Genomic DNA, 288,358 nt, shown 5'->3' on the forward strand with positions numbered 1-288,358 from the left:
ATGATTTGCCAACCGAGCTCCACCAGATCTATGGGTCTACAGGGGACGGCATTTTCCAAGAGAACTGATTGGTCAGTGGGTGGTCCTTTTGTACGTGTTGATTTGTCATCTCAAACATAACGTACTCTGGAGCAGGTTAAGTTTTCAGGATAAGTTGCCATGGCGATTTAGCTCTGAAAGAATGGATCTACTGTTGTAACCCCGAAAACCCAGTGTTAAACTGGAAGTTGCCTCACAAACCATGACTCCATCTTTGTAGTACAGGCCTCTGGTTTCCAACATATTCAGCTATGTTTTGTCCAAATAATTTCATGTTTATATTCATATTTATGTCCAAATAATTTCATATTTATTTTCATGTTTGGCAAACACACTTATATTAACACAAGTATAAATATTCACGCACTTTTTCTATAAGACACTCATACATTGCAGTTTTTTTATTACTTATGCTACATGTATGTATTTTCAAAACGACCACAAAGACATCTGTCCTCTACATTTCATTGTAAAGATTCTTGCATTATTTACTTTATTCTATTTTAGCCAAATTCCCTCCACACTGTGGATGTTGTTATGGTGAGCACTGATCCCAAAATAAAGACGTACAAAGTCATACACGGACATGCAGTGAAGACATATGTCAAGAACATATGGAGGCAGAGGTGCATTAATGGTGAACTGACATACACAGATGCACAAGGCCCCAGATGCATATTCATATACAGATTAACCGTCACAAGAGTGCATTCCTATGTGTCAGCAAAAATACATACACATACTGTGTGCACACACACACACACACAAGCACATCGTGTACAAAGACACACACAAGGGCATTGCATAACAATCCTCTTAAGTCTCTCCCTGTTGCCCCGAGCTTTGATCAGTATCCTCCACAGTCCACGACCACCATCACAGTCTGCAAGTATCTCTCATTAGGCGGAACGAGCACAGTGGAGGCCACGCTCAAAATTTCAGGCTATGTGGGTGGATGATAGTACAATTATGCACCCCGGCTTGTTGGTCAAAGCCACCAGATACATATTTCCATATTCATGCCTGTAATTTCCAGTTAAAAAGGTCATCGGCTCAGTAGCTATTTGCATAGCAGAGGGGTATACAGGGAGAGGAGCTGCAGACGAGTCACAGAAACGATGCCAGGAAGGATTCAGATACTTTAAGTGTTTGTTATCCTCAAGCTCTACTTGTGGGAGCATTGTGATTGGAAATTTCTTAACAGTAGTTGTTGCCCAGGAAAATTTAAATTGCAGATGCATCTTGTGATGGCATTTAAAAACATTTTATGGGAAATATTTTGTAACCTGTGTGTGCTACTTTGCACACACAACACTGTTATCTAATATTAAATAATTGTGGTCGGGTGAGGTCTTATTCATTATCTGATTTTGTTATGCAGCTTTCTTAAGAGTTTTGCACTTATTTATAGTTGTATATTTAAGTTAACTATACTTCAAACTCTTGTTAAGTTAATATGGTAAATCTCAACTTCCAATTTGCCTTTGCAATAAAAAAGCTGTTCTTATCGTTTACCAATCGTTTTGTACATTAAGAAAAAAATGTCGGCGCTTAAAAGTATCAATTAAGAACCAGTATGAGAAAAAAAACTAAAAACATACTGAGCCCTATTCATAACCCCTCTTCAAACTGTCACACTTGTACAGTCAGCTGGACAAATTATCCCCAAAATTGGCCACACTATTGCTAAATTACTACAAAACAGCTTTGCATTTATTACCTGCTATCACACAGTATCTGTGATCAGCTAATATTGGTCTCTAATTATGACATTTGTCAAAACGGAGTATTTGTGTGTTTCTGAACTGAGGTATATGTCTATCTCTGTTCAGTTCTGATGTGGGCACCTACACATAAGTGAGTGTGTGTATTGGTATGCAAGTTTGAACAGGAAAAGAAATCTGGAGGCCACAAACCACAAAGGACCTGCTAGTAAATGAAAGAAGCACGCGCGGAGACGTAAGTAGAGAAGGCAAAGATAAGAGCGTCTCCTACAGTGACCTCTGCAATGCCAGAGTGGAACAGAACCTTGTTTCTGTTGAACTGGCCTTTCACACTATTTTAAAACATCTTTTCTTCAGCCTTCTTGTGAGTCATTAAAAGTTTGTGCCAATAATGCAGTTTGATGGCTAAGTCCATTACTTCAAGGATTAAATCCGAGTTAAAGATAAGCAAACAGTTGTAATAACTTATCAGGACACTATGTTATTTCCTGATCAATAATCAAATTAATGACCCTGATTAACATGGGAAGATTTTTTTCCTCATTCAATTTACCATGCTGCTAGCAAAGGTCTCACTAGAGTTAATTATCCATTGAATTGAAATATGTGCTTTCAGGCTCTTAAACTGTGCTTCTCCATTGGACAAACTGGACCCATGCAACACAACAGGACTAGATTTGGGCAGCAGATGTGATTTAATTATGAGGTCCATCAACATTATCCTCCAGGATCACATCCACACCCAGTGCTCTGCTGTCCAACATGTTACACAACCAGTGATGGATTCTTCCAGCGTGATGTTCTCGCAGCCAAATTCAAAATCTACAGCCCGCTTCTCAAAATAATCATTATCTAAACTGAAGACTCTGTCTGCCAGCCAAAACTTCAGCGCTCCATTAGCCCGCGCCGTCACCAGCCAGTCCAGATGGCCACTGCCGGGCTCAGCCGCCATGTGGCCGCAGCTCAGACTCATTGAGACAGAGTGCATCATTTTGCTATTCCCTCTCTGCATCCATGCATGGCAACACACAAATACACACATATATGAGAACACACACTCACACTTTCAATACAAATGACACATTCTGTCACAGTCACCCCTATTTTTTTTAGCACTGCAGCTTTAAGTCATATGAAGCAATATGTCACTCGAAAACGGTTCAATATGTTTTTCATGTAGTGAAACACAATGAGGATACAAATCGGTCTGCTATTTCAGATTTTGTTATACAATTTATATCTCATCTATCTGTCCCTTTAATATATCTTATCTCAAGTCATATAAGTCAGTGAGTATCTAAATCAGCCGGGTATTTAATTACCCAGATAAACCACAGATGCTGCTCCCCGGAAATTGTCCAGAGGGGCTGTAGAAAAAAAAATCATTAAAAAAACCAAAAGAGCACACGTATTTCAGGATGAAAAAGAGGTTCTATACATGAAGAAGATGAAAATCTTCTTAATCAAGAGACAAGATTCAAGAGCTTTTGGTGCCAGTCTCGATGTGCTGGAAACAAAAACCCTTGAATGGATTCATTATGTCCTGCCTCCTGTGCCCCCCCCTCGTCTACATGTTGCAGAGATTGTCCCGTTGCTGTGAATGCGTCGGATTCAGACAATCTCCAGCTGTGTTCTTTGTGTGTAAAAGGCAAAGATTCCAGACAATTGGGTCCAGACATTTTGTGGACTTCATGTCTGAAAACAAGACAAAGATACAAAGAAAGGCCTGAGAAGAACCTATTTTCAGATTCAGTGATTGGCGATGTAGAAACATCTCGCTTTTAACAACTGTTGTCCTATGTGGTATGAAACATGGAGGGCAATGAGATTAATTAAAAAGACAAGGAGCTGTTTGAAGTATGAGGAGTTGTGTCAGGACCACAGAGGAACAATCATCTCATCCACATGTATTCAAATGTGGAATTGAACTGACGGCTCATCCAGATTATATTTGATTAGAAATCTGAGCACAAACAGGGACAATGAACAGATTTGATAAATACAGTACGTGGTATTTTTTTCCCTGCTTCATTAAGCAACACCAATGTCTCAACGCTTACTGTTCTAAAGGAAACGGTGTATTTGGCAGCGTGTCAGGTTACAACTGCATAACAGAAAGTCTCATGTAAATCCCAGCACCCAAAGCAAAGAATCTCGTACATTACTAAAGACATGATTCCCTCTAAATGTAGTGTGTGTTCCAGCAGTCAAACGTATGAGCTGATTAACACAACGATTTGATCGCACAGGGAATAGTTTATGCACGGTGTGTGTGTGTGTGTGTGTGTGTGTGTGTGTGTGTGTGTGTGTGTGTGTGTAGACATGGATCTAATTAGGATTCAGGCAGTTAATGGGGAGAAGCCTGATGGTGTGTGATTGCCTGGGTCTAATGCAGACACTGAGGGAATGTCAGCCCTCATGTCGACACACTTTAATAGAAACCTGCAGTGCAGAGAATGTTTCCCCTTTTTTCTTTTAAGGTTTTAAATTTGTTATTCCTTGATTTTTTTTTCCTTTCTCACTTTTTGTTTTCCTGCAGCTTTTCTGTTTCTTTACTCCAAAACATGCATCAACTTTCCATTTATTTTTCTCTCCATGTCGGTCACACACACGTACGCACACACGCAGCCTAATGAATAATGGCTTGAGTCAGGGGCGCAGAGGTTATTCATTTATAAAGCACTGCCTCTGCTTTCATCTCCCTGCAGGGACGTCCCTCTCACACTGTATAAACCCCAAGAGACGCAGAAAGGTAGAGACGGAGAATTCAAAATACTTAATATATTGTCTGCAAAACATTTAACCTTGTGTTGATGATTTACAGCACAGCTCATATAAAAACCCAACTTCTGCAGGCTGGACAGTTTCCACAACACTGTCACAAATACTTATTTTCTTTTCCCAACATACAAGTACTTCCATTATATGTTACTTCAAATTTCCACTCCAATACTTTTAAGATTGAAATATTGTATTTTCTTCTCAGGTTTTATTACTTTGAAAATTAAGATTTTACACAATTGATAATAAAACAAGCTTTTAAAATACAACACATGCTTTCATTTCAGTGGATGTCCTGATGATCCAATGAGTTACGTTTCCCCCCAAGAAAAACAAAACCTGGTACACAGGGGCTGCTGTTGGGGAGCTAACAAAACACCGTCCCTCATTAAATCTATCAAAAAGATAAAATAACAAAATAATTGGACCTAAACCAAAAGATAGTGGGAGTGACAGAGAAAAGAGAAAATAAAAACAGGCACATGACAAATTCTTATGATAAGCAAAACCAACAACACAAACTCTGAGAAGCAACTGAAGGTGTTGACCCTCTGACAGCGAGCGACCAACTGACCCAGGAAACCAAACCTCCCAGCCTCAGCTGATTGCACCAGTTGAGAGAGATCCCAGGTGCATCCCATTGCTCCTGAAGAGCTGGGGAACCCGTGACCTAGATTCCTGATCTCAATATGATCTGTGTGGCCATAACAGACGTCACACCACAAATCAAAGATCAGAGAAAGAAGCATTCAGAATATATCTGGTGTCCCTGCATTTAGAGCTAATGGTAGTTTGAATTAGCTCCACTTTAAGCTGCTAAACCAGTAACACACGGCTTACACAGCTGCTTCAATGAGCTGATGATGTTATATATCATCGGTCAAGTACTTTTACTACATTTCACGTTCACTAAATCAAGTAAAACACAATCAAATTGCCCCTCAATTGCAAAAAGTTATCGGCCTGTTTTGATTAGTTTTTCCTGTTTGTTCAGCCTCAACTGTGGCATTGTTCCAGATGTTACTGTGTTTCCTTATTCTCTCGCTGTCTCTACACTTGACTGTTGACCTCCCTAATACGGAGCCCCCGCAGATTCACTTCAATTCATGACAGTGGTATCTACTACTCCTTTATAGTGTATACTCTGATATACTCTATACTGTTTTTGATTTTCCTTCAGAGATCAGCAACGTCCGGTTTGTTACTTGTCAAAAACCATGATTCTGCATGTGAAAGCTTTTCACCAGGGTAACAGTTTGCAGGAAGTAACATGATAAAATACTACTTAACTAACATGAACTCCCCATTGTGTCTACCTCGATCATCTCTTGAGACTAAATAATCTTGGACTTTCTGGTATTTTTCAACCCGGGAATTCCCCTTTTAAAGCACCACTGTTTATCCACTGTGATTGTCTGTGGGCTTCAGCAGAGTCTTTTTTTTGAAAAACCATTACTGCAATTCTAAACTCTGGGGAACGGCTTTGGGGATTTGGAACAAAAAAAAAGAAACTCAAATGTTTTTCTGCGAGCTTGAAGTCAGTTTGACCTTTTGCAGTTTATTGGTTAAAGTGTGATTCTAATTTTGTATTTGTCTCTTCCCTACAACATATGAGGCTGAGGTAATAAGACTATATCCATATAAATGTGCATTACTCCCCCACCGCTGACTGCTATTACACAGAAGCATTGCAGGCTAGATTGCAAAAAAATTGGAGAAAGACTTGGTAGATAGCATGAGCATCAATATGTAACTAACCATGACTGAACAGAAAAATAAAACACTGCCTGCTTGATTGACAAGCGACCTCTGGGAAGTGCAGAAGGACTGCGAGAGTTTAGCAGTAAGATAACTATGGATAAGCAGACGATTCAGCAGGGAAGTTTGCATTGAGCGCGGGGAACAAAGACTTTGTTAGCAGAGAGCAGAGCAGGGGTCATAATTTCCAAATCTATTACAGAGCATGAAAGTCAAGGACGATCCGAGCCAGCGGAGGGGAAAACAGTCTCCGCATCTCCACAAAAGACAAAAATAAAGACATAAAACTGTCGGGACACTAGACACTGACCTTGTGATAGAATGGATCACTGTGCTCTGTAAAATACAGCCACTGAAAATATGCATCATGTTTCTATAGGTGGAGATCACACATGGCATTTGTTTTCTTCTCCACAGTGTTTGAAAATGCTGTTCTGCCATTCAACTCATTTGCTTTGTCATCAGCTCTGCTAGTAAAACTTTATCCACACACACACACACACACACACACACACACACACACACACACACACACACACACACACACACACACACACACACACACACACACACACTCCCTCTCCCTCTCCTGCGACCTGACTGCTGTGCCGATGTGTTGCTGTTCTAATTAAACGCAAATTTCCATTGGGGAAGGCAACTGAGCTCATAACACCACCTGAGTGACAATGGAACTGACGGTGTTGCATTACCATCGGTGCAACGATGCTATACCCCACAGAAACACAAACACCTATGCTTATTAATAAAAACCCTGTGACTCAGATAGAGGGAGGTGGTATTGTTTGTGTCTGGTGTTTTTGGAGTCCACATAATTAATGTGTGTGAACGTGCCTGGTGCCGATAAGAACGTCTGTGCAGGTGTTTTCAGTGTGGGAGTATAGTTGTGTGTTTGTGTGGATATGTAAATGTGTGATAATGCGTGCGCCAAGAGTCGCTGCATGTTTTCACTCTCATTAACATACTTCTCTATCAGAGCAGGATCAGCAACAGCTACATGAGGGCCGACAACAATAGCTCGCACACAATGGTTTTCATTGCACAGCCTCTGTAAATCGTCAACCAGCTGTAGCTAACACAAGAACATGCTGATTACATTTTTAAAAAAGACAGGAAATAGATCCTTAAGCAAGCAAGAAAAGAAAAACACAATGCGGAAATAAAAAGACACAATTCAATTTCAAACTCTGTGAAAAGGTTAATTCATCTGCTGCAGCATTTGAATGTGGCCTTTGGTGTTTTTTGAGTAAAACGTGAGCTATTTACTGGGGTTACATCGGTGACAAGGTCTCCACCCCACCACTAATAACACAAGGGGATGATTTACTGTTTCCTGAAGAATAATTCCACCCACTATAAAATTATGAAACACATGTCCGTGGGTGAATAAGGGGAGATTTAATACATTTGTTTGGGAGATTTGTTTTGGAGAAGTATGCTCTCAGACCGCCCCTCTAGTATTCAAAGTGTTTTTCAGTTTACTTTTACTTCTCACACACACGCACATGGTGGAAAGTGACCACGAAAAATTGTGTTCAACATCTTGCTTGAAGGGAACCAGGAATCGAACCGTAGACGACCTATCTGATGAGCCACAGCCATCCCCCTAAGGTCTGACATTGGAGTCTTTAAACTGATCCACGGTCCAAACCAGGCCACTGTAGGCAAAACACATGATTACTAGGTGGGTCATTAGGAAGGTCTACTCAGGATAACCGTCCTGAGATGGACATTATGGATCATTGGAGATTCTACGTTTTACAATTTACTGTCTTTTAAAACCTTTTATGTTTGTGTGGAGAGGGCAATAATAGGAGAATAGAGAAACACCACCACTAGGGGAATTAAACACTCAACAACCGAAGGCCAAGGCACAAATAATCGTTAACAAGTCAAACATGTTTTCTAGATGACTCAAATGCTATCGGGTGAAATACAACAAGATCAAAAAGCAGGGACTGGAGCTGTTGGGAAGAACATAAGAAACCAAATAAAGATTACAGGGCTATGTTTTATATAGTTGTACCAAACCTTACAACTGTGCCTGAAACCTAAAACCCTTAAAATGTCAGAAGGAGACCACAAGGAGTGGCCAATACATCTTACTGCACATGCTGTAGGTGTAGGGACCCCGACACAGCCTCCCAGCAATATGACACTCATCTGCACCAAAGGAAATGATTAGTCCAAAAGAATAATCACAAACAACCCGGTTGATTGAAACTAAATGAGATATCTCAAGAATGGGACGGACAGATGCACAACCCAAAGAAACCGTCCGTCACCGGGAGGCTTGAAAATAAGAGGCTATCTCTATTTTTTCTGCTATTTAGTGCTATTTTAATTTAGTTATGTTTCGCTTTGTTTCTGTGTGTAAGTGCTTATTGTAATAAAGATAATGCACAAGGACAATGATGGATGGGGAAAAGTTTAAAAGAATATTATGATGTGAAACAGAGGCACTAGAAAACAGTATATAACCTCCCTTCCATTACATTAGGGCCCTGCATTGGGACACCTCATCAAGCACACTTAGGAGACACTAACACGTCATGTTTCACTCACACCACATGAGACAGGCACTGCTGCAGCATGACAATTACCTGGTTGTGTAGCCGGCTTCAGAAGTGAGAGTGACACGTTGGTCTGTGCTGCTTGTGATACACCATTAAGCAACGGAGGCTTCACAGCCGTCTTTCTACACAGCACAGACCAACTCTGCTCTCTGTCTGTCCTTTGTCTCCTTCTGCCCATCCGTCTTCCCACCAGCCTCTCTCTAAATGAATCCTTCTAATACCCTTATTGTTCTCGGTGTGGTGGCTACACAGTTTATGGTGCGGGATCGTAGTCATTTATAGCACCGCGGCTGTGCGTCACCCAATGTGGGACACGTTTGAGCAAAGCTGCTCAGAGAGATTAATCTGCTGGAGGAGAAAAGTAAAAGGGAATAGGAGCGCAAGTGCAAGAGTGGAGAAGTGTCCCTCCAATGACCCCGTTCCTCAAGTGATTTATTTTGTGGATGAATGATAACACAATTATAATAAAAGGCACAAAGATTTCGTGGTACCATCGGACAACTCTCAGTAAAAAAATAACTCTCTACAAAATCGACATCAAGAAGTAGATGCAATAGATTTTAGTCTTTTCATGACTTCAAGGAGACCTGCACCTTCACTTTATATCCTGAAGGTGCTCAGTGGAGTTTTCTCTAAACAAAAGTTATGTTCACATCCAGAGTATCTCCTCTTTCCATGTATCTGCTCAGTAAAATTGCATAGTATTTCCTTCTACATAAAAATTTTCAACAATTTCACACCCATCCATTCGTTTATTTGAACCCCACCAACTCTCAGTGGATCAAAATGAACCCATTAGTCATGGGAATCTGTTTGCTTTCATGCTTAAGTTAGTGCAAACTTCTCTGCTTTTCTCTCACTCGCTCTATTTCACTGCCACTTTTTGCTGCTACTCTGTATCACGTGAGGTAAGGAAGAAGTTCAGAGAACAAACTAGTGAATGGTGAAAGAATAAAACAAACACCTGCTGTACTTTACTCTGTAGGACAAAGATTCTGCTGGCGAGAGGTAGAGAGGTGACCTAGTTCCAGTGGATGTCTTAGTTTTCGGTATTTTTATAGAAAGTGTATTGTATAGTGTTGCTGCACCTGCGAGATCCAGGAGGCCTCAGATAGACAGAAGCAGGAGGAACAGAGGAGGAGGTGAAGGGCCTCGAGGATAGATGGAGGACAATTCTCATCTCAAATGATTTTTCACACTTCAGTGGTTTTTGTCCTTCCTCTCATCTGGCTTCACTGCGTTTGAAAAGCTTTTTTTGCAGCTTGGCTAAATGTGAAAATGTGTGTGTTTGTGTGTGTGTCAGAGGAAAAAGAAGTTGCAGAACTATTTCCGTATCTCCTGTAAATATATCATTGTGTATCCACTGGTACATAGACAGCATTACACAACCTCACAACACACACACACACACACACACACACACACACACACACACACACACACACACACACACACACACACACACACACACACACACACACACACACACACACACACACAACTTGTTTGCTCTTCCCCTACTCCTCCTCGCTCAGTCAGCAGCAGGTTTCATCTACATCAGTGTGACTGCTCTGAGTGGACATTCATCCTTTGTAACATCTGTGATTAACTCGCTGCTCAAAATGCGGACAGATCTGTCGCTCTCCTCCTGCACTGAAAGGTCTCATCACAGGAGGTGAGTGTAACCACTACGAAGCCCACAGCTCATGGTCTGATGAAACAGCAGGGGGCCACATCCTTTGTGTGTGTGTGTGTGTGTGTGTGTGTGTGTGTGTGTGTGTGTGTGTGTGTGTGTGTGTGTGTGTGTGTGTGTGTGTGTGTGTGTGTGTGTGTGTGTGTATGTGACCGTGGAGGGATGACATGATTGGAGCAATGTTCCCATGGCCTTTAGGAAGGTTTTGTTCTGTTGTACTCGACATGAAATGTTAAAATGTTGATGATACTCTGCAGGAGGTTGATTTGGGTTGCTGGGTTCGATCAGTCACATCCACACCGTGAACCAGGTGATGAGATTCATTAAATAGCAAGACGCTGTGGATCTCTAGAGGAGGACAGATCTACCTGTGAGCGAGCGAGAGCGCTTCTGAAGTCATACGGTGAGATTTCTTTTGAAAGGTGATGTGTTATATCTTAATGCTTCAGTTGGGTCTCTGCTCTGGTTTCATCATCTGCTCTCTTGCTTAACAATGTGAGCTAATCAGTGTCACGCTGAGACTTTACAGTCACCAGGGAATCTGTGCCTCTATGTCTTTTACATCATTATATTTTCCTATATTTTATATTGCTTTCAAGTGTTATATGTCGTTACAGCATTTCTGTGATCAGTGTTTGATAATACAGAATGCAGAAATTAACTATAGATCAATAATTCCAAATGCATTTATGACTACATCAATCAAAACACGAGCAGGGGACACAGAACTGAATGAAAATAGTTCTTCAATCTACACAAAAACAAGATATCATTTTCCATCACACACCTCGACCCGTTGTGCTGATGAAAATCTTGCAGCAGTGATTTCCTGAATCCTTCACCTATCTTTTATTATTCCTGTTAAACTTTAATATCTGTCCCACTGTGACATTGTTATTCCAGCCTGAGACACTGAGCACCAGAGGAGCACTGGCAGCTTTCAGACACAGGAGCATCATCACCAACAGCTGAGGGATGGTACCAGGACAAATCCTTGATCTGCAATGGAGTCACACGGAAGAAAACCCTTGTTTTTGTTGGTTTTCCTCAGTTATTGTTATGCTATTGAACCATTGTATAAATTGTAGTGTAGTAATGTAGGAGATTAGAGAGGATGGTTTATAGTGGGAGAGGTACAGTGTGTAACCCTCACTATTTAAACCCTTCATGATCCCTTTGTGGCTGTCATACAGTTTTACTTTATAAGGATGATATTCAAGCTGTGGTTTACAGTTTATTATTAAGTTAAAAATAGACTTTGAATGGATATTAACACTATGATCCTCTGATGAATACAGGAGACAGTATGTCTCTTATACTTATGGAAAGTAAACACTGTTGTAATTTGTACAAAATCAAAACACGTCACAACACATCTAGAATCATCGAAAGTCCATTAAATGCAAATAGGCACATACGTCCCATTTTCTAATCCAACTCAGTATTTGTTCACATATGTTACATTTTCTTCCTTAGGATTATGATAATGGAAGCTCTTTGCTTAATTTGGCTGGAGAGAGAGAGTTGATTCATGTTATTGAATTAAACATTGATTCAATGAAAAGGTGCTAAATAATAATAACTCTCTGTGGGCTTATCGCCCCAAGAAACCACTTTCATATTAAATGTAGTCATTTGACCATTTATTCATATAAAAACTCCTTAAAAGTGGAGCTTTAAATATTTCAGCTGACATTTCTTCATTTCCAAGACACCTGCACAGTAACTGAACAAAGTGATTCCACTTTTTCCACAAACAATTGCAAACACAACAACATCCCAACATAAGTGTCAAATCTTTTGAATAATGGCTGCCATTGGTCAAGGAACTTCATATGAAGTTTTGTGTGATCAAATCATGCATTGATAACATCGTGTGTGCCAAAATCTGTCAGTTGTTTTGTTTGGATAAAGATTATCTTCTAATGTTTTTGTTGCATTACTACATGATATGATTCAAAGTGATGTCTTGATGACATCATTCCAACCATATTATCACAGATGACTGATTGTGTCTACAGTCCTATAGAATGCAGATACCTAGAAAACTATGCATGACGTCATTTTCTGACGTCATTGTAACTTCTTCATGATGTTACTTATCTTATGGTATCATATGATGTGGGATAATGTTGTGACCAATATTTAGATTGTCACTTTAGCCATATTATTTGCAGAGATGTCCTGGAAAATGATTATTTTCGGATAATAATTTAGCTGATATTGACCTTTGATCAGCTCCACAAGTTAATCATCTGTAGAAACCCCTTCAAAATGATGTTCCCACTGAGTTTGGTGAAAATCCGTTGATTTGTGCTGTTGAGTTATTGCACACACAAACACACACACACACACACACAAGGACAGCAAAAATGCTACCCTGCTTACGTGGCTCCGCCTGTATCATAGCTGTTAGCTGCACTGTGCTGCTGTTCCACAGGGAGCTTCACTGAAGGGCCACATGATTACCTGGATCTCAATGATTCTTCTGTTTCCACAGATGTTTGAGCAGTAAAACCTTTAGGAGTAAATTGCTGGTCACCAATAATCTCACCTTACTGGGAGTAACCAAGCAGATACAGGAGACCAGTACTCTGTAGCCAACTCTCAAGACAGATGACAGTCTGATTCCTGTGCCGCTCAGAGAAAATCATCTGCCAGACACGTTGAATTATTTATTAGCTCCATCCCTTGCCTGGACTTACTCGAAACATGATACAGTATATTATACTGGCGTACTTTGAGATTAACAATTGTATTCTTGTATTACAGTTATCTCATGCTGTTTATTTTTGTTCAAGCATTACATTTGATCTCTCCCACCTATGACTTCTACCTCATCCTAATTGATTCATAAAGCTGGGACAGTGATGGCTGCTATAGTCATTGTGAGTACTGGCTTAACAGCTCAACGCCTCCTGCTGATAATGACTGACTTAAAATTGCCCATCTACACTACAGGGGAAAGTAGAGGAAGGTTGTTGCAAAAAGAAGAAAAATGTGTGGAAATAAATCCATCATCCATCATTGGTGTGTTTAGTGGCAGCAGATACGTTAGAAAACAACTGTCCCTGTATCTTTAAATGAGAATCAGAGACTAAAGATGAACGACATATCCCCACTATCCAGAAATGAAACTAAAATCATCAATCAACCTAATCCCAAGCTTTCTTTCATTTACACAGAAAGACCCTGAACTGGGATTTGAACCAGCAACCCGTCTCCTACCCGATCACTCCCAGTCTCCATAACCAGTGTCCACTCATCTCATTCAGATCCTCAACATTCTGTAGATCCCATCGACCACCACCAGTGTCGCCTCCTTTAAACCTTGATGACATCACAAGGGGTCTAAGTGCCAAATAGACTCTTAATTATATGACATCACTTTCTTATCTCTCTGCGTCTCTGTCCCAAATCTTTTCCTCTGTGACACCACTGGAATCTGAGCAAAGCCAATTCAATTTCAGTAATGAAATCATATAATATGCAAAGCTTTAAATAAGAAACCAAACTGCAGCTACAATTTTGATTGACAGACAAAATGATCAAGACTCATCTGCAGCTAAGGAAGAAATCAACATTCAGTTCCTGTTTAAATAAGGAAACTTCTGCAGGAGAAGTTATCAAGTCAACCAAGATAGGGAAATGTTATAAAATAAAAACATTGTAAAATATATATTCAGAGTGCAGCACCAAATGAAAAAAGATGAACTTAAAGAAGTGAGATTTTGTCTGTGTACATGTCCAGAGGGAATGAAAGTCCTCAGGCAAATGAGACAACAAGGAGACAGGGCCATGCATGTCAAAGACTGTGTTGTCAGTCAGAGATGTTCGGCAGGCAGAGAGAAAATACTCATTGGGATTACAGCCAGCGCTCCGAGCAGATCAGCTAGGTGGGTGTGAAGGGAAGCGGCAGTTCGATGTTTCTTGTGTGGCATCAGCTCTGCAGGCTTCTGATCATTTCTCGTCTCCGTCCTGGGAACCTCCAGAGACAGCGGAGGCCCGGGAGCGGAGCGTAGTGAATGTGAAGGATAATGTGACAGAGAATCAATTGTCTCGGGTGGTTGGCTTTGACTCTCAGGGAGGAATGGTATCCCAATATTGTCTCAACAAAAGCCAAACTCTGCAAACAGAATTTGGCTTTACTCTAAATCTTGTACCATATCAATGTCACAAATTTATTTTGTATAAATAAGATTTTCCTTTTTCTTCTTTTTTTTTTTACCAAAAAACTAAAATAAAGAAACAGTAAATTACTGTGATGCTAATTTGACTCTATTGTTCAATATTTCAATAATTATTTTGAACCTTTAACAAGCAGATAGAAAAATGGGCTTTTTATACCCTCATTAACGTCTGTCAGGCAGGCGGCTGTCAATCACAAGTGGGTCTTTTCTTGCAAAACTGCACCACATGAATGTTGTTCTTGAGAAAACTGACTGGAGTTGAATGACATGTCTGTTTATGCTCATCAGGCTGTCACTGTGCCCTCTGTGGAATGTGTCAGCTTTCATGGGTCTGAACAGAACCTGTACATACCATCCAGGGCAGGAATCTGACAGTGAATGGCCTTTTCTCCAACATGGTGAGTCGGCGTTGACAATGTCAAAGCCATTCTTTCAGACGGGGGCTTTGTCTGCTTGTCGAGAGCCCGCTACAAAGCACGGGGTTAATTCGGAGCATCTGCCTGGAAATGGAAACATGACCTTCTCTGTCACCGTTTGATATCGTTAATCCCAAATCAGCACTGTGACCAAAGCCTGCAGAGCCCAGAGGTCGTCAACTGAAACTTTGAGGAGGGATTTTAAAAGGAATGAGGGATTATCTGCAGCAGTAGAGAGACAGAGATACAAGCGAGATATGGGGAAGTGTCACAGGACGGAGCTTCCCCCGCCCTCACAGATCCTGCTCCCGTCACCTTAAAGCAAAGGCCTCCACACCCACAAAAACTTCCTGAGGAAAAGACGCTGCACAGACAGTGAAGTTGGATTGTTTGCTGCCAGAGGTTGAAGTAAAGAATGCTGATGCAGAGGATGTGAACCTGCAGGTCAGGCGGCTGTTAGCAAACTCCCCTGTGACGTCCCTTCACTCTGAGATGCTTGATAACACCTGGAGGGGAAATATTGTAGATCGGAGTACAGTTCTCTCACACTCTCTGTGACAGTCACTGCAGGTGAAAGAAGTTTTCTATTCGGAATCTTATTAAAACTTTCATCCAAGTCACCAGAGCGGCTGTCAGCACGAGTGTCTCCACAGAGGATAGAGTCAGAAAGTCACCGTGTACATAGTCGGTGATGAGATATGCAGCAGCCACACCCTGAGTTTTCACTGTCATTGTTAAACAATAATCCAATCTGTGCCTGCCACAGTCCACACATATATTAATGCTTCTTCCTAGACCATAGAGACTTGTTATGGGAGCCACCAGTAAATACGCTGCTGGTGGGACTGTAGTGTGATGGAAACCTTGTGGGCTGAAGAAGTTTCAGCAGACACAGATGTCTGAAGCAGAATAATTTATTGAAGCTTGATCGATCGAGGCGAGATGAGCAGCGTAAGTTAAAGCAACACTATGTAACTTTTACTAAGCAACAGCGCCCTCTGCAGCCACACGTGGTGATTAATTCTGTTGGGCTCCATGTCCGGGGATAAAACAAAGCCTATCAATGTGGAGCTCTGACTGAAACACAAATCATTGATATTACCCCAGAAGAGCTGCCGCTGTAACAAGTGCAACAAAGTCTGCGTCGAATTCTTGATATTTTAAAAGTTTCCTCACTGAATGTTGGAGATAAATGCTGGTTTTTAATGAATGTAAGTCTTTTTAAATGATCATCACCTTGCTGGTCCTGATTCTGACAAATTTAAGTCGCCACTTTCAGTCAGTTTCCTGTCACAGGAGATCGTAACCGCTCACCAAGGTTACATAGAGCCAGGACAGCATGAAAGCAGCCGCTATTTGAAGTTAAGAAAGTTGCATAGTGTTGCTTTAACATTGTGTAATACCACCTAATTCTTTTTTACATCTTGGTAGAGGATTTTTTACGTTATACTTCATGTCCCGACAAGATGGAACCACATCACAGTCCTACATGTGTGAAACATATACATATCTAATCCCTTGCGCTGAACCACAGACGTATAGAAGTCTTATGTAATCTATCGACCTTCACTCTTTGTTTCTTCTATTTCTGAGGGTCTCTTCTATGACCTTGGTTGCTATGGCAACTGCCAACAGGGATCGGGAAGCTGTGTCTTCACGGCTACGCTTGAGACAAACAGTGAACAATGGTTTACAGAGAGTGACATGTGAGAGACCTGCGTGGAAAAACTGCCGAAATAAGGCTGAGGAAAATTGATGGAAAATTCCTTCACATGGAGTGAATCTGCTTTCAGGTAAAATCATTTGTTGCACTGTCAGGGTTCAGACTAACACCTGGAGGAGGGAAAATAAGAAGAGGGAAAATAAACCATCTCACAGGCTTGTCAAGCATGAAACTCTGCATCTAACGTGCACCGTGTAAAAACTGAACATATTTCATACTGGGAACAAGCTGCTGTTTTTTTTATGGTTCACGAGAAGGATGACTGAAGGGTTATGAGAGGGACACTTGAAATATAAATGTTCTCATATCTTCTTTTTTGCTTCGTTTACCATGGTTAATCTTAATGTGCTGAACAAACCATTGTTTATTTAATCACTCCATTGCTTGACAAGGTCACGAAAGCCCTGAGAGCTAAGTGAAACATATGTATCTATTCACTGAGAGGATCAGGAGCAGTTTGTTTTTCCATTTGTGAAAACAAGTGAATCTTTTCTTAGTATTAAGTTTTATTATATGATACATTTGATGTAATGTTGCAGTAATGTAACAGTAGCGTTATGTCTTTTTTCAAACTTCTTTTGATGCAGTCTGGCTTTTTGTCAGAAAAAAATGAAAAATAAACTTAAAATAAAGAAAAATTAAAGATCACTCTTTGTACTGACCTAACCATGACCACTAATTTTTACACGCTAGAGTCACAGTTAAAGCAAAGTTTATTAACGAAACAAAGACTAAACAAATGTGTGGAGGTCTGGACCAACAACGCAGTCCGATTCAGATACCCCCCCATCTACCTAAGCATAAATAAATAAAATAAAAAACGAAATGAGGACTACCAGACCCCCCACAAAAAGTACACAAACAATAAACACTGTGCCATGATGACACAGGCTGCTGACACTCAGATGGCAGAGAGAGACTCTCCAGCTTCTCCTCGTCCATGTAATCACGCCCATCACGTGCACCGAGAGAAGAAAGAGTGAAGAAAAGGAGGAGGAAAGGAAACAACTCTCCATACGACATCCCACATTGTTTTAGTTTCCCCATTGCAGGGCTTCGATGTCCTCATGGAAGCTGTATAATGTTAGGAGTCATGGATCATTTACATATGACAAGCTGTTGGCCTGTTTCAGTTTATAGTCGTCATAGCACTGACAGAGCAAGATGGCTGCATGCTATGACAGACTAAATGTGCTTTTATTCATTTATTATGACCTTTCTAAATGATATCCTCCTGTGTGTCTACCCAAGGCTTTGCTACACAGTGACAATGATTAATAAACACATTCTCTATTCTCATAACCACGGCCAGTGTTTGTGTCTCATTAAAAACTCACTGCAACCTTGGCACTGTTGATTTCAAGGTCACTTTTTATAGATTTGAGTTCCTGCTTCCTGGGGTCTAAACGCTGGCTCTGGGCAAATCACTACAGTTAATTTACTCTATTCAAAGATGACATTTCCCATTCTGTTGAGGTGACCCTGCCACACACACGCTCCAGGCTCAGAATCACTATAATTGATATAAACATGAGTGAAAGTCTTGGTGATAATAACACGAGTGATTAGCTTGTTTATGTATCAAAGCCTCAGGCTACTTATTCGTACAGTATATAGTTATGTAGTTCCTCTGCCTCGGTTCAAAGCAGGACAGCAGCTGGTTGCTGGGAATTAACATTTCTTCATTGAAGCAGCCTGTGATCAACATCAACAATAAAATATAACTGTACTGTGTGTTCATTGGCACAACACACACATGGTGGAGAATTGTGCCACAACACAGAGGCTCAAATCACACTTCATTATACTTTTATCAGTATCACCTTCTGTTGTTTGTAGCTGACTATACCTGCAATTCCATTCTCATCACACATGTACATTTCTATGCCTTTCTGGAGTATTTAGTGTGTTTCTATAGCACATCTATATGCACTCAGCTGACAGTTAGTTAGTAAAAACTAATGGAGTCTAATACAACAGTAAAATCCGTCTTCATGAAGCTTCTAATGTTCAGTTTTTATTGGAATAGTTTCAGTATCGTTTGAGAGGATGTAGTTTCTAATAATACAGTGAGGTGTTTGTGTTGTGTAGCCAACCCTCACTGATACAAATGGGGTCAGTTGGTAAGAAGGTGGTGTGTAATTAATAAACTGTCAGTGTAGTGTGACTGTATTTACAAGTGTGTTAAAGATCTTGTTTTCACGAGTTGTCCCTCATAAATATTTATATTTAGTGTTCTCTGAATATGTTACAGTGCACTGACAATTGCATTTTTGCATTAGAGCCTTGTGCAAAAGACCAGAAACAAATGAAAAATGTGTGACTGACTCATTTTTTTACTTAAAATATTATTAAAAAAATGTTTTTAATATTATATCTTTTACTTGTAAGGTTTCACATAACAAACTAAAGCAAGAGTTCCCCAATTATAGGGTTAATTTCAGTGCTACCCTTTGAAAAAACCTGTTATTATTCTCCAGTATATACTTATAGTAAATGTCCTAGGGACTATAATGCTCTACAGTGAGTAAATATATTTGGCTATCATTCATATTGGCTTTGTGTCCCCATTGACAGTTTGTTGCCTCCAAGCGATCTCCTCATATCCATCTGTACTGTCATGTCGAGATGTATAGCTCGGCTATTTGTGGCCCATCCCGTCACCACGATGTTGAAAGTCCATCACACTCCTCCTGAGGTTTACATGACGGTGCTTGTATGATGAATTTACAGTGTGTGTAAGGGGACGTGCACATTATGAGAAAGTCAGAGACAGAGAAGCATTCAAAGCCTTTTCTCTCTGGTAGATCATGGCGAGCTTCAGGAAGTGTCTTGTGTGGATATTTCTCCAGTGAGACTGTATCTGTAATCCACTGTTTCTCTTTCCATTTCGCCTTGGGCTGATCAAAGCTCCTTTCTGTTCTAGAAGAGTCCCCAGAGTCCATGTGGGAATAACACACACACACACACACACACACACACACACACACACACCCATGTCTATTTTTTGAGCAGTACACACGTCTTGCTGCAGTGTTTTGTTAACGAGAGGTCAGCACTCAGAGTTGTGGAGCTTGCACATAGAATTTCATTGAGAAGATGAATGTCTAACAAACTCTGCCCCGAGTTTGAAAAGAAATGGAAAAATACTAAGTTTTTTTTGTCTCGTGTTCTGAAATGGAAATTTCATAACTGTAAAAAACTGATCTTGTAAACGTTCCTGTCATGTCTTCCTATGTGATTCATAGAGATTAGCCCAACATTGTTTCTTGCTGCTCTAGAAACATCTATAGGCTCATTTAATCCTCAATGTTAGATGTGTAGAAGAAAACAGATGGAACCTTCTGAGGAGACACATTCTGACAGAATCTGAAGGTATAATCAGAGGCTACTGTGCCCGAGCTGGGACGGCACACAAGGTAAATGATCACAACCTCCTCCACCGCCACAATATTGGCTGTTGTCAGAAACCCTTGTCTCTGGTGGATGTATTGCTTAGCAACCATGCCAGCACAAAGGACTCGTGTGGAGTGATGGCTATATAGTTTTAAACAGACATATCTCTATGTAGCATAAATGAGCCTTGGGATTATGTCACCATCATCTTCCATCTAATAGTCATTTTTAGACACAAAAGCTCACTTAACAAATACACTGAGGTTAGAAATGTTCCCAAGATCTGATCCTTTATCTGTCAGTGAATACTGTAAAGTAGGCTACTGTGTATCACACATTAAACAAGTCTCCGATCACCTTCCTTCTCCATATCAGCAACAAAATACTGTATAAATGTTACCAGGTGGGAAGTCCCAGGGAAGTGGGGGGTAACATACAAATATTTATTCAAATCATTACACCATACATGAAATTGGCAAACCTGTCCATCTGGTAAGATTGATATCAATGCACTTATGTACTGTGTGGAAATGTAGTCTCAATAAATGTGTATATTTGGAGCTAAGGTAATCCATGAGAACATTGCCATTGGTTTATCAAAGTTAATCTTGAATTTTGATTTTTATGACCCCCTACCCATGTGGCTGACCTGGCTCTGGCTAATATATTAAAGACCTACTTGAAGCCAAACCTGTCCATGATGGTGTGAGATAATAATGTGCTTGTTTGCTGGATAATGTTGAGAAATAACCTCATGTTGGTTAGAGAGTCTGTTTTTAATAAAACATGGATGATCTGGTCTAATTAAAAGCAGCAGGTGACCCTCAAGTTTGATAGTTTAGAGTGAATTCTGCTGCCTACATTTGTTAAGGCGACGGTTTAATAGAACTGGACTTTTCAGGGGATTAGTCTTAATATTTAACAGTAAGGAACAGGGAAGAAAACCTTTATCTATTGAATGTAGGTGCGTATTTAAAACAGAGCTTTTTAATGAACTCGGGGCCAACAGCTTTTCCACTCCATATAAATTGAATTTCATTTATGATTTCCTTCCCTTCCAATAGTCGTCTTATCTGCCTCTGAAAGCAGCGAAAGGTTAAGCTTTTCAAAACCCCCCGTATACAGAGCAGCGGTGTGATGAACTCCAAAGTATCTCATATGAAAGCTGTTGCTATGAAGGTTTTTCATTATGTCTACTAACAGTTGATCATAACAGTGGTGGTATTTTACTAAATCAGCTTCTTTTGGTTCAGTTACATATTCAAGGTAGTTTGTTTCCACATGAAACTAAATAAAAAGTCCTAATTGACTCAGTTTCTGTGTTATCAATATATTAGATTTTTATTTCATTAACAGTGGTGGTGCATTTGTAGCCATTCTGCCAATTGCTTCTTAACATGTCTGTGGCTTGTTTTACCAGGTGGGAAATATCATCAGTTTCGAATTCCTGTCATCGCCAATTCAGACTTAAATGTCAGAGGATAGTTTTTTCCCCACCTAGTTTTTTACGTTTTGATGTAGGGTTAGGTTAGGGTAAACCTCCAACCCTAGGGTTAGGTTAACCCCTAACCCATCTTGTTTTTGTAACCACTCTCAGTACTGTTTTCACAGTTTCACAACTGCCCCCAGTAAAAGTGAATATGCCAACTACTATCCTCAATCTTTATGGTGAGTGTATTTAGCTGTATAGGACGCACAGTGAGAGTAGATGTTAGGCCTTAGTTTGCAATTATCATCACAAACCATCAGACAACATTTATCAATAGAAATTAAGAATATATATCAGTCAGGGAGGTGTCAATCAAGAATTCATACAGTCCTGAGAAGAGATCGAATCAGGCAGATGCAGTGAAAACACTTGTTGGTGTGTAGCAGCTTTAAAGGTGAAATAAGATGAATATACAACGTTCTGTTAAAACATTTTCACTTGGTCTGGTTGAAAACTCAACGCACAAACAAGAATGATAAAGATGTAATTAACCCACAGCACATTTAATGTTGGCTGAATTTAATTTAGCTGCTTAATTTCCAGGGTCCTGTAATTGTGCATGCTGACACACTCTCACTCTACCATGACTTAGACATTGTTAAAGCTTTTAGTAAAATCTGTGCTTTTTCTTTAGTGAAGAGTCAAAACTTCAGCTGTAAAAGGGTTTGTGAAAGTCAGTCTAGGAGGGGAGTGGCAATGCACAAGATCTTTTGTTTTAATACGTCGTCCCAAAGTAAATTTTGACAGCACAATGCAATTCTCGCATATGACATATGGCATTAAATAGTGTGTCTGTCCCTGCACAAACCAAAACAGGAAGCAAAGCTTTTCTTTTACCAGGTCGTGGAAATGGCAGATGGTGGAAGAACTGGACCAATCAAGCCCTGTGTTCAGTTCAGACAAAAAAAGGTGAAGATGGCAAGTGATAGGTAAAACAAGGTAAAACAAGAATCTATCTCAGATGAACATTCATCATTGATGCAGAGAATTGGTTGGACTGGGTCAGAAATTGCTGGGGCTGGCTCAGAGTGGACGAGTTTTCAGATCAGCAAAGTGAGTCCAGTCCTGGAACATGAACACAGCACACTGTCATGTGGACCCCAATCAACAGGCACACAGAGAGGCCCACTACAGATTCATACAGGGATGGTAAAAACTTTATGAACTTCTGTAGTCCACACTTTTTGAGATCACAACATTAAGTTGGCAAAGATGAATTAGTATGAAAACCTTCCTAATTATTTATACAATCAAGTGTTTTATTCTGCCTTTATCATAGCACTGACAACATGGTTTCTAGTTCAAATTGGGATTCTTATGTTTTTTTTAATGTGAACAGTAATTGGGCCATGTTGCTAAAACTACCATTAGCAGCCATAGACTGTATATAAAGATGGATGATGCGTTCCTACTACCTCCAACTATCCAGAAATGACTCTGCAATATACCAAATACAAATGTTGCCATCTTACGCAATTGGAGCCAGAGTCTTCTCAGTAGGGATCGGGGGATGGAGCCACGGTGTCGAACTTCCACTGATACACGTGCTCGACCAAGTCAGTCTCATTTGTCGATCGTACCATTACGCCCTGTTTTTATAGAATCAAACTTAACAGAAACACGAGCCCTCAAAACATCAGTGTAAGAACTAATAAATGACAGAATGTTTTTTAGAAAAGTTAATTTGATAGACTTTACTCTATTTTGGTCCATGTCCCATCCACTAACATGGGGGAGGCAGGATTTATGACATATACTGCAGCCAGTCACCAGGGGGCAAATGAGACGCTTTGGCTTCACTTCTGGGGAGCAGTCATGTCGTCTATCTTTCTGTGCTAGCAGCTAGAAACAAGCATTGTTCATTTGATAATCCAAACAAAGAACACGTGGTGGTGACATTTCTTAAATGAGCAGAGGTGATATATTATATTATATTGTAATGACTAAAGAGTTGATAAAACGAAGAGGGAAGTGGCTTTTTCCAACGGCAGTGTCGACATTAATACCACTTTAAAACTCTAGAGGGAAAAGTTGTCTACTGCCACATTAAAACAGTTAAAATTAATTGTGTAGATTTAGTGTAGCATAGGTTTTCAAGACCTTTAATTTGTATTGACGGAAACATTAAGGCAGCGGAAAAGCAAAAGGGACAAACTCAAGACTGTAACAGCCAAAAGAAAAGCAGGATTAACTGAAACAATCGCCTATTTGCAATATCTAAAGTGTTGTTTTCTTCTGTTTAACATATTGTTTTAGGGTATTAAGAATCACACATATAGACGATTTACACTAGTAGTCATTAAGGGGATAAAAAACAAGGTGCAAATGCAAATTTCGTCAGTGCAAAGTAAACCTATCCATGCGCTTGTGTGACATATTGGTACATTTATTTAGAGTCCCAGTGAGCCCACAAACCTGAGATAAAACAGGATGATCCATGTGGTGTGTGAGGCCTGCAGGTGAAGTGGGTGAGATGCTGACATAAAACACCGGCTTATATTCAGCACTGCAGGCTAAAGTTTGATCAGTACAACAGAACATATGGTCTTTGTTGACTGGGAAATGTTTCGTTGTCCTCTGTGAACACTTCAACTTACAGCTTTCCACTTCATCACTTCCCTTCTGTCTGTGTGTGTCTCCCTCCATCACCTGCTCGCTGTCTCGCTTGTTTGTTTCCCTCTTTTTTATGTGGTCTGGTCAACGTGTGAAGTGATGGGTGCTCGAGGTTGATTCACACGTCGGAGAGGAGGCGCTGGATGAGAAGCTCTCACTCCCATCCTTTCCCAAAGGGGCCTCTTCATCTCCTCAGCCCGCCTGCTGAGCACCCTCACTGGGCAGAGGGAAACCCAGGGCCAGCCTCCCTAACAACCATTCACACCTCCACCATCTTCCAGCGTCGTCCACTCTCTCTGTCTTTTTTATCTGTGAAACGAATCATTTCATTCTTGAAACATCGGAGGAAAGACACTATGAACAAATGATTCTTCCTAAATCCAAGTGGTGACTGAATTGAACTTACATCTTTAGCTCCCTCAGACTGTGCTGTGACAAACTGCTGCAGTGATGCATTAGTGCCATTAGCTACAGAAATTGTTTCTACAAAGACAAGTTTAGTTTGGCTTTATTTGTACTGATGAAGTGGTTGATTATGTTTTATTCATAGTGACACAAAAAAAGGATAAATCTACCGTAACTCAGTTTTCAAAACATTTTAAGTGGTATGGTCTGCTGCGCTTACATTTGGTGTAGTCCACCAATAGTATGGATCTGATGGTGACTCAATATGCAGCCAGTTTTTACAACACATGTAAATTTAATCATTTTAATTGTGTTGTAATAGTATTTATATGCCAGCTAGATATTTATACTCAATTTCTTTATGGCTTTTCTAAAATTCTTGGAACTCTTGAAAGGCGCTACATAAATTCAAGTTATTATTATTATTATTATTATTATGAAACATTTCTAAATCTGAACCTTGTGGCTTTAAAAGAAAATGTAGACAATGAGCAAAAACTCTCTTTAATCCGGAGATATCTGCATTCTTCTTATTTGGCGTCTGTCGAATGTCAGGAACCTTCAGCAGTTCGTTTCTCACATGGGCTCACTCAGACATTTTCTCAGGGCTCTGGCAGTGAAAGTTCTGGAAAATGTCTGGCTCAACTGACATGTGCATTTGCGTTCTCACATTCAGCCCCTCTTAAAAAGTCTCTGAAAAACATCCAGACTTCAGTGCACGTCTGAAAGCAGCTTGACTGTGCCATGACAACCGCTGCTGAAACACCACACACACTCTCTCTCACACACAGTTCTCCACCTCATTACTGCAGCTCCCTGAGGGGATCCTTATCAGTTTTAGCCTGTCTCACCTTTACTCCAGCTTTGAAAGAGGTAGGAGGGAAGGAGGACGGATGCTGGGATGCAGAGATGGAGGGATGATGAAAGGAAGGTGCAGAAACGAGAGGCGTGCTGCAGGTGAGGTGGTCAGAGAGGAGCAGAGGGTGGCTGTGGGGAACCTGGACATGAGAACAAAGATGGAAGAAATGCATGCAGCTTATTGTTACACTGCCCTGTGAGCCTCTGTCGTATTTGAAACTGAGGGAGAGAAAGAAAGAGAGAGAGGGGAGGATGGGAGGTGGATTTTTTTCCATCTGGGGAATGTGTCATTGATTTGCTGCTGTTTAAATGTTTGCGCGTCCCCTTTTATTTACGCAAAACTGTATTTATTCAGGCTCCCGTCAATTCTCAGTCGAAGACAGCCAGTTAGCTATGCATTATTGACGAGGATGCTGTCGACCTCTCGTGGCTCCAATCTCCCCTTCTTCTTCTTCTTCTTCCCTCTTTCTGTCTCCTCACATCTTCGCTTACTTCTCCTCTCCTTTCGATTTCATTTCCTCCTTTTTCCAGCTATCCATCTCTCCCCCTCTAATTGCGGTTGTACCTCATCACATCCTCCACCTTTTATTATTTCATCTTTCTTCTCTCCCTCCTTCTTTCCACTCTTCCATTTCCGTTTGTTTTCTCTTCGTCTCCCACTCTGGTTGGTCTGGAGGTATTTTACAGCAGAACCACGGTGAATCACAGCTCCGGCTGATTATTCGGAGGGAAACAACAGTGATTCATTCAGACACAATACACATCTCGAGCTCCCTATTGTTCTCAACTGTCATCATGACTGCACGCTGTATACACCTGTATAAAGATTCACGCTGCTGCTTGATCACTATATTCTCCCAAGTCTGAACCCTGCTAATCTACAGTGTTGGCACAGCGGGGGAGAATTCGTTCCAGAGGGAGAGGCTGAGATATAGCAGCACATCTGAAGGCGAACAGGAAACAGGCCCACTCCACCTTGATGCGAAAAAGCCCAGCGGGGATTTGACCACATGACTAAAGGCACTGGAAGCATCTTCTTCCTCCTCCTCCTCCTCCTCCTCCTCCTCCTTCACTTCAAAAGAACATCAGCTTCATTAAAGAGAAGTGCCAGGAAACATGAGAATGCGCTACAAAGAGATGAGTGTTTGTCCTCATATCCGGAGGCAAGCCTGCATTCACAATCACACACGTTCATGAAAACAGCTTTCATTTACTTACGGACTTCGACGCAGCAGCGCACACACAATAATAGAAATGAAAACGCACACAAACGCACATGCAAACACGTGCACTCTTGTATAATCCAAGGCTGAACGGGGACAGCGCTGTGTGTGCTGGGGTACAAAATAAACAAAAAACACAAGGGAAGTGGTAATTAGGGCCACACATACTGTAGCTGCGACAGTGTACACACACAAACAAACAAAGTGTGTGTCAGTAAGACTCTTGTGCCAAATGTTTGGCAGGTGAATTGGACTCCTGAGAACCATCAAAGAAACAACACACAAAACACGAAGAAACAAGAGGGAGGGAGAGGAAGGGGGGGGAAACAGTGTTGTTGTTTGTGTTTTGAGGAAAGCTATCATATGCGACCAGAGATGGGATGGGACGCTCAGTGCAGACGTTTCAAAGCTGGGTTGAGAAGATGTGATCCATATTTTACCATCCAGATTACAACTGATTATACAAAGTGTCACAACTTATCGTACAACATGGACATTTTGGCGTTATTGATCATACATCATACAGAGAGCAAATTATCATACACATACGATACTTATTGTACATCTGGCAACACTGGTGAGAAATTTTAATCTGGATTTGGATGGAAAGTGAATGAGAATGTGTGTGATCGCACGTATTGAATTTTTATAGGACAGACGCGTTGCTCAGAGATATGTCTGTGATATAAGTCTATAAGACATTCTCTTCGGGAGGGGCTGTTTGTGAGAACTCAAGTGTCTGTCAGTTGCTCTGCACAATTCTAAGAACTTTGGCTGAGTCGGTATTGAGCTGTGTACATCAATCTGTTCCTGTGCTGATTAATTATTATTTAAACACCATAAATAATGTGCTTGGATGTGGTTCTAATTCAATTCCTTTAATAGCCGACAGCCCATGTCAGTCTGATAATAAGCTCATTAATGCTGCTCTGTAAATACAGTTGCCCACGCAGTCTGGAAACACTCAACACACACACACCAACTCAAATAAGACTGAGACATGCATGTGAAGACAGGAAGACAGAATACCCACACAGGTACATTTCATTATTTAACTCTGGACCTCAGATACCTTGAGATGCTTGTATTTTACTTGAATATTTATTTTTTTCACTCTATATTTTAAGGTTTTAAAGATATAATATGCAACAGTTCTTCATTAAACTGTCTAAAAACAACTGGACATATATTACTTCTCTTATCAAAAATGTCTCCAACAAAGTTCAAAAGCAGACAAATCCCTAATTGTATTCAGGGTAACAGGACGTTTCATTTTGGTCACCTTTTAATTACATCATATCTTCTTTACCCGTGGATTTGCTCACGTCTACCATAACCTCTGAGGGGAAACGACACATGGAAGGAAAAACACAGTCAGCCAGTTTTTCCTTGAATGCATCACGAGTATTCATTGCTGTTTGCTAAGGAACATGAATAAAACATTTATATGATACCTCATCCGTGAACATGATTTGCACCCTAGTCGCTCCAGGTAGGTTTTCATCGGCAATGATGGTGAAGACAACAACTCCGATGATCCCACGCTGCTTCACGACGTCATCAAAGTAGGACTTTTGTCATTATTTTGATTGTGAACCTCTTAATCTCTCCAAGAACAACTACTAACAAATGTTGACACTGTTGATTAATCTGATGGTGACTTTCTCAATCAGTTAATAATAAATCGTCCGTCCAGTTCCAAGGTTATATCTTCAAACATCAACAACAACAGTGTAATGTGACTAAATATATTCAGGTTTCTGTTGTGTTTGTTTTCTGGGGAACAAGAAGCAGCATCAGAGTAACTGTTTAGTGAGAGTCTGTGTCACACATGAACGTTCTTTAAACACAAGGCAGATTTCAGTGAAGGAGGCTTGATTGGACATCAGCCAAGTGATCAGCTATTCTCTGTGCAATGTGGATTCACTGAAAATACTTCTTACCAGTTTTCATACGTAGCTGAGAATGATGATAAAACTGATGCAGGCTGCGGCTGGATATTCTTTAAGGATCTGAAGTCTTGATGGCACAATAATTATTCTCCTTGGTGTAGTTGCAAAAAACAGTTTTTCAGTCAGACCACCCACCATTGAAATGTTAACTACAGTATGTACATGTAGATATAATAGGAAGTAGAGTCCTGCACATGACATGTTTTGCAAATCTGCACCTGCCCGCTGACGGAAAACTCATTCTGGACACAACCCGGTACCCGTAATTACCTCCAAGTGAAATCCGGACCCTCCCGGACAAGTTAACATATGTCACGCGACCTGAATCGTCAGCACACATGCTACATACACAGAATAGGTTTTGGTCTCCCTGTCCTTCTGTTTCTGTGGTTGAGTTGTGTTCTAGGAAAAGAATCTGTGAACTGTCGCAACTTCCGAGCTCCTGCAGCTGTCAGTGAGTTATCAGAAGCAGCGAAGGCACTGAGAAATTATTCACCCCCGGATATTTCTGTCTTCATGTGATTCATTTTGAGTTACTTTGACAGTGTGCAGTTGGTAATGACAGTTATTTGAGCAGAAGTGAGCTGGTCAAAAGGCAGTGACGTGGGCTTTCACAATATCACAATCTCTCCGTTACATCATCAGTAGTCGTTGCGAAAACCCGACACTTCGTCAGAAGCCGTCGTGTACACAGACGAGACAGTTTTGCCAGGGATGTCATTGTAATAACATTGTTGAGATCTTAAATGCGATATGAAATTATGTGAAAATACGGGACTATCATGCTAGCGCGGTCGCAATCTTTTATTTTAAGGTTGTTGTGAAATAAGTGATCATTCAACATTGAAATAATATTAAACTAAGATATTACAATTATCGTAATTTTTAAATCCTTATTAATGGAGAAAATAATACATCTGTGGGTCTCTCTCCCAGCTTGCCGGGGATTCGTAAGGCATTCTGGGTATTGGGACAGCCTACCCCTACACATGAACGTGCAAAACAAAGGGGAAGGGCTAAGGGGTGAAATGGGATTGGGCCTAAATATCTTTAACCCCTCCCTTTCGGAGCTTACAGGTGGATGCTGGGGTGGCGGAGGGGCTGAATCAATGGGCAGCAACACTGACGCAGGGCAGATGCATTGACAAGCAAAGGGAGAGATGGGAAATCTTTGCAGATGAAATAGACCGTCATCTCGGGGAGAGTGTGTATGATAGAGGATTGTGGAGCGAGGGGCATGCCACGGGATTCATGCAGTGCAGCTTGAGCCTGAACAAGCTCACGAACTCCTAACTCCACTGTAAAAAAAAATAAAAATCAAAGGCAGAGAACAGAGGCAGATATTTACATCCAGATATGACATGTTGTTTGTGCATTCATTGTTTCTTTGGCTTTGATTTTGTGTTTGGATCATGGTATTCTGTTGGGACGGAGCATTCAGTCAAAATGAATTGTGGAAACTGGAAAAAGAAAGAATTCAGCTGGGATCGTAGCCTGAAGGTATTCTGACAACTACTTAGATTCAAGCTGTGCTATATCTTCCCTCACACACACCCACACACACTCTCACACTTTGTCCTTCAGAGGCATGTCAAAAGATATTTTGATGGGAGTCCTACAAAAAAATGCAGCTGTAGGAAAAAAATTCCCCATCTGGCTTCCAGGTAGCTGTGTGCATTAAGTTTGAAAGTCACCCTGAGAGCAGATCAAACTCCAGGAGAAGGACAAAAAGCTTCGGTGCTTCAGTGTCACGTGCGTTCTTCCACAATATAACTGGATATTATACCAAACCACGAGTATGAACCTTGTCTCCCATGAGTTATGTCCGTGTTTAGGCTCATTTGCATCAGTTATTTATATTCATTGCCAAACAGGAAAGAGTGAGGTTCATGCAGTGTAGTGAGACACAAAGGTGTGAAGGTTAGGGCGACAGCATAGCAAGTGTTTCATATCTTCACTGTACGCCTGTGTCCGAATTCCTGTATTGTACTGAAAGCTGGTGTTGATATTTTAGTTTAACCAATGCCAGTCTTTCCCTAACCTGAGAGGAACATTTTGACATTTAGGGGAAATATATATATATGTGTGTGTATTTGCATGAGATTTAGATGAGAAGATTGACACCACTCTTACCTTTGTTCATTAAGGAAGCAATGGTATTTTTGTAAAAGATAAGATTGAGATATGAGTTAATTAATGAACATACGAGAAAAGGGCTGATTTATAAACGATTATCTGACCCGTCTTTGTTGTTTCCTCCTGTTTTTCAGTCTTTCTGCAGAAGTGGCTCCAGCTTCTTGTTGAACATACTAATGTGAGAGTGGCAACAATTTTCTCATCTAACTCTAAGTGCAGCTAAATGTTGACCTTTTAACTAATATCCATAATCGCAGGCTGTGTGTTTTACTCAAAACATATTTCACTAGGTATAAATCCATGTAATGACTTTTAATTCATATGAATGATCATCATAGTGCAACCTTTCCATTAGCTGCAGCCGGCTGATGTAGCAGAGGAAGGACTGATTTTCTGTACGAGTACTAAGAACCTTTTTATTATCATTGTAAATATTTCCGGATGAATTGTGGAGATGAAAGTGCTCATCGCAGTTGGAGTTGCCTCTGGTGTTAAATTGCGATCGCAGTGAGCTGATGAATGGGGGTGACATTTTTCTCCCTATGCTCGAGCAGGTCAATGAGGATTTGATGAATCTACTTTGGCATTCACACTTGTGATTTATTATTCATTGAATTCTGCTTTATAGTCGCTGGGATTCATCCCAAGAGCAGCTGTGTCACACACACACACACACACACACACACACACACACACACACACACACACACACACACACACACACACACACACACACACACACACACACACACACACACACACACACACACACACGAAGAGTACATATTAATAACAATACCACCTGTTTTCATGAAAAGCAGGACAGAGATTTGGGACATCTGCTCATGGAGCCACATCTTGACACTGACCCGGTCAAACCAGGACGTCTGGTCACCACAGACCCACTGAATGTATCAGAGAGGCTTGAGTTCTGAGGCCAGTGTGAAAATATGATGTAGAAGCTGAATTCACATTGCCTATATCAACACATCACCGATTTCACAGGAAACCACTTGTGCATGAAACTGTTTCAAATTTGATCTCACTGACGGCATCAGCTGATATGAGCAACAACTCACTGCCACTTCACTGTTAAAGCATTCAAAGGGTAAAACAGAAAGTAGCTTTTATTGTGAAGCAGTAACAGGAAGTGCCATTCTTAAAAACAGGTGTACAGAACTTCTGCAGTTTTGACAGCAGATCAGTTCCATTACATGGAGCAATGGAACAAGATGGAGATGCTAAGCTGATGTGTGCAAAACTACTCACGATGTGCAGCAGGAAATCAGATCACATGGTTTTTCATGACCTAATGAATAAAGGTCAATTATTAAACATTGTAAATATGTTTGGCTGCACAGCAAACTGATATTTCTATTATTTTAGACAAACGCTACTCAACGAGACTTAAACTGCTGTTACCATGGTAATCTGGATTCCTGCCAAGGATTATAACTTTAAACTCAAAGATTTACCATGTCAAACCAATAAAATAATACTAAATGATATTTAAAACCTCAACTCCCATGCAAATGACTTGCAATGAAAAAAATGCTTCAAAAATACAGCAGCTAAATAAGTAAAAATGTTCACATTATTGCATTATTCCAACAGTTACTATGTTAATGTGTGGTGGTGACCGTTTCTCTGAGTGGAACTTTCCAGCTTCACTGATTTCCTGTGTAGACGACCTCGAGAACACGGACGTGAACTTTTCTTCTGTCGGAATGAAAAAGTACATTGTTCACTATCAGCAAAATACTGGGACGTTCAGTTTCCAAAATCTGATTTCTTCCTCCTCTCTCTGTCACTTTCTAATCGACAGCTTTGACCTGTGCTGGCTGACAACTTGATGTGAAAAAGATCACACGTTGCCTCCTGCACTCAGGTTAAATTAATAGAAATGTGATTGAAAGAGGGGGGGCTGGTGCAGGAGGAGGAGAAACTTTCCAACTGAAAACAAGTTCAGAAAGAACACAGTGCAGAGCAGATACAACATAAAACCCACCTCAACACTTGTCATCTGTTCAGATTTTTTTATTTTATGATTTTTGTTTTCCAACATGAAGCCTGGCAGGACTCTTTAAAAATCCCTCTGAGAGCTCTGAAGGCTTATTTATTGAAAAATAATCTTGTAGCCTTTATCTTTGTCCTCTGTCCTGCGTCTCTCTGTTTTTGTGACCAGAGATGATTGCATTGACCAACGTTGCCTCAGTCTTGCGGTTCAGTCAGATAAATGACTCCATCCGTCACTGGAGGAGGGAGGGAAGAGTCAGGGAGATAACCAGCTGTCCATCATCCTTTGTCCAAGTGCCGAGAGGAGATTGGATATTGACCCGAGGTTGCCTTCTCCGAGTTGCGATATTTGAGGACTCTGTCATGGATTTGAAACTGCGGTACTGATACCGAGTTTCTCTGCAGTCATGTAAGTTGTACATTTTCCAACTTAAACCCCTTATTTCAGTTCAGAAAATGAAAAGTTGTGTCTCACATCTTGTAGGAACTGTTATTCTGTAGTCGGAAGGTTGTTGTAAACGTTGGTTGGCTTGGAGAGATGTAACCCAGCCTTTACTCTTCAGTGAAGTAAACTTCCCTCATGTACTGACACCTGGTATCATGCTACCCTGTTCTAAGAAGCCTCGCTTCTATACGTCTCCAGCCTGTTACAGTAGAACAACTGCTTTAACAACTACAATCAAACCGGCACCTATCCAGGCCGACTGTAAAACATTGCATGCCCGTTCCTCATCCTCCTACAGTTTCAGTGGGGAGGCTGCGTCACTGCACCATCAGCTCACGTGTCTCACCTGCTCTGGCTGAGGCTGCCTCGCAGTGTCCTTTGCCCCGCCTATCTGTCTGATTCTTATGTCTGCCCCTCACATGCCCTGTCATTATAAACAGTCTCTGCACAGCGCCACCTGCCCATGGCGGAAGTCTCTGCAGGGGCAAAGTCGTCTGTATTTGGGGGAGTGACCTGCACAGCTGAAGAGGAGGGGATCCCGCTGGAGGCCACACTCCTTCCGCATCACGGAGAAGGCGGGAAGGATGTGGTTGATCTCCGAGTCGACCACATCGCACTGCACCTCCAACCTGAACAGAGAACCAGAGAAGCAGAGGTATGAATACAAACAATTCACCAGGTTTAATCACAGAGAAAATGTCTTCATCGTGTTCTTCAAAGAATAACTTTGAAACTTAGAAAGCAAAAAGTAATGAAAGTCATCTTTATTAGGCACAAGCTCAAAATAAACAGAGAGTAGAGACGCGGGAAGAGAGAAGCTTCAGCGCTTTCAACGCACGACAGATGCCAAATTTAAAAGAGAGGAAAGGAATTTAGTGGAGAAGTGACAAGGAAAGTTGGAAAAACTGCAGGAATGAGACGTGATTGTGAGAAAGAGAGAGACACTGTAAACCAAGACAGACAGGAAGAAGAGCAGGAGCTGAAAACAGTCAGGAGGGAGCGACTCAAACACCAGCAGGCTCTCTGCTTTAGAGCTCAGAAAAAAAGTACAATGTCTGATACTTAAGTTTCTGGTTCACCTGCCTGCAACTGGTTCAGTAAACTACATCAATACAAGGTTCAAATGTAGGATCTAATTGTTCAGCACTTTTCAATCTGTTTTTACACGTGGCCACTTTACACGCCTTGCAATCATGCTACTTAATAGGTAACACATTGTTTTGATTCAAATTCAATTCAGGCCCCGGCTCCCTCAGAGGAGGAATTTGTAGAACGATTGTGTTACACAGACCAGGCTGTCCCTTTTCCAAAGCTCCTTTAATCCAACGGGTGAGCCAATCTATCCCATGATTCATTGTGTGCAGGTGATGAAGGTAATTCAAGCTAGCGTTGCGGCCGGTGGAGTAAGTGCAGCCACTCAAAGTGATGCAAGAGAAAGGGCAGAACACGCTGGTGACGCAAATAGAAAATCCTACGTAGATCAGACCGTCTCATGTCGCCTCAGAAGCCCCTGTATTTGGACACAGTGACTGTGGGTTCAAATGATATTACAAGAATTTTTTTATTTTAATTTATAGAGCTAATTATTTATTTGCTGAAGATGCTCTTTATATTTAATGCAGTCAAAGATGAGAATGCATGATGAGATATCACACTATAACTATAATTGTTGTGGGAAAGACAAACGCGGAATTCAAATGTCGTCATGAAAAGCATCAACAGGTAGACGTCACCATTGTTGTTTTTTAGTTTGGACCAAACTGTTTCGGTTTGGTTGTCAGACAGGGGGGTTCCTTCTGGACGTACCCATGCAGCGCCTCCTTGTTGTTGATGAAGCGGAAGTGGGCGGGCTCACAGATGAACCCAGATGACTGGCATGCCTCCACACAGGACTGGCCCTCTTGAGATACGAGCAGCCTGAGGGACCTGAGAGGAGGCCAGGCAGGCGGAGCCGTCACACTGGATGACCAACCGAGGGCGGTGGAATTGGGCATGGGCACGAACAGAGGTCCTGCTGTCCTGCTGCCACCAGCAGACCCCTGTTTGGAGAGGTTGGCTGGATTGAAAGGAGGCTCTGGGGCACAGAAGTCCTGCAGGGGACAGATTAGAAGAATTAGTTTGAGCAGTTATATTTTAGTGCTGCTACTGTTGGACTAAGGCTGTTTTTACTGTGTTTATAGGCAGAAGGACGATGCAGCTCAGTGGACAGCATATTAACTGTTGCTTCTTTCACATAGAAATCTTCACCCCTGTGTCTGCTGCCCAGTGACATTGATATCACAGTCTGTACTTAGCGGCGGAGGAAGTACTCAAACATTTTACTAAAGTAAGAGTACAAATAAATATACTAAAATGTACAAAAGTAAAAGTATGACACTTTTTGCATTTAAATATTCTTAAAATAACTACCCCCTCTTGTTACTGATTACTATTAAGAATATAAAATAACAATATGAATATGTAACACAACATATTGTTATAATGTAGTGGAGTAGAAAGTACAGATATTTGCGGATTTATGTAGTGGAGTAGAAGTGAAAAGTCCCCGAAAATAAATCTCTGATCATTTTCCCCAGTAACTTTGGTTTTAATTGGATGCTATTAAAACCAGGTGTAATATCACGATTGACTGCTCAGCCTGACTCCTGAGTGTGAACTTTGTGTTTTGTCAGAATCTCACGGCTCCACACCACAGACTCTATCTCAATATGATGTCAACAGTGCAAGATGGCAGCACATGTAGCTACGATATTATTAGCTTAACTTTTCTCCAATAGGAGAAAGTGGAGATGTTTCATCCATCATTATATACATTCACGCTTAATTACCTTTTTCTTCTCATTGTATATAGTTAGGTTTAACTATATATTATACACGGCATGAAAAAAAACAGACTGATGATGATCTGAATGACTGGTGTAGACAACATTAACACTTTGTCCTTCACTTGGTTTGATTCCTGCGTTTGCCAGGGTAACGTGGCAGCGTGCCAGGGTGGCAAATTTAAAATAGTTCAACCTTTATTAACTATAATGTCGGTGCAAGTTCACGAGAGCAGAGCTGCCCCTCCACTCTGTGCTGCTGCTGCCTACGTGTCTAATCTGCTTTACAGGACTGAATGCAAAAAATACAAACGTGTGTTAATCCAATTCAAATATAGGTGTAAGACAAAAACAAGCCGATATCTCAGCCAGCTGCCACTATCATTATTATTACTAATGCAAATGCGCTGACACAGTGAAACAAAAAGGTTCACCAGGCCTAAGATACGGTGTCTGAGACATCTCACAGAAGGGAATTAACAGAAAACACGAATGCAAATGAAAACAACAAACAGAAATAATAACCACAACAGAGGTGAATGACAGATAAACAGATGATGACAACAAAAGCAGTTACTTACTGCCGTCAAGTCCGGGATGTAGGCTGAGCCGTTATTTATGTAAATCTGGACAAACCAGTCACCAGTTAAAATGGGATGCTTGTCTATTTGGTGCGTTCTTAACCTTTGGGTGCTCAAATCACCTGTACCATAACACCTCCACTAGACAAGAATCACATTTTATATGGGGCTTCACCAGTTCTTCACAAAGTAATTCTGCCTGTTTCATTGTCAACATCTGTTGTTTCTCACTTCCCTTGTGCTTGTATTTCTGTTGTGTGGCTTTTGCGTTTGTGTTTTCCATGAATACACTTGTGTGAGGCGTCTCGACCTCCGCAGTAAGCACCTGTTTCTTTGTAAAATCTTGGTTAACAGGACCGTTTGTTTGTGTCTGTGTCCAAACCAGCTGGCGGCCATGGATCCGACAAAGGTTGCTGAAAGACGCTCTGCAGTTTGTCTGACATCTAGCTTTTAAAAAAAGAGTCTTTCTTTCATGCAACCCCTCCATCACTATCATCCTCACACTTTCTCCTTCTTCATCCCTCCTCATTAGTGTCAGAAGGCCGTCTGCTTTAGAGCCGCAGGGCAGAGATGTGGTTCATAATGAGAGTTAGCGCGTAGATTAATCACAAGTCTACATACATGGAGTACACACACACACACACACACACACACACACACACACACACACACACACACACACACACACACACACACACACACACACACACACACACACACACAGGCTGTTGAATGCACACAGTGATGAAATATTGAGCAGAGTGGGGAGTTTGACGGCTGCAGAAAGAGTTTATGTATGATTGAGAGGGAAGTGTGGTGACTATAGGAGACAATCCGTGCTTGCGGGTGTTTTTTTAAAGTTTAATAAAATTGTATTAAACAAGGACAATGCACAAAAACATTCATCTCAAAAGGAGAAGAGATGATTTCCAGCTCCAGTCCTTGGGCAGGTACACACTAAATCTAAACCAAATTCAAAAACATTAATTTACACACAACACCATCAACGTCTCTATCACACAACCAGTTATACAGACAATTCTACGAGTACACGTCAACATATACCAGCACATTCATTCAACAGCGTTCACTGCAATCACTTTTGTGTGGACATGGACTGGCCCTCACCTGATGCTGTATGTAGGCATGTACTCTCTCCAGCATCCCCTCACAGGTGTACTCATAAGGCAGATACGGCTCGACCTGAAAACGACACACACACAGAAACACACAGTCCTTGTTATTTCTTCCATATTTGGAGCGTACTGCTGCGTGCGTTTTTTGCTGTCCTCCATTGTTCACACTAATTGCAATAAACTGTCTCTCCTCCTTGTTAATTTCAGCAGAGGAAAGGTTTCTATTGTCAGATTTCTACGTGGCCTAATCACTGCATGTCACTGCTTGGAAACTCATTAGACTTTATTTGCATACCAATAGATCATACCCTGCTGTGATGTGCAGCTCTTGTGAGTAAAGCACACTTTTGATTGGCCCTAATTACAGACAAGCTGGAAACATTATAATATTCTTTTGCGTTTCTAGCTAATACTGATGTGTTAAATATGTGCCAACGAACTGCGACATAACTGGATGAATGTAAAATGATTGCATAGTAAGACTTGATGTAAATTGATAAGCTGATTTAATAAATGGCTTTATATTTTGTTTTTTCGAATTGGCAGGGTTTGAAGTGACAAAAGGCGTAGGGGCCCTCTGCAACATCTTTATACAGGCAGGCTGCCTTTGTAAGTGATACACAACTCGGTAAATTGCACTCGCAATCTGAAATCAAAGCAGTCTAATGTTCACCCACATGTGAAATCAGACTTGGCCCATTTCAAACGAAAACCACTGGGAAGCAAGTGTGCAGGGATGATGCAATTTAAAAAGTTCTGCACACTGCAAATCTGATCAAAGCCTTATGTTAATCTCCTTTGTAAAGTGGAGCAGAAAGTAAACATGTGAACAGGAGTGACACACAAACAAGCTCCCTGCAATAACAATCCTCAGGAAGTAACATGGGTTTTCTTTCCCTTTCTTTCTTTTCTTCACTTTTCTCGACATTGTGGTTCTGAATGAAACCAGTGAACACTGGATATAGAGACTGGGTGTGACTGGGGAGGAGAAGGGTGACCCAACAGGCAGCGTATAAGAAGGCAGGGAGAGTGGGAGAGAATTGAACCCTATAGAAATCATCATCCTGACTGCACTTATGCTGAGCTCAATTTGTGGCCACCACCACAATATCAACACTGACCACCACATAAGTTTTTTTCTGTTATTTCAAATAGATAAATCACACTTCATTGTGTGCAACACATTGATTCACTTAGCCATTCCTCACCTCACTCATTGTCTCATTGATCTGCCACCTGTCAGTCATCATCAATGATGAAACAGCAGATAATGAACAGATTTTTTAATAATATTTGACGTAGTTGAAACCACAAAAATTGACCAAACATTTAGGTATCAACTTTTTCACATGTGGCTAATTCGTTATATATATTTTTTTTACAGCAAAAAAGCATAAATAAATGAAAGATGTAAACATAATCTGCACTAAGGTCTTTCACTAAAAGCACCAGGTCAGAAAGGACAGACACTGAAAAATACAGAAATAAAAAGGGGGAGCAGAGGATGTTAGGGGAATAACAAAACAAAGGATGAGTCATAAAGGAAGAAAAAAGAAAGAAAGCTATGGAGAAAGGATTTATTGGAACATGAGCTTGTCTGCCAGCGATTGCTTCGTCCTGCAAGAATGAACATGAGCCTCACACAGTGTGTGTGTGTGTGTGTTTGTGTTGTAGTTAATGGCTGTAATGTGCAGGTAAGGCTCTCACAGCGGATCCACCTGACCTGTGCAATTTCAGTGTTGCTGACTCTATGATCCAATTGTGGTTAGGTGTTTGGGTTTGAAAAGGTACCAGCAGTAGAATTTTATCTGACTCTGTGTGTGTGTGTGTGTCTGCTGGGGCACTGTGCCTCCAGTGAAGGGTGAAGTGGTCTATCAGCTCGCTCTCAGTGGTCTGACAGTGCAGACGGAGACAGAGCAGTCAGCCGGTGCTGCTGAGCTGTAGCTTCTCTGACAACACAGACAAGATGAGGAGATGACGTCGCGCACACACACACACACACACACACACACACACACACACACACACACACACACACACACACACACACACACACACACACACACACACACACACACACACACACACACGCATTCCTGTCTACCTACTGTAAATGATCCCTCAGTGTCCTTTATGCATTTAAAATCAGTTCTCTGTTGGATCTGTGATACAACCTGGAATTGGCTCGAAGGCAGAAGTGGAAATAAATAATGCCAGAGCCGAACTCATGGGTTGACATTTGGCAACAACGTCACAGTTTCTTCAGCTGTACTGTAACTTTGTTAAATATGAAAATAATTATCTGCTGGACTCCCACGTACCTCCTGCTCATGTTCTCCAGACATTTAAAAGCACGTGCACAAGAGTAATATACTGCTTATTAACTATTAACTGAAAGTGGCAGTTTCATGCACTTGTTGGAGCTACATACATGTATACATCCACATATCCAGACATGTGAAAGGTTAATGTGTGAGAGGCCCAGAATATATCATATGTCTGTATATTCTTCTTTCTCACAATCCCACCCTCTTTTGTTCTTTTCAGAAAGATCCAATCTGTGTGGTTGACTCCATAATTAACCTCTCTCCCACTCATGACAGTTCCAAGCACCCACAAATTCTCCATCAGCCCACATTTCCTGTGTGGAACAGTTCAGTACTCTGTAATATCAGGCTGCTTCCTACATGCTGGAAAACGTTCTCTGGAAAACTCCACGGTGGCAAAGCTGCAGCAGTTTAAGCTCTTTAATCTTCATCACAGCTTCTTAATGGCAAAGGTCATGTATAAAACTAACCTCACTGAGTAAAAGAAGAGAGACATATATTATCACAAGCCATACAGAACTATTATTAATAAAAGTTACTAATGACTTTCTTTTACAGACCTGAGCCAAGTGACTTGTTATGTTTGTTACAGTGACAATTATATTTATACATTAGAAACATTTCTTGCTCATTAATGATTTAAACCGAATCAATATTTAAACTGAAACACTTTCCATACTTTAACACAATTAATTATTCAATTTACAAGTCCCTGTATCTGTGGAAGTTGCAGTGCACAGTGGGTGGCAGTACCTTGGTCCTCATGATTTCCCTGATGGCCGAGTCAAACTCCAGGGAGTTGTTGTAGTCCACTGTCATGACATGAGGTTTGCCAATGTACTGCTCTGCATATGGGTGTTGGGACGACACCTTCAGAACAGACATGCCAGGCGTGCAGTCAGTTTGATTGTTACCGATACACACCATGCTCATTTGACGTGTTGAGAAATAAAAACATTTCACAGCTATAACTTCGACATTTCTTAAATGTGATAATTTTGGCACAGAGCTCAGATAACTAAAATGTCTAGGATTTGAAAGGATGTCAGGGATGTTAACAATGCACTCACCCAAAACAATGGCTTACTGGAATTTAACCAAAGTTTTGTTCACAATCACTAGAAGGAACATAAGTGGTGCTGTATGAATGACGCCATGTTGCAGCTTCTTATCAAATACAAAGTGCACCTACAGTGTATGCTAAAGTTAGCTCAGGCAGCCTTTACCATCCTGAACATCCAGACGCCTTCTCAGGGTCAGTGCACCCTCACAGGGAAAACTTTGAAATATGTTAACCACAATATTTGAATTTTTGAACACTTTAAAATTGGATGTCCATTTGCAACATTATACAGTTATTACATATTATATTAGAGAGAAGGCATAATATGTTTATTTAAAGGATCTCCCAATGAATACAGTTACCTGGCAGCATGGCTAACATATTCTAATCTGTGACTGATGGTGGGGAGAAGCAGATGTAATGATCTTACCTCTCTAGAAGTGGGTTTGCCTCTGAAAAACTCGTGATTGAGCGAGCTGTGAGGCGGGTGGAACTTGGGTTGGAGGAAAATGCAGCCATTGGCTATTGCTTCAAGAGGGGCGGGACCTTCGTAGGGGAAACCAAAGCCAATAAAGAGCTAGAAAACAAAATCACAAATGCAATTTTATAATTGTGGTAAACCACTTCAACATGTTTTATAGAAATTATTATAATGATATACCTATATCTATCTCTATAAATCCAGGTTTGAATAAATATATGAGTGGAGGCCTGTGACAAAGACAGAGTAGAAGCTGCAGATGAAGTGTCTGTGTGCACTCACACAGCAACAGATAAACTATGTGTGCAGGTAATATTTTCTATAGCCTCTTGCCTTGGCCTTGCGCAGTAGTTGCTGCAGTTCATGCTGGGGCAGCAGGCCGTGGTTCTTCACAAAGGCTGGAACCTCCGGAGGTCTCTGAGTCTCATAGTACACTGTGCCGTGGACCTCCATGTACATGTGGAGAATCTGCAGGAAACCCTCCTTACCCTGCTGAGAGGGGAGGAGAAAACGATGGGTTGGTGAGATGAAGGTTAAGAGGTGAAGAGGAGGAGCGTTTATGGAGAAAGACCAGAAAAGAACAGCACAGAGAGGAATATGTTTAAAGACTCCAGAGTACAAAAACTCTGCTGTGTTTGTTTCGTCTCTGATCTGAGTGTGAGCTGTCAGCTGTCTGAATGTGCGGCTGTCAGCTTCTGGTGTCAGTGTGTGTGTGTGTGTGTGTGTCACATCTAAGAGTATGTCTGTGGTACAAACATGTCTGTTATTCTGTAATTTGCAACATAAAAATAAAGACGAATCTGTCAATGGTGTGTAGATCCGGTATAGTTTCTCAAAAAAAGGAGAAGAGACAATGGGGAGAAACTAGCATGTGAACCACTCTGCATACACAACCCTGTTTTCTCACCGTTTATTTTATTCATAAGACACCTTTTGGATTGGATACACTTTGCATTGTTACCTACAGGGACACTTCTTTGCTCTTAAGGATGAAAAACAGGCCCTGAGATGCAGAATCCCATTTAAAAGTAGGTTGGCAAAAGAATAACATGATTAAATCAGTTAGTGTTTACCAAAAGAAAAAAAACAATACATAATGCAATTAAAATAGCCTAAAGGGAAAGATAGAAGTAGTCATTATTGTTGTGTGGCATTCACCATGTAGGTGAACCTCTTTTAACGAATTGTCTCTGCTTATTTTTCCAAATAATATTAACATTATATATTTGTGTGTGAGAAAGCCAGACTTTAAAAAGTCAAGGTCAAGCTTACGGCTTTGGGAGAACAAAAAAACAACAACCAGCACAAGCTAAGAACCAAAATTGAATCATGTGAATGGAGCATAACCCGGGGCCAGAGTATTGACTGGCTGTCCGGTGTTAAGCAGCTTACTGTATCCCTGCTCAGTGGTGGAACCCCCGCAGCCATAATAGGAGGCTGTGGCGATCGATAGCTTCCTCTGTGAGGATTTTCCCAGCCAATTAGGAGATTAGCTCAAGCGCTAAGTGCAGCAGACAACATGAATTAGCAGACGGGGAAACATGCGTGGAAGAGTGTAGATTTTATAGCCGGCTCTCGCAGCTGTGTGTGTGTGTGTGTGTGTGTGTGTGTGTGTGTGTGTGTGTGTGTGTGTGTGTGCGTGCGTGTGTCCAACTCTCCCAGCACGCATTAGTTTCGGAATGGTAATGAGTATGTTCTGCTGTGCTGGTTTTTATAGCTCACCTCATTTTATGTGGATTTAAGAAAATGGGTTTTCAGGGCATTAACCAGTGCAGTCCAGTTTGCATTGTAAGTCGAAAGATTACAATCAACATAAAGGGAGAATTACACACTAAGCCGCATCCTCCAAGTTTCCTGTCATCAAATATCACCGACGTTGATTACAATAAAAAACAGAGGAATGTCTGTGATCAGCAAAGACAGGAGTCTAATTTTGAGATGATCATTTTGATGTCTGCAAATCTCTGCTAACCAAGCTGCATTTTAACTGCAAAACCTGGTCCAACTGTCTGAATGACTTTTTTATATTTCTAAGCAGTTCCTTTAAGTAAGAACTCTGCAAAATGGTCTTGAATATATATTTGACGGATGCAGTCAAGATATCAAGTTAAATCTTATTTTAATTTAAAGGTAGTCGGAATCTTGTATGTGTATTAACCATGTAGAAGACATGTTATGCTGCATTATTATTACAGATGCTTAATTTAACTTATTTGTATCTTTTTATTTTACATTTTTAATTTTTGAATTTACAACAAGAAAAAGACGGAGTTTAAGACGGAGTTTAACAAATGTTATGATGTCATAGGCAACATTTTCTGTGGTAGCTGAAGTATAAACGTTCCTGAATCCAATAAAGTGAATTCTCATTCACGATGCTTATGTGGTTCAGATGACAGGTTGGGAGCCTCGATTCACAACTCATCTTTGATGGTGAAATTAGTGCTGTGAATGAGGTGGGAGTCACTTGAGAAGACCAGCAGCTTCCATTAGCTGCGTTGGCCACGTCAACCATGGCATGCTGTCAAGAGTTTAATTTTTAAAGACGAAATCATCGGTTAACTAGACAAAACACACATCCTTCAAATGACTGGCTGCCTGACCAGTCTTTGTGCTCTCCGACATGTGGGAGGATAAAAAGATAATCACTGTCATGCATTGAGCTCTGAAGAATGATGACAGTGCTGCAGCTGAATGTACACTGTCACAAGTAGTTTCTCATGAATCACTTTACTCAAATGAGACGTAATAAAAATTGTGTAGATGTCTTGTGTGTGTGTTTATGAACATGTTAACAGTATGTTGTGCCTTTTTGCAATGGCATTGGCTGTGACATGGACATATAGTAACAGGGTTTTTATAGAAATGAACAGGCTCTTACCTGAAGCTAATGAGCATCCAGCCAGATACAATGGTGCACAACAGAAAGAGAGAGCGAAAGAAGAAAACATAATCAGATATAAATGTGCATAGTCTGGTACGATAACAATACAATCAATGAGGAAATCCATTCTACTTGTTCTGCCTTTTCACCAGGCGTTTGCAGAATACTGTGCTTTTATACTCCCCCTCATGGACATGTTTTTTTCACAAGGCACACATATAAAGAAATGCAGGTAATTGTAGAGGCAGCCAACTTCTCTATAATAACCGTTTTAACAATGGAGTCACCACTGTGCCCTTCTACACCATGCTGAGGGAAGCAGGCAACGCTTCCAGATGAAAATTGCCTGTAAATTAAAAGCGTGTAAATTGTGTATATAAAGGCACATAAAGCTGAAATTTAATGCTACACACAGCACGCTGTGCAAAATGATGGATTTTTCTGTTAACACTGCAGTACATGGTTGGACTTGCAGTGCGTGAGTGTAAGTGGGAATCTGTGTGCATCAGCACTCACAGAGGACTCATCCCGTTTGATTATAACAGTGCAACATACAGTGGAACCATGCATGTATGTGTGTAGTCATACATACGTGTTATGTATGTATGATTATGTGTGTGCATAAAACATGTGCACATAAGTATCAGGGCTCTGCACGGTATACAGTCATATATGCATGGTGAACATACATGTATGAGCATATAAATATACTGCATATATGTACATTTTCATTGGTGATAACATATATGTGTGTGTGTGTGTGTGTGTGTGTGTGTGTGTGTGTGTGTGTGTGTGTGTGTGTGTGTGCTGTATATACTTTTTCGCCCACATGCAAATACATTTATTTAATGCATATTTTATTCAGCCTTTAACAATAGCAGTAAAACAAAACATTAACAGTAATGGAGTTGCCTTTATCTAAGGGAACTAACAGCCCTTGCTAAAAAAAAAAAAAACATTTATACAACTTCAGGATCTAAGGCAGCAACAAAAACATTCTTAGTTTTTGAGTGTGTGATATTTGTTGTCCGTACCTTCCACATGCTGGCCTCTTTTCCATACACAACGGCCATGTTGTTGACTTTGTTCTGCTGGATGCTCCTCTTCTCTGTCTCATTCAGCTCCTCGGAAACGAAGCCCATGAAAGAGTTGTCTGGTGTGTGGGCTGAATGTGCGTGTGCGTGTGTGTGTGAGTAAAAGGGAAAGACAGGATAGTAGTAAAGGGAGCATCAAAGGGTTAGGGGGGGGAGAGAGAGAGTTTCACAGTGAGTGAGAGACAGAGAAGAAAGACAGAAAAAGAGCACATAGATCCTTGTTTGCCTCTGTGATTACTGCCTCCCTAAGTATTTATGTCATAAAGCCAGCTGCTGTCGGGATTAAATCCCCTCAGTAGGACAAGTTATACAGACACACATTTTAAGTACTGGCTCTAAATTCAAGTGTTTTACTTAATAAAAATAAATATTCATGATTTATTTTTACGACATGTTTCTATTTCTGCCGTTTACTCACGGAAAACGACTTTTTGGAAACCATCTATTCACTGTACCATCACAGTCACAGCCATTATAATTGGTCATTAGAGTAGATTCTCATGACGGAGGCTGCTCGCTCACACATACGAAGCTGATAAAGGCTGAGTCAGTCCCTCTAGCTTAGGACGGTGTGAAACAGTTAGCCACACATTTATGTTATAATGATCCTGCCGCTGAGAGCCAGCTATAGCTGAGTGGACATGATACTGCTGAGAGCAGAACGTGAGAGCAGCGGAGAGAGTTAAGTGGCACAGCGGAGTGAAACAGAAAAAGAAAAGCAGATGAGAAAAAGAACAGATTCAGCTTGGAGGGACACGATAAGCTGTGGTGTGGCTGCAAATAGCTGCATTAAACACATTACGTCAAACTAATGTGAACACGCAGCCAGACCTGTCAAAGAAAGTTGCATAAAAACAATGAATTGGAGTCATGTTTTTTTTATCATAGTCAGAAGGACTGTCAACACTGATGACAGATGTTGTGTGTGGGTGACAGTTCAGAGAATTTACTAGTTCAAGGTTGAAATATACAAAACTAAATATATTTTATGATTTACACATGTGAATTAAAAAAAAATAGCATACATGTATGATATAGGGTTTGAAAACACATTAAATTAAGATTAAACAAAATAATCCCAGAATTAAATTAAATGTTTTCTTACGGAACATGGTCATGTACTGCCTGGCGTTCAGGTTCCAGTAACCCCAGTTGGTCCTGTAGCCGTGCAGGGTTGCATACTCCTCATGATTGTACGCTGGCTCCGTCCCAAAGGTGTCAATCACTCGGATGTGACATCTGTAAAGACACAGGACACCCTCTTTAAAGCTGAATGCTTCTAATGAAACCGCTGTGCAAAAAATATCAGGAACAATTTGTTTCAAACCATATTCAACATTCATAGGATATAAACACCTAAACATAATATATATATATATATATATATACACACACACTACCGTTCAAAAGTTTGGGGTCACCCAGACAATTTCGTGTTTTCCATGAAAACTCACACTTTTATTTATCAAATGAGTTGCAAAATGAATCGAAAATATAGTCAAGACATTGACAAGGTTAGAAATAATGATTTTTATTTGAAATATTAATTTTGTTCTTCAAACTTTGCTTTCGTCAAAGAATGCTCCATTTGCAGCAATTACAGCATTGCAGACCTTTGGCATTCTAGCTGTTAATTTGTTGAGGTAATCTGTAGAAATTTCCACCACGCTTCCTGAAGCCCTCCCACATGTTGGATTGGCTTGATGGGCACTTCTTGCGTACCATACGGTCAAGCTGCTCCCACAACAGCTCAATGGGGTTGAGATCTGGTGACTGCGCTGGCCACTCCATTACAGACATCATACCAGCTGCCTGCTTCTTCCCTAAATAGTTCTTGCATAATTTGGAGGTGTGCTTTGGGTCATTGTCCTGTTGTAGGAGGAAATTGGCTCCAATCAAGCGCTGTCCACAGGGTATGGCATGGCGTTGCAAAATGGAGTGATAGCCTTCCTTATTTAAAATCCCTTTTACCTTGTACAAATCTCCCACTTTACCAGCACCAAAGCAGCCCCAGACCATCACATTACCTCCACCATGCTTGACAGATGGCGTCAGGCACTCTTCCAGCATCTTTTCACCTGTTCTGCGTCTCACAAATGTTCTTCTGTGTGATCCAAACACCTCAAACTTTGATTCGTCTGTCCATAACACTTTTTTCCAATCTTCCTCTGTCCAATGTCTGTGTTCTTTTGCCCATATCAATCTTTTCTTTTTATTGGCCAGTCTCAGATATGGTTTTTCTTTGCCGCTCTGCCTAGAAGGCCAGCATCCCGGAGTCGCCTCTTCACTGTAGACGTTGACACTGGCGTTTTGCGGGTACCATTTAAAGAAGCTGCCAGTTGAGGACCTGTGAGGCGTCTATTTCTCAAACTAGAGACTCTAATATACTTGTCTTCTTGCTGAGTTGTGCACCGGGGCCTCCCACTTCTCTTTCTACTCTGGTTAGAGCCCGTTTGTGCTGTTCTCTGAAGGGAGTAGTACACACCGTTGTAGGAAATTTTCAGTTTCTTCGCAATTTCTCGCATGGAATAGCCTTCATTTCTAAGAACAAGAATAGACTGGCGAGTTTCACATGAAAGTTCTCTTTTTCTGGCCATTTTGAGAGTATAATCGAACCCACAAATGTGATGCTCCAGATACTCAACTAGCTCAAAGGAAGGCCAGTTGTATAGCTTCTCTCACCAGCAAAACAGTTTTCAGCTGTGCTAACATAATTGCACAAGGGTTTTCTAATCATCCATTAGTCTTCTAAGGCGATTAGCAAACACAATGTACCATTAGAACACTGGAGTGATAGTTGCTGGAAATGGGCCTCTATACACCTATGTAGATATTTTATTAAAAACCAGACGTTTCCACCCAGAATAGTCATTTACCACATTAACAATGTATAGAGTGTATTTCTGATTAATTTAATGTTATCTTCATTGAAAAAAACAGTGCTTTTCTTTGAAAAATAAGGAAATTTCTAAGTGACCCCAAACTTTTGAACGGTAGTGTATATATATATATAACTAATGTATATATATACAGTGAATGTTACCCATATCTGTGTTGACAACATTATAATTTAGAATGTCATGTCCTCATAAATTTAAAATGCATTTTTCTCAAATGAGTGATGAGTTCATGTTCAGAAACAGTTCAGAAATGCTTAATAATGTAAAACATGGTTTATAATATTCCATATCCAGTGATGGATGACAGAAATCAACCGATAACACAAAATAATAACAATATTCAGCTTAATATCACAGATAATATTACATCATGAAGGGTTGTCAAAAAGTGAAAAACAAAAGCTAACAATGGAGAAGAAGCCAAAAAAAGATCAACACACATAAACAGTGATGTCTACAAAGAGCAGTGTGGGAGGTTTGACATGAAGATGACAAGAATCATTGAGGTTCCCAGGCTGAGGGAGCGATAGAGTCCCGATGTGTTTTACAGTTGAATGATGAGTAGAGGTGCTGCACTGAAGCACAACTGAAGCTGCTCATCAACACACATCATACACAGACGTGTGCTCTCTGACGTGCACACCCACACACACACCCACACAAGAAATTGACTTTTCTCTCTGGCCACAATGAACCGACTCACTGGTCCAGAATGTGAAAGAATTTAAGAATCCACTAACATTGACAGTGTCCAAAGAGCACTTAAAGGCTATTGGCTCTGAATACTTCATTAAAAAGCTGCACACAAACTGTTTCCTGGCACATCTCTGGCCTTGAACCGACACACAGGCGACTTTTTTTCCACATATTCTCATATATTTATAATATCTCAAATCATGTGGTGTTCAAGACAACCCTTTCCCTCCAGCCATCCTCCTTTGTGTTTCCGTGTACTTTGAGAAGCTTCAAAAATACGGCCCTAAGGAGGCAATGAGTGGTTGTTTTCAAATAAATGCAGGAATGACAGTGATGTACATGTATTCACAGTAATAGTGACTGTTCACATCTTATAGGACAGGCTCTTATGCTGGTAGTAAAATAGTTGTATATTATTTATCATATGAAATGAGGATTGCATTAGAAAAATACAACTTCCTGCTGCATCATAATCTTTGGACTGAACATTCACTGTCAGATACATCTGAACTGAGTTAGTGTAAGTTTTACATGCCGGCCGATCCACACATTAAATCATTTGAGGGAATAATCTGTGGAAACAGAACAGTAAAATCAAGCTGACTCTACTGTTACTGTTCGTCCCTTGAAAGTAATTAGTAGTATTTTCACATGTTCTGGGAGTGTTGGATTCTGGAAGACGGTCGCCTCTATCCTCTCCAAGGTGTTTCAAATCAAGCTGCTTGCTCACCTGTTACATTCATTCTGAATGACATGAGAAATTTGGGCCTTTCTATTCAATGATGTAACAGCAGAAAAAACTTTGGTTGCCAAGCGTTGGAAAGCTCTCAAGTCCCTCTCTCTTTTCGTGCTCGGATTCTGACATTCCTGGACATTGTACACTTGGAGTTGTCGACTGCTTGGGTCCATGGAATGAAGGAATCAATTATTGAGGCTTGATAATTACTTTTAATTAACCTTAAGGACCTTTATACAATAATATGCTGTAGGAGTTGTTGGCCTGAATCTGGGGGATGGGGTGTGTCTGTGTTTATATTTGTATATTTTAAAAATATACAAAGTTTAAGTCTAAAGTCTAATATTTCAAACATTTTGTATTTGTTTGCAATTTCATTTTGTTTTTTTACATATTATAATTTAAATTTTACAGTAAAAGTAAAATATCTAACAAGGTTAGATTACAGCATATTGGCTGTCTCTGTAGCTTTTCTTGTCTAAGAAATCCACTGAGAGTCTTCTGAACAAACACTGAAATACAACATGTTTTTTCTTCTCTTCTGCTTAATGGTCTATTGAAGCAGCTGGCAGTGGAGAAATTATGGGAAATCTCTGATGGATTTCTTCCCTGTACTTGTCGAACACTACTGTAAACACCCTTTGATTCTGATAAGCTGACAGCTATAAGAAAAAGTCCTCCATTCCTTCCCTTCATTGTGCTGAGCTGGAAAAGCCTGGATGAGATACCATGCTTTCTACAGCCAGGAACTTGTCCCCTTGAATGAGCAAGGCAATCTTAACTGTGCTCAAGTGTTTTATTTAGCTGCAGACAACTGCCGCAAATAGAAACACAGACTTCCAGTGCTTGTTTTCATGTGTGTATATTTTCAGGAGTTTTAATACAGAAGAAAATCCTCTGAGGGCATTCAAGATTTATTCAAGACAAGGTGACCATGGTTTTAAACTGCTGGTGATATTTCTGTCATTGAGTGCAGCTTGCAAGAGATGAGCCCTTAAATTGACAGAGATAGAGCTTGGATATAAAAACAGGTTTATCTGCAAGAGGGACTCGGAAAAACATGCACTTATCTCTGTAGCTTGGTTTAGAGGCACCGAGGATGAAATTGTACTGTAAATGTTGTGTTTCTGTTTGTAAAGGCCATTTTTAAAAACAAATGTTAGTGGCCCTTGTCTACCGTCTCCCCCTCTTCCTCTCTCCCTCTAACCTCTCGCTGGCTTTGAAACGGTGAAAATGTTTCTGCCCACAGATAAGAGGTCCCGCAGGGAGGAGGGCGAAAGAAAAAGTGGAAGAAGAGGGGATAAGCGGAGGAGTAGCTGAGCTGAACATCTATCGGGAGATCAGAGTACGGGGCTAATCTGGGTTAAACGGCTGCTTGAGGCTCAACAGTCCGCCGAGGTGAGGGGGGTATGACAGGGTGGTGCTTTGTCACTAACAGCTTTCGCCTTTCTGGGGGAGTAAGAAGAACCTGGATTTGATCATTTATTCTAGAACTATTCATCTTATTTAGATACATTTATTCATTCTAAACCATGCCTGTTTGGAACGGGCTGTCTGCTTGGCCTGTGGTGATGCTGGTTGTCGAACTTGACCTGCTCTAACTGAGCCTTGGTGAGGACATGCGTCTGATCTTCCTTCCTCTTGAGTCGATTTCTCTTTGTGTTTTTTGACAGCTTCACTTGCTGGGGTCAGCCACAAGCTGCCACACACACAAAGGCTCGAATACAAACACTATGTTTTCCAATCATTTTGATGTGGCTCATTGCCTGATTAAAAAGGCACACTTCCATTTTTCCAAGCCTTTTGTTTTGATAACTCTGTACTTCCGGTCCAGAGGTGGCCCATGCAGTTTGCTGTCAGTGGTGCATAGGAAAATCACAGCCACATCAGTACACCACAAGAGACACAGCAGTAAAGTGACATGCAAGATATTGATTTACTGCATTGAAAGCATTGAGCTGAGGAGTTATCAGTTGATTGTGTTAGTTTATTGCCAACCAGAAACCTCTGTCTCCCTCTCTGTCCATGTCCGTTTAAAAGCTGGTGCACTGTTAGTTTGGGTAAACTCTGAATGTTACAGGGGTAGAGAGCAGGTAAGAGGCCCGAGAACATGCCAGAGTAGCTGGTAAAGTGTTGTCCAGGGGCCTCAAAGTTGAGCCACTGGTTAAGAGACAATAGATCGTCTGAAGTATGTGTTGAGAAACTTTTCAAACACATTGGACTAATAAAACCCATTGAAACTAATTATTCAAATCAGAAAGATGGTAAACAAGCTGTTGGAGGTAGAATATGCTTTCATATGTCTGTCATGATCTCCAACTATATCTGCTTTCCAACATGAACTGTACTGCAGAGAAGGGGCTGTATAGAACTCCAAGTAAAAACAGAATAAAAGACACCTACACGCAGGCAAACTCTGGAGTCTGGACCCAATTCTGTGGACATTCTCCAGAGTTCATGTCTGAAAACGGCTTATTAGAGAGTATAAAATTACTCTTATGGACTTTTTGAACTCTGTGTTTACACTTTGGACTTATGTAGTTGCTTACCTTGTGACCTTTGCCTGTTTTACTTTCCATTTTGTTCTCGTTTCCCTCTTTTGTACTCGTCTGCACTGCCTTGTTTCACTTGTGTCCAATTATCCGTACCTCCCTTGTGTATTTGGGTCTCTGTGCTTCCAGTCCTCGTCTGTTTGTCTTCTCTGTTTTTCTTGTGTTCCAGTTTGTCTCAGTCTGTCTAGCCTCGTACTCTGATGTAATCTGTTCACTTCTGTTCGTCTACCCAGTCTAGTGATTCAATTCTACTTCCCCAGTGATTCCCTTGTGTTTTCCTTTTTGATCATCTGAGTATTTGGACTTTGTTTGCCTGCTTGCCCTCCAACCTGCCAACCAGAGAGTGTAGGCCTGTCAAACAAGTTAAATACTATTTGCTGCACCTAGATGCCTTTATTCTACGCCTGCATTTAGGCCCTGCAAACTAGATAAAGTCGAATAATAGTTGATAGTCGAAGTGAGATCATTCTTTAGAATAAAAATTGATTTTCAAAACAACTCCCCATGGAGAGGACGACACCAATTTATTACAGTAACTAGGTTGTAGGGAATCATTATCTCACCGTAGAGCAGTGAACGGGAGATTGAGCAAGAAGACAGATCCAACATAATCAAAAGCAACAAGCAGCTACTATTACCTCCCATGAAACTCGCTCTTTGGCTTAAGCTAAATTGATGAAAGTTAGCAATATGTCCCCAAAGAGTCGGCAGGCTCCAGGGAAGTACAGGCGCCCTACATCATCCTCTGTCTTAGTGAGGAGGGTTTTTTATTTGTTTTTAAGGATTCCCCTGATATCCTCTCCAATCCGCCTCGAGCAGAGCAGTAAATTTACCATGCACAGAAAATCAATATGCTAGTCCTATTATAAGATGAGTGGGTGTGATTTAAGACTGTCTCTTATCGGCTATCAGCATCTTTAACGGCAGCACGGCTACACACACTCGCGCACACACCTCGCGCACGCACACACACGCACACACACACACACACACACACACACACACACACACACACACACACACACACACACACACACACACACACACACACACACACACACACACACACACACACACACACACACACACACACACACACACACACACACACAAACACAAACACACCAAACAGGAGCACACCATGTTGTCCAGGCATAATAAATGAATGTGGATGTTAGTGGGAACATAAAACAAAAGTAATTAACGGGAGCTGAAGGGCCCCAAAGCTCAGAGCAGTTGATTAATGATTCCTTTCAGTGCACAGGGCTCAACTAGACTGGTGAAACCTAACGAGATGAGACACAGAGCGAGAGAGAGGGAGAGGAGGGGGTGAATAGGTATGTCACTGACCTGTCCACCTCCACTAGTGCCGACAATGTCCACCTGGATGAAAACTGTCTCCAGCTGGGATGGGGTGGGGGGTGTGAGTGTCGTGCTTCTAGTTAACAACATGGGCTCAACAGCTTGTCTGTCAATCACACACTTTTGCGGCTGTATCATTAAATAACACATTCACACGCTGCTAACTTCAATGTAACATTCATGCACTTTTCTCATCAACATAGGACATGTTGTCTTCACTGTTTACCAACTCATTGCCATTTTATGTTTAGGTTCCCTCAGTGTTCATAATGCAGGAGGTGTTTACCAGAAGACAGAATTTTCTGCAGAGGTCTCCTCCTCTTCAACACAAACAGGTAAAACACAGCTCGTTTGTCACTGCTCATTTCTTCTATTTTATTGTCATACACCGTATAAAAATGGATGACCTGACAGCTCCCCAAATGTGAAGCTAAATCAACTTGATCGCCTCATCTTTGTTAGTGGATGGGACATGGAAAAAAATTCAAAAGTCAAAATACAAATAAATGTTTCTCCATGACAGTGTTTCAGTCATTTAGGTAGCTCTTATCTCACTTGTTTTTTCCATAAGTTTATTTTCAATGAGTTATTTGATGCTATAAAAAAAGTGTCATGTTTGACAGTTGCGACTGAGTTGCAATTCGCCGAGTGTGTGTATCAGCGAGACCTTGGTACCGCGGCTCCACACCATGATCACTACTGTGCAAACCAAATGACGTAGACAGCGCAATATGGTGGCACCGGTATCTGAGATAATTAATGTAATATAGGAGGAAGTGGAGACATGTTTCCCATCTTTATATAGAGTCTACGTGGCACAAACAGGACATCAAGAGGGGCTTTTTGTTCCGCTCGTTTCTCTGATAAAGTCAGATGGAGACGTTTGATGACTAAAAGGAAATTGAAGGATATAGTTAGAATGTTTTCAAAAAAGATTACAAAAAGGTGACGATGACTAAAAACAGTGGAACGGTTGAGTTAGCATAAATGGATAGGCATGGATACGTGGTAGGGAAATACTGGAGAGAAAGTAGGTTTTACACTCTACAGTACAAATTAATGGTGTATGCTACATATCAAACATCTGACTGTATATGTGAGCTCTCAGTGTGTTAACAAATCTTCACCTGAGCTCTCGAGTCCACAAATAAAGGAATATCCTGAGCATTCGTCTCCATAAGTTTGAAAATCACTGAGCTGCATCCTCTCGTGAAAGTGAGAATAGATGTTCCATGTTCCACCTGTGTTGCTGAAAAACCCAGATAATACCCTCACTGCAAACTCCTGGGCAAACAAAAAGAGACCGTCTCTTACAAACACTAGAAGTCACATCCTGTTAGGGAAAGCAGAAATCAAGACTCCACGCAGTAATGACGGTGCTGGGAGCTGCTGACCTCAGCAAGCAATTAAGATGCAGACTGCAGGCTGACTGGCATCTCGTCTGGGGGAATTGTGGGATTAGGTGTGTGTGTGTGCGTTTGTGTGTGTGTGTGTGGGAGAGAGTGTGAGAACTTGTGAGAAAGAGGGAGACAGCAAAACAGGTTGTGTGCTGGGAAAATAGCTCCCGACCGACTCGTAATGCATTTCTCTTGCTCATAATTGGATTTTAAAAATACATGGAGGAGCCCTTTTTTATGTGGTGTCAGGTTGACTCCTGATGCCTTCCACTCCCTCTGTCTTGTGGGGTCTCTCTTTCTCGGGAGCTCTTTATTCTCCTTTGTTGCCATCTCTGCACACACTCACTGTATCACCCCCCTCAGTCTCTCCGCTCACTGTTTCACATCATTAGGCCTCCCACTTGGACATGCCCTCTTCTCTTTTATTGTGGCTTTGTGCTTGGAGACAGAACAAGGAAAGCAAAATGTCAATTGCTGCCATCACATACAGGGGGTAGATGAAGATGTCAATTTATTGCACCAAGAGAGAAGAGAGTTGGACAAAGGAGGTGGCAACATGGTGTTTTTAGGTAGTTGGAGGAGACAAGGCTCATGCTGGACATTCAATCTCAGGGCGTTTTCATATTAAGTACGATTGCTTCGTACCCAGAGTACAACACGCACCTCAACTCACCATTAGTTATGTTGCTCTGTACTAAGCACACTTGCCTATCTACACACTCTGATACAGTAGGTAGTGGTTGGCACCTGGTTGGTTTGTAACCTGTCAAGTTTCATTAACTACGCAACATTTGTTTAGGTTGTTGCTCTCGGGTAGAAAAGCAGAATCGAATGTACACTCCCAAATGTAAATACCATAGACTGTACGTTTACTTTCGTTTAATATAATTTAAAATCAAACTTAGTAAAAAATGCATTGAACAAACATAAGCGTGATAAGAACTGTACTGCTATCAGCCACCAGGGGCCAATCAAGATGACTTGGCTTTACGTTTAGGGACCCGTCGTGTCGTCTATTTTTATAGTCTATGGTAATTACTAATTGAATTCCTTCATTAGACCAGAGGTCCTGTCATGGCCATGTTAGAACAGGACAGCTGAATAGTTATCACATCGTACCCTGTACATGAGTCCGCTTGTGATTTTTGGTTCAGTAATCTTCATGGCTGATGTGAACCATACTGCAAAACTCAAGAACCATACCTAAGACCACCTGTTCAAGCAAAGCAGGGTGCGGTTTGTTGATCCCACTAATCAAAGGAACTAGATAATGACATCAAGTGTACTCAGGTCCCAGGGGAGAAAGCTCCTTTATTTGTTTTTACAGTAACAGCATGGAGGACCTCTGAGGAAAACATGCTCTAGTGCTTCGCAGTTTTCTTTTCAAATACACTGTGCAGTTTTAAATTCTTGTTTTGGATATTTTATTGGAATATTTTGTGTAGTAGATGCAGTCTCATGACTGTCATGGCCTAGTTCTTCCATCTTTGTAGCAATGCCAAAAGCCATAAAGCACACTTTTGTAACAGCAAGGAAAAAATTTCCAAGCCTGTTTCTTTTTCAACATCTTACTAATCTTTCATCTTTCTCTTCTTTTTCCTGAATCCTCTGCTTTCTGTGTTTAACTACCTCCCTCCTGTTGAGAATTTGAGTGCATTCAAACAACAGTGATAATAAGCTAGTGTGTGTGTGTGTGTGTGTGTGTGTGTGTGTGTGTGTGTGTGTGTGTGTGTGTGTGTGTGTGTGTGTAGTAGTAGAGGTGATTGGTACCAAGTTACCAATGACCTTTTCATGGCATCAGATAATGGACTTGTCTCTATACTCGTCCTATTGGATCTTAGTGCAGCATTAGACACCATAGATCACAAGATTCTGTTACAGACTGGAACAACATGTAGGGATTAAAGGAACGGCATTAGGCTGGTTTAAATCATATTCATCAGATAGATTTCAATTTGTTAATGTTAAAGGGGACATAGCATGCCCATTTTACCACAAGTTGATATGGTTCCTTGGGGTCTTAATGAAATGTCTGTAACATACTTTGGTCAAAATACCACAAGGATCATATAAAACAGCACCCTTTTTACCCTGTATAAAACAGCCCTCCACAGAGTGACCTGTTTTGAGTGCCTGTTCCTTTAAATGCTAATGAGCCAGCTCCCCCCTCCCCCCCATGATTTTAAACGATATAAATTACATATTTTATATGATATAAATTATCAAATATGCATCCCATACTTTGTATTCCCTTGTTGTCCTGGAGTTTTAATTTCCCCAATCACATAATTAAATGTCCCCCTCTGCCCATCCACTACAAGCACACAAGCAGTCAGACAGAGAGAAGAGAAGGGTGGGGGGGGCTATGAAGACCATCTTTACCCCGAACCCCAACATTCCACGGGTACAACAACAAGCGGAGAAAGCAGAATCGCGGGCTGACCTTATATATACAGTCTATGGGGCTGACCAGCGGAGAAATGCTCGTCCGTGTGAACAGCCAGGCGGCTGCGTGCTGGAGAACGCGCTGCGCTGCCTCGCAGCTGGCACGCGTCCGGTGTGCCCGGCGTAACTACTGTACCCGGCGTAACTACTGTAACCCGGCATACAGTAGAGCTGAACACTGCGGAAGTCTTCCACACAGCTGGCAGTGTGGAAGACCGCCTGAGGCAGCGCAGCTGGTTCTCAGCGCGCAGCCGCCTGGCTGGTCACACGGGCGAGCATTTCTCCGCGCTGGTCAGCCCCATAGACTGTATATATAAGGTCAGCCCGCGATTCTGCTTTCTCCGCTTGTTGTTGTACCCGTTGAATGTCGGGTTCGGGGTTACAGTAGCACTGAACACTGCGGAAGTCTTCCACACTGCTGGCTGTGTGGCGCTGACACAAATTCCAGCTCACGCACGGGAGAGCGGCGGTCGCTCCCGAGCAGCTGCTGCAGCCTCCCAGTCCCAACGATCCAGACAAATGCCACATGTGAGTGAATCGCGGGCTGACCAGCGGAGAAATGCTCGTCCGTGTGAACAGCCCGGCTGCGTGCTTGGGAACGGCGCTGCGCTGCCTCCGTGTAAACCCGGAGTAACAGTGTGGGGGACGGGGGGTGGGCCAAGACCATGTAGGAGACTTCCAGTTCCTTGTTACGACACAATACCCAGGAAGCGCAATCGAGTCGCTCAAGCATGACGTTTCTGACTTAGAGGAACTATAACAAAACGCGCAAGTGTTTTTTCCCCAGAGTTTTGGGGTTGGTAGACATGCCAGATACCCACATTAACCTGTAGAAGCACTAACAAAGTGGAATTTGCATGCTATGTCCCCTTTAACAATGTTAACTCCATGCACACACAAGTTAGTCATGGAGTTCCACAAGGTTCTGTCCTTGGACCTATACTCTTCACCTTATATAGGCTCCCTTGAGGGAAAGCACCAAATACACTTCCATTGTTACGCAGGCGACACCCAGCTGTACATTCCTATGAAGCCCGATGGATCTAATCACTTAGTTCAACTTCAGGATTGTCTCAAGAACATCAAGGCCTGGATGACCCTAAAACGTCCTTTTGTTCTAAATTCAGACAAAACTGAGGTCATTGTAATTGGCCCTTAACATCTTAGAGAAACACTGTCTGACCAGTCACCTTGGATGGTATTATTTTGGCCCCTCGCTCCACTGTGAGGGACCTTGGAGTTATGTTTGACCAGGACATGTTATTTGACCCACATATAAAACAAGTCTCTAGGACAGCTTTCTTCCACCTGCGCAATATTATGAAAATTAGGAACATCCTGTCTCAGAAGGATGCTGAGAAACTCGTCCATGCATTTGTTACCTCTAGACTGGATTACTGTAATTCTGTATTATCAGAATGTCACAGTAAATCTGTGAAAAGCCTCCAGCTGGTACAGAAGGCTGCAGCACGAGTGCTGACAGGTACTAGAAAGAGAGATCCTGTCTTAGCTTCCCTGCATTGGCTCCCTGTAAAATTCGGAATATAATTCAAGATCCTGCTCCTCACATATAAAGCCCTTAACAATCAAGCCCCTTCATATATCTAAGGGCTCATAACACCATATTATCCAAATAGATCACTTTGCTCCCAAAACACAGGCTCTCTTGTGGTTCCAAGAATCTGTAAGAGTAGAACAGGAGGTGGAGTCTTCAGCTACCAGGCTCCTCTCCTGTGGAACCAGCTCCCACTCTGGGTTCTGGAGGCAGAAACCATCTCTACATTTAAGCTTAAAATTAAAACGTTCCTTTTTGATACAGCCTAAAGTTAGTGCTGGATCAGGTGAGTCCTCCTGAACCATCCCTTGGTTATGCTGCTATAGGTCTAGACTGCTGGGGAAATTCCAATCATGCACTTAGCACTTCTCTGCCCCCCCCAACAACAATTATTATTATGTTTATATTAACAATAATACTTATTAATTAATTATTATATAAATTGTTGCTGCTATCATTAATATCATTTTTATACTCTTATTGTTTTCATTATAACTAGTCAGAGCCGAAACCTGATGGTGGATACGTGTTACTGGTCTCTCTCTCCTCTCTTCCCCCCTCCCCCCTATCTCTCCTCTTTTCCACCCATCTCTCCTCTCCTTCCAATTTTTCCCTGCTCACCCCAACCGGTCGAGGCAGATGTTGCCCACATTGAGTCTGGTTCTGCTAGAGAGTCATATGTGTTCGACATATTGTTATGGTCATTTAGCTGGATGCAGATCAGTGGAGGGAGAAAGTGTGTGAGGTGTGCAGGTGTGACAAGCGGTGTGAGTTATACTCAGACATCTCAGCAGAGACGTGAACACCTTATTACCAGCAATAATTAATCCATGAGCACAGCCAATAAACCTCCCTCTCAGCCAGGAAAATTGCTGACATACACACATCTATAAACACGCACCTGACACACACGTAAATATACTTGACTAAAGGAGCACACACACTGGGTGTAATCAGTTTTGATTAGACGTGGCCCTTCATGGTTTAATCATTGGGTTTCTAGCCTTAGAAAGAAGTCTTCATGACAGAAACCAACTACGAGCACAAATAATAGAACATATATGAAGAGCTGTCAAAAAATGAAGGACTAACAATGGAGAAGAGGCCAAAAAAGAAAAACAGCAACCAACAGCTTTGTCTACTAAAGTACCGCGTGGGAGGTTTGACAGGTAAATTCTTAGTAGAACTGCAGTGAAGCGCAACTGAAGCTTTGTGTAAACACACACAACAGATACACAAACGCATATTTTCTTTCACAACACACACACACAACTATATGCTGCAAAAGCAACACACAGTGAGAACATGGATATACACTCATTCCTTCTCTCAAACACACGCACAAACACACACACTAACTTGTGTTTTCTGAGCGAGAGCCCCATGTGTTGCCTCATCTGCTGCAGGCCGTGGTAGTCCGTGTAGATGAGGTCAAAGGGCAACGGGCCAGTGAGTGGGCAACTGCCTCTGCCTGGAGGCACTCCGAGAAACCTGCAACACACACACACAAGTAAATCAGTTTAGACAAGCAGAGGAACATGACAGGGAAGAGCGAAGGTTCACTCTAAAAACAACTGTGAGCTCACAAGCTGCGCCTCAGCCTGCCGAGCTGCCAGAGCATCCGAGCGTTCATCATTAACTCAGACAAAAACATTTTGGTTTTATTTAGAGAACGAAATGGGAATGAGAGGGTTAAAGCTGACCTCGGCCAAAACAAGTTATACAACATTATTCTTCCCTAGGTCGAGCTGACCCCAGTAGAGGTCATATATATCAATATGTGAAGAGCAAGTGCTGAGGGTTTTTTCAGTTTTCTCAAATGTCCCAGAATCAAAGAAATTGAAAAGGAGAGGAGTCGGTTTCTACCAGTTTATGGTTGATCCCTGTGATCCTGAGTCCTATTGATGCAGAGTTCAGAGTCTATGGTCCACATTTTCTTTCATTCCTCCTGCTGAGCAAAAACCATGTACAAGAGGTTTTACAGTATATTTGATTTACGCGTGGCAGTATGATTAAGCTTCTTTATTAAAATACAGACCTCAGGTGTGACACTCTCTATTTGGACTGCATCTTATGGACTGTAATTCCCTGATAATATTCTCTTTCTGTTCTGCTGCAATTATCAGCATTAGCCTCGTTTAAAAAATGTGTTGTATGCTACTGCATCATTTTCTAACTGCTGCACTGAAGTGTAAAACATCCAAAAATGTGTTTACAGCATTTAATAATTGTTGTACCACAGTGATTGGAACTGCCTAATGTTAACTTGATACTGCTAGGCTTTAATGTGTAGTAGAACATTATTAAATACTGCACAGTGACTTTCTCTCAGCACCACATTCTATTGCATGAAAGCATTTGAACTCATGAATTAAAGATTAATTGTTGAAACCATGTTTAATGCATATTAGTTTAATGATAAGTATATGTGTATGTGTATTTTTGTGTTTTGTGTTGAGCCTTGTCTGATTGTCCATTGGTTGGTACATCCCTTTGGTCCCGATGTAGATGGGTTGTCATGACATTTGATACAGAGATTCATGGTAATCAGAGGATAGATCCTCATGACTTATGAGATAATGATCTCACTTTTCATCTGGTGCCAAGAGGAGATCACATTTCATCTAATATTTTAATTTTCACTTAAAGGTGCAGAAGGTACAAATGTACATGAATTAGTGTTGTCATATTTGCTAAAACCCTCACTATGATCTGACAGCAGTATGCACGGCAATATTAGGAAAATTCTAGCTCCTCTGGTTGCACTTGTAATGAAGTTTGGAAGGACGAAATGCTACTGTTTCTAAACCACCAATCACTGCTCATGCACAAGTTCAGAAAACATATGTACCTGCTTAACATCAGAATGGTAGCAGTGTAATGTCTGACAAGGTTTCTGCTCTACTAAGTACAGCCTCACAGAGCTGATTTGACAGTTCTTTATAGGGGGACAAAGAAATTTGGCCAGCAAGAAGAGAGATGTAATTATTTGAAATATTAAAAGCCTTAATATCTAGAAATGATGAATGAAATGATCCTTAATAAATGTTCCAGTTATCTGGAAAACAACGACTGCAGAATTGCATCAGCAGAAGAACTGCGTGGTTAGCATCAGCAGTGATGGCTTACAAAGAGCTGCAGCTACAGAGACTGAACTTCATCAGCAGAAAAGCAGGTTTGACTGACACCTGATCTGTGAGAGGTGCATCTTTGGAAAAGACAACACAGCTGAAAGATCCTCGCACTAAAGATAGAAACTGATGAGAACAAAGTATGCTTGTTTTTAAATGCATTCCCCTTGAAGAAATCAAAAAGCCCTGAACCTCGAGCTGAAACACTCAACCTGCTGAGCCACACAACAATATAAGACAGGTGTTTTGTATGAAAATGAACCATAGTAGGCAAATTAAAAACTAGAAAGTAAACTCAATGGAGCGCATACCTCCACAAAGGTCTAACATCCCCCTTAAATGCAATTGCGCCACACAAAATTGCACACACTCATAAATGTCAGTCCCCTAAATAGAGAATGGGGGAAGACATGCAGCAAAGTGCCGGGTTGGAACTGATCCCTCAGGAGGACTAAAGCCTCCATATGTTGGGCAACTGTGCTACCAGGTGAGCTAGCAGCACCCCTATTGGGGATTTTTCATCAAGATCGATGTGAAAATGGTGAAAATGTCAAAAAATGCATTGCAGTATTATGAATATGAAAACAACCAAACCTTTGTCTGGATCTGCACCAAATTTCAATGGGTTCTTTCTTGGCCAATGTTCCATGCTTCTACCAAGTGCCGAGGAAATCATGACAGTATTTTATGTATAATCCTACTGACAACCTCCTTGGTGGAGGTGATGATGAACGACAGCCAGTATGTCCCTTTGCACGACTGCAATAAAAAAGTAACTGAACAAGTTGATGTGAAATAAACAAATGGCCATTGCGGTTTACGCTCTTGTTTGCCTTGAGTTTCTCATATCAAAGTTAAAAATCTATTTCCCTGGAGAGTCAAACACTTAAAAGGTGTTTGTGACTGAAAGTTAAATTAAAAAGTGTGTTTGTTGATCAGATAGCATCACGTGGGTAATGCTAAGTTCAATCAAAGTCAAGCCAGGGGGCAGCGAGGAGGCCTCTGGCAGAAAAATAATTCAAACAAACAGGATGAAAAGAGCTGAATTTGAAAAGACCTGCCTGCATCGTAGCTTACAGCAGCAACAACAGATGAGATGAGAGAAAATAGAGAGCGATACATTCATATCCAATGTGCTGAGTGTGTGTGTGTGTGTGTGTGTGTGTGTGTGTGAGACAAGGGCTTGTGTGTGTATAATCTATACCTGCTGTGCTGTGAGATCTGCCACAGACACACACAAATAATATTTGTAAGTGTGTGGTGTACTGTGCCTAGCCACACATCCTTGATGGACTCAGTTTCAACTTCAATGTATTGACTGAGGGCTATTCTGCTACCATGCTGACAGACCTACTATTGAATATCTGACCTGTGAGTGGTCTGCTAGCTCTTATTCCTGTGACAGATGAGGCCAAAGGCTAATGGAGACTGTAATGCAATTCGTACCCCCAGTGAATTTTATTTTGCTATGCTAGTTTTACAATGGAGTCTTTTTGGCTGCACTGCTTATCCAAAGGGTCGATAGATATTGTTGTGACACAGCTCTACTGGCAGCTGCTAACCACCATCAAACAGCAGTGGAAACACACACATGAAAGAGTTTGGTGATAAAAGTGAAACATTTTAATGGTGCTTTAGTGTAAAACCATCTACTGCAGCATGAGGCTTCTACGTATGGGAAGTTTTTAGCAATGGATTTTAAGCAGTTATCTTATTACCTCCCTAAAGAAGGTTATACTTTAGTCTGTTTGTTTTTAGTAAGATTACTCAAAAACTACTCAACCCATTTCCATGAAATCTTGTATAGCAATGAAGCATACCCTAAGAAAGAAGCACTTTGGTACGGATCTGGATTAGGGGGTGGATCCTGGATTAATTTTTTCACTTTCTTTAACAGTGCAAGTTTTTTAACATATTCCTTGAATTCGCCGAGAATAACTCATGGATCTTTATGAATAAAATCATTTGTGTGTACAATTCGTTGGACTTGGTGGAGTGATGCGGTTTACTTAGTGCCATTCTAGTGCTTTTCATGAAATCTTAATTTGCACAGTATTTGGTGTCTCTAAACATCAGGCGACTTAAAAAGTCCTCTGCTTGCCACTGATCTACAGTTAATGTAGTGTGAAGTAGCAGAAAATTAAAAGACACAAAAACTTCAAAACTGCACATAGATACAGTAGTAGCAAATGAAATTACAAAACTTCCACAACTGCTGAAACTTAACGCATTGTTTGACAAAAGAACATTTAAATCTAAACAGTGTGTTCAGTGGATTTGGAAATATGACAATTTGTCTCACATTTTAATCCAGAACTTTCCCGAGCAACATATTATGGAATAGCTTGATGGGATCTCAAGTGAGCACTTTGCCTGCAGGAGGTTGCCTCTCATTACTCTTATTTCCATTAGTGATACAACGTATAGGATGTATTAACAAAATGTATTCAATGAGAACCGAACACATTTCAGGGGATGTGAAGGAATAGCTAGCTTTTTTCAGCGTTCTTCAGAGTTGTTATAGAACTTTTACATAAAAACATTAATCTGGTCCTCAAGGTCAACACAGCTACACAGAGGACGCCTGCTTCAAACTCATTCATTTGAATTGTTAATTAACTCTTTTCTTACAAATCTTTGGACAAACCACTTACACGTGTGCTTACTAGACCTCACAATGAAGATTTAGTATTTAACTGCATGAGTCTTTTTTCAAAGCATCAGATTTTGCAAAGCTGGAGAGAGTTAGGTTATTTTTGTATGGCCAACTCTTTCAAAATGACAATCTAGCTCGAGCCATGCATGTGGTCAAAATATTTAGTGAATGTTACGCTGTAAATACAAGTAAAAATCAGATATGCTTTGCATTATTTTGGGGTTTATCTGAGATTTGCATGTTTACTATGGCATGTCATAGTCTACTATATTTTAAAATAAAATTTTGCAAAACTTGAAGACAACAATTTGATTCAAAAGTATGAAACACTAAAATATCTTAAATGTCCGCAAAGTAAAGTAGCACAATAGTAGTGAAGATACAAATCAAACTCTGTCCCAATGGAGGTAAGTACTGAGCAAAAAGTATAAAAAGGAAACTATTTTTTAGATGTTTTACGGTCTTACATCTATGACAGTTTGTTTATGTGGACGCTATTTTTACAGTTGGCACATTACTGTGTATAGTAGATAGATATTATTGACAAGGTAATACATGTTGTTAAATTATGTGTGTCTTTATGAGTCTCTTTATAGTCAGACAGCTGGACATTTACTCTCATCCACGTTCTGAATAACAAACCCAGTCAGGCATTCACATAAACACACAGTTGGTGTTCCATCAAAAGCACAAAACGCCTTTATCCATGATGATCGCTGTACCATCTCTGGGTATTCTTAGAGGAAAGCCAGCGATAACACAACATGTATAATCCATTTTAGTAACAGTGTTGGAGCTCGGTCAGTCCTTCTGTTTTCCTGCATTAACCTCCCTGTCTGTCTGTCTCTCTGTCATAGCAGAGAGAAGGGGGACAATGAGACCAGTGAGAAAGGGTTTGGATTATTGTAGTAATGCTAACTAAGATTCAAAAGAACAACAGAAAGAAAAATAAATATATAAACAGGCAGATTGTGATGTCGCAACAGCTTAGAAAACAGCAATATGGCAGAATAGAATCAGATGCTCAGGTTCATTTTTCATCAGCAATGGCTATTCAGCCGACCAGCAGCCTTGAGTGAAAAAGATTTGATTGTTCCTGAAATAGTCTAATGTACTTTTCCATTTGTTGAGGAATACCGAAGGTCATTTTTCTGAATGATACAAAATTGAATGCTCAACCTCTCAAAGGTAGATTTTTTTCAACAAAGCCAAACTCGACAAGGTGCCCTTGGATAGAGGTTGGTACAGAACGAACACCTTGCATAGGAAAACTCAAACAAAGAAAAACTATTGTAATATTCCAAAGGAAGGTATAGAATGTTGTGTGTTCCATATGTGATTTTGTAACTTTTCTCTGCTGCTGAACGTGGTTCATTTTTGGGAGCACGTGGTGTTGATGGTCACCTGCTGAGACAAAAGTTTGTAGTACGCCCTGTGACCATGTGAGCAGCGCTACTGTACACTAGGGACTTGTAATGGACAGTGATAGGATGAGCTAGCTGGTTAGCATGTTAACTTTGGTATAAGCTAAAATGTGATGGAAAACATTGGATTTGCTTTCCACTGCTGGACAAGTAAAGGACTTGAGTTTGGTGCTGAACGTTTCTTTTAGACTGGTTAGTAAACACATGTTAATGTTAATGTTGTATAAACCTACACACAGCACCTTTTGTTCAATATTTTTGGATAACTTAATTTTCTTTGTATTTTGTAATAATAGGTCAGAATTATGTTGTTTTATTTTTGAAATTTCATACTCAATCAGCAGTAAGACATTTTTTGTATGAAAATCATATGTACATTATCTTATGTACATGAACCCTTTGATTTTAATGGTTTAATATGAATTGAATTACAGCTCTGACAAATTCGTAAAAACGTAAAACCTCATCTATGTTTCAACATCAGATCTATTACTGTGATCCAAATTTCAGAACTAACAAAACTCAAGCATATCACTTACATCTAGTTAACTGTTAATTAACACAACCTTTGGACCCTTCTAGACCTTGAGGCCAAACATAATCAGCGTTTTAAATGTTGTATTCAATCTCTTTTTAATAACCACTCTTCCAATTTTAATTATCTAATAATTCTCCCCTATGACCCTCAAAAAATAAGAGTTACAGCTAATGGATGGATGGAAAATTAGTCTACTCTAATTTTATTTCAAACTTATTATCTATTACCACTCATCCTTTTTAGGGTCCTGGGGTGGCTAAAATAAATCCCAGTAGACATTGGGCGAGATGATGGGTACAACCTGGACAGATGAATTAACCTAAATCACCAGGTTTACCTTTTTTCTGTCCAGGGATTAAAGCAACTCAGCAGGTTATCGACTTCAGTCGGCACAAATGTTGATGTGATAAAATGGATGATAGCGAGTTATGGAGAAAACTTGATCAATAAAGAAAATGACAGATCAATTAACAATTTCTCTGATATTACAGAATTAAATTATAAATTTCACACCTAATATGCAGCAGGTTTGGCGTTTTTAAGAGGTGCATAAGAATATTGAAGTCTTGCTGATTTACTTAGCCATTAAGTCTGAAAGAATTATATGTTTGTGAAAATTAAGGGCTAGTGCTCAGGGAATGAAATCAATACGAGAACTTTCACAGATAAATCTATCCGAGCTAACTGTAGCATGTTGACATCCAGCTACAACATTTTAGTATTTATATCTTTATGTGTGTTGCTGCACTTTGCATATGTGCGTGTGTGCTGTCTGTTAATGCGTGGCCATGTGTTTGTGCATGTGTGTAATTGAAAGTTTGCCAGATTTTGATCCCCTGGGTGTAGTCAGAGGTGGATGTGTGTGTGTCCCTCAGTGGCACATACACACACAGTATGGCAGCCGTCCCAGGCGCAATCCCAGTGCCATGCAATGCCACACAGGAGTCCAATTACCCAAGGTTCCCTTGACTCCTGGCTGGCATCCATCCACACACACACACACAGGTTTGTACTTCTATCTTAGTGAGGACACTCATTGACATAATACATTCCCTAGTGCCTTACCCTAACCTTAACCATCCAAACTAAAAGCCTAACCCTAACACAAACCTTATTCTAGCCCTAACAATAAAAAACAAGTTTTAACCCTCAAACAGCCCATTGAAAAAGTGAGGACCAGTCAAGATGTCCTCACTGGAGAGAGAGAGAGAGAGAGAGAGAGAGAGACTGCTCATGTTGTTGTTGATGGTGTCACACAGTCTGAAAGTGATGTGGCACGGTCCAGTGATCATAAAACCTTTGAGCAGGGCAACGTCCACTCTTGACAGAACAAAAACTTGCCAAACAGGAAATACAAGGACATGTGTAGGACGTGGAAAAAAGCAGTTCTTCCACTGCACTCGTTAATCAAACTGAAGTGTTTTGGTTGTTGTACAAGAAGACAACGGATGGGAGAAGGTATTTTACAACCGTGATGCTCTCTCTGTGCTGACCTGCTTCCTCAGACATATCCTCATGTAACATGTGTTTATTACATGTTATGTTATAGGTATTTAAATATGATTTATGATTATATTGTTGTTCAAATTAATTCATCATTATTAGAAAACAAAAAGAAGCTTTTTCTGATGTAATGTGATGAACATCACTTTGATTTTATGAGTGATTTCTGCTTTATATTTGGACCCCGGTCTTGTAAAAAGGACATTCGCTCTTGCACATTTAATATTATTGTTAAGAAGTTTTCTATTAAACCATTTCAACAGTTTTCTCCCTGCACCCTGGTTTTAGCCCATTTACCTGATTCTGTTGCAAATCCTTACAACTCTGTTCAAGCTCAGTATACGAACATTATGTTATCAAGATAAATGCTGCATGTGTGTGTTTGCAATTGTGTGCATGTGTGTGTAAATGTTGCTGGTTATGCTATAAACGGTAGCTATTCCATTCAATACCATCTGATTTAATTGATTTCCTGAGAAGCAATTTAGCGGCCGCACAAAAGCCCAGTGTGAAATGCATAGATTAATGTGTGTGTGTGTGTGTGTAGCTGAAATATTCATAAAATGTAAACTAAAAAAGGAAATACTCTGTTACCAGGGCCTGCCCAAATCTTTTTGTAGTCCTAACAATGATTTAGGCACCACATATAATATTATTGATGTTTGATCGTTTGCACATTATACAGTGTAGTTAACACATGAATTATTCATTTCATTAGTTGTAGCCATGTTGCTTTGTCAGAGGCTATCGGAATTCATTACACCAGTAATATTATCTAACCATTCATTAAACATAATGATGCATGTTTTTATGATTACAATGACATAATTAAAATAATAAATTGAACTCTTAGTTTGTTTATGCCTACAGCTCATGTTATAAGTCTATCATTCACTAGCCCCTTAATCTAACCTTCCCTAGCCCATAGAACAAAGTTTTGCAGATTTTCCACCAAAACTTGTTCTCACAGCCACAGAAACGTGCACAGGCACACGCACGTTTGTACATATTTTGGTGAGGACACTCATTTGCAGATTGCATTCCCTAGCCCCTTACCCTGACCATCAAAAGTAAATGCCTAACCCACATCTAAACCTGATTCTAACCCTAACCCTAAAACCAAGTCTTAACCCTCAAACAGCCCATTAGAAGTGTGTTGTGTGATTGTTCTGCTGGCTGTACAACAAATTTCCCCACAGTAGAATAAAGATAACCTACTAACTAACAAACACACAGACACAGACCCACACACACACCACTGAGTTAACTTCCAGAAGAGCTCGAACGTAGACTTCTCGTCCTAAAATGGGAGTAGTATACCGCCTGCAGCTGCCTCCAGGATTCACACATAAGAGGATCAAGCTGCTGTTGCACAAGTTTGTCATCATGTCACGCTGATAAACTTTAACCAAATTCAACTCAGCGACTTTAAAAGGCAGACACATTTTTGATGTTACCTTATGCAACACCAAGGCAACATTTTCAAGACAGTTTTTTCTGGTTTAACAATTACATTTTTGCACGACCCTTCTTTGAAATCGTTAGGAATGTAAACACCTAAACTTTTCCCTCAAAACTTTATGCGAAAATCTTGAAAACCAGTTATGATGAAAGTTACACGCAGCTCTATTTCACACCATCTTTAATCTCTGAATGTGCTTTCCTGGCTGGACCACTCTCCTGGATGGAAATACAAGTGATTACCATATTGTTCTCTATATTAGTTTTCGTTGCTGGCAGAGTGAGGATTTAGAATCTTGCATGTACAATGCATGTGCAGATTGATCTCTGCCGTTCATGTAGAAAGACGTCAAAACAAAGATATTGTTGTTATGAGGTTATAATGTTGATCAAAATTGTTTTGGTTTTGAAATAAGAATAGAATAAGAAATGTGGTTGTCCTGGAATGTCCATTAGATTGTTTATATTTGTTGTGACTTTTTTGAATAATTAAAGAAAAATGTAGAAACAAATACGAGATTAAAATACAGTGTCAAACATTGAATGTCAAAATATTTGCATAATGTTGATGTCCAAAAGAGATGAACCTGCTAGAGCAGTTTTTTTTTCTTTTAAAGATCTCAACCAGAAGGTATTTATGAGCACTTTTTGGATGGAGCGAATATGAAGTGAAACAGGCCTCAGAAAAATCTAGACTTGATGTGGATCTGATGCCAAACATGACCATCAGTGTGTTTTGATAAGTTTACACACTCACAGGATACACAGTCACAGTCTCAGCTGCTGCCTGCTACCCCTCCTCACTGCTTATCTGACAGACTGGCTGCTGAACCCGTCTCGCCCTCTGTCAGTCAGTCAGGGCAGGGGGGTGACTTCATCTGACAGCGCTGATTGAAATGACCTTCAACTTTGGTGTCACACACACACACACACACACACACACTAACATGTTTTCTCAGTGTTGTCTACTGAGAGCAACATCTTCACCTGCAGTGACACATGACCACATGATTGGTTTGTGACATACACACACACAAGGAACATAATCATAGACTCATGTAATCACCTGTTTCCACATCAGCCTTTGATTGCAGCAAGGGGATTGCAATCTATATTGGCAACGTTTCTCCTACACACACACACACACACACACACACACAGCTCAACACAATCTTTTACACACAAGCACTCATATGCACCGAAACACCCGAACATATACAGCAAAGCTTGAAGCAGCTGACAGGCCGCAGTTATCATCCAAGGCAGGGTCCATAAGGGAGCCGCAAGGTATCATGGATCATGGATCATGGAGAGAGAGAGAGAGAGAGAGAGAGAGAGAGAGAGAGAGAGAGAGGGGGAGAGAGAGAGAGAGAGGGAGAGAGAGAGAGAGAGGGGGGATGACTCAGAGATTAAAGAAGGAAGAGGAAAAAATCCAACACCCCTGTCAGAGATAATAAAATTCTCAGATGAAGAGCCACATTGGAGAGAGGGAGCATTAGAGATGCATGGGGAGAGAGACAGATAGAGATAGGGAGAGATGCGGAAGCAAGGTGAAAGGAGAAGTAAGTCATGGGCAGCTCGTCAGAGAGAGAGAGAGAGAGAGAGAGGAACAAAAAATGGGAGAGAGGGAGAGGAGAGATTAAGGGAGCGAAGAAGGAAGGAAGGAGGAGAAGGCTAGAAAAGATCAGGCAAAGTTGGATGGAAAGATTAAGAGTTTAAAGGAGATTTAGGAATGGGGAGGGTATACGTTTTCTGAGGAAACGTGTGTGTGCATGTGTGTTTGTTTGTGTGTGTGCGTGCGTGATTTAAATTGAAAAAGAGAGAGGGGCAACTATACAATGGATAATAAGAACGGAAAAAACAGTTCTTCCGGATGAAAAATTAATTCACAGATGAGCAATTTCACATAAACACAGACGCACACACACTGCATATGCATCCTGTGCTAATAAAGCCTGCTCCTGCTCGCTCCCCAGGCATCAGGTGGTCTGCTTTTTTCCCCCCTTCGTCAGCAACTCCTGATCTCATTGCACTAAATCAAGAACAATAAGAATCGGCATTGGTTGTGAAGGGCAAAGTCCAGGGAACTAAAAACGCACACACACACACCGATGGAAACACACTTGAGACCACAAACACAAACACATGCACGAACACGAAAATGCATGTGGTTGGATTTGGGTGTGTAAACAGATACTTGGGCAGATGATCATTATGCTCTCACGCACGGTGCAGATCAGATAAATCCACTCTGCAACCTGCCACTGGCACTCAGGCAGGAATGAAACAGAGGCAGAGTGCCAGTCAAGTGATACAGCGGGCAGACGCCTGTGGAGCGAACACATGCATGTGGATGTATGTGTAGGAACAAACACTTACACTGGCAAATCATCTGGAGTCGAGTGTATGTGTGGAAGTGCCATCTCACATCCCAGTGCACACATACACACAAACAACATATTTAAAGGGATAGTTCACCCAGAAATGAAGGTTCACTCATTATCTACTCATCCCTATGCCGATGGGTGGGCGGGTGAAGTGTTTGAGTCCACAAAACACTTTTGGAGTTTCAGGGGTAAACAGTGTAGCTGATTAGTGACCTATCTTCAGACGTAATAAAACAACAGCAAAAAACATAACATGTCCCCATACTGCTCGTGTGGTTTCATCAAAGTGTCTGGAAGCCCCGACATTCATATTCGACTCGAAACGAGGTCATTTAAACCAAGTTTTAAGTCTAAAAGTCCACCAGAGGTGGCTAAGCTAGCGGACGTTAGCATTTCCGACAGTATCTGAATGCACCTCGTCGGAAGGTATCCACAGACATTTACACATAAATTACCAACAGAGCTGGTAAAAACATAACTTTTTCACCATCCAAACATGAGCGAAAAGACCCCAAATGACCACTGTAAGCGGACTTAGTGGAGCTGTGCTGTGATGGTTACACAACTGTTCCTGGTCTCTCTTTCGTTAACCTAACAAAGATGGAAAGATTCTCAGAATCTGTCTGATGGTCTATGACATGTAGAGGACATGTCATAGACCACCATACATCTGCTAAAATCTCTCCATCAGACAAATGGAGCAGCAACACAATGTGGAAGGAGCTGTTGGAGCAGTGTCTGTAGGCACTGATACTGTAGGCATCCACAGACAGAACTGCCAGTGCATTTTATAACTGCCTTTTCTTGAGTTCAGTTATTCTCTGAAATTTTCTGCACAAACCCGAGATAGAGTGAGAGGGTTAAGAGCGATCATGCATAAAGGAAAAGGTTACAGTAACACAAAGACGGGGAAAAAACGTGAAAGGCAAAGAAAAGACGGCAATCTATTTATTAGTGAAACCAACACCTTTCTTTGCTCAACCTAATTTCAAGGCTGACTGCCCTAAGATGGCCCAATTTTCTCGCGGAGATGGCGCAGAGATGTCAGGTGTACTGACATCAGTTTGAGCCAGGCTTTGACAGCACGTCGCTTTTTAAGCCATTAGGTGGAGGAGACGGTGACAGCGTTATGGAGCCAAATGTTTTGGGTTCTCGCGTTAACTATTAACAACTCCAAAGACGCCTTGTGAGGTGGAGACACCAAACCCAATTATGCTCGACTTGGCTCGCATCTCTTTTCAATGACAGTGGAGATAACAAAGGCTCTGATACATATCTAACGAGCAACTTGCTACAGGAAAATGTGGATAATAAGAGCTTTCTGACCCCATTTTTAGCAGCGCTTGGCACAGACTGTTGATAAATTGGTTTCTCTGGTTTAATTGTCATTTAACTTACTGACGCCCAGATAAAGTTAAATCTTCTAATGGGCAGATAAAGAACAAAGACTTGACAATGACTGGGTACAAACACGAAGCTGTAATGCTCATAGCGAATCACTAATAGAAGTCAAAAGAAGATAGTTTGTGAAAAGCAGGCCAGAATGTGAGAACACTATCCCTTGGATTTGATCGCCTAACTTCAAAGTTTTACGGTGATGTAACTACTGATCCTGACTACTGGTTATTTTAATGTTTGACTGCATACTTTCCAAACATCTAAAGTGATGACTATGTGCTTGCTCTGCAGGTGCTGCACACTGATTTATCTGTAGTGGTCATGCAACACTGCACTGAGAACCAATTAAGAACCATTATGTGGTTCATGGTCTTTCAAGCCACCCATTTGTCCTAAACCCAGAATGTAATTCATTCGTTCAGCTTCAACCACAGTATCTATGATGTCAGTTACTCCACTTTTATTGGTATCTTACTTGCCTGTACAACAAATGTGCCATATTGTATATGAAATACTCCCTCATAAGATAGGCATGTACATTTTGGATAAATTTAATGGGAGAGTATCCAAAATAAGGCGAATGCAGTCACAGCACAACCCATCCAACACACCGATCTGCATTGTAGAGATTAACAGAGTTGCAGTGAGCAAAATTTCCATGGTTATCAGTATTATCTTGGTTTTGATAAATGTGCTGAAATTGTTGTAGAGAAAAACCATTAGTCAGAATAACCATTCTCATTTTCCTTCATTCTGAAGTCCCCACATCATGCATTGGGCTAAAACATTATCTTGCCTTGTGTTGCCACGATTTTATTTATGCAAGTTTTGCAGACAAGTTGGAGAACTCCTGTAAAACTAGATGGCAATAAAAATATCGCAGCACACCAACAGACAGTACTAGGCTGAAAAATCTCCTGAGTGCTGTCACCATCTTCAACCATGTTTCCATCAATGCAAAAAACAACAACCCACATTTACATTAAGCTGCATCTGCTTGTCTATAAGACAGTATCTACTGGGCCAAAATCATATCAAGATAAAAACTTATAAATTAGTGATGATTGTTACAATAAATGTCACATTTTTATTTCTATATGACAGATTTTTGCTCATGTACGAAGGTTGTGGTTTTAAACTCTTCTTAATTGGCAAAGAATGACAAACAGTTGTTAAACAGCAAAACATTTTACTAATCTTCTGTTGAACAATTATGTTTTATACCTCCTCACATTGCTTACACAATGCATAAGCAATATATGATAACAATATGATCAAAATGTGTTTACCTACATCGATAATGTTGTGTGAGAGGTTAAAAGCAAGGTAATCACATAAGGTTCTGTTGATAATCAAACTTCCAATTACTGTTATTGTTGCTGTTGATTGAATAGAATTTTTTAATTTTTTTTATGTGATAAAGCTTTTTTTTGGTCATTTTTGCATTATGCTTTTTAAAATTTGGTAATATTGAGCTTGGCATGCTTAAAGCAAGGTTTCCCAGATTATCAAATTCAGGCAGTATTTTCTTTTTTGGCACAAAAACACTAAAAGCTGTGTCATGTCTCCTCTGAGAATAATATCTACATTCTTTCGGTCCAGAAAGGTATAATATGTCGATCTAATACAGTACAACCGATATTGGAATAGGTTGTGGAAGTCAAAATTGCCTAAAATGTCCAAGATTACCCAAATTCACCCTATCTCTTCTTAGATAGTTTAATATCATTATCGCTTGCTCAGTAAATTTTGCCAGTTCTTTTACTTTTTGCAAGCCAATAATAGCCTGGTTTATAGATTGGGACAAGAATGTAATGGGGCCAACAGATAGACAGACGGATCACATTGAATAATGATGGTGTCTGTCGTGTAAAGCCAGATGTGTTTCTACATGATATTACATTTAATGCATCTTCTCCTCTGTTCTTTTCTTTATTCCCTTCTCCGCCCGCCTCAGGCACATCCTCCTAAAAAATAAAGCCCGGTGAAGGAAAGGAGAATGATGAATGGCTGATATTGTCGGTTTTACTGGAGCTTGGCTCATCATGTCCCTGGGCCTTGACGCCTATTCAGAGCTGGAACTCTCCTCCCCTGCTTCCATCCCATGCACAGTAAGAGGAGATTGAAAAGCCCTCAGCGCCTGGATCTGGAATGAGGAAACACACACACTCCCATGCAACACACACACACACACTTCATCTCAGACACATCCCCTTTCTGTACCTGTCCATCAAGCGTTTCTTTTTTCTTTTTTTTATCTTTGTTCACCCAGAGGCAACAGTTTGGACCCTGCAGCTGGTAGAGGCTGACATCCCTGAGCTCCTTTTTCTAGTCCGACAACAGAAGATGGAAACCCTCCGCTTCTCTCTCAGTCACTCTAGACAAAGCGATTTAATGGGCCAAAATTACAAAGAGACTAGTTTCTCCGAAGAGACATAGACTCCACTCTGTTTTCGTCAGACCACATTCACGCTTGTACTCATTTCACATGTCCCGTAACCTGATAACGAGACATGACTGATTATACTTAGGCCCGGTTCAGACCTGGTATCAACATCTGCCTCCGGTGATCCAATCACAAGTGGACAGGTTTAAGTACAGGTGTGAATGCTCCCATAATTCGTTGAGTACACATTTGAGACGCACACACGCAGTCAAGTAAATGAGTGTTGGTTGCACAAATCATTGTTTCCATAGACTACTTGTACTTGTAAATCAGGATTAGCACACACCCAGCAAGATGTTAGAAACCTACCACAATGCCACACTTTACAAGTTCAGTCCCCAAAAAATCCACCTTTTTTCACAGCCGCCATTTGACAAGAAATAATAACAAACAGGTTGCTACTATCACTGATTAAGATTCCTGAACAGAATTAGAAATGGAATGAATGTGAAGAGTATGACCTGTGTTTACCTACTATGGCATGTCAAAATGGCTGCTGTGAAAAAGGACCATTAAAGGTTAGCAGTGACAGCCAGCTGGGATCAGATAAACGTTTAGCGGCATCTGTGTGACCGTGTGTTGAAATTGCCTGAACCACTTTTCTTTCTGTCTCAGGTGACAGGAGGAATGACAGGTAATTTCAGAGTAACTCTAGGCGCCATTATCACAGGGGACAGACCAGTGTACAGCCACAGATGTATCACTGATACAGTTAAACATGGGAGCAGTAATGATTGCATATGTGATGGATGAATTTACATCTTTTTAACAACTGATTTTATCAAATGCTAAATAGAAAGGACTTAATATTATGTGTTACACCCGTGCTTCTTCCTGTTGTGGGAAGTGAAAATATCATATAAAGATGGACGACTCCTCTCAGCTTCCTTCCACAATCTAGAAATCATGGCAAAATGTTCCAGATATGAACGTAGCCATCTTGTGCATTCGGAGCCAAAGTCTGCACAGTAGTGATCAGGGGATGGAGCCGCTGTTGCGATGGTCCTCCTTAATCAGCTGTCAATCATCATCAATTAACTAATTAAAACCACACTTACGAGTAAAATTAGCACTTAGACATATACCAATGTAATAGGAATTATCTAAAATGACAGGAACCATTCTTGAGAAAAATGTGTTTGACGTTTACTTTGACTTTTTAGTTTGGTCCATGTTCCATCTACCAACAACACCCCCCCGGTGGGGGTATGACCTATACTACAGCCACCCACCAGGTGGAAATTGAGAATCTTTGACTTCACTTTTGGGGTTGTGTCATGTCGTCCATCTTTATATAGAGACCCTGTTTCAAACTATGACCCAGCTCTTCCTTATGTTATAAAACTACCGTCATGTTTAAGGCCGTGAAAACTCAATTATACAAGACTAAATGCACCAGTACACACAGACATACAGAATAATGTGCTAAATCAGCGAAAGAAGCACAAGCAGCCGCTTGTCCTATTTATGTTTCCAAGACCCAGTTGTGTCATGCAGACCAATTAGAGGTAATGCCATGCAGAGATATGAGTCAAAGCAACACCAATGACAAAAGATAGTCACCCTCTGGGCCACTAGTGTTTTTTCCCCCTCAGTGCTTCAAATCTGAGACAAAGGAAACAGCACATCATTACAATGTGTGCACTCTGGTGTGTGTGTGTGTGTGTCTGTAAGGAGTTCGGAGTCAGGGGTGATGAAATGCTGTAAAAATCTGGGAAGTTCATAACAAGCACAATAAGCTTGGGGGTAACACAAAATAAAGAGATTCAGAAAGGAGTCGGATGAATGAATAGAGATAGAAAGAAACAAAAGGTGAGGAGACACAAGGTAAGAGAGGAGGGGAGGTTGTTTTCAGTTTGTTTCTGCCATCTCACACACTTTAAGCAGAGAAAATGATGCCAACCGAGCATACTACTCATTTGCACGCTCTAGTTTTTAACAAAGAGACATGCTGACACTCCTTCCCACGTACCAACACACACAGAGCTGATAAATGTTAATGCGCTACAGTTTTGCCTACAATAAGGAGCTACCCCTCCAGTCTCCTAAAAGAGTTTCACACACCTCAGCACGTTCTCTTGAATAAAGGGATCGGATACACACTCCTTACATAACCCAAAGGTTAGATATTTTTAATAGGAGAAGCTTCTCCGCTGCATTTACGGCCACGTGTATGATAACGTTTCGTCAGCTGCTTTGCAAATTGTTTCCCTCCTCACTTACACAACAAAGCCAGAAGGAACAGAAAGGCCTTTAACTTATGAAAACTATAGGAGAAAACCAGCTGTGTCAGGAAAGTGAGAACAGCCTAATTGTGTGGGAGAGGCAAGGGAGGCATGATTGGGGTTTTAAAGAGGATTCGTGTGCGCTGCTATCTGCTTGGGTTAGGTATAATACGGTGGCTTGAAGCCAGCCTGTCGGAGAGCAGGAGGTGAACTGAGGTCACTGACTCCAGTCTCCCTACAAGCTTCACTTCAATGATGGTGGAAGATGAGGGAGTGAAGTTGATTGTGGGTGATGGATTGAGAAGAGACATAAGGAGACTGCGAGAGAGAGAGATACCTGAGCACAGAGATACATAGAGCGAGACTTTTCATGGGCTTAGAGATATGTAACAATTCTACATTGAAATGTCAAAAAACAACTACACCTATGTTATATATTTTGTTGACTTGCTTACTTACATTTTCAAAAATGTTTCCAACAATGTTCAAACCCAGAGGAATCCCAGTTTTATTCAAGGTAACAGGATGTTTGTTTTTGCTCGCCTATATAATACACTGCTAGCCAGTTACCCGGGTAATGGATCACAACCATTATATTTTTCTGCGTAACGTGAATAAAACTTTATTATATAACAACATGATCCCACGCTGCTTTACAACATCATCAAACAAGGTATTTTTTGTTGTTGTTGTTGTGTGATTGAGAGACCCCTAGCAGCTCTATTACATTATATATGTTTAACAGAAACACACTGAAATAAAACAGTGGAAAAATAGTAGAATACACCTTATAAATTAATTTAAAAAATCACAACGACCCGTTACATCCACACACTTAATCTGCATGGTGCAGTTGTAGAATTTCAGACAGAAAAAACATGTTTTCTTAGTCAAACTTGTGCAGAGTCCACAGCTCTAAATTCAAAGTCTTTGACACATGTTATGTAACAAGGTCATCTGGTCCACTGATATTGAGAAACAGATGAAAGTGAGAGATGAAAATCAAATTACCTGGAGACCCTGTTAGAAAACATAAAAGAGAAGGAAGAAACAAATTAAAAGACGGTGAAGAGATGCAGCGATGGTCAAACTACAGCTCCCACAAGGCAGAGAGGAGAGTATAGAGGAGAAACAAGTGTGGCGCCGAGAGAATCTGAAGACCCATCCAGAGACACATCCGATTTTATGGGGCGTTACGTAACCTCTGTAGAACGCTCTTTTTGCATAAATCTCTTGGGTTATGCAAGCCATCTCTGGGCCAAAGCCTCAGATTTATAGCAATGAGCTTATGATGGAAACTAGCATTAGTTCCTTTACAGGATGCTGCAGCCGCTGTAGTATATACACACACATACATGGATTCACAGGAGCATACAGAGACTTTCTCTTCCTGTAAAACACTCTCTCTCACACAAGTCATACAGACCAATAGGTAGATTAAGTCCACACATAAGCAGGGCCGCTCTACTGATGTGGCTAAAGGCCCAAAGGTAGCACCTACTTGCCCTGCTTTGACACTAGAGGCAGTACAGGCTTCTGATACTGCTGCATATCCAAATGGAATAAGAGCCAAACCTCTCTGCACAGAACATAGAACCTAGATACAGTGTGTCAGTTCAGTGTAAAGGCTACAGTGTCAACAGTAAACCTGAAATCATTGCACTAGATAAAACACAAGCCTATTCACCCGCTTACCACTGCTGTGAGAAAGAGCTTAAAGCAGTGCAGGGATTTAACTCTGGGAAAGACAGACTAATGCTCTTTGAGATTTGCTTATTATGTGAATGGTTCAGTGGTTTGACTGATAGAAGGAGGAGGCAGCACAGAAGGGAGAGCAATACCACTGAGGAAGCAAAACTGAGATATAAGGGAAATGTGGCTGGTAATGTACACAGGCAAATACAGACTTTTCCTGACAGCCTACAAGTGCAATGTCTGGAACAGGTTGATGTTCCGACCCATGAGTGTTAAGGATTATAACTACATGATTACCACATCAGTACTCGGCACTGATGGGTCGGACTGCACTGTGAAAACTATATTGACAACACTATTGCAGCAGGTAAACATATAACTCTTATTTCATTTCTTTAGTGATCAACTATAGCCCAGATTCTGATCTCCATGGCAACTGACCCATTACCTTTACAGTCGGGATGAGACTGTGAAACTTGACACCTCGAGTTTGAGGAAGTGATGGAATGGGAGAGTGTAGGAAGGGAGCAAACATTTCAAAACCACGAGAAGTCACTTTTGAAAATAGCTTATAGCAAAAAGTACTGGAAAACAAAGTGGCTCCAAGGTATATAAACATCATTGAAAAAACTTCAATAAACACCTTTTGTCATATACTAAAATAAAAGCAAGTAAAACGCAGGCTTGTAATAAATGAATGGCAACATGAACAGCATTGACACAGGACTGTTTAATTAACGTTTGCATCCTTCAGTGGACAAAGACAAATGTGGAGAAACACAGTGTTTAGATATAAATCAGATTAATTTCACACTATTTTCAACAGAAACTGTGATGTAATTTTGTCCAGTTTCTGATTTGTCTTTCCAATTTTGCTTTTCACACATCACATCTGTTTACTGACGCATTATGTCACATTTACTGCCTTTGGTTATAAAGTAACATACACTGAGATTATAAGATGCACGTCCAAACACCTGCACTTATAGTTTTTTATGAAGGCCAACAACACACGTTTCTCCAGCAAAGCAGCAATTTTATCACATTTAGAGGTTGCATCTTTAGATCCAGGTTCAATTTACGGTATGATAATACACTGCAGTATTTTTTATCCTGTGCCAGGGTCTGTCACTGTTCAGTTTAATTTCCTATATGTCTCCTTACAGTCGGGACAGGATCGGACAAAAAGCTGCTGCTCATCCACCTTCACAATGACTGGTGCAGCTTTCAGTCATCTGGACCCTGCAGCCTGTGACGTATGGCCCCCTCAGCTCTGTCTGTTCTCCCTCTCACACTAATACATCTCAGATGCCTTTTCAATCTAATTGGCACTGAACTCAGCTCGTCGAGCTCGCTCGGTTAGCCCACATTGTGAGGAGTGCACACTCAGCAAAGACAGGGAGATGCAAAAATCCGTATTGAATTAACTGGTGTGTGTGTGTGTGTGTGTGTGTGTGTGTGTGTGTGTGTGTGTGTGTGTGTGTGTGTGTGGGCAAGTAAGTGGTGTGAGTAAAATTTCCGCTTTGTGAATAAATGAAGGAATGAATGAGTCCTAAATTAGAAAAAAGAGATGAGCCTTCACAAAAAAAGAATACACTGCATAGAGCCATTATTTGCATATTTGAATAACAAGACTCCGGCCCCAACTCCACAGATGCCAACTCAGCACTTTCCTGTTCTCCCCTTTTCTTCCTAGTCGGCTTCTCCACACACGTTTTCACCTGCGCAGTGACAGCACTGAGAGTGAGACATGTCTACACTGTCACAGAAAAATGGTGAACATAAGTGTATGATTGCCTGTGTCAGTATGTCCTGCAGACCACAAGACAGCAATTCATCACATTAATTTAGAAAATGCACAAAAAATGAAATCTCTATGAATAAATACCTTTTTATCACCAACGGTAGAATTCAGATAATTTAGTTTTATACTTCATTATGTTGCATCCCAAGTTACAGTTTCAGTCTTTATGCTCTCGTCTATTATCACTTTCAGCCGTTGTCTATGAACAGAACATTAATGAGTCTCTGTGTGTTCTGTTTATGCTTCTCTACTGAATAGTGTCCAGCCACCTGACCACAGCTGACAGGAATCTATACAAGGTGTATGTTATATACACAAAGAAGCAGACCCTCAGTGGCCAATTAAAGCTACCCTCGGCTCTCTCCTTAGCCAATCACAACTCTCAGTTGTGGCCATGAAGCCACTGTATTGCAGTCTGCACCACACACATGACCCCCTCCGCCCACACACACCACTGTGGAGGAGTTGCGGAGTTGCGGAGTTGCGGAGGTGGATGGACTCTCTGCACTTCTTGTTCAGTTGTGTTCTCATGTTGCCCTGAGGAAAGTGAAGCTGCCTGGTTTTATCCGTCTCTCCACCTGTCTGTCTTTAGGGTAAAACATATTTCATATCTCCTCTGTCTTTGTCTTGTTGCACATTCTTAAGGATGGGAAGAAAGGATGAATTACATTATGTCTACAGAATTGGATAAGATTGAGAACAATTTCACAAGAGAAAGTAAAAAGAGAAAGAAACTACGGAGCCTGATGAACAAATAAAAGCATCAGTGTAAAAGTACAAATAATTGATGTATTTCACAGCAATTATCTGGAGGTTTTAAGAATGTTAACATATTTTCACTTGAATCAATTCAATGGAATCTGCCAGTACGCCTCTTTACTTCCATCACACTGAAGGACAATACCTTGACCTCAATGCACAATACATCAGCATCAGCAGCTACAATGTGATGATTTGAGGGACACTGTGTGAAATAATTGTGAGACATTCAAAGTGTTGACTCTGTTGCTGCCTTTCCAACTTGTCTCAAAACTTACTTTTATTGAAGGGCTTTTCTTAACAGCTATCAGAGATCTGTGGCTTTGGGCTTTCTTCTTATTTTTATAACGTTTTTTTATCTTTTATTTTCTTTCATTGTGAGTTCTGTTGATCGTGTTTTCAATGTTCTCACCCTTGGAAAGCATTTGTGCTTGTTTTGCTTTCATGCCTCGTATATCAAATTTTTTTTTCTTTTATTGATAATTTTTCTCTTTTTGTCCTATAATGCTGGTTATGTTTTCAAACTTCTCACCTTTGGAAAGCATTTTGATCTATTTGCTTGAGAAGTCTCAATAAACTACAATTACCACCGTGCAGTGTCAAGCCTCAGCCAACCAGTAAAGTTACACTTTATATCCCTGTCTGTCCAGACTCATGTGTAGTGAAGTGTAATGATAGGTGTGACGTCACAATAACCTTGACCTTTGACCTTGAAAAAATGTGGCTTTGATTGTTACTAGAGCAGTAGCACAATAAAATAATAATAATAATTATTATTATTATTATTTTTTTTATCATTACCATCAAATGTGGATGAAACTATGTAGCATGATAGCACTAAAAAGAAAGTATCTACCTGTAAGTTGCATATGTTTGCCCATTTTACCATTGATGGTTTAACTGAATGGATCCTTTCTAGGACTTCATGCTACATTTATAACATTTATAACATCAGGTCTAGTGTGAAATGTAAGCCTAACCCTAGCTATACATTTTTTTTATATCATTAATAATAAAGCCCACATCATTTTTGTTAGGTTAAGGGTTAGAAAATCTTTGTAACAGGAAAACTTAGTTCAAGCCTTTTTTGTCTTATTGATAATAGCAACGAAAATAAATTAAATGCGTGAGAAGAATATAAGTGACGCATCAACAGAAATGATTGGACACACTGCATAAACCGTCTTTGTTCCACTTTCCCGCAGCAAACCATGTGGAAAGAATGATATCAGGAGGCAAAGCTGTTGTGCTATTTGGCACACAAGTGTTTTTAAAAGGACTGAGTCATGATTCAAATGCAGTTTGAAGAAAGATTGCACTGTTTCACCAAGTAATCCAAAGCTAAAGGCCATTTTCCCCTCCAAAGCCATTCCATGTTGGTGAGGGGAAGAAAAATTATTCTTCATGATTGTACGTTAGATTTTGCTGCACAGTCGCCGGAGAAAACATCACAGCCGGGGTTTGTGAGAGAAACCGGTTTTAAAATGTGGGCCCCAAGATACTACGGTGACAAGCACGCACTGAAAATGATCCTGCCATCCATTTCAAATCTGACAGATGAACTCGAGCCTTTGTGCGAGTCCCTGCCATCTCTAAACTCATTCTTTAAGTATAAAATTCCTCTAGATTTTCCCGCTCTCTCCTGGTCCCTGCAGACGTGTTATATGTCTACAAAATGACTGCCAGAGGCTGCGAGTCAATACAATACTGCTGCTATGATTTGTGAGAGTTGTCTCAGGAAATGGTCGGCGTAAAATGCCGCGTGCAGTGCGGGGTCTCTGCAGACATCATTATATTGATCTATACGCTATGGTGGTGTCATCGCAGTGATCAGTGATGGCAGAAAGACAAAGACTATTGGCACAATCAAGACTGAACAAAGATGTTGCCTATCTACCGTACAATTCCCTCGCACTCATACCTATTCATAATTCTGCTGTTCAACATTAGCCATCCATCTTCAGCCTGACGGCCTGTGTGATTTATTCAGTCTAAGCCATGAAGTAGATATTGCGTAGCCTGGACAGAACAAGCCTGAGGGATCTTTCCCAACAGGACAGATTTACATCCATCCACCCCCCTCAGTATGTGTGTGTGTGTGTGTGTGTGTGTGTGTGTGTGTGTGTTGGCTCTACAGCTGTATCCGTCAGCAGAAACATGTAAGCGTGCTGACGCAGGAGATGAAAAGACACACCAACGCAGTCACACTGACAGATGCTGTGGAGTGCATCAATATGGGATCAATATGGCGACAAATATATCAACGGGACCTCGAGGCCTCCTGCCTAATCTCTGCAGTAAGTGGGGATGAAGTGAAATTAGATCACAATGCTCTCTTACACATTCTGAAACAGAATCTGTGGGAGCACAAGAGCACAATCGTCCCATTATGGGAGGATTGTAAATGGTCACGGGTTTGTTGACAAAGCTGTCATCAGGGGCTGTAAATAACACAGGGTGATGTTAGAAAGGTAGCACACTTGTAGCCTTGATCCTGCGAATCAATAAAACACAAACTATTCGAGGCAAACATGTTTCTTTAACTGAATATATCAGATTTTGCCTGAATTTCTTTGAAATTTAGCAGGATTAGGCAAAAGCTACTTAACCGATTACCATGACATTTTGAAAGAAGGGTGGAGCATGTCCCAAAGAAGCACCCATACAATTTGAGTGCATATTGGGATAAGGTTCATCTTAAGCTCATTTCTGATGGCGGTTTATTCTGGTTTTCAGCAGTTAATCCTTTATCATCAACAATTTTAATAATAACTGTTACTATCACAGCCCTGGTGTTTGAAGTTTTTACAATAACAAGTGACATTCATTAGTTTCTCTTTTCTACAGAGAAACAAAGACTGGTTCGCTGTAAAGGGTTCGTTTGATGACTGCAAAAAGACACCATATCTCATATCACTTAATTAAAGCCTACAAACACAAACAAGTCAAATCAGCAGCTAAATGTTAACATCCATGAATCCATCTATACCTAACAGTTGAACCTGTTAGGTGCATTTAGCAGACAGTGACTCACCCCTGCAGCTCCTTGACAGACATGGAGATCTTCAGGTTATGTCCCAGGACGTGGAGAGCTGTGAGGATGTCAGCCCACTGGACCATCTCTCCCAACGGACCCCCCTTCAGCACCTTGGGGCTGAAGACATCTCCAGACTCCTCCGTCAGGAAGCCGACATGGACCAGGATCTAGAGAAAGACAGGGACATAATGTATTGTGGCTGTCTCAGATGTAATGTCTATGGACTCTCTAGATGAGAGCTATACAGACATTTCTGTGAACTAAATAATATACCCCTGAAAAAACTTGAATATACTTAAAAGATAGTAGTTATCCTTCTGTCTCATTCCTATAGTTTTGGCCATGATTTATTGTACTTACTTAAACAAACGTTTTGTCACAACAGATATGTAGACAGATTCCTAGACATATAGGAATATCAGAGTCTGGGAATTACTCGCACTCCCCCACAATTGATGATAAGCAAACTATAGAGAAGACAGTAGGTTTCCATAGTCTTTCCCATTAAATTTACACAATTTACAAGCGACATGTCTGGCTGATACTCGCAATGTTTTTTTTTAAGTCCATTTAATTCAATCTGATTCATGTTATGTTATTTATATCCGGTGTGTGTGTGAGCAAAGTTAAGCCCCTTGAAAGTTAAGCTTCAGCCGTTCAAACTGTTTTAATGAGTTTGAGGATTAAAATCATTAGAATTTCAGACTCTTCCAAAAAGAAATTATGGAAACTGAAAACTAATTCTTTGAAATCCTCAATGACTCATCCCCCCATGCCCCAATGGAATAGCATGCACATGTAGAAATCCATCATAATGGACTGTACTGTAAAACTCATCTCCTATGAACCATATGTCTATAAAGATAACTGCTAGTAGTTCCCTGACAACCAAAAGGGAAAATCCCTTCTGTTTTAGAAAAGTATAAAATATGTGAAGGAATTTATTGCAGTGAATTTGTTGCATTATTTTACAAATCTGCATTTTACAGGCTATACAGTCCTGTCACACGTGCGCCTGGCAACTGCATAATTAGAGCAGCCCACCGAGAAATGAGCAACACATTGCTTTTCACAGCGGATTAGACAGAGCCATGTCCAAACCTTGCTCTGCTGAGTAATCCTGATTAGCTAACGCAGCATGAACACCTCCCGCTGCTTTGGCTGGCAAACGGAGCCCGCAACTCTCATCATGCAACATGCCTAATGAGCTCAGGGTCAACTTTGTGGAATTGGCCGTAAAGGTTTGATGGCGGCTTCTCGCCTTGTAGCTCTCTCTCTCTCTGCGAGTATGTCAGTGTATGTGTCTCCTGAGTCTGTACCTGCACAACTGAGGTAATGATGAGAAGCTTCCGAGAGCTTTTACTGCAATGTGCTCTCTTATGAGCCCTCACAGGACACAAAACAAACAGCGCCCCCACATATCACATATTTGATGATCCTGAAATCCAGTCGGACGGAAACAGAGACAAAACCGCGGTAACCCCTCTGGAACAGTGTTTTATATTGTTACATTTGCCGCAACTGTTTTAAGAGGTTGTGTACACTGCCCTATACATGCAGTACAAATGCTTATTCCACTGATGTCCCATGGTTAATATGTGTGTAAAACGTTGGACAATGGTGTGTGTGAAGCAGAGTGAAACTCCAGTGAGACTCCAGCTGGCGTAAAAAAAAAAAAAAGATTTAATGAGCCTGCTCTATTAACTTCTGCTTCATAAAAAAAGATAAGTGAAATTTAATTACAGTTTGGGTGGCAGATGGCAAGAGTGAGAATTCATGAAACCAATACTACTGACGCTCTTGACTTAGCGGTGATGGCAGTGGTGAGGGTGTATCGCACAAACACTGGCCAACATGCAAAAGTCGAGACAGAGGGAGCCAACAACGACACATGGATATGAGAAATATCAAGTTATATTATGGCAGCAGAGCTGAATAACTGTGGACTTAATTCTATAAAACTGGCATTCACACAAACAAATGCAAAGTTAAAGGCAGGGAGGTATGAACGCTTTGCAAAATGTGGTAACTTTCGCCCATAATCTAAACTGCTAAAGAGGGATTTCACTTTCTCTCCAACAGTGAGTGTTTATCTCAATTAGCTAATGTCAAATCTGTTGTATTTGGTAGTACAATTAGAATGGAGTTCACTTAAAACATATCAGGAGAAGTAACCTTTATATCACAGAGTAGAGATCGATAGCTTGAGTGAAGAGGGGGGAGAAACTAGCGTGGGCTGATCGCACTGCTTTTGCCCTTGCAGATCACTGGTACACACTCTCAACGCCAACTCAATCTCACATATTTGCCTGTGCTTTCGCTTGAAAACCATCGGCTGCGAAAGCCACACAATGGGAAGTGAGCAACAGAGAGACTAACTCTGAAGCTTAAGCTGTACTTCCTCATGAACTCCTGTATGACGGCCTGCTGCCTCCCCCAGGAAACCGATCACACACACTAGAGTGGAGCTCTTTATGCCGTGGACTTACGGCACTCCCAGATGGTGTTTGTGCGTGTGTGCCGATTGAATTTTTGTTCATTTGTATTTGTTTCAGAGCAACACAGACACACATCAGTGAGCTCCAGTCAGACCCCTGTGTGTGTTTGGGCATGTTTGCGTGTGTTCAGCGTGGATGCCCACACACTCGCCCTGAGCTCGGGGGAGATTCTCAACCGGATCTGAAGCTGCTCGCCACTGTCAATGTCCCGTGGGAATCGAACACAAAGACCTGCCAAACCCATGGAGACGGGCCGAGAAGTACGATAACAACACACTCACGCTCAAACCTTTCGCTCACCTTCACAACGTCCCATCTGCCTGCTTGTGTGTTCAACTTTAATGGCACAAATCAAGGTCTTTTCCTCGCTGCTCTGAAACATGTTTCCTGATTACATATCTGGGAGAGGCTGTTGAAAAGTTAATCTTGTTTCATGTCTTTCATGTGCTGATGATAGAAATGTTTTATGTACTGTGACACAGATGTGTGTCTCAGAAAAAAAAACCTTGGAAAGTCCTTGGTGCTTACATACGAGAGCAGGGGAGTTGAAGTGGCTCTTAAGGATGTGGTACCACTTATGCGCTGCTCTGCTCCACTCATCACTAACAGGCTAACCACACAAGAATGCTAATGCCTGTCTCAGCATCCGTAAGCGATTTGAATGTGCTTGAGTGTGTGTGTGTGTGTGTGCGTGACCCAGTTCACTCATGCACTGTGGCCCTTGTGAAGGTCGCAGCTGTTTGATGGAAGTCCACGGGTGGCAACACAAGCTGGCACTGCCAGCCATCAATACTCTACCCTTAATTTCACCTTCTCTCTTATCCCCCTCTACAGAGTCCTCTCCCTTCTTTCTTTCCCCTCACGTCTTTCCTTCTACCCTTATTGCCATATTCCTCCAACCGCTTTCCTTCTAACTTTCACATGAACTCTGGAGGATATCCGCACAGTAGGGCTCTAACTTTCTCTGAAGTTTGTCCTTTACATATGAACAACGCAGCAGGAGTTTCTCCAGGTCAGACACATTCAAAATAACATAGAGATCTCTGGATTGTTCAAGTGAGGGGTGGCGCAGCATGCAGGACGTAGCTTATTAATTACTGCTGTGGAGATCACGCGTCTCCCTTATCACCAAATTCTCTGTTGACATCTTCATCAGTGTCTTCTACCTTGCATGTTAGAAACGCCATCAAGATGTACACTCCCTCGTAGTGAATCCTCCAGAAAGAGGGCATTATCCAGAGCTTTTACCAGGGATCCGGCAGGAGAAACTCCAGAGAATATCCACAGCTTCTCACTCTGACATTTTCATTCTTACATAAAGCCCCTTTGGAGAATGTCAGGAGATTATCAAGAGTAAAGTCCATGTCTGAACACAGCTAAACACTCTCTCTCTCTGTCTCACACACACGCTTCCACACTTCACCTTCTATTCCATTTGTCTCCTCCAATATCTGCATCTCATCAGTCAGAGGTCAATGAACTCTCCCATGCTGACAAACACACTGACAGCTCAGTGCACACTAAGCAGGCACAGATGTACACAAAGGCACTTGCCACAGATTGCCACAACAGCTAAATGAAATGTAATGTAACAGGGGGTTAAGGTCGCTGTCTTTGAGTCTGCTCTGCTGTCTCTAAAAAACCTTTTCATTATGCCACAGCTTAGGTGAATATGTCTCCTTGATAAGGCGGAAAGGAGAGAACAGCAGTCTGTTTCATAATAGCTACGTTAAAGTGGTTGAACGGGCTCTTTGATTAAGTTTGATAACAACAATGGAGAAAAAGAGTTTTCAGAAACTGCTTTGAAGTCAAGTGCACAAAGGGTTGATTGTGTTCTCTCTGAATTTCTCAATCACTGAGGAAATTGACAGATTAGCTGCGAAATAAAAGAGATTTCCAAGAATATTTAACATAGGCTTCATCTTCACTCCGCAAAATCTCTCCGACGTCCGTCAAACGTCTCGAATATATTCGTAGAAAATGTCTTCTGCTTCAACTCGAGCTTCAGAGTTCCCTGTCCTTGAGTCTGCCGCTGACGGCTGAAAAGAATCCTCTTGCTTTTTCTCTCATTTTCCTCTCCCTGTCGATCCTTTCTCTCTTTATACTCAGGCCTCTGCTCGAATGATTTATTTGTTCTGTGAGTAAACCTCTAACTCCACTTGCAATCAAAGAAAAAGATAAACAAGGACACAGAACCGAATCAACAGAGCCTTATTGGAACTGCAAAGACTGCACACTGAGGCAGAATGCTGAAGTTGCTATTGAAAGTGGGGATTTGAGGTCAGAGTTAATTAAATTCAAACAGCGCTTATTTTAAAGTTTAAATTAAATCCTCCGCTGAGGGACGAAGGTAAATTTGACTGGAAGAGACGGAGATTTAATTTTCAACTCAGAAATAGTTTTAAATGAAATAAAAAATGGGGCTCTGCCCTTAGCTTTGGTTGCAGTGATATCCTAGCAGCAGTATTAGCACACACACACACAAAAAAACAGACATAGGAACACATTTTTACTTCCGTTGCTAATTATTGTGATAAACAGCTTTTGACAGGCGAGGCCATCTCTTACTAACACCAGGACATCTGTTGTTGAGATAGCAGCAGTAGCTTCGGTGGCATATATTCTGTTCAAGCAGCCACACAAACCGTGATCGAGGATAACAAATCCCCTCTGTGCACAGCAAGAAAGGAGAACATCAATCACAGTGACGGAGGACTATTTCCACCCTTGTTAACTTATTTTAAAGAGAGATGGAGGCAGAGGAAAACATTTTAGAGAGACGAGGCAGCATGTGTGCTTGATCTGCCTTCTTGCATTACCTGGTATATTGATCATTGTTTCTCAACTAAAGGATTATGAGTCTATTCATTGCAGAAAAGACATTTCACAGGTAAGGCAAAAAGTTTGCAAGACTCTAAGAAGTTTTAATCACATCGTGCTTTCGCTGGCATTTGGAAAAGTAAGCCTTTAAATTACAGCCTTACATTTTGCTTTGTTTTTAACCAATTTCTAATGAAATATCCACAGGAAAACTGGCCCAGTCTGGTCTTTGTTGCTTACTCATCTCCACTGTGCCTCACGACTCCCCTATCTCCCTCCATCAATCCTTTCCTAATCCATATTCTACAGTATCCTTCCCCACTTCTCTTGTTCTTCTCCCTCTGGCACTGGCACATGCTTGGCATCCTCTTCCGCCTTTTCATTTATCTGTTTCTTTCCTCCTTTCTTTCTTTCTTTCTGTCTTTCTTTCCTACCTTCCTTACTTACATGGTAACAACCACAAATTAGCCGCGCATATGCCAAAAAGCTTTAGATGCAAACAAAATGAGGTTTACCTAATGTTGGATTCAATTTTGAATTTACCGTACACAGCTTTGGAAACCATTTTTAAAAGGGAAAGACACATTGAAAGACATCAACTACAGCGGAAGAATGCAGACTGCAGCGATGGATGACAACCTATCATTACCTCTTCTATCTTTTTTCTCCTAATAGATCTTATCATTCAAATTGAGAACCTTCAAGAAGCATCTGAGTAAAGCTTTTTGTGCCTAACTACTTCAGTGGAAAACTGTTTTTGCCATAACTATTATCTTTGAAAGGAAAAGCTTTCTGGAATCACCCATTTCACTGTGAGACATTGGTAGATCATTTAGAGTCCCATTATTTATTTTTTCTTTGCAAGTTGAATTTGTTTTTCATGTTTCACAGCTTTTCTCAGCTGCACTTTTAGCCATGACAAAAAAAGTTATTATGGTACCTGACTAAAACATGCATCCACTATCATCTATCCATCAGTACTTTGTCTTCATCTCTCTTCAGTTTCTCTCACCTTCTTCTGGTCCCTCCATCTCTGCTCCAGCTTAGCATCCAGGCGGTTGGCGGCCGTCGCCCACTGCTGTGCGAGGCGGCGGATTCGGCGCCTCATGAAGCTGAGGGACTCCTTTCCTGTCCCAACCTGGTCCAGAAGTACAGAGAGGTCTGTACGGAAAGCAGCCTGGTTGGGAGAAGGAGGATATTTGAACAGATTATTATGGTTTCCAGAGGATGAATCCTCCTGACTTTGTTGATCCATTCACTTTTCTCTTAACGCCAGCACGAGGTTGTAATTGGTGTGTCAACAGCGGTTGGACAGATTCCCATGTAATTGTCTTCGTGTTGTCTTGTGGTTCAGTTTACCTATCTAACTTTTGGGTTTTCTTAACAAAACAACCTTTGAGAAATATTTATATGACGTGTATAGTATTTTCCCTGTATAGTTCGGTCCATGTCCCCTCAACTAACATGTAGGAGGCGGTACTCTAACCAGCCACCAGGGGGCAATCAAGATGCTTTGGCTTTACTTTTGTGGAGCAGTCACGTCGTCCATCTTTAAATCCCACATTTCTGGTATTGTGACATCTCTTATACAAACCACTTTAAACTCTCTGTGTGTGTGTGTGTGTGTGTGTGTGTGTGTGTGTGTGTGTGTGTGTGTGTGTGTGTGTGTGTGTGTGTGTGTGTGTGTGTGTGTGTGTGTGTGTGTGTGTGTGTGTGTGTGTGTGTGTGTGTGTGTGTGTGTGCAGTTAAGACATTGCTTATTCCGTCCATCCAAATCCAAAACACATCATTATGCACGGACTCTGCCCCAGAGTGCAGCCTCGGTTGTACTGTGTCATCACAGTGAGGAACAAAGAAGGTAATATCAAAATATAGGCCATACAATTCTCCTGTGATTGACTGTTAAATTAAGTATGATGACTTTAAGTGGTTCTTTCAAGGCAAGGACAACTGAGGAAAAGTCACAGCATGAACTTTTAATGTATCCACATCAAGGAAACAACTTCAGAACAGACTAATATGCTTCTAAACTCTACTAAATTATAAACAGGCTATCAGCACACACTGTGTTGGTGTGTGTTGGTTTGTGTATAAGGAATTAAAGGTTTGCACTGATCCATGACCTCCATGGGCAGAAGATAAGGATGAGAAGGATCAGGCCTGTTTTAATTGGTTGAGAGTGAACAAGGTCAGATGAAGGTTAGCTATTATATAGCCGCGAGGGCCAACTGCTTATGCTCATATTACTTAACAGCATCTCCTGAGCAAAACAACCCACATCCCCCTGCTTTTGATTGGTACTGCAGAAATTGTGATGACTACTATTTATTAATTTGTCTGTGCTTTTCAGGCTGTCTAAAGAGGAAGGTAGAAATGCAACAATTGAGGGAAAATACTAGAGTGAAAAGACATTGCTGATTTTATATGTGGTTTATTTGTCTTCAACAAATATTCTACAGTAAATTAAATGAGAGAGTAGTTACAGACTAAATGGAAAATGATGTGAACAGGACGAAACACAGTAATGGTTACTAGTAATTATTAATTACATTTGTTTGGCCTAATTTCTACCTTCACAATAATTTAAGAGTGAAGTACCTCAAAAGAAAATGTAACTTGCTTTCATGGGTATTAACTGGGTAGAGTCAGTATCCAGGTTAAGTGAAGTAAAGGCCAAGAACAGATCAATATACTCTCAATCGGGCCTCCAGCTGTCCTGGTGACAGATACTAACATATAAACAGGGCCAAATATGCTCTGTCATATCTCCTTGTGAAACTGCTACCACTGAATACAGGTTGTGTTTTCATACGGCAGCGCGGCATCAAATCACCGTCTGGAGTGAATCAAAGACTGTCAGGCCCAATCCTGCACATCCTCACAGCTGTAGAGAAATTTGCTCAGTGATTGGCAATGATGTGATCAAACCCAGATTTAATTCTCGCTGTAGACTCGACGGAGTTCTAGATTTACAACTCAAACAAGTTTTAAAGTCTGAAAACTGTGTTTTTTTACTTTAATTAAGACACAGAGAGAGATACTCTCATACACTGTATCTGTGTTTGTGCTGGCACCATTGAAATCCCTTGAACTATTGCTAACACTGCCCCCTACAATTTCCGGTGGTACTTCTTACTTGTGTCTGTTTTTGTCGTATCCATAAGCTTCCAGAAGACGTGCACAAATACTGACAAAATGAACATAGAGACAGGACAGAAGGCTCCATGTCCGTATCTAACATTGAGCATTAAAATGATATTGATTGACTGCTCAGAAGACTCTTTTCTACTCTATCTAACACCTTTCACTCACCTGGTCTGATTCTAAATAGATCTACATACGTTCTCACATGTCCATAGTTGTTGTCTTTTGCTGTCTGGTGATATTCACAGAGACTCACCTGTCTCTTGGGGGCTTTTGGCAGCTGTGCATGTTGTGTGGGGGGGCTGCTGTTGTTCCTCCAGGCCAGTGGGGGGCAGAACCACTCCACCTCGCTTAGGTAGATGAGGAAGGAGCAGTCTGAACCGTCAACGCCATAGAAGGCATAGCAAGGGTCTGACGTCCAACGGGCACGCATCCACTGTTCACAAATACACATCCACACACACACACACACATAAACAAACAAACAAACAAACAAACAAACAAACAAGCAGATGTTCTCCATCAAAGTGGTTCCAGAACATTTGCTACCAGGTCATGGAAAAAATTGTCATTTAAGCTCCAGTGAGAAACATTTTGAAACCCACAGCCCAACTTTACTCGAATAAAAATAAACAGATTGACACTTACATCTACTTTCCCAGGACACTCTGGGAAGCGTGGGTCTCTTGGCACGTCACACTGGCTTGACGTCCCATCTCTGATTGCTGAAAAAACACAGGGAGGGATTTTTTTTAATCTTCAGTTATAAACCATTCATTTATTTTTTGTCAGCTGGAGATCTACTAGAAGACGGCTTGCAAAACACCAGGATCAACTTCCACTTTTATTAAATCCAACTATAAACGATCAGTCGATCATTGGCATATTTTTGTGATTGAAATACAAATCCTATGAGTTTGCTCCACCCACATTTACTGCTGCTTCATTAGTCTACAGGCTCACAAGCTTAGCTCACTGAAATCTCTTCTAATGTGAATATTTATTCTCCAGTGAAACTAATGATTCCAACAGCAATGAGCCAGTGTAACATTATCAATCAGCTCATTGACCAACATATGGTGCGTGTCAAATCCCCTTTAAAATGGAAGTTTGAATCAATTAACTTTCACAAAATGACCATCGACAAACGTTTGACCAACAGGCTACCCCCTCAGGACTGTATCAATCACATTAACCACTTTTCTCGACTCGTTTGTGGGCATTTTATGGCAAGATTCACCTTCTCGGTTAACATCATCATTTCCAGTGTATGCCGGTGCCCATAAATCACTGTGCATTGCACTACATCTGCTCTACTGCGGTGCATGCTATTCACCGGGATGGACGAGGCAGCACAGCCATTCGTCTCCCACCGCTGCCGAGTGTCCTAGGGTTACGTTAGCAAATATGTCTACTCACTTAGGCTGCACTGAACTGCATTAATTGCTTCACTGACTTAGTTAACTGTCTCTCTGCTCCTGATGTGAGGAAAAGAAGGGGCCAGAGTGACAGAGAGACAGAGAGAGAGAACTGAAAATATATTGTCCGTGAAAGAACCTATGCAGCTTCATTTTCTCATTGTGTCATTCAAGCCCCTCCCTCACTCCCTCTGTCTCTCTCTGGAGCAACAAATTTGCCTTCTCTCCAGATTCCGTCTGTCTCCATTTGCCTAATGAAAAAGAGACATTTCTCCACATAAGTCTTCCCTGGGGCTTCTCTCCATTGACTGGAAACGCGCACACACTTACACACACAGCCTACAAATATGATTACAATAGGAACCACTGCAGAGACAATTGGAAATGCGGTCAGCTAACTAGATAAAAACTTGACTCCTGTCCTTGCAAGACAGAACATAAAAGCCTTGTCAGTGCTTGAGGGGGCAGGAAATTCTAATCATGTCCTCTGCGCCTCTTTTTCTCGCTGTCGCTGCCTCTCGCACACGTCTGACCATGAGATAAATAACCCGCCACTGAGCCGTATGATAATAAAGTCCTCCGGCGCTGTTTCAATTCATCTGTGATTAGAGAAAGCAGCAGCATTTTCATCTTGGCGTGTGCCATCGTCCCCGCAGATGCAGCAGGGGAAAACAAAAGGAGATGTAATGCTGATTTATTATCATGTTGGGCAATTACCCTTAAGAGAAGAAAAAACAGAGAGGAAAATAAGAAAGAAAGAATGATTATGATGGTGTGTGTGTGTGTGTGTGTGTGTGTGTGTGTGTGTGTGTGTGTGTGAGTGTGAGTGTGTGTGAGTGAGTGAGTGAGAACAGAACTGTCACAAGCTTAAAATTAATATTATTGATTTGATTAAAAATGAGTAAGAGAAAGACATCAGCACACAGCAGAGCCAACTATTTCACTATCAACTCTTCCTGGGCTGGTTTTCATACAAGTAAATGCTGGAAAAAATTCAGCAAACACAGGTTCATGATCTGCACTGATGTTTCAGTGGAATAATCAGGCATTGTTCCAATACTATTTTGATTTTGTGTAAAAGAATGTAGGTGTGTATTTTTTGTGCAAATAGGAAAATCAGCAAGAAACAAGTGCCTCTTTCTCTCACTGTGTATCTGTATATCTGCAATTTTGTTTTCTCTTCCATTCTCTTTTCAAGCAGCTTCATTTTGCTCCAGTCAAGCTGACAGCTGTCCCGGAGTCCAGCTGGGATTCAAGCAGAACATAATAGGAGTGGGATGTAGAGTGATTCACTTTTTTTTCTATTTCTTAGTTTACATGTCAAATTAGAAAACTGGAATCCAACACATTTGAGATCTTCAGCAGTTCAGTTCGACCAAGTGATTTTTTCATCTCTCCATGAATTGTCAGATCAGTTTTCTTTGTGTACTTTTTACTTGTGTGGTCTGCCTGTATTCTGCCATACATGCAGTCACTGCAACTGGCTGGTGCCATGTGTGGCTTTAAAGGTTTTTACAATGTATCTAAGGCGGTTGAATAATTCTGGATGTGTGTGTTAGATATAGCGTATATGCCTATTTATAGTTATTTTTATATAGTGGTGGTTTATATTCATTTATTTAGCTTGTTGTAATTTGGGTCCGCAGTACAATGGAGTCCTAGATTATTTCCCCCAGGCTTGATAAAGTATGAGAGATGCTGTGTAAGTGAATCATGAGTCATACACTCACTATATCCCTCACCTCTTTTAGGCATTTTGCCTACTGTATATTGATAGGAGAGTGTAAGCCTGACATGGGGAAAAGAGTAGGGAAGACATTTGGCCGAGCTGGAACTGAACCTGCGGCCGCTGCAGGAGGTCTCAAGCCTGTGTATATAGAGCACTTATTTTTTTTCTATTCTTACCACTGAGTGTCGAAAATAAGAGGGTAAAATACGAGGGTATTTCACAGTGATGATAATCACAATGTACCTCTTCCTTGCACCATGCTGTTTTGCAGTATTTGCTCCACCCTGATGGCCATGTTGGAGACGTTCTGGGCTATAGCTTGGATCCTCTCCACCAGGCCGGCTGGTTGAAACCTGCACACACACACAAACACAATGAAGAAGAGATAAAGGCATGTGACAATGACTTACACTACTGACACAATGTGAACTCAATTCAAAGCAGAGTGCCAAGGAGAAGAAGCAAACAGCTCTGCTTTGAAGTAAAGCATCTCTATCACACACACTCACACACACAGCTGATACTTGAAACCTCTCTCCTCTCCCACTGGTATCACCTCAGTTGTTTCACTTCCTCCTTCAGTCCCTTCCTTAATTTACATTCTCCCTCGCTCACTTCCGTCATGGACCAGTCTCTCTCCTCTCCATTTATTCCACCCTTTCACTACCGTCTCATTGTTGTTTCTGTCTCACTCTATTCTCTCTTCTCCCCTGCTTCTCCTCACTCCCTTGTTTTTTTTTTTACATCTCAACAGATGTAGAAGTGTTAAGGTAGGATGCAAATTGGAAGACACTTGGTTGGAGCGTGAAATAGAAAAAGACCTGCGCTGTTAATACCACTTGCCTTTGTAGGGCGAGAGACTTTCCATTCACTTAATAAGATGTGTGGGAAATGTGTATGTTATGTGTTTGATTGCATCTGGTTTGTGAGCAATAGACTGCATGCAAAACCAAGCCTGTAAGCCCATACACGGTTATACTGCTGTGCCCATTAAGTCTATTTAATGACTTGAGTCCAGTGTGTGTGTGTGTGTGCACGGCTGCTTAACTAACCTAACCAACAACAGCAGCTGCATGAAAACGAACACAAAAAAAAAAATCATGGAACTGAGGGAATATGCGAGGAAAGTGCATTTGTTGCTTAACAAAGTGTAAACAAAAAGCGAGACAGCCATCACAGTCACAGGCAGTCTCCATGCTCCATTAACAGCTTTGTAAGTGTCACACGTAAGCATCGCTGAGTGTGTCTGCGTGCTCTTTAATATATTTGCTGCAACAGACAAGACGCTATTCCCCAGTGCAAGTGTATTTCAGGGGCAACAGCTGTCTGCAAAAAGTAAAACTGTGCTGACGCGAAATTAAGAAGTCATGTAGAGTGCTTTTGTCGCTTTTACATCGAGTACGGCTGCTGTTTGCGTTCCTTAGTGGACTGCACGTATGGGGGTTCCAATTCTCAAGTGAATTTCAACTCATCAATAATATGGAACATTTTCAGCGTTGTGTTGGTGATACGGTGTCAGACAGTTTTTGATGTCTCAACTGCAGCGAGTATAAAATGCTGCGGCTCAGTTTTTAACGGGCAGATGCAAGAAGGACCATATTTCACCTGCTCTGGATTCCTCACATTGGCTCCCAGTACATTTTAGGAATGATTTCCAGATTTAGCGTTTTTGCACTACTCTGCACTACTGCCCCTCCACATCAGGACCTCACCAACTCAGGACACTTTTAAAACTTGCCTCCAAAAACATTTTTACTCCCTGGCTTTTAAAACAGGTTGAGACTTATATTTATATGGCTTTACCTTATTTTAGCATTTTGCTTTTAATTCATTTATTTAATGTGTTATTGTTGTCCTCTTTGTTGGTTGTGTTAAATTGTTATGCATCTCTCCTGCTGTTTTTAAACTTCACAAATAAATCATTTCTGTTCCCACAAGACTTTGACCTTTAAAGAATCCCATATGGTGACAAGTAGCTCCGTAAGTGGCGGTTTAAACCAGCAAGTAGGCACAAATGAAGGCACAAGACATCTGTGCAGGCAGAAAACAATGGGATGTTAATAGATGTTACATGGAGAACTTCACAATCAGGCTGAGCATTCTCTGCAACAATGTCTCCTTCGGTGCTGCTGCGATACCAGCAGCGTCGAGAACAAGACCCCAAGATACTTAAACTCCTCCACTTGACTCTCTCCCAGCCTGAAGGGAGCAATCCACAGTTTTCTGGCAGAGCGCCACGGTCTCAGACTGTGAGATACTGACACTTACACCTGTCTCTTTAAACCAGACTGCACATAGAGTTTTCTGCAATAGACATGAAAACACCAGGAAATAACCATCAACTGTTATTATGTGGCATCATTACCTCCGTAAAAGAGGTTATGTTATCATCTGAATTTGTTTGAATTTGATCAGGGAAGAAACCAATACATTTAGGTGTGGATCTGAATCAGGGAGTCATTACTTCAATTTTTGTTTTACTTTCTCAAACATTGCGAGATAAGATGATTTTGATGTTTTCTACAATTTCTGAACAAATAATAAATGTATCTGGATGAAAAAATGGGACATATTTATGAGTGTGTGAAATTGGGTGCAGCTGGATTGAAATTAACTAGGGACTGTTGGGCCTTGGTGAAAGTATGCCCTCTTATTCTAGTTTCATATTTTTTTGCGGACAATTCTTGCGTTCTGCCCCACAGAGGTTAATCGAAGACAGACCTTCATTTTCATTATTGTCAGTGTGATTATAAAGCTGCAAATTACTTTTTGGTCACCTGCTAACAAAAAGCTAACATGCTTTTGAGTTATCTCAAAGCAATACGACAGACGTAATTATAATTTCACTCCTCAACTCAGTGCAAGTGAAGCAAATACAGCAAGTGTTAGTAAGAGTTATGACTTTCTATTATCTTACAATGAGAGCCAGTATAAGTTTAGGCTATAAAAATATCTTAAAGGGGACATAGCATGCCCATTTTACCACAAGTTGATATGGTTCCTTGGGGTCTTAATGAAATGTCTGTAACATACTTTGGTCAAAATACCACAAGGATCATATAAAACAGCACCCTTTTTACCCTGTCTAAAACAGCCCTCCACAGAGTGACCTGTTTTGAGTGCCTGTTCCTTTAAATGCTAATGAGCCAGCTCCCCTCCCTCTCCCCCCATGATTTTAAACGATATAAATTACATATTTTATATGATATAAATTATCAAATATGCATCCCATACTTTGTATTCCCTTCTGTTGTCCTGGAGTTTTAATTTTCCCAATCACATAATTAAATGTCCCCTCTGCCCATCCACTACAAGCACACAAGCAGACAGACAGAGAGAGAAAGAGGGTGGGGGGCTATGAAGACCATCATTTACCCCGAACCCCGACATTCAACGGGTACAACAACAAGCGGAGAAAGCAGAATCGCGGGCTGACCTTATATATACAGTCTATGGGGCTGACCAGCGCGGAGAAATGCACGTCCCGTGTGAACAGCCAGGCGGCTGCGTGCTGGAGAACGGCACTGCGCAGCCTAGCGGCGCTTCGCGTCGGTGTAACCCAGCGCAAAGAGTGGGGGCTCTGTGTGTTTGTGCCAGTGTTACAGTAGTGCTGAACACTGCGGAAGTCTTCCACACTGCTGGCTGTGTGGCGTTGACACAAATTCCAGCTCACGCATGGGAGAGCGAGCGGTCGCGCCCGAGCAGCTGCTGCAGCCTCCCAGTCCCAACGATCCAGACAAATGCCACATGAGTGAATCGCGGGCTGACCAGCGGAGAAATGCTCGTCCCGTGTGAACAGCCAGGAGGCGCGTGGCAAGGCGGCGCTGCGCTGCCTCGCAGCCTTGCTGTCCAGTGTAAACCGGCGTAACGAGTGTGGGGGGAGGGGGATGAGGTGGGGGGCCATGTAGGAGACTTCCAGTGCCTTGTTACGACACAAACCCAGGAAGCTCAACCAAGTCGCTCAAGCATGACGTTTCTGACTTAGAGGAACCGTAACAAAACACGCAAGTGTTTTTTTCCCAGAGTTTTTGGGTTGGTAGACATGCCAGATACCCACATTAACCTGTAGAAGCACTAACAAAGTGGAATTTGCATGCTATGTCCCCTTTAAGACATTAATATAATGCATCGAACAAAAGCTCCCAGTGCGTGTGTGAATGTACGGTTTGTAATGTATTTGGCCTGAAAGAAAAAACACCTTTGCTTGCTTATCTGAGAAACCGCTGTTACCATAAAACTCTCTCTCTCTGGAAAGGGCTCGACAGTGACTGCTCAAGTTGGCCTCCAAAAGATGCGACTTTCTAATCTCCCCTCAAACGTCTGCTACAATGTGAACCTATCCCCTAGAGAAGAACACACAGGGAAAGGAGAAAGGGAGCGAGTCAAAGAGACTAAGGCAGAGAAGAGGATGAAAGACCGAAGACTGGAGAGGTTTGCACAAGCAGATCCAAAGAGGGCAAGAAGAAAAAGCAGCAGATATAGAAACATACAGCAGGAGAGCTGAGGAGAAACTGAAATGAAAGCAGGCAGATAATAAAGAGTGGATCAACCATCAACTGCAAACGGACCGAGAGTACCAGGGGGAGTGTTCTGTCAAGACAGAATGAGATAAAATAAAAGCATCCTGTGCGCCTTGATGTGGAAGCCAACAAAACAGCTTGGCTGAAACATTAAACAATAATCGCGATCAAAGATTACGAGGATATACATATTTGATGGCCCACTGTTGCACGCTACTCGCAATGAAGCTTCCTCCCTTTTGATGATCGTAGACAGTTGGCTCTTTTACAAACGAGGGAAACAAAACTGAGTTGAGGGAGAGCAGAGAGGAGACAAAACGGGAGGAAAGAGAAGGGGGAGAAGAAACAAGGGGAGGAAATCCACTGGCGTGTGCCAAGCAGGAGTGGAAACATGGAGAGAAGGGGGGTGAGAGAAAATCAATGATAACTACAGAGAAGTTTTATCAGGATAAAAAAAATATTCTTTCATGTTCTCCTTATTTGTCTTTGCCTCCCTCTTTATCTAATGAGCTCATCCTCTCACGGCAAGTGGACGGCTCTGACAGGGTCCCATCAACCAGCGGCGTCCAGGGCCACAGATCCATGTGACAAGGTGTTGCCGTGTGTGCTCTGGTGTTCGGCTGATGTCTTGACGTCATGATAAGACGTCACTCTGCAGCCCTTATTCCACTTATGTTCACACACACAAGCATGAATGAACACAGGCATGAACTAGATTTGTTTAACACTGTTACAAAGAACAGAATTTGCACCATGGTTTATTTCCTCCACATCTATGCATAGAGCAACTGAAATGGGGAAACATGAATAAAAGAAATTAAAGAAGAATTGTCTTCTTTCCTGCCAGCAAATCTACACTATGACACTGACTTGAGTGCTTGAGGCCTCCTGGGATAAAGGTTGTTGCTGACGGAGCTTTGATGGCCACTTAAGGAGGAGAAATAGGTAAAGTCGAGCCAGAGCAGTGATCTTCAGAGAGCGCACGCCTAAGGGGAGACTTACTTAGCCATCTCCCCTCTCATCTGCTGCACAGTAAAATGGAGAGAATCAACTCTGCATCCTCTCCCATCCTTCTTCATGTTACCTTCTCTTGTTTTCTACAGGCTCTGCATTGTCCGTTTCTCTCTCTCTATCTCTCTCTCCCCTCCTCCCTCCCTCCCTTGTTGGTCTCTCTCCATTTTCTGCCCTAACGAGTGGCTACCCCATGGGCAAATCGCAGACTGGGGCCTCAGACATCAAGTCCCATTCGCCACTACACGGGAGTGTGTCAGCACCAATGAAGCTCACACAAAGATGAGACTCCCGCCCAGTGTGTGTGTGTGTGTGTGTGTGTGTGTGTGTGTGTGTGTGTGTGTGTGTGTGTGTGTGTGTGTGTGTGTGTGTGTGTGTGTGTGTGTGTGTGTGTGTGTGTGTGTGTGTGTGTGTGTGTGTGTGTGTGTGTGTGTGTGTGTGTGTGTGTGTCTTTCTGCGAATGCGTGCCTGACTGGCCTGGATTTGAGATGTGTTTTTATTAAGCTCACTCTTCCTATTTGCTCCTCTCCCCACTGGTCAAAAAAAAGAAAAAAGAAATCACATTTTACGACGTCACTCACACCAACCAACTACCTTTCAAGCACATTTCCCCACTGTTGTGATGGAGTGTGAGTGCATGAAGTAGAGTATCAAGTATCAAGACTATAGTGGAAAAAAAACACACAAAGCAATAATGGAGAGCAAAGAGAAGAGAGGTAGAAAAAATACAGAACATTTGAAGAAAGAAGGCGAGGAGATATGAGCAGAGAAATGAAAATCATTGGACTGAAGAGAGACTTCAGTCCAATGACTGTCACTGTGACTTTCAGTGTGTGTGTGTGTGTGTGTGTGTGTGTGTGTGTGTGTGTGTGTGTGTGTGTGTGTGTGTGTGTGTGTGTGTGTGTGTGTGTGTGTGTGTGTGTGTGTGTGTATGCATTTACTTGCTCTTCTATCTTTGCAACATCTGTGTGTGTGCTTGTGTGTGTGTGCTACGTGTCCACTACAATTTCCTTGGTCAATATCTTTTTCATTTTGCTCTCTGCATCAGAAATTTCACTCCAGCTATTACAGCTACTTCATTCCAAGGATCCATTTAGCCCATACAAAACAACTCTGTACTCAAAAAAACGTGAAATGGATTTTAACACAGCAAGTCCTGGTTATGATTACATATTGTTCACAAAGTACTGCTGTCAAAAAAAAGCTACTTTTCAGCTCAGAAGAAAGTAAGACGTGCAGCATGTTGCAGAAGTCAATCACTGAACTTGGTTTTCTTTTGCTTGTCGAATGATATTTGAGTTTGATTTTTATAAACGTATTAGAACATATCTCCATACAAACTATGTGGTTTGCCTCAATTACAATGTAGTGCTAAAATAATCCTCAGGGCTTCTGTGGGTTTCAGCAAGGTAAACCTAAGAGTTTTTAAAACAAAGAAAAAATGAAGACCCATGACAAGTAAATATGAGGGATCATCAGAGTCCCAGAATTACTTGCACTTCTCCACCTTTAAAGATAAGGCAAAGTAGCTGAGTAGAGAATAACCTTCGAAACCACAAACTACAGGCAGAGACAATGAGAATCGATAGTCTTTCCTACGGCCAAGTTTACAAAGATAAATTCTGACCAGGGTGTTTGTAGACTCAGTTATCAGTTCCATGACGGTCGTGTTTGCAGTTGTAGTTGCCGCAAAAAAAACATAGACCTAGAACATAATATTTTAAGACTTTTGTGGCCTAAAATTCAGATGATGGAATTTGAGACTCTTTAATAACTTGGACAAGTAAAATGGAGCTGTGGTCATTCGTATGGGTTCTCGACTTATTTGGTTGGTGTGATCACAGCTTGTACTACTACTCTCATAACACTGATCCAGAAGAACCCATTTCTGCAGCTGATTACATTATGCACCGTGATCACAGAATGTAATGTAATAAAGTATCACAAATCTTTGTTTCTCATTATCAACTAGTCATTGACTGTTTCATTTTGGGTGGGGGGAAAACCAGCAAATCACAAATTGCGTTCTCTGCTATAAATGCGGCTCATTGGTTTAATGCCAGTTGTGTGTAATTGGATGTCTAGCCATGCCAAAAGCACTGTGACTGGGGATTAAGCCTGGCCCTCTGCAGTGGTGGCTGATAGCTCTTTTCCCTCTGTGCCACTCAGACATCCCAACTAAAACCTGGGTATGATGCTACTCGGATCCAGTAACACTATATTTCACCCAAACAATAGCACATCTACAAATGAAACATGCAGGGGTATTCAATGAAATTAATACCATTGAATCATTACACTTAAAAGTCCTAGACATGGAGATTTTGGTGGTTATGTAAAAATAATAATCACCAACATGGTTAGTTTAAGAAAATCTGAAATATGCCACATATCATGCAATCCTATCATTTTCGACTAATTCCGAGAGGCGCAATACATCTAAGTATTTATCTGTTGAATCGCAGGCTGACAACAAGTCTTGTGGTAACGGGCAAACTGTTCACAAACCTATTTAGAACTGGATGGTCACACACCATTGATTTCAGCGCTTGAATTTGACCCTAATTACATCCTGACCATAACCCTCCATGCAGCCAAACTGCCCCCTTCAAGGCAATAACTGCAAATTGATTTCAGTTACAGTTACACATCCTTGTACCATCCTTGTTAGAGTCCCTGACAATAGGCACAGAGTTGCACCTCTCGCCTAAGAGTAGAGCCGCTTCCTCCACATTAAACAGCCCATTACTAGACATTGATTACAGTTAACACCGATGCCAGACCATATTAATCGTTCCATCCTTCCGCTCTAGTGCCTCGACGCAGATCTGAACCTGAGCGTTTATCCGGGATCATTTAGCAAAGTTCGGGGAAGTGAGGGGATTTCTGTCAGTGCGTATCACATCACCCCCGCTGCAGCGAGTGCAGTGGGGCTGCGTGGAAATGAAGGGAGTCGGAATGAGGAGAATGTCAGGCAGAAAAGACAAATTGGATGTTTTGGCGCTCAGGGGGCAAAGAGAGGAGTAGTTTGATAAAAGCAGTAGCAGCAAGGTCATACAAGACTTGTCTGTTTGCAGCAGCAATTCTGAGGTAATAGGCAGCAATTTCCACAAGTAACTACATGAGGAGGAGAAAAAAACGAGAGTCAAGATGAGAGCGAAGTACAATAAGGAGCGGTGGAGGTGTAGAGAGAGAGAGGCGATGTTCAGTAGGAATCACAATGAGGAATAAATCTTAAATAGGACTCCTGATGTTAAACTGTTGTTGATTAGAGTGCAACAATACTCCTCATTAAAGCCATCGAATCCATTTATTTATGCTAATATTAGAGTTTCCTTGGTGAGAGAAGCATTTGGGATTTGTTTAAATTCTAACTGAACTAAATATCTGGTGTTTTTGCAGGTTAAAAGATAAAGCATGTAAAATATGGTTGCATTGTTCTCTAATGACTTTTGTTTTCCCCTGTTTTTATTGTGAGCTGAACAATGATTGATCTTCACTACTAGTATAACATATTTAGAACTTTATTCGGAAAGAATATCCGTCTTACCTTGTGTGTATACGGTATAATGGTTTAAACTGTATGTCTTCAACATTCTTATTGACATGTTTTTACATACTGTATCATATTGCAGATATCTATTTTCGTACAAACTCTTTTGTATTTCTAATTAGCGCTATTGTATTGGTGTGTATGTCTATTCTTGACTGGAGCGTCTGTAACATATCTTACGGAAAAAGCTGCAGGCATCAGAATAAATTACTCTCCCTCTTAACCATTTACATCTGGGGAGCGTTGATGATTTGTAGTTACAATTGTAAGCTGTAATATGAAAGGAATATTCAACTTACCTGTTGATAGCAGAGCTGAGCTCATCCAGACGCCGTGCATCGGTGGTGGAGGTGTTGTCGAGTTTGGACAGGCTGTCCATTCTCTTCAGAATCACCTCCAGCATGTCACTGATCTTCCTCAGCACACCACGTGACTCCACACCCCCCAGCACTGAGCGGAGAGACAGACATGGAAGGAAGGAGGCAAGAGGTGAATGAAAAGCTGGACAGTGGAGTGCATGGCAACCTTGTGGAACAGCGTGTACAATAACCACAGAGCCTGCAGCTCTTCTGGCTCAGAATGCTGCAGTCGATTGTGGCGGTGATTTTGATTTGGACAACTGTCTTTAGACGGCAGCAAAGATAAAAAGTAAATTCTCTTCTCTTTTAAGCCAAACAATGCAAAAGTCTTTAATTCAATTTCAGCACATTTTAAAACTGGTTGTATGTCTTCAGCAACCAGTCAAGTTAAAGTCAAGTTTGTTCAGACTCATATAATCAGTTCATCCTTGAGCCCGAGTTAAGGTTTGTGCCAAATTTGTAGAAATTCCTTGATGACGTTTCTGAGATATTGTCTTCATGATGGTGGGACAGACGGACAACTTGAAAACATAATGCCTCTGGCCGGCCTGTTACCAACAAGGAGAAATAGGCAGTTCACAGGTTGTTTAAATGGCTGCCAATACGTTTCACTTGGTTTTATTTAACAGAACATAAGCATTCATTGCAAAAGCGATGTTGCAATAGGAGAGTATTACCTATAGATTTACCCTATTTATCCATTCAGATAAAGGCCAATACTCCAGAAGGGAGGTGTAGATCAGGAATCCAAACTTTGTCATAGTTTGATCCTTTACCTCTGTCCCTCATCTCTTTGTTGGAATACGGTATAGTTTACTGAATAAAACAATTTACATACAGTCAATATGAATACTGTTTGAGGCAGCTGACATGTAATGAACCCGAAATCAATATGTAAAAGAGACTGAAAGAAGATGACAGTTTTATGAGCTGAAGCCTTTTGAACCCTCACAATATGCATAACGCCAATGTAATAAATGTTTGGACGTTTCTTTTCGCCATTTGATGTGTAAACCTTTTTTCTTTCCTCTCTTCCCATGTTTGCTTCAATGTTTGCTTTTGTGAAGGATTTCTTTTTGTCCTTGGGATCTTTTGAATCACACATCACCAACAGGTCATCTTCTATAGATGTGTGGCACTCGGTCTGTAACACAATCCCCAGTGGTGGTTGCCATGGCGACCAAGGTCCCTACACGTGTAATAGAGGATATGATACGATAAGTCTCTGGCTGAGGGAAACGATAGCCTTTACAAACACATTGTCACACGGTCAAGTAGTTACACGAGTCAGACATACAACATGATTGAGCAGAACGTAGGGCTGGGCGATATGACCTCAAATCAATATCGCGATTATTTCAAACTTTTACCTTGACTTCAATCAATGGAGAGTGACTGAGCTCATGTGAGAATATAGCAGGAAAATGTCCAAAATGTCGCAGATGGGCCTTTTAATGATGTTTCTTACATGCAACTAGCGTGAAATATATTCGTATACAACAAAAGGGAGCCATACATGTGGAAGATTCCAACAGAGAGGTCAAGTTGGAAAGACAACAAGATTTGAGAGCTATGTATGCGTCATGTCCTGGCTCCTGCATGATGCTCTACAGACACCACTCCTCATCTGACTGCTCCTGACGTGTGTCTGACCTGGACAATCTCCTGCTGCGTTCTTCATATGTGAAAGGCAAACTCCGGGAAATGTCTCGAGTTGATGTCCGAAAAAGGCTCTTGTGATCCTATTGCCACACACATGCCTCTGCTTAAGCCATCTTGGCTCCCTTCCCCAACCCTCTTCCATCAGCTCGCAAGATTTCAATCACAGCTTTTAGTTGAGTTGTCAAGTGTCATTTTTTGCAGCATCCAGGATGCTGACAGAGACAGTCACTCCACAGAAAGGCCACTTTTACAGTGGGACCAAATAAGAGTATCTCCTCTTCACTTGAGCATGCGTGTAAATCCTTAAAGTCTAAAAGCCAACACTTTTGGTAATCCCACGTCTTGGTATGTGTACAGCTTTAATTCTTGTTTCCTCAGCATTCAGCACAGTATGTTACCCAGTGCCCTATTTTAATCTCTCATCATAAATAGGGTTTTGTTCAGGCCAGACACTCCAGAGTCTGATGTCTGAATATGGGCTTAACTTTATATTCTCTGAAACCTTTTCATATGAGACGTTCACCAGAACTCTGAGTTATGAAAAGCCAGGAACTAATTACGTCGAGGCTCTTTGCTCCTTTCTATGTCCCTGTCTGTGTGGTGGCCAATTTATTTCTTTCACCTAACAAAACAGGGTGATCTCTCTGAGAACAGAGAGGAGGAGTTCTGTGTGTGTGGCTTTGTGTGTGTATAAAGATGAGCTGGCCATCAGAGTTGAAAAGAGATTCTCAACACAAAGGAGCACACACACACACACACACACATAGACGCAGTAATGGAGACAGGTAGAATAAACTCCAGCTGCATAAAAGATGTACCCGACCTCATTAGAATGATTAGACAGACACAGCCAGGTTCACAGGTTCACAGAGTCTGTGAGTTCAGCCATAATGGTCGACAACGAGGAGGAAGGATAGTTGGTTTTACTCTCTTCTCATCTTTAATATTTTTATTTTTATATTTCAGCCCTAATGTTGTGTGATCTTCAAACTGCTTTTAATTGTTGGCTATTTTTTACCTTCAATATTTCATTCTTAACTTGTAATGGTATTATTATTATCATCATCATTATTAATATTGTCATATTAAAGACAATGATAATGGTTTTAAACTACTCTTCATGGGCAGAGAACCGTTTACAAATGTGGGATAGATCAAGTGTGTATTATTATTGTATACACTGTCTCACCATACTTGCACAATGCATTAGCAATTTATATATGATTTATAATTTAGCTATATTGAACTTGAAGAAATGTATATTGCTAATACTCATTTGTACAAAGTGTTTTAAAGGAGGTTATGCGCTGTACTTTTTGGTGGTTAGGAGCAAGAGACAACAGTGTCATCGCTGCCATCAGCGGATTTATCATTGTGTGTAAAAATCCAATAAGACAAACACAGAGAAGACAGATGGCAGAAAAGTGTAAAGCACAACACTTGTCAAAAATGGACTGTCAGGATGCTGGCACATGATGAACAAGACAAATGGGGTGTTCCTAAAGAAATGGCAGTTTTTAAAAGTAGATATTTACTTTACAATAATGACAAACTGATTTCAGTGTGTATGCTATAGATGCATTTTAATGTCAGGTGCAATTATTACCCAAAGTGATCAAAATCCAAACACCTTCACTATCACATGCAAAGTGAGGAGAGTTAAGGGAGATCTGTCCACTTGAATATGAGGCCGTCATTAAATCCTCCGTAACCACACACACAGTAAACAGCTTAACATGATACAGCTCTGGACAGATGGGGCCCAAAGGTCAGAGTGTATCCTTCCAGCCCCCATCAGAGCTCTTGGTAGAGCCCACATTGACACAGTAAACACCTGGATTACACTGTCGACCGCTCTATCAAAGCCCATGTCTGCTGCTTGACAGGCAATTACAGCCAATGGGCTCGATGCCTAACAGCGCTGATGCAAGGTCATTGTCTGCCTCCATTCGCCTCCAGCGGCAGATGGAAACCTAAGTTCAGTGAGTTATCTCCACAGCGACAGATGCATTTGTGTGGGACTGAAAGTGTCATATCCTTTGGTGTGATGGATCGCTGTGTCAGGGTGTGCCGATGGGTCCCGTGATGATCTTTGTGACGCGCTGATAATGGATGGCATCCCCGTCAAGGGTCAAGCAAATTAAAAGAGCGGCCAAGCTGGGGAAATTATAGCTTATGTTAAGCGTGGAACAAATAAAGGCTCCTCTAAGCTTCTGTGCTTTTCCCAAGGAATTACATCCCTGGCAAAGTCTCTGACAAAGCATTCAAATGACCTCACCCACACACAGTTTTAGAGTTTGTTTGTTTTAACAAAGAATCGTGCTGCTTTGAATTAGTGTTAAAATGTGTGACTCCCTGTCTGGGTGGCTGTTAATAAAATACCAGATGAGACTATATAAGATTGGTAAACACAGTATAATATATCAGTACTCGCCAAGATAACGTCTGTGATGACCAGCAGTGCAGCAACAGAACAAATGGGAATGATTCAACCACTGCAGGTAAAAAGGAACAGATCTTCCACGTGTTCTCATGTATCAAATATCATTTTGGGTCAGGGGGCTAATTGTTCTCTGTGAGTCTTTGTCTCTTGACGAATGTGTCAAAACTTAGTCACAGAAGCTGCTCTCCCCTGGATGGCAAATGACCGGCTGTAACAAATGAGGTCTCCCTTTGAAGAGTGGGTCCTCAGCCTCACTTTTATGAAATCTTTATAATGTGTTTGACCAAGGGAACTAAAGCAGTCAAATTTAAAATGAAAGCTTAAATGATATAGAAAAAATGACGGCCCCCATTATATGAAACCTCATTCAGACCTCACTGGTGTAATGTAAGGACACTGTGGCCATAGACAAAGTGCAAAATGGAATAGATAGAAGATAAGCAGCAGCAGTAACATTACTGCAGAGATGAAGGGAGTTAAACTTGCTCAAGCTTAAAGGCAATTGAGTCAAAAATGGTTGTGTGTGTGTGCGTGTGTGCGTGTGTGTGCGTGTTTGCGCGTGTGTGTGTGTGTGTGACTGTGACTTTGACAGCACAACAGCACTTTGCAGAAACGCAAAAAGCCAAGAAGCATTCGATTTCCCCCTCCGGGTTTCTGTCTTGAGCCTCAGGATATTGTTTGTATAAGTTCATTGTCAATATCAATCACAGATTACATAAAAAATATTAAAAGGGCTCCAGAAGAGCCCTCACTGTTGAAGAACTCAGCTCATTATTTCTATTGACATGTTCTGTCGCAGGGGGTGTTGGGACTCACTAATCTAAGTGAAGTCATCAATGAAGGCAATGGTGCATTCTTGACAATGGCGTCAACAACAGATTCTCCAATTCAGGGATCTGCATACTGAGTCAAGCATCACCGAACTTTGTACAAATGGGCAAACAGCTCTTTGTTCAGTAGTGGGGGTGCAGCTTCAGGGCAATGTGGACTGAGGCCAGCATGTTCTCACCTAGTCCGTAGCCAGTCTGTATTTCCACAACTTGATTACTCCAGGTCACATTTACTGTTCAACAAAGCTGCACCCAGTATGACCATACAGTAGGTAAAGCAAACAGCCCATTCCAAACAGGCATGTTAAGAACAGGCACTAGTCTCAATGAATTTGTGATGTAGAGCTACTCCACAGATTTCACAGTACGGTTTACTTATCACTTAAGAGCGAAATGCCTTTCAGTTCTTATTGTAGTGTTAAGGCGGCTGTGGCTGAGGGGTAGAGCGGTCGTCCTCCAACCTGAAGGTCGGCAGTTCGATCCCCAGTCTTCCCCATCTGCAAGATGCTGAACCCTGCAAGATGCTGAACCCTGAATTGCCCCTCATAGAACAACAAAGTGCTGCTAATAGATGCACTGTATGAATGTGTGTGTGAATGGGTGAATGTAAAACTGTACTGTAAAGCGCTTTGAGTGGTCATCAAGACTAGAAAAGCGCTATATAAATACAAAACCATTTACCATTTACCATTAAGAAAAAGAGCAGAAGTGGTATTAGAACAACTTTTACTTTAATGAAAAAAGAGACCATGATTGACACCACAGTTGTTAAAACCGACCATGAAAGAGATCACTGATGACAAAAAGTCTGTTTCCCATCACTCTTAATTCTCATGGCCCTGGCATATATATGTTAGAGAAACCTATTGTGAGCTGACAGTGTTTTAATTGCTTTCACTTTTTTATTCAGCTTGCAAATATCCCACTCCGTCTTATGAATCTATTGCCATCATACACACAAATGATAACGTTTCCATTACTTGTTGGTCTTTCACTTGCACTGTGACACACTGAGACCTGCATTATATTAAGGTCCCTGCGGAAAGCAAATATTCAAACTCAGAGTCAGAGCAGCTTATAATAGTGATGGTTAGCTCAAGGACAAAAACACCCACATGAGCAACATTTAACAAGATGCATCATGGAACACAAGGATGGAAGACAAAGTGTGCTGTAGGAAGTCAATGGTGTTTTGGAGTTGTGCTAATAATAACGCATTGTGTGTCTATTACTTTGTTAATTTCGTTGATTTGCAGTTCCAATTTTACTGGAAAGGCAACTTAAAGGTCAATGATTAAGACTAGAAGGTCACTCAGTAGAGCACACACCTCCTCCAAGGCCCAACAGTCCCCTTATGAAAACACATTAAATACACTAGATCCAGATTTTCATATCAATCTGCAACAAATTGCATACACTCATAAATATCAGTCCCTTAAATATGCTGAATTTCTTTATATTATCAATAGCCATGTAATAATCTCTGAGAAATCAAGGACATTTTGAAAAACACCCTATCTCAAAATTTTTAAGAAAATGAAAAATAAATTCAACCGCAGATCCGGATCTGCACCAAAATTCAAATATCTCCCGACCCATCCTTCCACCAAGTTCCGTGGTAATCTATCCAGTACTTTTTGCTTAATACTGCTAACAGACAAACAAACACTGACAAAAAACAAATCCTCCTTGGTAGAAGTAATAAGATGGAAGATTAAAAATATTTAGAGAAATGTGTAGACTCCTAAACTGACATCAAATAACCATATCATTTACTTTAATTAGATGTGCATTGCAACTAATTGATATGCATGATTCAATAACTTATCTCAAGAGATCAAACAAGTCATTTTCAGCCCTTCAGTAATTATTTTGTTGTTTGTTGTTTGGCTGCCTGTTTGTATGTCACTGCGATTAAAGCTGTCTTAAGATTCGACGAGAGTGAAAGTAGTGAGTTAATAGGAACGAGCTGCTGGCATTCTATTTCATGCTGGGTTTGTCTTCACGCACTGTAATGGAGTGGTATAAAATCAACACAAATACACACTCACAGACAGTGTCCTGCTTTGGCCACCATACTGGACTGAATATTTGATGCACTGTGTGTGTGTGTGTGTGTGTGTGTGTGTGTGTGTGTGTGTGTGTGTGTGTGTGTGTGTGTGTGTGTGTGTGTGTGTGTGTGTGTGTGTGTGTGAGTGAGGGAGAGAGCTGGAGTTGGTGCATGTGTGAATATGATATGATAAGTAGCCTACACCAATCATTGACTGTTTTCCATTGACCATTTTGAGCTACTGAGCATCCTAATCTTGATAGTAGGAACAATTAGCATTAGTGACTGGAAATTAAATTTACCAAAGTGTGTGTGTGTGCGTGTCTGTGTGTGCATGCACTTGTTAAAGGAGTTCATTAAATAGCCTCAGCGTGACCGTCTGCTTGACTTTGCGCTAATGGAAATGGCAGAAGGGGTTACACAATATAAAACAGCTATGACTTCCCTCCATCAAATCCTTTTATGTCACTGAGTTCAAAAATTTACATTTTACCGAGGCTGGGAACAACATTTGTCTGCGTCGACGGCACCATCAAAAGAGAAGGACTTTTCATATCTCAGCACAGCGGGGTGTCACATAAAAGAACATAGGGAGGGCAGGGGTGTGTTTGAATAGTATGTAAGTATCTGTATGACTGCAGTATGTAATGTGTGCTGGGTGAAATATAATGGATTCCTCTATTACCGTTGAAAGCTTAGCAAAAAAAGAAGGGTTTAAAGCAGTGGGGTTTCTTCTAATAAAAGTGTGTGATTGAGCCTTAAGGTGCTTCAGCAGCCTGAATGCACATGTGTGTGTCTGTGTGTGTGTAATAGGAAACACACCAGGGCAGCAGGGTGAAAAGGTGGATTCAATCGCATTGAAATTAAACTTCACAAATTCTAAAAGCAAGAAAAAAGGAATCATAAACAAGTGTTTTCTCTTAAATTGTTTTTTCACAGAGGTGTTTAGATGTAGATTAGTAAGGCCCAAGTCTAGTGAAATATTAATACATACAGTTATTTCTACATCTGAAGTGCAATCGAGAGCCGTCTTTTAAATCAAACTATCTTAGAGCCAACTCTATCATTTGATATGTGCCGAGGTTCTGAGACAGCTCTGAGCTATAAACCCTCCATCAGCCACTCGTGTGTGTGTGTGTGTGTGTGTGTGCGCGCGCGCGCGCGCGCGCTCTCTCTTTGCGATTGGGTCTTTATGATCGGCTCTCTGAATTTGTTTGCTGTTGCTCACAACGAACATGAGGGCTGACTTATGTGACTGCACACAAACACACACATACGTCTACGTGCACGAGGTTATTATTTGTGCCAGAACAGGATGGTGGTTTGATTGGTTTGGGGAGGGATCGCGGGAGGGAGGAGGGAGGCAGAATTTGAATATTTATGAGAAGAAAACCATTTGTGGTCTGATGAAAGCTGACAGAAGGGCCTGCTGGATAGAGGTTGACACAGCTAAATTAACTGCAGAACTGAAGGCAGATGTCACTTTGTCACAGGAGCACACGCACACACACACACACACACACACACACACACACCGAGGCAAACGTGACAGAACGCTACTTAAACAGGAACATCCGCCACCCTAAAACGAAACTGTGATATTAATTCACACCTAAAAATTAGACACCTGTCTCAACAAGTTTAAAATCAGTTGAGACCGGAAATTATGCTTTAACACATATAGCAATTACGGGATGGTTCATCCCGTAATTTTACTTTATTGAGATATTCCAATCTCGGTGAGCATAAATTGAATGCAAGGCTTCAAGCTGTGAGTCAGAAAATGCAGCATAGCAGGAAAATCACCACGGCTGCTGTCATGGCCTCCTGCCTGTTGTTTCCCATTGTTCACGATCAGCTCAGGGATTTGTCTGGAGATGACATCATCACCGCAGTATGTCCCCCTGCTCCTCAGGTTAAGGAGGCACTTGTTTAATACAGTGAATATAGAACGGGGCTATACACAATCCACACGTACACGGACTAATTCAGACATGATGCATGTTTACCTGTGCACACCAACCACTTCCTCTTCATCCTCCCTCTTTACTGCTCCCTAAACCTCTCCCTTGTTGTCCCCTTACCCTCGTCTTTCTCTCATCGTCATCCCCCTCATGCCCTGTTCTCACACGATCACCTGATTCGTCATTCTCCTCCAACCCTCCCTCTGCGTTGCAGTGAAGGAAACAACACAATCAACGGTAATACTCCTCTCTCAAGGGGGCAGACAGACAGACAGAGTGACGCTTATATGCCGCGCTATACCTCTCCATTCTCCAGTACATCTCCTCTGCTCATTTCTACACCTACGTTCAATTAGTACAAATTACATGCCGTTTAATTATTATGGCATAGGAGCTCCACTGTTCATTAGCTAAGGAACGGCAGGACCGAGTGCAGACGAAGAGAAGAGTGGGATGGAGGTGGGTTTATTTTAGCTGCATGCTGGGAATGAAAGTATTCTGTGAAAGCAGTGAGAAGGCAAATGAAAATGCAGCAAATGAAGCATGAAGGAAGAGAAACATCGCGCTGGCTATAAAGTAAACACAATGAATGCCAATGATCTAAAAGACAATTTAGTAAGATGTAAAGCCAGAAATGATGGGATGATCAATACGCTCATTTGTACCCCACGTTATAGAATAGAATAGAATGGGCCCAGCTGGCGACGATGTAAAATGTAAACACTTGTCTCCATCTTAATTTTCCCCTCTTGGTTCGGCTTTTGAAATATTTATTGTTCATTTGGTTTTGACATTTTCTCATAATTCATTCAGCGCCGTCAAGGCAAATTAGATTTCCTGATGGGAGATGAGGAGAGATGAGAGGATATTAAAAGACATAAAGAAAGAAGGGACCGCAACAATGCCTATTAATGCTGACGGCTTCTGTCACTCTGTCGCTCTGTGCTTCTCAGTTTCGAAGTGATCGAGGAGGGGATGAAGAAAGACTCTGTAATCGCTGTAATCTAGCACTTTGTCTCTCAACAAATCAAACCCTCCTCTTCCTCCTTATCTTCCTCCTCTCCCTCCATCATGATTTCTTTTGCCTACGGTTTCTGGATTTTATTTGAATTGTACTTTTTGCTTTGTAGGTGTCACATTCCAAGTGTACAAGACCCTTCTCACATTGTATTTCCACTCTTCTCCCATCTGCATCTTCTTCTAAACTTCCCCTTGTCTTTCATTTGCTCTCTCTTTAATTTCCACTTCTTCACTCCACTGTCGGCTTGATTCGTCATGCTTTATCTCATGATGATGACAGAGGATGAAACACTGGCATCACTCAGCTTGCACACACACACAGACACACACCCACACAAAGCACTTGAGACGGACAAATAGAAAAACAATATTTGAACAGAAACTAAATTGCATACACATATGCAGCATGAAAGGTTAATCTGTTGACAAGCAGAGTGTGTCCGCATCTGTGGGTGTATTTGCGTCTTGATGAAACTGTGATGAAATGGGGCGATAGCGACTGCTGTCTTGAACCACAATCTAAAACAACCCAATTCTTCACCAGATAGGATTATGCTCCTTGGAAATACATGCGAGTGTTGGAGTGTTTATTTGTCGGGTTTTGATTGCAAACACACACCACACGTATGAGAACATTGAATTATTTAAAATGGGGATGAAAAATGATTTTTTCCTATTTGTCGACTGTGATCGGCACTCAGAGGAAAAAGGCGAAACACCGAATCTAAAAGATAACCATGTTGTCAGGTTAGAATGGCTGTGGCTCAGGGGGTAGAGCGGTCATCCTCTAACCAGAAGGTCAGTGATCCAAGTCTTTCCCATCTGCGTGCCAAGGTTTCCTTGGGCAAGATACTGAACCTCGAATTTCCCCTCATAGATGCACTGTATGAATGTGTGAATTGCAGTACAGTCTATATAAATACAGACCATTACGTTGCAGCAGCACATGGGAGCCGAAATGGAAAGCACATGCGCCGCTCATGGGTCCAGTCCGGCCCGCCTGTCACACTATGCCCACACTTGAAAATATATATCATACGACCATTCACGTACACTGGACATGCTGGAATAATAGCTTAACCGTAAATATAGACACATGTAGCTTTATAAAATGGAGAATTAAATAGCGGCTAACAAAGAGAACAAGGTGAGTAAAGTATGTGAGTCATTATTGCATCGTTGTCCATGCTGCATTCAGCAACTGTAGTCCGTTGGGGTAGCCTTCCAGGAAATGATGTGTTAGAACGTGGGTGTAAACGTCATAGTCATCATTTCCAATTTTCTCTGTTTGTGACCAAGACTAAAATGCAACCCCTGGACTTTTGACTTGAGAAAAGCCTCTGTTTTATGGGCTCAGAAGGAGTCGTGTGGATGCCAGACATTAACAACATAAAATAAAACTAAAACATATTAGTTGGGATGTAGCCTCACTCTGACAAGCGTGTGGGAAGGAAGCAGTGACCCTCATTTCAATTTCCTCCACCTACAAAAGTCGCTGTATCTCAGAAATCATTTCTCTGCTGACTTTTACTAGTTCAGCACAACATGGCTGTTCAGAGCAGACAGACGCACAACTGCTGGGCTTGTTTTATCACGACCATGTCAGTGTACGTTAGTGTAATGGAGCGTCGTGTTGTACTCTGACACTGGTGATGTGCAGAGGTTTAAAGTGTGAGAATGTGTATCTGCCAGTGTCAGATGAGGGTGTACAAGCATTTAGAGGGGAAATAGATGTATGACATGACCTTCACACTGTTCTGTGATGGGTGTGCATGTGTGGTGTAAATACAGACAATATTTATTCTCATCCAGGAAACGTGTGGGAGAAAAACTCCAAAAAAACAGAAGGATGTACCTGCACCTCCTGGTGGATGTGTTTACCTCACTCAGTTAACATTCATATCACATGAATGGCAGAGATGGAAAAAATTACCATGTTAATAACAAACACTATCAATTAACTGCAGTGTGATTACCATGAATGTTATTTGATGACATGAGGTTGGTTTTCAGGGACTTCGCTATTACTAAGCCACATCAGGGACACAATCCTAGTAACAACTTGGACATTGGCACGAACATTATTTACAAGACAGGAAATTGTAATTCAGATTAACTATCTGTGATATGACATGAATGTGGCAACAGGTCAGTTAATCAACATGTGTATTCAGCAGGTTTTTCAGGGGGCTACTTTCTGAATTTACTTTCAGACGCAAAATTATTCATTCCATACTATTTATTCATGTATAATTATCACCTTGGCCCAAATCTCTACGACAAAAGGTTGAAAGCATAAAGTCAGCACGACCCAGAGTCACACTGGCTAAGTTGGAGTTATCCTAACTTTCAGAAAATCTGTTTCATGGTTAGTGTGGTTAGATTGATGGGCACATGACGTCCAAGCCTTAGGCAGAAATCGCATGCACTGTCTCTCCTCTGCCTCTCCACCACATCCCCTGAAAGCCTCCTATCAATCAACATCACGATGAAACATGGTTATATCGGAATCCTCAGGGAAGGATAAGACAGAGGGGGGGGGGGAGTAAAGCTGGTTCAAGACAAGTGGATTTCAGCGGTCATCCCACGGCTCTTCAGAAATAACAAGATTCATGCCAGAGGCCAGTCTCACAATTCACGTACTCGTGTCATACAGAGGGAGCACTGGTAGATACTGAACATCAGGAATGTAAAATTAGATGTAAAATAAACTTTCCTGATACAAAACTTTCATTTTCATCCATCCTTCATTTTCCCCTTTCATTTGTGTTAGAGCTGAAAGGCTTTGTGAGAACACATGGTGTTTTTATACCTATAGTTAGGCTGTGATCTGGACTGAGACCACCTCCTCTAAAGCGTCTCGGCGCAGTTGTTTTGGTCTGCAGCCGGGTGTGATTACTGTGTTCACATCTGCCTTAATGAATCACACCATGGGCGAAAAACAAACCGCAACCAAACTCAGTGTGAAAACGCCCTAAGAGGACGGACCTTTTTTCGGAACTATCGTGTGTCGTCTGTGCAACCATTTCAGACAACATGTTTTGGCAACAGTTCTATAAAAAGCCATTATATGCCAGAGGGTAGTTTGTATGCGATGTGGAATAAAATAATGTTCCTAACACTCTGTACCGCTCTCATCCTGTATGGATACTTTAAATTTTCACTATGAATAGATTTGTTCCCCTGAAATCAATCTGTTCCGTGATCTCTTTTTTTTCCTCTATGTTTTTCTCCATTATCTATCTCTCTCTCTTCCTCCTTCTATTCCATGTGCTCACAGATTCTTTATCCCTGCTATTCCCCACATCTTCAAACTTTCCTTCCTGGCATCCCTTACTCCCAATTCTCCTTAAATATCATCTAACAGTCTCTACCTCTCCCTCTCTCTGGAGCTGTAAGTGTTTTTCTCTATAATTCGGCCCTCAGCAGATAAATTAGCATCTGTCAAGGCTTCGCTCTGTGCAGAGAGCTTTGGCAGGAGCCATTTCTCGATGGCACACTTCAGCGCCCTGGCACCTTCACTCATCCCGTTATTTACTCTGACTCACAGGTAATGAAGCAGAGGACTGGTGAAACCATGTGTAAGAGAGGAAAGACATACCACTGTTGGAGCCAGAATGGACATCTGGCCCCGTGATACTGGGAGGCTGTTTTGCAAACTGGGGCTATACAAATGTTTACAGTTGAAATGAACAGCTGGGTTTGGGGAAGTTCAGGCGTAAAGTGGAAAAGGTGTTTATCTGACAGCTTTTAGCCAATAGCTACAGAGCCAGAATAGAAAATGAATGGCACACTTTATACAACACAGTTGTTGCCACTAATGTGGAAAAACACTGGTCTATTGCACACATTTAATTTATTTCCTGCTGTTTATATAAAGTTCCATTTATTCACACTGCAAAAACCAGATTTCACTAAAGCCCTATACATGTTTTGTTACAAGCATACATCTTGTTAGATTGCAAACATATTCTACAAAGCTCCACAAATTTGGGATAAATATTTGCTCCAGCATTTTGCTGCAACAGCCATAAGTGTTTTTTTGAAGTTGAAACCCCCAAACTTTAACTCGCTAATGGAATATTTAAGCAGCAACTGTTGAGGGCTTTTTTCACATAATAGTAAATCAGAAAACAGAGGCCACTGTTTAAATTTTCAGTGAGCACAGCTCGCAGCAGGTAGCTACTCTCAAACATGCATTAAATAATGAAACACTTATGATGATTTTATGTATGACTCATACAAACCATATCTGTGTTTTCCACCTCGTAACAACAGAAAACAGTACATCCACTCAAGGTTATGAATGTTCTCTTTGCTGACTTAACTTTGATTGAATAAAACTACAGTGGACATTGGGGTTTGTTTTATACAGTATGTTCTCTACAGATTTCAAATCAGTTGGCTGTGGAACACAAATTATTTTAAAGCTTTTATCTTGATCATGTGAAAGCAAATACAAAACTAGAAGGTCACTCTCTAGACTGCACAGTCAAGGCCCAACATTTTGACCAAAACACAAATACAGTGTCAAAGAATGTGAGAAAAATCCCACTTTTAAGAACATTCAGTAGTAAATGTGCAATCCTGCTGAGAAACCAACAAACAAACCAGGGGCAAACCCCCCCCCCCAACCTACTTGGTGGAAGTAATGATCAAAAATCTGAGTCCTCTAATGTGTATGAACAGGTGACCCACTAATAAAATCATACAAATCAATACACATTGTTTAACCAACAATACGAGGTTATACATATGTCCTGCAGGCCAGGTAAATTATAAAATTAAATGATTGGCTGCTTAAACCAAATCAGAGTCTAATATTACAACCACTTTCACCAGCCTCTTCCAGTAAAGGGCCTTTTTGTTTATTTACCTGTTGCAGACAAACTCTGTTACTACCTCCATCCATTCCTTCAGTGTTGCATCATTATATATGTGTATGTAGTTATGCAGTTATGTTTTCCTTATTGCTTGCTCTACCTCAGCTCAAGTTAATTCTTTCTTTAAGTTAATTTGTGCTTTAGAGACACTCTTGACTGATCACCAAGATAAATGGTTATTAGTTTTATCGCACTGACTCTGAGGTTTTATCGCTGGTCGAATAATTAAAGCTGGTTCCGCATGATAATTCTCATTAACGCTACATTTCCCTAAATCAACCCGTACACACTTTACAGCTTCGACTCTGATCGGTCTCCCTCTCAGCTGAATCTGACAGCCACGTCGGCTTCAATAAGCCTCCGTTTGCAGCTGACGCTCTGCGGTCGCTGCCTGATTGCATTATCTTACAGCTACCTGAGACACTACAGTGTTTTATTGTGCTGATGCCGACAACGACCCTTTATTCTCACAAATAAGATTTATCTTTATGTATCCTTCCTTGCTGAGTGAGTTGTTGGTTACTGGAGATTTGGTACTAAGTGAGTGCTGATAGCATTGCTGGTCACTTAAAGTTGAAAGTGCGCTTTGATTATACTGTAGCTGGCACAGCAGAAACATGCGCACACCACTCTCTGACATGCACACAGAGGCACAGCACAGAAATCACAACAGCATGCATGGTGAAGAACACACACATTAAATCCCACAGGATGGCTAATCAATTATTCATTAATTCCCCTGTGCTGAGGAGGATGTTCTTTTGAAATATTGATGACGGCGACTAGACAGTGCCAAGTGTGTTTGTGTTGTTCATATGTATCTGAATACGAAGGCCAATACATATATAATTGCATTACCAGTTCCTAATGTGTGGCATATTAAATGAGACTGTGTGTGCTTATGTGAATTTTTCGTCTCCATATTTGAGGCATAATGTTCTGCAAATGACTTGAAACTAGAAGAGAAATGAAGAGAAACTGTTGTATCCAATGCAAGGTACGTTTCTCTTAGCCCTGAAACACATTACTTACTTTTGGTCATCAGTTTGCTTGAGCGTAATTACACTGTAAAACTCAACCTCAGTCATTATTATATTTTAAGTTTTATAAATTTTAAGTTAGTGTGACATTACTATTATCTTTAACATCATAAAATCTCTTTTGTTGCTTTTTTTAGAGTGTGGTATCAAAATGTTATGAAAGCAAATGATTAAAACCATTACCTGGCTGGTCGAGGACATTTTCATTTCTCGAGCAATACGTTATTTTTATTTTTTTTAAAACAAAACCGGCGAGGGGCTGTAAGCGTTCTGGTTTTTGTTAAACAATCATGTTTGCCCGCAGGTTAACAGTCCATGTGGAGAGCAAAAGAGGAGGAACACTTTGACTCATCAGCTTTCAGGTTTTTAATTAATCTGCATCCATTTGCAGATAGCTGTTAACAGAGTGTAGCCAACATGTCGTCTAGCCCTGAAGCACCGCCTAAAAAGTAAGAGAAACACTTGATTTGTGTGGACTCGTCAGTCGGTCGATGGTTTACAGCAAATTGAAAACGTCTTGCCCGGATATCCACTGTCTACACCGGAAGCCCAAAAATACTGGCCGTGGTCCCAGATGCTAACTCATTGTCAGACTATGGACAATGGGCTCGGAGATTGGTACAAAAGGTAGAACACAATTGAAATCTTTGTCCTGACAGATCAGTAAAACACAACTGTTCTGTTTGATTTAATCCAATCTTTAAAGACATTGTAAAGCAATGTTTATCTTACATCCGTTTTAATATATTTAATTACCTCACCTATTGGCTAAAATGTGCACTGTAATGATATATATCATTAAATCGCAATTCTCTTTGAGTGGCTTGGCTTTGTTTCCAAGGCACTGGATGTCGCAATAACACTGGGCAGTGGAGAAATGGCTGTAGCTAAAGAACACTTGATAGACTGTTGATATATACCATCATTAGAGAGATTATGAATTTGATGATAATATAGACAAACACCACACAAATGAAATATGCAGTTTGTGTTATGGAAATACTGTTGAAATGTTGCAACAACACACACATCATTGGGTTTGTTACCCTGAAACAGATTTATAATACTCTCAGGTTAAAAAAATTTCAGAGCATTATAAAAGAAGATACACTAACAACTGTGCACATTTAACTGTGTTAAGTGTGATGTACATTTAATTGCTGAGAAAATGCTCACTGGATATGAATGTAGCATGGATTTTATTTGCACAAAGCAGTGCTGAGGGGCTTGAGGCAATTTTATCCATCGACTTGCTAAACTGTGTGAGCTCAGCTGCTTCGAAAGCTTGTGGGTATAGTTAGCTCTGTGTGTGTGTGTGTGTGTGTGTGTGTGTGTGTGTGTGTGTGTGTGTGTGTGAGAGAGCGGGAGAGAGCTGGAGTTGGTGCGTGTGTGAATATGATGTCCTATATACTGTGTGTCTGGAAACAATGAGACCACTGGTGTGTACGTGTAAATAATCTCCAGCTTGAACTGCATGTTCATGTGTATATTTCAAGATTCTCCATCCTTAAGATGCTGACTCGGACGCATTTGATTCTTCACAGACTGATATGAACTATAGTTTGATCCATCGAGACTGACGCCGCCTTGAGCGAACCCATTAAGGAAATGAGCGTGATCAATCAAAGTGCATTAATCCAGCTTGATCGCCTGAAGGCATTTCAAAAAAATTACATCAAAATTTTGAAGAAAATAAACCAATGAAATCACATGCACACAGGAGGAGATACAGTACCCTGACATGAATGCCCTCATAAGCACACACCCCGACATACATTTAGACAAATACACAAAGCACAGTGCACTTACAGCCCCAGATTTATTTATTTCCAGGTTACTGCTATGAGCCAAAAGCTATAATAAGAGACTGGTGTTTCATGCTTCGCCTGTGTCACTGCAGCTCAACTTGTGCTTCAAGTGAACATGATTCAAGTCGCGCAGTTGAAAATCCCAGGAAAGTGACTGTACGCTGCCACAGGTATTGTAAGGGGAGTATTACTGACAAGGAAAAATGGTTGCGCTTGTTAAAGCCGTTCTCATTCAAACGTGATCCATTTCTCAGCAGACGAACCTGAATGTTACATGACAGAAAACAGTGAATGAGAGATTTGGGAAAACCTTTCATACATTGCTTTTTTCTGTTGGGCCTCTGTGTGTTTTTTATTCACTGAAAAACAGATGGGACCTATCATCTGAGATGACAGGTAATGCCATTTAAAATTTCCCAGGGAGAGGAAGAGCCAAAGGCTCGTCAGTACAGCAGCACAAATGCTACCAGATCAGTTCAGTAAGCTGCCGAATAGATGCCTGAGTGGAGGAGAGGCGTCAGCAGGCAGCACGTCTAGGTAGAACAATGGAGTGCTTGTTTTCAATCAGCATGCGGCCTGAAATGTTTTACAATATTAATACAGTATACACACACACACAGCATTGTATAGTAAACACAAGCATTAATAAATACCAGCGCCTTATTATCAAGAGGCTAATACACATATTACCCATAACATGTCTTTCAGACTGAGCATCCATTACATTAAAACAGTCCATGAAATATTCATTAACTGAAAAATTATAAAATCCTGCGTGATGCTTTCTTTATCATGCATGAGTTCACAAGATAAATTCCCTCTGAGCAACACTATCAACTATGAAGACGTGCTACAAATAATTTAAACGACTGAGTATTAGTTTGAGTCAGGTACATTTAATTCTATTCCTATATCTGTAAGATTTTCAAAAAGAGTATAAAGCTTTTAATTAAAAGAAGAATTTCACTGCAATCTTTTCACCTTCTGTCCTTCTTCAGTTTGCATCATTTATCATTGTCTGAGTACATGTCACAGGGGTATAGATAAATCAGTTAACGGACACTTATCCTGATAAGGTGGTCATTAGGGAGAGCTTCTGTGAGTGTGTGTGCGTAACAAGACTGACGGCTAACAGCTTTATGATATTATCAGGCACAGCATGTGTGTATCAATGTCTAATATCAATGCTGCAGGTGTGATTATTACTGCCACATGGTTCCAAGACGCAGGGATGTTCATCATTAACTGTTAAACCATTATCCGACAACAATGTTTGACAAATGAACACTCCAAGTAAAACATTCAAAAGAAATCCTGGGACCAGCTGAGAGGGAATTCTTCACCGCGGGTCGCACAGTTAATAGACTGTCACCAGTTTATCGTCAGAGTGTGGACATGTGGATAGAAAACAGAAGATAAGCTGTCTGCTGCGCTGAGAACTGAGGTAGACCTGGCCTGTTTATGGGGTGATTGATAAGTGTGTGTGTGTGTGTGTGTGTGTGTGTGTGTGTGTGTGTGTGTGTGTGTGTGTGTGTGTGTGTGTGTGTGTGTGTGTGAGAAAGACAGGCAAAGAGTTTTACCCACAGCTTTACAATGAAGCAACGTTATTAAAATCTAACTTTATATCGTTATGAGAGGTGGAAAAAAATGTCTTTTCATAATGAAACTGTGGTGAGACAAATGAGACTATGCAGGCCGCCACAGGTAACTAATGGGAAACAAGGTCGTGTTGGTCTGTTTCATTGTTTTACTCAATTCACAGCAGCTGCAGGAGAGTGATGGTGGATGAATCCTCATTTTTCTATTTCTTTATGCTGCTTTTTGCAAATGTAAAAATTAAGAAATGAAAACGTTGTTTTTAAAGTGTCACACACACTCAGGTTAATGATGGATTAAGAAGTGTCTGCTACTGGTGAGGACAAAAATTACACTATGTAAGTGCATGTTTTTGTGATTAATGGCTACGGAGGCTAAAGAGAGAAAGAGACAGAAGAAGATAGGAGAAGGCCAGACTGGTTGAGCGAATTCAACTGACTGTGTGCGATGAGTGTGCGAAAGTCAGTGTTGTAATGTTTTCAGTGTTGTAATGTTTTCAGCAGGCAGGCGTCTTAATTTAGCTTTGTGCCCATGTGTCCCCTGCTTTAAAAATGGAAACATCTTAGCTACTCTACACTGAGACTTTGTCTACTCTCCTGTTGCTTCCAGCATTCCCTGTCCATTCCTTCCAGTCAGCTTTACAGCACGCACACGCGTTTAATCTTTAATTACCGTTATAACCATGATGATTTGGTTGATACTGTCCAGCATCAACCAAAGTCAGCAAGTCTCCAAGATGCAGGCACAGCAAGTGCAGCATTTGTTGTGTGTGGTAGAAACATGATGGAAGGATTGGCAGGTAGGTGGGGGCTGTAACAGCAGAACTGACAAATGCTAACCTCCACTTTCGCAAAAATTTCGAGCATCTAACGAACACTGATATTTTGTCCCGACTCTGACATTTGGGGTCGACGTCTGCACTTAAGGTAACAAGTTGTCGATTATCGATAGATAAGGAAAATATTTGTATTTTCTTAATGATTATATAAATATAAATTACTATAGTTTGTATATCAGTAACTTTTGAACAGTCAGCATGATAATTGTGGTCAATGTTATCGTGATACATAATTTTAACACCATTTCATCTCTACTCAGAACAAGCATAAAGACAAATGGAGTATTGTAACCATAGCTGCATTATGTAGACATGTATATGTCTTAATTGCTGTATCAATGATTATCACAGGCTTTTGAAACATATGAGTTGCCAACTGCTTGACGACACATGTCCTGGATTAGAGTGTTAACAATAAAGAGGTGTTGAAGCATATGCAGAATTAGACAGAAAACACATGAAGGGCTATACTGTAGCACTGTGCATTAAACTACTTCTGGGTGGGTTTTTTTAAATTCTTCAGACCTACGACGTAGTGGACACGATGTTGACATGAGCCAATCAGATTAGGCCCTGAAACAGGAATATGAATGGAATATTCTAGCAACTTGTAAACATCATAATCAATATGATAGTCAGATTATAATTGTATTCCAGTGAAGTCCACACCAGGATATAAAATACAACACCCACACCACCACCCCAACCCACACACACACACACAAACCCACACACACCTCAGGTTAAATCCGTTAAAGCTCTTAAACTCAGTAGTGCTCCTGCTCAAATCTCGGTCTTTCAGGTCTTTATTTTTGTGGTGCTTCTCTCGATCTGTGCCTCTACCTGACAGAATGAACTCTCGTGTGTTCATCCTGCAGCGATGAAGAAGGTGAAGTACTGTTGGATAGAAAGTTTCACTCAGAGAAAGATAGAGGGAGGGAGTGCATTAGTTTAGATTTGATGTATTCATTATTAATGTGTGCACGTTGAGAAATTCCAATACTTTACATTAGATCACCCATCAGACCATTAGTGGCATCATATTAAACAACAGTGATCCATCCTGCTACTCATTCTTAATTAACAGCAACATGTCAGCCCTTTAATGCCCCTGTACATCAAACTTCCAAAGCAACTTGCCCTGCTGACAAACAATCATATTTACTGCCCTCCAACTAGAGGCCAAAGCAAAACACCAAAAAAGAGAGAGGGAGTGAAAGAAAGATGAAAAGAGAGCCGCAGCAAACAATGTAAATCAAACAGAACAAACAGGCCAAGCCGAGTAGAGTTGAGTCTTATTAGTGCCATCTCTCTCATCTGTTGTTTTCTCCTCATCCATCTATACTGCATCTCCACTGCCCTTAGAGACGTGTCACTTCCTCCTCGCAGCGTTTCCTGAAATAGCACCAGTGCCCTCACAGGCGATGTACTGCTACATAAGCACCATATCTAACAAAGCAGCTCAGATACAGTACATAAAGCATATGAGATATGCTGCGCCCCTAATCTAAAATCAGCTCTACGTACGCAGTTTATTTATGGAAGCGTATGCATGCCTTCCTCACGTCGGCTTAGTTCTACTTTTATTCATTTCTATCAGGGGTCATCTTTGGATTGCATACATCATTGGAGTGCAGTATGTCATATGCCAATTCTATAGCAACTGCTCACAAATCCCCAGTCGGACTGTTTTTCATGTCCCCTTGTGATGATGAGCCCACCAGTTAATTTTAACTTAATTTAGCATTTTTATATTTAAATCGCCAGATATTACTGATTACTGAGACTTAGACTGTGGTTAATGATATATATTAATAATGCAACTGCAAAATTAAATTGCCCTCTTTTCTGTGATAAACTGAATGTTGCCACTATTTCCCCAGCTTAGTTTTCAGTGTGGATTTACTTGAGATAGAAAAAAAGGATTTTGAATCAATCCCTCATTTCACCACAGTATTGTTATGGAAGCCTTCATTGGTAAAAGAGCAGCTTGGCATCGTCTCGTTCTTTGCATCAGGGCGACGCTGTTAAAACACTAATTGTAAATGCCTGTATTTATATCGAATTTTTCTATCCTTGATAGGGTTGCAAAGGGGCGGAAAATTTCCGGAAACTCTCCATGGGAAGTTAAGCTCGGGAATTTAAAAAAAATTAGTTTACCGCAAATTAAACGCTGAGCAATCAAAACATAATTCAAAACTCTATTTTAAAGATGTATGGAATGCAGCACACGCTGAACGTTGAATTTCAACCCTGCACTGTGCATTTCTACATCACATGCACAGATAATTCCCAGCATCCTGCACACTACAGCAGGGCTATTGAGGCCACACTACTGCATTAGCCCAAGGACTAGTCAGGTAAGTTTTGATGATATTACGGGGAAAATATATAAGCATGCTGATTGAGGATTGTTCATCTTAGCCTATTTCTATTCATTTATCCATCAATTGTAAAATATTTTTAAAGACGATTCCAATTGTTTAGCTAACTATTTATATCCCTGGCATTGCATTAGTGTTTTTACAAGCTTTTCTCATCTTATTCTACAGAACAATGCCACATGCACTATCTCATGTGTGGAGACATTTCACCCCAGCCAATGTAGAAGGAAAGGCTGTGTACATTTGCAAATACTGTGCAAAGACCTATGTTAAGAATGCCACAAAGATGCAGAAGCATATAGTCAAGTGCCCAAAGTTTCCTCAGGGCTCAAATCAGCTTATGACAAAACAAAATGTTTATATTTATGTCTGTATATGACAAGGTAAATACAGTTAGTATAAATTACCCACAAAATTTCCAGTTTATTCACGTATATTCCCATGGAAAGTTTCCAACTTTGAATATTCCCGGAATTTTGCAACCCTAATCCTTGATGACCTCTCAAACCACTTTACAGTACAATTTTGCCATCAACACATTCACACAAGCATCCATACAGTGCATCTATGAGCAGCACTTCCTCTAGCATACATCACTCATCAGGGGCAATATGGGGTACAGTGTCTTGATCATGTACCCTTCAGTACAGGGAATGAAGGAAACTGGGAGGAAACTGGGATCAAACCGCCTACCGCCAACGTAGTGGTTTGTCAATCAGCCACTCTATCTGAGCCACAGCCGCTCCTGACTGTATGTGTGGCATATAGAGGCCATAAAAGCTTTTCAGCATCATGACGATGGTCTCATTCCTTTATAATATTCTAAACATGAGACCAATAATATAATAACAATGATATGATCATTTAGCATTAGTATCTTAGGATCTGATGCCTTTGCACCATATTTTCAAATCATGTCAAAGCAGATAATTTTAGATGTTTCTCAACAGACGACAAGTCAACACAAGACAGAGGGGCAACTGCACATGAAAAAAAAAAAGGCTGAAGGGCTGGCTTTCTATATTTGGCTGATGGTTGTCTGGTAACCATCTGAAACCAAGCTTCATGATTTACTTGAGTCAAATCTGTCACTTAGAAGATACTAAAATGTTTCCAAGTAAAATGTTTCCTCGCCCACTTCCGCTTCACACTTTGTATCTGATAAATCAATCCCCCTGCATTGCAGTAATCAGCACTGTCAGACTTATCAGACAAAGGCAGGAGTGTCTGTTTCGGCTGTGGAGGAACTGTCCAACTGAATTCGACACGCAGAGCGGGAAAGAGAAAGGAGCAGAGGAAACACAGAAAAAAGCTACAGCCGGCAATTATTCTGAACATATTCATCTCCGAGGGAAAGAAATGAGTGAGAATGAGGAGCTGGAGGGAAGGAGAAAGTGGCAGGGGGAAAAAGAGGTGGCTTGAGGGAAAGAAATAATCTCAAGTCACGCTCGGTGTGTTTTATGACTTTATCAGCCGCACCAGGAAAGAAACCAGAGAAACACAGCCGCCTTTATTGTCAACAGAGACATAATACAATCAGTAGTCTTAGCTTCCCAAAACAGTTCGGCAACACAGGCCATGGCTTCGTAAACACCATTAGAGTAGATCTGCAGAGAGGAAGCACATGCACGCTTGAGTATGACCCATCAGGGCCGAGGAAAATAACCAGCTTATGGCCGAGGAAATGATGAGCTAGCGACCTGTAGACAAAGCTTGATGCCGGTCGGGTAATTGAGACAGCATATTGCCGTAGAGTAACCTTCCCACAGACATAACCATAATATAATGTGCTGTGGAGAAATTTCTCATTTACGGCCGGGTAATAGCACTCAGGTCAGAACAATGGCCCTCTCTACTTGGAAATTGGATAGGCTTTTTCATTAATATGTATTGGTGTTAGGAATTGCCTTAGGATGGAATAAGATGGTGAATGTCCTGAAGTTTGCAAAGAGGGGAAGGAAAGTTTTAGAAAAGAGGTGTAATAGTCCAGGTGTTTTCAACAGTCGCAGCCCAAGTTCCAAAATGTAGCACTTGTGGGTCGGGGATATAATGTGTGTGCTGCTGGTTTTTATTGGACTCTGGATGGTCAGAGTTATCCCTTGGAGATGATGGAGAACGATTCAACGATGACCTTTGTCCTAATGTGTAACCATAAATCATCCTTCATGGGACAGAACATGTCAGTTATGGTGTAGGTCGCACATACGGACATGACCAAGAATGTGTGCACCGATTGTCAAAATCTCAACAACACACAGCGACCAATGCATATAATATGTGATAGTGTCATTGTGTCAGGATGCAGGAATCGAACTCTGATGCTGGTGATTGTGAGTCCAAGCTGCACAGGGACTGTTGGTGTTACCCTCACAAATGAGGAGCTATAGCGTAGCATAGGTCAGTCAGAGCACGGCAGATCTGCTTGTATAAGCTGGTTCAACAGTTTTTTCATCTGCTTTGCCATCCGTGGCTCATTCAACAGCTGCTCGGCTTACCAGCTGACTGTGTCCAATCGTATTCAATCACACGTGGCAATTAGGGCCCGACACCGCTCACGGTTCCTCTCGTTCTGCTGGAACTGTACAATCATATCAACAGCATTTCTTTTAGAGCTACCTTCACTCCCACCTCTTCCTTGGTAATAGGTTTTGGGTGCTGTTTTTTTTCCTTGTTAACCAATATAAAGTTTATGTTTTTGAGTCTAATGGGCCTCGAGTGCTGTCGTCACTGCTGCACTGGTACTCGCCCTCAGAGAGCAAAGCTTTTCCTGCATGATTGTGCATCTTGTAAATGTTAAGTTCTTTCAGATAAGCGTATATGACTGGACTTAACTTTCTCGAAAACAACTTATGGCAGCTATTTGGACATATCAATGTATCTAACCAGCACTGAAACCACAAAGGCTAATAAATCCCCTCAAAAGGAGAGTTACCAAAACACTTACTCTTCTCTTGAAATCCACTTCTCATAGCCGTGTAGCTTTAACTATCCCCTTTTTAGCTGCTTTTGGTTTGGTCTTTACACACAGTGTTCACTCGTGGGAAGCTGGTAAGGGATCATCATGTTATTCATGTCTCCTGCTGAATGGGATGTGTGAGTGGAGGAATTTATGATTTTACATTTTGGTCTTTTTGAGTACAAACTACAATTGTACTCATGGTGGGACACATTTTCGTGGTAGAAAAATAGACCATGTAATGTGCTACCCTTCCTACATTTCTGCTCTACATTATACTGAGATTTTACCTGTAACTAGTAATTGTGTTGTAGATTAAGCCTTTATATCTACATATGGAGCGGGTCCTCTTCCACAGTGTCTGCTATGTTGCACCACCATTTTCTCCAGAATGGACAAACCAAAGACTGGCTCGAGTGAAGCCCATTTTTATGTTACCTGAAGTCCACTACAGGTTCTCCAACACATTTGCATGGGCGGGGATGAGGGGAAGGGTATTTAGTTGGTTGCGATCTACAACCTCAAAACTAGACGTCAATAAATCCTACACAGTCTTTAATCTAAACTTTACCTAAAACCATCCTTTAATTATATGAGTATAACCATATTAAGGTATTTTATCAAGTTTAATCTAGTATATGAAACATTTCCTCAATCTGGATTATAAAAAATTAACTTGTCTTCTAGATATTTGTACTTAGTCAGGAATACACACCTACTCAAACAGACAGACACACATTCGCATTCAGTCACTCACTGCCAAGCCAGTTAATATTTCTAGCACTTAGTTGATGGTGTTACCAGGAGACAATCACACACACTCATGAAACCAGATGCAAACACGAACACACACACACAGTCCATTCAAACTCCCAAGGCTACGAGTGCACTGATACAGTGAACTCCCCGAGTGGCTCCGCTGCTGCACCTAGCGCCACACACACGCGAATGATTGTCATGCCAGATTTGTTCGACATGAAGTGATGGGAAGGAAACATAACTGCAGGGAATGTGTGATAGAGATGAACATCCAGCGTGAAAAAAAACATGAAAGGGGACCACAGAGAGGGGCTGTATGCCGTGTTCAACCTGACCAGTTACTGCATACCGATGTACATGCGTGTTAATGTATATGCATGATGAGTAAGTATCTGCCCGTAAGCTGCGTTTACCACCGTCAGCGTAAACTCAGCTGAGGTCCTCTTAGGACAACAGTGTGACACATTGGAGTGAGTCTTTTTCTGACTGGTGGCGTGGAAACTTTCAGACGGACATCACAGAACCGAGTTTAATGCAAGTCAAACAGCGATTTGTCTCGGCTCCCGCTTGGATGTAAACAGTGCTCTCCTTGGGGCAATTATAAATCTTCCGTTTTATAAATTACAGAGTGTGGATGACGGTTTTCATGAGCATTTGGCCAATAAACACACAGATGAGAGGAATGTGAAATTTATTAATGACCCAGAAATATAAATTTATATTCTCTCTCCCATCAGGGACCCACCCAGAAAGCTCAGAGTCTTTCAGATTCAACAAACAGTGTAGTGAGTAACATGCTTGGGGTAAAAGGACTGTCATGGGTCCTTGTTAAAGTAATGAATTGCAGAGTATGAACAAGCTCCACAGGGAAGGTCTCCGATCAAGCTAACATCTCTCTTATGTCTGATTTATTTTAATCTAGGGAAATAAATCCGAGTCATTATACCTTTTATCCATCTTTTTCATCTGTCTCATATAGAAATCTCTTGTTTAATCACAGACACACACAATACACAAACAATCTCCATTTTACGTCCACCTCCTTCTCCCTTCTCCATTTTTCCTCATTTTCACAATTGAGCCTCTCCCTCTCTCCATCTCCCGCTCGCAGCTGTTGATGAGTTTGTCAGTGACTGGGGAGAGACGGGGATTTGAGTGAAAACCCAGCACTCTGGACCGCCGGTGGAAGCCGATAATCCACAGAAGCGAGAGGTGGCGGGCGAAATTCAGCCAATACAACAATCGCTATCCGTGCAACTCCCGCTAAGGTGACAAAGCCCTACACACATTTGGTTGTTGCCGTTTACAAACAAGCTCATATCTGGATAAAAACGACTGTGGCATAATGTGAGATGAAATGCTGTGAATTTACAAAAGAGGCACTTGTCTACAACTGTGTTCTTGATGGCTGAATTGTCAACACATGATGGATGATGATGAGCAGCATAAGCACACCCACTCTTTTAAAATGACATTTGAAATGAGTCATATTTTGGAATTATAGAAATGGACAGTAATGACTTAAATATTGCTGATGGCTTTTAGGGACCAAACTGATGCAGATTAAAGTAGTTGACTTTTTGAGTTCACAATGTCTACTGTGTATAAAAAGACTTAAATGTTCCCAAATTCAGTCATCATCATTGAGGAAACACTGACCTTTTTAAGAAGCACACCCACCCCATTGTTGCAATGAAGTGTTTCCATTTAGAGGTCATGTTTGAGAGAGAGTGAGAGAGAGTGAGAGAGCCTAAGGCAGCAGACAAAAGAAAACAGCCGTCAATGTTGTGTCGTGATAAAATAACCTTTCAATGGAAAAGCTTTGTTCCAATTTGGGAATAAAACTTTTGCTCTTGAAATAAGCACGTAACTGAAAATCTAAATCTAAAGATAAAGTTGGACTAATGAATGCATTAGTGGTATGTTTGTCAGACACTTATGCTCAAATTTAATTAGGAAACAATTCATGACACTCAAAAGTGGCATTATGATGACTGACAATGATGAGAACAGTAAGTCAGTATTTTGATCAGATCAGTTGATGGTTGTGTTGACAGCTCTGCACTGCTGCTGCTTGAGCTAATGGAAATGTTAGCGTCACAGTTTAGACTGATTCACAGCTCTCAACGTTGGCGGCCTGAATTCAGAGCTTCTAAGATCACAAGACTGAAATGATAATGATGTGCTGAAAAGTTGAACAGGGATAAAATGATATGTGTGATAGCTACAGCTTTGAAAGTGGTGTGAAACCAATACCTTGATCTTCTTTTGGTCTAGGAACACCAAAAATACATCAAAAAGGATGCAGAGTGGAAACTCCTCTGTTAAAAATCATCTTTGGTGAGTGTAAAGTAAGTGAAATGATCATTTGCTGGCTTGAACGATTATTTTCAGTACCAGGTTTCTCTTGGCATCTGTCAGGTGGTCACAGACGCCGTTATGACTAAAACGGTTGAATAGCAAAGTGAAATCAGGTCAAATGAAAACGACCCCAGTGATAAATTCATCACTAAATTATATTGCTCAGCTTTGTAGGATTCATTGAAAACTGTGCAATGCAAGATGGTGAATGTTTCCCCATGAGAAATCTGCCAGAAGCTACATGTACTTAATGAAACACAGTGGAAAACTGTGTGTGTGTGTGTGTGTGTGTGTGTGTGTGTGTGTGTGTGTGTGTGTGTGTGTGTGTGTGTGTGTGTGTGTGTGTGTGTGTGTGTGTGTGTGTGTGTGTGTGTGTGTGTGTGTGTGTCCGTCTGCAGGTGGCAAGTGGAGGCTTAATGAAAGGGCCAGTTGTTTTTTTTGGGTCTGATTTTCAGAGAGCAGATGGATCGGTCTCTCAGTCTCTCTGGTCTCAATCTTGTCCCACATTGCTGCTGTCGCCCCATTGAACAGCCAATTTCCTGCCGGCTCATCACAAACATACATAAAAACATAAACAAAAGGAGGAAGCTGCGAAAACAGTGTGTGGTAGAAGACCAGAGAGACACTGCATAAAAGGGAGGAAAGAGGGTGACGCAGTGGGTCACACACACACACAAACAGAACACACACGCTGTGGATGATAGGGATACTGGAGATCTTTTGTGTGCAGACAAGCAGAAAAGTGTTTAAATACATAAGTGGATACACACAAATGCATGCAGAGTGATACACACACACACAAACAGACACACACACACACACCCACACACAAGTAAGCTCCTCAGGGGAAGCACAGTTGGACACTACACAGTTTTAATGAGCTTGCTCCAGATGTCTTCCCCGGCTGCATCGCATGAGTAGTTGATTAATGAAGTACATTTGACTAAGAAACACTGACACATACACACTAATCCTAATTTATCAGACCAACACAGTAAATCTCAATTTATCACAAACACAGTAATCCCAAATGACCCCCCGTTCCATTATCCCCTCTCTCTCTCTCACACACACACACACACACACACACACACAGCACCTGGTTTTTAAGATGTTTCTGCATCCCGGCATTCAGTTACATCTCCTATTTTCTCTTTCCATTTTCAGTGACTCATCTTTCACTGTGACTGATTGCAACACACACACCAACACCTGACTGAGTCACACTTATAGTAACATTTGCTCCTTCCTTTTTTCTTCTTTTACTTGCCCTCACGTGCATGCAAACTGATGTATTACATTCCTCGACCACAAAAAGCATTCACACGTGCTACACACAGAACACAGGTTTTCTACTTTTAACTCCGTAGAAGTGGTCGGCCTCCGCAAAATGACCTCTGGCTTTCTATCCTCGCACCTTGTACAGCAGGAGATTACGATGGCGCCTCATTTCCCCCCACTGTCTTGCCAGTGACAGTCTGACAGCCTTCCCTCTAGGTTATGCGATATTGCTGGCTGGCCAATGTGTTAATGATGTTTCACTGGTGAGATATGGCTTTGCCAGAGGCAGGCTTCAATGTCCACGCAACATGAGCACAACAACCACTGTGCTGTGGGCAGTTATATAAAAAAGATCCATGGTTATTAGGGGTTGTACTTATCTGACAGTTGTGTCTGTGTCTGTCACGATTACTTTTCACACCTCTATGTCCGAACCAAGGTTCATCTCTTGGTTACATTGTTTGCATTTGATCCCGTTAGCTTTGGTTTCACATTGTTATTTAGGCGTAGGAATTTTGTTTGACATACCTACGTCCTGTCTTCATCACCTACATGGGCTGCTGCTACCTAAACTTTACATAGATGAATTTGTAAAGGGGCGTCGCCTGACGTTGCTGTGTTGTTAGTGGATAGAGAAAATCAATGAACCAGGTCATTTCTTGAATTTCATTGCCACTGTAATATATCCATGGTATAATTACGAGCATCGCCAACTTCCGGTGCAGTGTTCAACTCTACTTCTAAAGCGGCAAATGAATGTCCTTATTGTTCAAAATTAATATTGTTGGAGGCTGTAAGCAATCATGTGCACTGCTTATGCTTCTTTTTCTTCAATTGTTTGAAGCTGTCTTCCTGCAAGTAGTAGAAAGTCCAAACCTTCCCAAAAAAGCATTTTCACACTGAACAAACCAAACCATTGTTTAGTTTAATCTGAACCGAGACCATCTCTTTTTAGTCAGACTAAATATTTGTCCATGGGTCTGGAGAAAGGTCCTATAGGCACTTTTCACACCTGTTATTTTGGTTCTGGCTGAGCTGAAAAGTCAGAAGGTCCCGACCAAACAAGGTGGATGTGAAAGTGCCTTTAGAGTGTGGGCTCTAACAGGGTGAGCTTTACTCCCAGGTCATTTCTAATGCATTTTGCGCTGCTCTCAGTTTCTTTAACTGAGACATCTGACCACAGCTGTCCCTGCTTTTACAAATCTGCTTGTAATCTGCCATATTTACACTAGTAACATGATTAGTGCTAAAGTTTGTGCTTCGTCATATCACAGTATTTCTTATAATGGTTACTACAGCCTTATTAGACCAGGCACAACCAGAGGCAAATGTTACTTTTCTGTAGTCAACTCAGGCACTCAGGAAATGCTGGGAAATCCAATGTCGTCATACCATAATTTCCACTTGTGGCTAGAGCAAAGGCTTAATAGGCTCGCTTTAATGGACTCCCATGTGACGCCAAGTCTCAAAGAAAATCCTGACTGATGGGATCTGTAAAATGCATTTTAGACTGGACTGCCCATCAAAGATAGAGCAAGATAAAAGTGGAATGAGTTTTGACCATTAAGTCGAATAATCCTGTTTCTAGTGTTTTGTCTGGGTGTAGAGCGATGTCAGCTGAGTAAAGAACTGCTCACCAAACATATACAGTATGTTCACATGCCTTTTCAAATATTTCAGTCCCACACACAGTCCCACTGTGTGAAAGAGAGAACAGTGCTGCCGTCAGTGCAGAATCCTTGGAGAAATGAGGGTGAAACCCAGATATAATATTAGCCACCCACCCTGCCGTCACTGCTGGGAATTGGAACTGTAATTTCTGAGCTTCTGGCTGGCCTCTCTAGTTTATGTCCCACTTGCCATACACAGTAAATCTTCTTTTAGAAGCACGTTGATTTATCTCTCCCCCCTTCACAGCAACTCCGGGAAAAAAACGGCTTTCCTGCTGAAGGTTATATGAATGCAATGTTTAACAAATTCACCGGTTGTCCAAAGGCATTTGTGTTTACTTTATGAATTCTTTGTTACATCCTGATATTCCAGAATATTTCATTAGTGGTGTCCAGTGACAGGGGCTTCGACCAGGTGGCACTTGGCAGTGAACCACCAGCAACACCACACAGAATTATGGCCTCTCAATGTGCAGTGACATTACAACATTTCAGCTCATTCATAGAGGAAAACACACACACAGCACATGTCATTACCTTCTGTGCGGATGGTGAAGGGGGAGTCCCCCAGTCTCTTGGCTGAGAACTGCCCCCCCAGAGAGGTCATTAGAAAGCACAGGCTGAAGAAGCCTATACCCACCACGAATATCCTGCAACACAAGGGAGGACAGAGGGGGATGGATTAAAGGGGAGTTCATATAAACCAACATATTTATGTTATATATATTCATGTGGTGGGCAGGTAAATAGATTTTTAGATGAGGAGAGGGAGAGAGATAGAAGGTGAGATATTTGGTGGCAGAAAAAGGAGTGGATTGAGGGTGAGAGATTTAAAAAACCAAAGGAATAATTTAGGCGGATGAACAGGCCGACAATGATGGAAGACAGGTTTTACAGAACAGAATGATCGACAGCGAGAAAAAAAAAAAGAATGAGGAACGCAAAATAGAGATGCAAAGATCAGGGAGAATGTTGCAGCAAGCAAAAGATGAGAGGAGGATAGAAAGACAGCAGGCATAACTGAAGACCATCAAGAAAATGAAAAACTTGAGGCTTAAAGGCACTTGAAACATTTTGATGTTGTTATATTATTGCTTGGCCTTAAAGCTAGGACAAGGGATAAAGTAAGGGAAAAGCAGATTGTCCCGAAGTACAGGCAAAATGAATGATATTTCTGAAATATCAGGAGCCGCACGCAGATAGCCCAAAACATCAGGGCGTTTAAGGTGAATAATGAGTCTAAAGATAGCTAACATGCCAAGTTAAGTCTCTTAATACATGGTCTCACTTCCCTGTACAACACAAAAGTAGGTCAGCCACAACATACAATGCAATCGTTTCTTCACTGTGCGAGTTACTGGCATCTAGAGATATCAAATATATACAGAGGACAGTTCACTGTGCTGTTAATAAAGTGTCCTGCTGGGTGCCGAAGCATCAAATTGTAAAAATCCTTCAGGAGTGGAGACTCACATCCACACTACAGACCTGGCTTTGTAGCATATAAACTTCTGCTTTACTCCACTGTGTCGGAGATCGTATATTTGAAAAGCTACCGTTCCTCAGAGGGGGAAAACAAAAAGAGACTTGTGCGGGTTCTCCCTTGTTAGCGAGCCATGAGAGAATCAGCTCTTTGATTTTAAAGAGTTGAAAATCAGGTCTTTTGTATCAGTAAATCCTGCCTTTGTTAAGTTACTCTCTTCAGTGTATATGGATCAAAGGTTATCTTGTTATGCCGAGACTCTTTAGGGAACCAGAGAGGCAGAGCAGTCGGTGATTCGTAACCGCTGGACAAAATACCTGTCAGCCTCTGTGACTAACAAGTCCAATACCCCACAAGAGAAGATTCTTACGTAACAGAGAATGGCTGACAGTCCGCCACTTGATTCATAGACTCTATACAAAGATGGACGATGTGTCTCCACTTTGCATTCTGTTTCCTGTGTCCGGACTTATTGTTATTGCTTGTTTTCCCCGATTACGGACATGTGCTATGTCAAAACAAATGCGGCCAGCCAACGTGACCGACCAAACCACAGATATCATTTCAAAAATGTTTGCCTGAACCCAGACCAGAGGCTCTCGGGTCGGTTGTCCACACTCTAATCCACTAAAATGGAGCATTGGGGTTTATGACCTTTACTGCAGCCAGCCACCAGGGGACGATTAGGCCATCATGTCGACCATCTTTATATGAAGTCTATGGTTCATTAATCATTTGTTTAGTATCTAAAGCAGTGGTTGGAATGTAATAAAACAGCAGGAAGAAAAATAACTCACAGGAGATTTGTTATATAAATATCCCAATTCACTTCACAGGTTAAGGCCAACCCTGCAAAGGTAAACCTTTAAACTTTTAACTTGTGCAGTCGAGGTTGGAAAATTTGATCTTTACTTAACAAATGAATGCATTATTCATAACTATTGCGATCTATTCAAAGCCAGGCGAGGGCTTGTTTGCTTGAATGTGCGGCCCAGTGTGAAATCTGGCAGCACTTCCTGGAATGTTGAGCAGCTCCAGTCACGCAAAGTTCAGAGCAAAACCTCTTAATATTGATGAGGCCGTCAGAAATGAGTTCCTATCAACACCAACGCATGAATAACCACTTAAAAGAACATTTGCCAGATTGATCTGATTGACCCAACGGGATCAAGATGATGTTGAATAATCTGTTAAGTATAGAGCTCTGCGTTTTGGCAAGCTCCCAGGGTGACTTTATATTCCAAGACAGAGCTGATGTGTCTTGCCCTGGGTTGTATAATGCACTCAAATGGCTTCAAGGACAGACAGAGGGATGCAGCTTCTTGGAGAGGAAACTTTTTTGTATTCCCCCGCACAACATAAAGAAAATATTGGTAACGAAGTATCATTATCATCAAGGCTCATCAAGGGATGCAGCAAGCGTGATAACAGTTGTCTGATCATTCCTAAAGGTAAACCAGTGGTACAGTCATTACAGTTAAACTGGTCATTTATCTTCATCTTCCGTACCTTCTGTAAGCAAAGTAATCAGACTCCACTTTGAGCTGGAGTTGGATCTGGTGAATTACAGTGCTGATTACACTGGCAACAAGACAAAGGGAGTTCTCAATTATGATTATCGTCTTGATTCGGTGCTGGTGAAAGCCGATTATTAGAGACTTTAATGTGATGATCACTGCGATCATCAGGATTACAGCAAGAGGCTTCAAAGCAAAGAGTCAGCAAGTCAACAGCCCCTCCTGCATGGAGCACTTCTTTATCAATATTTACCTCCATCAAAGAGGTTATATTCTCACTCCTGTCAGCTGGTTTGTTTCCTTTTCAGCAGGATTACACAAAATCTACTTAATGGATTTCCACAAAACTTGGTTGGAAGGCAGAACATGCACCAAGAAAGAACCCATTTAATGTTGACACAGATACAGACAAAGGAACTGATCCAGGGTGGGTTTTTATCTCTTTCTTTAACATTACGAGATAGGAAGTTTTTTTTGTGTGTGATTTAAATGATTCCCCAGGGAATAATGCATGGATCTTGGAAAAACAGGCATATTTAGAAAACTGATGCCCATGAGTGCCATTTGGTGCCTCTTGATTCAATTTAAGGGGACTGTTCACAACAGTCTAAGCTTCACTGTGTTTTCTCATACAGCAGAACGCTGTCCCTCCTAAGATGCTGTCGCATTATGAAATAATGAAATATTACCCCCATCTGTTCAAGGCATATTGAGGAATGAATTGGAATAGCTCAATCATTGTCAAAGCACCACAGAGCAGCACAAAGAGTAACTGATGTGAATCCAATCCCATACAATCATTACGCTCAAAGGATTATTAGTCATAACTATAAGGCCATGGGTGAGATACTTATACCTGCATGGATTATGCACTTACTATACAACCATCTGGTCAGCAAACCAAGAGAGTGTGGAGAGAGTGGAAGCTGACAAAACCAGTGAACTGATTTAGAACAACACATTTCAAAAGACCCATTACTTGTTTTTCACTCTCACACTCGGTGCATTGTATTATCACGAAAAGGAAAACTGAAGAGGCCCAGTGACAGGTTTGATAAAGGGGTTGCAAAAAGGGCATGAAGCCAAAAGGGCTGATTTTACTGATCACCAATCTCTGTGATCCAAGTATGTTTGCAGGACAGGGGGACAACAGTGGTGCTTGTAAGCCACAACACTGATGGAAAGACAGGGGAAAAGAAAGTGAAAGTGAGTGTCAGCTCATGCGAGCGTGCGGAAACTGGTCTGATGCCGTCCTAAGGCGATCGTTTCCCCTCTTATCATTTAGCCGTTTTACAAAGTGGCGTTAGGTGGGCGATATGAGAGGATTAGGCCCCGGTCCTGCCTGACGAGTCTTTAATTAACAGGCTTAAAATAAATGCTCTGCTCCCTATAATTGGATCAGAAGGAGAGATCTGCTATCAGCTAATTGGCTTCCTCACACATGCCTCTAGGTAGATGATTTAAAGCGAGGAGTTCTGCCAGGCGTGCAGGAGTCGCGGTGTAGGTGTTTTCCAAGAAACTTTTCTTGGAACCTTAAAAAGTCTTTAGTCTTGGAGATATTTGGCAATTTAAGGTGACTGCACACAGCCTTCATTTTGGGTCGATGATGATTTTCATATTTCTGCAACACTTACTGCTCCAGGTCTTGTCAAAAGACCAGAGTTGTCAGTTAATATCCTGTTGCCCAAAAGTTATCGGTCTGTGTTGCCAGGGGAAAAAAGCCTACTATTACTGTTCTGGTGCTTCAGTGATCTAAAATTCATATTCACAATAGTCCTGTGCAACAAACCAGTCTCAATAATTGTTGTTATATATTTTACTTTAATAGAAATAAAACATAAGTTCAATAAATATCTATCTCTGCTAATGTATTGTGAAACCATAGTGAGAGATATAACAATACATTATTTAGTTAATTTCCATCCATTATGTGTGTAAAACCACAATTGTTTCTTCAACAAGGAGGAGCAACAATCAGCCTTTATACTTGAAAGAAATAATTTTTCACTACATCTCCCAGTTACAATTTGTTCAACCCTTGCCAGGAAACTTAATTTCTCCCCAGGTTGTATTCCTTTTCCGTAAACTAACATGACAGCACACCTACCATTCATGGTAAAATGATGGAGAGCTAAGCTCAGCGCTACAGATCTGGTTTCATTCTAAATAAAAATTAGTTGTAGTGAGCTCTCCATGTCTGTCTGCGCTGTCAAGGCTAGTGTAGCTTTGACACAGAGCTGCTCAATTAAATGGGAATGTATAAATGCTTGATCTGCCGAGGTAAAGCAATTCATTACAGCATGAATGTAACATCACTGACACACATTTTATTATCATCATAGTTTTTCACATGTTATTGAGGATGGCAGCTGCACAACTGCTGCACCGTTACTCCAGCACAGAGGGGAAATAGTTTTGGAAATCCAAAACAGTGTTAGCAGGTGGAAAATGTATGAGTTTTTACTCTCCAACTCCCGTTATTCAGAAAAAAAAAGATTTATTTAATGATTTAAAATGACGCCATTATTTCTCAATGGAACAGCATGGCCCAATGGTATGTGAGAGTATCAGCTGGTTAAGTGGTTAATATGCGTTTCCCCTCTCTACACCATCACAAACAAAGCCACACACAGTGATAATGGAGCTACCCATGCAGTGAGGAACTAAGTTAGAGCTCGGCTGACTGGTGCCACAGCATCATTTATATTTACAAGTGCTCCTTCATGATTTATCACTGTGGGTTGCCCTTTATCTTTTAATGTATGAATCTAAATCTAAGTCATCTGCTGGAGTTCAACATCTGACATGTGTTTGGGTGAGTGCTGACACACGCACGCACACGCACGCCAGTCTGTGGAGTCAGGAGGCGAATAAAAAATTTGCTTTGTTTGAAAACAACTCTGTGTAAAGGGAGGAGCGTGACATCATGAAGCACTTGGCGACGCACGGATGTATTTAAATGCAGACGGATGCTCCATGTTTGACTTCTTACGTGACCCCATGCTGAGCTCACCAGCCGACACTGTGGCTGTCTCTAACCCTTGATGGCATGTTTTAAGCACTGAAACTGTTATTTTGTGTTAAATTATTGTAGTTGGGTTAGGTTTTGTTTATTAAGTGATTTTGTGAAGTGCATTTTATAAGAGTTTTACAGGAAAAAAGCATCAGTTCTAAATCCTTTTAGGAACCAGTATGGTTTTAAAAGTATCTATTTGGCAACGGTATTGGAAAAAACCCAGACGATATCAGACCCTGCACAATAATAAGTACACACACAGACACGCACAGACACACACAGGCTGCACACAGTGTCATTTCTTAACTCGTGTTTCTGTTCAGCTTTTGGACATCTGTGTGATATAATATATGTATATATATATATTATGAGGGAAAAAATTGTAATATGGCAAATTATCTTACTCATGAGACACGATTATTGAGAGGCTGGCACCAAATATTGATATTTAGTAATTTAGTGTATATATATATATATATATATAGTTAGGACTTTTGCCAGTTTCTGTATATTTTACATTGAAACGACGGCACATGGGGACAGTGACAAGTTACTGTGTGTTTGTCTAAGACTACAGAGGCAGTAAGATTTTAAAAAACGTGTACATTGTTTCATTGAAGTTTGTGTCAAACTCTGTGAAACTGACACCAAACTGCAGTGAATAATAAATACGGAAATCCTGCACTTTACCTCTTCGGGGGCATTTTGTATTGAGGCACCATGAGGTCTACGATGGTGTTGCACTATATGGATTATCGCAGAATCAATGTATCGTGATATTATCCTTATCGTGGACCATGTATTGCATATCGGTGATTCCCAGCCCTAGTGTCTTTGCATTTAAATGGAGCACAGAGCCGGAGGCTGAGAGAAGAGCATGGTGGGGAATGGGTTCGTCTCTCACCTGAACGGCTTGAACGTCACTAGACATCTTCTGACCATTATTTTGCCGTCGGTGCAGCCAGGAATCATTTCCCAAAACCTCGGACCCCTGACATCGCCGTTGACCTCCCGACCTGCAACTTCAGGTGTCCGAACATGTCCTGTTCCTCTTCTGCCCGCGTCCCGTCCAGCGGTTGCACAGCGGCGGGTTGAGTCGGCTGTTTCAGACCAAACCGGCGCCCACGGGTGCTCCTTCTCCGCCTCCGGGAGAAATGGTGGGAAGTTTAATTCAGCAAGTCTCCTCTCCTTTGTGTGGAAATGTCCCTTTACAGCGTAAGTCCCCTTGTTCCGGGCGAACGCATCGCAGCAGCTCGTGTCCTGGAGTCACGGAGTCGTATCCCGCGCGAGGTGTGCGCACAAAAAGATGGCGTCACGATGTGAATAAAAGTGTGAGTCGTTGGAAAGTCTCCCTCCGTCCTGTCGGAGAGCGAGGAGCCGGATCCACGGACACGTCAACTTCACGGAGAAGCCAGCGAGAGTGTGTCCACTCCGCCGCGGGTTCCCGTCACTTCTCCAGAGGGAAAGTGGAAACAGTCGACTCTTCCACTTCCTGTCCACCCCTTCACAGTAATGGCTACTTCTCCATCACTGGCAGCAATCATGTCAAACCGTGTAGGCTGTTTTTAATTCCCCATATCTGTGTAATAATAACAACAACAACAATAACAGTAATAACCATCATCATCTTTCTTTTTCCTTTTTCTTCCCTACCGACACATGTAAAGCGTCCTTGGGTCTCTTGAAAGGCACTATATAAATTCAAGTTATTATTATCATCACCATCATCGAGACGAAATTATTGAATCAATTAAAAACGTCCCAAAACAATGGATAGATTGACATTTGACTGAAAATAAATATAAATGTCTGTCTGATGAAACATATTATGTTTATTATTTCCACATGAAGCACATCATTTTAAGTGTAACACTTAAGTCGCAAGTGACAAACATTGGAACATTTAACCAGGTTTCAGTTGTTGTTGTCATTGTCTTTGTTTATAAAAGGTACTATACAAATTATTATTAATATACTTATGTATTTATTTTTCATGTAGTTCTGATCTTACCAACTATTGTAATCATTTTATTATGATTTATTTCCTTATTGGTTTTCCTCTTTTCTAATTTGTATCTTTTTTATTCTTGTATTTGTCGCCTAATGCTGTGTAATCTTCAAATTGTTTTTTTGTTTTGTCCTATTGTTTGCCTCTTTCATTATTTCATATAATTTCCTAATTGTGTTTTCTGATTTGTCGTTACTGTGGGAGGAAACTCTACAAAGCATGTCTAAATGAGTTCATTGGTTTAAAAAGAAAAGGTTTTGACCACAGAGCCTATAGACTGCAGCAGTTAAACCACTACTGAGTGCGAGCATTGTGTTCTTTTACTTGGGAGGCAGATTCCCATCATTTCCTACACAGCTGTATCTTCTTCTGGCTGACTTGACTGTGGTCTGTACAATAATAGAAAGATCTGATAGTGTGAAGCCTCTGCAGCCTCAGTGGCCTCTGCACCGCGCCATCTGCGGCTTTGTAAGTTCACTGTTGTGACACCAAAGCACTCAGAACCTCAACTTTCATTGTCCCCGCCTCAGAACTATGAATAAAACAATGACCAGTTTACTAAGACCTACTTTTCCTCCACGCAGCCTTTAAAAGGAACATTGATTTATCATACCATGAACTATAGAAACATTGGTGGTGGGCTACCCAGTCATTAGAAAACTAGAAAATTATGTATTTATTATTTTAATCTCACTCTGCGGATTGACATGGGTGTGGAAAACTGTTCTGTACACAGAGTAGATTTCTCAATCCACACAGTTCCACCTGAATATAATAAACCCATGCGGTTATTTATGAGATTATCTTTGCTTCTTTTTGCTCATGAGGATCTATACTGTGATTGTGTGTCTATGTGATGGTCACAGTGTTGAGCATCGCAGCAGAGCAGTTCAGCACCACGGACAGCGAATGTGAACAGGATGCAGCAGCGGCCCCCAGCGGCAGGCAATGTTACTGCAGCCACTAGAGTACTACAATCACAGAAACAGCACTAGTGATGGTAGTAATCTTAATAGTATTAACACTGTGTAGTATACATCCTTAAAATAATACAGGGAAGATTGCAGCACTGTTTATAATGGGTCAAAAATGGGCTTAAACACCACTTAAAAATTCAACTTACCCATAACATACAATTAATGACACTATAAAACTGAGCTACAGCTCTGGACAACCTTATTTGTTGAGTTTAATGATCAGCAGTCAGTTTTAGTTGTGGCACAGATTATACAATCTTTGTGGCCAGCAGAGCGTTGGGGCAGAACTGGAGGCAGAAGGGGGAGTTCCACAGGGAACCAGACCGAAGATGACAGTGAAATCTCAAACTGCCTTCATGCATCACTTACCACTGGTACATGTGGATATGACTGACAGCCCCGACGCCCATGCCTGCTGTCCCTCTCTATGGGTTGTGTGAACAGTTCTGCACAGTGGTAGAAATCAGCGAAGTCTGAAAAGCCTTCTGTCAGAGGCTGAGAATACCCACAGGCAGGATACTTTACCTCACTTCAGACTCTTACAAAGCAAATATAGATGTTATTACCCAGCTCCCAATTCTAAGGACTCATTTAAAAAATGTTATACTGTCGGCAGGATAGATGCATTTTCATAAACGACAAGAGCTGCCCACTGCAGCAGTGAAGTGTAGCCTATTATTTCAGTGGAAGAGGTATTAAGTCCAGTTCTGCAGCTCTAGAGCGGAGGAGGTGTCACAGGTCCTGTCACAGATATAATATGTAGCTTTTTTGTTTTGCTGGTCTGGTCCTCTTCCCCCTCAGCTGGTTAAGTTCCCTCTGCAGTGCTTGTTCCTAATAAGCTGTCTACCTTCAATCAGCATCTCGCCCGAGGCTGAGCTAACAACAATCTGTAAATCCACCCACAGGCACAGACGAAGGAGGCGATGTGTAATAAAAAACAAAAGGCAGACCTGATGTTCACTGCGATTATGACATCATCTTTCGTGCCGCACATTTGGTGCCGTATGACTTTCATTTTGTGCTGCTTTGTTCTGTGCCTTCTTCTTCTTTATAAGTAACCCTCCCATCTGGTTTATTGGTGGCCTCAGCAAATGATAGATACCCTATTGCTGTGATGATTATAAAGACAGTTGCAGGGCAGGGGGTTAGAGCATGAAAACAATTATCTATTCATTTATTCTATTTGTCATGTGTTATCTTTGCATAATATAGCTTTACATTAGAATACAGCAGTAGGTACAGAAGCTGTTTCAGATAAGCACCAAAACTAACTGTTTCCTGCAGGACCTTACACTTTGTTGAATCACTGTAACTAAACTAATCAAATATATGTGGATTTTTTTTTCATCTGTCAGCTAATCAATATCTGGTCAATATCTTTTCAATATCAATGCACGGTTTCTGGGATAATCCAACATATACGATCACTCTGTCCTTACAAGATGGTGGAAACCCATCAATAATAATATGATAAACGTAGTTCCTCTCTGATGTTGCCCTGTGTGACCATGTTACAAAATAATATCCAAAAGGAAAGAAATATTGGCAACAAAAGATTTAGCATATGAAAAAAATGAAAACATTTTACTATGATAAGTTAAATGAAGGAATTATTTGAAGGATAATTATTTTTTGAAAGATAAACTACTTTCAACATTGGCCAGTATACAAATAGGACATCGCTGTGGTATAAAAGAGCCTGAAGACCATCACACACTAAGACAAACACACACACAAAGAGACACTGAGCAAGTGAAATATGGATCAAGAGGAAGTGTTTCTTACATGTGGAATGCTCAACACATTTTCTTCCAGGATGGATGACAGAACTAGAAAAGGAGCACAATCTGTCTTTCAAAGGACAGGGACAAAGAGAGGAGAGCATACAGGCACATTTGTCTGAAGTGTTTCACGAGAACTTCTTTTATCTGGTCCAAAAAGTTGTTATCAGATTTCAGTCGCAACAAACTCTCTCACCAACAGGGAGAAATGACTTCGAGAATAATAGCGCTGGAACATAAACAAGCCTCAGACAGATGCATGGTGGGAGTTAGTCATTGGTCATGTGCAGAACTGCAATCAAGCTTATGGCATACAAAAGGAAAAAGTACATCACAATACATCTTATGATGTATGATAGGATCAAAATCAAGTTTATTGCTGACTAGATTTCAGCATAGAGGGAAATTTTTACTCCATAACACTGAACATAATAAGTTGAAAGTGAGGGAAAAGATGAAGCAATTTAAAGAGCAAGTAGTGTATAATCACAATCAGCTTTACTGGCCAAGTGACCACATGCCAGGAATTTGACTCTGTACAGCAATTACACTAAGGACATTTAGATAGAAATAGACATACAGTTACAGGGATAAGGACAATACAAATGATTATAGTGGTGTTTGGTCCGGACTGTACAGTACAAAGGCATGTGAAAAGAAAGTTAAAGTCATACATATATAATATGTGCAATATATCACCAAGAAAATGTCTTAATAAAATGTTACAGGTATTATAATAGTTAAATATTAAAGCCAAATCTTTTGATTGCATTTAATTTATTTTTAGGAATATTATAAAATCATATGCTTTTCAGACTAAACTGAATAATATAGATATTGTGTTTTATTGAGAACGTGCCAATATTTTTCTTTTTGCTGAGGGAGCTGCATGATCTTCCAAAGGTGGTGGTCTCTGTAGGATTTTGTTTACATGCACATATGGACTGATTCATGCAACAGGCTGATTTAGCAGCTGGAAGTCGGATTCCTCCGGACTGAAGACTGAGCAGACGTGGATGATTGGTACCGATAATCTTGTGCTATGTGAGGGTTAAGTAACTTGTCTTACTTCCAAATGTCAATGAACAGCACACGGGATTATCTCAAGCATGTTGATCTTCACATGTTAGATAATCTAAAGCAAATTTCACAGTGGAAGCAAAAAAGTGATGCATGATTACAAAACTAATCAATACTCAAGAGTTGTATTCATGATCAATTAATTGTAGCCTCACTTGCAACCTCTCATTTGAAAATTCCAATTTAAACTTGAAGAATACTTATTTTTGAAATTCAGATTCAAATGATATAAATGATGATACCAAAATACATATAAGCCTATGAATTTATATATACAGTGATCTTCAAGAAACCTGGGATTATATGATGTTAAACTACACTTCTGCTTGTTTTTCCTTCTTGTTAAATGATGAATTAGAAATCGTCCCAATAATAGTCTGTATCTAAAAGTATATTTTACTCAATGGGTTTCCTCTAACAGTGGTGTAACAGATATCATATGGATAAGGCTAATGATCCAGCATTGGGAGTCGATGGAGAAGTTGTTTATCTGGACACCAGCATAAATTGATTTTCTCTTTCTGGAGCCGGCAAAGGTCAAAGTCATTTCTAAATCCATCTTATTGGGACAACGTGGACGAGTCAGCCAAACAAAGTGTGATTCCTATCAAGTGATTTATGCATTATGACGGTGCGTCGCTCTCACAGGAGGAGTCGAGATGAGGACAACAGACTGAGATCAAACTCCAAACTCTGATCACGTACACAAATTACATATCAGTGTCACGCACCCGTGGCAGCCGGTCTAATTTCACTTTCTCTGGCAGAGAGGAGAAACCCATGTTACTGTCGCAATACGCAACATGTGACCAGAAGTAACAGATGGCCAAAACGAGACAACACCCCATGGCCTCAGTTAGAATTAGACAAATAAACATTGCAAGCATTACAGCAAAAAAATATTTGATCCTGTCCCCGTGTCTGAACAACTACAGTAGATCTGCTGGGTTAACTAAAAGAAAAATACGAGTTCATATTTCTAATTCTATGGCACTACAGAGCACAACCAGATCAACTATTTCATATTTGGTGTTTTTATCAACCTTACTGCAGTGAAGCCGAACAAGCACAATGCCTAAAAGAATCACCTCATTCAAAGCAGCTCTGTTATCTGCCCTCTGTGATTCACTTTATGTTTTATTCTTATAGTATAATTAAATTATATTGTATTTTTCCATCCATACCGTTCAAATTAAAGGATATGATCAGATTTTACAAGTGGTAGTGATGTGACACCTTCATTAACAAAATCAAGTCCTTTCTCGGTGCAGAACGTATTCCAAAGTGCAGCCAAAGATAATTTGCGGCTTCAGCAGTCTGAAAGGTTACACTCCAAAGTTCGTCCTCTCAGTGGGACATTCCCTCTGTGCGTTTCCTTGTACGGCTTTGGTGGAGGGACACACCCTGGTAGTTGTCTGGGCCGTAGGTTTGTTGCTGGGACAAAACACTGGCAATAGACCAACACAATTAGCAGGATGAACAGTTCAATTTAGCTCAATTCAATTTGGCTTAGACCTCAGACTGCTGAAACTTCCTTTGAGCAACACACTCCTAGAATAGTATGACATAAGAACACCCAACTGGTCCTATAAAAACATGTATACATATAAATTAAGGCAGCAATAATCAATCGGTTTGTTTATTACATTTTAACATGGCAATTTATATGCAGCACCTCAGCTGGGTTTGGCTCCAGCTCTAGATGATGGATGGATAGATGGGTGGATGAATAGATGGATGGATGGATGGATGGATGGATAGATGGATGGCAATATAGCACCTTTAAGCTAGTTGGTGAATATAGTGGAGCAACTACAGAGCCAGGCCCTCAGGAGTCGGAGGGACAGAAACATGACTCTAAAATAAATATTGATGTTGCAAATGTAAATAATGGGCAAGTGTTGGCTTTTGATATTGCATGTTTAAAGACCCTGTACTGAGGGTTTTCTACATGGCCCAGTTCTCACCAGTTGATGAAACAACACTGGACTTGTGTATATTGCTGTTATTTATTACAAGTGGCACCACGGTCTTCTCTTGTCGGTCATCTGGTCTACAACACAAATCCATCACATCTCAGAGGAATAAACTCCTGTGGTACTGTTCGATCAAAGCTGAAAACTGCTGGTGACTGACAGTTACATTTCTGCTGCAGGATTGATTTGAGCCAGATTCTGAAATAAGCCTCTATTGTCAATTTAGACCCCCCCCCGTTTTTTGTCTCATATACTCAGTCCCTTCGTCCTGCTCTCCCTGGTCCCCCAAACAAAGACAGGCTAATTGGGTGTCTAGACTCGGTCACAAAAAGCAAACAAAAAACAATCCATTACCTCTGAACTGTAATTGAAAACAGAGCCCAGAGTTAATTACTTATCGTTAATCATCCCATTCACCTCCAGCTACCTGTAGGCTTGATCGTTTTTTCACTCCAACAACTTTTGTTTACACCAATTACAAACCTCCCTCTGGATCAGATGGAGGGGAAACTGTTGAAAGCAGGGATGAAGACAAAACAGACAAATGGAGGGATGACAGAAATCGATGGAAGAATAGAGAATGGACATGAGGAGAGAACATAACAATAAGGGAGATTGATTTATCTGTAATGAATGAGGAAAATGGCTCAGCGGAGTGATTTGTCCCGGTCACGTCCGGGTTGATTGTGGGCCGTTTTGTGAGCGGTTGAAAGGCGATGGAGTATTGTGATGCTGATTGACAGCGCAGGTCGACATGAGAAAGACAATTTGCATTTTCATTGCATTTGAGATTGACTTCGCTGTTCCTTTGTGGTTTCACGCGCACCTACCCACCACACACACACACAGACCCACACACACACACACACACACACACACACACACACACACACACACACACACACACACACACAGCCATATGAACATGCAAACATCAAGGTGCCGTCTCTGTGCAGAGCCTCAGTATCTCCGCAGTGCGTGAGTGACAGCTACACTGTGGCTCCCTGTGAGTCTGTGTGGGATTTGGAAATAGAACCAAAAGAACTGCTCTCAAAATAGAGCAACTGAGCCCAAATTATTTGCCCTGAATGAACCCTAATGTTGACAAGAAAGTATTATTTCAACATTAGATAATGTGTCAAGCTTTGTGGTAAAGTGGGAAAAAAAAAATCTCAAGAATTCGACATACAGAAGCCATTAGAACTTGAGGAGATGAGATTATGTTTTAAGTACACAGGGTCAAGAATACATACACAAGAATTTTTAAACCCAGATGTGCATCTACAGAAGCTTGACAGCAGTAAGAGTAGTAATGAGCAGTACTACGTGTGTCGGGAGAGCAATAGAAATTATTAAACTGTGCCTACAGCAATGGAAACACAAAGTGCTAGATAGAAAATACTATAAGGAGTTTCTAAAAGGAGTTGATTGGGTTTAAAATTATAATAGATGATGACAGTTGACTGGGAACACCCTGGAGCTCTTGGTATGTCAACACACATTTCATTTGTCTCTGATTACTTTCACCACGTACCTAGATATACCGTTTATTTCATATCTTTAGTTGAACTGACTGAATTGGAAATGTGAGACATGAGCAGTATGGATTGTGAGCACTTCCTAGGCTGTTACACCATCTCAAAGCTTCTGGTTGTGTGCATGCACAGACGTCTCACTTCAAATACAATATTGGTAGTTTAATGTAACTGCATTTGTTATCTTAGAAAAGTTGTGCAGTGTGATGAAGGCATTTATACACACGCACACACACACACGCACACACACACACACACACACACACACACACACACACACACACACACACACACACACACACACACACACACACACACACACACACACACGCACGCACGCACACACACTTCTTCAGATGAACACTTTTGTCAGGCAGCCTGTTTTGACAGCAGCCTTTGGAATGAAAGGAGCAGTCATCAGAGTGGGACATCACTGAGCAACGCCAAAGGGGAAAGGGCCTGCGGGGGCCGCTGAGAGCCCAAATGCTGACAATGTGACTGACAGACATTCCATCCCATTCTGTGGCAGCGGGGCAAGGATGGAGTACACAGAGGTGACAAGATTCTCATAGCAATCTCCGGGAGACAGAAAGGAGCTGATCCCAACATTTTGATCCAAACTGAATTATTCTGTCTGACTGTCTAACACCCTGGGCAGCCAGCAGCCACAAAAACACACATACTGCCCTGACAGAGGAAACTGTTGGTAATACATGACATGTTGAAATTTGATTCAAAGTACTGCGTATAAGTTTACATACACGCAAGATAGAGCCTCTCATTTCTCCAATTTATTCTGATCTTTGCATGTAATATAGTTGCCAAGGCCCAACAGCCCCCTTAAATTCAATCAAGCTACACCAACAGCTGTATTGCTATGGCTTGTGGGATGTGGGATGTGGGTGGTGTGAGATGGAGGCAAAATCTGGGCCCAAACCATTTAGCTATGTGGGAAATATGCCTAATCTTTTTCTATCAACGTCCATAAATGATTCCTGGAAAATCTGCAAAATTGTCAAAAATGCTCTATGGTCCGGATCTATGCCAAAAATGAATGGCTTCTTTATTGCTGCATGTCCCGTCCTTCCACTGGAAGTCAAGGAAATCTGTGTTTTTTGCAAAATCCGGTTGACAACCCAACCAGCCAACCAGCCAATCAATCAACCAACCAACCAACCAACCAACCAACCAACCAACCAACCAACCAACCAACCAACCAACCAACCAACCAACGGACAGGCGCAAAAACCTTATTGCTAGAGCATACAATAATATCTTCGCCAGGGAGGCCAGGGAGGCCACAGTTTTGAGGAACTCTTCACTCTCACAACATGGACCTGGCGCACAAAGTGAGGTCTATTAAGTTAATGTCTTCCAATGATAATGTGGAAGTGGCCTCAACAGAGATCTAACTTTAACCCCCTCCAGCACTTTTGAAATGAACTGTAAAACTCACTGCGAGTCTAAACTCCAGCAGCAGGATTTCAAAACAGAAGTGAATCAATGCCCACAGATATGAGGGCTCATGCATTATGTTTAATATCAAATGACAGGATTAATTAGAAAGAAACACATTATACAGACGATGTGTGAAATGCAAAATTTGATGCAGGATGTTTAAACAGTCATCCCTCTTTGACAAGTCTGGCGACTTAAGAAACAACATGAGGAGTGAACTCCAGCTTCAAACACCTCTGACTGAAGCTCCTGGCTTTCCTTCACTGGAGCAGAACCCTCGTCTCCCTCTCTCATACACGGGGATTGCAATAGTTGTTTCCCATAGTGTGCTAACTCCAAAGCTGCGCTGCATGCCCTGCTTGTTCCTGTTCTCACCTCTAACCTCCCACATCACATCGTCACATCATTTGGTTGGAGGAGACAGTGCAGGAGCAGGAGCTGACTTCAGTTAAACCTCTTATCCCTGCATGAGAGTTGAGTCCCAAGATGACCGACTCAGCCAACAACCCTCCCACTTGCCAGTGTCAGTGTCCTCATGTACTCTGAAAATAACTCACTGCCATCTGCAAGGCTTCTCTCCCTTTAGTTTCTTACAGTTTCCTTCATAGTGGCACAGCAGCTGCCGTTGCTATACACTATAGTTTCTTTGTGATATAAAAAAAAAAACCCTCAGAGAACAAAAGGAGGATTTTCACAACTCTGCATCAATCCCCTCAGATCCCTCAGAGTGAAGAAGCAATGTACTTGGGATATGATGGGACTTCTTGATCCACTGGTGTCTACAGAGCTACTCAGGGCTCTACCTTTTGGTTGTTGAAAGGAGAAAAGAGGAGTGATTGATTCCATCCACTTTCTACCTTATGCAGCAATAAAAAGACAGACCAGGGCAAAATCAATGGACGTTTATAAAGGTTGCTGCTGCACTGTGGGTATAAGGCCACTGCGAGTTAAACAGAATGAGGTGGAATTGAAATCCAGATAATCAGAACAAAAACTCTGGTCAGTAAATGGGATAAATATTCTTTAACCATGTTCTGCGGTTTTCCCATCGATGAGGTCAAATGGCATGCATGACTTAAGGGATGTGCGAGAAAACCCCTCCATTGCCTCAGTTAAATAGTGGACGACAACATAGCAGGTCTCTCAGCGAAACGAAAATGCTCCTGTGCCGTGTTTAACAGGCTCGACACAACACTGTACCTCCAATATCTAATAGTCAAGAGTAGAGACAGTTCCCTAAATAGGACGAATGGCACAAAGGCTCCACGAAGGCAGTGATGTGTCAAACCCTGCCAAGGCGGGTAACAGGTTGGAGAGCCAGAGTGATTAAAGCAATGAATCACTTGTGGGGAGGTCTCAGCTGGCGTCATCGAACACGCAAGACGTGTGTGTGTGTGTGTGTGTGTGTGTGTGTGTGTGTGTGTGTGTGTGTGTGTGTGTGTGTGTGTGTGTGTGTGTGTGTGTGTGTGTGTGATAGAGAGTGAGAGAGAGAGAGAGAGAGCAAGATGTTTCAGCATAGACACGTTGTTTTTCACTCTGTTGTTTATACAACGCTGAATAAATGCGTCCAATTTCATTCTCATTCTTCGCCAGCCCGAAACAAGACCCATAAATCTAGATAGTAGATGTGTGCGGAGGGCCACAACCACTTTGTAACAGCGAGCAAATGAGAGCAGGTGTTACTTGCAGGTGGGTAGTGATGTGGAGAGAGTCTCTGTGCTGTGAGGACAGAAAGACAACCAAGAATTATTTGATTTTGCAAAACCTAATCAAATTATTATATACATATTAGTGTAGACTGAAACAGAAATACAAGTGAACTTAGTGGTGTAACTAATTCTTCTCAGTTATAAAACTAACTTATCTAAATTTTGATGTAAATGTTTGTTTATAAAGACTAAAGTAGAAAATGAATGTTGTGAAAGTTTAACCTAATTTAACATAATTACCTTGTAATTGTACATTGGCATAATGTGGTCCATCCACAACACCAATGCAGCTCATTTAAAAACAAATAGTTTGGAGGAATCATTAAATTTGAGATTCATAGATATCGCAGCTATGGAACTTCAGTAACTTCACATTAAAACACATTTTTATCTTGCAGGCCATCAGTTATAGACGTTGTGACCTTACTGTTATTTGTGCAGGCCAAAAATAAGTGACACGATTTTTTATTACTGGTACTTTTTTTTCAAAAAGTTCGCACTGCCACCAGGAAGTTGTCATTTACGTACTTAACAGCCAGACACAGAGTAAAGTCTTCTGCTAACTCAGCTTTTCTATTGTACCAAACTACATGCAAGCCATACAAGTAAAAGCATTACAGTGTTAAAAGTGTTACAATCTCACCTGAGTACTGTGTGACAGAGTTTAGCTTGCTGGAAGCAGAGCACTGGGTGACTGACTGACTGAGGTGTTCCCTTTTAAAGTCAGGTGCACTTAAACCTTGGTGGATTGCTTTTATCAAGGTGGATTTGACAGGTAGTGGGAGAGAACACGTCTCTGAAGAGGAAATGTGCACTTGTGAAATTGAAAGCATGTGGAGTAGAACATTTGTGTGCGACAAGCAGAGTGTACACACATTTGGATTGCAATAGCATTTGGATTGCCACTTTGTGCCAAGCGTCAGGACAGACCCTGAGAGTCCAAAGCTAACAGCTCTGTGAGGTTGTTTGTAGACACATTGGTACTTTGAGTGCGAACCTCAACATGCAGACATGCTAAAGGCTCATTTGTGCTTCTTTTACATACGAGAAGAGATCCTTCTATTTCAAACGATGTCACCGCCACTGCCCACATCTCTTACGTTGGCATGGTATACATCCACTAGAGGGCAACATATTCGAGTTTCTGACAACAACAAACATGATGATGCTGTACCTCTTAAGAAAGAGGCAAAAGCGACCACATTGTAAACGGGCGAGGTAACATAAAGATCTGTGTAGTTTCTTGCAAACTCATTAGGTCGTTCTTCTGAAAGTCCCACCATGGTTGAAGTTTCTTCTTCGTGTCTAATGGCCATCTTGTTTGAACTATTGGCTACACTGCCCCCATGATTTCCACATGGTATTGCTCCATTTTGTCTGTTTAGATCGTATTCCTAAGATTTCAGAAGATGTGCACAAATTCTACAAAAATTAAAGCAGAGCATGGACAGGGAGCTTAAATGAGAAATAAAGTGAAACTGAACTCAACACCTGGCTAAACATGATTTCCAAACTGTAGTAACCTTGGATAGAGGACACACAATAAAAGGTAAAAGGACTAGATACTAGAAACCAAGGAAACACAATTATAACCATTGGCTACAACTGAAAGAGAGAAAGCCAATCAATCCTTGTCTTTCAGTTGCTTGCATCCTTTATCCCGTTAAAGATGCCAATATTTGGGAGCATGAACTGTGATTGATGGTGACACCCACAGTCTGCCACTCTTACTGCTCTTTTCACAATAACAGGACACTTACATCTGCTTTAATTGACAGACCAATAACAACAAAGGCTTCCAGCAGCTGTTCTCTGACACTCTGGGACACTAACAGGGAAGTTAACAACCCTGTAACAACATCACTGCCAAATTTCACTTTTTTTGACCACAGCACAACATCAGAATATAAAAGAGACTGACTACTGTCAGTTCTACTGACTCTTGTTGTTATTGTCACATCATGGATCTTTATCAAGTTGCAGTTCATCAAGTTTTTCTACATATAGGTTCTAAATATTACTGTAAATTGAAGTCATTCTGGATTAATTTCATACTACTATAAAGTCTGCAGTCAACCTGTCAAGACTCTCCCAGTCGTTTGCCATGAACTCTGCTGGGATTATTAAAAAAGTGTGGGTGAGTGAGCTTTACAGAACTAAAATTGATGGAGCTTTAGCTGTTTCCTGTGTTGATGACTCAAATACATTATGCAAGACTGAAAAAGGAAAAAAATTTCAAAGATATGTTTCTGGATCTCCTGCAAATAACATCTGATCGCAGGCCAAGCGGGCACAGTGGTTGATCTTGGAGATGGACGCCCTGCGACGAGCTGCGAGACTCCTTGATCACAGGCCTGTGAGCAGCAGGCGATCGCAGAGTCAAACTGAATCAACAGCTGAGTCTTATCCGTCCTTTGATGCAGCCTCGAATCCATTTCTTACCAAAGCCAGGACAGGGTTCATTATTAAAAGATCCAGCGCAGGTGTCTCAGTATTGTACTGTTTGGCTTTTTAATCGACTCAGCAGGAAAAGGAAGGAATCATTACCATAAAGTGGCTATTGTGATGAGATGCAAATGGAAGTTAAGTTTCATTTCACGTTTTTGGCTGGGAAGGACCGGCCGTGGGCTTCAGTCAGTTGACAGGATTTAGATTTATTTGTGACGATGAGTCCAGGAGAGAGAGAGAGAGAGAGAGAGAGAGAGAGAGAGAGAGAGAGAGAGAGAGAGAGAGAGAGAGAGAGAGAGAGAGAGAGAGAGAGAGAGAGTGGATCAGAGTGGGAAAGCTGTGAATGGAGCCAAGTGCATTTTAGCCAAGTCAATGTTATTGTGGATCAGGTGTTTCACTCAGATGCACGTTGGTTTGTATATATTGGTCAAGTTGTCGTTTACAACACAAATCCAATTACAGTGATTAAACTCTGTCACAATGTACAACTTGAAATTCTGTGACATTTTTGAAAGAGTTTGTTCTTGTCATTCACATTCTTGTCAACGAAGGACACATAACCAGGCTTCATTGTTTCATTTTCATTTTCTCAATTATCTTTTAGTGATCATACATTTTGCTGAGTAAAATACCATCTGCTGCTGTCACATTTTATCATCGGCAGCTAGTTAGCTAAATAACATCAACCGCGTGAGTTGGGATGTCTCCAGCTGTTTGGTTTAATCTTAAAAACACATTTGCTGGCTACATACATTTTATTCTTATTTTATTTTAGGGTAGCTAATCAACCAAAGGCTTATAGCTTTTATATTATATGGAAAATGTTAAATGAAGCTGTTTTTCTCTAACATAACGACAAACGGATGTTTACTATAGAAATAAATATATTTTGGAAAAATACCTCTGACAGCAACCATGATATCTGATGTTACAGCCATTTGAGGGCTGAGGCTGTGTCTGCTGAACTGGGTGACCAGTAAACAGTGGGGATCCTAGACTGTGGAGGGCGCCCAGGTTAAAAAACCCATTGAGACTTCAGTCAGTTGTGCTTGATTAAATGTCATAATGATTTATTGAAAAATTCTGTTTCTTCTCTGCCCTCTTGTAAAAGTCCTGTTTTCACTTTGGAAAGCTTCTGTTCAATCTCTCCTCCAAATTCTGTTCTTAACATTTGGAAAGAAACCATGGTGCCTTGTGATATTTCGCCAGCACAGGTTGATGTGGAATAAGACGTTGTACCAGACCATCTTTTTCTTTGGCTGAGGACAGTGTCTCATGTTCTTTCCCCGCAGCAACTTCCTTCTCTGGCAGTTGGTACCACCCACACTTCAGACTGTCTCTCCTTGCCTCCTCTCTTGTCACTGATAAACCTTTTACTGTGAGGTCCTTGGCATGTTGTTGCAGGATTGCGTGACACAGATGAACTAAAAAAGATTGTACAATCTCAACAAAATCCCACTGCTGCATCTGTCTGGAGATGAGAGTGGGAGTTCTGCAGAACACACACAATGTCTTTCTGTTCAACCGCAGTATTCTGCCTGAACCCCCGGTTTGTGTCCCATCCTGTGGCCTCCGTAATCAAAGGACTGGGAACGACAGATTGAATTATTTAGGTTGGGTTTTTCCAGCATTTCCAGAAGCATATCGAAGAGGACTTTTCCAATTCTGTCTTGTATAACAAGAAAGTGAATGAAGTCCACATACAGATGTTTCTATGTTTAGAGAGTTATGTATGGCCTCATAGTGTTATGTATTGTTTACATTAGGAGTGCAATCCATTACGACTCCATTAGAATTTCACCTCGGTTACTCTTCTGATTATCTGTATCTTATCACTTCATATTCACATATCTGTGACTGGGCCCTCAGTCTTCCATTGACCGTACACCATTTACATTCAAACTGGTTTCTTTTATCACACAAATTGAAAGTTTCTCCACAAAACATAAAAAGCGATACTCTTTGTAGAAGTGTTAGGCCTTCACGGAATTTTGGGTTATCTCTATTAACAGCTATCTGCATATGAATGCATATAAATGAAAAAGTTGATGGCTGATGCATTTCGGTCAATGAGTTCTTTGCTCTTCCCTGGTGCTGTTTACCTGCGTGCAACCAAAGCCTGCTCAAACGTGATTGGTCAAACTATGAAGGGAAACTAGAAGGGTTGGGCCCCAAAATCATGCAGAATCTGTAAAGAGATTAAACAGATGCTATGTGATAGTGATGATTCTTCTGATCACACCCTTCTAGTGCCCCCCCTCATGCTGCTTTAAAACTTGCTGGACTTAAATGAACCCTGTCCTGCTTTCTAATTTTATTTTGCAAAACCATGCCAGCCTCTCATCCTATCTGCATGGTGCTCTTGAGGGTGACACCCTGGATTCTTCAAGGTGCCGAACCCTTCCATGCTGAGTGCATTTTCAAAGCATGCAAAGCAGAAGACAGTATCTGCTTTTCTAGTAGAGCAGCCTTTAAGAGTCGATTTTACACAGGAGATAATACAACCACCTTTAAAATACAACCTATAAAATAGCTTTTAAAACACAATCATTGTAAACGATTTAACGAGTGCTCGTCAAATAGCAGCTTGTATAGGGGTCACATTACAGTTGTGCCAAATTGTGTTATTTTTGCCTCTACAGTTTCTTTTCAATAAACATTATGATCATATATATTGAATAAAAGATTAGAGAAAAGGTGCAGATTTCAGTTTTTCTTATTTCCTAACGACCTGTCAGAATGATTGTGTGTCCCTGTGTGTTTCATTTGTTATAAAACTAGCTCCATCCCTGGCAACTACAACAGTGACATGCTCCTCATACACTGATGCTTCTGTATTAATCAATTATCAAATCATGTTTTTACCCTATAAATTCAGCTGCATCGCTTGCTTATGTAACTTAACGATTATCTCGATATAAAAATGTGAATAACGAGCTTGTCAGCAGTAATTTGATATTGCTTTCAAACGTGAGCAGGAACTGTAACATGGGAGAAGTCATTTTTTATGCATTTATCCGGTATTTCTACCCAGAGGCCATCTAAATAAAAAAGACGATCCCTGACATCGCAATCAATATTGCACCATCATGTATCACGTGAAAGTGATTTGACAAGCTCAGCTCTTCGCACAACGTATTCATTCATTCACCTCATCTAGTTTGCAGCTGAGGCATCAGCTCTGAAGCCCACGTCTGAGGGAGGACCCCTGTCAACAGTGATCGATCGCTGGGAGGGCTGCCCATCAAAAGGTGACATTGACAGGTTGCTACAGACGAATGGAAGTTTGAGGATATTCACACTTGACCATAATGTATTATAACTACTACTACATTCGAGCTTTCTCTGGAAATTATTTTTCTCAGAATCGAATGGATTGAATTATAGTAATTTAACCAACATGTTGTCAGTTCAGTACAAGCAAGCTCTTAATATTATTTGAGAATATTCCGATTACACCTCTATTTTTACTTGGGAGACAGGAGGAGGCAGCACAAGGTTTTGCCGTTCACTATTGTTTGGCAGCCGGTGTTGTTTGGCTGTGAAAAGTGAAATTTGAGAAGCCAGGGAGACAGAAATAAATGGGTTCTATTTCAAAGCACACCTGCTATATCTAGACAGCCGAGATTTGCCAATACTTGATCTGGCACACTGTCACTGGCTGCCTTTATGCCTAAATGTCTCCTGGCCAAGAAAGATTGTACTTGAGCACACGGGTAGGAGTCCTGTGGCCCTGGCTTGTTTGATGGGATAAAAAGTAATTTTCTTCTCTCGGCTTTTTTGTCTCCCATGCTTACGGAGAGAGGTGTCCAGTCGAGAAGTGCTGCAGGCCTGGAGGGGCTCATGCAAAGTCTCTCCTGCTGCTCCTGCTTTTGGAAGTATCTCACCAAGATGCATTTATTTCAGTCCTTAAAGGCTAATTTATTCTACTTTTAGGTATGAAAAAGAGATAGATTCGCTTCAAATGATGTAAAAAGCAGCTAAATTAACATTATATAGATGCCTGTAGTTTCTTACCAACTAGATAGTCTTGCTACTATTGGTTACACTGCCCCCCGCCCACAATTTCGGTGGTACTGCTCTATTTCGTCTGTTTTTCTCTCTATCCGTAAGCTTTCACAGGACGTGCACATATACGGTCTAAATGAATTCCGTTGCCTATTGTTGTATATTTCATTGGCATAAAGCGGCAATTTGTTAAAATAAAAAAAGTCCTTTGAACTACACATTCTTGGCTGTGCTTACTTTATTTATCATTATAATTAGTCTGAGACAACATCCATAAAAATATGTTTTTGTTCTAAAACAGCGTTTTATATGTATCAATACTTATGACGATGAGGTGGAACTGGCAGTGTTGACAAAGTGACACTCGTGACTAATAAGAACCAATCAGGAAGCGAATGCTCAGGACTGCTTTATCGTTTCCAAACTTCTCAGTTTTAGGAGCTCAAACACTAAAACATATAGCAGTGTGGATGTTGCCTGAAATAAAGTGGATTGAACTGAATTGAAACAAAATGTGCTTGTGTTCCAGGGGAAACTGACTCCTAATAGTTTTAGAAGGAAATGGATTTGCAGTGTGTTGCCAGAAGTCATCCCCCTCTTCTGCAGACATGAAGTGTTTATCACCTTCAGCCAGTTAGTGGAGTTGGGAAAACAGAGACTAAAACTGTCCACTTGCATGATGTTGTCGTGCCCCTGTTGTGCCAGCTCCTCTCTCCCTCTGTTTTAACTCCCATTAACCACTCACACCCAATGGCTCTGCTATTTCAGACAATTTAAGGCACCTCTCCGGCAGAAAGGACGGTGCGATTGAGCGTGGCGGTGAGCTAATTGAAGTCTGCTGACACCATTAGCAAACTTGCCATCAGGCTGATAGCCAGTCGTGTAACAAGAGGCTGAGGGCCGGAGAAGAGGGACAACTGACGATGAACAACACAACACAAAACAACAGTGATTTCTTTCTCACAGGTCACGTTGAACGAGATGAAAACCAGAGAATGGATAAAAGGGCAGCTGTGGACAGAAAAACATGAATAAACACATTAAGCCGTTTTCAGACATGAACTCTGGAAATTTCTGGAAAATCGGATCTGGACATTTTCTGGAGGTTTAGACATTCAGACGAGGGCTGATGCTTGGGTAGAGCACGTAGGAGGCAGGACATGACGTATAAATTCACCGGCGTTGGTCCTCATCACCAAAAGCTTTAGAATCTTGTTGTCTTTCCAACTTGCAATATTCATCTGCATTTTCATCCTAGGATATTTGTATTTTTTGGCAGGAAAACTTTCAGAAAATGTCTGGAGCAACTGACTCACCCTCATTTGCGTTCTCACATACAGCCCCTCAGTAAAACGCCAGTTCAGAGCTGAAAGCAGCAAGATTTACACTCATACAGCTTAAAAGTGTATTTTAACAGGCTTACATACTGATGTCTCTTCCTTACGATAACTCACAAACATTCAAAACCTCTTATTTAATCCCGTATAATCCCACAATGAATTCACCTCTCAGTTATTGTGAAGCCGCACTTACACTGATTGAGTACACTGCAGCGAACAGAGCAGTCTTGGTCTTATCTACAAAGGTCACTGGATGCAGTGAACTGCTCGCTCCCGTCACACATGAGCCCTTATCTCTGTGGCCCATGCTAATGCACCATGACTGTTGCCTTTGCTGAAAGGGCTAACAAGCGTACAAGTGCTGAAAATGGGCTTTGTAGTGGAGTCTGACAGAGAGGAGAGTGAGAGACTCTTTTTATCAGCCACGCTGCACTCTATTGCCATATTGTAAATACAAACATAGCATAGACGTGCATTATATTTATTAACCAAGTGTCAAAGTATCTTGCATGACCATCGCTGGCAGTTACCCACTGTGGAAATCAAAGCCTCAGCCCGGGGCGGTGTTAAGAATATTAAAGCATTAAACTGGCCCCACCTGGTTCAAGACGCGCTATAGAAGGGGCCGTAACGGGCCAGTAACATGCTGATCTGTGCCATCGTCTCCCCCACTGAGCTGCGGATTTGATTTGCCTGGGACAGCCTTTATTTCCCCTGGGCTGCTCTGCTATCACAGTGAGGCGACGAGGTGAGCCATCTTGCTGAATGGAAATGCTCCCATAGATGTGCACTCGGTGAGAGACTAGCCCCTGGGACCAATACTGGCTAATGGCGATCTGATTGACTGGGCAAAGAGGGGAAGAGAGGCGGGGAAGTGAAGAGGGCGAGTGCAGGAAGGGGTCTGTCTGTTTGTGTTCTTGATCGCTTGAGTATAATTCTATGTAGTGCATGTTTATGCATGCTTTTCAGTCGTTGGTGTATAAATGTGTGTGTGTGTGTGTATGTGATACTGTGCCCCCTCATGCCTTTCTGCCTGTGGCCCTAATGAAGGCTGCTTACAGTATAATGAGAGATGTGGTCAGATAATGGAGGAGGTAATTACTTCAGCGCAGCAGCCGCTGGTTAAGAATTACATTATTGATCGGCCACATGCGGCAGCATGGCAGGCCGAGGAGGAATGCAAAAATGGAGAAAGGAGGAAAATCAACTCCTAAAATAAACAGCTTGTCTGTCTGGCTTCCAATCAAAGCTGAGGCGCGAGGCACGTGCCTGAGTGCACACACAAACCCAAACACACTCCAGCTGAACAACTTCAGGGCACTGCATATGGAGCGACGCCTGCGAGCTAGTTCAGGCAGCCAACTGGAGCTGCGCTGCTCCAATCATGTGACATACATCAGTCTCCACAACCATCTATGATACACACCCACCTTATCAGGTGGTCTATTTAAGCAGAGAGAAATTTCCCATCATCCTCTTTGCTCGCACTGCTGCTGCAGTATTGCTACCAGTTGCTTCAGCCCCTCCACCACCCCAACATCCCACTGTAGGCTCCGACGGGGGGTTACAAGTATTTGCTCATCAATCCCATCATTCCTGAATAATCATATGGGGGAGTGATTAAGTTGGAGATTAGACTCCAAACACTAAACCTGTTCTACTGCTGCAATAAACGTTTGAATGTGAGTTATCTCACTGAACTGCAGCTTTGTGAGCGTGCAGTTATCCAAACGTTTCTGGACTGCATCAAATCAGAAATTAATGTCCGTCTATATTCTCCAAAAATGAGAACTTCAGAAAACATTTTAACTCACATTTAAAACATCAACACCTTAACTAGGACTATATGCCTAGAACTAATTCCTAGTTGGTCAGCAGTAGATATGAACATACACACATAAATAAAGGCTGCACACAACCCAGACACACACTGTATATACGAACACACATTATCTCGACCCACAGGTCTTTATCCCCAGCACCAATCAATACATTATATCGATTCACTGTTAGACAACAGCTTGTAAGACATTAGGTTCTTCTCTAGTTTCTCAGTTGCTCTGACCCCGCCCCTGTTAGAGCATCTCTTTGCTTTAGCAAGACTCAGAAAGGGACTCTTCAAATAACAACCTACCATTAACACACACAAGTGAACTTCCTTATTTGGATATAATTTTCACCATAAACACTCACTTCTGACATAAGGCAGAGTCCCCTCGACATCCCGACATAAATCTCCATTCAGCAAGCAAACAAGCTGGTAACTCCAGTCGCTAAATGCCACAGGGACTCAGTGCAGCATAGGTAATTATGGACTCAGATCTGCCCTCTAGGTTTCTGCAGTGTGTGCACATGCCTGTGTGGCAGTTTGTTTGTGTGGCAGGATGTAGGAGGGCTTTGTGTGAGTGTGTGTGTGCGGGTGTATAGGTGTGATTGCCGGGGCTTTAGCTTTTCATTAAAACAGAAGGCCTGGCAGACAGCGCTTGTCCCCAGAGGCGAACCTTTTTCCACGAGCTCAACGCAATCAATTCGCCGACCTGCGGAAGGGAGAGGTGCATGCGAATGGGCAGACTGAAGGACGGATGGATGGATGGATGATAGGGTGGAGGGAAGGAGGGAGGGAGGGAGGGAGGGAGGGAGGGAGGGAGGGGCAGGCAGGGACTGAAGCATGGCGAACAGGATTGATGAGAGAAAACTCCACTAGCATAGAAATCCCTTAATTCTTGCCAGGAGGCCTCCACTAGGGGAAGGCAGAACAAAGCCAGAGGTGCTGGAGAAAAGAGGCAAGAGGAACATTGAATAAAGATGACAGGGGAAGCAGCCTCCTCCTGTCGAGGTTTTGTGCAATGACGGAATAACATGAACTAAATGATCACACTGTGCAGCCTCCCTGAATATTCAAGCCGTTCTTTTCCACAAGCCTCATAAAGCACTACGCAAAAACTAATAATGTAATAACGAGTTATCATATGCATAGAGAAGTATCTAACATAAATATCAGGCTTTTGTGATAACTCTACATGGTCGTTGACAATAATCAGTCTTTTATAAATCTGGAAAGATTATTGTCATACATGAAGACTTAAATAGTCTGTGTCAATCTGCCAATCCAGATTTTTAGGTCGTTTTCACACCTGAAGGTTCGGCCCCAGGTTCATTGTTGACATTTATTAGGGAACGAGCACCGAACAGTGGGAGGCCCTATTGAAATTGTAAGGATTATTATTATTATTATTATTAATTTTTTTCAGGCAAATGAATTGGCTTTTTGAGGGCTTTAACATGCTCAAATCGTTACCAAAGTTTGCAAAAAATTAGAAAATGGTGAAAATTTACGTATTCTGGAGTAATTTTAAATGGGCGTGGCAAAATGGCTCAACAGCGCCCCCTGGAACGCAGCCCCTGAGTTCACGTTGACCGATCTTCACAAAAATCGATACACAGGTGTATCATGACCAGACAAACAAAAAAGTCTCAAGGAGCATTTTGAAAAACGCAACAGGAAGCCCGCCATTTTGCATTTAGTGGCCATTTTGGCCATTTTTCACATTTTTACTTTGACGAACTTGTCCCAGGGCTTTCATTCTGGTTAGTTTTGGTTAACATTGAAATAAAGGTTGTCACACCGAGACTTTTGTGTGACCTCCGCACGTCCAGTCATCATCGGCTGTGTCTACCTACACTTGACACTAGTGGTTTGTTGATGGGTGTGCGTCTCACATCGGTGTGTTGTCAATTTGGCGAGTAGTATTATTTCTGTTTGAATGAAGAAAATAAATCCAATCGCTTTGTAATTTCATTACCACTGCAATATCATTATGGTCTTACTACCAGCAAATAAACAACCTCATTGTTCAAACATTACATCGTTGGAGGTGAAGACTGTACTCAATGTTCAATGCTGTCTCAAATTTCTCCAATTGGTCTGAAAGTCCAAACTATCCCCCAAAAAATTTTTCACACTTTAAACGATCCTCACCATAGGTCCTTTGTTTTGAGCTGAGACCACCTCTTTAGGTTGGACAAATTTTTGGTCCGCTGGCCTAGAACGTTTTCTGAGGAATCTTTCACACCTGGGATTTTGGTTCAGACTAAACTGAATTATCGGATGTTCCGGAGCAACCAAAGCACCCTGGTTCAAATTATCCTCTATAATAAAAGAAAGAGTAACAACACTCCAAGGGGACAAAGAGAAAATAATTGTCTTTCTCATTTAATCAGTTTCTTTAATACAGAAATATAACATTAAAATGCTGCATCGACAGTGCTTCAACTTGTCGTTCCTAAAAGTTCCGAGTAGCTGTTGTCGAACATCAGTGCAACTCTGCTCATAAACACATTGGTGCAACAAATTGTTGTAAAATGTTATTGACACGAGTCCATTAAAACCTCATTACATCTGCAGCCGTACAGAAGCAGCAGCTCATTGTGGGCGAGTAAATTGTGCTGTGCTGGTGTGGGTGCAGGCCTAATGGAAAATCTCAGAACCTTTCAGCACTGAGAAGAAATAAAAAAATATGGTGACGCATACTTTGGCTTTAATCTGTACCTCTTAATGCATATGGTGTGGCAGGCTAATGTGCCTCCAAGTGAGCGTTAAGTTTTTTCTCAACTTGAAAGGAAACGGGCTCAAACTTTCTTCAATAATTAATAATTAAGTTGAGTTGAGTTTTATTTTAATTTCTCTTCTGTCATATACCAGTATTAAGGATTGAAAACATCACTGATAAATACAAAAAAATCAAACCTCTCACACTCTGAGTTTTACCAGAAGCTCTTATTACACTGTGGAGCTGGAGACTGTCTCTGTAAAGTGACTGTCTCTGTAAAGTGACTGTCTCTGTAAAGGGACTCCACCACATCCTACACACGAGGTGGTCCCCCTCGCAGCTTCACACCTCGTTTCCACATCGCTGTGTCCATATGCAAGTCAGCCAGTAGTGCATTCATTCCTATGGCAACCTCTGTGATCTCCGACGTGGTGAGATACTCCTCCCCTCCAGGGTTTTTTTGTTTCGCTCTTTGTCTCCATGTACATTGCACTAATGAAGCTGTTGCAGAGTGTTAGACAGATTGCATGCATTTCCTGCCACAGGAAGTTAACATAAAAGCATTATTAGTTATTTCCTTTAGTTCTGTGGTTTGACGTTGTTGATAGTCAAATACTGTCGACTCATTGTATATTTAAAATAAACTTATTTAAGTAGAATAAATGTGGAAGAGTTCATTGTTAAATTCATATACATTCATTTACTTGTATATATCAATAGATAGACTGATAATTACATAACTGATATAAACAATGTGCTTTCACTGATCTTTCACCATGTGATATTGCTCCAGGCGCATATTCCACAAAACCAGATGGTGAAAACTAAGATAATCTTTGTACATTAGTGGGTGGAGTCCGAATATGAAATGGAATGAAACAAAACAGTGTGGAAACGGGACATCAGACGTGCACTGAACTCCTGAAGTGCCATACATGTAGAAGACACGGCCGAAGATGTCAACTTGTAAAGACAACAAGGGTCGATGCCAGAGTCGATGCGCTGTAACAAATACATGTGATTTCCGCAGTGGAATTATACTTCCTGTCCTCCTGCAGGCGTCTACCTCTCGCCACAATGTTCCAGACACTTTCCTGTTCTTGTAAACACGTCTGACCCAGAAAGTCCCCTGCTGTGAAAGACAAACTCTGCAAAATGTCTGGATCCATAGATCATATCTGACAACTGTTTAATGAACTCAGAGAACATGAGGTGGGGGATAAATATCAACATGTCAACTTTAAGAACCACAGAGTTCATATTTAAATTGGCTTGAATTTCAAGAGTCTTCATCATTTTGGGAACCACTACATCATTTACTGCATTTGAAGCATGTAATTCAACCATCACACAAGTTTGGTAAAAATACAAAAACAAAGAGAAATCTGATAACAGCTGTCATTTTATAATTAGGATGAACAAACAGGAGCAAATTTATAACACACATTAGACTGAACAAATAGGAAAACCACATGCTACACACATGCACTTAACTGCAGCAGAAGGAAGGAGGGAAGGAAGACTATTGTGTTTGACACCAGTGAATACACTAAAGATAGGAAGTCAAGGTATCTCAGAGAGGATATGTTGCACTAAAGGAAGTGACTCAGCAGCTCATTACTGATGCCTCTTTGCAGATTGCAGCGGTGGAGTAGTGAAAGTGGATTAGTCCAGGAGAGACATGAGCTGAAAAGAAGACATTCAACCGCCATCCACGAGAAAAGGAAAGAGGTAAGAGGAAAATTGCTTTTGTAATTATCAATCTGTTTGTCAGTGTAGCAGATACAACTTTAAGGATGAAAGCAGCTTTATTTGGGATGTTTTTAAGTGTGTGACTTCACAGCGTGAAAACCCAATTTTCCTCAGCATGTATTAAAAATCCAGGAGAAGAGATTAGAAATCTTAAGAAGAAAATTATTTAATTATACGACTCATTTCTACAAAATAACAGGAAGTAATCACATCTTCCTGCAGATGTTAAAAACTGAGAGTGAAGCTGGCATTTGTTATTGATGTGTTATTTAGTTTCAAGTCTTTCAACGGTGGGGACAAGCTCTCCTCAAAACTTATGCTGGCAAACGCTTATCAAGGCCTGGAGCCCTGCAAGAGAACTTTCTCAACTGGATTAAAATTACATTTCTGATGATTTTGTTTTGGGCCAAACGGCCACGGAGCAACTCCCTTGACACCAAAGTAATATAGCAGACTTGCCCTAAATTGACAGCCTCAGCACGGCAAACTTTCCAGTGTAATTTGAAGCTTGTATTTGGTCCAAGGCTTGGTCCAATTTTCTTTAGAAAGGTAACAAGAGGAGTTTCGGGAAGAGAAGCTGCTGGAAGTTCTCTCAGGCAAAATGACAATGTTCCTAAAATATAGGAGCAAACTGTAGGAAGCATAGTGCTTCAGTGTAGAAACAGGAAGCTCTCGCCTTCCAGTCTTCCTCTTCTCAAATGTAAACACGATTGTTCCTCATTGACGGGAAGCTTCCAGATAACATCTTTGTTCCATAAAAAAATGATGAATACAAAACTGAAGGTATTACTGCTGCTAATACTGTCAGATAAGATAAGATCAGAAAAGATAAGAATCTGTTATTTGTCCCACTATGGGGACATTTGCCTTGTAACAGCAGCACAGGGGACAGTAACAATAGAAACACCAGCAGAAGAGTTATAAAGAAATAAATAATTTAGCAACTAAACACTATAGCAATTTAATTAACTTTAAATTGTGTTGTCTAAAAGCAGCCTTTCTTCAGACATTTTAAAACTAACAATATTCAATGTATCAAACAAGCTTTTAAAATTTTTGAACTTAGAATTAATTACTACTTAGGCAAGTGATAATTCTATGAGGCATCCTCGTAAGGACCATTTACATAATACATCTGACTACTTAAACAGAGCTGCTTTGAAGCTGCATTATAAAAAAGAGCAAGAACAAGTAAATCTGATTCTATTCTAGTCCAGTCTGTGTTTCCTCGCTCATACAACACGTGCAGGCCCAATTGTCAACTTCCTCTGTGGTTTCCTAGAAGAAAAGGGTAAAAGGTGTGTGACCCAATGACATTTCCTGCCTGTGTTTACCTCTACGCTCGTCCTACTTTGTCTGAAATCATGTGCCAAACTTTCTGGCATTTCCCGCGTCAGCTCTGCAGCCATTTTTCCTGTTGCTTTAGTAATTTCAGGTGACTGATGTGACCCAGCAAGCCTTTGGCAATCTCTCTTGTCAAGCTTTTATTGATTTTGACCATCACCTTGATCAGAGCTCTGTTCAAGACAAGCCGTGCTCCGACAGCAGCAAAGCCCTGCTGCTTTCTGCCGAGGCTGTCGGACAAAGATGTAAAAGTCAGTGGGGAGCAGAACCACTAGATTAATTTTCAGACTTTGATGTTCGAAATGAATGTTCGTATAAAGAGTGCACACACTTTAGGCATTTTGTCAAGTTAGGAAAATATTTCCCTGCCAGTTTCATCAGACTCTGGCCGGGAAGAAATGGAAGAAATGTGATGGAAACCTGACGCCCCTCTTCCCACAATCAGTCTTCAAGAACAATGGTATCATACAGTACATGACACACATGCAGGATCCAAAGCGAAAGTTATTGACTAATACTTGCTTTGTTTTCGTCTGGCAATGCAAATAGAGCAAAGGAAGAACAGCAAATTATTTGAGTATATTATAGTATATTTAATATATTTAAGTTAATGTTAATATTTATTGAACAAAAATGATTTTAATTAAGCCAAGGTGTTCATACCTGACGGTCTGGATCAAGGTGTGACTCAACGTTCACGTCCTTATTACATTTGATCCACTTAGTTTTGGTATCATATTGTTATTTAGGGAGAACACTAAAGACTTTTATATGACATACAAACGTTGTGTCATCATCACCTGCATGACCTTTACTTGACATTGATTGGTTAGTAGACAGGGGTGCGTCTGATGATGCCGTGTTGTCGATTCGGCTGTTTTATTGGCCAACTTTTGGAATAAGAAAAAAAGGAAATAGTCTTTTGGTTTTAACTGAGAAAATGTACAGATGAATTTAATTCATTGTAATGTGATTATGGTCTTAGCAATCCTGCCAGCCACTTCTACTCCTTTTGTCCCCTCTATTGTTTAATGTTGTCTTAACTTCCTACAACTGGTCCAAAAGTACAAACTGTAAAAAAAAAGTGCTTTCACACTGCCAATGAACCAAACCATGGTTCAGTTTGGTCCGAACTGAGACCACCTCTTTTTGTTCAGATAAAACTTTGGTCCGTTGGTATATACAGTGAACCAAAGCCCCTTTCACATCGGTTATTTTGCACCTTGACATTGGTTGCCACCCGCCAATAAACAGAGCAGAGAAGAAGAATAAGAAGAAGGAAGACAGAGACAGGCGAACAAAAAGAAATGCTAAATTAATAAATCAAAAATCCCAACTCTTAAACAGAACACAGTTTGGTGCGAGAGAGGAGGGAGTCCACTGAATGCCAGGATGAGCAAGTCTTTAATCATGTATTGGGAGGCAGTGACCAGCTGCCTCCATGAACTTCCCTGATGGCTTCCAGCTCTACGCAACCAGGAACCTTCAGAAAAAATATTAGACACGCACGCACGAGCACACACGCGCACACACAAAAAATAACGTCAGCACAACACACAAGCCCTGGCAGAGGTCGTCACATGCTTACAGGTTTTTTTCTCTCACGCCTCTTTGCCTCCTTCTCACGTTTTGCTCCCACCGCCCTCCCTCAGGCGGAAACCCGTCTCATCTCCGACAAGGTCACCACTCAACACTTTAAAGTCACCAGGATTGTTGTTGCAGGAATATATTATTGACGTGTTTCTTGGTGGAGTTTTTTTGGGGGTGTGTTGCTGACCTATAAGGCAAAGATAATGGATGACACTTCCTTAGTGCCCCGTGTAATTATCCTCAGCGGCTGGGTTGTAGAGGTGTGGGAGCGCTGATAGAGGCCATTTCCATCAGCACTCAAACAGCTCATTTTATGCACTAATGGACAGGGGTATCATTTATGAAGGGTAATTCCTTTAAAGGGGGCATCAGCGGATGCTAACGATCTGACCGGCACTCTGTTAGGAGCAATCCTTTGCTGAATGACATTTAGGCTGATACCTTTATGGGTTGCATTCAGTGATGAATGGTGAGTTTATCAAATTGATGGTGATGGCTGTAACTAGAGCTGTTCAGACATAAACTCCTTCTCCAGACTCCTTTCTCTAGAGTTTCACATATGAACAAAGCAGCAGGAGATTCTCCGGTCAGGCGCGTTCACGACAACACAGAAATCGAAGTGTTTGAGCGGGCGGGGGTGGCACGGCATGCAGTACTTAATGTATAAATTCCGCTGCAGAGATCAACACTGACATCAGATAGTACCAACAAAAACTCTTTGTCTTTGACATCTTTGTCTGCATCTTCTTTGTGTATGGCAGCTCTTACTCATCCTGATATATTTGGAGTTTTTCCTTTTCTGTTTCTTCAGCTCTGCGTCTGTCACATGTTAGCAACGTCAACAACACCCCGACTTGTCCCTGGTGAGACCTCTGGATGATCTCCAGCTGTATTCTCAAACAGGCTCATTTGGAAATCATCCAGAGTTTTTACTGGAAGCTGGCAGGAAAAAACTCCAGAGAATGTCTGCAGCAACTGACTCGGACACTTGCTTTTTTACATACAACCCCTGTGAATAATTTCAGCAGATTATCCTGAGTTCATTGCATTTCAGAATACTGCATAGTAAATTTACACTGGAGATGGTGTATCCTGCAGGTGAATAAAAACACTGCCGGTTCCATGCGGGCTTTGGTTCCCAACTTCCCTCTGCTTAACACTGCATCTTACCTGTGAAATACATAAACATGTGGAACCCATCTGGGATGCTCTGCTCCCCTGAGAATCTTCTGTTGTCTAACTTGGGAAAAGTCAAAAATAAACACATAGTTCAGTTTCTTCCTTCTCCCCTCGTGCACTTTTATCATTTATCAGAAATCAGACACACTTGCATGCAGACACACACACATACACACACATTTATTGTAGACAACACACACTCTCGCCCTCTCATCACTGCCAAATTAAGGTCCCCACAGCACCCTGTAAACAAAAGCATAAATCGCAGATGCTTCTCCTCAAGTGCCTGACTGAAATTCATGGTTCTCAGCTCCACTAAATCACAGCGGATGAGTGCCCAGGGGAGGCTAGAAGGCTAATACACACCGGCCATGAATCCCATCAGCAGCAAGGCCGGTCCTATATGTCTAAATATAGTCAATTCAGAGATGGATGGGCCTAAGCTGAGCAGCCACGGGGGAGGTGAGAACACCTATATGAGGCAGAGCGTCTGATAATTGTACACAGAGTTTGGGCTGGAAATGTAATGCCAGGGGACAATTTGAGGGAGCGTGAAGAGGGATGGCCCCCTTATGGTTAACACAAACACTTCATTCCATCAACCTTAACAATGGGAGAGGAAGGGATAGAAGAGGAAGGAGGTTTCCTTTTCTATGTAGTTAAGGTTTTACAGACTGGAGGAGTGTGCGTGTGCGTGTGCGTGTGCGTGTGCGTGTGCGTGTGCGTGTGCGTGTGTGTGTGTGTGAAGCTGCCACTGAACTAAACACCAGAGTCTATTTAGTTTGTATTCCAGAACATAAGCATGTTATTTCCCTTTGCACAGGCCTCAGTGAAGTAACAACGTGAAGTATTACCTCCCTGTGGTTTACTTCAGTGTTGCAGTGTCACTGCTGCATTGCTGTTGTTCTGGGTTTGTACCCTCATGGTTGAATGCACTTATTGGAAGTCGCTTTGGATAAAAGTGTCAGCTAAATGAAATGTAATGAATTGTTTTACAGGTGTTGGGCACTGGAGATGTGAATATCAGAGGATGGATCTCACTCAATATACAGACTGAATATTAAGATGGGCAATGCATATCCACTTCCTCTCCCTGTCTAGTAATAAAGCTAAATTATCCCAGATACGAACTCCGTCATCTTGCACAGGTGGAGCCAGAGTCTGCACAGTTGCGAGCGACCAATCGCGAGTTACTCTCAGCTGTCAATCATGACGTTTTACCCCATTTTTATAGCATCAATAACTGATTAAAACCAGAACTTACATGAAAACTTAACACTTTAACAAACATCAGTGTAATTACAACAACCAAACATGATGGAAGCCAATTTTGAGAAACATTTATTTAACATTAAGCTAACTTTTTAGTTTGGTCCATGTTCCGTCCATTAACACGGAGGAGGCGGGATTTAAGACTGACACTGCAGCCAGCCACCTCGTGGCTTAACTTTTAGGGAGCCGTCATGTCGTCCATCTTTATATACAGTCGCAAATATTTGGCCTGATTGCCTTATTTTCCCTTATTATTTAACAAAAAGGTAATTAGTTCGATGCTGTGCTTTAGGATTAAATACTTTTGCTTAAAACTATCTGTAGTGTTATTACTATTATTAATTGTGTCTTTGTAAATCTCTTAACATGGGGTTAGGGTTAGAACAAATTGAACAGCCTCAGAGAGCTACTGGCGGGACTCTTTTTACGATATAGTTCTTCCTCTCGGTTCATCCTTTGTTTGGGATTTTGCAGCAACACTGATGCACACTCACCTTCCCCAATTCAAGGTGAGGTGCTAAAGCTCAATTAAAGGAGCCGCAGTGTAAGCAGCAGCATGTGGACATCTGTGCAGCATTATTATTAAATGAAAACTAATATCTCCATCAGACATGGGAATGGAATGCATATAGATCCCTGTGTGCTCTCATTATGATTACCATAATCATTCCCTTTTTGCAATTAAGGAATACACCTTCTCTAAATCAATGCCACTGAAAGCAGCATGTCTATAAGCACTTCTGTGTGAAGTGGCTGTCTCAGAGTTGTTAATCACACACGAGGTCATCTTTTTCACTGAGGCATCCGATCATAAAACACCTTTAGAAGCCGGAATCTCATCTGGGAGTCGAGCCAAAATAAAGGATATGTTTGGGCCACGTAATGCTGCAATAACACATCAGCAACTGCAAAGTGCAAGCAAACAGAAGAGGCTAATCCTCTGAAAGAGCAAACATCGGCATCAACTTCGAGCGCGGCCAAGCATTTGCTAAGAAGGTAGGCCAGCTACCCTGTGTATGCTGTGAGCCAGATTAGCTTCCCGATTCCGCAAAAAACATGTCTCTGATCTCCTTGGAGCTGGTCTCAGACTGATAACCGCTCCCCCAAATGTAAACGTGTCCCACATCAAAGCTGCCAACAAGACCACTGAGCTTTGCAGGAGGCGAGGGAAATGTGTCTGAATATTACATGCCACCCATTTACAGTCCACACAAAAGATAACAAGGATCCCTGAGATGGTTGTTCCTTCAGGGATTAGGGAGAATTATGGTGTAGATAATGTTGAGCTGGTCAAGAACAACAGCTTGGATTTGATGAATCTGTGAATCACATGCAGAAACAGTGACAATGCTAGTAAAACATAATTTAATAAATTATTTATCTACAAATGAACACAACATGTGGTGGAAGGGTGCGATATGGGTCAGGGAGGAACCCATTCAATTTGAGTGTGATTCCAGATCAGGGAGCGGATCTGGGATTTTGTTCCCACTTTGTTTAACATTGTGGAATAAAAAGTTTTTCATCTTTTTCACTGACGTGCCAGAGAATATTTCATGGACCTTAATGAAAAAACATGCATGTTTAGGGGAGTGTCGGGAATCGGGTGCAGCTTGATTGGTGGACCTTGGCAGAGAATCGCGCTCCCCTGAGTATGATTCTATCTCAAACTTTATTTGTATAGAACCATAAATAGATTTGTGAATTTGAGGCTCTTTGGGTGACAGAAAAACGAACAATAAGACGGCACAAATATGAGAAATAAAGCAATTAGAGATCCTCATGGCACAACACCAATCTGTTGTGTTGTAGGTGTCATACATCTTTTATGTCTGTAACAACAAAACTTCATCCCAGAATGGTTTTTCCTTTCCATTGTCAAATCCCTCAAAGTCTTGTTCCAGCCAGCTGCAGCAGGCAGCTGCACCACAGTCAAGACTATTCAGCTGCATCCTTTTGAAGCCTGTAACAGCCTGTAGATTACAATGAGATGGATGCAGCATGAGGCCACAGATGGTAAAGCACAGTGATCCTAATGTTCATGTGGTAGCTGCAGTGTACAGTTTTGTGTACATCAGTGTGATGTTGAGTCTTTTCAAACATGCTAAGTGGAGTGACCTTTAAAATCAAATGATCCCACAGAGTCGACCAATTATAGTCATTTATGGCTGAAAAATGTCAAAAGGTTTTTCATTGATCTGAGGGCTGCTGTGGATTCTCCCACTGGAACGTGACATGTGTTGATGAATAGCAGTTTCAAATCAAAAACACAAAAGTGTTGAGCTTTCAAATAATTTGCCACTCGCCCTGCAGTGGGCAACTTTTTTCTACCCCTTCTGGCCGTGACACTAATTACACAAATCTCGTAAACAGAAATTTATACAATGTAATAGTAAATGTAATATCTGCATCACTGACTCCAAATATTTTACAAATGCTAACCTCTTTGTGAGCAGTAAGACAACATCAACCCTTAAAGTAATAGTTCACTGAAAATCTTAAATTCACTCATTATCCACTCCCCACTATGCCGATGGAGGAGTGGAAGAAGTGTTTGAGTCCACAAAAGCATGTGACGACATCAGCGAGAACTTGCGCTAGCTGCAGTTAATGCAGCAGTAACTGCAGCTAGCGCGACTATCATCATGTGCCCCTTGGGCAAGAGCATAGAGGCACGAGCTTGTGTGCGTGCAAACGTGAGTGAGGTCATGGGCTGAGGATAACAGCCGACATTTAGGCTAAAAACATGGCGCTGTTTCGAGTCGAATTTGAATGTCTGGGATTCCGCACACTTTTATGTATTTTGTTGTTTTTTTCGGTTGTTTTTTCACATTTGAAGAAGTGGTCACCAGCTACTTCAATTGTTTTGGCTGCAATGTTGTTTACCCCTGAAACTCCAAAAATGAATGAATGATTTTTTTGGGGGGGGTTAACTATCCCTTTAATCCTCCTCTTTCTTAAATTGTTTTGCACGTACCAATAAGTATATTTAGTCACTGAGGAGTATGATGTGAAATTATGAAATACGGGAGGAACAATTCTTTCAGAAATCCTGTGTTTAAAGGAGGCAGTGAACTTATCATACTCGAAGCTGCTGTAGCCAACTGTGTCTCTGTCGCTATATGGTAACTCCCCTTTTCAGATTTGGCTAACTTGCTGATTGATGAAAAACACATCACTACTGGTGCGCTCATTTGGAATGGGCTTAAATGTAACGGACATTCTTTTTTTTTTTGTTCTTTTCAGCTTTAACCTTTCCTATCTACATTTTCTGTCACCAGTGAAGAGTTTTTGCTCTTTTTCATTGAAAAGGTCATTTATGACTGTCAGGATGAAGCGCTAGGGAGGGCACAATGAATCATTCATAACATCAGATCTGTTTTTCTTCACAGAAGCTTAAAAGACATTAAAGATACAATGAAAAAAAGAAGGAAAATGAAAGATCCAATTTGTCTACTGGGTGGCACCACAGACTTCCAAAATATCCCAGACACGAATGCCAAATACATAATTTTGAGCCTTAATATGCACAGCTGCGAGTCAGTCTTTCTCCCTGTTTTTATAGAATCAGATAACTAATTAAAACCAAATTTACCAGAAAATAAACACTTGGACAAACATCAGTGTGATAAGATATCCCTAAAATGACGAATGATGAAATATTGACATGTACTTTAACTTTTTAGTTTGTTCCATGTCCCATGTGACATCCCACTAACATAGAGGAGGCGTGATTTATGACCTATACTGCAGCCAGCCACCAGGTGGCCATTGAGATGCTTTGGCCTCACTTTTGGGAGCCGTGCTGTCATCTATCTTTATTTACAGTCTCATTGCAAGCCACATACAGTACACACTGGGCTTAGACAAAAATGGTATTATTCATCATCATATCATTCATATAAAAATGATTGTATTATAAAATATTTTTAGTAAATTGATCCCGAATATGTTTAACTATTTATGCAAATGAAAAACTGTGTAAAAAAAAGCAAAACAGAAAAAGCCTTGTAACCTGCTGTAATCTCATTTATTAAACTCGGGTTTGTGTTTTACTTTACTGTTCTCATCTCAACTCTCACTAACTTTAGCTTGTAAACAAATGTTTAGGATGCACAACATGACAGGACCCTGTAGAGTCTGCCAGGGCCTGTGCCTGCTCAATATGCTGACGGATGCATATTCCTATTTATTACCAGATGTGGGATGTGCGAGTTCAGCCAACAGACAGTTATTCAAGGGATTTCTTGTTTCCGATCTCATTGTATAACACAAGACATGAATGCAGCTTCTGGGTCAGACGTTCTATCTTTACTGGATCCTAAATTAAACTGTCTTTTCTGTTCAGTTCTAAAATGTGCACATCTTCACTCAACCCATCAGGACACTTCTTCCCCTTCGTGAGTGCTCTCGTGGTGCGCCCTCCAATAAACCTTCCAACCGACATTAACTGTGATAGTAGTCTTTATAGGGGGAGATTGGGTTGGGTGGTGGTTTTATGAGTGCAGCGAAGCTTCCAGGTCAGCTCATAAAAGTGATTGATGATTGTGTATGATGGAGACGTCCTCAGAGTTTGAGGGCTCAAACACAGGACGGAGACAGGGGTTTTGTGGAAGGCAGGTCGTGTCACATGTACTGGTGAGATCTGAGGATGGCTGAGCAAACATAACAGTTTCCAGTCTGGAGTTCAAGCTCATGGGTAAGATTGGGTTCTAAACTTTGTACTTTTAAGGGTACCAACTTAATTACGTCGGTACAACCAGGCACCAATTGACGTTGAATGAATTGTTAACAGAGCAACTTAAATCATCTGGGTGAGAGAGTAAGTACAATCTATGGAGAGCCCACGCAAACTACACAAAATATTGATAAAAGCTGAACCTCATATTCGATAGCTTAAAAGTGCCATTAGTACATTAGCAGCACTCCTTCACTGACATCTTCAGGTAATAACTCGCCACTCGGAAGATATGGCTGGAAAAAACATTCTTGTTCACTTTTGGTTAGCTTGTACTTGGTTGGTATTTTCTATTTCTTATGATTTAATGGCGGCTCTCAAACAACTAAAGGAGCACACTGCTTCCTGTAGCTGTTTTTTCAATACAGATTTTACTTTGGGAGGTGAAGTTCAGAGCAGAGTACTGAAAAGAGTACCATTGGTTCCTTGTACCAGAACTGTTTCAATGTGAATAGTATCCAACCATACTCATGGGTAGACTGGAATTATAAACACCATAGAACTGTGAATACTGAGACGAGGACAACACGATCTCTATCGTCCAGTTTGTGTACTATCATGAAGTTGGATGCCATGTTAAGAGGTAATTATGTCTTTTTTGAGTTTCAGATCATAAGTTAGTGTTTAAAGTTTTGAATGATCATCAGCATATTCATGTCTGTGGTTGTTGGTATACATTAAGGATTTATCTGTCACCTTGACAGTCTCAGGTGTTCTGAATCGTATCTTTCTCTCCGATTGTGATGTTTGTTGATTTAACCGAGTGACTGTGTTTGCTGTTGGGTCACATTCTTTCCATTTGCACAACACCTCTGTATTAAAAGTATCTGAATGGTACTGGTTTCATGTCAATAACTGGCCGATAGCAGAGTCTTTCAGTACTGCTCATGTCAAGGTCAGGTGTGGAAAAACTCCCTTTATTCCCTGTGTATGTTACTGATGCATTCAGGCAAATTGCTTTGACCATGTCAACTCTAAAAACATCCAAGAAGAAGCATATTCAAAGATTTGCTCGTGGATGTATATATCTAATAAAGGATGTTTGCCATTAAATGAAAGTATGTCTGGATCAAATATCCCCACAAACTGTGGTACTGTCAATGGCCCTGAGATCTCAGCGGACTGTATCTTAAGAAAACACATGCAGATAGACACAGCACATGCACATGGAGAAAATGTCTCCATCACTTTGACAACAGATGTGCAGAATTCAGAAAATACACTGCAAATACTCACAACAAAACCAAATACTCACAGCACAAGATGAACTCCACATCTCCACTTCCTCCCACAATCCAGAATTAAAGCCAAGATATTCCAGATGCGAACACAGAGTCTGCACAGAAGCGGTGAGAGAATGGAGCCATCATGGCAAAGGTCCTGCACATAAACGCACTTGACCAGCGGTGAGCCAGTCTCAACAGTCGATCATTATGTTTCACCTTGTTTATTGCATCAAATAACTAATTTAAATAAGAATACTGGAAGATTTGGGCATGTGATGAATTTGCCATAATGAGTGTGATAGGGACTATCTAAATGACAGAAACCATCTTTGATTAATTTGATGATTAGCTTGACTTTTTAGTTTGGTCCGTGTCCCATCCGCTAACATGAAGGAGATGGGATTTTGTGACATGTTCTTCAGCCAACCACCAGATGGCAATCAAGACGTTTTGGCTTCACTTTTGAGGAGCCGTCTTGTTCATCTTTGAAAACATATGTTGCCAACCAGGATCTAACCCGACATGTCCCTGGTGATCAGGAACTTTCGAAATAATAGATTTCTAAATACAAAGCAAATAAATAAAATTGTTCACAATATCTAAAAACCCAGTGTGACAAGGATCAGAAAGCTGTGTGTATCCATCCTCTTCAGGCTTTTGTACCTCATAAAACCACACTACAGTTACAGCCTACAATCACCTCCCTGCAGAGATCCACTGAGAAGCCCCTGTGACAGTTTGGAAAAATTGGCTCAATTTTATTTGAGCGGCGAGTCTCTTGCTACGTGCACGCAGCCACTCCAACAAAGAAATTCATTTTTTTTTGCTCAAACTGTTTTGCCTCTTCAACAGAGAATCAGGCTTTCTCAGGAGAAGCAGGTTTCAATGACTAAATCTTTTTTTTGTTTTTTGGGGATGTCATGAGTCATCACTAATAGCTACACTAAGCAATACCACCATGCCACTGGTGGCTGGAACCAGAGCACGTAGGATGGTTGAAAGGACAAAGGAAAGAGAAAAGTGAGAGGTAAAGCTCAGCTTAGGGTGCGTTTAATAGACCTGCTCAGCAAGCTTTGCTCCTCTAGGTTTAACTGGAGAGACAGCTGTCAACGCCAAGTTGTTGAGATTACAGTTAAGAAAGGAAGGGAACGGTCAAAGTGCAAGTGAGCTTAAGGTGTGGCAGTAGGAGTGGGGAGAACCAACAGAACCTGACTGTTAGCCTGACCTAGAAACACTGGGCAGAGCTGAGAACTGACACGATGGTTTTTCTGAGTGAAATCCCTTCTGTGTTTAGGATTCTTTGGCCTGTTGTCTGGGACAAGTCCTGCATGAATATTATACTGTCTATTTACCTGTCAAATGAATGGTAATTCATAAAGAGCTGCCTGGTTTATGGCGAGAGGTTATTGCTATTAAATCTCTTAAATCTTCGTTAGCAACAAGGTTTTAGACGTGAGACAGTTTTTTGAAAAGCCAACAAGCTCTGCTCAGTGTAACAAGACATGTGTACAAAGAGAGTGTAAAACAGCTGACCCAGGTAAGAATTATTAAAACATCTTAACAGGAACAATGAACTATCTCAGCATTACACAGCATTTCTCTTATGGTTTTGACAGGCCCGTAACACCAGCAGCAGCTCCCATCGCAGTCTAACTTATCTGTGTGAAAATGAAACAGTAAACGTTTCTTGACACACCAGTTGGTGCGACTTGGACACAACTTTAGTGATGAAGACCCCATAGTGTGTTTTGGGACTGAGATCTTCAGAGAGGCCAACCCAGCCGGGGGTGATCAGTCTCTAAACCCTCTTGAGCTACAGCCACATAGACAGCTTTTCAGTGACGTTCTTGGTGGCTCTACCTGCAGCCCTCTAATGCCAATGAGACTAAGAGCCCGGTGTAGTGACTGCCCTGCAGCCCGCCTGTATGGGCCTTCCATTTGTACCTCCTATATGTCCCAGCTCTAGATACGCTTTTGTGCTTGTGGGCCTCTTCCATCTGATATTCACAACTTGCCTGGAAGAGTTCAAATATACAAAACAAATAATATGCTCGGGTCTTTCCCTATCCTATGAGTCATTCTAGCCGTTTTCAGTCTGAAATCGGACTTGCTGTCCTATTACTGAAGAAGCACCAGTGACACAATCTTAATGTCAATGCCAATGTGTTACTCTGTTGACCAAGCACATCATTGTGAGGCGATAAAGTAACAAATTGTGTATATTTGTACAACACAGCTGCTTCTTTTTTAGCTTAACTCAGTGCAGCATTTTTAACTTGATGCAAACCTATTTGTTCCCACATAAAACCTGGAGGCCTCTGTTCAGTTAGCACAAACGCCGCGAGTGACATTTTAGAGGGAAACTTGCAACATGTTCACCGAACTTTTTTAGTTGAGTTCTTACACATGCAGCTTAGCTTCTTTAAGTCTTGTTGAGGCTGAGCTTTGGTGGTACTTTGGGGGAGGGGTTGGGTTAACAGCTAAAAGTCTTCAACTGGAATTAGATACACAGGAATTATGAATGCTGCTTGTACGAGAATCTTCAAGGCTCTGATGCAATGGAAGATCAACTGCTCATGTAATGCAGTAATCCCCCAACGGGTTCCAGGAGACACTCTGTTTCTGTCATTTAAAACCTCACAGCTTCTGTCGGGTGTTGCTCTACAAAAATCATACATGCACTGAGCTGGGTAATATTTTGCATTGGTGGAAATTAGACCATTAACCTGCATTTTAGGGCTTATGTATCTAATTTCAGTAATTTCCAGGCTTTAAGATGTGAGGTTTTCATCATATATAATCTGTGGTTTTCACTTTACTGCAACAATATCTACAGGACTTATCTTAGCAACAGGTCCGGAGCAGGACTCAAACATAACTGGACTCTCATTAGCGCAGAATTACTGTCGGACTTAATTTAACAGATACTTAACAACTTCAGCGGTTTATTGCAAATCATGTTAAATCCACAGATAAATCTCAGCATTATGGGTAATCTGCTGCCCACAGCAATTAAGTACAGGATAAAACTGGACACACTGTGTAAATAAGCTGCAACGCTGCCTTCATTCTGGGCAGGGAAGGCCTGAGAGTCTGACAGCATGCTTTTCCCTAGTTGCAATATGAGAGTGTGAACGTGTGATGTGCACAGAACCAAAGATGGATTACAGGACGGGCAAAACACGAACTTTCTCTCCTGTGGAGCAGTAAATGAAAAATATATATATATATATAAAAATGAATGAAGACACAATCTCAGTGACTGGACTCATAAATCTGCCAACAGATGCAGGAGTGAAAGCATTGACACTTTTGAGTGGTTTATTTATATATATATATATAAAACTAAAGGTATAACTGCAGTTAAATGTACTTTATCAGAAAGCAACACAACTAATACTAAAGTAGAACACAGTCAAACAAAGGGAATACTTGCACACAAACGAGTAAGTGTTTGTTACTGTGTGATTATAAATACATTAATCAACAGCTAAAACTTCTCCTGCTTGAAGCTCTACATGGAAGTTGGTGTACAATCACATATTTAATAACCATGCAGTCAAACACAGGGGTAATGTTATAAAATATGTCTTTAATGGAGAAATGTACAACCTAAAATAACGGTTGTAGTGTGTTATAAACAGTTAATAAATGAAAGCTTGTACATGATAGGTGGAGGGGCTTTAAGGAAGAAGGAGGCAGAAACTAAAGGCTGATTTTGAACCTCTAATTCTTTGTTTATGGGAATATAAATCAGATAAATAAATGAAATTCGATATGAATGTGGTGTGTGAAGGTCACACACACACACAGAAGTGTTTGGCCACTCACCCGACACTTCTCCTGAAACAAGCTATGTTCAAAACAACACTGTATTTCCAGTAGTTGTGTGCATTACTGGCGCTTATCTCACTCTTCCATGATTATGTGACTGCTTCCCATAAACTGTCTAATGAACTATTGAACTTGCAATAAGACACAATGAAACCTTTAAACTGAGTGAGGGCGAGTCTTCAGAACATGAAAGATGAAAAGCCTACCCCCTGGGGCTGTTGCCACGGAGTTTGAACAGTATCTAACAGACGTGACAAAGTCGTGGCGAAAATCACTGTGAGAGCCGAACGCAGTGAAATGAAGCCGCAACACATCAAAGCTCGTCATACAAGTCTCTTCTTGTGGCAGCATCTACAGCTTCATGAATAGGCCTTCACGCCCCCGTCTCCCCGTTTCTTTCACTTTCTGTCACTCTTGCATGCTCTCATCTCTCTCCCTCACACACACACACAAAAACACTTCCTTGTCCTTAGTTTTGACGTTCACTTGCCTTCCCACTAATCATTAACGTTCTGCACAAAGGGCGAAGTCCGAAGGAGAAAATACACAGAACAGCCCTGTTGTGGAGGAGAGAGGAGGAGAGTACGAGTACCAGAGAAGAGCTGCAGAGAGGCATCGATTCCCCCGAGGTAAGTTCCACTCAAGTATAACAGAGTTTTAAGACTCAACAAACATGCGGCTGGTTAATCAGCCTGTTCAGACCAATGTTTCAACCTGCTCATGATCACTTCTGATGGGACTGTTCTCCCTGCTGCAGTGAAATGCCAACGAGCTGACAATGGAGTTCACAGCACTACACGTACTCTGGCTTTTACCTATATTCACTTTGACAACTCAAGGTATGTGACACCATTTCAAACTAATTCAAACTGAATGGGGGGCGAGATAAGAAGAATAGTGTGGAATATTAGTATCAATGTAACAGTGTCATTGATAATATATCTGACATAAATAAAAATGTGTGCAGAACAAAAAGTTTTTAATTTTACAGATTTAAACAGTTTGATTCGGCCATTTGTCGACCTTTATATTCAAAAGTGCCCATTTTTTCAAATGTATTTTATTTTACTTCTTTGTCGTATTGTTTTGTGATTCAAAGTTTTCTTTTTTTGGTCATATTTATCTTTAAAAACAAGGAGTAATAATGAGAAAGATCAAATATGTAAAGAATAATCTTTAAAACACTCAATACAATTATTTAAAGTGATTTTTTTCCACTTCTTTTAGTGTCTCACATAGTTTTTTTATATAAATTAATAGTATATTAAATGCCTGCTAGATTACAAAGGCCAAAGTCCATGGTGAAGGGAGTTCTCCTCTTTACAGCAGATAAATGAAAGTGAGCGCAAACAGAGACAATGCTAATTTTTACATTCAAATAATATCATAAATAAATTCAAGGTACGCAACTTTTTAAAATTAATATATTAATATATCATATTGTATGCAAGATTTTTATTTCTTTATTGAACTAATATTTGTCTCATTCTCTACAGAGCTGGTGGGACTAAGTGTGAGTCCCCAGATTACTACAGACTGTGGCAAACAGGTTACTCTACAGTGCAAAGTGTCCCCGTCTCCTACTGGACTGTCAATCAAACATATGGAGTGGTCCCACAGCAAGACATCCTTTTGTTCCGTGAACAGCGAAGGAAACATTTCATACAACAGTAACACAGTAAGGGACTTCCACTGCGAGTTTGAAGAAGAACAGTTGTCCCTCATCTTTCACAAAGTGCAGCCACAGCAGGAGAGCGGGAACTCGCAGCGCTACAGGTGCAAACTTCACTCCAACAAGGGAGCTCTGCACAAATACACAACTGTGGAGCTAGAGGGTGAGAGTCCACATTTATTCTTATTTAATCACACAGCAGTCTATCTTTACAACATCTATAAAACAGCTGGAGTGAATGTATAATAAGACTGGTTTCCTCAATTGCTGTGGAATTATTCAGTGTCTTTGATGGTGCCCTGTGGGGTTTACTTTAAACAAAAAATCATGTTTACAACAAGTGTTACTTAAATCACGGAGTGCCTCTAAGTAAAATGCAATAATAAAGTTTTCAGAAAAAACACATTTCATTAGTGATGTCAAGAATTACTGGACTACCCACAATCCTCAGGTGTAGCTGCAATGCCTCTGATTGGTTGAGCTTGGTGTTACCATGGAAATGTTTACCACATCCACGAAAATCATGTTGGCTACAATGGGATCATTCAGCATTGCTACAGGTTTTGATATTTAACACCATATGAAACATTAGACAAACATACAAGACACCAACTACAATTATTGCAACACTATATTAACAACAATTTTAAATTCAACTTGAACTGTGATGGAAGTCATTGGAAAGGATAATTTGCAATGGATTATGGGATGCGTAGTTCCTTCACTCTTAAAACATTTATATACATTTGTACCTTTGCCTTTTTTCTGTTATCCAATATTTCTTTGCCAAATGTGCTTAAATATATAAAGTAAAATCTGCCACATTTTGTATTAGATTAATATTACTGATGCACTGTAGCTGAGAACCATTTGTCACCACTCTCTATAAGTACAGAGGTGTAAGGTGTATATAATATATAATATATATATAGTATGTTAATGTTTTATAGATCAAAGTTTTTAAAAAGTACTCCATCATGACATTAGTTTTGTATTCAGCTAGTTATATCATCAGGAAGACAACTTCTTCAACTACACACACATTCATTATTTATAACTGCACACTAATGGCTTATTAGAAAAATGACACAAGATGAACATTAAGGAAAATGTATTTGTCATGGCTAATGTATAAAGCATCAATACAATTTATTGTCCATTGATGAAGACATTCGTTACAACTAGCAAATCATTATAAATGGCTAGAGTTACTTATTAAAATGCAGTTTAATGTTACAGCTGATTGAGTAGATATGAACTTTAAATAAAGTTGGCGAGTGTAATGCATTTAAGCCTGCATCATATTTTAAACAAAGCTCATCGTGCACTCAGGGTGTAAAATCTTAATATATAAATTAACCATAATGGTCTAATCATGGAAGTGGAGTGAACAGCAGAATATTTATCTGAAATGTAGTGCAGACTAAGTGTAAAGCAGTAAAAGATCGATGTACAATTAAGCACAGCAAAGGAATAAATGCACTTTCCACTACTGCTCCCCTGGGATTTGTTAAGGTTTGATAGATCTGTGAGATGTGGTGTAATTAATGGTTTCACATGCCTAAATAAAAATATCAAGTGTCCCTAACCTTCTGTTTATCAAATGCATTTCAAGACTCTTCTCTGGCTCTCCCCTCAGATTGTGCTAGGATGGTGCAGGGAGATTTAACAAGCGACGGCCCCTCTTGCACCTTCGACGGCGTCCACCCAGACGGAGACGTGCACTGGTTTCAAGGCTCCCACAATCTCTCAGCCGGCTCCATAAAGCAGAACACGACTAAAAGTGTAGAGAAAGGGGGCTGGCTGACCATCCACAGTGACCTGGAGAGGAAATGTTCAGACGGGCCCTACAACTGCTCCTTGATGAGCAGCAAATCTGGGAGATACGTGGCCAGTGCTTTAATACAGAGTACCCAAGTCTGGAGGATGGATACCACAAGATCACATTCACAATCACCCAACAATGGAGTCGGATCACTGGGACCCATGCGGATGCTTCTGTGTATTTCAGTCTTACTCGCTGTAGCTCTGAAATAACGGAAGTAAATCCATATCATGGACGGTGATAAAATATCAGGGTGAGGTGGTGATTGACATTTGTTAAAGCAACACTATGTAACATTTACCGAGAAACAGCGCCACCTGCAGCCACATGTGGTGATAAATTCGGTTGGGTTCCATTTCCCAGCAGTTAAGTGCTTTTCATGTTGACTGGAACTGTGACTGTGTCGTCCCACTCACAACATAACGGCCGATATTCCACATGGTTCCTGATCCAGAAGAGCTGCCACTGTAACAAATACATCGAACTCTGTTTGCAATTCTTGATTTTTAAAAGTTAGCACTGTTACCTCACAGCAAGAAGGTTTCAGGTTCGAATCCCAGTTTTCTGTGGGTACTCTGGCCTCCTCTCACAGTCCAAAGACACACAGATCGGAGTTAGTTAGAGACTCTAAATTGTCTGATTGGTTGTTTGTCTCTGTATGTTGGCCCTGTGATAGGTTGGCGACCTGTTCAGGGCAGACCCCGCCTCTCAACCAATGTCATCTGGGATTGGCTGCAGCTCCCTCAATAAGATAAGCGGTATAGATAATGGATTTATGGATATCTTAAAAGTTTCCTCACTAACTATAAACAGAGATAAATGCTGTGTTTTCATTAATTTCAAGTCTTTTAAACGTATCTACAGTCCTGCATTACTTCTGAACTTGCTGGTCCTGATTCGGACTATTTAGATTGCGACCATCAGTCAGTTACTTCTCACAGGAAATCAAGTAACACAAGTTACACAGAGCAAGAATTGACATTCAGGGTGAGGAGCGGGAACAAGGTTTGAACCATTCTCTCTGTCAGTGAACCATCAAACTAATTCTGAAGCTTCTGTTTTTAGGTTAAAAGTTGCATGGTGTTGCTTTAAAGACAACAAGTAACAATGAGGTACTCTTTCTTTCAATACCCTCGGCGAAGCAGTAAAGTGAGTCATCTCACAGGGCCCAGGGGTGAATTCTTCTTCTTGTTAGCTCTTGGCTGAAGTGACTGTGGAAACAAGTGTAGAGAGGTGATAACAAGGGAGCCGATAATCATTACACTGTATAAAATACCTTTGTTGTTTTACACACACACACACACACACACACACACACACACACACACACACACACATTCAATGATCTGCAAACAGGAGGAGTTATTTTTGGCTACCCTTTCAGTTTAGTCCAGCACTATTAATCATCTTGCCACAGGTTTTACACGAGGTATACTTATTTCTGAAAGGGTGACATGAACACGTCAGATGACAGGCGTGTCCACAGACGTCTGTGTGTGACGATGAAAATTAAATCTGGCAAACAGAATGCAGACATCAAAAGTTGGGCTCTGCTGTAAATTCCCTTAAAAAAACACAACACCAGGAGTGGAGCCTGCGGCTTAATTTGACGCAACACGGGAAACCTCACCCGGCCCGGACACGGAAAGGATTGACAGATTGATAGCTCTTTTGTGTGTGAAATATCAAACAGCTGAACTCTGAGGTTTGTGTGTGGATGCTGCCCCCTGGTGAACATAGTTGTGGCTGCTGCTGTACGACTAAAGGGAATGAAGTGAAGAAATGACACTAAAAATATAACAATCAGCAGTTTTCATCGGAACTTTTTTCCCCTGTAGAAAGTAGTTCTGATAAAACCGGTTCACAGTGTGATGGAGGTACATTGAGAGTTTTTTTATGTGATGTGAAATCTGACCAGTGGGCTAGTTACAGCAGAAATGGGTAAGAAGACAGACACATATCATGTCTCCTGTGTCCTCTGTCTCTCACTGCCTTGCGGTGGTGCAGCTTGAAGCTGTAGAGGACAAACTCAGCACAGAGGCTAAAACTGGGCCTGTTTAACGGCTCAGTGCTCCCTCTTCAGACGGGACGTTTGAGAGCCTTTTCAAGTCAGAGCAACTCTCTGCTAATGGGGCCACTAAATGGCTCCTACACAGAGGCAGGTAGAGCTTTTAGCAAGACGTGGCTGCGACCGAGAGCCCGCTGGGTGAATTAACAAGAGGTCACCTTGACTATTGCAGTGCACACAGATGCATCCAGGCATGGGCCTGACACACACACACACACACACACACACACACACACACACACACACACACACACACACACACACACACACACACACACACACACACACACACACACACACGGACACAAACACCTCTATTATGTAATAATTGTTTCTCTTATGAGATTTTAATATAATCAAAGCAATTTTGATAAATGGTCACACAAAACAATGCTTCACACGCTGAGTGATTGACAGCATTATTTTAAATGGCTGTATATATATTTTTTTAAATTACCTCATCAATGTAGCCTCAAAAGAATCTCTTTGCTTTATAGGCAGCTGTTTGTTTATCTCCTACGTTGTTGACATGTTAAGATAGTTTGATCTTTTATTTGATTAAAGCGTAATAGTTTTTGTGGCTTTACTGAATATTAATAATCTTTGTAAGGTTCAACTGTTTTTTATTTGAGATTTTATTTTATCTGAAACTGATGTTTACAAAAAAAAAATCCTATGACATAATAACTGCTGGAAGTTTTAAGACTTTAAAGAGGAATAAATAACATGTGTCAATAAAAAGATTTTTAGGTATATTGTGGTTTTCTCTCTTAAATCATGTTATTATGTGCTGAGGCTTCCACTGTGTATTGGACCACGCTTTATGTCATTTTAGATAACAGCTTCTGACAAATGAATAAATGTAAATAACAGTGTATTTAGTGAGTACTAAAACTTCCACGTTTAAAATTTCAAAATAAAAGACAAAATTGGAGTAATGATTGTGCAGTATTCCCATATTTCTATAATGTCTGAGTCAAAAAAACAAAGAGCTTGATCAACAACATTATCGAAAGATTCATCTTAGAAGGAAAAGTTAAATGTGCAATCACAGACAAAATCTGAATCTGGGATGGGTTCAAGCTTTTTAGATTGGACAGAAACAGAAATTGATTGATTTATCCAAATCCAAAATGATTTATCCATATACCTTTGCTTGAAGATTGATGCAACATGTAATGTAAGAGATTTTAAGTTGCACTAAAAAGTAAAAAAGAAAATTGAACTGTACCTATGTTGAGCTTGATTTCAAAGAAACAATCTCACTAACTGTTGAGTTCAGTCTGGTAGCCATTGTTTAGCTTTTGAGATTTTATTTCCACAATTTAAAGATAATTGAAGCTGTTTTTCTGATTACTCCAAGGACTTGATCCATGTCGGATTCCCATTTAAGACACAATGGACAGCAAGTTCTTGAAGTTCTCAAAAGCAATTTGGAATTTTCAGATCTGCAACTCCATGACAACCGCTCAAACCCTGTCTGCTGATAAGATCACAAATGATCAAAAGCTACATGAAGGGATGAGACTGGTCAGCTTCATCAGTGTGCCGCTACAGACCTGTAACATCCACCTCAAACCACAAGAGGGACCAAGTTCCACACTTAACTCTCTCTCAGAAAAAGTGATTCCTGACTTTCTGGCTATAGCTGCAGGGTTCAGACAGGCCAAAGCATTCAGGCCTGAAAAGAAAAACAATAATCACATTGTTATGTATACATTTGTCTTTGTAATATTTATACTTTAAATTGTGTTGTTAGTTTCGGAGGAAATTAAGTTGTTAGCTGTCATAACAGACCAGCAGGATTCTCTCCGTTTCCTCAGGAGACTTGTTTCTGTAAGTGGTCCCCTGCTGCTCTGTTACATCACCTCTCCATGTTTGAAGTTTGCTTCTCATACAATCTGGCCAAAGTACACTGTGGGGGGGTCGATCTATTCATTGTGTGTGTGTGTGTGTGTGTGTGTGTGTGTGTGTGTGTGTGTGTGTGTGTGTGTGTGTATAGGGGCCTCAGGTCAAGTTCCCATGGTAACTGAGAGGTGTCTTACTGTGGCACCCTGGCCTCATCTGTGTGTGTGTGTGTGTGTGTGTGTGTGTGTGTGTGTGTGTGTGTGTGTGTGTGGTGTGTGTGTGTGTGTGTGTGTGTGTGTGTGTGTGCGTGTGTTTGTGTGTCTGGCCAATTATTCCAGAGGGCTGTTATCTCCTCTTTACATTGTCACCCTGACAGCCTGGTGGTCAATGGTCAGGTGAGCGGCCCCATCTGGTTATATCATACACAAGAGCGAGAGGTTGTGGGGTGAGTGGGTGAGGGTGGGCAGAGGGGTGTACGGATCAATAGAGGCAAGATAAGAAACTGACTGACCGACAAACAGAGATACGGGACGGATGGATGGGTTAGAGGGGGAGAGAGGACAGAGGGATGGAGGGATGAATGGAGGAGATAAAAGCCAGATTCTGTCAACAAACCGCAGAGATTTATGTAAAGCACTGAGAGGCTGTTACCTAATGTTACAGTAAATGGAAGTCGGCTCGGGATTAATTGTCCCATGCTAAAGCTTGTGTGCACAGTGATCAGTGTTGTTGGTGACAGATGTTGCACAAGGTCCGACAAGGTGTTTGTTTTTTTATTCTCTAATCAAGTTACATTATTCAAAGATACATTTTAATTTAATAAAAATATATATGTTAAGTGATAAAATATTTAAAATCATCTTTGAGAATCTCAGGTAAGCACTCACATTCCTGGATGGATCATGTTAGTTCTACCTTGTTGCGTTTTTGCTATCTAAAGGATCGTGATGTATGAATATGTATCTCCATGAATTACAACGTGAAAAGGATGTGACACTGAGGAAGGGGTCACTCGCACGCATCTTATCTCTAGCTCCCTTCAGCTTCACAGAACTTTGCATCCTTTCGGCCACACATCGTTAGGGTTGGGTAGAGACCGAAACTAGAGCTAAAAGAATCTGCATATTGGACCTATATGCTCATCAGGTTGCCAGAGGACACAACTTACAATGAATGGCAATGTTGCTCTGTTACTGCTGGATGTGAAAATAAGTTTTCAGACATGAAGGCAAGAGGATGGCATCAGAATTGGGTACTGACTTTTTTTCGGAGGTGATTTGATGGGCTCTTCCCTGGCTCATAACGCATCCTTTCAACAAGTTTCGTGAAAATCCGTTCAGTTATTTCTGTGTAAATTTGCTCACAAACAAACAAGCCGAGCAACCAACAAATGGACGGGGGTGAAAACATAACCTCCTTGTAAGAGGTAATTATCAAAAGGAAAACACACTTGTGTTCAGTGTAATTATATTATATGGATTTTTTATTGATGCATCAACATGTGGGCAATACTTTAAAGGGGACATAGCATGCAAATTCCACTTTGTTAGTGCTTCTACAGGTTAATGTGGGTATCTGGCATGTCTACCAACCCAAAAACTCTGGGGAAAAAACACTCGCGCGTTTTGTTATAGTTCCTCTAAGTCAGAAACGTCATGCTTGAGCGACTCGATTGCGCTTCCTGGGTATTGTGTCGTAACAATACACTGGAAGTCTCCTACATGGTCTTGCCCCCGTCCCGTCCGTCCCGTCCGTCCCCCACACTCGTTACTTCGGGTTTACACGGAGGCTGCGAGGCAGCGCAGCGCCGTTCCCAAGCACGTAGCCGGGCTGTTCACCGGGACGAGCATTTCTCCGCTGGTCAGCCCGCGATTCACTCACATGTGGCATTTGTCTGGATCGTTGGGACTGGGAGGCTGCAGCAGCTGCTCGGGAGCGACCGCTCGCTCTCCCGTGCGTGAGCTGGAATTTGTGTCAGCGCCACACAGCCAACAGTGTGGAGGACTTCCGCAGTGTTCAGCGCTACTGTAACCCCCGAACCCCGACATTCAACGGGTACAACAACAAGCGGAGAAAGCAGAATCGCGGGCTGACCTTATATGTACAGTCTATGGGGCTGACCAGCGGAGAAATGCTCGTCCCGTGTGAACAGCCAGGCGGCTGCGAGCTTGAACGGCGCTGCGCTGCCTCGCCATGTTCCACACTGCCAGCTGTGTGGAAGACTTCCGCAGTGTTCAGCTCTACTGTATGCCGGGTTACAGTAGTTCCGCCGGGTTACAGTAGTTCCGCCAGGTTACAGTAGTTCCGCCAGGTTACAGTAGTTCCCCGAGGTACACCGGACGGAAGTGCCGCTGCGAGGCAGCGCAGCGCCGTTCTCCAGCACGCAGCCGCCTGGCTGTTCACACGGGACGAGCATTTCTCCGCTGGTCAGCCCCATAGACTGTACATATAAGGTCAGCCCGCGATTCTGCTTTCTCCGCTTGTTGTTGTACCCGTTGAATGTCGGGGTTCGGGGGTAAATGATGGTCTTCATAGCCCCCCCCCCACCTCTCTTTCTCTCTCTGTCTATCTGCTTGTGTGCTTGTAGTGGATGGGCAGAGGGGGACATTTAATTATGTGATTGGGAAAATTAAAACTCCAGGACAACAAGGGGAATACAAAGTATGGGATGCATATTTGATAATTTATATCATATAAAATATGTAATTTATATCGTTTAAAATCATGGGGGAGAGGGGAGGGGAGCTGGCTCATTAGCATTTAAAGGAACAGGCAGTCAAAACAGGTCGCTCTGTGGAGGGCTGTTTTATACAGGGTAAAAAGGGTGCTGTTTTAAATGATCCTTGTGGTATTTTGACCAAAGTATGTTACAGACATTTCATTAAGACCCCAAGGAACCATATCAACTTGTGGTAAAATGGGCATGCTATGTCCCCTTTAATATTGACACCTATTGAGTCGGAACTTTCTTCTTTATGTACATTTTTACTCTTTAACAATGCATCATACTTTAAACAGCTTGGAACTAAATGTACAACAATAAGAAGAATATATATCTGAAATGTGCAGCAGAGTAAAAATAGCATACAATGGAAATCCTCAAGTAAAAGGTTAATTTTTACCAAAGTACATAGTGTATAAAATGAGAGTTCCCCTCAGTTGATGGCAGCAGGCTTTTACAGGCCGACTATAATAAACTGCTCCAGCTTACATAGTACGTGTTAGTAGGTCACAGTAGCACCTACAGCAGCGGTAGCTCAAACAATAAATGTACTATATGTTTGTGTATATTTGGTAAACATGTCTCCTGCGACACCGCAGGAGGCTTAATTAAACACTTCATCCCTCCCACATGCCATGAACACCATCCAGCAGATCAGAGAGCAGCAGTGACTCAAGCCCTTCCAAGGTTGTCAGAGGACAAACTAATCCATTTTGATCCAGACTCCTGAAAGGCTGTTTTATATAACAACTCTATAGAGAGCGATACATGAAGAACCCACCGGGGAGACCGAGCTGTGGCTCAGCTGGGTTCATACACTGAGAGGATGCAGCGTCTTGAAATGTAAAAAGTAACAGCAGGAGAAAGCGTTTGAAAAGGGCTGAATGAAAAAATATCAACGTAACATCAAGCTGAGTGAAAATCCTCGTAGATGTATGTGAATGAAAGATGGAGCTACTCCTCAGAAGACACCGAAAAGAGATGTCAATTCTTGAAGACACAGTGTTCAAGTCTTTCTCCCAGGTGTGACAGCTTGGATGGAATATGCGCCGTCACGTTTCCCACTTTTCCGACAGTCAGTATCTTTACTCCAGCGTAGATACATGTCAGTGCACCATACGGCACCTAAGTCATTCCACACCTAAGGCTGACAGCACATATGTGGCCGCGTCGTGCCGTGATCCTTTGAGTTGACTCTACAGTGTGACAGTGAAAACGTGCAAATGACTGAAAGCTCAAATAAAAGGGTCTGCCGTTCAGACCGATTCCATGATGCTACAGATAACTGACTGCTGAGGTCTGTGTGTCGATGTAACCTTGAGGCTTTGTTCTCACAAAAGCATTTCACACATTCATACAGAACACAGACAGCAGCCGGGCGATGTATGTGTTACCTCCGTTGTCCTGGGAGACGACACATTAATGTCTCGTGAAGAGAAAGCTTTTTCATGAAATCCAGGTTTAGTTGTATGAAACTAAATACTTCAGACATCTAGAATAAATATTGTTACATAGCAGCAGTAGCTTTAAGTGCATATCTAAGGCTGCGTGTGGCTCCAGAGGTGGAGATCTGATTGCTAACTATTGGGAAAGTCTGTGGTTCGATCCCTGGCTCCTGCAGAGCCAATATCAACAGCTGTATGAATAAATAGGTGTGCTGAAATAAAATGCTATAGTGTATGACTGCTGTTTACCGTATGTTCACAAGATTTAATACATTCAAGTTATAGGCTATAACTATAAAATTAGGAATTAGCTAAAGGGCATTATTGATCATTGTGGTGAAAAGTATGTATTTACAATTAGAAGACAGGATATAATGTATATGGTGGTGGAGGGGCAACGTGGAAAGCAGTTTACACTGATATACCTGAAGAGAGAGAAAGGAATGTAAGTTGTTTTTAAAGACACATATTTAGCTTTTTCAGTTTTTTTGTGTATGTGACAGTTTGAGGAAAGTGATGCATTTTCTGAACATTGGAGTGTGTGAACATTTTCAGGCAATAACCCAAATTAATATTGTGGACATATGTCTTCTTTAATTTCAGCCTCAGCTAAGAAAATGATTGGATATAATCTGATGAAATCATTGGATAACAGTGGAGAGGTGGAGGAGCAGAGTGATCACGATAGAAAGCTGCTTGAATTTGAAAGTGTACATGCGCTGTCACATACACTACCGTTCAAAAGTTTGGGGTCACCCAGACAATTTCGTGTTTTCCATGAAAACTCACACTTTTATTTATCAAATGAGTTGCAAAATGAATAGAAAATATAGTCAAGACATTGACAAGGTTAGAAATAATGATTTTTATTTGAAATATAAATTTTGTTCTTCAAACTTTGCTTTCGTCAAAGAATGCTCCATTTGCAGCAATTACAGCATTGCAGACCTTTGGCATTCTAGCTGTTAATTTGTTGAGGTAATCTGTAGAAATGTCACCCCACGCTTCCTGAAGCACCTCCCACAAGTTGGATTGGCTTGATGGGCACTTCTTGCGTACCATACGGTCAAGCTGCTCCCACAACAGCTCAATGGGGTTGAGATCTGGTGACTGCGCTGGCCACTCCATTACAGACAGCAGACCAGCTGCCTGCTTCTTCCCTAAATAGTTCTTGCATAATTTGGAGGTGTGCTTTGGGTCATTGTCCTGTTGTAGGAGGAAATTGGCTCCAATCAAGCGCTGTCCACAGGGTATGGCATGGCGTTGCAAAATGGAGTGATAGCCTTCCTTATTTAAAATCCCTTTTACCTTGTACAAATCTCCCACTTTACCAGCACCAAAGCAGCCCCAGACCATCACATTACCTCCACCATGCTTGACAGATGGCGTCAGGCACTCTTCCAGCATCTTTTCACCTGTTCTGCGTCTCACAAATGTTCTTCTGTGTGATCCAAACACCTCAAACTTTGATTCGTCTGTCCATAACACTTTTTTCCAATCTTCCTCTGTCCAATGTCTGTGTTCTTTTGCCCATATCAATCATTTCTTTTTATTGGCCAGTCTCAGATATGGCTTTTTCTTTGCCACTCTGCCTAGAAGGCCAGCATCCCGGAGTCGCCTCTTCACTGTAGACGTTGACACTGGCGTTTTGCGGGTACCATTTAAAGAAGCTGCCAGTTGAGGACCTGTGAGGCGTCTATTTCTCAAACTGGAGACTCTAATCTACTTGTCTTCTTGCTGAGTTGTGCACCGGGGCCTCCCACTTCTCTTTCTACTCTGGTTAGAGCCCGTTTGTGCTGTTCTCTGAAGGGAGTAGTACACACCGTTGTAGGAAATTTTCAGTTTCTTCGCAATTTCTCGCATGGAATAGCCTTCATTTCTAAGAACAAGAACAGACTGGCGAGTTTCACATGAAAGTTCTCTTTTTCTGGCCATTTTGAGAGTATAATCGAACCCACAAATGTGATGCTCCAGATACTCAACTAGCTCAAAGGAAGGCCAGTTTTATAGCTTCTCTCACCAGCAAAACAGTTTTCAGCTGTGCTAACATAATTGCACAAGGGTTTTCAAGGGTTTTCTAATCATCCATTAGTCTTCTAAGGCGATTAGCAAACACAATGTACCATTAGAACACTGGAGTGATAGTTGCTGGAAATGGGCCTCTATACACCTATGTAGATATTTCATTAAAAACCAGACGTTTCCACCTAGAATAGTCATTTACCACATTAACAATGTATAGAGTGTATTTCTGATTAATTTAATGTTATCTTCATTGAAAAAAACAGTGCTTTTCTTTGAAAAATAAGGACATTTCTAAGTGACCCCAAACTTTTGAACGGTAGTGTATGAATTAAATGGGGACATCGATGTCACTGATGGTTGCCTACATACTGTTCTGGGTTCACTCTGGTTCATGTGGTGCACTCTCCTTTAGTGTGGAAACGAATTCCCTTTTACACATTTATACCAACGACGAATTTTGTATTTGCTTCCTCTGATGAAACCGACAAACCTTCAATGTGCAAAACAGTAAGACCGAAGATCTGTGCATTAATAATCATACGATTAATCAATCTGAATCATACGTCTTTCTAAATCTGCGACGAGTGCATATTACATTTTGTCATAATGCTACACACTCAGCCACAAATCCCCATTTTTATAAGCAACACAGCGGATCAAAAAAGGCTGAGGCACAAAAACAATGGAGTTAGATTCAAGGAAAGACCATGTTTTAAAATTATAATTAAAACAAGTGATCATATGTAATGAACCATTAAATCTCACATGGAATATTCAAATAATGTTGTTTTCGTAACAGTGCTAGAGTCAAAGTGAGTGTTCTTTTCAATTAAGGCCTATAGTCAGGAAGACTAACCAGTGTACCTCCAATCTGAGGGTACGATTGATCTTTTGTTCAGGAAGTATTGATTGTTGTTATATACACAGCAACTGCCTCCTGAAAGAAAAGCAGGGGAATATAAGGGCAGCCATTTGCCGAGCAGGGAGTGTGAGGACAGGGGATAAGGGGTAAAGAAAATAATAAGATTGAAAAAAAAAATAATCCCTTTTCATTTCTAGGCTTTACCTATTGTTGCTTAAAAGCTCCAGGTTCACAGTATACAACTGACTCTGGAGCTGTGTAGCTGTCCTCTGTAAAGCAAGGAGTGCCAGGGGATAAAGGGTATAGAAAAAAAAAATCCCTTCTCATTTCCAGGCTTTATCTATTGTTTCTTAAAAACTCCAGGTTCACAGAGTAAAATTGAGCTGTAGCAGTGAGTTCTTCTGCCATCTGTTTGCATGAGCTCAGTTATTGTCGCTCTCACTCACACCATCAAAGGAAAACCAGTCAATTTTTCAGATCAAAGCTCAAATAAAGTGGCAATTATCAGAGACCTCAAAACACTGCGCCCGACACATTTCATTGGTTCACATGAATCAAATATTAGTAGTAAATTTAATTGTGTGTCCTGAGCTTTACCCTCACATGGAGCGGCTCGCTGTAGATCCAGGATATGAAACCTGAAAAATTATTGATCCAATCAATACCTCGACGTCTTTTTGTGTAATTTCTTATAAATGTATGAAACCAAGCTAATAAATGGCCCAGTGGTGGGAGGATGTAAAGTGTAAGAGAGCAGACGGAGTCAGACTTAAATCAGAACCGTCTATAGATCGATAAAGCCTCTTCTGCCGCACGTGTTACATAACACAGCCTCTCTGGACGACTGTAATCCTCCTCCAAGTCGCACATCGATGGGTCGTTTATTATCGTTCTTCAAAAAGTCATTTCCTGGTCAGTGTCATTTATCTCACTCCCCAGGTCCGAGGAGAAAGGGAAGAATTTCTGGTAATTTGTGTTTTTCGTGTCCAATCTTTAGCTCCTGCCGCCTTCCCTCCATTCTCTAGCATGAATGGCGATGGTCAATGCACGGACGGGAAAACCTGGCGGCTGATGGACGTGGTTCATTGTGTTTGGAAAATTACGCCCAGATGGTCCTCATTACTCGAACACCCCCGACAGCCTTGCTTTATGTTCGGCTGCCACTCTCTGTAACCTGGGTGTTTTGTAACACCTGGCAACCCCTGACAACCAAACTGGAAAACCCCACTCTGCATCCTCACTTATCCTTGTAATTACTTGAAAGCCAGAGGAGCCTGCCCCTGGTTTTCTGTTTAAATAGGGAGTTCGAGGTATCCATTAGATCTGAGTGCATAGGCCAACTTGTGTTTTCCAGGTGCAACACAGGACTTTGAAGCGACAGAGGCTGCGGGAGGACAGAAAGGTGGAGATGTTTGGTGGCTGGGGCTAAAGTGGTTTCTAATCATTGGAAAAAGGCACGACTGGAGGGTCCCCCTTTGAAGAGTAGGGAACCTTAAATGGAGCTGGCTTACTCTTCAAAGTGGATCATCCCGCTTAGATGACAGAGGCAGTTCAAAAGCCATTTTGAAATGATGCCATATTTTACAGTATATTAAATTAAAAAATCCTTGACACTCACTGAGATCAAAGTTTACTTTCACTTCCCATCTGCTGGTAGATGACTCGTCCTTTGTCTTCAGATGGGAAAGGTAATCATAGAAGAAGAAGAAGCAGACAGGGTGACTTTTTCCATCTCATCTTTGTTTTCATTTTTCAATATTAGTTATTAATTATTTCTAATCTTTCAAAACATTATAGGAGTTTAATTAAGGATAAGTTCAACTCCTGACTTTTCTCTAACAAAAGAAAGAAAAGAGATTTTTGCTGCCTCATTTCAACAATGCATCTCATTAAGTCACACTGCAGAACGAACACACACGCACACACGCACGCACGCACGCACGCACGCACGCACGCACGCACGCACGCACGCACGCACGCACGCACGCACGCACGCACGCACACACACACACACACACACACACACACACACACACACACACACATGGTGTTCTGGACATGTCAACAAGTCAGTGGGAAGAGAAGGACGACCGCGCAGCACAGAAAATGTTCTTAGCAAGCGCTTACACAAGACAACCACGTGCAGCTCTTTTGCACGGCACGTGCATGGATACAAGATTGATACACATTGAAGCGCATGTGCACACAAGGGAAAAAAACAATAACACACACACACCTTCAGAGGACTTCAGGTTTCTGTTGTTACTGATTTAGCAGGAGAAAATGTCTGATTTCAAAATGATTTCTGATCGGTGCACACAAACAATAGACCTCATACTTGTTTCATTTACCCATAGATACGACACACAGACACAGAATGCAAAGGCATATCCATAAGCATTGATTTGTTGCAGTCAGGTGTTTTATGGACAAATGTGCCACAGCAGAACTGTGCAAAACATCATCTGCACAAAGAAGTGCTCAGATGAAACCGGACGTGACTCAAAAATAAATCCATTAAATCTCCACATGTAAGTAAAAATAGGTCATTGAGCAGAATAATCACACTGAGTGGTTCAGCTTCACATCCTGTGACAGTTCATGAGTCACAGCTATAAAGACACACATTTATATTCACACTGAAGCAGAAACTACATATTTCTCAGTTTTTCTTGTGATTTTTTGGCCGTCGTGTATATTTTTCAGTATCGTTTGGAAATGTCTGTCTGACACAGAAACGGGTCGAATGGAAATGAACAGCAGCCTCCTGTGTGAAACTCCTGCATTTTCATTTGTCTACCCCATCCCTGCTCCAGATGTGGACTCCTACATTCTATTCCATGTTATTCGACAATTCCTCCTTTCAGCCCTGTCACAATTATGGTGGCTGCTAAAGGTCAAGAAACGCAAATATGGGTCATTAATAAGAGGCTGCGAAGATTTTACATGAAGACTGCCAGTCTCAACGCATCAGTGAAATGTTCGCTGATAAATTCTACTGAAAGTTCTGGTTTAATAGAGAAAAAAAGCTCAGTGACTGTAGCCACAACATATTTAAAGAATCTAGACGCAAAGTCCAGTCCCTGGTGTGGCAGTCATGTGGCTTATATCCCAAACTCGACCCCAACCCCCTTTTGATGACTCTGCTGTTGTTAATATTTGCTTCATTCAGTAAAAAACAATGCAATGTACTTGCAGAAACTGTTCAGTAAAACATGAACAGAATTTCTAGGACACAGGTTGACGTTACTCAGTGTGAAGTTAGTGAACCTGAAGAAATACAGCATCGTATTTTAGCAGCTAACCTCACATATTTGCAGGTAAGCTGGTTAAACTGAGACAGCTGAGCAGCTAACTAGCCTGATAACTAATGTCAACATGTGCACTTTTGCCCAATGATCCATTTATTGACAGCTCACTTAACAAATACAAGTCAAGAAACTGTCAATATTACCACAGAGCCAATGTTTGCTGCAGTTCAGACTCTTCAGTCAGTGTCACATCAATGAGAGACAATTACTGGGTTCTACAAATACAGTTCAAAGTAGGAGGCCGACTTGCATTTAAGTTTACAGAATATAACCATTAGTGCACAGACAGGGGGTCGGGTGTTCAGTGGGCAGGTGGAAGGGAAGTCGAGAATCCAAACTCGAAACTCCAGAAACAAACAAAAGGCCAAACAGGAAGCAGAACTGAAACACGAGGGAAACCAACCAGGGAATCGAACCAACCAGCGACACATCAGCACGAGGGAAATGCAGGGACATTTACAGATGAACTGATAAAAGAGAGTGAGGGGCACAGATTGTAGACACTAGGGTGGCAGTGACACTTGAACTCAGGGGTGACACATTCTGGCAGGTGAGGGCAAACCAGACAAAGGCAGGAAGTAAAGTAAGAGATAGACGCACAAGGAAAGAGGTTTCAAAATAAAACAGGAACTTTAAAAAAAAATCTAAAATTTTAATCCAAAAATAAAAGACCAAAGTATAAACACAAGATGATTATAAGACCAGACCGAATAATAAAATCCCACCAATGCAAAGTTTCAAACAACAGGAAGTCTTAACAAGTTAATGACAGGGACAGAATCATGACACAGCCATGAGACCCCTCACCTCTATGAGATGAGACAGTGCATGTCAATTTCAGACGAAAAAATATGTCTTAAAGGTCAGTCTTTAAATATTGACAGTGGGAGAGCTGTGTGTTTGCCAGCTTGTTTTGTTCTTCTGCCGCCCAGAGGCCCTGAATCCTTTACTGTGGCTTTAAGTTATAGTGAAAGGTGGTTACCAGGGATCTCAGGTACGTGTATATGTCTCCTGTCTTATGACCACATTTCAAGTTGCTTACAGGGATAAAGATTCAAAGGAGAAACAAAATGAGCAGTGAGGCGCTTCTGTGTGAACTTTCACAATCAGCCGTGGACTGGATTAGATTGATGATTGGCTGATTGATTTATTGAACCTTTGGTGGCACGGTTATATCCGACTTTTGGACAGATTGCAGGAAGTGGAAGCTTCTATGTCATCTCATACAGAACATGGTTGCTTGTAGTATTCGCCTTCGACGATATAGTGTTTGAACAATGAAATTAATTTAATCTTTGAAACGAAATGACTTCCTCCTGCTGAATTTACAACACGGCGATATTGGACACATGCCGGTCTACAAACCAATCAATGTCATGTTTTAGTAGACACAACCCGTATGGTGGTGATGACAGAAATATTAAATTCTTTAGTGCACTCCCTAAATTACAATGAGAAACCAAAACTAACTGGATGACACGTTTTCAATGTAACAAAGACGTAGATGCAAAGTAAGATTTCCCACTGTAATAGTAGTATAAGACCCACATATTTCCTAATTCTTTAAGTGTCGAGTAAACAAATATTATACAAAAACAAAAGTCCATTGTTTGTGCTTTCAGTTCAGATGCAGATTCTTTGTTCTGTGAATTCTCGATTAGGTCAAGGCTAAATGTCATGGCTGCATAAACAGGTTGTTAGGCAGCAGGAAAAAAGCCCAATGCCAGAATGATCCTTCTGAACAACACAAACACGACAAACCTGAGGATAAAGCCCAGCTGGAGACTGTGTGGCTGCAGGATGAAGAGGACTGAAGAGGACTGAAGAGGACTGAGGAGGACGGAAGAGGACTGAAGAGGACTGAGGAGGACTGAAGTTCTGATATGCGATCAGTCAACCCATCTGCTCTTTACAGAGGCCCTGCAGAGTTTTGCAGATGGATGAAGAGCTCAGAACTTTAGGTCATGGACACACAAACAAGATGAGAGGACGCTGCTGTCAAAATCTAAAATCCTCAGGGGTTTTTTTTTTTCGTTTGAACCCAGAGTCACCAGAGGTTTTCCATTTGTTTGACATTTGATGTGTATGTTTGATTGATGTTTAAGGACATGCAGAGAGATGGTGAAAGAGATTGTGTGAGTGCTTGTCCAACAGTGGCCTCAAAAAACACCTTTTTGAAATATTATCTTGATAATATGATCTGTTTAGGATTAAGGATATTAAGGATATTGTATTTTATTATTCCAGGCTACTGTTCAGCTCCTATGAATGATTTCATGGCCTTTCATGACACTGGATGGAGCGAGAACAGGCGTGTGAACAGTGTATGTTGTTCCTTCTCGCCCTCTGGAGGAGATAAAACACGCAGCACAGTTGGATGCCGGTCAAAGGAAAGCCCCCTGCTTCGTTCGCTCCGACATAACTAGGAATCCATCGATGTCCCTTTCATGTCAAACTCACAAGTGCCACGACCGATACGTCGGCAACGAACTGTGGAGGCAACTTGTCACAAGCGGTAACATCACACATTGTACGCAGCGAGATATTGTCACTGACAGGCCGGTTTTTCTTTAAAGAAAACCAAAGAGCATGGAGGGTCAGTGCTAACACTTTTATACTGGTGGCAACATATAATCGCCTCAAGGGCCCCATGAAAACCAAATACTGGAGAAGACACAGAAAGCAACAGGTATATTGAGTTATTGTATCATTATGCTTATTCATCAGTGAAATTATGTTTTGTTTATAATGGTTATTCTTTATTTAGATCTCCATTAGCTGCCACTAAGGCAGCAGCGACTCCTCCTGGGGTCCACACACTACAAAACATCACATTTAAAACAAGACATATCTCATGAAACATAAAACATGTGCAAAAAAACACCTCAATAAAACATTTTCAAAACAGATAAAAGTCAAGTAAAAACTTAACATAAGAACACATACATTTCATCCCTTCATGATAGTTAATGCATTTTTTTGTTTAAAACTTGCTTTGCTTTAGCATGAATAAGACTTCAATCATTTAAATTGTTTAACAATTGATTAACACTTGAGCATTGTTGTTAATCCTACACAGACCACATGATGTTATGAGATATACAATTGACCAAAATTCAAACTTCCACTTTTGTTTGATAAATTCATGAAGAAAGCGGATGAACTCAGGAATCAGCATCCAGAGGAAAAATAATCATAATAAGGCCGTGACAACATAGAAGCTGAACTGAGCAACTGATCAATATTGCTGCAATAACCAGAGCACACTGCTGTCAGAGCTGTCTCTGGGCAGCTGGGCTGTTTTCCTTCTCTATCCCATTTGTCAATTAAAAAGACTGGCACAGTGTTTCCATGGTGACTGCAGTTGACTATCACAGGTATCATCCAAAGTGGTGGAGACTGAGAGAGAGGAGAAACAAAGAAGCAGGGTAGCACGGATTGCTGCCCAGAGCTTAAATATGCAGAACACAACTCTTAAGTCTGTTTTCCAAAAGTCTCCAACCACTGATAAAAATATTAGATCAATGTTTCTTTATTTATTTAGCTGCATCTCACTTTTTTTCTCATTAGAAGGGCATGTTCACTCTCAACAGCAAACAGCTTCATGGTGAAGGTGTGAACATTTTGTTTTTCCTCCAGAGCATCTGTCTACCTTTGCAGCAGCAGGTGGAGCATTCACAAAATGTCAGGGCTTACAGACAGTTTCATCACACTCTAAAGACATCGCTGGGGAAACCTGCGTGATCGGATTGGCTTCCCCGTGAGCCGCAGAAAATATTAACAGGATTTGGGTGTACTCACCCGGGGCTTGGTATTTACCTCAAGTCCTCTTATTAGGGGACAGCAGCTTTTCGCAGTAGTGATGGAGTTTTTTTCCCCTTCTTTCTTTATTTGAGAGCGTGGTCTTTCAGTTTGAGAGCAATACTTATTTCATGTTCAGATTTTGTAATGCTCTCGCCCAAAACCCTGGGCTTACACTTAGATATACCCTATTTGTGCTGAGGTTTGCTCTGCTTGTGCACAAACTGTGCGCTTGCATTCAGATATTTTGTTGCACATTTCCTGCGCTCCAGCTTCTGCTCCTTTCCTCGCGATCACGCTGCTTCTGTGCACACAGGAAAAATCTGCTCTTGGATTTGTCCTCTGTGCTTGGATTTTTTTGCACAACAAGTCCCTCAAAATTCCCCAACCAATAGCATATAGAGACAGGAAAAAAGCAACCTATCCACAAAGTTTAATATAAAAAGCTGTGACCTACATGTATGGTATTTGATTATATCTAGGGTGTATGCAGATGCAGACTGTAAACACGCCGTAAAGCGTCAATTCTACATAATCATGCAAAAAATTGTTCCAGCCTGTGATGAGTTTGCTTGTCCGAGGATTTCCCCTTTTGTGTGAAATCAGTGGTTCACATCTTGGTGGAGAATATGGTTAAAAGGGACATTAGCATTAAAATAGGGTCATGCTGTACTTATCTCTGTGTGGACGTTCTTTGCCACACACGTCTTCCCCTCTCATAATATCTCTGCTGCATGTTGATTTGAATCACTGGGTAAAGAAAACTACCTATTTGTTGACAGTTTCTTGTAAAGGACCTATATGTAATTTGTCGGCAGCCTCTGTGGGAGGCACAGATGTAAATGCTGTTCGAGTATGTTTACGCAGCAGCGAGATGCTGATCTACATGCATTTGCATTCTGAGCTCAGTGGGTGAGTTTGAAAGCAGCCTCCAATTTCTGTTTCAGTATTATTTACAATGAGGCTCAAATATATTTACCCCTGTGTCTGTCACAATGAATCCAGCTAAATCTGAAGAGTGTACCTACAGTGAACGTTTCGATTTTTTTTTTTCAGTTACTCAACAAATTCCTAGATATACACATCACAGCAACACATCATCACAATGACTAAGGCTACATCCATACCACTACGCTGTTGTTTGAAAACAACAATTTCTGCAAGAGGGTCACATTATTGGAGCCTGACGAATCAGTGAAGACTACATTGGGACTAAAAAGACCAGATTAGCATGCAGTTGTGTGTCCACGTCATCGTCAAACATGTTGTTTCTGCCTAAAGGTTTTCAAAATGAAAAAGGTCCAGCAGTGTTTCCAAACTTCTCAGTTTTAGCGGCTTTAAAACTCTGCAGTAGTGTGGAGGCCAGGCGTATCTATAGCAGAAATTATGCATTTTCAAATAAAAACTTAGTTGTGTAGCAGTAATATTGTAATGTAATCTACCTCAATAATAAATGATACTGCACCACTGACGTCAGACCAGCTTTTTGTTGGTGAGTCACACAATCAGTCTCTGCTTCCTCAAGATAGCAACACACCAACAATGCACCTGACCACACTTCATTTTAAGACCAACACGCGCACACAGATGTGTGCGTTTCCTATTTAAGACAATGTGGTCTGAAACTAGCAAAGACTCTCAGGCTCTGAGTATCCAGCCATTACTAGTTCATTCTGCATACTGTGCACGAAGCAGAGAAATACTGTGGCAATCATTTTTGTTTTGTTTAAAACACAAAATTATTATTGTGATCTATACCACTAACACGTTAAGGGTCGCAGAGGAGGCTGCAGCCAGTCTCAGCTCTCATGGATGGATTACACATTGAAAGATTTATTGTTAAATTCAGACATTTGAGGCTTTAATAATCTTTAATTTTTTAGTTTTAGTGTAAAATCAGACAGAACTCCAGACATAGTTGTACATCTTTGGGTTTACAACAATATGTTTAAGTCACATTACTATTCTTTCATGTAAAGTAAGTTTTTGCATTGTTATAAAGTTGAATTGAGAACATATTACTTTTTAATTCTCACACATGGAATGCTCTACATGGAAGAATATTCAAGTGCACGCGAAATGATGTCTGTGTGTGAATGAGTGACAAAGCCTGAGGAAATGCCATGGAAACCGATGGCGGCTCAGCGGGGCTCATTATCTCTCCTCTAAGTGAGGAGACGGAGAAGCAGGTGGGGGGTTGGTTGGAATAATAGGTAGGAGACAAGATGAAGAGGAGCCACAGATGAGTGAACGAGAAAAGGGCGAGGGAAGACTGGGAAGAGATGTGAAAGTTAACACAGAGGGAAGTGAGAGGGAGCGAGGGAATGTATGTAATCGATATTCCCTCGGCTTTGTTCAACTTAAGGATCCAAGAAATGTTCAGACACTGTGCACCATCACCTTTTGTGGCTTTAGTGGGTTTTCTACCAGGGAGAAATTCTTATTATATAATGAGTGTGATGTAACAATCCACTTTTTGTAAGGCTCTGACCCTTGGATACATCCTGTGTAGAGAATCGAGGGGTCGAGCAGTGACAGGAGAAACAGCCTTATCCTTTATGAAGAGAGATTTATCCACGGGGAAGCTGCTAAAGTATTGACTTAGGAAACTACAGTACAGTGTGCTCTGGGCTGTACTTTGAACTAACATAGCCATATACTGTAATGATCATCAATCTTTTCCCACTGTAAATCTGCTTTCCATTTCACCACAGTACTTAAACATGCTTCAGAGATACATCCACTAGCATGGACCACGCCACAACGATGTATCGTTAAATCTTTTGATGGAAATTCAGGCTGTATTGGATATTGTGGATGGATGAATGGATGTGAAGGGCGAGGATGAAGATGGATGAAGAATGTCTCTGTTAGGCTGGTTTGGGAGGATATGCTGTGGACTGGGTGGATGGAGACTGTCAGATCCTGACCTCTGGCTTAAGAAACAACCTCAACCAGAGGGGGAGGAACGAGCCGAAGGTATAAAGAGAAAGAACAGCTTCCCGTCGGTGTACAAACCAACCTTGGTCTTGTGTACCATGCTCTGAGCATTAAAGTGTGAGATTTGTGTCTCGCTCCTCGTTGTCAGAGTGGGATTGCAAAATTGCCACGACAGCTACTAGAAAAAAATGTTGACGACTTTATTATATAAAACATATTTCATGGAAATTAAAATGTTAATAATAGGATATATATGAATATAATTGTTTTAATAAATCTATCACTCATATATCTAATTATACAAAATAACTATGACATAAATATAATGTAATACTCTGTTGGATGCATGTAGTTAACTGTTGTCTTTAGACCCCTTTAACTGGTTTTGTGGTGTCCCAGACCAAAGATGAGAGAAATGTGTGAATATTTGAGTGTCAACCAAAAGTGGTGGTCTTAGACTGGACTGTGAGGGTAGTTTAGTAGAGTTTTGGACATCGAGAAACATGTGATGGGTGAAAATATTGACACAGTCACATATTGAGAGCCCAAAATGTGACAGCTGCAATGACAACATCTGAAATGCCCTAAAAACTCTCATGAAACAGTAGGATTTGTAACCCAAACCTCTATTAGACCCATCTTACGTGGTGTGACATGGAGAGAGCTTGAAATACGGTGGTTACATAGGTACCTTTTGATGGCAGCCAAACACCAATTTGAACACATCCAAGTCTGTGTCAGGTTTTAACATTTGAGAAAAGTTCTACAAAGGTGGTGACTCTGGAGGAAGCTGCGTGGAGTCTGATGAATCTGCCTCAGGGGACGTCACTAGAGTCAGTCTGAAAACGTGTGGAAATGAATCTCAGCGGGTGGAGGTAGAAAGAAGTGAGCTTAACCTGACCTGTAAAGTTGGTGTAATACCCCTTTAAGAGATAGTGAGGAAGTAGAAGACATGATGGGTCAATTCTTTCTAGTTGCCAGTATCCTCTCAATTACAAATTACGTATAGATAATAAAGGACTTTAATAAAACAGAAGGAAATTCTTGTGCCAGCATTCCAGTATCACAATAAATAATAGAATACAGTGAATAAAACAATGGAGTATTAAGTCTAACACATAAAAGAAAAAATAAAGTATTGCAGTGAACCAGTGCCTCATAGAAATAACAATAGAGAATAAAATCAGTAAGTTACTTGATACATTAAACTGATATAAAAGTGGCAGTAAGTAGTAGTGATAATAGGAGTAAGTAATATGGAATATTTCACATGATATTGAAGACGTGATCAAATACATACATAGTATATTATTGTATATAGTTAATAATATGAGTTCCTGACAGTACAACCATATCCTTAATAAATTAGATGTCCATTATTTAGCCTGAATGAAAATTTCTCATTTCCAGATGAGATCTCTGGAAACCTACATACATTTAATTCACATTGCAGGTTTAGTTAGTTCCTATACCCTCACAAGAATGATCTCAATTTCCAACAGGAGACCCCTATTTCCATTCAACACAAGTAGAATGCCGTCCATATCCTGTGAACTCAAGCGACAGAGGCGAGAGAGCCTGGTGTGATTCAGCGCTGTGTGTCGACACCAACCTCTGTTTTGTTTTGTGCGGGAGCCCTCGTTGCCCCCGTCGACGACTGTGTACTCGCAGAGTGCGCCTGATCATTTGGAAGATGGAGCACATGAGGACAGGATAGAGCTGTCAACTGGTTAACTATTTATTATTATATTATACATTGCACAAGGAGGGAGAAGACAGAGAGAGAGAGTGTTAACAGAAGCAGGAAGGAGAGAGGGAGGAATGAGAAGACAAGGTGAGGGCAGAGTGAAGGGGCAGTAAACGGGATTAAGGTGGGCGACTATGTTTGTGTGTGTGTGTGTGAGCACATATCAGGACTCCCCTAAGATTTTTACCGTCTTGTGTGCAGAAAACCTGCTGTTCGGTTAATGAGGGTTTTCAGAATATCAGTAAGGATCCACGATCTCTCAGTAAGTGAAGAGTAAAGAGGCCCTGTGGGGCAGCTTGTTGTCAGGGACAACATCAAGCTCTGCCATCAAACCTGATGAGAAGCTTAGTGAGGTAAGGCGTTTGAAAATGTATAAAGCAACTTTGGGGATTTATGTCCCATCTGATGTGATTCAATGCAACATCTTGTCATATGTGTCTCCTGCAACATTGTAAGTGCTGCTCTGCATGCAAACTAAGGTTTCCTCTGCATCTGAAATCCTGAGGCTGGATTAGAGGAATTTAGTTCAGAGGAACCATTTTTTAAATGATCTGTCTTATTCAAAGATCGCTGAGATTACTGTCACAATTGTTACCATTTTTAAGCACATTTCATGAAATGTATTTCTAAGAGGACAATAAATATACATTTCAAATAATTTGTTGTTTTGCAAGATAACAAATAATAATAATAATATGTATGATTATATATCATATTACCTCAGAACTATAAGATAAGATACAATATGAGAGATCACAGATACAAATCTTAATTTAAAACAATTAACAACAATAATAGGCAACATAAACATAACTACACACAAAATTCAAGTGTATTGCAGCAGAATGCTCAACCCTCATTTGTTGGATGAAGAAATTTACCTAGTTTACAAGTTAGTTGAGAGGATTGTGGGACGTTCATTTAATATCATGTTAATATCATAAACACAAACAGACAATACAACACAACAGCTCAGCCTGGTTTGCTCCAAAACAGGGGAAACAGGAACATGCACACAGACTGTAGAGCCCAAAGCGTCGACCCTCACCCACAAAAGGATGTGCACAGTAAGAAAAGGTAATAATGCTAAGACAAAACATTCAAAACAATATAATGGATTTGGGTTTTTTGTGGGAGCAGGAAACAGAGAAGACACTGATAAAATTCCATTTCATTGCAAAAACTGAAAAGACCACATCTTATTTTGATTTAGTCACACAGTCATTTGTGGAAAAACACAAAAGTGCGTGTCAGCACCAAGGTTCTCATTAGCATTCATCACTGAGATTAGACTCCTTAGTCCCTGCACTTCCAAAAGGTCCCATCTGGCTCACTTTGCATCTTCTCAAATCTGTGTGCACCAGCTGCTCATGCATACACTGATAAGGCTGGAGTCACTGGCACACTTCTCCACGGTATGTGACATCCAGCTTATCTGTCTGCTGTGTCGACACGACAGTGAGAAACTACATCTGATTAGTATGGGCTGACTCCTTTAAAAAAAAAAGAAAACATCTGATTTGTCACTGTTGAATTCGGTGTTATCATGAGGCATTTACGCACACCTTTGCACCAGGGGCGTTGCAATAAGGTAGGCAGAGGGGTGCTGGGCAGTTCACACTACACAACTGGCTGTCTTGTATTCGTGAGTCTCGCAGTCGTTGTGATTTCACACTACATGACTGACAGGCGTTGGGTGGTCAAAGAGAGAAACCCCCGACTGGTCCCCAAAATACATTTAATCACAAAAACACACGCAGTGAATCCTGGTGATCGACCTGGGCCGACCCAACCTGCTCAAGGTAACACATCACGCCGGGTGAGCGGTGAAACGATGTTGTAAAGATCAGAGAATTTCTCAGGCCACAATTTTCTGTCCGAATGTGACGAGAGCCCCAGAGAGAACTACCCGAGCCTGATGCAGTTAATGTAAGTTGCTCTGAGTTTGATACCCTGCACCATTATTGCTTGATTTTCGCAGATTTCCCCGATTACAGACATTTGCTTTAGTTAGAGCCCCCTGCTCCCTTTTGATCTGGTCCCCTAGGTGCCTGGAAATATTCCTGACAATAGATAATATTTTGGCGCCAGAAGCCTTCTGGTTTACGTTTTGAGTTTGACCAATCACGTTTGAGCAGACTTTGGTCGCCTGCAGGTAAAAAATGTGGAGATTAAAAGAGGTGGAACACATTGAACGAAATGCATCGAGAAGCTTTTTAATTTATCTGAATTCATATGTAGATAACCGATAGTCGAGATAAGCCAACATGTCGTCTGGACCCAAAACATCTTTAAAAAAGTTTCGCTGTTTGTTTTTTTGTTTGGAGAAAGTTTGGCTCGTGTGATAAAAGAAACTTGTCGGACTGTAAACTGTGTAAAGTGAAGGGAAGACGGAGTCTTAGTCAAGATTGCCACGGCCTACACGTCCCACAATATTGGCTGTTGCCTCAAGCAGCTAATTCAATTAAGATTATTGTCAATGAAATGTAAAAAGGTTAATTGAATATTTTTGTCTCACACCGTCTTTGCCGTCGTGCTCGGCCTGTGATCGTCCTCCGGCTGCATGTAGCTGTAAGAGAGATGTGGAGAGAGACTTCAGTTTAAACTTTAAATATCTGTGTTACACAACCACATGTGACTTGTTAGCACATGAATGCCCAGCAGGCTGTTTCCCTCTGCTGCCTCCGACAGCCTACCTGTCAGTAACACTGCGCTATGTACAGGGACTAATTCAAGCTGAAGAAAGAGAAGCCGCTCTCATATGACGTCTGTGAACACACAGACACACACAGACAATATTGCCAGGTTTTTCCTTTGAGAAGGAAAAGAAGGCAGTCAGATTTTGATGAGTTTGATGAGTGTTGACAGGACAAAGCACTGCTCCTGTCGTCGGCCTAGTGACCCAGTTCTGCCGCTGCGTGGGAACACCTGAGCAGCTGAGGACGAGCTGGAGAGGCAGCAGTTTAACCTTAAAAGAGCCGCCGAGCGTCAGGTTTTTTTTTCTTCCACGACAGATGCACCGGGAGAAAAAAAAACCTGCTCCCCCAAATTTTCCCTCGAGAAATTGATATTTTAGAATCAAGGAACAACCATTCGGTTTGAAATAACTATGCAGTGTATTACAAGGTTTATTTTTTACAGCCTTACAGTGCCACAATGTTGAGATTGATTTTTGCTACAAAATCAAACAGTAAATTAAATCATCCATCTCTTGATTCAACCTCCTTAAAAGTAGCCTAAATTGGTGCCACACGATCAGCACATACCTCCACCAAGACCCAACTGTCCCCTTACCAAATTTAAATTCCCTAGGTCCAGATTTGTATTTGGATCTGCACCAAATTGCAATATCAGTCCCCTGATAAAAGTGTTAAAAAAGAAAACAAAGAAAAATCACCCTATCTCACAATGTTAAAGAAAGATTTTTTTTAAATCCTGGATCCACATCAGAATTTACTGGCTTCTTTTTTGACCCATACCGCACCCTTTCACTAAGTTTAGTGGAAATCCACCAAGTTGTTTTTGCTCTCATGGTAAAATGTTCGGTAGATTGTTGTAAATGTTGGATTAAAGATGGTGAAACCTCTTCGAAATACGCTGCACATAAAATGTTTGAGATTGTTTCCACTGCTTAGTAAAATCCACCTGGGATGTAGACGCACCAGCATCATAAAGATTTACTGCATCTTCCAGTAAACAAAACCATCTCCCCTCTAACTGGAATCTGCTTTTTGAATTGTCATTGTGAAATCATAGGGTCAACAGTCAGTCTGTGTAGTTAGATACATTCATTTGATTTTATATATGTTTATAATCATCTTGTTGTTTTTGTGGTTATTTTATTGTCCTCCCTTTATGCAGGCTATAACAAGCACTCAACAGTCCATTACGACTGATGTTGCTTTCCAACAGAGGCCTTTTGATTGAATACAACTGGACTATAAAGGTGAATTCCGATTTGTGGAAACTGTTCTTCCAGAAAGGCCAACATAATATTGCATTGTGACCATTTAGAGAAATACACAGTGTACCTGGTTAGTGATTACTTCTCTCACCTCATTGCTCCACACAGCCATTAGTGTTCAGTAGATCCGTGGTTTACGGCTCTGGCCTGGTCAACATATGCTCTCACTACACAGATCTGTGTTCAAACACCTGCAGACCGGCACAGACACAAGTGTGTGAACCGGAGCACAGCTTTATACTGATCCGTCACATGATGGGATGAGAGGAAGCATGAGGAGAGAAGTTGGGGAAGCTCCATCTTAATGTTGATTAAAAGGACCTATACTTATTAATAATAATAATAATAATAAGATTTGGTATTATTTTCAACATATAATGAGTTGGTTAAGTATCTCAGACAAGCATGCTGATGGGTCACGGGCACATGGGAGGTTACAGGGCTAAATGAAGGACAGTGAGACAGGCAGAGGAAAAGAAAACCCTCCGAATCGTGCAGTGAGCATGAAACACAAGCCTGCGAGCAACAAGACGACGTACTTTTGGAGGGAGTTGTCATCTGCAGTGTTCTGACTTCCGCTGAGGTGGATGAGCGGAGCTGACGTCTCACACATAAATAACAAGAGGAGGGCTCGTTAAAGTCCTTTTAGTTTCAACAGAGTCATTCATCAACAACAACACGGTTCCTTCTAGACCAGGGGTCGTCAACGTTTTTCAGGCCAAGGACCCCCAAACTGATGGAGAGATGGAGCAGGGACCCCCTACTATATATATTGTATAAAATTGTGTTTTATATTAAACTGGGCCTAGTGCCATGTATAAACATAGCTACCCTGTTATTGTGCATTCAATACTAAGCTATTCAAATAATACACAGAAAGATAACGTCTTCTGCCTCCATTTATCCGTTCGCTACAATATGTTGGATTCATGTTAATGTGTATTTAAAGACATTTAAATTTGTGGAAAAAAAATTGGTTGGAAAAACATTTTTAAATTAAAAAAATATAAAAAATTGTCTAATCAACCAAAAATGTCGCGACCCCCCTGCAGTACCTCCTCGGACCCCCTGTGGAAGACCTCTGTTCTAGACTATATGATGAAGTGCAGTATTACTTGTGATAAAAATAACAAAGAAAAAATATTTAAAACCAGACAATGTGATGGAAATAACTTTTTTCCAAAAGATTGAAACAGGAGAATTTTGTGAAAATATATAAATGTTTGATAATGCATGTTACACCTTCATAAGAGTCATTCATCTATATTAAATATCTTGTTTTCAGTTCTCTGGGGACCATGAATGTCTGAACACAACTATTGGACAAGTTATGGGGGTATTCCAGTCTAGATCATATATGTGTATCATGTATATAACGATGGACGATATGACTGCTCCCCAAAATTGAAGCCAAAGCCTCAGGATCGCCCCCTGGCTTCATGGCGGGCTGCAGTATAGGTCCTACACACTGCCTCCTCCATGTTGGCAAATTGAACATGGACCAAACAACGGTTGTTTCACTTTAGTTTGTTCAAGTATTCATTTTTTCTGTGAGTTTGGTTTTAATTGAAACATCATGATTGACAGCTGAGACTGACTGTATCCACGGGACCTCACTTCTGCGTCTCCATCTCTGAGCGTTACTGAGCAAACTCTGGCTCAAAACGTGCAAAATGATAGCGTTTATACAAAGGACATTTTAGTGTCATTTCCGGATAGTGGGAGGAAGTGGAGACGTATCGTCCATCTTTAGAGACAGCCTATGGTCTAAAACAGCACGGGGTGATACATTGAATTAGTTTGAATTCTATCTTTAGTTTTTGCATGAATAAAATGTCAACATCTCAGAGGAAAAGTAATTGCATCATATAGAAAAATGTAGATTATAATTGGCTACATCAGCTGTCTTGATTCATGACAGATTCAGATATGAATCAGTGCGTGGGCTTTCTGCTCTTTCATTGCTGAACTTATTATTAAACTAGACGTCTGTACTGCAATTAGCTAAAACATTACTGACAGTACGTGGTTCCACAGGATAAGCTGTGACTCAATTCTTTTATTTTTCTCTCTCATCTGTTGCACATACGATTCTACACAATGTCTCAGTCCATTTCTGTACCTGTATTACACAGGAAAACTAGAATGGCTCTCAGCAGAGCGAATATCTCCACACAGTCCCCTTATGAAACCACGTTTAAATTCAGAGATTATTTATTTGTATCTGCACCAAATTGCACACACACATGAATATCAGTCACGTTAAGATTCCTGATTTGTTTTGTTAAAGAAATCTGGTGGAATTTAATGGGTTCTCCCTGAGTTTTGCTACATAGTTTTTGCGTAATCATGCCAACAAACAAACGAGCAAATGCAGACGGACACATAGGTAAAGGTTGATAGGTTAAAAAAAGTCTGGTTTTATTTAAATGGATTTAACTTCTAAGCTAACCATAATCAACACTTAAATCAATATTTGAATGATGAAAAAAAATTACCTAGGACTCCAGGTCACAAAGCTCTATAAGCACCAGCTGGCCGGTGCCTCTTGCAGAAGTTATGCTGAATAACAGTTAATATACCAGTAATATGAATTAGAAAGACATCCATATTCATACAGTCACAACATGGAGTCTATTGTAGTTTTAGACAGGCGTTTAACACAGGCAGTAACCAGGGTCATGTAGAGTGGATGTGAGTCAGCTAACAAGTGGATCAATGCTCATCCACTGCAAATCCTGCTTTGGAGTCATTGGTTGAATGAGGGTTTGAAAAGAGTGTAAACAACAAGTTCACACATTAGGAAAAAAAAATAGTAGGCGCCACATAAATAGGACAAATGATCACACTTGGCATGAGGCGATACCAGGTTGAGTCACTGTGAGTAGGCCTCGATAAACAGCAGAACGAGAGAAAGACTCTGATGTTGTCTTCTCTCAAATCAGAGCAGGAAAATGGATCCGGGGAGGATTCAGACTGACAGAGAGGAGATATGTGAGTAGATGAGAGTTTAGGTTAAACTGCTGTGTACAGGTGTGTGTGTGTGTGTGTGTGTACCATCTTACCTCCATAATAAGCTCTGACAAATGAAACTGTAATTTGAGTGGAGAAAAATTGAGCTTGATAAGGGCTCTGCATGACATCTGCATTTCTAGGTCACAGCGACAAATTGACTTATCATCCAGGCCTACTTCAGACAAGAAATGTGGGTCACTGTTAAGTGTTTGCTTGCAAATGCACAAACATGGCCCTCTGATTTAATCTGAAAATAAAATGAAGTGGTGGGTGGAGAGTCCTACACAGAAAATGTGTTCACAATGACTTTTCAAAAATAATGAAGTACATTCGTATGTCTTGGACATGGTACAATATATCACAAAACTCTCTAATGTAGCTGCTCTTCAAATGAAGGTTAGCACGCCCATAAATACACTCACATAGAGCAGTACAGTAGAATAACTTCTCTGTGCAGCTACACCCTGAGACAAACCAACACTGGGGGCACATTTCTTTATTTAAAAGATCATCTAGATTCTGTCTTGTGCGGCTCATTAGCTGAACGCCAGTGGCCAATGAGTGGCCCGGAAGAATGAATAAAAAACCTGTATCGAGGAGCAGCCATTGTGCCGATTTAATGATCAGTGCTACAATAGACAAAAGAGTATGAAAAGGGTCATGTTATTATGACTATTTCAAGGATCCACACAGTTTTTAGGCTCAAATCTGAAAAGAGGGAAAATGGGAATCCAAGTGTAGGAGGAATAAAATGTAGGGCAACAATCTGAGGCAGGTTACACAACACATTCTGCTCAGTGGTAGTGGATCAGTATCCCTGGTACCGTGGATTATTCAAAAAGCCAAACAGGAACACACTGTTTCCTAGACATGAAGACCTCCACACACACACACATACAAACAACTGTACAGCAAATAGGCAGCAGGTGGAGAAAGGCTCTCTGTGACTGGAAGACACCGACTGACTCTGACATGTCTGAGGCATGAAATTCACAGTGAAGTCAGATTTTGTTGGTTTAATCAGAAACACTGCTGCTGCTCCTCTAGACCTCCAATAGTTCTTGCCTCATGCATTTATTTCGCTGCTTCCCTCGATTATGCTCTCAGTTTTAAGATCTTAAAGCCCACAGTAATGTGTTGAAGAAAGAGATTTTGAGAATAAAGTTATAATAAAAAGTAATCATTTTAGGCTATGCATCATTTTACAAGGGGAACAGATCCATCTTTTGTCTGTGTTAAAATGAGGAATGTGGAGCATCTTGTCAAGTTTCTATCTTTATTATAGGTCAAACAACAAAATACTCATCAGCACAACATCCTCATAATTATCAGGACTATTATTCCAATGAGCTGCTCCATCCACAGACAGACAGTCAGACACTCAGACAGTCAGACAAACAGTCATAATGGCCAAGGGGAAGCATTTTTTTTTGGTCCTTTTTGGGGATTTCATCTCCTTTGACAAACATATCAGCCACAATCTAATCTGAATTTGACTGGACTGTTGTCTCTCCTGTTGAACTCTGAGCCCGGAGCCAATTGTGCACACGCCTGAAAAATCTGTATCCACCTACAGGTAAAGATAAGATTGTTCTCCTCTGTCTACATCTCAGCTCCATGTGACTCTGCCATGTGTCACGTGAGCCTGATGGGTGGATTTGGCACAGGCTGCCTTCCCTCCCTCAAACCACAAATGCGTGACATCCTCTCACATTTAATCAGCATTAAAGGAGCTGAAACTAAGTTTGCACCTGTATATGGGGGGAAACACAAAAATACAGGACAGCAAATGCATACATATATATATATATATATATATATACTGTATGCACATGTATGAATCTCTTAAAATGCATCTTTCTTTTTCCACATTTTCTTTCCCAGCTTGCAGAGCCTAGCATCTTGGGAGTCGCCTCTGTGATGAACCCAACAGGATGTGGCATGACTGATCACCCAACTGTCACAGTGCTGAGCCCAATGCACACTGACAGGCCATCTGACTGCTGCTGACTCACACGTGCACACAAGCGTTTCGACCCTCACACGGAAAGTGATAAAACACTGAGCCTACTGCCGTGCAGGAAATCTTCACCCATTTCTTTTTGAGACGCAACAGGAAATGATTTGGGTCAGAGATTTCAAACCTGTAGATTTGGCAGTGAAATGTATTCACTCTTTTTGTCAGAAGTAAAAAAGTTTGGGTTAAAAAAATCTCGGCCACTGTATAATTTTGTGTAAATGGCGTGCTTTAGTTTTGCACAGTAAATGATAAGGGATAAAACTGACATAGCATCTTATTTTGTCTTTTTTGCTGAAAAAAACCATCAAACTTCACAATGCAACCTGACATCATTACTGCAGAGGTCTGGCAGGAGAATGATAGTATTGATATAGTGACGCCCTCAAGATATACACTTGTGTGTGTGTATGTGATCCAGGTATTACTCATGTTGTGGGGACTTGAATCTGTTTACACAGTCACATCGTGGAGACTTTTCTTCCTCATGGGGAAAAAGAGCAAGTCCTCACAACATAAATCATGACATTTTAAGTTGAAGAAACGTTTTTAGGTTTTAAGGTTATAGGGTTAGGCAAGTAACTACGGTTAAGGTTGGAATAAATCTCAGGAAATCGATGTATGTCAAAATAGTGCCCTCTGGGGTCATGGAGACAGATGAGTGTGTGTGTGTATATGTGTGTGTGTGTGTGTGTGTGTGTGTGTATGTGTGTGTTTTACCAACAGACTGATTATAGTTAAGGAAACATTAACCAACACGTTTGGAAGTGAGTCACAGGGCTGAACTGGTTTCTCTTAACTTCCTGATGACTCTCCATCCACTGTGTCCACACTATGAATGAACACTGAGAGATAACGTGAGCTTCAACGTTTGATTGCAGTCCACTATTTGAGCAATTTTCGTTTTGAACCAAGATATGCCGTGTGGTTCCACGGATGATGTGTGTGTCATATCACTGAGGATCAGAACAGCTTCACAGGAGGCTCATGGGAAGTGACCACTTAATATTAAATAGAAAGATAAAGGAGATAAAACCATTAAGAAATCCAATCAAGCTGCACCAAATTGCACAAACTTATAAAAATCTGTTCTCTAAATACCAGATTTCCCCCCCCATCAAGATCCATGAATAATTTTCTGCGAAATCAACGAAAATGTTTAAAAACCCTAATCTTGCAAGGTTAAAGAAAGTGAAACAAAATTTTATCCAGGATGCGCATCAAAATTGAACAGGCTCTTCCTTGGGTCATTTGCCAGCCCTCCATAAAATGTCATGGCAATTCGTCGAGTAGTTTTTGTGTAACGCTTCCAAACACAAACAAACACTGATGAAAATATAACATCATTGGCGGAGAGAATAAAAAAGAACCATCAGGTTAAATAAGAGCCAGTGTCAATCATTTGTAAACAACAAGTTCAGAAAGGCTGTAAGAAGGGATTTTAATTGTGTGTGAAGGTGGAGATATTTGTTTACTCCATATTCTCTATTTTTCTGGGTAAATACGCCCAAACAAATCAATATATTTTTATTTGAAGTTTTTCAATTTAACAGTGAGAATATGATTAAAGCAAGATTTCATCAGAGAGGCACTATAATCCTATTTCAGCCTTGCGTGGGGTGTAAAGTGCTCAGTCAGAAATGTATTCAGATGCCCCCCTTTTAACTTCTGTTTTTTGCCCTGTTTAGTATCAAAATGATTCCTCCAATCAGGAAAGTGTTTCTCATCAGTGACTCCTTAATCAGCAGTTTGTCACTCGTCTAATGAGTCGTTTTTTAATTCACTTAGGAGATTAACACCCAGCGACCCGGATAGTGTCACTCAAAACTCATTTCAAGGGCTTTGAGTCAACAATTCTCAGATTAACAAGATTATTGAACAGAAATATAATATTTCCACCACTGCTTCCAACAATCCAGTTGCAGTGCTTCTCTTTTTCCACTTTGATTTATCACCCGAGCACGTTTCACTGAATCAGTATTCGGCCGTTGTAGCTGTAGAAAACCACATATTACCATAATGCATATGAGTTATATTTCCAGGCATGGCGGCTCACATACCAGAACCCCACATCCACACAATACGAGTATGAATAATTCAGGCCCATTCATTTTTGAATTTTCTCATTGATTGAAAGGATGCTGTTAAAGCACTGTGGATTTCGGGTTGGTTATATTACCCAAGAGATGCATGTAATACGCTCAGGCAGCTTATTGCACTGTATTGGCCGGGCAGATGGATGTTTGTTCAGTAAAACTCCCTGGTGATCTTCTGTCAGCCTCTTTAATCTTTCTGCTGTGGTGCTGATCAAAAGGGCCAGTTAATTACTCTGCGAGACTCGTGCAGGTTTGTGAGGGAGATGCACCATGAGAGGAGCTGCTTTTGGGTTTGGGATTTCATGATACATATTTTAAACTGTTATGGTTTTCGTCAAAATGTTTGTCAATGTATCATCATTCACCTTAAATAAGCATTTAAACACAGTTGTCCATGTTTTTATCCACAAGAAACCTAATTGTCTGTCACACCTTCACTTCCTCTCGGATTACAGTACAATGCCGGGTTCACAGCCGGCGTAATACAATTCTGTCTTCACCTGCCTGAGCCAACTTTAATTACAACTCGTCCAAAACACAGTAACCAGACTCCTCACCATATCTGCTGAAAGACAGAATATGATCTGTTTGAACTTCTCTTCACTGGCCTCCAGTAAATTAGAATTGATTTTAAGATTGTCTTGTTGACTTTTAAGGCTGTTCTGGACTTGCACATTGGACATTTCAGATCTTTTGACACCATTACGGTCATAATCTGAGGTCCTCAGCGGAGGACCAAAGGTGACCGGGCTCTCACTCTGTGGACAGACAACAATCTCCCCGAGGAGATCTGTCTGGCAGACTCCCTCTCCTCTTTTAAATCTCTCTTAGAGACAATATTTTTGTCCTAGTTCTGATCATACCATCCATTTTATTTTATAATGTTTTATTATATCTTGATTTTACTCTTTTCTCATCGGTAACATTTTTTATTTCCATATCTTTGCTCTTCAAATAGCTTAAAAGTTAGTCAAAATGCTTGAATATCTAAAACATATAACAGAGCAACAGAGGCTGAAGGAGTGTGCACGGCCTCAGGAAACAGCGCTTATCTCTTTGAATAAGAAAGACTTGGGAGGGGAAAAGGGAGAGCAACGGTCAGAGAGCACTGAGAATCACTCCAGAGGTGATATCAAGCCTCAGCGCCCTGAATCCCTAAGCAGTTAAGACGCAGGACAAATGGAGCCCTATAAATAGAAAGATAGCCTCAGTGTGACCTGCAGGACACATGATGAACGAGAATGGGAGAAGGATTTTTTTTTTCTGCTTTTTTGCGATTAATTATCTGCTTATGTTTCAGTCTCACGTGAAGGGAAACAGAGAGAGGGCAAACATGTGCCACACTGAAGATGTTTCAGTGTTGGGATATGAACTAGCATAATTATTGCACCAACATGAATCCATAAAACACCATAAAGTTTGATATTGGTTGACGTTGGCAAACAAGCAAAACAGAACTGTGAACATAATCAAGCATAAATATAATTTTAATGATTGAATAAATTGAAAGACAGAGTTAAAAAAAATGCAATAATGTTTGAGACGTTAACCAGCAAAATGTTGTGTTAAAGACCAGCAACTCATAATTTATATAATAATTTATATAAAATTCTTACCTTTTAACTCCTAAAATTAAGTACGTTGAATTTTAGACTTTTTGGGGGGACTTTTCAATTCACATGTAAATAACGAAATACCATGATCCCTAAATAACCTACTCGTCCATTTGACTTTATGGAGTTTATGTTAAAGGAGAATGTATATTTTATGGTTTCATTATATTACTAAGTCATCTTTGTACCTACAAAAAAACCTCTCGTGTCCTCCTTCCCCCCCAGCAGACGTAGGGAGAGGATACTACGGTCACACTGAAGGTTGATTCACGTATAGGGCAACATCTATGTTTGGCATCTGTCAAATTTCAACACCATCATCTTGTGGCATCATCTTGACAGGATGACAGTGCAGCACATTATTTCCCACAGGAATGTAGACACAGACCTTTCGGGCAGAGGGGCTAATACACAGGCCACTTTCTATCTATATACAGAGCCATAGCACACAAGGGGCCCACAGCCGACAGCACACCGCCTTTAAATAAACACACATGGGAAACTAATAATAATCAACTTTATCTGTTCAAAAGACAGGTCTCAGGCTTGTACGTAAAAAAGGTTAAAGCATCAGCAAAAAAAAAAAAAAATACACAGTCACAGTGGTATTTTACCAGTGAAGATGCAGATAAAATAGTTTTTGCGTAATTGTGGTAAAGGACAAGGACACACACACACACACACACACACACAGTGCAACAGTGTAACACCGATCATATCAACAGAGCATATGGGAACTGAACAGGTGGACAAAACATAGCAGAGCAGATAATGAAAGAGAGGATAAAACACACAGAAATAATTCCGCATCCACCAACACGACTTAGAAAAGTTATATCCAGAAATAAACACAGCCTGTATAATAAAGATATATTTACCTAGAGGGTGTGCATTTGAATTTAAGGCCAATGATGTGCAGCAGTGTTTCTTCTTAGCACAACGCAGAGCTGAACAGGCGAAGCCATCTGGTCATTATTATCGCCACAGGGCAGCATGACCGTAAATAGAAATACAACAGACTGCTGTGGGGATATGAGACACAAAAAGGAACGGTCTCGATGAGGATAGTTTGGGTTCAGTTTTTACTCTATTATATATATTTTTTGAGTTCTTACCCCCTACAAGAGATGCACTTACATTACAACAGCCCTTTTTCACAGCTAACGTGTCATAGTAGGAAATACAGAGAATCACGAGTGTGACAGTGAGCCTGAAACGGAGGCAGCCAAAGGGGAAGTGAGCCAACAAGTGTTGTCATGTTATTGTCGCCTGTGAACTTTTCCTTTGTGTTCAACTACATCAGTTGGTCATTTCCTACATTTTTCTACAGTCAAAACAATCTCGTGGAGAATCACTGATTTAAATTCCACAGAGACAGCGACTGCGGTCCTCGTCGTTCCTCACACCGTGTCAGGGCGGGGGAAGTCCACATCTAACATTCCTGCAGTGCTTCTCTCTGTTCTACTGCCCATCACACACAGCCGCCCCCTAGGGACACAGTGTGTGAGTGAATATTAAAAGTGTGCGTTGGTCAGACAGCGGGGTCGGGGGCACAGAGTTCCCTGGGGCTTATCGTAGTTCCACGCTGTTGCCCAACCTAACAAGGCAGAGAGAGTCACAGTCTGCAAGGTGTCGTCAGTCTCAGGAGACATTTAGGAGGATCACGAGTCAGGCTCACTCCTCCAGAATAAACTCTGGGGAAAAACTGGAAGTTGGCAGGAGTCGTTCACAGACGCCTACAGGCAAAGCATTGTATCTAATTGGACACCAAGGACGGCTGAAGGTGATTCATCCAAGTCATGCATTGCCATCTGTGACTGAACCGATCTATGAGCCGCTCTCAAAATGTGATCAGCTTAAGGACAGATACGCATGAAAAGGATTTTTCTCTTAACACAGAATGAACACCACAGGAAGATGATCACAGTTTGAGCTCAGGCTTTTGTTTTTTTTTGTGACTTTCCTCTCACTACTCGAGCATTCATACAACTAGGAGATCGTTGAGAGCCACTGGTGAAACTGCCCTGGGTTTGGCCCCTCATCTGTCAAAGTTACTTTCTGTGGTTTTACATTCCACGTTAACAAACGTTAGTCCTAAACCTTCTTACAATATGCACAGCAAATACAGTAATATAAACGGAACTAGAGGGTCACTCAGAGAGCACATACACATGCTAATTTATCTGGATTTGCTCCAACATGTAATTAATCTTTCTTGGGTCGTGCCCCACCCCCCCACACAATTTCATGGAAAAATCCGTACAGTAGTTTTTGAGAAATCCTGCGATCAAACAAACGCTGATGAAAACGTAACCTCCTTGGCAAAGGTCATTACAGAAATCGATCGGGTTTTTCAGAATGAGAAACCAGTGTGTTCATGCGACAATTATGTAAATGTTAAATATCCATACTTTTATATACTGTGGTCATACACATTTTATGTGCGAAGGATCCAGGAAGTAAATAATTCATCACTTACCTGATGTGCTACTTTACATTCCTGTCACCATCAGGCTCTTTACTGCAGTGACTTGCTGCAGACTTCAGCAAAGTATATGTTGATATGAACATGTGTCAGAGCTGAAATCATCAGGATTCATGACACATCCTTTAGTTTGATAACGGTTTGTTTATTTATGGGATGGTCCAATAGGGGCGGTGGATCTAACATTAAAAGCACAGTGGAAATACTGAACTCTTTGCTGCATTGACCTGATCAAATGGTCATTTCAAAATATTTTCTGATACTCCATGTCTGCATGTTTCATTGCACGGTCACATAAGAGGCATAAGAACATTGGGCAGATGGGGCTTAAGAGTATTTTCCACGCTCTGTCTTCTTTTTATTCTCCTTAGATATCACCACCTCTCTCCCACTGAATTGTACCCTGTGTACTGATTTGCATGCACTGCCATGATTGGCCGCCACTTCCAACAGGCTGCCCTCTGCTGATTGGCTGCAACTGCAGGAGGGCATGGAAGCTCTCTCACCAAAACAGGCATAAAAGGCTGCTCGTGACATCGGAGACACAGAATAAAGCATCTTTGAGGAGCTTTGACAGTGAGCTGCCGCCAGCTTGAAAAAGAAAATCTGACAGGTGAAAAAAGAGGCAAGTAAAGATGCTCAAAAAGAGGACACAGGAGAAAGTGCTGAAGGGGACAGTTTAAAGGAGAACTGCTTAGAGAGGAAGAAGTCAGTGACAGAGTGTTGACATTTGTCATTTGTTGTAAGCTCTCAGAGGAAGTGAGTAAACAGCCTGTTTTGGGGACATTTTCTTTATTTTGGCCCCAAAAAAACAAAAGCCAGCATGTCCCTGGAGGTGAAGGAGAAGACCCATGTGCGTATAGTGTTTCTGGGGGCGGCAGGAGTGGGTAAGACGGCCCTGATCCAACGCTTCCTCCAAGACACATTCGAGCCCAAACACCGGCGCACCGTGGAGGAGCTGCACAGCAAGGAGTACGACATCGGCGGGGTCAAGATCACGGTGGAGATCCTGGACACCAGTGGCAGCTACTCATTCCCTGCCATGCGCAAGCTCTCCATCCAAAACAGCGACGCCTTTGCACTGGTGTACGCCGTGGATGACCCCGAGTCACTGGAGGCTGTCAAGAGCCTTCGAGATGAGATCCTGGAGATCAAGGAGGACAAGTACACGCCCATCGTGGTGGTGGGGAACAAGGTGGACCGGGATAAGGAGCGCCAGGTGTCCAGCGATGACGTGCTGTCGACCGTGGAGATGGACTGGAACAACAGTTACCTGGAGGCTTCGGCAAAGGAGAACTCCAACGTGGTGGAAGTGTTCAAGGAGCTCCTGCAGCAGGCGAACCTCCCCTGCCGCCTCAGCCCTGCGTTGCGAAGACGCAGGGAGACCTTCCCGAAGGACACCAACTTCCGGCCGCCGATGAACAAGACCAACAGTTGCATTCTGTCATAATGGGAGGCAGAGAAGGAGACGTGGGTTGTTTCTTAAAGAGGGGACGAAGACAAGATGAAGAGATGGACGGTGCGCTGTGCAACAGACAGCTGCTGGACGTCTGTCAGTGTTGGTGTGAAGTGACGAGCTGCCTGATCTGCGATAAGCGATCTGGACAAACTTCCTCTGAGAGCTGAGAGGAAAAGAAACCGAGGAGCAGAACGGTGTTAAGACTGAACTGGAACTGAAGGGAGACACATTCATTTCTCAGTCGTTTACTTGATGTAACGTTGTTGCTGCTTATTTGGTGACATGCTGCTGGTGTTTAGATCAATGTAGAGCTTTTGAATTTATGAAACTCAACTTTGAGGATCTTGGACTGTTGCTGACAAACTGTTTACTGAGACAAAGACATCTATGTTGTGGTTTGTGCCAAATTTGTGTTTCTCTTGTAAACTGTTTTTAACTTACCTTCTCACCTGTAGCATAACATACTGTTTACAACCGTTTGTATTCAATCTCAATTTGCCATTTAAAGCGTGTCATTACTCTTATGTTTAACCAAATGTGCGAAACGCAAACGTGTAGCTACAAATGCACTTTTTCATTTTTGAACTGACCATTAAAAAAATGATGTTTTTTTTTTTTATAAATTCAAATATTTTGTATCATTTCATATTATCACAAATATTATTTTGCTGTTTATATGACAAATATCGGTGGAATGTGAATGTAAATGTGGAATAAAAGACAAAAAATTACATTTGTTGTGTAAAATGTGTAACTTTATGTATAAAGAGCTGAGAAACAAGTTCACCGTTTTATACATAATTATGTAAAGGATTTGAGTTCATCTAAATAATAAATTGATCATTAATTACTGTCAGTGACAAAGGGTAATATATATACAACTAAATGAAAGAACACAACATAAGGACATGGGACATCTTGCTGTCAATTGATTTAAATGTAAAATTTAATTATGAACATCCAATTTTTACATATCCTTGTGATATGACCTAAATCAGAATTGTGAATATTTCTAAAACATTCAACAGCTGCCTTCTTCAAGAAGTCAAAAGCAGAACAGTCACTTTTAGTATAAAGTCAGAAGAGGAAGACGTATCCAGGTTCATTCAGGTAGAAATCATGATCCAACTATAAGAATTTAGTTATTACTATCTGATTACTATTAGAAGTGAAAGCTCTGACTGTGAAATATGTCAGTAAGAGAATTGTCAGTAGGCATGATTTACAGAAGCATGAAAACTGATTATTATATTATGATCCCACCAATGTTCACTGTGTCCGTCAGACAACACATCTTGTTTTGGCTGGTATCTATTTCACTGCAACAAGTGAGTCAAACAATAAGTAAAAATTTAAAGTGAACAGAAAATGAAAAAGTGCGAAAAAATTGGTTGAGCTCTAGATTTCTTCTCCGTCTGCATCCAATAGTTTTAAGACCTCTGTCGCCATCTGTTGGTGCAAGACGCACACAGCTCAGTGTGTAGCCCTCGTGTAGACTGTGGTGCCTCCGAGGACGTTTCAACCTAAACCTTTAGACTTAATTCTGAGTGAGAGATGCAGAATGTTTTTATACTCATGCTCACATGTGAACATCTGAGGTTTTAGGTAAAGTGCTTTTGTCTACATTTTAAATTCAGATAAGCCGACACAGACCTCATTTTATTTGGTTCATATTCTCAGGTTTCATTGAGTTCTAAAGAGAAAGTGTGATGTTATTGCTCATCAGATCAGTCAGGAGCAACTGGACTTACTTAATGGGTCTTATGTATTTCAGAGGCCTGTTCTGAACCGTTGCATACATTTAGGTTTGCAGTTTTTAAACTAGAATGACTCAGTTGAGTTCACACCTCCACCGAGGCCCAACAGCCCCTTACAGTCAATCAAGCAGCACCAAAGGACACACTCATAGATATTAATTCCCTAAATGTGTTTTTATCCTTCTACATCCATGAATTATTCCCTGGGAAAATCAGTAAACATTTCCAAAAATGCAGAGAGTGATAACAAATGTCCTGGATCTGCCCTCTGCCCTCTGCCCTCACCACACCCTTCCACCAAGTTGTGGAAATCTGTTCAGTTGTTTTTGTGAAATCTTGCTTTCAAACAAACAAACAAACAAACAAACATACAAACCAACAAAGAAAGAAACAAGGGTGAAAACATAACCTCTGTGATGGAGGTAAAAATGATAATGATTTAAAATAAATTTCACTCTGGAAAATGATTCCAACTTAATAGTCAAGCAGGTGAGACATAGAAATTAAAGAGGCAGTGTAAACACTGCAAACAGACTCCAAGCTTGAGGGGGAAAGGGTCAAAGTAAAGCAAAAAAAAAACTGAATTCAACATTACGACATTTAACTTGGCCGTTCAAACACTACTCCTGAATAACCGGTTGACTAAATGGATCTTTGTGAAGTTCCTGAAATCGCTGTGCACGGTTCCTCTAAACGCAACAAGCCGAGCGGGGACCACTGTGGTGCTCAGGTAGAGCTCCCCCCTCCCTCAACCTCCCCCAATCCATCAGATTAGACTGAAGTTTCCTGTTTTAATTTGAGGAAGTGGCAGAGTAAACGTTTGCGGGCAGTTCCTCTTTCAGGCCACATTTAAACATTCTTCCGCACTTGGCTCTCGTTCATTTGCACGAAGACGGCGGCGTAGCAGTTTCACAGTCATGCAGGTGTGTGTATTTGACGTCTCGTAACACTGAGCTCTACTTTACATGAGTTGTGAGGGGGGGGATGTATGAGGACGTCACAGCAGCTATTTAACAGACTAGCTTCACTGCAGCATTATGCTTATGACGGACTCGGATTTTGTTTTCGACTCTTGCTTCTCAGATGTCGTCGCCCCTGGACTTGGTCAAAGCTCCTCAGCAGATTTAAGCAACTCTGAGGCGTTTAGAACAAGTTCAGGGTCCTGGACAGAAAACAGCAGAAGCATTACTGTAAAGCAACGTTTAGCAGTCTGTGTGTTGCCTGCATGTAAGTTGAATTGTATTCAAGTCTCCGCTATGCTGTTTTTTTCTGCCTGAGTAGAAATAGCACAGTAAAAATAACTGTATAATGTGTCACTTGTCTAATTGTACACTTTGTAGGTCATGTGTCAATGTGTGAGACAGTTAGAATCAAAAATAGGGAATTAATGCTTTTACACTTGATCACCCAAAATTGTATTCAGTCTTGTAGCATTAGAAAGCCTCAGATCTGCAGTGCATAGGAAATCACTAGTTACCGCTGTTTGTCCAATAAACGTATCCATCGAAATGTTATCTATCTAACTTACTATTTGTGTCAAATAAATCAAACAGCAGGATGTAATAAAAAAGGAATGTTGCCAAAATGAAATCCCTGCATCCTGCTGACATTAAATCTTTAACCGTGCTGTGTTTCCTGATAAATGATATAACATATTGCAACTATTTAGTGACAAAACATCATGCTATGCAGAGCTCTTTGGCACAGGCCGTTACAGCTTAATGAGCATTTTCTTCTAACTGCAGCTAAATAATGTGAAAAGAGTTTTCTTGCTCTGCCATGCTTCATGAAGCAGGCGGCCTCAGATGTGACTGAAACTGCTACCGAAAGTTTTGGTTCCAGTGTAAAACCGTTAAATTTCTGACTTACTTCCACTGCTCGTTCATTAGAACACCAGCTGTGCTGCTGTTATCCAATTACTCAACTATAACCATGATTTTGCCTTTTAAAACCAACAGGGTGAAAACAAACGAGAGAAGCTTTCTCACCCAAGAATAGTTTTATTTGCCATGATACATTATGTGCTTGCAGATGGTGGGAAGCATATATTAGTGAAGTGAAACAGTGTGTATTGTTGGTACAGTTCCACTATGTGACACATCAGAGGAAACAGCGTTTCAGTTGCTTCATATGTAACATGCAGTAAATACAGACAAATCCTGTCGGCATGTTTATCACCAAAACAAGCACAACAACCGTTTAAAACAGAGAGGGGATACTTGGTCCTCGGTGTGTGTGTGTGTGTGTGTGCTTGGTAATGTGTTTTTTTTGGTGAGTACAGGAATGTAAATGTGTGTGTGTGCGTGTTGCCTCAGTCGTCCACAGCGATGTTGCGGAACAGATAAGCCATGGACTCTCCGTTGTGGATGCGGCGGATGGCCTCGGCTAGGATCATACTGACATCCACGGTTTTGATTTTTGGACACTGCAGCTTCTGAACCTCATGAGGAACAGTGTTGGTCACCACCACCTGGAGGCGCAACACAACAGTGCTAGAATCAGTTTCAGGTCTCAAAATGAAACAGGCAGATTTTTGAACCAGCTAAGGATCTTCGTCTGTACTCCACTTTCTGAAAATGTATACATCTTTAACTCATGAACATTTGATTGGTGGAGCTGTGTGAGGTGAAACACGGGAACATAATAGGTGCAGGACAAATTCTGTATTAAATGTTATCAAATAAATAAACATATACATCAAACTAAGAACCGTAAAGATTTAATAAGTGAAAACCTCACTCTCATTCCCCAATAAAGCCAGTTTTCATACTGCATCTTACCATTACAGTTAATGAGAGAAAATGTGTTATTCATAATAATGAACACTGACGAAGGCCAATGCATTCGTCAACAGGATGTCACACAGTTCACGTGTCATCAGGAGAAAAAAAACACTTGATTGTGTTATGTGCAGTGTTTTTTTAGGTCAAGCTCTGTACCTCCCTGAAACAGATACAGATATATATATATATATATATATATATGCTTGAAGATAATCTATAAAACAAGTGCTTGTATAAAAAAATTAATTCTTATAAAATAAATTCGGAAGGATACATAGCAAAAAGACTGGCACTATTCTTTGTTTCAGAAATGATAGAAATACAAACCAAGTCGAAAGGTAAAATGCTTATGTGCCGTGTTGAGAAGGAATTGCATTATCGTTTCTGCTGTTGCTGTTCTCAGCCTCTTATTTTCAGGTATATATTTTTTGAATGAATTGATAAGATTAGTTTAGTAGTTCCTCGTCAGCTTTACTGTCATTAAACATCTTAAACCCACAATTTTGCATGTACCGTTGAATGTTAACGTCAGTAACAGAAGACGAGATGACACACCATCCACTATTGATTACTTTACCTCATCAATTGCAGACTCCTCTATGAGTCGTGGCGCATCTGCAGACAGGAGGCCGTGTGTGGCCATGATGTAGATCTTGTAGGCTCCCCTCTCCTTCAGGATCTCTGCTGCTGCCACAAAGTCCTCCACATCATCGATAATGTCATCCTGAGAGAGGGAATGCAGGATTTGGGATTAAACAGCCGCAAACAATAGGAAAGGAAGAAACATGTATTTGGATGGATTGAAAACTCTTTAAGAACCAACTACGTTCAGCATTGAATATTTCGGACACTTATTTTTTCTGTGACCTTGCCATGCTCTGATATCTGGTGACAACCGTCTTTATCAACAATTAAGTCTCCTAACCTCTGTAATGTAACTACTAAACGGCTGCATGAAGAACAAGCTGTCATACGTCCACACAAGCAAACTCCTAAGCTAGAGACTCCCTGTGAAGATTTCTTGTGAACAAACAGATATTTGTACATTTAGTCCACACAGACATGATTTGGTATATTTTTTTTATGTAACAACTCAGCAACCTTGTGGCAGCTTGACTCTTATGACATGTGCTGCTTTCACAATCCACTGAAATTATCCCCAGGGGCTGGATGTGAGAATGCAAATGTCTTACGAAAGTTGGTGGGGGACATTGTCCAAAATTTTCCTGCCAGGCCCCAAGTGAAATGTCTGGAGAATATCTGAGTGAGCCCATGTTAGAATACAACAGGAACATGTGAGAGGAAGTTTCTAACAGATGACGGACGCAAAAGACTACAAATATCTAAGGAAAAAGTGGTGTCATACGAGAAGAGGACGCTGAAACAGACGTAAACTTCTTAGTCTCCAAGATTCTTTGTCTATAAGATTCGAGAGCTTTCTGTGATGAGAGCCAACGCTGGTGTCAATGTGCTGTAAACAAAAACACAAATGACCCCTTCAGCCGTGTAATTTATACATAATGTCCTGGCTCCTGCTTGTTCTACACAGACGCCATCCCTCTCCTCACACAGGACATTTTTCTGTTGTTGTGAACATGCCTGACCTGGACAATCTCCTGCTGCATTCTTCATGTGTGAAAGGTTAAGACTGGAGAATGTCTGGACACAATTGTCCAAACACTTTCCTGAGTTTGTGTCCAAAAAAGGCTGTAGATAACTCAATAATCAAAGCTAGTCTTCACCCTGTATCTTTCCATCACAACGTTTTTCTGAGGTCCTACATTTAGTAGAGTCAACGGATTTATCACTTGATTAAAAGAAACATAAAAGCTTGAGGTCTTACAACAATGATGGCGATTCGTCCTCCTACATCTCCAACGACAGTGATTGGCGGCTTCTCTTTAGCCATCATCACTGAAAGACACAGATGAAAGAACAATCATTTCAGGACAGCAAGTGAGGTCTGTCCAGCAGCCCTCAAATAAGGAGCCCATTCTTGAGGGGAGGGAATGTTAGGGGGATTTGGGGAGAAGATCATTGATTTAAAAACATCATGCAAGACAGCTCGACCCCCAACAAGTTTCCAGCTACCACAGCACCAATCCAATGAGCGGACACCGTTAAAGACCACTAACAGCAACTTCAAAAACTTAAGTCTTAAGATTTGAGTTTAAACTGTGTTAGATGAACGAGTGGGTGTAGAACTGAGCCTTTTTCAAAACCACAGACCAGGATCGACCATTGTTTAAAATCTAAGAAATGCTGTTTTTAAGAAATTAAAAAACGCGTAAGAGCTGTTTCCAAGAACACTTTAACTTGGAGCTTATCTAGTTGGCCACATTTAAACTAATTTTCAAAGTTATGATCTTTAAGGATTTTAAAGAATAGTCAATCCATGTCTAGAACCCACCACATCTGACTTGGAGGGTCCCCACCTCAAAAACCTTCTGCCAAACAAGGCTCATTCAAAAGATCAGTCTCCAAATTCATCACAAAATCATCAAGGAAAGCCTCTGTGCAAACTTTTTAAAATGTAAAACCTTTTTATGTATTTCAAATGGAATAACCTCGATACGGTTGCTTAGCATGATTCTGTTAACAATAATTAATAGAAAATTTCTACTTCATAATCAAACCTATCAAGAATATTAATTAGAATGAGTCTTGACAAATACTGCTATTCAATTATATGTCTCAGGTATCTACTGGGTAAAAAGGCACAAGGGCGGTAGTCATAAAGTCCATTTCTCACTCCAGGAATAACATTTCATTTCACAAGAACCAAAATCATTTCAACTGAGCGGATGAGACACTGAGGGCTTCCAAAAACTATCAGTGACACTTAAAGGGATAGTTAACTGAAACATTTTAATTCACCCATTACACACTCACCACTAATGAGTAAAGTAAAAATTCTGTTGTTTTACTACATCTGAAGGAGGGGGCACTTTGGCTGCAACACTGTTTACCCATGAGACTCAAAAAGTGTTTTGTGGATTCAAACACTTCACCCACCCCTCCATCGGCATAGCGGTGAATTTCCAGTTTTCGACAAACTATCCCTTATGACAAAATTCCCTTTCCCTGATTAAACTACAATTACCACAATGCAGTTGTTTGCCTCCACTAACCAGTGTAGTGTCTACATTTATTATCTTTGACAAATGTCATCTTGACCTTTGACCCCGGAAATCAAATGAGTTCATCTTCCAAACTGTTCAAAACTTGAAACAGAAATCCCCAGAAGGTTTACTCAAGAGGCCAAAAATGTTTTGTGAGGCCACCATAACTTTGACCTTTGACCACCCAAATCGAATCAGTTCATCCTGGAGTCAAACTGAACACATGGACCACATTTGAAGAAAGTCCGTCAAGGCGTTCTTGAGATAGTGTTCACAAGATTGGGATGGATGGATGGATGGATGGACAACCCAAAAACATAATGCCTGAGCGCACTGGCCGTAGACAGTGGAGAGGCATTAAAAAGAGCAAACCCAGGAAGACACTGTGGGTCTTCAAAGGAGAAACTGATTGGCATTAATAGCTAAATCTGCAGCGCCCACAGCCTCGTATGTAGGGTGGACAGACCCGGAACACACAGGCTCCACGTGTTTCATTTCCTTTTCTGCTAGAACGAAGGTGCCCGGTTTAATTCATGCCACTTGCATTTCTGCTGCTGAACAGATAAAGTTCTGGCTAAGAGAACACCTGGAAATATATGCATTTCCTAGATTATTTAAAAGCCTGAGCAGTAAGCTAGGGTCAGTGTGTGAAATTAATCATCAATTTCAAAACACAGCTTTTATTCAGCTCCAGCGAGAATCCACAAAATGGGTTAACGGCTTTGCTGCTTTCAGACGAGACCTGCAATTGTGGACTCTGTGTAGACTCTGCTTTGCTGAACTACATACACGACTGAACCTCTGAGTATATTGTGCTGTGGCCAGTTTCATTGCAACACCTATAAGCAACAATAGAAAAAGGCAAATTATCCCACGGGAAAATAAATATCATTCAGAGTCAGACAGGAATTATAAGAAATGCCTCCATTGGTCACTGCTGACACTGGTTGAAGGGCAAGAGTCACCCCCGATAGGTCCCCCATCCTCTTTTGTTTTGTTGTTCCCTCCAGGTGACAGAGGTAAAACACCTCTTATAGGTCCATTCACAGTGTACTTCCTGTGTTTCCAGAAGCCCTCAGTGACTCATTCTGTCGTTCCATGCAGGGAGGAGTAAACAATCAACAGTAAAGCAGGAATGGATTCAAGCATCATGATCATACTTGGGAGCTCTATCCCAGGAAATGGGACATGATGTCTGCTGCTTGCTGTGGCAAAAAGATAGGATGGTACAAAACATTAAAAGGTACAGTTAGACATATGACAGACAAAAAAATGACACGGCACTGATCGGTGCCCAAAGAAAACTGGTCATCACTTTCTGAAGAGGAGGTTCTAAATCCCAAAGCAGCTGTATTCAGAGGTAAGAAGCCCTCCTTTGAAATCTAAAGCGGAGGGAGGGAGGAGTGGGAGGTAAGTTCAGCTAAAGAGAGCAGACAAGATGAGATGAGGAAGGAAATAAATCTATAAAAAGGTTACACAAAAGCAAAGACACAACAAGAGGAGACAGAAATGGTTGAGCAGACACATTGTTTTGTTGTGTGTCTTACATGGTAGCTCTAGGCCAGTGTGTCCAGTAGTGGTGCGGGACAAGGGGGGAGAGTGTCGACCGTCGGCCATGTCCGACTCTGAGTGATGGGCCTCCCCGTGCATCACAGCCAGGCCAAGACGCAGCCTCTCAGCGTAGGACTGAGCTCTGAGAAAAACAAAACACACAGACACCCAACTGTTAGATGACACATGCAAACAACTACGTAAGGCAAGAGGGAGCAGATGGAAGTTTGCAAAGAAGCTTAAATATACACACAAAGCAGAAAAAGACACAAGTGCAGTAAGAGTGAGACGTGAATGAAACAATCCATTGTAACTTCAGTGATCTTCTCTTCTTACCTCTTGGCAGCTGAAGGGGATTTAGCAACAATTATGGCATTTCTGTAGTCTGGGATCTGAGGAAAACAAACATTTATATTATTAAAACATTTGATCTTAATAGAAATAGAATTAGCTCAAACTTTAATGAAAAATGATCACTTCTGTGACAAAAGGCACGTCATGTGTACAGTCAGTGTAATGTATCCTCACCTCTTCCTGGATGTACTGGATGAGGAAAGGTGAAGCTCTTAGGTTGTCAACAGGGAAACTGAAGAAGCCCTGGATTTCTTTCTGGTGGAGGTCCATGGTGATGATGTGAGTTAGCCCTGCGGTCACACAGACATATGTAACATGAGCTGGTGCGGCTTCAGAACTGTCATTCATACCCAATGCTGGATACGTGTATGGAAATTAACGGAGCCTTCTGTCCGTAATCTGCATTAATTTCCAACAAGGCATCAATATCTATAAATAAATAAAATTATAAAATATATTGACGATTCCTCAGTATTAGCACCACTACTCTCTCTACTTTCACACAGCAAAATCTTTCTCTTTAGTTTTAAACATTTTAAGATCAGCAGCCGTATTTTGATACCTGGATTAGAGAAGCAGTCAATCTATTGGCATTTTGTAGCTAACAATATCCCATATGCTGATCTACAGTGAAAACATGTGAGCTAGCTATTGTACAATCCATCTTTGATTGTTAACAAGTTAAAACACAGAATGTACCACCTGACCTGAAGCTGTTTTATAAATAAGTGTTTATTTGTACACTGTTATGTGTAGGAAACTTGAGTCTGTGTTTTCAACATGCAGTCCATACCAGCTTTAGCCAACATGGATGTGAGCAGCTTGCAGACGATGGATCCTCTCTTCCTCATCTTGCACTGCTTGCTGTAAGGAAAGTAGGGGAGGACCCCGATGATGTTCTTGGCACAGGACGTCTTCAGGGCGTAAGCCATGACCAGCAGCTCCATGATGGCCGTGTTGACATCTCTGAAAAACAACACATTCAATTCAAGACTGCATTAGAAATCATAACCCGCAAAAAAGCACGGTGTTTGTTTTCAAGATCATCTTTGCATAATTCACTGCAAATAAATTCCACAGGCTATTTTTGTACTTTAGTTTACTCTGGTTTATTTGCACATTATCCTGTTTTTCCTCCGAGCGCCAAACCAAAAGGAATCTTAAAATGCCTGTTGAATTATGTTCAAGAAAACCTTTAAGCAAAGGTCCTCAATGGCTTTAGTTTGTCCTGTGACGTGAGATTTAAATCATCCAATATGACGGCTGTTATTTTGACGAAGGCACAGTTTCACTACTTCAGAAAGGTGCAGTGCTGTTGTCAGTGTAACAAGACACTGTGTGTAGCCATTTTGGCCTGAACAGCTTGTTGAAACCAGAGATGACACCACACAGGCAGGTCAGTGACCTGCTGGATCTGCACACGCTCAGTATAGGAAACTCAGAAATGTGATGTGACCTCTGGCCATCTTTCAGAGCATGCTTCTCTCGGTCGTCGCAAATAATTGATGAACAAGGCTGATGGCCAGAGTTAGTGTTGCCTTCCCGGTTCCACAAAAATACATTTGGACTCTAAGCTTCCAGTTAAGTGAATGCACAAAGATTTTATACAGTGAAATAAAAAATACTCCCAGCACTTGGAGAGATGTTTTGACTTGTTTCAGTAAACAGCGCAGTAATGACACATTGGCACAACTACTGAGAACTCAGAGTGAGCTCTGTTGTGTCACAGGCTCTTAAGTCATGTGAACGCCAGCATGAGTAGATATTAAAAAACTGGTCAAAAATACACAACATTCTCGTACAGTTAATTGTCAGGAAAGACACTGAAACTTCTGCTGTGTAAAACTATGATAGGAAACAGATTTTGTTTGTTAAATAAACCTTATATGTGACAGCCGTTAGGAAATGGTATTTGCATATATAATAAAGCACGGTATTTAGAAGAAATACAATAAAAACCTTACAATTTGAGTCTAATATTCAGGATATTTTATCTTCTTCAGTCTTTATCAACTCTTGAGGTAAATACCAGTCTCTGTTTTCTTAGACTTCTCACTATCCTCGCTATCAAGCTGTAAACTTTTTATGCCCGGCAGGTTTATAGTGAGTTTATTTTTTCTGCTGTAAACAGCTGCATGCTCCTGTTTGAAACCAGGCTGATGATGATAAAACAAACATTAACATTCAACACGTGCTATAATGTGACAGGATTCTTTGGTCATAGGTAAATGTTTAAAGGCATCACAAGCATCCTTTAGCCTCACCTGGGAATGGTCTGAATGATAAAGATGTCTTGTCCACGTACAGACTCTTTCACATCAACTCTAGTCTCTGAAAAAAAAAAACACAATCATTGTGGGTTCAAGAGCAAAGTCAAGTGAGACGACACTTAAGCATCAGCTTGTCTAGGGTATCAACATACATCTCGATTCTTGAGAGATCTGATCACAAGTGGACAGCTCCAAGTTCACCCCTGGCATTAGAATGCTTAGTGTGTGTGTCTCTGGTGACCACTTGTGATCTAACTTCATCACTTTATATTTAAATAAACTTGTATGTTATGTTCTTCACAAATACCAGATTATGCTGTTTTTAGCTAGTTCCACTATACAGATGGGTTCTCAATGTGTGTGTGTCAGTGAGGGAGAGAGAGTGAGAGAGGGGCTGAGCAAATCCATGTGCTGGACTAGGGATGTCAGGATTAACCGATTTCATGAAACCATGGTTTCATAACGTCACGGTTTCATAAAGGTAAAAACTACGATATCCAACTATGGTGTCCAGCCCCTCGCAAGCCACGTAATTTGTTTGTTTGCGCCGTGTGGTGAACTCTCCTCTCGTGATTCACGTTTTGTGTGTCTGCGGTGTGATTGTTTGTGTGTGAGCCACTTTACTGAAACATTAGCTGAGAAGAGGGAACTAACGTAACAATCCGTATTTCCACCAATGCTGGCCAAAAAACTCCATCGGAGGAGTTCACAGCGAGAGAAGAAATCCTTGTTTACTTTCGGTTTCTGACCAAAAATTAAGCAATGCATGGCAAACACTGAGAAGTATAAAAATACTTTGGTTTATATGAAACTGTAGAGGGTCAGAGGACGTCAACTGAGTAGGCGGTTCTTCAACGTAGTTTAAGATGCATTTGTGTTCACACTAATACAAGAGTGTGGCCCAGGCCTCCTCTGAACGCGTCTTCAATGTGTCTTGGGTTTGTGTTCACTTGTTTTCTAAGAGCTGTCCGTTTGTGATCAGATCACTCAGGACAGACGACAGAGCCAGGTCTGCACAGGACCGTTGACGTTCACAGTTGAAATCAGGGACTGAGGGCATTTTGAAGTCTTACCTGTATTTGACTCTTGATAAACCACAGACTTGCCCAATTCCACACCCAAGCGTCTGGAGCCAAAAATAAAAACAACAGTAAAGTGTTAGGTGTTAAAAACAGCTCATCATTGACATCAGTTGCTTTTCCCTGTTTTATATCATTGGAAACAGTTTGTCTGAGAAAACCAGACATTTGAAGATATTGCCTTGGGTTCTGGGGAATTGCAACCAACAAATTATGCAATTATTATAAAATAATATATATCTGTTTACTCAATATCAAAATAGTCATCATACAACTTTTCAAACTGTGACAAAAAAAAAAAGAAGATTCATGTATCAGGCAGAGGGGGTAAGACATTTTCAGGACTCACTTTGAGCTTTGATAACCTTAGGATGCTGACAACTGGAGACATTCCTCTGACTATAAGCAGCACAATAAAAGTGACTGGCAAGGTAACTTTTTATCAGAAGCCATTTTGCAAAAGAAAAAAAGAAAAACACGGCAGCCTTAAGAGAAGCCCACAAACGTCATGCTCTGTTACGTTCAGTGGTGTGTTTGTACGATTATAAAATCAGTTACAAAGAAGGAAATCTAATCAAAATGCACTTGGCACACACACACACGCTAACCTGACATTAACTTACTGTTACGCATCATATAAAACTCATGAACAAGCCCAGGCCTCATAAATGCCAAAGAGCTTTGGGCAGAAAATTAAGCTATTGATTTTGAAAACCAGTTACACAACATAGCCAGTTATAGGGAAGGAACTTGGTGGCTCTTTGAGCAGCACTGCAGATAAGCGAGGACTTAGCGTGGTGACACAGAGAGGCTCCGCCAGTCAGTTCAGTCTGCACTGATCCTACTGGGTCACACAGGCTTCTCTGCGACTGGAGCCTCACCCTAGTGTTTACTGCACTCAGGCCCGGCCTTGTTCCAATATTTGACATTGTGCCATAAGCTATTATGACTGTGGAAGTAGAAAAAACTAATACGAGACCTGACCTGCACATAAAGCGTTAATTCTCTTCTTGGAGACATTTATCCAACGAGGAAAATCTGCTTGAATGTTGCAAAGGCGAATCTGTTGGCAGCCCTGTAAAATTCTATTCATCACATTTAGCGAATAATTACATCCTTGTAAAAACATGAGAGCTGTATTTACACACAGCCCATTTACCACATGTGCAATATAATGATACTCAGCACAGTTTTCATTTGCATGATCTGTGTGCTCATGTCAACCTTTGCTCCCGAAGAAAAGGCCACTCTGCTCCAGACCAACAACATAATCTCCTTTATGAAGTTTTGCAATTTTGCCAAACAATGAAAACTGAGAAAGCTAAGCTCCTTTTCACTGGGTGGGCAAGGCAACTTGTGCTTGGCCGTCTGAAAGTTCTGCAGGGTGGGGGGGGGAGAAGAAAAACACACAAGGCCGTTTCCTGATTCCAGTAGGCCAACAATGAGATGAAGAGATATTGGTGTTAAAGATCTGGATCATAGTTTCCATAAGCCGATAGTTAAATTATTCTTTTTGTTGTCATGCCATTTAGATCATACTCTGTGAAACTTGTTTTTTAACTGAACTGAACCAACGCCCATCTATACACCACGTGAATCACAACAACAACCAAAGTAACACCCATTACACAGTATCTGTGCTCTGTTTGGTTCATAGACAGAGCCGTGCCTCTGCAGTGTGCTCCTCTCATCATAATGATTCCTACTGGCAGCTCCTTTGAATCTCCCTCACGAACACCCGGAAGAAAAAAAAGGGGGGGGTTGTCATAATCAAATAAAACTAATCTTTCCTTCTCGCTGTATAATGCTGAGCAGTCTGTTGGTAATCTACAGTGACGATTTCAAGGGCAATGATGATCCCTTGATTCAAAGCAAGGGAACCTTGCAATGCCTAAACATGTGGCTCAGTCAATTCTCCTTTTAACTGAAGTGTCAAACAGAAAATAAATTACATTAATAACAGAATAAATTCAAACTATTAACAGGTTGTGAAAGCCAATGAAAACAGCAGCTACACCATCAAACGATAGACTAACTCCAAAATAAGGGACAAACCGCAGCCATTTACCAGTGGAAGGAACTCTAGGTTGGTTTATAGCTATGATTTATGAGTCAATACAAACAATAGACTATCCTCAATAGTTAAATTTAGAATGAAAGGAGGTGAAGAGGCGGATTATTTTTAGATGTGACACTCATCCAAGAACAATGTAAAAGACTGCATGGACAACAAAGAGTAGTAGGTATTTAGGTCAGCCCAAAACAACACACAATCTGACCAGCCCATGCAAACTGTGCCAGTTTTTACAAACACCTGTGAAGTGATGAGAACAGGTCTTGTTTGTGAGAATCTTAGTTGTAGCTGCAAGTGAAGAGAAAGAAGTGCAGTGTCCATGTACTCAAATACCACAAATAAACAAACGGTTTTGCAATACGACCACATGAACTCTTAGAGGAAAAGGTTTTTCTTGCATTGTTGAGGCATATTCTGTCATTTAAACAGACGCTACCTGTTATTGTTAAACCTGTTGAAGAGCGATTAAAAAGTTGCATTTTGTAAGGAAATGTTTCATTTCAGTTAATAATAATAATACATTTTATGTCACTTTTGACAATGCTCAAAGACACGTTGCTGAGAAAACAGTTCTGAAGAGGATTTTAAGTGATGTTAAGAATTGTCTTTTGACTTCAGAACCTGCACAAGTTTCACGAGTGTGAATCTTCTTCGTCTACACTGATGGTGGATCATGTTTTTTGTGCCATTTCGCCATTGTCATGCGGAAAGGGTGATGGTGTCAGTGTCATGACTCAAGTCACCCTGTGATTTCCACACCGAACTGTGTATGTCTGCTTGTTCTGGTTACCCCTTTAGGACCTTTTCCAGTGGAAACACTGACCTTGTCATTAAGCGTATAGCCATTCAATTTGAAGGTGAAGGCATGTTGTAAGGTCAGGTTAAGGTATTAGTTTACATTATGGTTTAGGTCAAGGTCATGGATAAGGGTTTGGTTGCGTTTGAATGGAAGTCAATGCAAAGTCCTAAATAGGATCGATGCACGAACCTCTGTGTGTGTGTGTGTGTACTCCTTTTATTCAACTTTTTTTAGGACCTTATCCAGCATAAACACTGAACTTGTCAGGACCAGTAGACCTCATGAGGACTGCATTTCTGAGGTCTTGTGAGTGGTAAGATGTGAACTGTGGTTTTGTTTAGGGAAAGGCATGAATTGTTCATGGTTGAGGGATAAGCCTCTGTTTAAAGGCTGTCGACTACTAAAAAAGAAAGTCAATACAAAGTCCTAGTAAGGATGGACTGTGTGTTTGAATAGCCTGACTGCACAGCATTAAAGGGATAGTTCACACAAAAAGGAAAAATCTCTTATCTACTCGCCACTATGCCGATGGAGAGGTGGGTGAGGTGTTTGAGTACACTTTAGGAGTTTCAGGGGTAAACAGCGTTGCAGATAAATCCAATACAATTAATTATACAAGTAAATGGCGACCGATTTCTCAAACGTAAAAATAACAGAAAAAGACACAGAATGCCTCCATACTGCTCCTGTGGTGTCATCCAAGTGTCCGTAAGCCCCGACTTTCAAATTCGACTCAGTGATATAAATGACTTTGTTTCGAGTCGCATTTGAATGTCGGGGCTTAGACACTTGGATGACAGCACAGGAGCAGTATGGAGGCATTCTATGTTTTTTTATGTTGTTTTTTTTACGTTTGAAGAAGTGGTCGCCATTTACTTCAACTGTATTGGATTTGGCTGCAACACTGTTTACCCCCGGAAACTCAAAAAGGGTTTTGTGGACTCAAACAAACACTTCAGCCACCCCTCCATCGGCATCGTGCTGAGTAGATAGAGTGAATTTTCATTTTTGGGTGAACTAACCTTTTTAAACAACATAAACACACTACACAACCTCTGGGCCCAGATGTGCAGTCAGGTATAGTCTCTCTCTCCAAAGACAGAGGAGTCATCATTAGATCCCAGGACTTGTTTAAAGAGTTGCTTGAAATCCACACTCACTCTGTGATCTTCTTGGCCAGCTCTGTGCAGGCGGGGCTGGAGTTAGCAGAGAAAACACGGTATCCACTTCTTGACACGTTCATCTTGGCGAAACCATACGACAGCTTAGGGGTTTGAGAGACCAGAGACCTGTGACCCCCAAACCGCCTAATGGGCATGTTGCGCTAACGCAATGCGTGTGTGTGTTTGTTTGGGTGCGACCCCACTAAACCGTCATTCAAAATGGCCTGTTACCACCCTGAGAGGAGGAACAACTGTTTTCTCACTGAAATCGACGCGCTTGGTGGTTTCGACTCCCACCGCGCACACGCACGCTACCGTAAGGAAAGCGCCGCAGAAGGTGCGTCAACACAAAACTGAACACGAACAACAGATCCGACAAAGAGAAGCGCACGCTGCTCCGCGCCTGTAAACGTGGGAGCAACTCCGGTTGTTAGCGGGTCAGCGAGCACCTTCCCACCGGCCAGCAGCGCCGACACAAGCCCCCCGAGACGAGCTCCAGCTCCGGGGAACTCAGTCCGTAACACCGCGGCGTGGTTTCTGTCGCTGGGAGTTGAGTCCGCTGCGAAACATTCAAACTGTGGCCGCTGCAAAACTTTAACGACGCGAGGGGAAAACACGCCACAGCCACACGTTCATTGGGGAAGAGAGAGTGACGTTTGGAGCAGCCAATCAGAGAGGTCGTCAAAGCGAGAGGGGCGTGAGAGATAGCCCTCCGACCAATCAGTGCGCGGGAGTCGTATGACGTAATCTTAAAGCGCAATGACCAAAAAAAAACGTGGCGAATCGTGTTGTTTTTTTTGCCCCAAATCAGGGGCCTCTCCAGGGACTTTGGGGACCCGAGGAGAAAGGGACAGGGGGGTGCGGCATATATCATTATATTCTTCAAAAGATTCTTTTAGAATGAAAAAATGTTCATTCACCAGCAGTGTGTGGGATTTGTTTGTCATAATCTTAAACCAAATTAACGTGGCAATTCACTTTCCTGAGTTTCACAACACACTGTCTTAAGCTTCAGGCAGTTAGACATGACATGAGAATATGCAAATAAAAAATAATGCACTACACCGAGGAAATACTATTTTTACATATATATTTTTTAGAATATAGGACGAGATGGTGAATATATCGTGAACGTTTGAAGGTCTTCTGCACGATTTAGATTGCCAACTACCAGTAGATGTTAGCAGGTGTTAGCGGATGTTAAGGACATAACTTCAGTTGTGCACCTTAGCGTCATCAAGTGTTTTGGCCTTGTAATCAACGATACAGGCCGAACTTGAGGGCACGCTGAGGCCAAAGGTAAATCTGACTGGCTGCTGGCTTGTATGGCAGCACTATGAAAGTCATGTGGCTGCTCAGTAGATCAGACATCAATACCTCTATATGCCTTTTTAAACTAAACACTGTCCCACTTTAGAACATAGGACAAAAATAACAATGTATGTTCTACTGCACTAAATAATGCCTGCCATCAGTGATGTCATCAGATGTTAGTGACCGACAGCGGATGTTAGGGACATGTCTTCAGTTGTGCACCTCGACAGATTTTAAATCATAATCTGTAATGAAATAGTCACTGTTTCATAAAGGAACTGGCTTTATTAGGTTAACAAGTTTCAATAGCATTCTTTCATTTTAGTTTTTTTGTTTATCTCATAGCTATTTTTTATATATAATAATTTGGGAGGCTCAAATTAAGCATTTATATTTAAAACATTAAAATAGAACAATATACTGAAGATCACAGCAGAGAATGTTGTGTGATAAAAAACATATTTTTAAGAACTCATAACCAGAAAAAACAACATGTGGATCAGTGGAACATGTAAATAAAAGTGCTCTCGTCAATGAGAACGTGTTTACGTAATAGGCCCTACTGCAACATTAGCCAATGCCAGTTAACTGTATTTATATATGGCAAATTAAACAAGATGCTGACATCAAATCTTGTAGCAAAATAAATTGACACACCTAAGATGTGACATTATAGCTATAAATCTACTTTCATTAAAAAGAGTATACAGTGTCTGTATATCAATATAATATGGGCACACATGTCACGGCCCGTTTTAGTGTGAGCTTCAGCAGTACAAAAGTGCATATTACTCCATGTGCAGTGTATTTACAGTCAGTAAAATAAAGTTTACTTCTAATAAAAGGAGTGGCTCAACAAAGCATGTTTACAATCATTGATATGGTAAATGCTACAAGTTTGCAGAAGCTTGGGCTGCAACACATCTATAATGTTAATTGTTTAATTATACAGCTTTTCTACTGTAACTTAAATTTTTTCCATCCTGTCACCAGAAATAACGATGTTCCGTACACTGTCAATGGGACTCACGAAAACACATTGCTGTTGGTCACACAGGAAAAGCTGCTAATCCACTTTTTCTGCAAGCAGCCATCCTGGTATGTGGTAATCCTCCAGTGCGGTGTTCACCACAGCCAAGACACCACAACCTTTCCTGCTTTCAATTTCTCAGATGACAAATCCTCATGCAGACTGTGTCCCGAGGAGTAAGACTGGGGGTTTCTATTGGGATCTACTGTATATGGATCAGCTTCTGTGCAGCTGAAATATTGATGCAGACGCTGTGAGCAATCCTGTCTTTTTTGGTTCTCTGAGCACCATACACACAAACCGTATGTACCTCCACACACTCACATTGCTTTCTTGCTTGGCAGTAGAGACCAACAAAGGCGATGGCACATCCCACATCACTGTCCTTCATTTGAAATCTCAATGCACTTTTGTCTCTATTATCACTTTTTTCATTTCCTGCTTCCTTTAGCAGTCAACGTTGTCATGCTGACTTCTATGATGCAGGTTCGCTCCTCTCTGTCAGCGTTTCAGCACCTTCTCTTTTAACAGGTCCAGGATGACCTGCCTCTCTTGGCTCTCCAGCTCAAATCTCCGTTCCCTCTCTTTTCTCTCGGCTCCCAGACGTTCCCTCTCCAGAGCGATCTTACCTGAGGATTAAAAAACAGGGAAATTACATTTTGGAATTCCCCCTTGAGAATGATGTCAGCACCTATACCTCCCCCACCCTCTTTTTGAGATCAGTTTTCAGCCACTCGTTTTTTCTGTGAACAGCAAGTTTGCCATTAGTGCTCAGTTTATTTCTGTCCTGTTTGTGTTGGTTCTTTTCTTTTTGTCCCTTGTGACACATGTAAAGTGTCCTTGGGTCTCTTGAAAGGCTATATAAATTCAAGTTATTATTCATATTATTTTAAGTTACATTAGTTAAAATATTTTAACTAATTTTAACTATTAAAGTATTTTAACTAATGACCTGGCTACATGTGATGTGCTCCTTCTTGTAATGGAATGGTTCCTTTTCTTAAACTTTCTTTAACTTCCTACCCCGTTTCAAGTATTCGAAATGAAAAGGAAATTCAAAAGGCTGATTCAAACTTAGTTAGAACTTTGTAAAAAACTAAAAAGCATCCTTCAAAGTATTTTTTTAACTATGACTCTAAAACGAAGTAAAATTCACATTGCAAGATAGATAAAGTTAGACAAATACACCCCGACTCCAAACAAATTTATGTTTCACCCCTGTCTGTTTATTTGTTGGTTGGCTTGTATCGTTGTTTTTACACAAAGACAACTGAACAGATTTGTTGCGACAACGTGGTATTGGTCAGGAAAAAAATACATTACACGTCCAGGAATGTTTCTCACTTTCTTTAACATTGCGAGATTCGAAATTTCAAATATTTTCACCATTTTCATTGAATAATTCATGGGTAATTAAAATGGGGCACATTACGGATGTTATTTCTATGAGTGTGTGAAATTTGGTGGATCTTGATTGAATATAAGGGGACTGTTGGGCCTCGGCAGATGTATGTGCTCTACTCTAACTAAAATCACATGACGCAGGCTTATAAAAGAAAGTACTTCTCTGAATCTCGAGTTCCTCCCGACGAAGGGCGACCTCCTCCTCTCGCAGGCGTTGCTCCGCCTCTGAGCGTTTCTCCAGGAAGCTGAGGATCTCAGAGTAGGTCTGGCAGCAGCACTGGCACGGGCGCTTGGCCGTGGGCGCCGCTGACAGATCAGGGATTTCTTCTCGATAATGATCTGGTTCAGAGGTGACAGTGCACTTACTCATCTATTGATTAGCTGATTGACTCATTCATTTCATATGATGAGTGGAAATCACCCACTTCTTCAATTACAGTTTCTGCAGAAAGATGACAGGATGTGAATTCCAATTAAAATTCAGTGTTAACAGCCTCCTGCCAATCACTACAGCGCAGACTCTGGCTCCAAATGCGCAAGATGACAACATTCATATCCTGAATATTTTTGCTTAATTTCTTGACAGTGGAAGGAAGTGGACACACATCGTCCATCTTTATATACAGTTTATGATTGAGAAGGAATGACACTGGAGGCGATAATGAACACATTCTTCTTTTAACTGGTATCTTTACTTCTCCAGTGTTTCTAGTGACTCTTCTCTTACCTGCAGCGGGTGACTGTGCGATGTGGATGTTGGGTTTGTCCGGCTCGGGGAGAGTTAATTCTTCAATGGCTTGCTTCCTCATCTCATCATCCTGGGAGAGATAAGGACAGAAGCACTGCTATGATAATGAAATGAGGATAATGAAAAGCAGCAGCAACAGTTACAGGAACAGCAGACATTTGTGTAGTAATATAAATAGTAAGAGTAGTTACAACAAGAGGGTTGGATAAGCAGCAGATACATTTTTAATCTCAGTTTACTTGTGATTTACTGACACAAAGACTTTGTGTCAGTTTTACTAATAAGTTTTTTGCCTTTCCTCTAAAAATAATTTTCTTCTTGTGAAAATATGGATCATTTTGCTTCTTCAGGCCTCTAACAAATATTTTTGATGAAACAATCTGAGAGATTTTGAAAGAAAGAATCACAACAGAGCTGCTTGAAACTCAGACAATCGACTGAAAATGGACACGTGTTCATTTTAAACCTCACCAGCTCAAAAGGTTGGAAACATCCGGATGATACAACAGTCAGTGATTTCTCCTCTCTGATGACACAACACCACTGACACCCACCTGGTACTTTGTTTCGTGGCCACTGGTGTGCAGCCCCTTCTCAGCCTCCAGCTCCAAAACCTCATGGAGCAGATCCTCCTTCTGGGCATACAGCCTCTCTGTTCCAAACCTGAGTGAACCGAACACACACACACACAAATATACACACGTTAACCTTGACTTGACTTTGGGGCCAGCACACATCTACTGCACCACACAACCTGTTCAGGGCCATTGTTACCTCAGGAAGGATGGATGGATAAATGTATGGATGGATAAATGTATGGATATATGGATGGATGGATAAATGGATGGATGTATGGATGGATTGTTGGATGAAATATGGCTCCTGTTGCCTGTATCAACCTGCGCAGGCTGGGGAAATCCTGCTTCTTGTAGTAGTCTAGCAGCAGCATGGTCCTCTCCCGACACCTCCTGGCGTCCACCTCAAAGTTTTCATCTTGAAGGACACCGGTGATAATTTCCCCCACACGGGCCCAGATCCTTCCTGGAAAAGATGAACGACTTCATCAAATCTGAATACACGGCATATGTAGTAGGCCATCAACATTTCATCCAAGGAGCTCATGAATAAACAGACCTGGCTGTGTGATTTCTAGTGTCTTTACAAAACAGCAGTTTAAAAATAGAATCTGTACAGTTTATTTTGTGGTAAAAGTAGGGGCCGTTGTAGGTAGATAGCAAAGGCTCTTCTAGAAATATTTAAATGTAACCACATTTTGTCCAGGTGGACGGATGGATATTGTCCAAGAGACTAACCGGGTTCTTTTGAGGCAAAGGGGTTCTGGGCGATGACCTCCCGCAGGAGGATGATGTCATGCCGTGCCGAAAAACGCACCTGACGCTTTCGTGGGGTTGTGGAAGGGCCGGCGAGGGAAAAACCTAAAGTTGGTATTAGAACAGAATAGTAAAGATTAGAATACAATACAATAGATACAACGTGGACATAAACCTTTAGGAGTGAGCCAGGTTATATTTCTCACACAGAGGGCCTGGCTCAGATTTGCCCTGACCTCTGACCTACATGAAATGAAACGATTCCATCAGATGTATTTATAATTGTTCCTATTATTGATTCTTTGAATAAAATAGAATTATTTGTAAACATGGATACAAAGTCTGGGGGATATCAGGGGTGTGAAGTAGTGTTGGACCAAAATAATTTCACTGAAATAAGAAAAACAAGTATAACTTGACCCCGTGTTACAAATACACACAAATTCACAGGGAATTTTAAGGAAAGAAAAAAAAACATAGTTAACTTTTCAAAATATGAAAGAACCATATTGTACAACAGTGGATTATTCTACTATCACTCTTCTCCTTGCATGTTCTGACTGTGTGTCTGGGGGAAACATCTGTGTTTTGGTGCAGAGGTGTGAGTGGGGTCAGCAGTGTGTGAGCTCAGCTGCAGAACTGGTGTGTGACACATGAAAGCAGCTCTCTCTCTCTTTCTCTTTCTCTCTTTCTCTCTCTCGCTCTCTCTCGCTCTCTGCTGTGCTGTCTGTGAACAAGTGCAGGGAGCTACAAGCATTCAAACACGCAAACTGGACAAATAACCCTGCGATCGCCCCACACGGGCTGCAGCTCGTCCCCAATCCACATGCGTCAGAGGAGGAGGAGGAGGAGGAGGAAGGGGCGTTCAGTGCACGGATGGACTGAAGCACCACATGTCTGTCAGGAGATGTTAATAAAAAGTGGCAGAGCAGCGTGGAGGTGGTAATAATGTATCTCACCGTTGTCGATCGGCACCTCCACCACCACCCGCTCCATGTTTCTGTTTGGTGCATCCGGGAACCGCCTGACGCGCACTGCACACGTCCACGCACCAGTACAGGTTCACCACTGACGTGTAACTCAACTTGGCGGAGAAGCACGAGCAGCTCTTTTTCTTTTTGACTTGCACTTACTCTGTTTGACCCCAAGAGGGAGATAGAGGTCTTTTACATTGATAATGTGTGAGAAGTTCACAAAAGTCTCCACAGAGATGTGACACAGTGCCACGTATGGTAAACGTATTAAGTGTGTGCGTGTGCGTGTGTGTGTTCTTGTACAGCTGTCTTTGTGAGGACCAGTATGAGTCTACAACCTACGGAGTGAGGACATTTTGGGAGAGTGAGGACCTTTTTGCCGGTCCTCACTTTGTGACCCCCCTTTAATGGACTGTTTGGGGGTTAAGACCTGGTTTTAGGGTTAGGGTTAGAATTAGGGTTAGGGTTAGGGTTAGGTATTTAGTTTGGATGGTTAGGGTTAGGGTAAGGGGCTAGGGAATGCATTATGCCTATGAGTGTCCTCACTAAGATAGCTGTACAAATGTAAGGAGACCACATTAGATGGTCTCTAAATTCAGGGATCTGGTCAAATTCTTGAAAAATATCGTCCCTAGTGATACATGTAAAGTATCCTTGGGCCTCTTGAAAGACTATTTATAAATTCAAGTTATTGTTATCATTATTATTATTATTGAAAAATATAGATGGAATCAATGTTAACACATGTGAGATTACTTGACTGTTACGACCCTCTTCATGCTTTATATGACCTTTACAAATATGAACCTTACAAACCAGGTTGTGTGTGTGTGTGGACTTCAACCTGTGACCCTCTAGAGGTGCAAAGAATACACAATTTTATATGTCACAGTCATGTCATACACACGTCATGATATTATGCAAATTTGTGTTTTGGGGTATGAAGCAGGAGTTTTGTGGGAAAACTGAAAATCAAGCTTGAATGTTTTGTACATTAAGGACATAGCATGCAAATTCACTTGTTAGTGCAGTTAATGTATGGCTGTCTCCCAAACTTAATTGTTATAGTTTCAAGTCAACGTCATGTGGCGATGTTGCCTGTGTCGTAACAAACTCTCCATGGTCTTGGCCCCCCGCCCTGGTTGGGCAGCGGTGGGCGCCCGCACGGCCTGGCTGTTCGGCGACATTTCCCGCTGGTCCATTCCCATGGCATTGTCTGACTGGGACTGAGGCTGCGCCGCGACCGCCTCCGTGAGCTGCAGCCACACAGCAGAAGACTCATGTTCGCTACGTGTGGGGGATAATGGGACAGCTCGTTGAGGCTGCTAGTCTTCAGCTGGAAGCGTTCAGCTCCGGGTTGTAGTCCGGTTACAGGTTACAGTAAGACGAGCGCCAGCCAGCGGCTCACCCGGCTGTTGAATTGGTAGCCCTAGATTATATAGGTCATATTGTTGCTTTGTTGTACCGTTGATCGGTCGAATGATGGTTCATAGCCCCCCCCCTCTCTTTCTCGTCTGTCTGTTGCTTGTAGTGGGAGGGGACATTAATTATGTTGAAATTAAAACCAGGCAACAGGGAATACTATGGATGCATATTTGATTTTATATCATATAAAATATGTAATTATATCGTTAAAATCTGGGGGAGGGGGGGTGGTCTAGCATTTAAAGGACAGGCTCAAACAGTCACTCTTGGCTGTTTAGTAAGGTGCTGTTTAATGATCTGTATTTGACCAAAGTATGTTACAGACATTTCATTAGACCCCGGACCAACGGTAAATGATGCTATGTCCTTTAAATCAAAACTATATGTCTGATAGACCCAACTAACTTAAGGTTACTCTATGACTATCAATGCAGTGAGTTAGCTGCCATTGGCTCCAATGCCTACACATTATTATATTTCTCACTAAGAGGTTAACTTTGTCTTAAAAACCGTCACTGAGACAAACGTGGATGTTGAATAGATGTTTGAATACGTGCGCGTGATCTTGAACTCATCCTTGTCATGTCTTTTCTGCCATTTCTCTCTTTCAAAGAAATCACATGCACGTGCCGTCCTTGGACTCCGGGAACCCTCGTTGTTGCGGGTGTCAAATCTAGTCGCTCGAAGGCTTCGGCCCACGCTCTCATTACAGGCGACTCTGATGTTCAGTGTTGCTGTCATTTAGAAACCCTGCACTGAGGAGACATGACACCTGACAAAAAGTCAGAAATAGACAAAAATGTGACAGAGACTGACAGAGGTAGTGTAATAAAAAAATAAAAATCTATGTCATCATAATCATCATTCACTTTATAAATCCTGTGACTGAACAGTGTAAATCATCGCTTTGGTCATGCACATGAAAGAATAGCAGGATAACAGGCTGCAGCTGCCTACACACCAGCAGCTGGCACTGTCAGTGCTGACATGTCCGTGGACTTTTAAGTATCTAGGACACACACAGTCCTGGTTCTGCCATAGGATCAAAAAACTTTTCTAATGAGAGCATTGGAACAGGCTGCCCTTCAAAGAATAAAAACTCTTCGCAGCTATCTGACACTCCTCCAGAAGACATCCCCTCCACTCTTTTGCTGTAGTTTGAAGGCATGTCTCTGCCTTTGGACATATTTCTGTAGCTCTGTTCTCCCGTTGTGCAGCATCATCATTTTTCATATAATATACACTGTGTACGTTGTATTTATTTGAGTCACTTCCAACTCTTTACTGTAACAAACCAGATTATAGGTTGCAGATGTTGTAAATCCTGCCCTTTTGATTGAGGATATAAGGTGAAGTCAAGAGACATAATCAGTGGCTATTGCAGGATAACATTTATTACAATTTAAAGCTGATTTGTAAAGTACAGAAACAGAATGATCAATAATCACAAATGGAGTCCAATATAGTCACTATCTTAAAATGACATTTGAAGAAAAATAAGGAATTGTACAGTTCTGCAACTGTGTACTTTAGCACATAAATACATTCATTATAGATAGATTTCTTAATACAATTGACACATGACACCCATTTTCTAATCTTCTTTTTAAATTAGAAGAAGGGAGAGAGGGAACAAACCCAAAGTATATTAAATATTTATTATTGATAAATGTGTTTAGACAATTCTTTGCACTTTCTAAGCTATTCCTTCCAGAGAGGTTTGAGGACCCTCAGTAAAAGTTACAAACTGTTACCTGAACGCCTTGACACATGCGATATATTTTAAATGAAAGTATATTTTAATGAAATCCAGGGGCCTTCAAGTATTTCCCCTGTTTTTCATTGCACTTCGGCTAAAAATAAGCTATTGATCAGCAGACATTGACAAAGTGGATCAAAGAGACAACATGACGCAACATTTCAACAATAGGATAAATGTCCCTATTGCTCTACCGTTGGAAATGAGAGTTAGAAGTAGTTATGAAACAGTAACAGTGGATGAAATACAAAAAAACATGTCTCCTTGTGAGTGGGGAATAAATGTATAACAACAGTAGTTATGCATTATTGCATTTTTTTGTTTCAGTGCATTCTGTACTTTCAGTATCCATGGCAATGAGTTGAGTGAGAAAGATTTTTTCCGAGATGCCCTTTTTCAGTCTCACTTTTCTGCGTCCTTCCAAAGTCAAACACAAAAAACCCGAGCGTTTCAATCAATATCAGATTAAATAGAAATACAGTTTGGGAGGGCAGAGTTAAATCTGGATTCAGACAGCGTCTTCTTCAGGGATCATTCAGCAGACTGAGCAGATGTTTTTGCGGTATGCAACTTTGACCAAAGGATTCTTTTTTAACTTACATCCTGCTGCCCAAACACTGACAGTGGAATGTCAAACCAATTCAACATCACACATAAAAAGAAACACCCCCCCAGACCATTGACGCCTACTGAGCCTCCAATTCATCTCTAAAAAGACCTATATTCTGTCTTTTTCTCTTATTTGTGCAGCCAGTACTTTTTTATAGAAACCTTTCAGAACACATCTGACAATGCTTTGAGATTCAAGTTCAGAAAAGTATTTTTGCGTGGTTGATATGTTTGACTGAATATGGACGATATGTAGTATAATTTAAATTTAAATGGTAATAGTTATCCTAATTGTTTCCACGCCAGATTAATAATAATAATTATGTTTTCCATTGACTTTCGTTAGTAAAATTGCTTTTATTTGCATCCAAACTTGTTTTTAGATTTTTTTTCCATATCGCACAGCCCTATTTACAGCTTTAGTTGAGAACATTTAAAAACCCTGATCATTATAAAAACATGTCCTTAACTCAGCCTCTTTTCTACATCACCACCAGCCGCGAGAGTGTACCATCAAATCACTGTAACCATAGTAACAAAGCAGTGACGGCGACAGGTCCTCTGGTTATCACCCTCACGTTCCACTGCATGCACAGGTAAACATACTGCACGCACACATTCTTTTCATTCTCATTTATTTGTCACACACATACACAAATGCATTACACCCTCTCCCCTTCGTACCCAGAGATCTGTGCAGGTGTGCAGGATTATGGAGTTTGAATGACAGCCCTGGCCTTTTCACGTGGTGTTCACTGAGACCTGCCCTTGTGGAAACTCAGTGTTTCCACTATGGATGACTCACACTGAAGATTACACCCCCCCGCCCCCAGCTCCATGCCCTCCCACTCGCATCCTCTCTTCTCCCCTGCTTTTGGCCACTTCAACCTCTCTTCGTCTATGGTTTTTTTCTCCCCTGACTCCCTCTCCTGCGGCACGGTCTCTCTCCTCAGTCTCTTCCACATCTCTGAGCATTTGTTCACAGAAAATCCTTGAATCCTGACTCGCACATCGCAGTGAGGGGGTGTAACACGGCCTCCAGCTGCCGTGAACAGCTGGTTTTATGTCTAAAAGTGAAAACTGAAGAACAGAAATAAATCACACACTCAAAGTCTCGAAACAAGAAAGAATTAGTGATCAGATGAGGATTGTCTTTAGGGCAAAGAGCTGCATTTATTCATTGTGCAGCTCAATGGTACTGGAACAATAGGGAAATGAAAATGTATTTCTGTATGAACTGAATATTTTGCCTGAAGGGATGGAATTTGTGAATTTATAGCTAACCACTAGTGTCTCTATCAGAACTTAATACAAATGGTTTCCACTGTCATCACCGAGAACATTTTTGAAACAAATTTCCTCATTAAAGTGTCAATCTTATTTTAAATATATATATATATATATTGTGTTAAATATACACACAAATGAACAAGAAACAACATTATCCTGATACAGCAACAGTTTGTTCATAAGTTACATACAGTATTTCAACATTACTGGCACACATCTCATTCCTCTGCCTGACAGCACCAGACATCATGGTTGCTGGGCGATATGTGACCCAGAGCCTCTGTGACAACGTTGAGACCGAATATCAAAAGATGTGTAGATTGAGAGAGATAGCTGAATCCACGTATCTATGCCAAGGACGAGTTTGGAGTAAATCATGAAGGGAACGGAAAGAAAAATGGTGAAAAGATCTCTCCATCTATCCATCCATTCATAAATCTATCGCCTTGTGTTCACTTCATCTCCAAGCTGTTGTAAGTTAACCTAAAAGCGTGAGAAAGGCATTCAGAGGCTCAATTACAGTTAAAATTTTAAAATCCTGAGAGCGCAACATTCTCCCTCTGGTGAATCCAAAATATGAACATCACCTAAATGACAACAGTAATATTACTCTGTCCCTATATATGCTTTTAATTAGGTAACCACGACAGGACTCAAGTATTCATTTATGTCACACCTATAGAGTCCCGTCGCTTTCCGATCCACCCAACCCCTCTCATTGTCTCATTGTAAATATGGGGTACATATGGTTGCTATGGAGACTGTTCTTCTTGGCAACACAGAGATGTGCTCTGTAGTGTGATTGGCCACAACATCCCTTTGCCCCATGTCTTGGGTGTATGAGCCACTGGCTTAGAGATACTCTACTACAGACCTCTAAAGGTATATACCCATTTCAGTAAACACAGAATTTGGCCTCGAAACAAATTTATGATGTTCGATGTGTATGTGCAGTGAAAGTTTTGCCCTTAGCCAGAAGGTTTATATGAAACGCGAAGCACCAAATCAAAACACTGTCAACTGTGACTCAGTGATGCATATGACACCTTTTATATACATATATATATGTATGTATGTATTTTATATTTCATAGAACAAATACTTGCCTGGAAGTCCTGGAATCTGCATTTTATGTTTTTCAGTCCCATGTAAGTCAACTTAAATTGGTGTTAAATGCTGACAAATCCAAATCCAAGCAATTTTCAAATGGCGACAAATGTACATCAACATATGCATCAAATCCTCTGGAGATTTAAACTGATCAAGGGATTTGAAACGGTCACAACTTATATGTTTTTAGGTTTTATAAAGTATTATTATAGATCAGAATGAGTCATTCCAATAATTCTGGGGTTGAAACTCAAATTAGGTTTCTTTTTTTGGAACAAATGTGCCTGTTACATTTACACCTTTGTAAACACCATTACTGGATTATGGTGATCGTCTCTTTATGAATGCACCTGACCAGTGCCTGCAGAAAGCTGATACTGTGTATGCCTTGTATGTTTTATACTGTATGTGTCCCCAAAAAAACACAGCAATCACTATCCCCCCCTCCCCCTGCTGTCAATATTGCTTGCCCCCTCAGCCTCAGCCTTAGTACTCATACTGAAACAGGAAGGGTTGGTCTTGTCAAAAAGTTGCTGTGACGGTTAGTGAGAAAAGAAGTTTTTGAAAGGTCAAACCCATTCAGATGGAGTCAAGTAACAGGTAAGTTAATTTTAACAGTGCTTCAGATTAATGTCAGTTTCATTAGTGTTATCTCCGTCATGCTAATTATAATGTTCCGGCCGTGTGTCTAGACTGCCCTGTTGACTCATGCAAAACAGTTACTTTTTAATGAGAGATGACAGTAATTGCTCCGTTACGTCTTTAAATATAGAATTTGTGGGTGTGTTGTGAATCCAAGTGTTAAGTAGGCTATATATATATTAAACATGTTGAACTTAATTATACATTATGGTGCAGTAGGTTGCTCCTTATGGAAACAATCGATCAGGAGAAGTTGGCTGAGCAGTGATGATTAACAAGAGTAAGACCGTAAAACTGGAATGGGAAGGAGCGCAGCGAGAGAGAATGAAAACAACATTATGAAATAACATCTAGTAAAAGAGATACACAGAAAAACACATGACAAACTTGGGTCCTGGGATTAAAACCACATCAACTTTGCATCACCCTATTCTCTCCCTCTGGGAAACTGTTGCACCGCTCCGTCCATGTTTCTAAGTCTTTCTTGGACTGAAAAGCTGAAACTGGAAATATTGACTCTTGTGCATTAGGCATTTTGGGGGTTCTCCCTTTTGGCTCTGCAGTCTACATGATGGAGCAGGTGAAGCCACAGCACTCCTTCAGCAGGGTGAGGCCGGTCTTGGTGAAGGGGGAGGAGCTCTGCTGAGCCCTGGACGGCACCCGTCTGGTTGGTACACCTGCAGAAATCACACAGAAGATAAAATGATGTGGTATGTTAGGTGGGTGACAAGAGACAATATAATTCACGAACACGCTCAAACAAATGCAGGCTCCGAGGAGGAGAAACATTTGTCACTGAATATTTCTAAAAGTTTCTAAAACTTGCTTTTACTTGTCAATACTTTGACGAACCACAAAGTTGCAAGTCGCTTTATACTTAAATACCTTTCTTCATTAAATTTCTTGGGAATTTGGAATTCAGAAAATCAGCCATTTCTTTATCTTCTTCTTTCTCCCTGTAGAAATAAAAAAGAGACATAAAGTGAATGAAAATACATGAATAGAAAAGATCTGAGATTCTATAGTTCAAAGTCTTCTGTTGCAAAAATACAACGTGGTGGGCGTCCGGAGAACGTCTGAATGGGCCCATGTGAGAGCACAGCAGGAGATCCTCTGCAGGATTCACCATGAGCAACTGGGCCGACACTGGTGTCGATTTGCTGTAAACAAAATCACGTGATCTCTGCAGCAGAATGAATATTTACGTCCTGCCTCTGCCTGCTGCTCCACCACTCACCTGAACGCTCCGGAGATCTCTGTGTTGTTGTGAACGCGTCTGAGCGGAGGATGTGTGAAAGGCAAACTCCGGAGACCTCTTATGTCTGAATATACGAATGTAAAAGTCAAAGTTGATCTCTATACTTCAAACTCTCCAGACCCGTCCTTTGTTCCACAAGTATGTCTGAACATTTCAAAAATCTCTCCAAAGGCGTCTGAGGTGCTTTTAATTCACACTTTCTCTCTGTATACGAGAAGCTACATTTTTAGTAGAGAGATGAAACACCCTCTCAGATACAGGTAAAAAAAGATCTGCCTTATTGATCTGACATTTTTAATTCATTGCATCTGTCAGTCACTTTTTGTCTCTGCAGAGAACAGGTGTATAATAGAACAGGTGGATTATAGGACTGTGTGGTGCTTCGAGCAGGGCTATACAGAGACACACTCTATATTGATATCTGTTATACTATTTATTCTTTAACAGCATGCTTGTTGTATATAGACTGACGTGTTTTGAAAACTGTGACATAGAACCTGCAGAAAGTTGAATGTTGTCGAGGACGGGCTGTCTTAAAATAAAAGAGGTAAATAACAAAAGAGTGATGTCTATATTCGAACACGGATAACATGGCTGTGAGCGCCGTCACATCCCCTTCTCCCAGCGATCCGTTACCACACTGTTGATCTCCTGCTTCCTGCCTCTCACCTTCCCGGCAGCCCTTCAGCGCTTTCACAGCGGGTTGTCAGCTGCCAGTCGTTCACACAGTCTAACCATGTATGATACTGTCATGAGAACTGGAGTGGAGAGAAGATTAAACCACATAAAACTTACCCCAGGAACCATGTGGTTCGTCCACCATCACATTAGATTAGGCAAGTGACAAGTGTTCAGCTAAAGGACCTGTGAGGATGTGTACGCTGCATCTGGATCAACACCAACAACAAAAATGGACGCGCTCTAAGTTGATTACAGAGGTTTGAGTTCTATTTGAGTGAGGGACAAAACATCTAAAAACTGAGAGAGCAGCTGGCGTCCTCCATAAGACAGGATCAACCTAAAGCAAGCCCACCTTAAAATAAAAGACATCTTAGATATAGTCATAGAAATCTGTTGAGTAGTTTCTGCGTAATCCTGCAAATTAAAAAACAGAGAAATAAAATAGATAAAACTAGAATGGCACTCCACCAACAGTCCCCTTATGAAACCATTCAAATTCACTAGATCTAGATTTTTATTTAGATCTACACCAAATTACAAACACTTGTGAATATCAGTTCCATGAATTCCTTTCTGAGAAATCAAGGAAATTGTTAAATAAATGCCGTATCTCACAATGTGAAAGAAAGTGAAACACATTCCTGGATCTGCCCCCTGGTTTGGGGTAAAATGTTAATTTCAATAATAATCACCAACAGCCTTTTTCTTAACCAATGGCAGCTCCTCCCCCAGCGCTCACTGACACATCTGTAATTGAAATGGCTCTCTGCTGCGCGCTCTGCATTTCAGCCTCTGTCAGCGCTCGGGCCTCGGGAAACGTCCCCTTGTTTTAATGGGGCTCAGTGGAGCGGCTTTGTGCAAATGTGAATATGGATGATAGTGAACTGAGATACAACTTTGTCAGTATTAGTATCACAAGTTATAAGAGTGTTAATGAAGGATGATCTGATTTCACGATATATAAAAGAGAAAATAAAGTGGTGTGCACCTGGGCATTAAAAATAAGTGTCGATGCCCTGACACTGCAAAGCTGCTCTGTGTGCACTGCATCTCTTGTCACCAGTGGCTTTGTGTGAGCAATAGTGTTTTTTTTTTTCATTTTGAATTATTCATCGACAACCTATAGCGACACTCAGCCGAGCTGTAAGCTGTAAAATAAAAAACGCAAAAGCCGAAGCACACCTGAGTCGTTCGAACTCCACGTCGTCCACCAGGTAATCTCTCGTCTCCACCAGCTTGTGTAACTGCTGCAGGAGTTCGTCCTCCTTCTGCCGGTCCTCCTTGGACTTGTCATTATCTGCAGCACAAAGGGAGAAGACATCTGAGCGTCTTTATTGTTCGTCCCAATTTACCTGCTCGAGTGCCAATACAATGGGAAATCAAACAAACAATATGGAAATAAACAAATAGGTAATTATATGGAAATGTATCCATCAATATACTGATTCTTGGAAGGACAATCATGTGCCTTGTTGCTGAGAGCTGGATGAGAAGATATAAGGCCAATATTGAAGCAATTTTATCTGTTTGTTTATTTATCTGCTTTAGTCCACTAACAACAACCATCAACATCCAGGGAGGTAAACAGTCCTACCTGGTACAGACACTAATTTGTGCAGCTCCTTCTTCAGTCGAGTGATCTCCTTGCACAGCTGAATGTCGTCCATCCTGCACAAGTATGATGGATGATGGTACACACACACACACACACACACACACACACACACACACACACACACACACACACACACACACACACACACACACACACACACACACACGTAAGTGGGGCACATGCTAACTCACTTTCTACTTTAAAGGGCAACCAGGAGTGAAATCTCGACTCTAATCGGCGGGAAAATGAAATTCAAACAGAAGATATTGATCTAGTGTTTCACACTGGAGAATGTACGATCTTTGCCGAGCAGAAGTCCCGGCGGTGCACTCAGAATCAGATAGCTTTCACTCAGAATCACGCGCTTTCTCTTTCAATGACCCTTCAAGTCAGAGGATCATTACCGGCACTAAGGTGGCGAGGAAGACCCTCAGTGCCTTCCTCGCCTAACGTGACCTGCCAAAAGTCTTTTTTGCAGACACATGGGGACAGGGTCCCGCTGACTTGTGCACATTACACACATTCATCATTGTCAGCGGAGTGAAAGCCGTGCCACCGCGCCTCGTCTACCTGTCATGTAGGACGCTCTCTGCAGGCATGTAGGTGGAGAAACGGCCATGAGGTCTGGAATACTAATGACATACTTAACTTAAACTTACCAGAAGAAAACACTCTTAATCTCCGTCTCCTCCTCCGACAATCTCTCAGTCTACCACTTTATCTGCATGACTCGTGCTTGCTACTCCACGCACGCCCCTCACATCCCCCCCCCCCCGCCGTCTGAGCAGTGTTACTGCCCATCTTTCAGAGGAGCAGATGAATAAATATCCATGCATTAGGCCGCTTAGTGGAAGCAAAGGTAAAGCCATTGAAATTTCAACGGGGGCCAGCGTGGGGTGTGACGAAAAGAAATGAGGGGGAGAGAATAGAGGATAAGTCTAAAATGATTTGAACTGGTCTTGGTACGGAAAGTCTGAAGGATGCTGGTTTGTGGGTTTTTAAAGTATCAGTCTTCAAAGTTTGTTTATCTTACACTTTATCTCACAACTAGATTGCTTGGATATACAATATGCCTAGTTACATATAGAGTGGAAACCAGATATAGTGATCAACCGTTTTATGGATCAAAAGCTCGGGACAGAATCGTTCCTTTACAAATGCTGTTATTGGGTTATAGAGATCAAGTAATCTCCTTACAGTGATCACTCTGGGTCTTTTCATTTATGTTTGGACGGTAAAAAAGTTATGTTTTACAGTTTTTACCGGCTCTGTCAGTAATTTACTCCTCCCCTCTGTGTCTCTATCATTTTGGTAACACAATCACTATAAGTGGATCCACTGTACTACTATTATTGGCAACACCTCCATCATTACAATTGTAATTACTACCCCCTTCATCTCTGTCAGCGGTTTTTCTCTGTATAAATACTTGTGATCCTCGTGATACACCTCTCCATTTATGTTAGGCACTGTCTCTTCTCATGAATGTTGTAAAAAATGCTGTTTTGTTGACACACAGCATCTTTTGCACTTCTGTCCATCCTGGGAGAGGGATCCATCACATGTCGCTCTCTCTGAAGGTTCCATGTTTTTTTCCTGTAAAAACCCTTAACCCTCAACCCTTGTTGAGGGTTAAGGGCAGAGCATGTCACAGCTTGTTAAGTCCTATGAGACAAATTGTGATTTGTAAAATCATCACGCCTGTTTTGTGTTAATGTGCTCATTTTAACATTTTAACAAAAGCACAGACGAGCTTTAGAATTGTGTTTTTATTCTTTCTTTCAATGCAGGTTTCATATATTTGGTGAATAAAGCTGTAAAGCTGTGATAAGTGTTGTGGCAATTGTTTATAGTTAGGAATATATGATGGTTCAGGTATAAAAACAAAATACGTATACTCTCATCTCTCATCCTACTCATCAAGGAGTTGCCTTAAACAGCCTCCAGATAAAATCTATTCAACGCACAACTTTTCAGCTTTTGCTCTGCCGCACAGGAATACGGGTTGCTATCACCCAACAAATTATTTATTAGCTTCCTCACTTCAACTTATACACCAATGACACACAAGTGAAAGCAGTGCTGTTAAGTCACTCACATGTATCTGAGCTCTGACTCCCTCCTGACCAGGACGTCTCTGATCCTGTCGATCTTAAAGAGCTCCCCCTCGATGTCATCCACGGTGATGGTAGAGTCCGCCATGGACACTACATCGTCCTCTGAAGGAGAGAGAGAGAGAGAGAGAGAGAGAGAGAGAGAGAGAGAGAGAGAGAGAGAGAGTTTATTATAAAAGAAACTTGAATTACCACCCTGCGTTGTATGCCTACACCAACCAGTGCAGTTTCAGTCTATATATGAGGCCACGGCGACCTTGACCTTTGATCTTTTGCGCCTAAAATCGAATTAATGCATGCTTGAGTCCAACTGAGCGTTTCTACCAAATTTGAAGAAATTCTCTCAAGGGGTTCTTGAAATATCCGGTTCACAAGAATGGTGCAGACGGCCACTGGCTAACACCGGCACGGAGGCATAAAAAATGGCGTACAAATACAACATGGTTGACACAAACGTTGGAGAATACGTAGACTCTTTTCTCTATTAAAGGGCGTTTAACCCTCTTCAACAGACTGGAAAACACCACAAACGCACAGATAATCCAATGACTGAATCTGCATTTTAAACAGAATCAACAGCTGCAGCAGATGTGCTTTGAATTTGCTGCTTGATGAGGAGCAAAGCAAAGCATCACAGCTAAATTACCAAGTGTCAAGGTTTGGCACGACTCTCCCTCTCTCTGCCTGCCTCTCACACACACACAAACACACACAAACGCACACACACACACACACACACAGAAAAAGAGATTATTTGCCTAAACCCCTGGGTCAGTCCAGGAAATAGCCATCACCTCTCCAGTATGCCTGTCAGACACACACTGCAGTCCTTTTTACTTTGCCTTATTTTGTTGTTGAGATAAAGTTCACAGTTCAGTAATTCGTTGACACAGAATAGGATCTAAATGTCTTTCATAACTCGAGCTAAGACGAGTTGTCAAAGAAATGTCAACTGGAAAAAGAAAGATTAAGCAACAATGTCTATATTATGCTGTAAGATGCGATAGAGAAAACAAGAAATAAAAAAGTCATTGTTAGTTGTGGCCGGACTCCTAAAAACACACTTTTAGTCATTGAGCATTTTGGTTTGACCTCAGGAGTCTCTTCATCTAGAACCTGACTCAGGCCATTTTACTTCCAGCATTGCACGGAAATGGTGGAACAACCGATTTACATTTAACAAAAACAAATATTTCACGTGAGCCCCAAAAAAAAACAACTATCAAAGAGTCACTTTTTTTAAGAGTACAAACTGAACTTGCCATCACAACATCTCAGCATACAGGGCTACATGTGCATAGAAAGGGTCCTAATTATTTCCACAGACTAATGAGACGGGGGTCTGAGTCCCTGGAGGAATATTCTCTTTCACACGCAGCAGCTCTGCAATTAAAAAGTCATATCATGCACAGAGGGTGGCTTGGTGAACAGTAACGGTAAACGTGACACTGTGTGGAAATCTGTGCATGTCACACTACAAACCCCTCTCTGCTTTAACTCCATCATTCAAATCGTCTTCCTCAACCATGAAAACAAATAATATATAACAGTAATGTATATGGAATTGTACGTTGTTTTACATGTCTACAGCCACTGTTTACGGTGGTGTGAGGACTCGCTCCAAACTGCTCTTTAATGAGCCCGTTTCAAGATATGAAAGGACATCAAATCAGAGGCAGAAGCACGCAGCTAAATCAGACATTGATCTTTTTTAAATGCAGTTGTTTTAGAGGTGAACATCAAAGTTCATATTTAATTTACCCCGACATCTATAATCAGAAAGCACCTCTGCCTGCTCTTGAATTATTATGTTGCTTTCATCTACAATTGTTTGTTATTGGCAGGATTATGCGAAAAATACTGGATGGATTTCCACGAAATATGGAGGAGGAAAGTGGTATGGGCCAGTAAAGAACCCATTACATTTTAACATCCAGGATTTTTTCACATTACGAGATAGGGCTTCTTTTTTTCTCTTTTATACATTTTTTTTTTTCTGATTTCCCAGAGAATAATTTATGGATCTTGATGATCTGACATATTTAGGGAGACCGATATCTGTGACATTTGGTGCAGCATAATTGGATTTAAAGAGGCTGTTGGGCCTTAGCTGAGTTATGTGCTCTACTGTCATTCTGGTTACATTTATCACTGTAGTTGTTCTGTGTTACTGTCACTTCCTGGACGAGAGCTGGGGAGATACCAGTAGGGTACCAGTAAAGCACATACACACCTTAACTAAGTAGAGGTCTATTAAAGAGTATTAAAGTAGGACATTTTAAATAACTTTATATAATAATAAACTTCCTCAGATATTTAAAAATTATAAAGTCAAAAATGTGTGAGGAAATACAAATTAGAAAAATCTAAAAACACACTGTATTTACTAATTTACTAAAATCGCAGGGTGACCATTTACTAGCGATAACATTCATTCATATGTGAATCAGGATCTGCTGCTGACACAACTCCACAGCCACTACCAGCAGGCACACACACACACACACACATTATAATTGCTCATTCACCACATGTATCTCAGACGAGCTTCACCGACCGTGACCGTGCACATTTTCTTTTGTTATCCTAAAGAGAATGTTCAATGTTTGGTGCAGCCTTGCATTGTTGGAGACATGGTGTTCGGCTGCAGAGGCTCTTCAGGACAGGTTATTCTGCTGCTGAGCAGTTATGACTCATCAGCAGACCTCTATGAAACGTCCCCTCCTTTCCACTTTGTCCCCATCCCCACTCTCTAGCAGTTCACAATTTCCATCTCCTCACTTCACCCCACATTTCTCCAACATCTCTCCTCCGTCTCTTTTTTTTTAATCCAAGCCCCTGAAGATGTGAGCTACATCATGAGCTCAACTTACAGGTTCAGCTCCGACTCTCTCTCTCTCTCTTTTTCTTACAATGGCTCAATGTGATTTACACCTAATGAGGTCGAGCAGCACACTGACAGACACATCAGCCAGATTAGAGACCAGGAGGCAGAAGTGAAGAAGAGAGGAGGAGGAGAGAACAAAAAGAGGAAGGGGTGAGATGGATAGAGGAAGAGGGAAATCTTCCACAAGTTAAAAACATAACTTAGACTTTGAACAGCTTTGCAAACTTCCCTCCGAACTGATCATAAACGGTGTTTCAGCCCCTGCTTCTCAAAAGGGCACAATAATGAGCAGGTACAGTCAGAAAACAAAGAGTAACAGCAGAGCACAGGGAAATTGTTAATTGTTTGAATCCACTTTCTCCAATGTGCTCACACTGCTTTTCTCTGACGGAGATCTGAACTGGACATGTGACTTTATGAGATTGTGGTCGACATTTCCTTTATTTTTTATAAATAAATGATGATTTATAAATGAATGATTAACAGAGAAAATTTACAAATTTACAAAAACATTACAGCTGTGAGGAGCAAAGAAATAGTCAATTACTCATGCTGAGATGATGTCAAGTCACACATGAGGGTCATTAGTCATCATGTGAGGTGCAGCTAATATGTACACACACACACTTGGAGATGACACCTGTGGATCCTTGACATTTTCAGAGCAGCTGCCTGTGATGAAACTAGAAAAAACACATTGATTGGGTCTATTAACCAGAATACTAAAAATAACCTGAAAGGAACTAACGTCATGTTAAACATTTCTGTGAGACGTGATATAAGACAAAACTATGAAGTGGAAAAATTGTGGTGCCATATGTCACAAAATAACATATTGAGGTCCCTATAAATTCACTCTTCACTTTCCCAAAGACAGTAACTGCCTGTACCAATCATTATGTGGTAAATACAGGCACAGAGACACAATAGGAACATTAACTGTAAATATAGAGAGAATGTCACTTTAAACTGAGTGAATAGATGCTGCAGTGTTGGTTTGCTGGTTCACCTGGTTTGCCGGTGTCTCTGCTCCATTCAGTGCGCTCCAGTGAACCGTACTGATGAGAAGATGCTGGCTTCTTCTCCATCAGGTCCAGCGGCACAGTGCAGCTCCTCTCTTCTCTTCGTCTCTTCCAGTTGCAGAGGCAGAGGATCAGCAGCGAAAACTACAGGGGAGGGTCTGCCAGCCTCACTTTGCTGTTGTGCTTCACTGAGTCATCACCACTCACACACCAAACCTGCAGAGGCAGAGGAGGCAGAGATATTCCAGCTGTGCCCAGCTGCTGCTCAGGCAGGTGTGGTGTGTGTGCGCTGTGTGTGAACAGCGCCCTGGTAACGCACTGTGCCCGGAGAGTGACTACCTACTGTCATCTAGTGTCCACTGAGCGCAGTTACAGCGGAGGAGAGCTCTCACTCTGCGGTGCGTCAGGGCAGGGGCGTTTCAAGAGATTTAAGGGGACACAGGCAAAAGGGGCCCCAATAAAAGGGGCCCCAATAAACAAACAACATATTATTCCAATATTCCAATAATTTCTTTGACTATCCAAATTGAAAACTGCACATCAACATAAATACTAGTACAGTATTAAAGTTAAAGTGCAAGCCCTCCACCACCATCCCACACATGTTATACACATCAGTGGCCTAGACAGAAATAATGTTCTGGATGTGCCTGTAAGGAAAGTTGATGGGCCAACTTTTCTTACATAAAAAGGGTCTATTCAGGCCAGCAGAAAAACTGCACATTGGCTACACAGTGAAAGACACTGTTCATACTGTCGATTAGTAAATATCCATCAATGTTTTGTCTACATAGTGACAACTACACATAAACCCATAGCCACATGAAGCCATAGCAACCAGTTGAGTTCCAATAGCTTCCTTCAGCTTGTTTCCATTGTTCTGTTTGAATCAGAATTTTATATTAATTACTTCACATACAATATGTATTTTTGATCAAAGGTGGCTGTGTGGGCCAGTGAGTAATGTGGGTGGGCGTCAAGGCCCACTACTGCAGCTACGCGTCTGATACACATGCATTTAGGGATTCTAGTCAACCAAACGTCTAAAATTACAATGATTTGGGGCGGAAAGCTTGTGGTATAGGGTCTTGTGGGGGCGGGGGTTTCCAACCATGGTGTCGTGGCAGTCTCCTGTACAAAGCATATCGTAGAATTTAGGGGGTGGATCAACGTATCCTCTCTCAACGCCCATGCATCAGGGCAACACGGCCTCCTCGTCTCTGAGGTCAGTGATTCAAGCAGAATTGATCATAAAACACCAGGACATCAATGTTTTCCAAACAAAATCATTTATTTACACAATTACATTTATCCTCTTCATACATATATAAGACATGAAAATATCAGAAATTCATATATAATATATATGAATCTAATGTGCAAAATTGTTAATGAATTCACAACTCGTGATTTGAACCCTTCCAGGCTAGAGGAGACACAGACACACAGGCTCACATGATTACATTTTGTGTCATGCACCAATAACACATCACTTCCAGTCTTTAAGGCCTCTGAGATAATACCTGATCTGAGAGGATGCTTTAAACAAAGGCTCCTGAGCAAATTTCTTTGGCTGATAAAGTTACACACAAAACACAGAAGACCGTTACTTTTTCCATCAATAACTCAAAACTTAACCAATAGTTGTGTGAGATCCTCAAAAAGTCAGAGGATATCTTATCATGACTATGTTTTTGGGAAGTTTTCATAATCATGACATATATATATATATATATATAACAACACGTTAGTCATAAGTTGTATTACTTTACTCACAGCTGCTCCTCTTCCACAAGGAAACGATAAAAAAAAAGGAATTTAGTGCAAATAGATCAAGATTAGCAAACTTAAGCGATGCACCACATGGAGTGAATGAGGGATTAACATGAAGTCTATCATCCCCCCTCTTTGGCTTGATCTGTGGAATATCCACACGTCTCTGATACTGTCAAACAATAAAGTTGCTCCTTTTCTCTGGAACTTTTCCAAACACTGAACCCAAGAATGGTGTCGATCAGCTGGCAGTATGTGACAGCTGACGGAACAACAAGCAATTTGAACGATAATGCAAAAACAACTCCGACAGTGATGTGCCAGCTGTCATCGTACCAGTCCTTCAACAATCCGGATGGATCAATGGCTGACAGCAGGCGTGTCTCTATTTCTGCATTCTTCTGTGTAAGTGTTCGCATGTAAGTGCATGTACAGTAAGTGTGTGTGTGTGTGTGTGTGTGTGTGTGTGTGTGTGTGTGTGTGTGTGTGTGTGTCTGTGTTTGCATGTGTTAAGGAGACAGTAAAAGGTAGTGTGTCTATGTAAGTTAAACAACTGTTACACTCGACCTAAATCTTTCCAGACTGTCAGCAGAGTTTAAAGGATCATGTCACATGATTATATCAACCAATCATCACCAGCCCCGAAATCGTCACTGGATGCAAATGCATGTCTTTGCCGTAGACTGTGTAGTCTATGGTCTTTGCTTATGTGTTTCTCTCTGCAGTGTCACTTGCAATATTGCTCTTATTGCATGATTCCGATCTGCAAATACTGACTTTCTGTCTTAAAGTACGCACAGTGGTTTCCTCACAAAGGGTAAAAACACTGTTTGAGTGACTGTTGAGTTCAGTCTTACCCTTCAGTGTGATCAAACAGCTGCCAGTTTGATCAACTGACTCCAGTGCAGTATATCTTCTGTCTGTCTGTCTGTCAGTAAGTGTTCATCCAGCTTGGATGACCACGATTCTACAAGTTTCTGCACGACCGTCGTGTCAGTTGATGATTCCAGCAAACGTGTTGATTGGTAGATGGAGTCCTTTGCTCATGTATTTGCTCAGTCCTGCGTTTTTGTCCTCTCCCAGACTGAACTTGGACCTGATGGTTTTCTGGATGCAGTATCCGGGATCAAGACACGGGGAGATCTCGATGCTACAAGTCAAGCAGGGTCAGAGCAGAGCGATCAGTTTGGGTCAAACAGAAAAATCTCCAGATTCAAGTGTGTTAAAAGGACCAACTTTCAGATTTGAACAGTATTATAAGCTGCTTGTTTCAAACTTCTTTCTAAGTAAGAAAAGAAAGCAATTAAGAAAGAAATGCAAATCAAGCTGAGGCACAAACAAGAGCCCAGAAGAACCATTTCAAAACACAAGCTGCAGGGTTCCACTTTAAAACCCACCATGGCTGAAACCCTTGTGTCCTGGAGAGGGCTTCATTAATAGCAGCGCTCTTTGATCTGCTGCTGCTTTGATGGCAATCATGACTATCAATGATTATTTCTCCTAACTAATGAAACACCAACGCTTGAATGTGACCTTTATTCAGTGGTGTAAAAATAAAGGAAGTCAGCAACAGGACAGCAGAGGGTCGACTCTTTTTTTTTACCTCTGCACGTCTCTGTACGTCCGTTGAGAGTCTCTGTCCAGTGTGATGGTGAAAGATCGACTCTCCAAAGTGCGAATCTTGATGTTGCTGGCCCGAATCTTTGACTGTGAATTTTTAGATAAAAGTATTAAAGGAATTATCATCATATGAACGGTTTTCATTCCAACACTAGTCTTTGTGAGGGTAAGTCGCTGAAGATATTCGAGTGCGGTATCGCCTGGACTTACCACACCGCTGTTTTTAGTTTTGGTTGGAGATTCATTCATCGTCAGAGTCAAACAGTTCAGATCTGTGAGAGAGAGAGAGGAAGAGAAGAAAATGAGCACAGTCGTAGAATATTTAAGAAAAAAAACTGTGTGTGTGTGTTGGGACATGACTGAAATACTGAGCGTGTTAAAGATGATACCGAACCTTCTGCTTCACTAGAGGGAAGAGTGTTGATCTGAGCGCCTGACGTCCTAACAGAGATTCCTTTATCAACGTCTCTGCCGCTTAATGTCACCTGGACACATCCACACACACACACACACACACACAAACACAACATTCCAGTGTCAGTGATTAAGCACTCAGATAAAGGCATCCCACACACAAACAACATTATCTGGAAATGGAAATTTCCCCTAATTGCACAACTATACTGGAAACCCGAGGTTAGAAGGAAATTGTGCACATAAAAAACAAGGCAACACACCTTTTTGTAATTCATGGAGACAACAGCTCCAAAAAACTCCCCTGAGCTCCTCCTCGGTTTATCTGCTGGAGAGACATGCATGTTGTTCAGCATCATTGTGCACAGATAGAGGCAGGTGAATGCTAACATAAGGGTCACTAGTGCACATAAAAAAACAAATATAAATGGAAACGTTGGAAAAACTAGAACGGTACTCAGTAGAGCTCAGACCTCCACCAAGGTCCAACCACCTTTAAATTGACTAGATCCAGATTTTTATTTGGATCTGCATCCCATTGCAGACACTCATATATATCAGTCCCCTAAACATGGCTTTTCATCAAGATCAATTAAGCCCTATTTCACAATTTAAAAGAAAGTTGAAGAAAAACAAATTCCTGTATTCTCCCCCTGATCTGGATCTGCACAAAACTGAGGGAATGGATTCCGTCCTGACCCAAAAAGTTTTCTCGTAATCCTTTCAGTAGTTTCTGTGTTTTCCTGCAAACTAACAGACAAACTAAACAGAACTTCCTTGGTGGAGGTAATAATGTACATGTGCACCCAATTCACCTCGGACTGATGCCGAGACCTGTCTGAACTCAGGAAACTCCATCTCCAGGTGGGTGAGGAACACATCTTCAACAGGCTCCTTGGTCATGCCCTTGAACGTGAGCTAAAGGAAAACAAGCAACATGTTAAAAAAAAAAGTGATATTTCTATTTTGACAAATGTGAATACAGATGAGAGGATACAGACGTTACCCTTGTGTCTAAGAAACAAACATCTACACATGCATTATATCATATTACCTTAACGAAATAGATGCTGAAGTAGACAGGCTGCTGGCCGGTGCGGACGTAGTAGGAAATTACATCAGAGATGAAGGGCTCTTTTGGCCTCCCTGGGTTCGCCTGTTGCTATGGGCGACAGAAGTTGTGTAAAATTAACCTGACCACTCGATGTTTTACCGAGAAAACTTTGGCCACACATGGGTCATATGGACTGAATATAACGAGTCACTAAAAGGTCACACGGCCTCAGCTCGTGCAACAGAGTTTGTAATTTGCCTACATTGAAAAAATAGCCCCAGGTTAGTTAAGGATTTGAATTGGAACCTGATGCATTAGGTGCAATATGAACCCTCAAATCATAACTATTTAGTTTGGGATTATTTAACCACATTTCCTAGTTGAGTATTCAGAGGGAATAAAAGAAGGGAAGTGCTCATCATTCTCGAGAGTAAAACAGCCTTTTTCCATGAATTTTCATGAGGTGAACTCAACTTCAGCATGATTCAAATCATTTTTCAGCAGTTATATAGAACTTTTATGTCCTGCTTAAGCGTACGGACTCTGTGCAGTGTCGAGTTGTCAGCTCACTGAAACTGGGGTGTCATCGACTTTAATTTCCCGACAGAACAAGATGTTACTTCCTGTGTTTCAATTTACACCGAAAACATTCACCCCACTGACTGAAATGGGGCCTAGTACATTTTAGCAGCATGCCTGTACGACAGACCACAACACAGCCCACAAGTCTGTAGTCATTCTTCTCCCTCAGACACAGAGAAAGAACATCTGTTTTGACTTGTATCGTACCATTTTAGCCAGTTTGGGGATCATGGAGCCTAAACTCTTGATGTTACAGTTGTACCATGGGTCCACCGTGCTCAGGTACGAACCGAGAGAGCAGGGATTCCCCAGGAAGTGACCGATGGAGTGGTTTTCCTACAAAAAGGAACATGAAAGTGGAACAGAGACAACACCAAATGTGAAAAAAATACATCAGTGAAGGGAGAAGTTGGAAGGTCTTCTGCTTTAGTTGTATTGTAATACATTTATTAAGCCTACTGAAAATATCCTGATATTTTTAGAGTCTGAAGTTTCTTTTCTTTTTTGCATCATATGTAATATCCATCCCATTTCCATTTTTGGAATGTAATGACTTTATAACTGTACATTTCTCTGCAGCATTACGACACGATGGTGATTTTTCAGTTTAAATTCTCTTTCTCTTTCAACGTCGGTCGGGCAGAAACTTTCACACAATGCTGGTGGCCGGCGGCATGTTGACAAGAGGAAGTTGTCGTACCTTGACAGAGGAGATGTGAGTCGGAGTCTTGCAAACAGGGATGTAGTAAAACTGGAGGTTGACTTTCATTGTGAGAAAAAGCCGGCGCGCTTCCCTTTTCCTGCAAACGCAAACCAGTGATTTGTGAGAAGCGTCACATGCGTACACGCTTAACAGAGCAATTTGATGTCCCAGCAAAAAGGTTTGTTTTTCAACATATGACATTTGATTTAGAAGAAGTACTGTTTAGGATCCCAGTCCAGACACAGACAAAAAGTTAAGTAGTGATTAGATAGTTTTCCACTTACAATAGAATATATAAGGAAACACAAGTTTAATTTAACATTTTAAGTGAACATGCCCTGTTTAGCCTCTGATTGCTATGACAATATAAATTTGGAGCATATATTTATATATATATACAAAATACCTGAGCTGCCTAATGACATATGCGATTAGACATAACGTAAAAAAATATATATTTTAAAATTATACCAGATTGACATACCTCCACTCAACCTTCCCTCATAAAGCCACATAAAATTTCACTACATCAGGATTTTTATTAGGATCTGCACTCATAAATATCAGTTCCATAAACATCTTCATCAAGATCCATGAATTATTCCCTGAGAAATCAAGAACTAAAAAATAAAAAACGTTATATCTAGCAATGTTTACTGGATGCGCGCCCTCATCTGGACCTGCACCAAAATGTAATGGGTTATTGCTTAGGTCCCCCCCCCCCTCCATACAGCTCAGTCAGGTACATCTCAAGTCCCTAAGCAACGCCTCACCCTCCAGCTGCTGCCAAAGAGAATCAACCGTTCTGTTTTTACATCTGAGGAAATGACGAGTCCCTCACCTGAAGACATAGTAGGCCTTGGCCAGTCGGCCCAGTACTCGGTCATCGCCCATGGCGACTAGTCTGGCAGTTAAGTGTCTCGGCTGCTTGGTGGAGGCGCTCTGCATCGCCGAGCTCCCCGCCCGCCTCTGTAGAGTCATCCCTTTTCTTCCTCCCCTCCCTCCTCCACCTTGACTGGCGTGCTCCTCCAGCGTGTCCTGCATCAGCACCATACTGTCCTTCATTGTTGGTTTCATCTTGAATGCCTTGCGGCGTGACAGCCGTCCTGACTCTTGCTCACTGGGAGAAGGAAGAAGGTTTGTTGTCAAGTCCTGATCATTTTTAAAATGGTGTAAAGCACAGAAACCAAATGATTAGTGTCACTAAGTTGTGCAAATGACTTGTAAAGGAAAAAAAGATATTTGTGAAGATTACCTACTTAAATTCAAGATGAATTCAAGATAAATCAAAGGGCGCTTTCACATCTACCTCGTTGGTCCAGACCTTCTGACTTTTCCTTGTTTTGTCTGAACCAAAATAACAATGGTAAACGGTGCCTCGGGTCACAGTCCCGACCAAAACATCAGAATTCAGTCCGACCTAAAGAGGTGGTCTCATTCTGGATCAAACTGAATCATTGTCCGACAAACGTTTTTGGATGGTTTGGACCAATTGCAGGAGGTTGAGAAAGCATTAAACAACAGAGGAGGACGTTCATCTGGTTTATTCAACTAAATGTAGAGTACTGCACCTGAAGTTAATGATGCTGGTAGTAAAACCTGACAACATGCTGACGTCAGACACCCGTCAACAAACCAATCAATGTCAAGTATAGGTAGACGCAGCCCACGTAGGTGATGATGACAGAACAGTATGGGATACAAAATTCTTTAGTGCACTCTCTAATATTTAAATGTGAAACTTGATCACATGTAAACAATGTAATAAAGACATGAACATGAACTGAAGGTCCAAACCATCAGGTGTGAAAACTGAGTGCCTTCTAGATGGTTTACGTAGAAAAGAAAATAGCAACATTTAACGTATACCTGCTTTTCTACAAACTAGGTCAGCGCCTTTAATAAAAGCTAAATAAAAAAATATATAGGTGTTACCTTTTGAATTGTTCCCATGATGCACTCATGCTGGCAGTGTCCATAGATGATGACGGCGAGGGGTCCGAACCGGGGGGCAGGTCTCTTTCGATGCCGCTGTCATTGGACAGGATGGAGAAACGAGTCATGTCCGATGTCATCAGGTCGCTTAGCGACTCCCCCAGGTCAAAGTCCTCCTGCTCCTGGCTGAGGGAGAACTGCTCCAAGGAGGAGCTGGATCGAAACCACTTGCCCACCTCTCGCCCTGTCGACATATTTAACATCCATCATTCACATGTAAGTCAGAGATTTACACTCGCAGGTCAGCCGCCCGTTCACTGTTCACACACAGCTGTCACATCTCATCTACCCATGCTGACTTCCTGTACGGATGTAAAGCTCATCATAAACAGACCACAGCCATCAGTATTCTATTGTGTGCACATATTCTGTTATCCAGCTGCATGGTTCACATAAGCTGCTTTCAGACATGCACTGAAATCCAGAGAACCTCCAGACATAGGAGGGGCTGTATGTGAGAACACAAATGTCCGATTGGGAGCCTCCTGACTTCCTCCGGAGTTTCTCTGGCCTAGTAAAAAGTCTTGCAAAATGTCTAAAGGAATCGATGTGAGAACACAGCAGGAGATAACCCGGAGGATTCACCACGAACGAATGGATGTGTTGATGACGTTTTTAAAACAGGCGCAAAAATACTTCTTCACGGCCTCCATCTGAGGAACCACAGTCCTGCCTTGTGATCCCTCAACATTTAATGCAGCAATTTATAGAATCCAAAGGCAAAAATCACTGTCCTGTATTTACTGTAAACAGAGTGTGCTATTATGACCTCGTCAAAGACATAATTCAGGACTGGACGTGTACCCCTTCATTCAGAGAAATAGCTGTCAGTGCTTTCACATTAACAGCTTCACCGCACATCTTATAGTGCGAAAACAAACAACTTATTGTATTAGCCACAGTCAGTTTCACGCCGATTCAACTGAAATCTGTCAGTTCTACTTTGAGGAAGCTCCGAAAGTTTCACACTGTATCCAACTGCTTGCCACTTAATTTGGTTCGTTTTAAAGAAATTATTTCAGTTGCTGAGTCTGTTTGGCTGACTTGCAGTTACAACTTCCTCTAGCCCCCCCCTACAGAGTCCAGAGCCACTCACAGATATCCAGTTCCTCCGTCCACAGGTGGAAGCTCATCTCTGGGTTAGGAAGAGGGCAGTCACATAGCGAACCTCCGGGCAATGGGTCTGCACGCACACACACACACACACACACACAGAAAGAGAGAGAGGAAGAGACCCAAACTGTCACAATGACACTCAAAACAAAACAACCCCCCCCTCCATGTCAACACTCCTGTCCATCCCTCGGTGGTCTCCCTGCTGGGATGAGGGGGTGGGGGATCAGGTTCATCGGACGGGATGTCGACATGATAATAGTGAGGAAAAGAGTGGATGTCATGGAAATAGATATGCGGAAATTTATAAAAAAAACTACAGACGAGTGACTTGATTGTGCCATGAGGAGGAAATCAGCAGATAGAAGCAAAATCACACGTCCGACCTCAGCAGCAGCTGCGTGTGAAGCTCTTGTAAACACAGAAAGAATGAGTGTTTGGACTGTGCTGACATTGGGGACTGTCAGTTGGCGATTTGTTCATTGTGGGCAGTGTCAGATGTGACGCACATGGAAATCAGTTGTGTGGTCTGTGGTTTGAGATTGTGGTCCCTGGACGAGCGGTCTCCCGGCTCACTGCCAGCCAGGTAGCCTCTGACTAGGGCAGTTAATTAAGTTCACGTCCGACATCCTAAAGCGGCTGGTTCGACACAGCTAATATCAGGGTCCCGTCCATCTTGGCTCACTATAAAAACTACAGCCAATGCCGGCCAAGCGGGCTCAACCACACAAACGATGCTATTGGTTGAGTCTGTGACGTCGATGGACAAAGTTCACCAAAGTCACTCGCAGTTTTTCTTCGCCACAGGAAGCAAAGGTTGTATTCGCCCCTTCGCTCGTACAGAATGGAGGTGAATGGGAGCCATTGGTTTTGCCACTTCAATATCGGCACGTGTGACCGTGCCCATCTGTCGAGGACGGGAGAGAGAGAGAGCGCTGTCTTCCTCTTCTATTAGACTCCATTATGGCCGGTGTTTACTGTGTGTGCGCCTCTTCTCTGACCTCCTCCTGTTTTTTTAATTTAAAAATAGACAGTGAGCAGCATTAACTAGGTTGTTAACCTGCAGACACAACGCGGTTCACTCTCATACGTGATGAGGGTGGATGGCAGAATTCACAGGTTATTAAGGGGGATGGTTTATTGTCCTTTTGGTTTAAAGGGGATGGCATCCCCCCTCGTCCACCTAATTATTACAGTGTAGAAGTAGCTCAGGTAAATTCACTAAGAGCTCAAGAACATGTTCAGACACAGTAGTCAGGACAAATGCGGAGGTCTGTGTTAACAAAATCACAGTGACAAGGTGATTTGCAAACTATGATAATTTCACCCCCTATTAATTTGGACACATTTCACCAATCAAAACAACTTCCGTACTTAAACTACACAGGCAAACAAGAGGCCTGTAAGAAAGTCTCTTCACATCCTCAGCTCGTCTGCTGTCGTTTCTCATTTTCTACTTGACCCCGGTCTGTCCCATAACCTGCAGTGACAGGTTCTTTTGGTCCCCCCCCCTCCCTTCATTGATGCTTAGCTAGTGTCTTGACAGTGCAGCTCTGCCCCAAAGAAACTTCTGCCGTTCGTGGGTTTTTCCTTTCCAGAGAGCTCGTACCTGAGACTGTGTGGGTGAGGATGTCACTGTACAGCTGCAGAAGACGGCCTCTCAGCGCTCCCCTCTCCCCTCTGCCGCCATCCTCCGCGCTCTGCTCTAGAGTCGCCAGCACTTCCTGAAAGTACGGCTCAATGTCTTGGCCCATGTCCTGTCCAAAAAACACACGCGGGTTAGCACGGGGTGAACACACACACACACACACACACACACACAGGAAGGTAACTACATACAGAGCAAGTATTAATAGCAAGGAGGTGAAGGGCCACTTGCGTGTGCGTACGTCTGCTCTTTGTGTGTGTCCTGCTGAGGTGTTACTTTAGGACGCGTGCCAAGAGACACAACTTGTCCAACATGAAGTTCAGCAGACAACAGACCTTCGTTCAGGATGTTTCATGTAACACGTAAATGTGGGGCAAACTATTTTTAATCCCAAAAAAAATTCACTACCCGGGAGCTCTTGAGTCAAATCTCCTAACATGCTCTACATGTGGGGAGGTTTGTGCACATGATTTCTCTACACAGACGTCATTCACTTCCAAACTGAGGCACTTGGGAATTCACACGGGAAAAGATAGAGAGAAGATAGAAAATAGCAAACATTTTAAAAAGACATTATGAAATTGAGTGAGAAAATGTGAAGAGGCTGAAGAGAATCAGCATGAAGTGATACTTTGTTAAACACTAAGCTAGCAGCTTTCCTCTGAAGCTCTTATGATCCTGATGACATGTTCTGCTTTTCTTGATGATGATTAGAATACCTTACTCTTGATATTTAACCCTAAGTACACAGCACAACAAATCCCCACCGACAAAAAGAGAAAGAAAATAAATCATTTGATAAGTAGATAAAAACAAAATTCTTGACAATTAAACAAATAATGAATAAAGCTCATGCCACCTTAATTAAACCGACAATCCTAATATAGACAGAGTAAACTGGACTAATCGCTGCTTTAGGATTACTCATCCCAGTCCTTATCTTTCAAGCTAAAGTCAAAATACTTTAAAAAAGGTCTCCATCACTCGTAGAGTTTTACCAACTTTACGTGGAACAGAAACACTTTCAGCCATCTGATGAGGCGAGGAGGTCCAGATCCTTGAAACAGCGTGAAACAGAAACGTAATTACATCGCGTATGTTAGGGGACCATTTTGCATTCACGACATGTTGGAAATGCTAAAGACAAGGCTGTTGAAATATCACAACTTCCTCAGTGCAGCGCTACAGGTTTAGGTTTTCGACAAATTTGTCAGGAAACCTTATTTCAGCTAGCAACTCTCGTTTGAAACGATTCAGCAGCAGCAGAACATAGTTAAGAGTTTGTCAAGGCTGTCCCTATGTGCAGCACTTTCTCTAGCACATCACTCACACACTAGCAGCACAGCCTTTAGGGGAAATTTGAGGTTCAGCGTATTAGATGCGCAGTACGGAGGAGCCGATTGAACCACAGACCTTCTGGTAAGTGGATGACCTCCTTCACCACAGCTGCCTTTATAATGGGTAGTGATGAGCAAATATCTTAATCCCTCCCTTCGAAGGCTGCAGGTGGATGCTGGCGTGGAGGAGGGTCTGCGATACTGACGCAGGGCAGCAGAGGCATTGACAAGCAACCGGAGAGATGGGAAATCTTCGCAGCTTAAATAGACCGCCAACTTAGAGAGTGAGCATGTCACATGATTAAAGCGGTGCAATGCATCCACAGACCAATGAGAGTCTGGAACATCACCCAGAGTCTATCTGATGGCATTTACTTTTAAGATATTGAGTTCTTCCTCCACTTGAATCTACATTCACAATCCCAAAACCCTGAACTTCTCAGAGCAAACCTGCTGTCAAATGACCTGAACCAGACTGACAAACACCACACACTGCTGTGACCATTAAAAGATAATGAGAAGAGAAGGCGATAACTGAGCACCGTCGATAAAAGAAAATTCTTGTCGAGTTTTACTGACCTTCAGGGCCTGAGCCAGTTTCGGCCCGTGGCACAGTTCGGAGCCCAAAGCAGCCTGGATGGAGTGCTGGACCACGCCACGCATGACATCTACAGGACTGGTATATCCACCTGAGGCTGACGCAGACGCCTCAATGTCCTCCAGCAGGACTTGTCCCAGGGAACCAGAGAAGACGTCTGGGTCGGCCAAAACAAAAACTCTGCAGGGATTTACACGGCAGACTTTAGAGTTTGACAGGGAAGGCAGTTATACTACATGCAGGAGAATCGATCCGTTGTTGCTGTACCCACAGATATACATTATTCATCAGTGACTCACCTCTCCTGAATGGGATAGTGGTCATTTTTTAGCCCCTGCTCTGCTGTGACCCTCCTCTGGTACATCAGACCTGTGGATTAAACTGGTATTTAACGACAACATGTGTGCTAATCATCAAACAGATTAGGCATCACATTTAAGCAGCTATGTTGGCATCGTTTTCATTTTGCCTCTTGGTGCAGGACCCTGGAGGGCAGATTTGTTAGCTGCTCACCTGCCGTAACTAACAGCGGATTTCTGGGTTGTTTTGGTTGAATGACAATAGTGAAACATGGTGATTTTCTCTGTACAGTATGATGATCAGTACCTGGAGTGGAGCGTTCGGTTTTTATTTGCCTCGTGTAGCTGAGGCCTACGGAGCAGTAAGGGTGAGGGTACGTCATGAGTTTCTTGCAAAAGTCGTAAACCCGCTTGTAGAGCTCATCTGGGATGTAGGCTGTCTGAAATCGGAAAACACACACACACACACACACACACACACACACACACACACACACACACACACACACACACACACACACACACACACACACACACACACACACACACACACACACACACACACACACACACACACACAGGTTACAACTAATACTGGTAAGTAAATTCAATATACCTAATGATTTTGCTTGTATTGTTAGCGAATTGTAATTACACAAAGTTGATTAAATATGAAGAAAAAACAATGCAGAGTATTAAATGCCATCATTTAATGTGTGCACTTCCTTGTTCACATCTGTTCCTGGAAAAATAAGGAAGAGGCTGAGCATAACAAAAACATGAGAAGAGGAAGATTTTTTTTTTTTTCCATCTCCTCCGTTTTGCATTTTGTGAATAAGGTTGAAAGGTCAGAGCACATTCCAGAAACATGTCAGTCTGGTGTATTTCCAGATTGACGTGACAAGGCAGCGTGGCTCTGTCAGTCAGGTTAACCACATACATTCAGTCCAATCGTCCGTTACATACTCAGAATGGATCAAAGAAGTGGGGACAGTAACATAACAGAGCGGGTATCAGTTCAGTGTGGCTGTGGAAACGTGTTTAGTAAAAATCCTTTAGTGTGAATTCAATTTATCGTGTTACAAAAGTATGAACAAGCTTGGGAAAGCTTCAACAATGAATACTGTACCTGGACGATGGCATACATGAGAGTGTGGAGCAGAGGGATGATGCATTTGCGAGAATCCCATCGCTCGGCCTGCAGAGAAACACACACGCACACACTGAGTGAGGGCTCGACTTGACAGAAGACAGAACGGAAACTCTACGATCATTGTAAAATAAATAACAAATAAAAGATTAATTCAGGGACATTCCAATAAAACTCACAAATTCCAGATTTTTCAGTGCGAATTCAAAAGGTTAAAAGAGCAAGCAAAATTAAAATCTGAAACATCTTTCAAGCCTGTAGGGGATTTATCAAAAACAGAATACCTTTTCCAATTCCTTAATCAGCACCCACACCAGAGATAAGCTGTTGGCAGGATTGTTTTGAACCTTCTTATGAAGCGTCCACCTCAGCATGCCTGTACACACACAGATAAACACACAAAGCCATTAACACATGCCAGAGTTCCACGGCAATAAACATCACCTCGTTAAATGTGTCACATTTTCCTCCGTTACACTGCTGGGCCAAAATATGTCTGATGACTAACAACCGGACAGCCCTCAGACTGCTGACACACATAAATATTCCACACACTAGCAGGCAGGTTTCACATGTAAAACAATAAAATAAAACATCATGAAGATGCTGTTAACACGTTGTTTAATCTATTTACCGTATATATATCTATATCTATATATATATAAGACCCAGTGATGTAACCACACAATATTATTTCTAGGATTTCTTATAATCATAAGTGGGAAGAAAAGTCTTTGTCAAAGAGGTTATTTTTTATTGTATTGATCCAAGATTTTGGGGATTTTGTATTTCACATTTTTAGATTGTTTTTCAGCATTTTCCTTAATTTCTCAAAAAAGCATGGTTCTTGATGAAAACAAAAATCTGGCATATTTAGCTGACTAATATGTTGTGTGTGTGCAATTTGTGTTTTTGCCGATCCGAATAAAGATCTGGATCTAGTGATTTTTAAATTAGGTTTCATAGGGGACTGTTGGGCCTCTGCAGATGTATAAACTCTACTGAGAACCATATAGCATCTAAATAGTGTGGTATACAAGAAGAGAGGACATTGTACCTTTGTTGAAACAGTCTATTGGCTGCTGATTGTCTGTGTCCCTGGGCAGCAAAGCCTGGATGCTGCGGTACAACTCCGCCTCTGAAACTGTCGGGGAGCAGCCGGCTGGAAATAGAGTCAGGAGGTTTTGAGAAGTGAGAAGGCTTTGATCCAAGCTCACACAGAATCAAATCTTATTTCTGAAATGAACACAGACCAGCCCTGAAACACTATGATGCATTTTACTTGTGTGACAGTAGAAATATATTCTATGTGATGAGATGTCACCACATGCCTGTAAGTGTGGGTGATGCATGTACCTGTTGGCTCCATGCTGCACGTGGACCTATCCCAGGGGGCCTTGTTGGTCATGTCTCACATGCATAGTGGGTCTATCAGCTGTCCTCAGGAAGAAGACACAGAGAGAGCAAGTGTATAAGGTCACAGATTGAGTTGCTTTACAGCCTCTGTGTTGCTGATTTATGATGGTGGGCAGCAAATGTGGGGGATGCAGTGATGGTTAATTCTCTCACCGCTGTGTCTCAGTGGAATGTAAAATAGAAAGAAGCTATTTAAAAAAGCGCAACGACCACAACAGTGTTCGCATGTGTTTCTGTGGGTTTCTTTTTCGTAATCGACAGGTCTACGTCTCCTTCATGTCTGGGTAGTTACAGCTGGGTGATAAAAGTACAAGTTTAATGGTCTTTACCCACAAATATTGTCAAGCTTATTAATGCAGCACATATAAAAACAACCAAAGTTGACCAAAGTGCTGTAGAATGACAAGAATTAAGGACACTCAAAATCTCAACACATGCTTATCTCTACACTGCAACATCTCGTTTCTTGTAAATACAGAGAGAGGTCGACTTATTTTCATCCTTCCCTCTTTTTTGTAAAAAACTCTCAAAGAACTGGAACATAAATCTCACTTATTTGAATGCTTCTGCACAAATAAAGAACCACGGAGTCACAGAAACAAGCCACAAACTAATGTTGTCACTATAAAACAAGTTAGTTAACTTCTTAGCCACCACACAAAACGACTAGAATAGCACTCGGGGCAGCGTTCACCTCCGCCAAGGCTCCTTAAATTCAATCAAACTCACACACTCATAGATATCAGTTCCCATAATGTATCAAGATCCATGAATTATTAACCAGGGATCCACCCCGAGCCAGACCCGCACCAACATTGGCTGGGTTCTTCCCTGACCCATACCACATCCTTCCACCAAGTTAGGTAGAAATCCGTTTCGTTGTTTTTGTGTAATCTTGCTTACAAACAAACCAACCAATCGACAAACAAACAGACAGGGGTGAAAACATAACCTCCTCGGTAGTAAAACTATTCAAACCATCCTGATCAATTTCCTACTGCTTTCACTAGTCAAAGTGTCAGAGGTGTCAAGTAGAGATAATGGCACACAAACTCACCCTGTTCCATGCAGACACCGAGCAAATAGTGCTGCAGATCTCTGTGCTGGAACTATTGAGTGTGTTACAGGGGGGGGCGGGGGGGACGAGAGAGAGAGAGAGAGAGAGAGAGAGAGAGAGAGAGGGAGAGTGTGAGAGTGTGAGCCGCAGGCAAGTGAGGACAGCTGTGCATTTCTGACTGTGTGAGTGTGTACGAGTGGAGTAGTGACGGGGATAAGCATTGTGTGTGCGCGTGTGTGTGTCAGCAGCGTTGAAGGGGGAGGTGGTGAGAAGAGAGAGGGAGTTTGTGTGTGCAGGTGTTGGAGCGTGTGTCATAATCTGTGTGAGTTATGTTTAATTGGTTGGAGGCTGTATGTGTTTGATTTTGTTTCTATTTCTGGTTTTCTGACTCACTTCTCTTTCCTCAACCTTTGCTCATGTTATTTTGCTCTATTTCGGGTCAGTCTCTCTCATTCTCCCTCACACACACACACACACACACACACACACACACACACACACACACACACACACACACACACACACACACACACACACACACACACACACACACACACACACACACACACACACACACACACACACACACTGCATTGTCGGTCATTCCACAGGTCGTGCGTGTACAATGAAAGGATCTAGTGTGATGGATTTAGTCCTGATCCCTGTAAGAAAAGCAGCACTTTCAAACACAGCGAGTTGACAGCGCTGCCTCAGCAGCTGAACGTGGCCTTTTTTTCTACAGACGTTTCCGGTTGTCTCTGGCGCCGCCACTCCGACTCTCTAAGACTGCTACTTTTCTTCCATTGTGTTTCTCTTCCATACAAACAGACAGAAACACAAAAGTAAACTGGTCTGTGTAGATATAAAAAACAACTGGCACACGCATGCAAAACACACTCATGTAGACGGCACGCACTGACTCACAGATGAGATGCATAGAGCTGCACTGTGTTTACTTTCCTTCCATAAACTATAATGTAGTGCTGGAGCTGACAAATACAAACCACTTCCTCTCTGTCTGAATGAGTGGGTAGATGACACTATATTTAGACAGAGAGAGAGAAATGCTGAAACAGTGAGTGAAGAATGGAGAGCCAAAGTTTTTTTAAAAAGCTTTGAAATGAAGACACATGATTCACAACCTGTCCAAATAAACTTGGAAAAAACCATAGTCTGCACAAAAATGATCCAACAAAACAAAAGAAACAAAAGCCTCAGTAGAGCACATCCCTCCACCAAGGCCCAACAGCTCACTTATGAAAACACATTTTTGCTACTAGATCCAGATTAGTAGATTATTAGAAATCCATGAATTATCCTCTGTTGAAAAGTAAAAAGTTGATCATCTAGAAAGTGAAAAAAAACTCAGAGATCTGCACCAAAGTTGAATGGGTTCTTTCATGACCCGTTGCACATCCTTCCTCTATTTTTCGTGGTAATACATCCAGTAGTTTTTGCATAATCTTGCAAAAAAACGAGAAAATATGGAGAGGTAAAAACATAGCCTCCTTGGTTAAAAACCCACCATCACAGCTTTCTTGTTGTATGTCAAACGTAAATCAAATGAAATGTTAAAACATGATCTCTTATTATGGTAGAACCATGATTCTAATTGGAGCATTAGATGTTATATATTTGTAATCTTTGCAGATTGGGTATAGATTCACTATCAGAAAAGTTGGTCCTAGCAAAGAAATCACCATTTTCTCCATTGCTTTTCCTTGTTTGTGATATTTTATGCAACTAAGCAACCAACTGCAAAGACAATCTGCTTTCTGTTAACACCAGCATGCACATGAGTATAAACAGTATATAAATCTTACAAATGTATATTTATATTTATCTTGATCTAGGTGCCATATTGTTTGTACATCCGGCTTAAAACAAAAACCTGTTTGAATGGAAGTATCCATACACTGTCCCGTGGACGTTCATTTGGATATGAAATATTAAGATATTAAGTCTGAAAGTCTCAAATAACATGTCACTGGATGAGAGCCAACAAAGTACAATCAAGAGCTCAAAACAAACCTCAAACTCAGGCTACATCAGCACTCCTTTTCCTTTTCCTTTGAAAACACATCAACTCTGCTATGGATACACCTGCTGACCACACTACTCTGGAGTAAGCATCAGCAGAACCAGTCACATGAGT

General features: G+C 41.2%; 7 protein-coding genes and 1 long non-coding RNA gene across 13 annotated transcripts in view; 3 read left to right on the forward strand and 5 right to left on the reverse strand.

Moving 5' to 3' along the window:
- The first annotated feature begins 10,447 nt into the window (after positions 1–10,447).
- On the forward strand, positions 10,448–12,517 carry LOC118124358. Its single transcript, XR_004698723.2, has 3 exons — positions 10,448–10,571; positions 10,847–10,992; positions 11,493–12,517. It is a non-coding gene; the product is annotated as an uncharacterized LOC118124358 (long non-coding RNA).
- A 20,494-nt stretch (positions 12,518–33,011) lies between these two features.
- On the reverse strand, positions 33,012–146,053 carry LOC118100950 (alpha-1,6-mannosylglycoprotein 6-beta-N-acetylglucosaminyltransferase B). 3 transcript variants are annotated; one of them, XM_035146512.2, is made up of 18 exons: positions 145,464–146,053; positions 139,081–139,193; positions 106,939–107,089; positions 97,799–97,908; positions 95,057–95,133; positions 94,665–94,844; positions 92,277–92,441; positions 85,944–86,113; positions 60,842–60,973; positions 46,945–47,078; positions 45,780–45,910; positions 43,168–43,170; positions 42,195–42,353; positions 41,811–41,957; positions 41,071–41,187; positions 37,983–38,057; positions 35,258–35,541; positions 33,012–34,080 (listed from the first exon to the last, which is right to left on the reverse strand). In XM_035146512.2, exons 1-18 carry the CDS (start codon positions 145,529–145,531, stop codon positions 33,882–33,884), a joined length of 2,415 nt encoding a protein of 804 aa, XP_035002403.1. In that variant the 5' UTR covers positions 145,532–146,053; the 3' UTR covers positions 33,012–33,881. The 3 variants fall into 3 exon arrangements, with proteins under 3 accessions (XP_035002403.1, XP_035002395.1, XP_035002413.1); XM_035146504.2 differs by lacking the exon at positions 43,168–43,170 and adding an exon at positions 44,743–44,748; XM_035146522.2 differs by lacking the exons at positions 43,168–43,170; positions 106,939–107,089 and adding an exon at positions 44,743–44,748 and having other exon boundaries at positions 145,464–146,052.
- Positions 146,054–171,073: 25,020 nt separating this feature from the next.
- On the forward strand, positions 171,074–192,852 carry LOC118115910. Of its 2 annotated transcripts, XM_035167131.2 has the most exons (5): positions 171,074–171,160; positions 186,887–186,993; positions 187,122–187,203; positions 187,861–188,199; positions 189,676–192,852. In XM_035167131.2, exons 3-5 carry the CDS (start codon positions 187,143–187,145, stop codon positions 190,071–190,073), a joined length of 798 nt encoding a protein of 265 aa, XP_035023022.2. In that variant the 5' UTR covers positions 171,074–171,160; positions 186,887–186,993; positions 187,122–187,142; the 3' UTR covers positions 190,074–192,852. The 2 variants fall into 2 exon arrangements, with proteins under 2 accessions (XP_035023022.2, XP_047197828.1); XM_047341872.1 differs by lacking the exon at positions 171,074–171,160 and having other exon boundaries at positions 186,628–186,993.
- Positions 192,853–228,342: 35,490 nt separating this feature from the next.
- LOC118121069 (GTP-binding protein Rhes-like) lies at positions 228,343–230,012 on the forward strand. Its single transcript, XM_035176718.2, has one exon. The coding sequence runs from the start codon at positions 228,644–228,646 to the stop codon at positions 229,268–229,270; it is 627 nt and encodes a 208-aa protein (XP_035032609.1). The 5' UTR covers positions 228,343–228,643; the 3' UTR covers positions 229,271–230,012.
- Positions 230,013–233,016: 3,004 nt separating this feature from the next.
- LOC118121055 (phosphoribosyl pyrophosphate synthase-associated protein 1) lies at positions 233,017–246,881 on the reverse strand. Of its 2 annotated transcripts, XM_035176699.1 has the most exons (11): positions 246,229–246,881; positions 242,190–242,242; positions 241,111–241,177; positions 239,640–239,812; positions 239,021–239,136; positions 238,829–238,884; positions 238,489–238,634; positions 238,102–238,146; positions 235,663–235,733; positions 234,397–234,543; positions 233,017–233,506 (listed from the first exon to the last, which is right to left on the reverse strand). In XM_035176699.1, the coding sequence occupies exons 1-11, from the start codon at positions 246,384–246,386 to the stop codon at positions 233,348–233,350; spliced, it is 1,191 nt and encodes a 396-aa protein (XP_035032590.1). In that variant the 5' UTR covers positions 246,387–246,881; the 3' UTR covers positions 233,017–233,347. The 2 variants fall into 2 exon arrangements, with proteins under 2 accessions (XP_035032590.1, XP_035032599.1); XM_035176708.1 differs by lacking the exon at positions 238,102–238,146 and having other exon boundaries at positions 246,229–246,880.
- Positions 246,882–247,810: 929 nt separating this feature from the next.
- si:dkey-45d16.4 lies at positions 247,811–253,132 on the reverse strand. The gene is made up of 7 exons (XM_035166850.1): positions 253,018–253,132; positions 252,041–252,163; positions 251,627–251,768; positions 251,282–251,390; positions 250,707–250,797; positions 250,139–250,318; positions 247,811–249,204 (listed from the first exon to the last, which is right to left on the reverse strand). Exons 1-7 carry the CDS (start codon positions 253,052–253,054, stop codon positions 249,077–249,079), a joined length of 810 nt encoding a protein of 269 aa, XP_035022741.1. The 5' UTR covers positions 253,055–253,132; the 3' UTR covers positions 247,811–249,076.
- A 4,311-nt stretch (positions 253,133–257,443) lies between these two features.
- Positions 257,444–269,771, reverse strand: LOC118121983 (bMERB domain-containing protein 1). Its single transcript, XM_035178354.2, has 6 exons — positions 269,432–269,771; positions 265,520–265,640; positions 263,401–263,474; positions 262,989–263,103; positions 260,753–260,823; positions 257,444–260,544 (listed from the first exon to the last, which is right to left on the reverse strand). The coding sequence occupies exons 1-6, from the start codon at positions 269,508–269,510 to the stop codon at positions 260,432–260,434; spliced, it is 573 nt and encodes a 190-aa protein (XP_035034245.2). The 5' UTR covers positions 269,511–269,771; the 3' UTR covers positions 257,444–260,431.
- Positions 269,772–270,716: 945 nt separating this feature from the next.
- The window catches only part of LOC118125306 (phosphoinositide 3-kinase regulatory subunit 6), a 24,980-nt gene continuing 7,338 nt past the window's right edge, over positions 270,717–288,358 (reverse strand). The window contains exons 2-21 of one of the 2 annotated variants that reach the window (XM_035183796.2): positions 285,087–285,165; positions 284,788–284,892; positions 284,015–284,106; positions 283,710–283,778; positions 282,888–283,020; positions 282,581–282,650; positions 282,263–282,461; positions 280,308–280,455; positions 278,682–278,768; positions 277,526–277,769; positions 276,432–276,710; positions 275,588–275,687; positions 275,095–275,223; positions 274,306–274,413; positions 274,067–274,169; positions 273,515–273,576; positions 273,232–273,322; positions 273,048–273,109; positions 272,821–272,924; positions 270,717–272,367 (exon numbers count right to left, since the gene is read on the reverse strand). In XM_035183796.2, coding sequence (XP_035039687.2) covers positions 272,211–272,367; positions 272,821–272,924; positions 273,048–273,109; positions 273,232–273,322; positions 273,515–273,576; positions 274,067–274,169; positions 274,306–274,413; positions 275,095–275,223; positions 275,588–275,687; positions 276,432–276,710; positions 277,526–277,769; positions 278,682–278,768; positions 280,308–280,455; positions 282,263–282,461; positions 282,581–282,650; positions 282,888–283,020; positions 283,710–283,778; positions 284,015–284,106; positions 284,788–284,892; positions 285,087–285,138 — 2,394 coding nt within the window. In that variant the 5' untranslated portion in view covers positions 285,139–285,165 and the 3' untranslated portion in view covers positions 270,717–272,210. Of the gene's footprint in view, positions 272,368–272,820; positions 272,925–273,047; positions 273,110–273,231; positions 273,323–273,514; positions 273,580–274,066; positions 274,170–274,305; positions 274,414–275,094; positions 275,224–275,587; positions 275,688–276,431; positions 276,711–277,525; positions 277,770–278,681; positions 278,769–280,307; positions 280,456–282,262; positions 282,462–282,580; positions 282,651–282,887; positions 283,021–283,709; positions 283,779–284,014; positions 284,107–284,787; positions 284,893–285,086; positions 285,166–288,358 lie in introns of both variants that reach the window. The other variant, XM_035183785.2, reaches the window with a different exon arrangement.

This window comes from Hippoglossus stenolepis, chromosome 2 (assembly GCF_022539355.2).
Source record: "Hippoglossus stenolepis isolate QCI-W04-F060 chromosome 2, HSTE1.2, whole genome shotgun sequence".
Classification (NCBI taxonomy): Eukaryota; Metazoa; Chordata; class Actinopteri; order Pleuronectiformes; family Pleuronectidae; genus Hippoglossus; species Hippoglossus stenolepis.

Excerpts from the sequence above, each read along its gene's own strand:
- si:dkey-45d16.4 (XM_035166850.1), bottom strand. The coding sequence starts at position 253,054 with ATGGAGCGGGTGGTGGTGGAGGTGCCGATCGACAACG. Across the intron at positions 250,798-251,281 it reads GCCACGAAACAAAGTACCAG|GATGATGAGATGAGGAAGCA; the intron begins GTGGGTGTCAGT and ends TATCTCTCCCAG. Across the intron at positions 249,205-250,138 it reads GGAACTCGAGATTCAGAGAA|GTAAGATCGCTCTGGAGAGG; the intron begins GTACTTTCTTTT and ends TTTAATCCTCAG.
- LOC118115910 (XM_035167131.2), top strand. The coding sequence starts at position 187,143 with ATGGAGTTCACAGCACTACACGTACTCTGGCTTTTACCTATATTCACT. Across the intron at positions 187,204-187,860 it reads ATTCACTTTGACAACTCAAG|AGCTGGTGGGACTAAGTGTG; the intron begins GTATGTGACACC and ends CATTCTCTACAG. Across the intron at positions 188,200-189,675 it reads CACAACTGTGGAGCTAGAGG|ATTGTGCTAGGATGGTGCAG; the intron begins GTGAGAGTCCAC and ends CTCTCCCCTCAG.
- LOC118100950 (XM_035146504.2), bottom strand. The coding sequence starts at position 145,531 with ATGATTCCTGGCTGCACCGACGGCAAAATAATGGTCAGAAGATGTCTA. Across the intron at positions 97,909-106,938 it reads CTCAGCTCTGCTATCAACAG|GTTTCAACCAGCCGGCCTGG; the intron begins GTAAGTTGAATA and ends GTGTGTGTGCAG. Across the intron at positions 92,442-94,664 it reads CAAAAGCCCCCAAGAGACAG|GCTGCTTTCCGTACAGACCT; the intron begins GTGAGTCTCTGT and ends TCTCCCAACCAG.
- LOC118121069 (XM_035176718.2), top strand. The coding sequence starts at position 228,644 with ATGTCCCTGGAGGTGAAGGAGAAGACCCATGTGCGTATAGTGTTTCTG.
- LOC118121055 (XM_035176699.1), bottom strand. The coding sequence starts at position 246,386 with ATGCCCATTAGGCGGTTTGGGGGTCACAGGTCTCTGGTCTCTCAAACC. Across the intron at positions 242,243-246,228 it reads CTGGCCAAGAAGATCACAGA|ACGCTTGGGTGTGGAATTGG; the intron begins GTGAGTGTGGAT and ends TTTTGGCTCCAG. Across the intron at positions 238,885-239,020 it reads TCCAGTACATCCAGGAAGAG|ATCCCAGACTACAGAAATGC; the intron begins GTGAGGATACAT and ends TGTTTTCCTCAG.
- LOC118121983 (XM_035178354.2), bottom strand. The coding sequence starts at position 269,510 with ATGGAGAAGAAGCCAGCATCTTCTCATCAGTACGGTTCACTGGAGCGC. Across the intron at positions 263,475-265,519 it reads GAGTCAGAGCTCAGATACAT|GATGGACGACATTCAGCTGT; the intron begins GTGAGTGACTTA and ends ATACTTGTGCAG. Across the intron at positions 260,824-262,988 it reads GTGGAGTTCGAACGACTCAG|GGAGAAAGAAGAAGATAAAG; the intron begins GTGTGCTTCGGC and ends TTATTTCTACAG.